This window comes from Orcinus orca, chromosome 17 (assembly GCF_937001465.1).
Source record: "Orcinus orca chromosome 17, mOrcOrc1.1, whole genome shotgun sequence".
In the NCBI taxonomy this organism is placed as follows: Eukaryota; Metazoa; Chordata; class Mammalia; order Artiodactyla; family Delphinidae; genus Orcinus; species Orcinus orca.
In genome coordinates this window covers 48,048,142-48,321,960 of record NC_064575.1, presented here as the reverse complement: position 1 = coordinate 48,321,960, position 273,819 = coordinate 48,048,142, and the positions used below count along the sequence as shown (strand labels likewise).

The following is a 273,819-nucleotide window of genomic DNA, read 5'->3' as shown; positions in this document are numbered from 1 at the left end:
GGCTGTGAGAGCCTGTTCCAGTTGGCTCCAGTGCACCCCTGGAAGGGCACCAAAGTTAGTGGGACAGAGAGTGGCTCACAAAGCCCAGGCAAGCTGCCCAGAGATCTAAACTAAGACCTCAAGTATGAATAGAAGACAGGTTTGGGAGGTGGATGTGTATGTGGGACAAATCATTGGCAAAGTGGGTGGGACTGGAGAAGAAAAAGGAGAACAGTGTAAATTTATAACCATTGCGAGTTTTTTCAAGTATTTTTTTTAAAATGGACTGTGGTGAGTAGCCAATCACTGTGAAATTTAAATGCCTTTGGGTACATTTAGAAGAGTGATATAACAGTTTTATTTTGAAATGCCAATATTCGCAATGCTGGAGATTGTATTCTTTGTAACTACTATACTTACAATGAAAACTATAGAAGTAATTTTTTTTAACGTGCCGAGGAATATAGTAGCAAAAACATTTGAAGACCATGGGTTTACATGACCTAGAAGTTAAAGTCTGGCTCTGCCGTTTGTTAGCTGTTAGCCACGGACAAGTTGTTTAACTTCTCTAAGTGTTAATTATTTTATCTATAAAATGGGAAATAATAAACCTGCTTTGTGAATTAGATTGAATAAATTTTATAAAAATTCCTAGCAAGCCTGGCACTCCAGCCTGGTACTCAATAAATGGTACACAATGGTACTCAATGTTAACAATAGCTAATATTTCTTAATCACTTACTATATGCTAAGCACTGAGCTAATGCAATTTAATTTTCATAGGACACTCTGAGGTAGGTTTCTATGAATCATAGGTGAAGAAACTGAGGCACAAAACAGTGTCATTTTGTTTTTTAAGTACTTTACAAAACAGTTGCTTAATGGTAGAGTCATCATTCAAAATCAAGCAGTTTGACTCCAGAGCCTTCCCTGGAAACCACTAGACCTTACTTTTCTTCCCTAGAGGCTCCTCTTGCCCATCTAGGAAGCTGGGTTACTATCAGGATTTAAGAATAATTCTTATTTATAAGTGGAACTTTTCAGTGTGCTAGGGGTCTCTTACTATTTTTTCTCATTACTGACTTTCCAACCCTTTGTACATTACTTCACACAGAGAAAATGATATCTGCAGGAAACAATGGATTGAAGGATTGAGGTATCTCACTGTAGGAGTGACCAGCCCAGTAATCTCATTCTCTTCAATCCTGGCTTGACCACCCTTGAAGGTTGAGTAGAACCCACGCCTCCCTACACATGTAATTCATTCCCAGCATGCAGTGTGCCAAGGCACACAGATTGGGCAGCTCTAGTATAGGTACTACTGAAGAGAGTTCTACACCTTCTTTTCCCCTTGACATGGGCTTGCAGGAATAACTGTTGGGTCCTTATTTTGGTGGGTCCTGATCAACTTGGCATGACGGAAAAATGTTTTTTTGTCAAAGTTGGCACTATCAGAATATTGCAATTAGGGAAGATATTATAATCAAATGCTATCTGTCAGCTAGAAAAAGTCAATGTTGTTTTGATTCTTCAAAGAATGCAATAAGAAGCATTGCTTATTCTCTTTCATCACTCACTCCTAACTACTCTCCCAGGTATATGAAAAAAGAAGTCTACCTAAATATGAATGGCTGAAACTTATACCAAGACATTTATCTTGTCTACTGAGAATCCAATGGCAAAAAAAAAAAAAAATGCATGTCATAGTAATTAAAAGCAGTACAGGATCAATGGATTTTGATCATATTTCTCTGTTTCTATGCAATCATTTTTAAATAAGACTACATTAAATAGTATAAAGAGTCTGCTGGTAATTATGAATGCTAAATACCTGTATAACTCAATGACTTTTCAAAGTGAACACACCTGTATAATCAACACAAAGATCAAGAAACAATATTACCAGTAGCACCAAAACCCCCTTCTTGCCCTTTCCAGTTACCACCCACACCCACAAGGATACCCCCTGACTTCTAACACCATAGATTAGATTATTTTTGAATTTTATGTAAATGGAATCATACAGTTTATATTATTTTCTGACTCCTTTTATTTAAAAATGTTTGATAGCATAGAGACAGACTTATAGACAAATGGCTTAGAACAGAGAGCCCAGAAATAAATCATCATGTATATGGCCAGATGTTCTTTGACAAGGGTGCTAAGACCACACAATGAGGAAAGGACAGTCTCTTCAACAAATGGTGCTGGGAACCTGGACATCCACATGCAAACAAATGAAATTTGACTATTACCTTATACCATATACGAAAATTAACTCAAGATGGATTGAAGACCTAAATGCAAGACATAAAGCTATAAAAATCCTAGAAGAAAACACAGGTAAAAAAACTTCATGACACTGGGTTTGGCAATGATTACTTGGATATGACACCAAAAGCACAGGCAATAGTAGCAAAAATAGATTAATTGGACTTCATCAAAATTTAAAACTTCTGTGCATTGAAGGACACAATCAACAGAGTGAAAATTTATCCCTGAAGGACAGGAGAAAATATTTGCAAATCATATATCTGATAAGGGGCTCACACCCAAAATGTATAAAAATTCCTATAACTCAAAAACAACAACAACAAAAACAAATAGCTGGATTTAAAATGGGCAAAGAACTTGAACAAACATTTCTCCAAAGATAACGTACAAATGGCCAATAAGCATATGAAAAGATGCTCAACATAACCCCAATGAGATTCCACCTCATACCCATTAGGATGGCTACTGTTTAAAAAAACAAAAAACTGAAAATAGCAAGTGTTGGCAAGGATATGAAGAAATTGGAACTGTTGTGCCATGTTGGTTGGAATGTAAAATGGTGCAGCCACTATAGAAAATGGTTTGATGGTGCCTCAAAATGGTAAAAATAGAATTACCATAGGATCCAGATATCCCACTTCTGGTTATATATCCAAAAGAATTGAAAGCAGAGTCTCAGAGAGATATTTGCTCACCCATGTTCATAGCAGCATTATTCACAAGAGCCAAGAAGTGAAGCAACCCAAAAGTCCATCAAGATGAATAAATAAACAAAATTCAGTATATACATCCAATGGATATTATTCAGCCTTAAAAAGGAAAGAAATCCTGTCACATGCACAACATGGACGAACCTTGAGGACATTATGCTAAGTGAAATAAGCCACTCACAAGAAGACAAATATACGTAAGATTCCACTTATATAAGGTATCTAAAGTAGTCAAATCCACAGAAACAGAAAGTAGAATGATGGTTGCCTGGGGCTAGCAGAAAGAGGAAATAGGGAGTTGTTGTTTAATGGGTACAGTTTTTCAGTTTTGCAGGATGAAAAAGATCTGGAGACGTATTGTGCAACATTGCAAGTACACCTAATGCTACTGAACTGTACACTTAAAATGTACACTTAATATATTTTGTTACATGTTTTTTTACCATAATTAAAATTTTTTTTAATGTATGTTTGGGAGATTCATTCATATTATTGTACATAGCTATGATTCACTCAGTCTCATTGCTATTCCATTATATACATATACCACAATATATTTACTTATTCTACTGTTGATGGGCATTTGGGAAGTATCTAGTTGGGGCTATTGCAATTAGTGTTACACATAGTATTTTAAAACAAGGAAAATAAAAACCTACCAGATTTTTAGGGCTTAGAAGGCATTCAGAGAACACTCATAATGTATTTTGAATACGTTAATGTATCCTCACTCTAAGTTTGTATATCCAACTGCTAACTACTCCACTTGAATATCCAACAGATGTCTTGAACTTATCGTGTCTGTATCTGCTTTACCTGCCACCTTCTTCACATCTGTTAGCAACTCCATCCTTCTAGTTGCCCAGGTCAAAAACTTTGGTAACATCTTGACTCCTTTCTTTCTCTCACACCCACATTCAAGTCATCAGTAAATAATGATGGCTCTACTTTCAAACTAAATCCAGAATCTGACCACTTTCTATTATCTCTGTTGTTATCATTCTGGTCTACACCACTGTCACCTCTTGCTTAGATTAACCTCTTGGATAGTCTGTCTTTGGCACCTGCCACTCCCATCCTTCCCCCAACCACCCAATCTATTCTCATCGCAACAGCTAGAGGGACTCTGAGGCATATTATATTTTCCAAAGATAGAAATAATAATACCTCCCATACCACATACTCTTTTGCAGTGTGAGCTTTGCCGTTCCCCCACAAGAAGTGGGGTCTACAACACCTCTTACGAATCTGGGCTGACCTCAAAGACTTGCTTGAACAATGGCAGAAGTAACATTCTGGGATTTCCACAGCTAGTTCATAAGAACCCTTGCTGCTTTGGTCTTTTGGAAGTCTTGCCTTTGGAATGCTTCCCCTAGGAACCTACCTTCCACGCTTGAGAAGCTCAAGCCACATGGAGAAGCCACATGTGGGTGTTCCAGTCAATACTCAAGCTGTGAGAATCAAATGTGAGAATCAAATGTCATCTGACTGAAAGAACTCAAGGAAGAACTGCCCAACTCAGCCCAGTCAATTCATAGAACCATGAGAGATAACAATAAATTGTTTTAAGTCATTACATTTTGGGATGGTTTGTCACAACAGTAGATAATGGGAACAGAACTTCTAAACAGTGAAAGTCAGATAATGTCATTCTGTTCAAAATCCTCCAGTGGCTTCCCATTGTACCCGGAGAGTAAAAGTTCTTATAACAGCCTACAAGATGCTACATGATGTAGCCTCCACCCTCGCTTCCTTTCTTCAGGGTTACTCTGCTCCATCCATACTGCTTTCTTTTTTTGCCACTTCTTAAACACTCCCACATTAGGAACTTTGCACTAGTTGCTCCTCTTTCCTAGACATCTACTTAACCAACTCGCCTCGGTCACTTCCTTTAAGTTTTGGATCAAATCTCATCTTCTCTATGAGGTTAACCCTGACCACCTATTTAATATAGTAACCAGCCCCCAATCTCCCTTACCCTGCTCTACTTTTTTTTCCATAGCACTTATTTTCCAACATACTATATAATAATATTTATTTATTATGTTTATTGTATACCTTCTGAAAATTCCTCAAGGGCAGGGAGTTTTCCTTTTTTCCCTTTTTACCTACTGTATTCCCAGCGCCTAGACCACTGTCTGACACATAGTAGGCACTCAATAAATATTTGTGTTGTAAGTCCTAGTAATAGTTAAGACTGAGCTGGCCAGGATAACCGGGAGAGTAAAGTAAGTTGACTTGCAGGCCATGTAAGAACAGAGAGGTAAAGTTAAGTATAAGGGAATGGATTATACTTCCAGAATCCTAATCACCAGCCGTTCCTCCACTCCCAGCAGAGTACAGCACTATGGGAGAAACCATGCTTGAAATAAAGCATTCAGCTCATGTAAGAAACCCAAAATGGTAACGTGTCCCATAAGCCAAAGCCAATGTATGAGTTGAGCTAAACTTCATTATAATACTGTTCCTAATTATAGTGAATCACAGCCAAATTACATTCCCCAAAACCAAATAAATATAGAATACACCAGGTGGTGGCCCTGTTTTCCAACACCAGAATTTCAAAGGAATTGCTTGATATTTATTTTGAATGTGCTATTCTGCAGTTATCTGATTAACAATTTAGTTTTCCCAGAATTGCAGGACCAGATCCAGTTGGGCTTTTTTTCTTGGTCTTGTTGGTCATGAGATATTACTATACCTTTAAAACATAATGATAGTTTAGGATCTTCTAAAATATTAGCCAAGAAAACTAAGCCTGACTCTCCAGGTCGATAGAGTATTAATTTCAAATTGTCTATAAACTTGTAGATTGGAACAACGAAGTGCATCAAAGAAGGAAAGCTATATTTGAATGCTTTAAAACAATTATATAACTTCCATACTTGAAAAACTTCCTAAAATGCAAATGATTAATAAACAAAAATATTCAACTTCACCAGTAATCAAAAAAGGCAAATTTAATAAGGAGTCTTTTCAAGTAAGGTGATAAACATATTTTTAACGTTGACCATGGTGTGGGCTTTCTCATACATTGCAAATGAGAATATATATTATCAGTACCTTTTAGACAGCAGTTTAAAAATATATACAAAAATAACAAACTGTACAAAGATATTTTAAAGTGTGTATTTTTTGTTAGTTTGACAACATTGATCCAAAAATGTATAATGGCTCAAACAAAATAAAAGTTTTCTTCTTGTTCACATGATTTTCCTGAACTGCTTCAGGTTTTAGTTGTGTGTGTGTGTGTGTGTGTGTGTGTGTGTGTTTGAGAGAGAGAGAGAAAGATAGATACTCCATCCAATCACTCAGGACCCTGGAAATTCATGGATCCTTGGCCCAATTTAATGGAGATGTTGAGAGTCATTCTACAGAGTTGGAGAGAATACATAGGAGTCTGCGTGTAATGTTCTATGGCCAGGCCTGGAAGTGGCTCTCATTCCCCTGGCCAGAACTCAGTCACGTTGGCACACATCACTGCAAGGAAGGTTGGAAAATGTATCTGGATGTGTGTCCAGGAAGAAGGGGCAATGTGTTTGCTGAACAGCTCACAGTCTTTGTCGCCCAGTAATGCACTTCTAGAAATCTCTTCTAAGGAAATGATTATACAGGCAGCAGATTAATTTAGTATAATAAAACACTGACAATATATCAGATGACTAATAATACCAGAATAATTCACAAGTTTATGTACATTCACAAAGTGAAATATCATACAGCAATTAAAACTCAGGCTTGGGTTTCCCTGGTAGTGCAGTGGTTGAGAGTCCGCCTGCTGATGCAGGGGACAAGGGTTCGTGCCCCGGTCCGGGAAGATCCCACATGCCGCAGAGCGGCTGGGCCCGTGAGCCATGGCCGCTGAACCTGCGCGTCCGGAGCCTGTGCTCCGCGACGGGAGAGGCCACGACAGTGAGAGGCCCGCGTACCGCAAAAAAAAAAAAAAAATCAGGCTTAAAAAATAATTCTTCATGACATGGGAAATATCAGCATATAATTTTAAATTAAAAAGCTTGATACATGGCCATAGTTACAATGCTTTAATTATATAAATATATGTATTTCATCATATATCATACATCTGCCCCCAAACAAGGATATGATTAAGTAGGCAATACTCTCATTGCTGTGTAATAATATCAATATTATGAATACACTTATGCTTAATATTACACTTAATAATATTACACTTAATATTATATTCACAAGGATTAAAACAGTAGAAAATGCTTTTGTTATAATATTAAAGTCTGTTATAATATTAAAGCAGGAAAAATGCTTTATATGATTAACTGTGTAAAAAAATCCTGAAAAACTTGGAAATGAAATGAACCAAAATGGTAACAATGGTTGTCTCTGTATGATGGGTTGAATGTGTCTATTTCTTCTTTTTTCTTGTATGAAATTTCTAATTTTTCTAGAACTAACTTTTATTACTTTTACATTGAAAACAATTCACCTCCTCATACAGATTGATCAGTCAGAGGACATCCTTTAATAAAATTGAGTCTCTACTGGAAGGTTGTGGTAACAATCCTAGAAACAGAAGGTAGAGCTTTCTTGCATCCTCTGCCTCTTAGGAAAGAGGAAGGGGACAATCACTAGTCATCGGCACTGATCTTATCTCCCTGAAGATCTGGCTGTACAGTAACCCTTGAACCTGGGAGTGGGGGGAGGAGAGGACACCAAGGGAATGTCAGCAACTGGTGCTGAAAGATCCCCCAAACATTGGAAGAGGGCCTGAGCTATGCGTGTCCTGCCAGAGCCCCTTTGCTGAACCTCTCTGTCCTGTTCCTGTGACAAGGGGTGGTGGTATTGGGAAGCAGAAAAGGAGAGCACCTGGCTTTTCCCCAACATCACCAAGGAATCTAGCTGCTTTATTTGACTTCACAGTGACTGCTTGTTACAGTAGAACAATAACTAAGCTAACTCTCAAAAGACATGAATTCTGACTCTACTAACCCTTAGCTGTGTGGCTCCAGCTCCAACTCCAGTTCTGAATTGCTGAGAGGCGTTCAGCACATACCACAGCACTCCAGGCCTCTGCCTTTATTTCCCTAACTTCTGGAAGTACTGCTGGCACACAATCAGCCTGCAGCTGTTAGCCCTCTTCCAGCATTTCCTTTGTTGCAGTTGCCTTATTCATGGAGTGCTTCCTTACTTCTTAGCACAAAAAGAGGGTGTGATGTATTAGGGCAATAGGGAAGAAATTATAAGAACATTGGGATTGAGGGGCTGTGCAAAGACAATAGACAGTGGTTGAGAATGATTAATGTGTAATCAAGAGATAAGTGTGAAAGCCAAGAGTGCTCCTTTGGTGGCATATAAAGAGGTTTCGTTGCTACACAGGAGAGCAGAAAAAGCTGCTGACCCTCCTTAATCATTAGAGAAGAGCTTCGAAGAAGGTAGAATTCTCACACTAGGCAGGTTTCCTATGCAAAGGTCAGGACTCTGGTTGAGCTGTGCTGGACCTTGTACAGGAATAAGGGGTTATTCCCAGAGTTGAGGCAGAATCTGATTACTATGTACCCACAGGAGCTCGATCAATATGGTACTGTCCCTAATGATGCAGGATCAAGGAGGGCAGAACACAGAGATTAATAAGAGAGAGTTTGTCAACATGGTAGCACTTTCTCCTGAGATAGGATTTAACATATGGCAAGGACCTCACAAGAGGATACTAATATGCAGCTAGGTTAGTTTTTTGGGAATCTTGGAAAAAGTGATGCCCCACACTACAAGTGCCAGATCTGCCAAGGCAGATGGTTTAGGAAGGGATCAAAGGTTCAGAGAGGTGGGCATACTAGATAGATTACCTAAGGCTAGAAAGTCCACCAGCCAACCATTTACCAAAGCAATAAGGATGGGCTGATGAGAGGGGCAAGAACTCCAAGATAATAGAGGTCAGGTAGCTGCAGTTAAATGTCAGATGGAGGTGTGTCCAATGATCAAAATGTAAAATTGTGGCAGTAGGTTCAGAGTGACACAGAGATCTACAGGATGTAGGGGTGGTGGTCCCCGCTGTATCTCCATTTAATTTTCAGCCTGTTTCCCTCAAAAATTAAATAAAGTTAGAGGATGACAGTGCACTGTTGTAAACTCAATCAAATAAAATAGTAACCTGAGTGAAGCTGCAGTTCCATGTGGTACCTTTGCTTGAGCAGATTATCATGGTCTTAGACATGTGGTATGCTGCCATTAATCAGATACATGTATTCTCTTCCATTCTCATTAGAAAGGAAGAAGAGAAAAAAAGTCATGTTCATTTAGAACGAACAGTCTTACCCCAGGGCTATGTTAATTCTACCATCCTCTGTCGTAATATAGTACAAAAACACGTAGGCCAGCTGGACATCTCACAGAACTTTGCACTGGTCCACTATAGCAGTTACATGATACTCATTGGACAGGATGAGCAAAAAAGGCTGAGAGGTAGCAATACTGTAAGACACATGAGCTCTAGAGAGTGGGAAGTAAACCTAAACAAGATGAAGGGACCCACTACATCAGTAAAATATTTGATGAGTGGTCTGGGGTGTGCTGGGACATCCCTCCAAAGTAAAAGGCAGATTATTGAATCTTGCGTCTCCCACCACAGAGAAGAAAGCACAATGCTTGGTAGACTTCTTTGGTTCCTTGAGTCAACATTTCTATAACTAGGGATTCTCTATCTCATATACTGAGGGACAAAAAATGCTGCCAGGTTTGAGCGGGACCAGAGCAGGAAAAGGCTCTTCAGCAGATCCAGACTGCAGTAAGCACTGCCCTGAAGTTGGGCCACACAACCAGGCAAACGCTATGATACTGGATTTATCAGTGTGGGAAAACACACCATAGAGAATTTATGGAAATTCCTAATGAAAGAACCACAACATAGTCCCCCAGGATTCTGGAACAGGTCTATGTCACCTTCAAAGAAATACAATACACACTTCGAAAACAGATGGCCTTCCCAGACCACATTCCTAGTGAGGAAAACTGGAAAGACCCAGCCTAGCTTCAGAGCTTCCCATAGAGTTGGCTTCTGTCTTATCCTGCTTTCTTCCCTGCCCTTTCTTTCCACAGATGTTGATCCCTCCAGCCCTCCCTTATAATATTTCTGCATGGTAATTTCTCTCTTAGAGTCTGCATCCTGGAAAACCCAACCTGTGATAGGTGTTGTGTTGGTTGGTTTTAAGCATATTGTATGATTTCATTATAACCTCTGCAAATGATTCCAGTTGGACCCTGGTCGAACAAACACTGCTGAGTTTAAATACTTTTCTGCTTCCTTTGAAAATTCTTATGGACAGTATGTCCTGAATCCAAACAAGAATTTACTTAAAACATAGTAGCAGCCACCTCATACGTCATACCCTTAAGGATGTCAAAAAAAATTAAAATATTAGAAAGAATGTGGAGAAATTGAAGCTTTCATGCACTGTTGGTGGGAATGTAAAATGGTAGTGCCATTATGGAAAACAGTATGGTAGCTCCTCAAAAAACTACAAAATAGAATTACTATATGATCCAGTAATTCTACTTCCAGGTATTCAAGGGATCAGAATGGAGGTTCCTCAAAAAACTAAAAATAGTGTTGCCATATGATCCAGCAATCCCACTCCTGGGCATATATCCTGCCAAAACTATAGTTTGACAAGATGCCTGCACTCCTAGGTTCATGGCAGCACTGTTTACAATAGCCAAGACATGGAAACAACCTAAGTGTCCATCGACAGATGAATGGATAAAGAAGATGTGAGATATATATATATATATATATATATATATATATATATATAATTGAATATATATATACATATATACGTATATACACAATGGAATATTACTCAGCCATAAAAAAGAATGAAATAATATCATTTGCGGCAACATGGATGGACCTAGAGATTATCATACTAATTGAAGTAAGTCAGACAAGGACAAATACCCTATGATACCACTTATTTGTGGAATCTAAAATATGACACAAATGAACTTATCTATGAAAGAGAAACAGACTCATAGACATAGAGAACAGACTTGCGGTTGCCAAGGGGGAGGGAAGGATTTGGAGTTTGGGGTTAGCAGATGCAAACTTTTACGTATATGTAGAACTGAATCACTTTGCTGTACACCAAAAACTAATACAACATTGTAAATCAACTATACTTCAATAAAATAAAATTTTAAAGGAAAAGAATGCACTACCAAAAAAATATGCCACTTTAGCATAAGGATTAATTTGAGCTGAAGACAACTGACAAACAGCAGGTGCAGGGGAAAGCGCTTTACCCTCCCCTTTCTGCCTAAAGGGAGAGTACAAATTTTCCTTTGTGAAGAAGTCCCCACACCCCTCTCCTGTACCAAGAGAAGGAAAACAATCTTCATTGCTAGAGATGGCACTAGAATGAACCTGCACAAACAAACCTTATTAAAATAATACTTATCTTCCAGCATCTATTTACCTTCCTACAGTTTACCTCCCCCCAAATCCAAAACCTCTTTTCTTTTATTTTGGCAAGTCTCCACAAATTTATTGCTCTTTGTTAAAATAGTATACAAGCCCCTGGGTCTAACTGCTTCTTTGGGTCTTCACTTCTTTTCTATGAAGTCCTCTATATGCATACATAGTAAACCATTTCTCTTGTTAGCCTGTCTTTCGGCAGTTGAATTTTCAGGGTCCCAGTCACCAAAGAAGGTAGAGGAAAAAGATTTTTTTCCTCCCCTGCAGTTTATACCCAAGAGAATTGAAAATAGATTTTTATATACCCATATTCATAGTGGTATTATTCACAGTAGCCCCAAACTGGAAACAACCCAAGTCTCCACTGACAGATGAATGGGTAAACAAAACGTGTTGCGTACATAAAATGAAATATTGTTCAGGCTTAGAAAGAAGGAAAATTTGATGCATGCTATAAGGATAAACCGTAAGGACATTATGCTGAGTAAAATAAGCCAGTCATAAAAAGAAAATTACTGTATAATTCCACTTATATGAAGTCCCTAGGGTAGTCAAGCTCATAGAGACAGAACGTAGAATGGTGGTTGCTAGGGGATGGGGGTAAGGGAGAATGGGGAGTTATTGTTTAAGGGATATAGAATTTCAGGTTTGCAAGGGGAAAAGCATTCTATGGATGAACGATGATGACGGTAGTACAACAACGTGAATGTACTTAGTGTCATTAAACTGTACACCTAAAAATGGTTAAGACGGTAAATTTTGTGGTATATGCGTTTTATGACAACTAAAATTTCAAAAAACAAAAACAGAGTGGCAGCCTTTAAGTAGTTGGTAGGAGCCTGGGGATCATGTGCAGTTAAAATCCTTCTCTTATTGAGGGAAAAGAGCCTCTTCTTAAAGATACAGATGGATTTCTTAGTTTGGGAATGTTTTAAGTGATTGCTTGATAGCTCATGCTTTTGTTTAGTATTCATTTCTTGCAGGGGTTGTCCTCTGCCTAGCGTTGTGCTGGAGTCCAGGAATCAAGGACAAATGAAACACTGCCTCTGCTCTCAAGGAGATTAGAGGCAGGTGGAAGAGACAAGCATGTGAAAAGATGGTTTTAATATGATGTGACAAGGGCTAGACCAAAGGTGAGCACATCTAAGGGGGCATCTACATCATACTGGAGGGCAGAGAAAGCTTCCTGAAAGAGGTGATGTTTTGCTTCATCTTGAAGAATGATTAGAATTAATTAGGCAGAGGAGTCAAGACATTCTAGGAAGAGGCTGCCGTGTACACAAAGACATGGAGGTGTGAAACACGACGACCTATGTGGGGAGGGAACGTAATAAGTGTGCGGAGGAGATACAGTGGACAGTTAGGCAAGGATCAGATCCAAGACTGTTTGGAGATCAGTTAGAGTGTGGACTTTATCATAAAATCTACAGGGAGCTTTTATAAGCAGAATAATTACATCCCCATTTCAGGACAATGCAATATTTCCACAGTGGATAAAAAGTGTTTTAAGAGATTGTTTCAGCCAGCTATTGATATATAACAAACCATCCTAGCGTCATAAAACAACTCATTTATCCTTGCTCACATGTCGTTGGCCAGGCCTGTACTAGGCTGGGCTTAGCTGGCTTCTCTGCTTCAACCTGCAAGTCTGTCTGGGCTCAGTTCCTCACTGTCCATGGACCTCACATCTGTTCCATGTGTGTTAATTCTGGGACCTGGGATAAAGGGGAAGTACTACCTATGGGGGCTTCTTCTCATCCTCCTTGGAGCAGTTGACCATCCAGGGCATCTTCTTTCCATGGCAATGGCAGAAGCCCCAGAGAGAAGGCAGAAACTGTGATTCTCTTAAGGCCTGGGATCAGAACAGGGACATAATGATGTCCACCCACATTCCATTGGGCAAAGCAAGTCATATAGCTGAGTCCAAAGACAAGAGGCAGGGAAGTACACCATGCCTCTAGTGAGAGAAACTGTAAACTCACTTGTAAAGAATGGAGATACAAGGAGAGGTGAAAAATTGGGGTCAACAGTTCAATCCACAAGAGAGGCCATTTTTTCTCAATACGTAGAGGCTACAGACAGACTATTATTTAATATCTCTGTGGCCTTCTACAAGTTATTTAAAATTCTCTAGACATCAGTTTTCTCATCCATAAAATCTAGATTTGTATCTCCCCCATCTTGTGATTGCAAGACTTGCATGTGATATTGTCCATGGACTTTGCATTTGGGGCACCACTGCTAGTTATATGTAGCATGCCATGACTCTATGGATAAGAGCTATGGGGAGAGAGATCAGTGGTTTGACTTTGGTGCTGCAAAGTCAACATATTGGAGAGAAACAAAAATTCAGTAGAGGGGCTTCCCTGGTGGCACAGTGGTTGAGAGTCCGCCTGCCGATGCAGGGGACACGGGTTCGTGCCCTGGTCTGGGGGATCCCACATGCCGCGGAGCTGCTGGGCCGGTGAGCCATGGCCGCTGAGCCTGCACGTCTGGAGCCTGTGCTCCACAACCAGAGAGGCCACAACAGTGAGAGGCCTGCGTACCGCAAAAAAAAAAAAAAAAAAAGTAGAACCCAGAATACAGTATTCCCCTAAGATGACTACTAACACCCTCTCTGAGGCATGGACATATATACACCACCAAACGTAAGGTAGATAGCTAGTGGGAAGCAGCTGCATAGCACAGGGAGATCAGCTCGGTGCTTTGTGACCACCTGGAGGGGTGGGATAGGGAGGATACGAGGGAGCGAGACGCAAGAGGGAAGAGATATGGGAACATATGTATATGTATAACTGATTCACTTTGTTATAAAGCAGAAACTAACACACCATTGTAAAGCAATTATACTCCAATAAAGATGTAAAAAAACAAAAACAAAAAATAAAACACCCTCTCTGCTGGCAACTACAACTTTTTGTCTTTGGGGAAAGATGTGTCTCCCAGAAGAAAGCCAGCCAAATGATATGTGTTTGGTCTGACAGTTCTTTTACACATCCACTTTATTCCTTGGCAGTTTGAATTTTTGTTTCATGAATAAGAGAGGTATTTACCCCAGAAGTGTCTAGGACAAAGTTGGGCAGGAGGCAAGTGGAAAAAGCACCTCCTGGCATTGCTTTAGAGATGTTCTCCTTGAGTCTGTAGCTACTGCTCTGTCCAGATGGCCTCCCTTGGCTGAAGCATTGTGCCAAAGACAATACCCAAAGCGTTCTTATTTATCTTCTCAGATTGAGAGCAACTGGCCCAACATCACACAGCTCTTCGGACCCAATTCTCTTGAATCCCACTGCAATGCTCTTTCTCCTATTGGTATAAATTAGATAGGCAAAAGGCTAAGCTGCTGTATAAAAGACACCACAAAACATAGAAACTCAAATCATATTGACATTCATTTCTCTCTCATATTGTCCAGAGATGGGCAGGCAGTCAAAATGGGTTGGAGGCTGAAGTCCAAGTGGACATCCAGGAATGCAGGTTTCTTTTATTTTCTTGCTTCAACATCCTCAAGCAGCCCTTCCCAATTGAGAGAATTAAGCCTTAATGCTTTAAAGCATCCATTGTAGTAATGAATTAACCTTTCTCTTATGTATCTATAGCTTTGTACCATCCTTAGAATAATGGAGATAAGAGTTACTTAAAAGCAGAAACTAACACACCATTGTAAAACAATTATACTCCAATAAAGATGTTAAAAAAAAAGTTACTTAAATCATTTTCTGTAAGGTTTATTTCTCTTACAGGAACCCCACTTGAGATAGGCTGCTAGAGTGTGGTTCTTACCCCGTGGGTGAAGCCGGACCCCAGCACCACATCTGCACATTCTAATCCACAGGAAGGTAGACAAAAAACGGGAGAGAAAGGGGATTCTTAATCAACTGACCTGGGAGTTGCACGCATTACTTCTGCTCACACCTGATTGGCCAAAATATAATTTCACTGCCACATTTAGTTACAGTGGTGCTGGGGAAAGCAGTTTCTACCTTGGCAGCCATAGGCACAGCTGAAACTTCTGGGGATTCTATTACTAATAGGAAGAAGGATGGAATAAACAGGGAGACCATTATCAGTCTCTGCCACATTTGACTATTATTCACTAGAGAGTAAGTTTCATGAGAGCAGGAACGGTGACTCACTCACTAAGGACGAATAAATAAGTATATATGGGCTTCCCTGGTGGTGCAGTGGTTGAGAGTCTGCCTGCCGATGTAGGGGACAGGAGTTCGTGCCCCGGTGCGGGAGGATCCCACATGCCGCGGAGCGGCCGGACCCGTGAGCCATGGCCGCTGAGCCTGCGCGTCCGGAGCCTGTGCTCCGCAACGGGAGAAGCCACAACAGTGAGAGGCCTGCATACCGCAAAAAAAAAAAAAAAAAAAGTATATATATTTTTAGCATAGTATCCAATACGTAGAAGATTGCATTCTTTTTATTTATATCACATTAAGGTAGCTCAGAGGACTGTCTGAAATTATAATTTTCAAAAGACCCAAGGACTAAATACTTCAGGGAATACTTACTCAACATTTTTTTTTTTTTTGGCAGGGGAGGGAGGGTAAACTTGATTTGTCCTGAGGTAAGTTTCTCATTGTTAGTTGTTGTTGTTGTTGTTGTTTGGAGTATAATTGCTTTACAATGTTGTGTTAGTTTCTGCTGTACAATGAGGTGAATCAGCTCTATGTATACCTATATCCCCTCCCTCTTGGACCTCCCTCCCACCCCACCCACCATGTTAGTTTTAATTATTGATTACTTTGACTTTCAAATGTTCAGGATCAATTTTTGGACTTTCATAAACCTGCAGAAGAAAAACTCTTTCCTCAACTGTGACACAAAGGGGACTGTTAGGATATGAAAATTATGTGGAATAAAGGAGCTGGTATTTGTAAAAAGCACTTACAATGATTCTTGGCACATGGTGAGTGCTATATAAGTGTTATAGATGATAGAAGATAAATGATGATAGATAGATAGATTAGAGATAGATGGAATGAAGGAAACACAATGAGAATCAACCTGATATTATCTGCCTTATTTGTGAGTATATTATAACGTTTTCTACTAAAGGCAGAAACTGTCACTAGGCCTCTTGGGCAGGAGACATCTCACCAGAAATGTGAAGATTCATTTCTTTGCTTGGCCAAGGGCTGGATGTACTTTGCCTACTATATGTACTGGAGTCAAGGTAACTCTTACCGATCTCTTTGTGGACGCTAAAATGACAAGCAAAAGTGGATGAGAGTGGACATTGGTTTAGCAGGTAGAGACAGCGCCTGACTCAGAAGGAGGCCAGTGCCATAGCAAGGAACTTTAGGAGTCCTCAGACCTAGTCTTCTGAGGTCATTCTCAGGCACATTAGAGATCATCTAGCACACAGACTACTTCAGGACATAAGATGTAAAATGTGTCCACCCCTGGTTTTGGCAGAGCAGTCTGGAATAGACGCATGGTTTGGCCCACCTTCCATGCATCCATGCTCTATTCCTCTGCAACAGCACTTTTCTGCCCTTCTAGGGAACCACTGCTCTCTCTTTCCACATGGTTTTTGTACAGTAGTGCCCAACTCTCCACCATACCCAGAATGAGTACGCCATCTTCCTAACCAGGTGACTGGTTTGGAAGTGGGTATACGACTCAAACTGAACTAGAGTCATCCTTAAAATGCAATGCAGACACTAGAAGAGAGAGGGTGGATTCTTCTGGACAGATAAAGGAAAGTGGAAGCTGATCTATTTGAAAACATCTCTCCTAGCGCTAGAAAGGACATATGTGGTGAAAAAAGGCAGCCAAACCAAAGAGGGAGGCAAGGTTGAGCCGATATCAGTTGGAAAGTACTGATACAATTTGAACGCCAAGATCCAGTTGTTCCTGAAGCTAGATTTGCCCCTTTCAGCTACATGCACCAATAACTTCTTTTTTTTTTTTTTTTTTTTCCCGGTACGCGGGCCTCTCGCTGTTGTGGCCTCTCCTGTTGCGGAGCACAGGCTCCGGATATGCAGGCCCAGCGGCCGTGGCTCACAGGCCAAGCCGCTCCACGGCATGTGGGATCCTTCCAGACCGGGGCATGAACCCATGTCCCCTGCATCGACAGGCGGACTCTCAACCACTGCGCCACCAGGGAAGCCCTAACTTCCCTTTTTATTTAAGCTTATTTTAGCTAGTGTTTCTGCCATTTGCTTCTAAGAGAGTCCTGATTCATAGAGTACATGATTTGGTTGGATTACCTTAGCAGGTGTAAGGGCTAAGCTCACCCATGGCTGACACTGCTGAGGACCTAGAGACAGCTCCTAGTTATGTCCCACTGGTTCAGAAAATTGCACCAGGTTCCACTTTGTACTTTCCACTCTAAAACTTCTTCTCTGGTTCCTTATCTCTACTTCTGTCCTGTGGTCTGGTACCTGGATCTCTTTGGATTGACACTTCATGGTACATTGAGCCTGGCCGCCTATTTCAGGCTCACCCTGAATGCAGTTCCTCCGAAAACCCTGGGCTGCAATCCCATGGGCCAATGTCTCCAACCTCTGCACCCGGCCCAGGACCCCTGAGCCAGACCTCTCTCTATAAGCGAGAACCACTGAGTCATTTTGTTTCCATCCTGTGGGCCCTTTGTTTCCTTGCATGGGCCCCTTAATACGTGTTCCCCTTCTTTTGGTTGCCCTTGGCTTTAATTGATGTTATTCAGGAAACCCAAAGCTCAAAACTTCCTCTATAGCTGAACAAAATATTCAGACTATTTTTCCCAGATTTGTTAATAGGAATTTTTGATGGGAAAGCATAGAAAGAATAAGCTTTTACAGAGAGGTTAGTCATTCAAATAAGGAAGTCTTAAAAACCGGTTTTGCATAAGGCACTCTGGCCACTTTTAGCCTTACATAAGACTTTTAGCCTATGGGAGTATGTTCCTATTGTAGACTCAATTGTGTCCCCTCGAATTTCTTCCTAAGCCCCAGTGCCTCAAAATGTAACTGTATTTGGAGATAGAATCTTTAAAGAAGTAATTAAGTTAAAAAGAAGTCATTAGGGTGGGCCCTAATCCCATATGTCTGGTGTCCTTATTGCAAGAAGCGATTAGGACAGATAAACAAAAGGAAGACAAAGTGAAGACATGGGGAGAAGATGGCCGTCTCTAAGCCAAAGAAAGAGGCCTCCGAAGAAACCAGCCCTGAGGACACCTTGATCTTGAACTCTAGTCTCTAGAACAGTGAGAAAATAATGTCTGTTTTTTAAACCACCCAGTCTGTGGTACCTTGTTATGGGTTCCCTTGCAAACTAATCAGTTCCCTACTAATTATTAGCAAACTGGCATCTCTCTTCACCAAATTCCTTGGGAAAGAACAATAGAAATCTTTTCCTGGCTCGCTCTCTCTCAAAAAATACCCACAGGAAAGAAACCCATGGTATTTGTGGAATTACTACTAAACACTTTCTTATCCAGCCAGTAATAAAGGTGTGGATCTGGGGTCTTGATCATTGGTGGGAGAGGATGATAGTACAGTATTCTCTTCCTCCAGTGTCAATTGTGGCCCCTCTTCCTTCTCTTCTTTCCCTTCCTCTCTCCTTCCCGAACAATTTGTGCAACAGCCATTAGATAGAGCTGAGCAAGTAAAGTGTGTATGTGTGTGTGTTTAGGGCCTGGGGGGATGGTAAGCTGTGGTGGCCCAGAGGAGGTTGCTAGTGTCTGAGTGGAAGAAGGAGGGTACCCACACAAGGGCTAAGCCTAGCACAGGGTAGCCTGGCCCGGGAAGGATGAAGAGGGCATTTATGTAGATGAGCTGCCCGTGTAAGGAGCTGAAGGCTGAGTGGGGTGAGGCAAGTCTCCATGTGGGAGGGTGACCCTGTGTGGGGTGTCATGGCCAGAACAAGGTGAGAAGGATGTCTCTTCCCCACAGAGGTGCAACCCAGTGTAAGACATTAAAGCCTGAGCAGAGTGAGGAAGATGTCCACATTGAGGGGGGTGGAGGGGAGGCTGGGACAGGGTTGGAGCCCCAGTGGGGTGAGGAGGTTGCCCAGACAGAAGGGCGAGGTGGTGTGAAGTGGCAGGGCTTGAGCTGGGTGAAAAAGGACATCCACATGGAGCCCAAGTGGTATAAGGAGGACAGATGAGAGACCGGTTACATAGAGGTGGGTTGATTAAATAAGAAAATGTATTAAGGACAAGGAAAGCTAGATGTCTCACGGTTGGAGAAGGACATTACAAATATGGAAAAGGGAAGACTAGAGTGAACCCTGTGGTGCTGGATTAGAGGTGGAGGTGATGGTGTGAACACATAATTTTCAAGACAGATATATAGAGGATAAACAGATAGATGATAGATAGAAAGCTGATAGATGATAGATAGATAAAAAAATGTAAGTGTGTACATGCACAAATACACATTCCCTAGCTCTGCGCATTGAGAGGATCTGGGAGTAGTGATACTCCAATATCAGTGAGCACCCTAAATGCCTAGATTTTGGTTTCTAAACACTATTCTCCACTAAAAGACACCAGGGATCCTTGGATAAAGGGCTGATGCCAGAGCTGGGCTAGGAAAAGTACAAGATAACCCTGAAACCTTGTTTTGTACCAGAAAGTTAAAAAGTGATCAAAGAATTGAGAGACATGTCACATCAAAAAGACACAGAAGCCAGCTCGAAGGGACTCCCACTAGGCAAATATGGAACAATAATAAGCATGAAAATAAAGATAGTTATAGATTATGACCCATTAAATAAAAGAGGAATTCATGAACCTATACTGACATAAATAAATAAAAATTGAAGGTGTGATAAGAAACAGGATAATGCGGGGCTTCCCTGGTGGCACAGTGGTTAAGAATCCGCCTGCCAATGCAGGGGACACAGGTTCGAGCCCTGGTCCGGGAAGATTCCACATGCCGCGGAGCTACTAAGTCCGTGCACCACAACTACTGAGCCTGCGCTCTAGAGTCCGCACGCCACAGCCACTGAAGCCCTCCAGCCAGAGCCCATGAGCCACAACTACTGAAGCCCACGTGCCTAGAGCCCATGCTCCACAACAAGAGAAGCCACCGCAATGACAAGCCCATGCACCACAAGGAAGAGTAGCCCCCTCTCGCTGCAACTAGAGAAAGCCCTCACGTAGCAACGAAGGCCCAATGCAACCAAAAATAAATAAATAAATTTATTTTTAAAAAAGAAAAAAGTAATAAGATAATGAGATATTTCACTAGTCTTAAAGTGCTTCCCCATTAGATACTGACTAATTACAAAGAGAAAGATGCCTGGGTGGCAGACACTACATTAATGGTTATTGTTAACAGCATCAGTAATGGGACAAATGTAAATCTTAGGACACCTGATGGGATGTAGTGAGAAGAATGCAACATCAGTTCTGTGATATTTCTGCCAAAGATGCATAGCCTGAATCTAATCATGAAGACACACCAGACAAATCTAAATGGAGGGACATTATACAAAATAACTAGCCTCCAATCTCCACCAAGGTCAAGGTCATGAAAGTCAAGGAAAGATTGAAAATGTTCCATATCAAAGGAGACTAAAGAGATGCGACACCCAAACTCCACACGTTATTCCAGACTGAATCCTTCGTCTGAAAAGCTTTTTACTGGGGTAATTAAAGAAACTTGAAGGAGGTTTGACGATTAGATGGTAGTGATGGATCAATGTTAATTTCCTGATTTGATGGGGGTATTGTGGTTATGTAGGAGAATGTCTTTTGTAGGAAATATACACGTAAGTGTCTGGATGTGATGGGGCATCATGTCAGCAACTCACTCTCACATACTTCAGAAAAAAAATACAAATTATTTGTACTGTAACTTTTCTGTAAATTTACGATTGTTTCCAAATTAAAAAAAAGGTCAAGGATGCAGGACAACTGGCCCAGTCTCTTCAAAGAATCTGTGTCATGAAAACAGGGATAGATTAAAAGAGGCTTATGGGACATGACGAGCAGATGCAAACACGGTCTTGGATGAGATTCAAATTTGGATAAACAGCAACAAAGCACATTTTGGAGATGATTGGGTAATGTAAATATGGTTTATTATTAGATGAGATGAAATGTGTTGAAATGGAAAAATGGACATCATCGACCAGAAAAGAAAAAAAAAGCAGGTAATAGAACAGCGGTAAGCATCATGTGATCTGATTTTGTGGAAAAAAGAGAAATACAAGTAAAGTTCTAGAAGGATAAATACTAACCTTAGTACTAGTACTCATTGAGCGGCGGGAATACGTTTTTATTCTCTTATTTTTGCTTGTCTTTATTTTCTAATATACGACAGTGTCTATGCCCTTTTTCTGTGGTAGTACAAGATAATTTCTAAGCAAAATTTAAATAACAGAATTAGGGGGAAAGCATCAATGGGGTCAGTGTATACAACTTTGAATAACCCACATTTTTATCCTCTGGGACGTGTTAATGTTACAGAAGGTGTTTGGACAAAGTCCCTGAAGTATCTCCTTGTCTCTGGCACAGGGTCATCACCTCGGCTGCATGTATCTGAGAGGTGCCTAAGGGTGTGTCTGGCTGTACCAGTCCATTTTAATATCATATAGAAACATTTCAGTTATCTCACCTGTAAAACTGGAACTAACACCCCGCCACAGGTTATTGGGAGTACTAAATGAGTTAATACATTTGTAAAGTGTTAAATAAATTATTAATAGATACCAATAGCACCTCATTTATACAACTACAAAATTTGTGATCATCTCATTTTTTTGTTTCATAGAGAGAATAAAAGGCAACAGATATAGCCTCCCAGTTCAGATCGGAACATGGCATTTATTTTAATTCATGAGCTCTTATATTGTACCTTCTGTATGCTAGGCACTATTCTAAGGGCTTTACAAAGAATACATTTTTTTTTTTTTTTGCGGTACGCGGGCCTCTCACTGCTGTGGCCTCTCCCGTTGCGGAGCACAGGCTCCGGACGCGCAGGCTCAGCGGCCATGGCTCAGGGGCCCAGCCGCTCCGCGGCATGTGGGATCTTCCCGGACCGGGGCACGAACCCGTGTCCCCTGCATCGGCAGGTGGACTCTCAACCACTGCGCCACCAGGGAAGCCCCTAGATAGACCAAACTTTTTTTTAACAACATGGCTGATTCAGAACAATTATGGCCTCAAGACCAGTGTCCCGCTGGGCAAAGGATAGTGAATAGGTTTTATCTCCCAACTCAATTCCAATCAATGACTGTGGCTGCACAGAACTCAGACCACTGTCTGGAGAAGAATTCTGAGATTGGCCTTAGCAGGAAAGGATGCCAGTGTCAATTAATGATGTCTTCCATGAATGGAGAGGCAGGAAGAGAGGCCCCAAAGCCAGGCATTTGCCATCTCTGCTCCAGACCCTTTTACACCCTGACACTAAGCTGTAAGGTAAGGCTTGTGACCCTGTCTCTGGAGATGTCTCAATCTAGAGTCCAGAGGAATCCAGGGAGTGGAAGGAAGGGACGGGACAGGGATTCTGAGAGCAGAAACTGCCCGAGGCTTCCATTGACAGCGTGGGGCGCCTGGTGAAACTAGTGGCTGAGACTTCTCTGATGGGGTGACAACAGCTGTTCAGAATTATGGGTAACTTGCAAGTTGAAAATTTGTGTGTCAACCACGCCAGCCTAGCCCTTCCTCACACTCACAAACGTCACCCCAGTGATCCACACCCCAGCAAGCCCAAGGGAGGCAAATCTTTGTCTACCCTCGTGGCATTTCAAGAAGTTGTCAGATGGTTAAAGGATTCATTCCAGGTCATACAGTGAGATCAGTCATGAGTTATATATAAAAGCCATGTCAGAGTAGGATGAAAATGAGTACATAGAACCCAGCAAGATGATCCCACAAACCACCAGCTTACGTACAGGGCTGTTAAACTAGGGTTTGGGATGGGTGGACCCTTGCTCACACTGCTGAGGTTTGCAGAGAGGGACATTAGAATGTGAAATAGACTTTGCATGTGGTTTGCTGAGGATTATTTCTCAAGATAAACTAGAAAAAGTTAATTATATAAAGCTAAAAGTGAGTCCCAGGCTAGGTTGCGTTTGAGAGAGTACTGTAGCCCAGCAGGCCCCCAAAATGTCATGTCAGCTTTCAAAGGCATTTCACAGTTGCCGCGACAGCACCGCTGGAATAAAGCCAAGCAGCCTTAGAAGCAGCCCAGTCCCTTAGACACAGACGACAGCGCCAAGAACAAAATAAAAAAGGGCCGTGGCATCTGGGTCCTACAGCTGCCAAATCATATCCATTCACCACGCCAAAGGCATCCTCAGAAAACTTCCCAGTGAGAGGCCCAGTGGCCCAGCAAGCCACAAAATCGCCTATGATCCAGGCAAGCCGTGGGTTCCAGTTCTCCAGCTTCTGCCAAGATTGCCAGGGAGACCCGATTAAGCAAGTCAGTAGGATGATTTCTTGTTCATAAAATGGACCTCCACTCCTAGCGTGTGTGTGTGTGTGTGTGTGTGTGAGAGAGAGAGAGAGAGAGAGACAGAGAGTGCACTAGAAGGCAATGATAAAATGAACAAAAAAATGTTTTAGGGAATTCCCTGGCCGTCCAGTGGTTGGGACTCCATGCCAAGGGGGCAGGTTCAATTGATCCCTGGTCTGGGAACTAAGATCCTACAAGCCACACAGCCAAAAACAAACAAACAAACAAATAAATAAATACAGTGTTTTACAAATTGTCCAGAAGATAGGGTTAACATGATTAAATAAACTAAAAAGAGGAGTGGGGAGAAAAAGAAGATGCTGGCCATCTCCTTATGCCTTCTCCCAGTACAGCAGGAAACTGACACAGGGACTGAAATCCCTCCCTGAAGGAAGGAAAGTCATGCCTTCCTCTGCTGGGGAGGTAAAAGAAAGCAAAGCAAAACTCAGGAAAGTTAGCCAAGCCAGGCAGAACCTTCTCTCCCACCTGCACATCTGCCTTGGGCTTTTCTTTTTTTCAGATGGTTGCAAGAAAACAGATGGCTGTAGAGGCCTGAATTTTAAATTTATGAATGGAAATTTGAACAGATGTTAGCCATCAAGATGGCATATAAGAATTTTTTTTCATACCGTGTTTACAGCCCAGCCTCCTTCACATAAATGGGAGAGGGGGTCATAAAAAGGGTAGTTTTTGATCTCAGGACAGCATAGATCCAGCTTGGTGATAATATGGTACAATAATGGAAATATTGAGAGAAGAAAGCAAGAAAACACTAATCAGCTCCCTGTATAAATGCTAAATATTTATCTACAAGATGATAAAATATATCTGCAAGAAAACCGTTAACCCACCAAGAGCACATCCTGTGTTTTAAGTGGGTGACATTCAAACCCAGGGTCTTAACAAATATCTGTGAATACCTAGTTGCTTGGATTCTGTTTGGATTTTTGATGTGATATAGATTCCTTGGTTTGGTTGGTTTGGCTGGATGTCCCAGACATATGGGGCCTTAGTAAATTTCAGGGAGGAATGAGTAAGAGCTAGTAAGAGATCTGATGATATGGGCATTCGTCCATCATCCAATGCTAGGAACTGGGCTAGGTGCTCAGGGTGGGTGGGAAGCCGCACAATGAATCAAACCTGATCTAGGCCCCCACCACGGAGAGCTGAAGGAAAAAGCAGGTATGTAACACAAGGCTGGAACGAGGTATATGTTGAAGGTTATGGGGGTGAAAAGAAAGGAGTGGGGTTGATTGGGGAATGGATCATGATGGTGGTTCCTGATATCCTAAGAAGGGAAGAGTCAGGAGCTTGCGGGCATCTGGGAGAAGAGTATCACCCAGGCTTTGTTAGCAATTTCTGTTGACTACACCTTCAGAACATGGGGTGGCCATAAAGTCTGGGAGCATGAATCATATAATGTGATCAGGTGTTATAATATAATGTCAATAAACCATTTATTATGTATTCACTTAGATTTCCAGACTTTGCAGCCAGTTTGGCTCTCCAGTATACATCACTTCTCACCACTGTCATCCACCGTGGTTCTCTCTCTCCTGGAGGACTGCAACAGCCTCGCTAGTCTCCCTGCTTGTGTTTTTGCCTACATCCATCACCCACAGCCAATCTATTCTCAACACAATAATCAAAGCAATCCTTTGGAAGCAGTGGTTCTCAAAGCGGGGTCCTTGCTGGGAAAGTTGTTGAAAATACAAATTCTTGGGTTCTCTTCACCTATAGAATCAGAAACTCTGGAGGTAGCATCCAGAAATCTGTGTTTTAACCAGTGTTCCTGGTGATTCTGATGGGTGCTAAGGTTTGAGAGCGAATTGTAAGCATAGGTGAGTTAATGTCACTCTTTGGATCAAAATCCTGCAACTCTCCAAGGCCATTACAAAGCTACAAGGCCATCCATATACCATCTGGCCTGTGGACCTTTCACTGACTGCCCATCACTCTAGTCTCTAGCTCACTTGCTCCTTGGCTATACTCAAGGTCTTGGCATTTACTGTTCCTTTGGCCTGGAATGTTGCCCATTCCTCAGGCCTCCTACCCCACCTATCATGGCTCAAACCCTCCTCACCTTCACCCCCCTCAAATGTCACTTTCTTGTTGATACATTACATATTCATGGTCTGTCTCTTCCCACTAGAATGTAAGTTACTTGAGAGCCAGGATGTTGTTTTGTTGACTCCTGTGTTCGCAGAGCTTGAACTGTGTACCTCGTACATAGTGAGTGCCCAGGAAACAGCTGGTGAATGAATGAATAAGTGATCCTGTATTGAGGTCCTACCAGATGCCAGATATTGCTCTAGGTACAGCACCACATTGAATGTGCCTCACTGAATTCCCACAAGGCATACGGTGTATGTTATCATCTTTATTTTACACAGGAAAAAGTGAACTAAATGCGAAAAAGAAGAGTAAGAGATACTAAAAAATTAAAAAAGGAAAGGACTGAGATACGAGGTTATCAGAAAAGGAAACTTTTCATAATCCCCAAGTTCTGGGTCTGACATGGAGCCAGATCCATCTACATTTTGTACCAACTTTACTATTTTTCCTTGAAATTGGTCTGGGCAGAGGACACGCCAGCTTACTCTGGTATTTACCTAAGCAGCATGTAATTAAAGAGGCAAAATCCTGCTTTCAATGATCCCAGGACAAGGCTACAAGTAGGAGAACTGCTGTTTTGTTTGCTGACCTATTCCCATTGGAAACACAGATGACAGAGATATTTCCTGAATATTCAAATAGTTCTTACTCTTCCAATTCCTTCTTTCAGTTTTAAAAACAGTTCGTAGTGTATGTTGTTAACGACCTGGTAGAAGTGGATACTTGAACATGCTTATTAATGTGCTCGAAAATGAGCTCTCTATCAAGCCTCGTGGGGATTTGTTTTTCCCCTGGCCATTAAAAATTGCGTTCTCTGCCAGCCATCTGCCAAAACGAAAATCCAGTGCTGTGACCAGCGCTAAAGAGTGAATCTGGTAGTGGTTCATCTACAAAGAAAGACTGCGAGCAGGCCGACCCAGGGCCGTGGTCCTTCTCTCTCTGTGCACATCTCCAGATGATCTCATTTAGTCCCATGGCTTTTAACACCATCTACATGCTGTTCGCTCCTGTGTCATCAGTCGGGGTCCAGGAAGGAAAATAGAACCCATGCCGGGTAACACAATGGAAGGAATTTATCCAGGGAATTAGTTCCAAAGATGTTGGAAAAGCCGTGTGGGTAAACCGGGGAGGGTGAGATAACCCAGAGTAGAGCAACAGCGGGAAGCTGTGACCCTCCCTGAGGCTGGAGAGACAAAAGGGCCACGGTGGTGTTTATGAGAGTTTAGGAAAAGTGGGAGCAGGGAACTTGGAGGAGAGTCAGACCAGTGGGATCTCAAACCATAGAGGAGACTCATTAATGCTACAGATGCTGCCCAAAGCAGGGAGAGGGGAAAGAACGCTGGCTTTTCCATTCCTCCTGACCTTTAGTGTTCTGCCAGTACCTTCCATTGGCCAGATTTTCCCAGGAGCCAGCTGGCAGGGAAGTTTGGGAAATGTAGTTTGCATGGGTCACCCCCACTTCAATACAGAGCAGAGCAGGGAAGAGAGGGAAATGAATCAGAGTGCCAACAGGCAACGATGGACACTGTTCCCAAATTAACATCTCCAGCTCAGACCCCTTCTCTGAGCTGCAGATTCTCACATTCAGTTGTTCACCTGACACCTCCACTTGGGTGTCTAATAGTTCTAACTTAACAAGGTTCGAAAGGAACTTGTTTTACCAGCCAACTCCCCACGATATTCTCCTTCTCAGAATGTGGATCACCCAGCTCAGCCAGAAATATGGGTGATCTTTGATTCCCTTCTTTCCTTACTCCCTATTCCTTCCAACCTTTTAGCAAGACCCACTGATTCCGTCTCCCAAACAGTACCTCTCCAGTCTTCTGAGCCTTCACTGTTACCACCTTAGGCCAAACCACCATCATTGCTCTGACAGGGAACAAGAATGACATCCTAACTGGCCATGGTACCCTACTCCCCACCCCGTCTCCTTCCAACGCACCGTCCGGGGGTCAGTTCCTGAAGGCCTGGGGGGCAAGTGTAAGGAGTCAGGACTTTATTCTGAGTGCTCTAGGAGCCACTGAAGGGAGTGACATAAATAATTTATATCATAAAGAGATCAGCTTAGCTTCTTTGTGGGAAATAAAATGTAAGGGCCAAAAAGCGGAAGGAAGACTGATTCGGAGGCAGTCACACTCCTCAGCCCGCTTACCCCAGCTCTCCCACACCTATTCACTTGCTTGGAAGCCACTCCCCCTCTCCCTGTGCCTGCAACATGCCAAGCCCCTTACCTCAAGGCTGTCCACAGCCTGGAACGCTTGTCTTGATGTTAGCACAGCCGGCTCCACGTCATTCAGTCCCTACCCTCTCAGAGAACTTTCCTGACCAGGCGGTAGTAATTACAGCTCTTCGCAAACGTCCCATCCCTCTCCATAGCGGCACAAAGTAGGATTGCAATTCTCTGCACCTGGGCGGTTAGTTGTAGCCACGTGACTTGCTCTGGCCAATGAAATGTGGGTGGAAGCGATATACGGCACCACTGGGTGGAAGCCTACGAGCCACTGTGTGTTGCCACGATTTTTCTTCGGCCACAGAGACTGGCAGCGTACCAGATAATGGCTCCTCCACCGGCCTGAGACCCAGACTTAGAATGATGATCGTTCGGGGCAGAATTCTCCGCCAACCTACGGACACGTGAAATGAGCGAGAAATCAATCTTCCCTGTTTTAAGTTGCTGAGGCTTTGAGATGGTGACTGCGGCATACCTAGCCCATCTGGGCTGAAAGAGTCCCTCAGTCCCTTACATCAGCCTGCTTCAGGGCCATCGTGGAAATACCACCAAGTGATCATTTCTACTTGCTGGTTTTATTCATTAATTTTGTTTCCCCTCTGCACCCCTCTCCAAACCCCACGGGAGCAGGATCTCTGTTTACCTAGCTTCTAGAAGAGAGCCCAGGACAAGTCACTAGGCAAGTATCTGTTGATTAAACCTCCGGTGCCTTGCACCCAGCATCTGTGCCTTATGTGTCAGTTGCCAAGGCAACTGGAATGAATGGGTCTTGCACCCAGCACATCTGGAGCATCAAGGCCTAAAGCTTCACTCTGCTACTTACCGGTTAGGACAGTTGCTTGGGTTACACCCTTCTCAATTCACAGGAAACCAAGTTTCCCAAAGTCACCATGATTCCTTAGTCAGAAAAAGCTCTGCTAAAGACCACGTGCAGCAGATAAGCAAAAAGGAATGAAATCTTGGAACCATAAATCATGAGAGTGAAGCCGCCCAGAGTTAGGAGACAGAGTGGAACAAAATTCACTTTGATACTATTTTACCAATGTTACTTGGCAGACAGTTGTCCTATCTTTTTTACAGTTTTCTATGCCAGCTAAATCTAATTCCCCAGAAATGACCACACCTCCAATTTCACTCTGGTCATAAAATACTGGCATTGAAAAAAACCTTAGTGATTACTTAATTCAGACAACTCCATGTATCAGCTGGCTTGATTCCCCTTATCTGGAAACCTCTTAGGGTCTCACCATTTTCTGCCAGAGGCTTAGAACGTAAAATTCAAGTTAGAGATTGTTTTGTTTAACGTCATTGCCTTTTTAAACCAAATAGATTTTAAAACATTTTTTTTCTAGCATTCCATTATATGATTATAATAGAGCTGTAAAGAAGATCCTGATGATAAAATTAACCCTGCAATAGTTTTAGGTTTTATATTTTTGCTCCTCACTTAAAATTTTTCCTTCAGGTTTCAAAATGTCTGAGATATTGAAGAAATACACTCTTAAAAACTACGAAGTTATTATCGCATCTGTTCTTTCAGGAACTAGCACCCCTTGGTTCTTTAGGGCAGCCAGAAATTAATTATGTTCTACTTACTTAGCTTAGTCTCTTAGACCCTAGACAAACTGGCTACATCCTCAGTAAGCAAGTGCATTTTGTCTAACTTGCCAAAAAAAGAGAGCAAATATCAATTCACTAAACATTTGATCTGAAACTATCAACTTTTAATGTTAATAGATGGCAACTTCTGCAATCTTGTCCAGACGAAATTCAATGTTATTAACCAGGTCCTAATCCAGAAGTTCAGGTACTAGGCACTTGCAGGTGAAACTTTTTAAAAAAATGAGCTCATACCATTTCCCCCACATGCTGAAAATGGGACAGTTTGAATATTGCAGGTCTCTCAAACAAAGCCATATTCATTCACATGCAGGAAGTCATTTAGATGTGGTTAAGGAAACAGGAAATTTTCGCATTGGCTTTAATATTTCTATTTTACCAAAATTTTCCTGAACTTGGTAATCATCACTAACACTTCTTATAGTACTATTTACTGCATCTTAAAAATGAAATAACTAAGCAGAAAATGTACAGTTGAAGAAAACTGGATGTCAGTCTATACAATGATTTCTTACTTTCAGCACGACAGACTTTATTTTGGCACTTTAACAAATATTTTGCTTTACAGCAGTGACAAAATATTTGCCAGAAATCTCCTTTTCCTGGCATGGATATTCCAAGCAGTTGTTATTCTACGAACTGAATTTCGCTATGCTTTGCACAGTTAGAGGTATACCCACTACATTCTTAACCTCCGTAACCGAGGGACTTTGTGCAGTTTTAAGAAGGTGCTATCACTTCCTTTTAATCACTTCAAAGTGGACTGATTGTGCAAGTGACTGGACAGGAATTTGAGAATTAAGACCATTAAGAATTGACGTAAACACTGTTCCGAGTGCTGCATTAAAAAAAATTTTTTTTTAATGAGTTCTGTGGCAATTCCGGGGAATGTTCTCTAAATGAAGGATTCATACTTCATTAAAAGTAAATTACATGTTGGAAAGGTGGCTGTTTTTGCTGTCTTCCTACTTTGGCCACTCACAGTTTAAAACAAAATTGGTGGTAAAATAGATAAAGGAAATGTTCAGTTAGAAGGCAGTCCCCAGGCAGGGTACTCTCATATTTCCAGCTCTTCCTCAGGCATCGCTGCTTTCTGGCAATTGCATTCCTAAGCAGTGAGGCCCTCCTTTGAACGCACAGAGCCTCCCTGCCTGACTCTTCTTCCCTACAGTGTGAACTATGGTATTCCATCTATTACCTCTTCGGTTAAGCTTCAGGAGAGATTTGGAGCAGTTTCGAAGGTAAAACAATCTACAGGACTAAACCATAGACACCGATGTCAGGAAAGCCCCCTTTAGTCCTTGGGAATTTATGGTTCTAAAAGTTATTTGCAAGAGCAGGCATTCGTCTCAATATTGCCATCAGCTATCTCCATAAAGGTTGCAAAAGTCACAATTCCCTCTCTGGCGGCCTTTCGATATCTACATTCAAACATACACAGGATGATACATTCAGATTTCCTCTGGCCAGTTCACAAGTGAATCTGGCGATAAACAGCCTCATCACTGAGCTCTTTGGTTTTTGATTTACAGACACTGTGGAACACTCAGAAATCAAACCCACAACATCCTTGAGAGCAGACGGTCGTTAGCAAAGGGGAGGTGTACATTTGACCAAAAATGTACAAAATTTATAACAGTGACATTTTCAATATTAGGCCACATGATTTATTCAGTAGTTTTTATGTTCTCAAATTACAATTTACGTCTATTCGTAAGACTACAAAAGTTACCATTATAATCGTCTGTTCTTATAAAATACCAACTTTTTTTTTTAACTGTTATATATACTCATTAACACCAGTCTGCGAAGAGTTACATAGAATCATAGGCACTTCAAAGGCTTAAAAAGATGTTTACAACTTAAATGCATTTTTAAGAACAAAAACTGATTTTTTCCTTAAGTCCCTACTCGTACCTTCAAATTGCAAGAAATTAACAAATACAGTGGCCAAAGGAATCTGCAGCAACTTCTCAAAATACTGTTATCATCTTTGGGTTTGCTGAGGCTTGTCAGTTACTCAAATCCTCCCAAAAGAAGATCTGATTAGACAGACATGACTAAACAGTTTTGCGGTGATAATCCAATTTTACACGTTAATTTGCTGTTGCAAATCTGCCTGAAGCTACAGGTAATGAAAAACAAAGCAAGTGTAAAACGGATAGTCCGACACTTAAAAATTTATACAAAGTGGAGGTTAAAGTTGATATATTTGAAAATCACATATACACTAAATTACCATTATCTGAAATATCCAAAGACAAACTGCACCGTAACAGCTACAAAAGGCATAGAGTTTTGTTTCGCTTTCAAGGGGACAAGAGGGGCGAGCAGAGGAGAGGGGAGCAACAGATAAATTAACAAAGTAAGACGAACTTGGTAAGGTCAATCTGAGACATGCAGACTCAAATGAAACAGCTTTCATCTTCAAACCGTAGGGTAAAAACAATCTTTTCATATTTGCACGTAAAAGTTTAAACCGATTCCATGAACATTGAGGGTTTTTATAACATAATATTTTGCCACTGCTATTCACAGAACACTGCAGATGTTAACTTTGAATTTTATGTTGTTCTAAAGAAATACATGAAAAGTTTTAAATACAATGGGATTTTATCATTAAAGTGCCAGAATGGCTCTTTAATGGAAAAAAACAAAAAAACAAAGATCTTCATTATTCTATGCAAAAGCTTTATTTTTAAAAGTTCAGTGATCTCATAAATAGAGACACTAAATGGGAGTTTTCACGCATAAAACTCCTTAGTAGGTGCTTTCTGGTAAGCAGCACTGGATGGTTTGCGTTCTCCAAGGTCGTAACTTCCTTCATCCTTCTTTCTCATGCGATACACCAACAGCAGGATAAGGAAAATTGCAAAGAGAAAGCCGATAACTCCGCCAGCAATGACAGCTGAAACACACCAGAAGGAAGATTACTCTTAGAAGAGATTCAAGGGTGGCAGAAATGAGCTTTGTCAAGCCCAATCTATCTACACTTTCCTAAAAAGCTTAATTTAAAAACCCCAAAACTGGATTCAATGCAGCAACCAGGTAATTATGCAAATCTGACATTCCTCAGGAGGTATAATACTTTCTTTGATTAATATTAATAATATCCCCCAAAAGCCTCAATAAGAAAAACGTGGCTGTGACCTCAACTAATTCCATACTTTAAAACTCTTGAGTCTTTTCGGTATTCACATTCTGTAGTCTAATCTTCTAATTGCTTTTTTCAATGAAAACACAAAACATGATATAATCGACTTAAATTCTGTAAAGGAAAATAAATATGAAAAAAGCATGCAGATTTCCTTTCTAGTCTTGGATTTGGGACTATCCTCTTTCAGGGATCAAGGGTTGTACAGGCACAGAGAACAGATTTGTGGTTGCCAAGGGGGGCGGGGAGTCGGGGGGGGATGGACTGGGAGTTTGGGATTAGCAGGTGCGAACTATTATATACATGTATAACTGAATAGCTTTGCTGTACACCAGAAACTAACACAACATTGCAAATGTAAATGTATACTTTAATAAGATAAAAATTTTTAAAAAGGATTAAGTGTTCTAAAATCTTGCACATCTTCCCCTTTAAAATCAAATGTTAATACTTTCATCAGTAAGTTACGATTAGAGACAACATCCTTTAATACCTTGGGCGCTATATCAATGGCCCTCTCCATAAAGAACCTTTCCTTCTCTTAAATTTGTTTTGAAATCAGGATGATGAATGACTTGGATCAAGACTGATTGATTTTCATATTCTGCCACCCCCGACGCCCCATTGTTCCGGACCCACTCAGGCCTTAACTTTCTTCTTCTTGCCTCTCTCCACCCCGCCCAAAAGGCTGGCCAAGGGGTAGGCTGAGGGAGCTGACAGAAAATAAAGACAACTTCTGCCTAACTCTTGCCTCTCCCTCTGGAATGAGACAGGTGCTCAACATGGTTTTCAGTACTAAGGTAACATCCAGCAAGCTTTGCCGATACCTCTGAATATCACTTAGGCAAACACAGGCCTATTTAAGGACCTGCCACCTGATCCCCACTGGGCTACTCACCTGCCAGGACTTCTGTTCGTTTAAACAGATTGTCTGAGTGCTTCTCAGTATACACATTTGTAGCCTCTTCAGCTGGGTCCATTTTCCTTTCTGAGTCAGAGAGGTGAACTTTTTCCTTATCAATTTCTTCAGGTGACTGGGGAAAGAAAAAAAGATTATGAAGATTTTCTTTTAATGTGCTGGAAAGAAGAAATAGTAGATGAGCACATTCCCAAGTTCATTCTTTGCAAACACTGAGTTTAGGAAAGAATTGCAATAATCGCTTTGTGTGGTGCGCAGACAGTGGGTGAGTCCTATGGTGGACCCACGTTGTTGATGGTTTTATATAACACCCATCACATGTATAGGCAAAATGGATAGTTAGTGAGTTTATAATAATCCTAATGACACGGTTAGGTTGTTTTACTCGACATTTCGTAAGATCCCTTTCTCATCACCCTTCTGACTTTAGGCCACCATCCCCCTCTGGCTGCTCCAACCCAACAGCACTGCCCCAATTCTCCTCACTCCTTTATCATCTTTTTGCTACACAGGGCACTGTGATGACAGCTTCCTTGTTGGCATTCTCTCCAAGTGTTCTCCCAGGGCTCTGCCACTCCGTGGGGAGCAGCCCCCAGGCTTCATCTGTAATGCTCCCCTCTATTTATTCACTCTTACAACACCTTCACCAAACCCTGGATTAAAAAGAGCTTCAGGGGGCCTGGGTTCTGCAAGTAGCTCCTATGTGGTCCTGATCAAGTCCTACCACTTTTCTGGACTTCATCTTCTATATCTGTCCAATGAATGGCACTCTCAGGTCCCTGAGCATCCTGCAAGTCTAAAGTACACTCTTCTCATAGAAAGCCCACCGCTATTTGGATACCTGGTAGAAGGACAGACAACTTGGCAGATGAGAGAATGAATTATCTGGGTTCTAATCTAGGAGCCTTTTCACTATGCATTAGCAGTCAGGGAAGGGTTAGGAAAGGGAAGAGAAAAATAGGTTAATACTCAGGTTTGTGACTAGGGAAAGAGGAAAGCAAGTTCTGGTGGCGAATGAGGGGAGAATAAGTAGCGATTGTGATATCAGAGACTGAATTTAACTCATCCGTATCATCTTTGTCCCATTATTATGACAGATCACATGAGTCCCCTCAGGTGTTTTCAGTCCCTAAAATCATTTGAGAGAGTTGACATTCCCTCTGACTCAGCTTCTGATCCAGTAGCCAGGAAGGAGCTTGCATTTCAGGGGCTCTGCGGGTGTGGGAACAGGAGGTCTCCACAGAACTGGGGCCACCACGGACTCACAGGAATGGTCCACCAGTATACAAACTTCCAGGTGCTCTGGCTGGAACATTCGCTCTTTAAATTTAAAAGTTTTATTGTATCAAAGTAAGAGCTTGACTAATAAGAATTCTTCCAATAGTATAGAACTAACCTGAAATACCTTAACTCCTGTATAGATGTACAAAGTGAAAGTACGAAAAGGCAGCAGAGATAATTACATTAAGCCAATTAAAGATCTGTCACATCCGTGTCTGGTTGTTTGGATGCCACGGAAATGTGATGGAAGTAAAGATGACGAGCAATGCTCTGCTTGAACAAACAACCGTGTTCTTTGTATTCTGTCACATAAATTTATAACAAACTAGACAGAATATCTATCACAGTGACATTAATGCCACAGTGATGCCCATTCAAAAGCAAAGTCTACTTTAATGGTATCATAGAGGCAACGTTTAATTTAGCTGTGCCATGTAACGACAAAATAGAAGATTTAATCACCAGTATTAATATTATTCATTATCAGTATTATCATGATAAGTACCTTGAAAAGTGTTTGACACAATGAGTAGCACTCAGTAAATCTCCCACAAATGGATGAATTTTTTTTTTTTTTTTTGCGGTACGCGGGCCTCTCCCGTTGCGGAGCACAGGCTCCAGACGCGCAGGCTCAGCGGCCATGGCTCACGGGCCCAGCCGCTCCGCGGCACGTGGGATCTTCCCGGACCGGGGCACGAACCCGCGTCCCCTGCATCGGCAGGCGGACTCTCAACCACTGTGCCACCAGAGAAGCCCAAGGATGAATTTTTATTATTACTACATCGAACACAAATGATACCAGGAATACATTAAAAGATTTGGGGGTCCTTAATTTCTGAGCTCATCTGCCAAACATCTGTCTTCTTTATTTTAATCTGACACAATTACTTCCTTAAAACCAATTCTTAAAAACTTAAACCAATTTTCAATTCATTGTTGTCAACTGACCAGAGAGCTCTACGTCAAACTAGGTTTTGCTCAGGATAAACTCCACCATGAAAAGCCAAAACTGAATTTCTTGTCTCACGCTAGTGAGTCCTAATGGTTCCTAACGGTTCTTGACTTCAAGGGATTCAGTTATGACAAGTGGTCAAATAAACAAAGCCAGATGCATCTTTCAGCAGCCACACTGGATGACCTACCCTCAGCTGCACCTGTTACGTTTCATCGCCCCTCTTCTCCCTTCTTCCTTTCACTCACCGAACCGAATCCATTTCTGGAGCAGCTACTGTGCACGGAGCCAGGTGTGTCTGCCTCAGTGCTCAGAGCTTCTCCCTCCTTTCCTATTGCCTGGCCTGTGAAGTCAGTGTACTGCTAACGGCAACGAGCCCTTCTCCATCCGACAAACAGCACTCCAGTCTGGAGAGGCCTGACCTGACTGCTCCACATCTGCAGAAACCCATCCAGCCTGTCCCTCACCACCCTGTGCCCAGGCACCGGGAGGACGGCGGGCGAGGGGAAGAACAACTGCACTCTGGGAAGGGGAGGAGCGTCAATGGGCAGGAAGCCTGCGTGCGTTCCGGCCTGCAGAGGGGTGCTCCTTATTCGGGAGAAGGCCCGTCCCTACCTTCGTGACACAGCCTTCCACAGCCCTTCTGCTGCTAAAGCTCAGCTGCACCTCATTTCTAACCAGCAGACGGGTGAGCTCCAAGAGGGGGCACTTGTGTTTCCAAGTTCTCATAAGCAGCGTGCTACCCCCTGGCCGCCTGCAAAGCCTCCTGCTGCTGTCACTCCACAGGCTCACCTGGTCAACTGCCTCGGTCTCTCCTGCTCTAACCAAATTCAATGAAGGCTTACAAAATGCTCACTGGCTCTCAGGTGCCATGCTGCATGCCCTCACATTTAACCTTCTCAAGGATCCATCAGGAATGTGCTCAGAGAAGCTAAGAAACCTGACCAGATCTAGGATTTGAAACCTAGGCCTCCTTCAGACTTTAACATGCATTTTCCAACTTAAACAGCTTACCTAGTAGTGGGTCGTCAGCTAGTTGCAGCAGCGTGCTACTAAGGCCAAAATCATTGGTGTCACAGTTTCCATTAACTAGTAGCTTTGCTCTGTTCTAAGGCCAAAGACCTTATTTCTTAGTAAGTCAGCTCTCAGAATGAATATAGGGATGTACCCGCATTCATCATTATCATTGGAAGACGTCAGGGTTTACACACCACTGAAGGTGGGCCTGAAAAAACTCTGGGAAAACACTTATTGAGACTAGTACCCGGAGCCTCCCTAGTCCATAACCTGTTTCAGCAGATCTAAAAGTTCACAATGGTTTTAACTCAGAACACATTCTTTATGAAATAAAAACAAATTTTCTTAGCATAAGGCAAATAAACTGAAAAGGTTTTGCTTCTTAACTGGGCTATGAGTTCCTTAAGAAGGAGTACCCTGTAAAAAAGACTCGTTTATAAGCTACGCCTGGGTGATAAAAGTACTAGGTAGAATTAGCTACCAAGCCATGAACAGACGTGGAAGCCCCGTAAATGCATGTTACTAAGTGAGAGAAGCCCATCTGAAAAGGCTACATACTGCATGATTCTGACTATGCAACATTTTGGAAAGGCATAACTATGGAGGCAGTAAAAAGATGAGTGGTTTCTAGGGGCTGGGGCAGGAGGGATGATATGTAGGGTATAGAGCACTGTAGGACAGTGAAACTATTCTGTAGGCTACAATAATGGTGGGCACATGCCCATTATGTGTTTGTCAGAACTGACAGGATGTACATCACTATAAGTGAACCCTAAGGTAAAACTCTGGACCCTGGGGGACTATGACCTGTCAGTGTAGGTTCATCAGTTGTAAGAAGTGTACTCCTCTGGCACCGGATGTTGATGGGAGGAGGCTGTGCATGTGTGGGAGTCTATGGGAACTCTCCGTACTTCCCACTCAATTTCCTGTGAACCTAAACCTGCTCTGAAAAATAAAGTCTATCTAACAGCAACAACAAAAAAAGCAGTAGGTGGGCAAATGTCGAAACGATCATAAAGAGTCAGGGAGAGCCATTTACGATACAATGAAAAGACCATTTGTCCTTACACAGTTTTAAAGGGCACCTCTCAAAAGGCACAGTCTGGGGCTTCCCTGGTGGCGCAGTGGTTGAGAGTCTGCCTGCCGATGCAGGGGACACGGGTTCGTGCCCTGGTCTGGGAAGATCCCACATGCCGCGGAGCGGCTAGGCCCGTGAGCCATGGCCGCTGAGCCTGCGCGTCCGGAGCCTGTGCTCCGCAACGGGAGAGGCCACAGCGGTGAGAGGCCCGCGTACCGCAAAAAACAAACAAACAAACAAACAAAAAAAGGCACAGTCTGTACAATTTTTTTAAACATGCACATTTACAATAACCTAAGAATGCAATGGAAAACAAAACACACCTTTGTCTGAGCGGGGATCTTATTCTGTATCTTGTTCAGAGTCGTGGTTTCCACTCTCGGAGCAGCAATAGTGAACGGAATCTTTGGAAGGGGTCGAGATGTGGTCAGCTCTGGACTCTCTCCGTCCTCATCAGCTCCTGGCAAAATAAGCAAAGATGAGCTAAGCACACGAATCAGGACACAGATTTCTACAGTATCAGACAACATTGTCTAAGGTTGACGATGACAGAGCCATGTTCTTTCAAAATACCCGCTCCTCAAGAGCTTAGCACAAACCTTCCTGCAGTCTTCATAGCAGTGAAGAGTGATTTCAAGGTGGATCTGTGGGGAGACTGGCATTTTTTCTATATTATTATTATCCTGAATGCTCTCAAGTAGCCCTTCTTTTACTTCCAGTTCAGTCTGTCCTACTCAAGAGATTTCTTCCCTTCTATGCTGAAAGGTGCTACATTTTCCATTTTAAAACATAACAACAACAAAAAAGGAACACCGACCCTTTATCTGTGTGAGCTGCTGCCCTCTCTCCCCTTTTTACAACCAGATTTTTCTAATGGTGGTGTGCAGACTCACCGGCCTCTTCCCTCACCATCTACTCCACTCTGTGCTCTACTCCCCCTAGTCAGGTATTCCCTGTCACCACACTACTGGTACTGTTTTGTTAAGGTCACCATTCCCCTCCACGTTCCATATCCAGTGGCATTTTCCAGAGTCCTCATCTAATTGAACCTCCTAGCGCCATTGGACGCTTGTCAACTCTCACCTCCTTCTTGATATACTACCTTTGGGTTTCTGTGGCTTTGACTTCCTGGCTTTCTCCCCTCCCCTCCCTGGCTATTTCTAAGTCTCCTTTTCAGGCTCATTCTCTTCTACCTGGACACAAAATATGAAGAGTTCCTTAAGGTTGAGCCCTAGGCTGCTTCTTACTCCACACTTTCTCTCTCACCCATGGCTTCAATTACCATCTAAAGACAAATGAAACCTAAGTTGACATCGTTAGCTTCTACCACTCCTCTGAAATGTAGACCTACATATCCACTGGCCTACTTGGCACTTTCACTTGAATGACTCAAAGGTACTATATACATCTCTATCATGTTCAAAATACAACTCACGGAACAGACTTGTGGTTGCCAAGGGACGGGGGGGTTGGGGAGGGAAGGACTGGGAGTTTGGGATTAGCAGATGCAAACTATTATATAGAGAATGGATAAACAACAAAGTCCTACTGTATAGCACAGAGAGCTATATTCAATATCTTGTGATAAACTATAATGGAAAAGAATATTGAAAAAGAATGTGTGCGTGCGTGTGTATATATCTAATTATATACTGAATCACTTTGCTGTACAGCAGAAATTAACACAACATTGTAAATCAACTATACTTCAAAAAATTAAAAAAAAAAAAATAGAACTCATGATCTCCTTGCCTCTCCCCTCTACAAACCTGGTCTTCTCCCCACATCATCCTGCAGTGAATGGAACCCTCCATTCCTATAAATCACAGCTCTGGCCCCCTCCCCTCCTCCTTACCACCACATTGAATCCATCACCCAGCTCTGTGGATTTTACCTTTTTATTACGTCTCCACTCTTACACCTTTCTATGGTTCCAGGGCCACCGCCCTCATCCAAACCACTGTAATCTTCGTATCAGTCACTGTACCTACCTTCTTCCTAACAGCTCCCTTTCAGTCCACTGTCCACAAGCTGGCTGTGACCACATCACCCCCTGTTTAAAGCTATTACAATGGCACTCCACTGATTTCAAGATGAATATAAAATGCCTCAACCTAGCCTTGTGTGGTCCAGCCCTGGCCTACCTTTCCAGCTTCCTACAGCATCATTTTCCCTGCTGTCTCCTGTGCTCCAGCTGTGGTCCCCAATCTTCGGCCAGAAGCCTTTGCTTAGTTAATTCCTATCTCACCTCCAGACCTCAGCACAAATGTCATTCCTTGGAGAAGGCCTCCCTTCCATATTAGATTAGTCTTCGTTAAATGGTTTTTTAACACCACCTTTCTTACCCTAAGACTGCATTTATCAAAAGTTTGTAATGATGCATTTGTTTGTGTAATGATTGACTGAAGTTTTCCCTACAAGACTGAAGCTCTATATGGCCAAGGGATTGTCCGCCAAGTGCCTAACAGAGTCCCAACACTTCCAGACTCTGACCCAGGTTTTGTGCAGTAAGGACTGACCACTGACTGCCAGCTGGGCACTATGTTTTTTTGTTCGTTTGTTTTGCTTTTTTATCAGAAGAATTTGAGAATTTCTCACAGTCAAATATAACATTCTTTTTTTTTTTAACATCTTTATTGGAGTATAATTGCTTTACAATGGTGTGTTGGTTTCTGCTGTATAACAAAGTGAATCAGCTATACATATACATATATCCCCATATCTCCTCCCTCTTGCATCTCCCTCCCATTCTCTCTATCCCACCCCTCTAGGTGGTCACAAAGCACCGAGCTGATCTCCCTGTGCTATGCGGCTGCTTCCCACTAGCTATCTATTCTACATTTGGTAGTGTATATATGTCCATGCCACTCTCTCACTTCGTCCCAGCTTCCCCTTCCCCCTCCCCGTGTCCTCAAGTCCATCCCCTACCTCTGCATCTTTATTCCTGTCCTGCCCCTAGGCAATCTTGAGAAAGAAACACAGAGATGGAGGAATTAGCCTCCCGGACTTCAGACTATAACATTCTTTTCTTATAACATTCTTTTTAAGCTGACCATGCGTCAAATTTGTAACAACTGAAAAAAAACCTCAAAGTTTGTAACTCGAACTAACCTGCTTCCTCGGACAGGAACAAAGGATGAATAGCCCCCAGTTCCTCACAGAAGCATGTTACAATAAGAAGCGGTTCAAAAAGCAGGAGGTGAGAGACTGGAAATAGTGCAAAGCTATGAACAAGGCTCATTTTAAAAATATTTTGATATATCGACTGCCTCTGGCACGTACACTCATTATACAGAGAAGAAATGGTGAGGGTCTATTGGAATAAATATTGGATTTGGCATTAAACACACTTAGTACCGATTCTGGCATTTATTATCTCTGTGACCTTGGGCAAATAACACTTGAGTCAGTTTCTGTAAAACGGGGATAACAACAACTAAGTCTCAGAGGTGCAAACGTAATAGGTATATTTGAAAGCGTTCTGTATACATAAAATGTTACATAAATGTAAGTCATTAATAATGATGGCTCCAAGTACACTGCTCTTTCATATCAGTCTCCCCGATTTTCCATCAAAGTTTTATACATATGATTGATTTGCTTCTTACAAAAAAAAATTCAACGAGAAATGAAAAATGTTCAATTAAGGGCTTTCAAGACTCCCTTGGTTCACAAGAGTTACAAATAACGAACTGCCAAATTAGGAGTGTGGAGGATTTGTTGTGAGAGAAGAGATTTTGTAAAGTAGAAAATTCCGTCAAGTTGGCGCTTCTTAAATTAGAGACAGGTGAGTCACCCACCTCAGGGGCTCTTCCACTGCATTTATTATCTTTATTAAAAAGATTGACCCTCCTGCCCAAACCAGAAATCTGGGGACCCCCTTTCAGCCCGCTTTGCCTGAGACAGCCTAGCCCAGAGCCCAAAGCTCGTTTTCACCTGGGAAACTCCTGCTTACACTTTTACGCCCAGAATCAGTGTCATCCCCTTTCCATCCATCGTGGAACTGTTTCTTTCTCTATGTTTCCACTGTTCACTAAGTCTCTTCTTTTTAAAAAAATAACATTTTCTTCTACTTATAAAAAGAATACATGTTTTTAAAAAATACATTTTTCATAGATGATATTGGGAAACAGAAATACAGGAAGGAATAAATAAAATTATTCCACCACCAGAGAAAGCATCATTAGATTGTATTTACTGAAGTGTTCCTAGCACCTAGAATGGTGTCTGTTCCCCCGTATTATGGGTCATTATTAAATAGTTGTGGAAAGAATTGAATAAATATCTGCATATCATCTCATCTCCTAATGAGTTTTTTATCTCTTAGATGACTGTTCCACCCTCCAAGGACTCTTGCACTCTCAGAATGTTCCTTTTTCAAAGTATCCTCTTCTTGTTTCAACGTTAAAGAGCTTTATCTCTCCAACCGTAATAAGTTTTTCAGTAAGTTCTCTTCTCACTGTGAGTTTCTGTTCTCTTCCAATTTGGGGGTGTGGGAAGGTCTCTATCTTTCAGAAGTTACAGGTTCTCCTGTAAATGTCTGGCGAGCCTTGGTTGTCTTCTCGTATTTAAGAAGGAAAGGCTGAGAAGCTGACTAGAAGTTCTGAGCATACAGGAGAGCGCTGTCAAATGTTAGCATCATCAGTTAGATAGACTTGTGTGTTTTGTTGGAGAAATTGCCAATGCCAGTGTCTTGTAGTTGTTTCCTTTGAGTTGGTCCAATTTCCTGGAGAGGGTAAAGGCCAGCCCGTCAGTGTTCCAGAAACTGACTGGGAGAAGACAACTGGGAATATCTCCGCATTAAATAACTCTTAATCTAAGAACTTGTATTTCCTGTTTTCAGTGTGGTGTCCCTTGTCCCATCTGTGCCTGGTACACTCCCAGTCCAAAGACCCTCTGTTTTATCTTCCCCAGATGATATACCTCCAGTTTGCTCCTGAGGTTGGGAGCATCAGCCCCTTTGCTGCGTTATGGTGGGAAGGAATTAGGGAATCTACCTGCATCTTGAACAGACTTTCAACCAATCATCCCGAGTTTAGTACCATTTTCACGCTCCATCTAGTGTCATGAATTCTGGGGCCCTATGGGGATTCTACTGTGTAAAGTGGTTGCCTCTTGGCTCTCCCCACCCCCACTACTGGCTAACTCAGCTTTCTCACGTCTGCCAAGTCTGTTACTACTAGCCCATCTGCTTCTCAGCTTTCAAAACATTATGGCCTTTGTCTCCTGTACTGTTTTGTTTGTCCTTGTGAGTTTAGGCCCAATTCCTTTATTGTTGGTTTAGTTGCGTATTGAAAGGTATGTGTGTTCAATCTGCCACCTTTAACCAGAACTCTGCACTTCACTCTTACATTTTTGTTGTATAGCACCTTCTTATGTTATATACCCATGACATGGTATAACAATTATTTTTTTCTCATGTCTACATTTTTCTCATCAGACTCTTGGTTCCTTGAGGACAAGAACCTAGTTTTTCATCTGTGTCCCAAGAACATGGCCTAGTGTCTGGTCCACGGTGAATGCCCATGAAACATTTAAGTGAATGGCTGAAGTTTTCATGTCTGCCAATGTCCACCCCTGAGTGCACATATATAGTCTGGTACCGTCTTCTCAGCTGGGAAGCAACCTCTAGGCCTCTGGCCATTCTCCTCCAGTCTCTTTGCTCTTCCACTGGATAGCATGACGGGAGTGAGGACAGAGGGAACGAAACCCTCTGGCCAAAACCTGGGGGATCCCAGTCTCCAGCTGGGACTGGGCATCAGCTAGGCAGGGTCTCCTCATTTTGGAGTAGAGTTTTAAGACACAAGGAGGCAGTAGAGCAAAGGAGTGAAAGAGAACACACTCTCAAGCCCAACTCCCTGGCCCCTATCCCAGCTCCATTTCTTTCCAACAGTGTGATCTGAGGCAAGTTATTCAATCTCCCTGAGCCTCAGGTTTTTTCATGTGAAAAACGGAGATAATACAATCTCTCTTTACAGAGATATTAGAAGACTAGGAACAGTGCCTGACACGCAGTAAGGGCTTTACAAATTTTAGTTACAGCTTCTATTACCTTTAAGCTGAAAATCAACATCCCCAGTGCAATGCAAGGAGGTTTCCAAAATCCAGAATGATACATTTCTTTTTTAAAAAAAAAAATTTATTTATTTTTAAATTTTATTTTATTTTTGGCTGCGTTGGGTTTTCGTTGCTGCACGCGGGCTTTCTCTAGTTGCGGTGAGCGGGGGCTACTCTTCATTGCGGTATGAGGGCTTCTCATTGAGATGGCTTCTCTTGCTGTGGAGCACGGGCTCTAGGCACACGGGCTTCAGTAGTTGCAGCACACGGGCTCAGTAGCTGTGGCTCACGGGTTCTAGAGCGCAGGCTCAGTAGTTGTGGCGCAGAGGCTTAGTTGTTCTGCGGTATGTGGGATCTTACCGGACCAGGGCTCAAACCTGTGTACCCTGCATTGGCAGGTGGATTCTTAACCACTGTGCCATCAGGGAAGCCTCAGAATGATACCCTTCTTCGTAGCAATGATCTGCCTAAGGCTGGAGCCAAGGCAGGAGCAATGTGGGCCCACATTTAAGCCTCAGCTCGATCCGTCTGATGAGTGGTTCAGGATTTCAAATGACCCACTCCAATCCCCTTTCACCTGGATGGGGGGGAGTGGGGGAGGGGAGGTGCTGCCAGAGGAGCAGGACTGAACCTGAGTCCTTTATATTAAACTTAGGGACACTCTTGGCAGAAGTCAGCAAAACGACTTGGACAACCTCCACAAATCTCTAACAACTCTTAGATTCTAAGATCTGTGAAATGGGGACCAAAATGTATCCATATTTATTATTTCCTGGGACATTTTGAAGAAGACAGTTTCATAGCACTTTTGAGGTGCTAACGAAAAAGAAGAGTGCCATGAGCGAACGGTATTAATAGAGTTGTGGACTCTGGAGAAGAACTTTTCACACTCTTCCTGCGTGTGCGTTATATACCACGTTCCCCAGAATAACTATTTTTACATGAGGGCTATTTTTGCACGAGGACTGCATTGTAAGCTCATTGTTACTAGGTCAGCCACCACCCCTCTTGTCTTTCTCAGTCTTGCTGTTTCCCAACCTAAAACACTCACTCTTATGTAGCTAGAGCTCTCCCAAAGACACAACTGATTTTAATTTCCTCTGGGTCATTCTGAAGCCCAGGCCGATCTGATTGTGAGACATCGACGTTCAGCGTAACTTTTACCAAATGTTGAACATAAAATGAAAACTCAGATCAAGGAAGATCCTGGATAAGACTTGCCTAGCATGCTGCTGACTTTGAGTTCCTGACTGGATCATTAACATATGCACAAGCTCTTCTTTCTCCGCTACCTGGGGGCCAATCCTGGCACAGGTGAAACATTTCCCAGGTATGGTAGACTGCAAAATTGGCCAAATCCTTTATTCCCCCTTGTATCCACATCCTCTGCAATGTGGCCCTGCAGCTCTTTTCAGTAAGAGGCGGACTCCGGCCTGGCCTTATAACTGGCTCTGACCCATCAAATATGGTAGTGAAATTGTGCCAGTTTTAAGTCTTGGCTTCAAAAGATTTTGCTCAATCCTGCTTGCTGTCTTGGGATCTCTGCCTCCTCCCTGTGGACAAATGGCTGGCCTTCTGGAGGATGAGAGACCGCATGACCAGAGCCAAGTCTGCCCCATTGCCCCAGAGATATGACAGAATCTAGAGATCAGCAAAGCTGCAAACCCAACCTGCAACTGACCATTGACATGTGAGGGAGCCCAGTCAGGCCAGCCTAAATTGCCACCCTGCAGAGTAATGAGCTAAATAAAATGACTGTTGTTTTCAGCCACTACACTTCGGGGTGGTTTGTTACGAGTCATTACTGCGGTGATAGATAACTGATACACCACTGGAGTTGAGGATATCACTGTACAATCATTTTACCTGGCTACTACGTTCTCCCTCCTGCGTTTGAGCAATACACTAGGAGTAAGAAAGTATAACTCTTCTTGGTCTCACCTATAATCTTTAAGGTAGGGTTGGCAGCTGTGTGAAACCAGTGTCTCAGGGATCTCTTTAAGGGTGGTTTCCATGACATCGCTCTGAAAGCCTTAATAATAAAATTAAAAGCTAATGTTGACAGAACACTGACTACATGCCAAGCAGCATACTCTAAGAGCTACAGATGTGTCAGCCCCTTAAGCCTCACGACAAACCTATGTGGGAGGGCCTATTATTACCTTCCATTCTATAAATGAGGAAACTGAGGTTCAGCCATGTTAAATCCATTCCCAAGATCTCACAGCTCAAGTGGAGGGGAGCTAGAATTCACACCCAGATGCTGTGACTCCACAGGGCATGCTCTTAACCATCGTGCATACTGCCTGTCTCCTTGAAGTAAGCTCCACTAGTGTGTGTGTGTGTGTGTGCGCGCGCGCGCGCGCGCGCGTGTGTGTGTGCGCACACACGCACTTACACAAGCACAGAGAACAGAGGTGAGTGTGGACGTAGCCTGCCTTACCCGAGCCTGATGCAGAAGCATAGTCATCGTCATCAATAGGATACACTCCTGAAGCTTCTTCAATGGAGCTGTTGTCAAGGTACATGTCTTTATCAGACGTCAGCTCTGCCCGCTGAGAAAGGAGAGAGAAGGGATTCAGGATGATGAGAAATTAGGAAACGAGCTTATTGAAGTCACTGTGCAGGTTTACATCTCAGCGACTACCCGTCCCTCTCCCCTGTTCCTTGGAACCCACATTTCTAGCCCTACCCCTCCTTAGGACACCCTGACAACTCATATTACGTCAAGGGCTGATCACAGACAAATGCCCCTGAGGGAAGCCTACAGAACCTAACTCAGTAACATGAAGATAGCTCAGAGGCCGAAGTGCCTATCACGGGCTTACCTCCTTACATCCCACTAAACCTGTCGGAGTTCCAGGGCCCCCCAGTGCTAGTTGGGACCATCTCAGGCATTCCTGTTGTCACAAAGTCACCGTGAGGCCCCTTTACTGGAAAAGTTACAAGACATTCAAATCATTTAAGACTTTCTTGGGGATGTATTAGGGTGTTGGGCAAAATCACTGCCCAAGGATCCGTCAAGGTCCCTTGGATGTCTGCAGGCCCGGCCACACTCAGAGAGGCATCACCGCAGCCAGGAGCTCGTGGTGGCGGGCAGGCTGTCACAGGGCTTCCTGCCACAGCCCAGACGCATGCAGATGCCAGCACCATACCTCTCGAGGAGCAGGGCCTGCGAGGCTCATGGTCCAGGGCGACAGCCCACCGTGAGCCGCGTCTGGGGCTCACAGGCTTAGCAGAGCCTTAATGACAAATGCAGATTAACCCACACAAGCACATTCTTTTTATATTCCTGGCACTTGGTAACAGCAAATCACACAGTGAATACGGAGAGGGATCATTCACTAAGTCGACCAGTTCCACAGCTTCTTAGCTCTTCGGTAAGCATTTTAGTATTACAGTTCAACCTAATCCTACCAAGAGATCAAGTCGCATGAATTGGAGGCCGAGTAGATGTATAATTTTTTTCTTAAATGGTTTCAGTAAATTGATATTTTACCACCAGTATCTCATGAGAGCCCAGAAACAAATACAGTAATCTGTCAGCTTCTAAACAACATCTGTGTTTGGAAAAAGGCAACACTCATTATTGTCCTAGTTTTAAAAATCAAATGGAATGTCTCTTCCTAATAGGAATGACGAAAAATGTTTCCCTCACTACAGAGGCTTTCATTAGATTCCCTTCAAAGCCTTCTGTTCCAGCTGTCACTGGGACTGCAACCTTCCTAGGAGGATACTGGCCGCGCCCCATCACAGCACGTCTTCCCTCAGGTTTCGGCCGCTGGCTGGAGAGGCTGAAGGGTCCTCAACCCGAGTCCGTGTTCTCCAGGCGTCAGGGACAACTGACGGGAAGGTATGGGCGCCCACTCTGTGTGAGCCGCCACATCGGCACATTCTGAGAACTGAGACTTTAATCAGGGACTGGTTTCCCAGTGGCCTGGCCCGCAGGCTCTGAGTGACCACCCTGTGCCAAGAGTGTGCTGGAGTTTCCTACTAGAACAGCCAGAGCTTAACTCCGCCCTCTGAGGCCATTCTGCGTGACACGGGTCTCCAAGGCTCTCCCCAGTCCAGGCCTCGGGTGTTTTCCCAAGCTTGTGAACCGACCGTATCAGGAGCCCTGGTCTCCACAGCCCCACCGTCAGCGTCACTGAGCCACAGTATGCAGTCAGCTCCTTTGAGCGCGAGGACTGCACCTCCTACATCTTCAGTCCACCCCAACTCCCCACAATCATGTATCTGGCGTATAGTACATGCTCAGTAAACACTGCTTGGGCTGTTTCGTTTGTTGTCCTGCTTGTATTAAGCTTTGTCCTGTGAACCTCATCTGCGGGACCCTGTCGTTCTTTCTCTCAAATCCTGTCTACAAAACAGGCTCCGACTTCTTCAGTCCTTCCATGTCCCCTTGTTCCAAACTACTATTTTGGATTTTGTAGCCTATGAACAGTTTAAGACAAACTCTCAGTGTTATTTATTTTTTATATATATACATTTTTAAATTTTATTTATTTTATTTTTTGGGCTGTGTTGGGTCTTTGTTGCTGCGCGCGGGCTTTCTCTAGTTGCGGCGAGCGGGGGCTACTCTTTGTTGTGGTGCGCGGGCTTCTCATTGCAGTGGCTTCTCTTGTTGCGGAGCATGGGCTATAGGCACGCGGGCTTCAGTAGTTGTGGCATGCAGGCTCAGTAGTTGTGGCGCATGGGCTCTAGAGGACAGGCTCAGTAGTTGCGGCTCACAGGTTTAGTTGCTCTGCGGCACGTGGGATCTTCCCGGACCAGGGCCTGAACCCGTGTCCCCTGCATTGTCAGGCGGATTCTCAACCACTGCGTCACCAGGGAAGCACTCAGTGTTATTTTAAATTGTTGCCCCTCAGCAGAGCACACTTGGAGAAGGCAGGGCCTCAAATGCCCTGTGTGTGCTCCCCGGGCCTCTAAGACTGCATGGGGACTCAATAAATATTTGCCAATTGAGATTACCGAAAGCAAATTGGCCTTCGACTCAGGCTTCAGAGATAACACATGTCACAAGACCCCTAAAGTTGAAATCTTTCCATCTGAAGCCTGGGAGATCACTGGCCCCAAACCTCCCACACACATGGCATGGCACCCGGCTTAAGTGACCTTGAGTCTTAAAAGCAGAAACCTGTTTGCCTTTTCTTAACATTGAACGCCTTTTTCCTCCTGGCTCTGTTAAAGAAGTTTGAGGTGGCACCGGCCACACGAAGATATTTAATCCCTCCTTGTAAACTGAATTTCTATTCATTAGGTGACCCAGTTGTCGGATGGACATGTCTGTCACACTCACAGGCAGATGGGCCAAAAATGCCTCCCAGAGGATTCTGGCCACCGCACAGTTCAACCACACGGGGAGGATTGACAAGCAAGTCACTTCTCCAGGACAACCGGCTCCTTAGGAAGAAGCTTGCAGACCTGAATTACTGTAAGACTTGGGGTCAGGATGCATGTAGAGAAGCTGGCTTGCCCTCAGGCTCTGCGGAGCTCCAGGGTGGTCCTGTGGCTGACGGGATATTTAATGTGCTCAAAGGCAGCTAAAAATATTTGTTCCTCCAGCATCCGGTGTGCTGCAAATAATGATGACCTCACACTAAAAGTTAACTCCTGCTCTGATGTCAGGGGCACAAGCACCTAAGAGGAATTACCAATATCTATCCTTCTATAGAGTCCAATTTAAGCAGACTCCTTTTCCCTCGGTAGCAGATAATGCTCAAAGAAACACCTCCACTGTCTTTCCTTTTAAACAAAAACCACCTTCACACACATGATAATTCCTTGGGTGAAGCCTCCGCAGTCTGTGGAAAGGATTGCTGCAGTTAACATGCCCGGAGAGGAAAAAGAATTCTGCATTGACATTCCCTGGGGGCAAGATGTGCATCTCTAGAAAGCCAAGAGAAGGGGTGACTCAAGGCGACTGCTTCTACACCAGCCAACTGTGATGTGCCTCACGAAGCAGAAAACCCCAAGACACACTGAACGCTCTCGTGTTTGATGAGACAGAGCCACTGGATGAAAGGAACCAGGAGGAAATGGACAGAGGCACAGCCCAGGGTGCGGAGATGCAGCCGGATGGTAGGATTTCCTAATGCATTTGTTTCACTTGGGACCAGCCATCTCTACGAGGCAGCGCCAATACTGTTGGCTAACAGGGCTCAGAGTACAAGCTGGAAGAAAAACAAAGCTGGTCTTTCAGACCTCTCCCCCCTTGGCTGATGCAAGACATGCATGCAGGGGAGCAAAGGGAAGTTGTAGAGAGCAGCTGGGTACACGAGAAGGAAAACGGACTGCAGGACCAAACGGAGGTTCAACCATGGAAACGGAGCTCTAAGTTGCCTTCATAGCGGAAGCAGCTCCTCCCAGAGGAGAAGGTCCACTGCCTGAGGGCTGGGTCCCCACACGTCTGGAAGGCAGGCAAGGTAACACGTTTGTCTCCCAACTCCATCCCTTCTTTTCTAGCCTTCGAACTGCAGCAACCTCATCATGCTGGGTCCACACCATTACAGAGGCCTCCGTACTTAGCCACCGCTCAAGACGTTGTCTTTGAACCCACTGTCTGCTGAGGGACTATTCTTAAATATGATCGCATTGCTCCCCTGCTGGAAAAAACCCTTTAGTGGCTCCCTATCACCTATAGGATGAAAGAAAAATGCCTTTTCCTTGAAAGAATACCATATGACCTCACCTGCATTTCCAGTGTCATCTGCTGCCACTTCCTCTGCCCAAACCCTGGGCTCCATGACCAAAAAAACTCCACTCAGAGACCTGGGGACACCAATTTCCTTTATACAAAACCCCTAAGAGGAAATACACTCCTCTAAGGACAGAAAATTGAGGAAAACAATGGTGATCTAGGCCTCACATACACGAGAATGGTGAAAACTAATATTCTGACAAGACGGTTCGGCCCAAACATACATGGTATTTGTAATAAAAATGAACAGAGAAAATGCTGATCCAGTGCCTGGAAGACCACAAGTGCACCAATCTCGATTTTAGTAAGCAATATCACAAAGCTGCCCGCTTTCTCAGCAAAGAAAATCGTGGGACGGCAACTGAACAAATCTACTTGTTGGTTTTTTCTTGTGAGGTGAAGCTTACATCGAACAAATATCATGTTTCAAAGTGCCAGGGTGGAAATCTTTTATTTAGAAATTAGAGGTCTTCCTTGAAAGATACACTGCCTCATCTACTGGATGAATGTCCTCTAAATGCCTTAAACTGGTGCAACCGATAAACAGCGGTCAAGATAATTAAAGCTCAAAGCAGTAGGTGTTAAATTCACCTTATGGTGGAAACTTAGGTTGATAACAAAGTCAGAAAGTAGAAAACCTAACTATTTATGGATACCACTCCCAGACCCAAGCTTCAGAAAATTATCCTTTGGACATGAAAATTAAATATTCACGTGGCCTGCTATGACATTCTAAATCACATCTTAGATAACAATAACAAACACCTGGATGGCGTCTCCGTTTTAGGATAAAGGCACATCCAGTCCTGACTTAGACTCAAATGTATATTAAATTTTATGGTGATTACAAAGCACCAAACTGGCTGTAACTTTACCTTATTTTTCCAGAGGTGACTTAATAAACTATTTTATTACTAGCTAACACACACTGTAAAAGAAATAATAGTTGACATTTTCTCCCACATAGTCTCACAGAGATGATACACTTGCCCTTAAGATGAACTTGCCAATTCTGGCTTAGGTAGAGCCCAAAGGAACATATTATCTGAGAGCCTGACTGGACACTACAGGTATCCAGGTGACCTATTTATTTCAAAAGTGAAGACACGGAACACCACAGTGGCAAAGTCTCTTAAAATCACCCAGTCTAGTTGGTGGCCAAACTAGAGCCCCCAAACCTTTGCCTCCTAATTCTTACTATGGCACTGTAATGTCCTGCAACATGAAGCTATCAGAGCCAGTCAGCCTGGGGTTCAAAAGGATTAGCTGTAGCTAATGGTTAAGTGTTTATTATGTGCCACGCATTCTGTGCTAAGTGTTTATAAGCACTGGCACATTGAATCATCTCAACAATCTCCACTGCTGACCAAGGAACTGAGGCTTGTCCAAAGACAGGCAGCTCAGAAGTGGCGAGCAGGGGTTCACGTCCAAATCTGGGCTTCAAAGTGTGTGGTCATTGAGAGTGCTGGCCGTGCTGTGCCTTCCCCCAGCCTCCCTTGTGATTCACACACAATAAAGGTCCTGAGAAGAATTGTAATAAAGAGTCCTGCTGAACTCTTCTTGATCCAGGACTTTCAAAGTTTGGCCATGGAAATTCTCCAACACCCCCCCTCCCCGAAAATCTATTTAACATCTTTTAGAACTAGTATTCTTGGCATCACAGATGGGGAAAAAAATCTGTGTGAAGAGTTAGAATTCTAGCTTAACAATTTCTTCTCTGCCTAACTTCTTGCAAACTGCCCATGTGAAGGATGCCAACTGCCATTCATTCATTTTTAGTAATACCTTCATCTCTATCAGATGTCCCATCCAAACCAAAGATGTAATGGAAGGAAAGAAGCCTATGTTTCTTGTTGGGAAAAGATACTGCTGTCCTTGAATATGTGAGATATGACTGCATTATATATTTCCAGGCAAATGCTATTGTATTACCAAACACTTGTTTACAGAAAACTACCTGGTACCTAACAATGTCCTAGGCATATTCTACTAACCTGTATATAATTCCCACAAAAGCTGAGGTCAAAGGTGAGGTCACACATGAAAGCAAATTCTTAAATCCTTACTTAAGAAATCCTTAAGAAAGATCTTTAGCTCAGACCTGTTTCAAACACCTAGACTAGTCCTTAATTACTAGTCCTTTTAGCTTTTTGCTAAAGTCTCTAACCTTAAGAAACACTTCAGCATACCTTCCATAAAGTGGGGATTTAGTTTAAATTATTTACTGGTGCATATTAGGAAAATAAATCCAATGCTGAAAAGAAAAAATCAGGTTTATGAAGGTAGAATCATATTTGGGTGCGAATGAGGCAAAAAGATGACTGGGCTGCTCATAAGAACGTCACATCAAAAAATAAATTCTAAAAAAAGTCAAATCATCGGCAACTGTGGAAAATTTCAACTGTTCCATGAACCTTTTGAAACAAACCAAAGCACGACAGATGACAGAATTCCTACCGTATCTATTCACAATCCTGCAGGTCTGAACCACTCATTTGGAATTGACCAGTCATGGCGGATTTTCCTGCTGGACACTGTAAACAGAGTGGGAATCTTATCTCACCACTTAGAATGTACGTTCCCTGAAGAGGTCCAGGAACCAGGAGCAGGTCTGATGTTTTCTGTATCCCCTACTGCTTTAGAGCCAGCATACGGTAAAGGTTCAAGAAAGAGTACGAGAGGTCACATTTTTCTGAAAGGCTAAACCCAAGCTTTAAGCCATTTGGTGAAAGGAAATAACCATGTATTTTAAATGTTAGCTGGTTACCTCACATCAAGGAAAACTCAATCGATGTACTCTTACTAGGTCTCTTTTTAAAAAGGGAGATCTGGGGGCTTCCCTGGTGGCGCAGTGGTTGAGACTCCGCCTGCCGATGCAGCGAACACGGGTTCGTGCCCCGGTCCAGGAGGATCCCACATGCCGCGGAGCGGCTGGGCCCGTGAGCCATGGCCGCTGAGCCTGCGCGTCCGGAGCCTGAGCTCCGCAACGGGAGAGGCCACACAGTGAGGGGCCCGCGTACCTAAAAAATAAAAAAAAAAATTAAAAAAAAAGGAGATCTGGAATTCAGCCTTTTACTGTGAGGAGAACTAACAGAAAGATAAGTATGACCTTAGAAGAATCCACCAACTCATTACGAATGCCTCCAATGAGCCGGGTACAGCGCTAGTCTCTGGAGAACATTTCAATGGCTGAAAAGTGTTTTAAAAAGTAACACTGAGTTAGTGTACTTCACAGTAGAAATTTTCCTCTTTGTTTAAAAAAAAGAACTGAATGTGGTTCAAAGTACTTAGATTTTCTAGCCAACAAAGCTCAAATAAAATCTTTCTCTAATAAAACGCTCAGTCCAATAATCAGCATGTTAAAAAAAACAACAGCAAAATAATCTTGCCAAAGGATTACTTGACTCATCTCAATTTATATTTATGATTCAATAGAATCCACATCATTTTCACCAAACATGCCTCACTGTAGGTATATTGGTGCAGCTGGAGCTTCAAAATTATTTTTCTCCCTACAACGTTTGTCTGTTGAGTCTACGGTAGGGTACCTGGCTCAGTAAGTGGTTTGTTGGGTAAATTTCAACCATCCTCTCAGATAGGAGGACCCAGAAAATCCTGTACGCTTATTTAACTGAATGATGCAACCCTCCTCTGCCCCCAAGCATTACGACACACGGAACAGGCAGGATGCAGGTCCCCAGTCCCATTTCTCTTTAATCTAGACCTTGGTAACAATGAACAGCCCTGATTACACAGACTCGTTGAGAATATGCTCATCTACCGATAATCATACCACTGGCATATCACTCTACAAGCCCCCATGTTCCAAAGCCCTTAGTTTCTATAAGCCACCATTTCATGAAGAAAAGCCCTCCACTAAATAAACCAAGCAGAAGGAAATCTAAACCTTGCACCCAATTTCTTGACATACTTTATGCTTTGTCACCTAGAGAAACTACAGGGACAACTAATTAAATGCAAAATCTCTCACCTGGCGAGAGTTCTCACTTTATGTCCTTTCATAACTTTTGAATTTCGAAACATCTATACTACAGAAATTCAATCAATATGTTTTTCTTTTTAAATCCTCTTCCTGAGATTGGTTTACTGCTAATAGTAAACAAAAACCAGTCTTCCTCTCCGGGAGCAAGGAAGTCAACCGGAAGGTAGGGGGTTAGGGGTAGGTAATGGGGGACAAAAGCAGAACACACCAACACTTCTTACTTCACGTTCGGATTCTTGATCCAGAGAGAGAAGGGAAACCACCTTTGTCTCGAATTAAATTTGTTGGCTACAAAAACAGGGCTCTGTGAAGCAACGTATACTAAAGCAACGCCCGGGATGCAGAGTGGGATTATGTTGAATATGCATGACACACAAAAGGAAAATGTTCATGACTTACAGATGTGCTCCAAGTTGTGCTTTCTTCCTTTTTTGGAATATCAAACAGAGGGAAGCAAGAGGTTTGCAGCCATGTTATCATAAGCACTGCTGCCTCTCCCCCTCCCAAACTAGAATATTCCAGTTTTTATTTTGCCATCCATACGACCACAGTTTAGACTAGGGTAAAAATAGAAGTCGTGTGGGCCTAACCTGAAAACTCCCAAGTGCTGGAGAGGGTCAGTATTAATATATTCTAACTGAAATAACGAGATTCTGTTTCCTGGTGGCGTTTGACAGGAGGGGGGCGGCGGGAAAGAGATTTGGAATTTATTTCTCATTCAGAAGTGTTTTGTAAAAACTACCATCATGGAACAGACTCCAAAGTAAGCACAGGAAGCCAACAGGCTCTGGTTTAGATTTAATAATTCACTCAAAAGGCTTTTCATCTGCTACAATTTTAGGCCCCAAGGCACAACCACATATACTCTCCACCCTATACGGGAGCTGACAGAGTGCCACAGGACACCTAAGGGACAGAAAAATAGGAAAGACCCGTCCAAAGGGCACACCACGCCCTTCCAGGCTCCAGCTGATGCTGGAGGATGAACCTGCTCTTGGCAGTGAGCGGCGGTTGGTGGATGGAATTTCCAACTGAGCCTGTATTTCAGGTCTAAGCTAGCACTGAGTTTGAACCTTGATAGGAATATGGGAAGCTTTACTGCGGGCCAGTCAAGAGAAGCTTTATTTAAAAGATGCCAACTAAAAGAAATGGGCACAAGTCCTTTGGGAAGCACACTGGCAATGTGTTTTAAGAAGATATGAAATCTTTCTTACCATCTGACCAGGTATTTCTACTCTCAGGAATTATCCTAAGGAAATATTCTAAAAAGAAGGAGAGGTGGTATGGGAACATATGTATATGTATAACCGATTCACTTTGTTATAAAGCAGAAACTAACACACCATTGTAAAGCAATTATACCCCAATAAAGATGCTAAAAAAAAAAAAAAGGAGAGGTGGGGTGTTTACTACTGCATTAAAGCGAACTCACTGAGACAACCTAAATGCAACCCTAGAGGGGTAGCTATGTCAATTGTGTATGATACGTTAATTTCTCAACACAGCCATTAAAAATCATATACCACAGAACAATGAGTAAAAAGTTTAGACAACACACTATATTTAACAAGCATATATTGCTTTAATATTTTCTAATATTACAACTCTTAAAATTTCATATCATTTGGTTAAGCATTGAAAGGTGAGTGGAAAAATGAAGAGAGTTAATTGGTGAGGGTGGTGGCTTGTGAATGATTTCATTCCTAATTGATATTATTGTTATATTTTCCAACATATATATGCTGCTAAAGGCACAGAAAGCACAAGATCAATGGAAAGGGCCAGCGACCAGCTTCCAAACATCAACAGTAACTTCTAACAGTTAATGCATTCAAACAGACAGGTACATACATATATAAAGAACCTAAAGAAAGCATCATGGAAGTATACGGGTGTATAAGTGACAAACACTAACAAAAAAAGTGAACACTTCAGAAAAGTGCCACAGAATCATACCACAGTGCTTGGGCCACTTCCGATCCAGTTTAACTGAAGCCATAAAGGCAAAAGGTATAGTAAAATGGATATTTAATCACAAGATTCTAGGTTCTAAAATGTCCTGGGTCTAATTACCCATCTCATCAGCTACTCTTTGCTCTTGAGTTATTTAAAGCAAGGAAGACACTCCACATCAAGGTGAGGCTGCCGGTGCCCCAGTCAACAAGCTCCCTTCCAGCTTAGTCCCCAGCTGCAGTGGCCACTGCCTGACCTGGGAGCACTGTGCCCCCGACACACCTCCAGGGCTGATGTGCCAGTGAGCCCCCAAGATGTTTCGCGTTGTTCCTGGTTTTCAGAGTCCATTCTGTTACACTGATCTCGTCTGTCTGCAAGGGGAGCCTCTTGTTCTATCTCTCCTTCTGCTGATTCCAGAGAGCCTTGGATTGGCACAGTGACTACCTGATCTAGGAGACTTTTTCAATGAAGAAAATGACATGCAGCTACTTCCTTACGCTGGAAGACTGAGAATGTGTCAGTACTTATCTAAATAAAAGGAACAAAGCTACACAGAGAGGGATACACCCAAAGGGGATGAGAACACAGATTTCAAAAGTGGAGTCAAGGGCTTCCCTGATGGCACAGTGGTTGGGAGTCCGCCTGCCGATGCAGGGGACACGGGTTCGTGCCCCGGTCTGGGAAGATCCCACATGCTGCGGAGCGGCTGGGCCCGTGAGCCATGGCCGCTGAGCCTGCGCGTCCGGAGCCTGTGCTCCGCAACGGGAGAGGCCACGGCAGTGAGAGGCCTGCGTACTGCAAAAAAAAAAAAAAAAAAGTGGAGTCAAGCTGTTCTGAACATGGGCGTTTTAAAAATTTTTAATTTTATGTTGGAGTATTGTTGATTAACAATGTTGTGTTAGCTTCAGGTGTACAGCAAAGTGATTCAGCTATACATATACATGTATCTATTCTTTTTCAAATTCTTTTCCCATGTAGGTTATTAAAGAACATTGAGCAGAGCTCCCCGTGCTATACAGTAGGTGCTTGTTGTCTATTTTAAATATAGCAATGTGTACATGAACAGTGGGCTTTTAACACCTAGTGCCAAGTCATAGCGGCCGCTGCACCGTATGCCGAAGGATTATTCACATTCTTGATTATCTACTGGAAAAACACTCTGCTTCTGCCCAAGGCGCATAGCCCCTGGCCCTGTATTTCTTCTTGTTATATAAAGGAACTGTTCTTGACCGAACTTTCCAACCAGTAAACAATGAAGGCCAAGCAGCTTTTAAAGAAATGATTTCCTTGATAGAGGAAGCGGGGGGGGGGGGGATTTAAAGGTATTAGAGTCCCATTACGAAATCCACTGTGGACCCTGCATGGAATTTCCCAAGAAATGAAGCCTGAGCTCCCAGACAAAAGCACCTGTTTCACAAGGACTGTTTACAGTCACGTGACCTGTGCCATCTCTCAAGCGAACGCATTTTAGAAAGCGCTCCTGTTGGTGTTCTCAAGTGTTGTTTATGAGTCATTTATCTGAAGATAACATTTACAGTCTTGCCATAGGAAGAGGAAAGGAGATGTGTGGATAGTCATATTTTTTTCCAAAAACAGTAAACACTTTATTGGCTGTTCAAATTAACATGTGGGCAAAGCCTTCAAAAATCCAAAAGGTAACCTAATCCACCCCAGTGCTGCCTGTCTTTCTGATCTACCTCCATCAGAATCTATCTATGAAGACATTCTGACATTCTGCTGATGGAATCGTAACTCTTATTCTTAAAATACGAGGATGTCAAAGAGGAAGGGAAAAACAGAGCCTGCAAGATGGTAAAATTACATACTCAGTTAAAAGATAATATTTAAGAAGCTCTTTAGAGAATATATTGAAAAGAGCCTGTCATTATTTTTTGCACCCAAATGAGGCCAATTCAGGGTAATTCGCTAGCGATAATTAAAAGTCTCAGCTGGAACACACATTCATAAGTACCATTTCATAGGAGACACAGCACTTCGTTTTCTAAAAATATGGGAGATGAGGAAAAGCAAATAGTTACGAGTCAAAAACATATCAGATCATCGCAAGGAATTTTTTTTTTCTCCAGGTGAATCCAGTAATAAAAGCAGCTTACTAGCTGATTCCATCAGTTCTGAAGCAAGCCATACCAAAAGCCTCTGAGGTGATTTCGCACCCAAGTGTGCTCAATTATTTTCTAAAAATTCCCATCTTCCCCAGGATCTTTCCTTCTTCCCAAATTACTGGGCCACCCCATGCCTGCAAATGCCTTCTGCAAAGCAACCAATGGCAAGATCTATGTAAAAAGCCCCGCCTCTCCGGATGACAGCCGCCTGGAGCTACTTGTTACATCTTCATTTCCTAGAGAGCACAGGGTCTTACTGAGAATTAAAGCCTGGGGAGCCCAGTCCACATTCATGGTCTCTCACTTGGGTCCTGTCACAGCCTTTTGAGATGGGACCGGTTTCGAATAGATGGAACTGCTCCAGGCACCCCGCTGCCACACAGCGCCTCTGCCCACAGAGTAGAGTTTATTATTTAATTGGTACAAGATCAGCAGGCAGCCTGAGAAGAACTCTCTCCTGGGGCTCAAGAGTAAGAGACCCAAGGAAGATGCGGCCACTCCTCACTGGCCTCCAGGCCACAGCTGAGGATGTGGAAGCTAGGGGGCTATCAGTTTCTATCCTTCCTAACTTGGACTGGACCTACCTGCCTTTGGCCAACGCTCTGCAACAGAGATATATGGATGCTTCCATCTCTCTCTTCCAGCCGCTTACGCACGGCTGGAAGAAAAACCACTTGCTTCTTGCCCCTCCTGCTTTGGAGGCTGAGGGATTCGGCTGTCTGACGGCAGCTGCCAGGGTAACCTCTTCGGCATGCAAGCCAACAACCCCTCACCTAATAGCCTTTCCCCGCCTGGCCGCCCTGGCGCGCCAGTGCGGCCACAAGCCCTTCATTCAAGTGGTCACACGGCAGCGCAGCCCCCGTGGAAATCCGCTTGGAACTGTTCCAGCTCATACCAAAGAAGGAGGCTTCTAATACAGATTGTTCTTTTAAAATCCTTTACAAAAACAGCTGTAGTCAATCGTGCTGGGGGGCTCCGTAAAAAGCTGCCACTCGGAAAGCCCTAATAAACCTTTAAACCCCTTGCACGGCTTTTAAGAGAGCAATCCCATGGGAAGAAACCGTAATCAATTTCTTGAGACTTTGCTAACATGAAACAGTGTCTAAATTAAAATATACTTTTTAAAATGAAAGGAAAACCAGAGTAAATATAAGAAATCCATCCGTTACCCTGCCTTTTATTCAAGGGCCAACGTGTTTGTCTTCAAAGAAAAGTCAGTTGAACAAATGCAATAATTATTAAATACTGATTAAATCTCAGCAACTCTTCTAAGAGTTGTTTAGCAGGTGACCCTAGCCGAAAGATTGAAGGGAAATCTGTCTTCATTTGAGGTCTGGCATTTCCAATTCTTCATTTGCAAGATAATACACCATTTTCTCTGTGCCTATTCTTAGAGAAAACTATCAATTCTAAGCCTGTGTTTACAGACAGTCATGATTCCAAGTGGTCACATCCTGAATGGACGTCCAAATACCAGAATATTTTAAGTCTTTTCATAGGAATTCTGGTAGATATATTATTCTGTCAAATTTGCCTTTCCACATGTGGCCCTCTTAGAAACCCAAGCATGTCAAAAGGTGAGAAATCAATACTTAAAGCTACAATGTGCAAACAGAGCAATTTGGTGTTTTCAGATGAAAATTATATTAAAAACCCTCACCAACATCACCAGCCAATCTCTAGATTAAGCATTAAGGAAAAGCACAATTTCATATAATGTCTGTTATCTGTACTTCCATTTAGAAGAAAAAAACCTGAAGACTTTATTGAAATGCCATACATAAAATGCATACAGAATTCAAATCTAAGTAGACTGAAAAAACCCATAACGCTCTGTGTCAGCATGGCACTCACCACGTGAACGAAATCAGATCTGATCACATCCAAAGAGCTGGCAAAAAAGAAAAAAACCAAGAAAACTTAACTGTCATTTGCTTTGCTCCCAAATAAGAGGAATCTCAATTTCAAGGGAATGAGCTACAATTTCTGTGGCAAATATCTGATATCTGATATCACATTCCTGGCATCCGAGGACCATAGGCGTTTACTCAGGGGTGGGTATACAATTTGCAGATTTATTAGTTGAGAAGGTTAACTCCCTCTCCACACCCAACCCCACCCCTCAAATTAGAGAAGGCCCCTGCTTTTTCACCAAACTAAATAAGTAAGAACTCAGAGTTCTATAAAACTCCGTAACACTAGCTGATCAAGGGACTAAACCGTTGGCAAGCTAGGCCTCCTGGGGTTGTCACACAAGGAGGATTTCACAGCTTCACTGGCCTGGGCAGCCTTTTGAATCCCCAGTAAGTTATTTTAAGCAACTTTTCTCCAGCAAACAAATCTCTGGCCTTCCTCTCTTCCATTGTAAAATTGTTACAGCTCAGAAACAGCTAAGCATTAAGGAGAAACCAGAATCGGCCTGCTCAACTCATTTCAGTCCCCTCCTTCCATTTGAATGCTCTAGATCAGGGCTGTCCGATACAATTGTCTGTGATGATGACAATGTTTAAGACATGCCTTGTCCAAAATGGGAGGCACTAGTCACATATAGCTATCGAGCAATTGAAATGTGGCTGGTGCAACAGAGGCACTGAATTTTTTATTTTATTTACTTTTAATCAATTGTAACTGAAATAGCCACACGTGGCTAGCGGCTACTACAATGGACAGCGCAGTGCTAGGGAGAATGTTTAAACTGTTGTTGGAAGCCTGGGCATATCAAAGCTGTCTGCAGCTGCTGGGCTAAGCCGCTGTGGGGTTAAATGCTCTCTCCTTAAACAATAACTGCATATTAGCAGAAATCAATGCCTAACACAGAACTGCCTTTTCCATCACAACACTCCCTTTGCACTACACACCTGTCAGAAAAAGTAAGGATTCAATCTACCTAAGTCATTTAACAACTACTGATTTACCAAACACCTACTATGTGCCGGAATGTTCTATCATCTATTTAAAAATAACGACGACCTAGAGGGGTGGGATAGGGAGGGTGGGAGGAAGGCTCAAGAGGGAGGGGATATGGGGATATATGTATGCATATGGCTGATTCACTTTGCTGTACAGCAGAAACTAACACGGCACTGTGAAGCAATTATACTCCAATAAAGATGTATTTAAAAAAACAAATAAACAAAACAGTAAGCTTTGTGGCTAAGCAAAGTGTGGTAGCGCCGAACAGTGGAATAGTATTCAGCGACAAGATAAAATGAGCTATCAAGCCAGTAAAAGACAAGGAGGAAACTTACATGCATATTACTAAGTGAAAGAAGCCACTCTGAAAAGGCTCCACACCGTACGGTTTCGACTATAGGACATTCTGGAAGAGGCAACACGATGGAGACAGTAAAGCATCAGGTGTTCGGGGGAAGGAGGGACCGAGGAACAGATGGAAAGTGAGATTTTTAGGGCAGTGAAACTATCCTGTGTGAAGCTGTAATGGTAGATACATGACATTAAGCATTTGTCAAAACCAACAGAATGTACAACACGAAGTGTGAACCTTAATGTACACCGTGGACTATAGCTAATGATAACGTACCAATATTGGTTCATTAATTGTAACCAATGTATGCAATAATAAGGGAAATGGGCAGGGGTCTGGGGGATATATAAAACTATATACTATCTGTTCAATTATTCTGTAAATCTTAACATGTACTCCCCCAAAATAAAGTCTATGAATTATCATGACGTCCAAGTCTCTGGTGAATTCCTAAGGCCTGCCCATGTACCTGTGCTGAGCTATGCTCCTTTCTAGAATAAAAACACACGTTTTTTGGCAAACCAGCACACACGAGATGGTTCCTGGGTACTAACAACGTGCGTATGCGGCTGCCTCACACCAATGACAATTAGGTTCACGAAAGAAATGAGACCTTCCAGACTTCTAGGAGTGATAAGTGGCCCATTCACAGTGGTGATGGGTGTCTGCATTCATGCTTATTCATTCACTTTTGCCTACACTTGCTGCATCAAGCAACTAAGGGAACTGCCAACAACAGACAGGCAAATGCAGTCTTCTCCTGGGGAACTGTCTACATGATTAACAACGTCTGCACCACTGTTCTATCCACTGAGCCATCACAGTCATCCAGATATTCTCTGATGCATTAATAAACTACCAGGAATAAAAACTCTAGTATACTCTGTTTTACTGTTTTTTTTTTTTTTAATTGTAAAAGACATACTTAGGACAACTGGGGAAAACTGAATGTGGACTGGATATTAGAAAATATTATGGAGTATTAGTTCATCACTACTGGGCCAAGAAAGTGCTGTTTTCCTAACAAGGGGGAAGAGTGAACTGCACTTGACTGAAAATTAAGTTGGCTTCAACTAAGTGGACCCACAGAAGACGGCATGGGAGGAGGGGAGGTGATCAGACAAATCTTCTAGAAGAAAAGAAGGCCATGAACTTGAGAGATAAACTACAGCCCTAAAGAGTTTCCACCTCTGAAGACAGAAAAGGGGAAGACATAGGGGTAAGAGAGGCATTGTCATAAGGGGGGGAAATCCAATCTAGGTAAGGAACTCCCTTATCAGAACCACGTGTGCAGATAAACTCTTTGGGGTCCTCTCTTCGGACAAACAAGTAGGACGGGAGCAGGCCACCTTTATATATGGGGGCTTCACTGGAATTCATCTGTGTATTCAAAAGCCTAAAGCAACAGAACTGGAGACAAAAGTTACAGGCTGTGAGCACCAGGAAACAAAACTTGGCCTTCTTGAGCATGCGAGTAACGGGGAGGTTATTAAACAGCTGTGTCAAGAGAATGGAATTCAGAACTTCATTCCCATCTCCATCCTCACCCACCCCTTCATTTAATTCAATGAGAAATTGGTGGTGGCACCAAATCCTATTAATCTTTATATATTGATACAGGAAAAGGGCAACTTGCAAATTCAAGCTGTGCGCTCCTGATTTGTGTCCTTTTCTGATGGCGTTATACTTCGGTAAAAAGCTGACTGAAACACACCAGCATAAAGAGAGCAACCTATGTCTTAGAGAATAAATCCTTTTCCCTGGTCACAGCCTTTTCTTTCAGACAAGTCTGCATTTCCAAGATCCGTAACAGGTGGATCGTGGGGTCCTTTTTCAGGCACTTCTATATATCTGAGCACGAAACTCAGAGATGTCAACACTTGCTTGGGAACATACTTAGCAGGTTTTGCATCTTTTTTTGGGGGGGGGGACAAAGCAAATCCCCATAGTTCTCATGAAGGAGAGAGGCTTGGATTTCTAGTGGTTTCAAACATACATGTAATGCAATAAGTTTTCCATGCTTCTTGAGTTTTCCAGAGCATAACATACAGAGGGAAGCATTAAATGTCTTTCTCACAAAACAATAAGACTAGACTAACGTCTCACAACCTTCTGTGGAAAGCTGTCAGATGACTCTGGACAAGTGTGATTCCAGCCACAACAGGCGTAGTGGTAAGCGCCTATGGACTGTAGGGCCAGCAGGTCTGGCTTTGTCACTTTTCGGCTGATGGAGATGGTAGGCCTGGTAACCATGGGTAATCATTCTCAGCTGGTTGTTGATGGGGTGGGGGTGGGGGGAGGGTGGCTGCTTCTGCAGGGAATATTTAGGGACAATTATGATGTAAATTCTGAACAGTCAAATGGCAACTCTGGATAAATTCCTGGCGGGACAGCTGCTGCTGTATATACTTGAACCTCAGGTAGGCTTTCTTGCTGTGATGAAGTGGATGAATTGTGGTGACAGTGACCTCATTTCTCTTCACACCAAGTTCCCAGGGGCAGACTCCAGGCCTCCTGCTGACTCAGCTACCAACCCAGGGTCTTGCCCTGAAGATCCAGTCTGCGTCCAGCCTTGCCACCCCCCGAGAGGCACTGGAGACGTGAGAGGACCCTGGGCTAAAGATGCTGGCCATGCAGTATACACTGAAGTCAAGAGTTCATTCGTTCACTTCTTGAGCACCTACTGTGTGCAGGATGCCATGTGAGGTGCTGAGACCACGAAGCTGAAGTGGGTTGACACCAGCTAGGCATGGCAGCAGGGGGGGTCTGAGGGGCAGGAGGGAAGAGGGGAAACTGGGGACAGAGAACCAAGACATTTAGGGGACCCAGACAGGATGGGGAATTACTCAGAGGAGCCCCAGTTCTGTACGGTGGAGGGTAGCGTGTGTGTCCAGGAACAGGAATGATAGTGAGATGAGGCTATGAAAAGGGTCAGGTCATGAAGGGCCTTTGGGGAGAAACTAAAGAATTTATATTTATTCTGTAAGCAAATGAAGGACTTCAAGGAGAAGTTCAAATTTGTGCTTTTGGAAATATGAGGCTGGATATAGTGCAGACGATGGATTAGAGGGGCTGGACTGGAGCCACGGCTGATGAGTCAAATTATGGCAGCAATTATGTAAGAAGTCTAAGGCAGAGAGATTGGAAAGGACAGAGTCGGTGGTATTAACGTGGGTAGCATCTGCCGGACCTGCCAATTGAATGAATGAGGGGAAAGAGGCTATAATGATATTTTTAAAATGACAACAGTAGCTGCTATCCTTGTTGAGCATTTGTGTGCCAAATGTAAATGGATAAGACCCCCAAATACTCCCAACACCCAGTAAGACAGGTATTCGCCCCATTTTACAGCTGTGGAACCCTGAGCCCTAGCGATCACATGGTGTGTCCACCATCACGCACCGTATAATCCTAACACCCAGGTTTCGTCAAAGGAGGGGTAGAGTCTTTCACTGACTCAGAAATACAGGAAGAAGCAGGCATGCGGCTCACACAGCAAGGTGGTTCGAGACATGATGAGTTTGGTGACCACGCAAGCAGGACGTGCCAGTGGGAGTTACTAGACAGAGAATCAGACATACTTGATGGATGATGGGTTCCTCCCCTTATGTTGAACGACCAGATCCTTATAGACCACTGGGCCACGTGCCAGAAAGTTAGGCAACATGTGAGTTAGAAGGGGCTGAAGAGAATCCAACCTGAAGTCAGCACACCTGGACAGAAACTCGGAAGCGGAGCCTCCTTACCTGTAAGATGAGAAAATAACAACGCCCATCTCCCAGGTTTCATGGGAAGATTAAAGAGAGGCAATGTGTGAAACAGCCACTGTAAACTGTAAAGTAAAAAACCCAATGCATGGTTATTTATAATTGTGTAGACACATTTGCTCTTTTAGGCAGATCCGGTACTCTGTTGAAAAAAAGGGACTGTTCTTCAAACTCAAGCTACTCTGGGGAATCACACGGCTTTCTTAGTCTGTGTCATAATGAAGCCTGGGGGTCACAATGATCTGGTAACTTGGATATAAAACAAACCAAACGAAGCTGATCAGGACTGAAGAATAAAGGAAAAGCTCTGTTACTACCCTAAACCCAACTCCACCTTCACATAAACTATCCACAAGGAGTTCCTCGTGTGGTTAGAAAGTGGGGAATGAATGTAGTTCATGACGTCTATTAGTTGACCGTTTGACAGTAAACAAAGATGACACAACGGTGACCCCACAGAAACAGATCACAATATGCAGAGCTGAGAGATCTTCTAGGAATTATGGGACAGATTTTTGCTTTGTGGCTCAGATATCAATAATTACATAACATGCCTCTACCGTTTTTAGAAAATTAGCTTGCATAGCACCTAGGCTACCAGGAAAAGATGTCTAGTCATCCCAGGGGAGCACAACGCATCCAGTAACTTTTAAAACTCCACATAGCCTGAGGAATCCACACTCACCTCTTCCCCTCACACCACCTGAGATGCCCAGAGCCACTTAGAAGCGTTTGGTTGGGGAGTTCAAACAGGACCCAGACCACTTCCACAAAAGACCAGAGCCCAAGGCGGTAATCATTATTGCTGGCTGGACCCACTGGTCCCCAGCAGGTGGCCAGAGAGGTTTCAAAGCCCAGAGAATGTTTTCACCAAATGAAAGATTTTTAGGTATTAACCATCTCCCCCTCTAATATGAACAAACATTTTCCACCAGGGGCTCGGGTATCAAAGACTATTAAGAAAAAGATTTGTCCCGCAGCACCTCCCATGGGGTCTCCTCTCATCGTCCCAGGCCCCCTGCTCCGGGAAAGGTGGTAATAACATTACAAGGCCACCAAGGTGGGTGCGGGATGCAGAGCATGGCCGCGAGATGACCTGAGCCAGCGCCGACGGCCTTTAATACATGGATGAACCACCCAACTTGCCTTCCTAACCACCCTCCCCTACGGGGAAGGCCACCCCTTCAATCTTCTTATCCTGAGTCAAGCCCTTTCCAGAAGGAAAAGTCTCCCTGTGCAATAATAATAAACACCCGCAATGACTTGATAGAGACAAGAGATCCAAAGGTGCTAATGATACTATTATCTTTCCCTCCACGTTCCAAAAGCCACAAAGGTGGCAAAGACAAAGGTTTATAAAACGGGAAACATTCAAGAGACTGCGTTCAGCATCTTTTTATGATTTGTGACAGTGTCAGTCTGTGGCCAGCTAGGCTTTCTTCCATTTCAACACAGATTTGCTATCAGGCGTAGTGCTCTGCAAGCTCTCAGAGGAAGGGTGCTGTCCTCTGAGGCGCCCGTCAAAGAACAAGTAATTAGAAACAATGAAGTGCGTTCTTTGCTCGCAGGAAGGGCATAACAAATCCCAAGATTAGGTTCCGTCAGATGAAATTGCCATTTTGTAGGTCAGAAATATTAGCAATTTTGTATGGTGTCGTCTATACAGACTTTGCATTTTTTTTATTGCTTTGTTTCTCATCTCAAGTTGAGCAGAAGTAGTATCTGAACTCTTCACCATGGCTCATAAGACTCTGCATGACCTGGGACCCCCACCTCCATCCTCATCTCACCCGCCTCCCCAAGCATTCAAACTTGTTCCCACCCCAGGACCTTGGCACCAGCTCTTCATCTGACTGAAACTCTTCCCTCATGCTTCTGTGTGGTCAATTCCTTCTCATTTCAGAGGACTCATCTTTTCTTTTCGAAGATCTCCTCAAAAAAGCCTTTCCTGACCATCTTACCCACCACTCGCTATCCCAACATAGTCCAATAAGAATACAATGCGAACCACACACTGATTTTAAATTTTTAGTAGTCAGTGGCATTAAGTACATTCATATTGTCTAGTAACTATCACTACCATCCATCTCCAGACTTTTTTCATCATCCCAAACTGAAACTCTATACCCATCAAACAATAATTCCCCATTTCTTGCCCCTCCAGCCCCTGGCAACCATCATTCTACTTTCTATCTCTAGGAATCCAATTATTCCTCATATAAGTGGAATATACAATATTTGTCCTTTAGGGCCTAGCGTATCTCACCTGTCATTTATTTAGTATATTTTATTTAATCTAATATATAAACAATTTATTTTAAGATGTAATCAATGTAAAAATTGAGATATTGATAATTTTCTTTTCGTATTAAGTCTCTAAACTGCAGTGTGTATCTTACACAGCACTTCACAGTGTGGACGGGCCACGTCTCTAGGGCTCAATGGGCACGTGGCGAGCGGCTGCCGTAGTGGATGGTATGGGTCTATCACATCACCTTTTAAACTTTTTTCACTTACTTTTCTCTAGCCAAAATTATTTTTTTCTTTATATGTCTATGTGCTGTTTTGTCTCCCCCCAGCATAATATAAGTTCCTCAAGGCAGGGCCTGTGTCTTCTGTTTTTTGTTTTGTTTTGTTTTCTGCTCTAAGCCGAGCATATATTAAATAGAACAGAATCATTTAAATATTCCTAGACTAATGTCTTTAGAGCAGATGCTTTTACAAGTGGAAGACTCCATCTCCAAAATGTCACCGAGATCCTCTACTATCTGGAATAGGAGCATCCCTGGGGACCACCAGTAATCAAATGTTCCCTTTCACAGGAAGACTCAGGGCAGCATGGACAGTGGTTAAGAGCCTGGACTCAGCCTTGTCTGGCCCTGCCACTTACCATCTAGAGGTCCTCCCTGAAGCTCAGGTTCCTCATCTATAAAGTGGGGATGATCATAATAGTGCCGACCCTGTAGGGTTGCTATGAACCTTAAATCAGTTAATATTTGTAAAGCACTTTGAACAGTGCCTGGCACATAGGAGGCGCTCCGCCTGTTTGTTAAGTTAATAAATCACGCTGATATGTCTTGCCAGTGCCGTGTCAGGGATGACTGCTCTGCTCCAGGCATCTCCCTCCTTTGCACAGTCCATCTACACAACAGTGCCAGGATTACTTTACACGGGCACACACTCCTCTGCTTAGAGCGCTAACAACCTCCACTGGCTCCAGGAGCTAGTCTAAACTCCGAAGCAGGGCAAGCAGGGAGCAAAGTGGGTGAGAACAAGACTCTGGATCCAAAAGACTAGGGCTGGGCCAGGCTCTGCACTTATAAGCAACCTGTGAGGACCGATTCAACTTCTGTGCCTCAGGTTCTCCATCTATAAAACAAATAGTACCTACTTTCTGGGTTGTTGAACAATTAGAGGTGTTAATACAAATCAAGTCCTTTCATAGTGCATGGCACATAATAAGCATTCAGTAAATAACTATTATTATTACATTATTAACTATTATTATTATTTAAAACTTACGTTTTAAAGGTATATTATGAAAAACAAATTCGTTCGAGGTGCTTCCCCCCCTTTTGTTTAAACCAACTGAATTCCAACATTTATAGCGTCATTTAGCAAATATGTAAGCACCTACTAGGTGCAGGGCCCTGTGTCTACATGACCCTCTCTCTCACGGGAGCTTACAGTCAGGGAAGAGTCACTTATAATCCAGGGGGTAGCTGTCTGCTATGGGTGGTAAGCTGTACTCTAGGACCCCACAACAAGGGAATCTAACCCAGCCCTGGGATGCGGGGGTCAGGGAAAGGCCTTCATGGAGCAAAGGATAGCTAGGCTGAGATAATAAGAAGGAAAAAGGGGGATTGACAATGAAAGAACATTCTACCTAAACACCAGCTACATGTTAAGTCCTCACCTTTCCCTGGTCACACAATGACTTTTCATTACTCCTTATGACTTTTACTTATATTACACTCTGATTTATGTCTGCCTACCCCAACAGATGAAGAGTTCCCCTCATCACCTGCTTCCTTACTAAGCACAGAAAACATTCAGCAAATGTTTATTGAATGAATTCACTTCTCCCCTATTTTTCCTTATAAGTAAAGACCCACTTTCCCAAAATGGCAGCCTAAGCTATGGTCCTACAGCAGGGCTACACCAACCAGCTCCTGGCTTCAGCAGACCCGTGCTCAGTTTACAGTATCAAACCAGTTCACATTCTACAAACCTGCAGATACAAGAAAAGATGGCTCTAACTCAATCACTGTGGTATTTATTTCTCACCTATGAATCAAGAACACCAAGTGAGAGTTCCACCTCCAGGTTTTCCCTCAGGCAAGTCATTGAACCTCTCTGACCCAGATACATCACCCCTTCCAGCCACGTTGCTTGTCTAGCTAATACAGACAGAGCTTCACGGCTCTATCACCGCGTACTAATACAACCGTTTTAGCAACTGGATGATTGTTTAGTATCTTCAACAGGTTCTGATTACGTTTTAAAGGTATATTATGAAAAACAAATTCGTTCGAGGTGTTTCCTCCCCTTTTGTTTAAACCAACTTGTTGGACTGGCTAACAATTTTATTCATTATAGTTACCATTTCATTTTTCACCCCCACAAGACGTATTCTTTCACTATAAGACGTATTCTTTCACTATAAGAATACAAGACGTATTCTTTCACTATAAGTTACCGTTTCATTTTTCACCCCCACAAGACGTATTCTTTCACCCCCTATGTAATTAAGAACTTCTGAGGAAGAGAGGAAAAACCCACAGGCTTCGTTGCAGACAGAGGGTTTACCTGACCCCTAACACATATAACTTTTAAGACAAAGCAAAGAAAACGGAGACAATTCTCCTTTAAGTGTAGAATAAGCTTTACTGGCATGTTAGATAAAGAGTTGGCAATTTATGTCTCTACAAGGAAACAGTGGGAAAAATATGGACATTCAGTGTGCAGGATACCTAGGTTTGAATGATAGCAAGAGTTCACAGGAGTTTCCCCTGCTAAAAAGTGAAGATTATACCCCTAAAATGGTAAAATGACACCTGCACATAAAGTGTCTTAACAGTGCCTGGCACATGGTAGGTACTCAAAAGATGTTACTCCCGCTCCACTTCTCAGAATACAGCTGGGAAATGAGGCTTTTATGGCAAAAATAAGTTTAGGAAAAAATATCTATGACAACTAAATTATCCTTGTGAACACTCAATCAGATTAAAGATGGCAGAACGTGCCAAAACTTAAGACTTTCATAACAGGACACCATTTTCTCTTCAAACTGCAATTGAGAAATGAGAATTCTTCCCTATCTTTTTGCTACTAGAATTCTTGAAGTCAGCCTTTGATGACATTTGATAGATATACTTGAACATACACACACAAACACATATACAGACCCTCTCCCTAAATATAAGTGCTTACAAAGGAAAGTATGAAAATAATGCCCATGCTTCTCAAATTGCAAGGTCAGAATGACTTTAAAACAAACAAAAAAAACCCAAACATCTTAGGGAAAGTACGATCAGCAAAAATATTTTCTGGTATGTTATATATGCTTATTAATTGTCTTTCACATAAAACTAATACATACAAGTTATTATAAAGGCTTCTTTAGACATGTAAAATATGCCCAGATAAACTCTATTATGGTTCACGTTTCATTATTTTCCCAGGAATGTTGTGAGTAGAATGATGAAAACCCTTTCACAATATTCCTTATCATTCTAATGAATTAGCTGTAGCCTTTGCTTTCAGAGCCATAATAATATTAATGGTTTTATAACTCCAAAGCATTAGGATGAATTAAACGCTCTTAAGTAATCAAGAAATAATTAAAGGCCAGGAGAGAGTTTAAGTGTTTAAGTTCATGAATTTACCAAAATCCACTCCAATGCTCTTACATGAAATGTGCTTTTAAATTAAAATCCCATATTTCTTTAAGAGAAAGCATCTAAGAAACCCGCAATAAAGTCAGCCAATACAATAAACATATAATATAACCACGACAATTATCATGATAAACACCAGACATTTCATTTGGCTGCTTTACATCTATGCCACACTTTCATGTCATCCAGGGAGATGCTCCCCACACCCAGGTGAGGGAGTCAATGCTCCCAGCACCCAGATGAGGCAGACCAGGCAGTGGGCATCACTGACATCCAAAAGGGTGCTCTCTCTTTTCCTCCGCCATCCTGGTGTGTGCAGTAGAATCTGTTCCTCACCAGGTCTACTCACAGGATTTTCAGGATCAAGTGATTCCTAGCCAAGAAACAAAACAGAATTGTCCCAATTCCCCAATGGATTTGGATGAAAACTTGTAATAAAATCAAGTACAAATCCAAGAGGAGACACTGGAGAAGAACCAAGCTGCGTCTATAAGGAGTTGCACATAAGCTGGCACACATATTTACGCTGTTACCAAGGTCACTTGTATCTTAACGTATCACTCTGAAAACACTGCTACTCTCTGGACAACCGGATGTGCTTTATCGGGAAAATGAGTTTTTCTCTTCGTTTCAATGTTTCTGCACTAGTGGGCTGGCTTGGTAATAAATACGTTAAGACCTTTCGTTTGGAAAAAAAAAAGAAAAGAATGTGAGTCTACAGAGTCCTACTCAAGATCGCACAGCTACTAAGTGACATAAGAGGCGGGAAAGACAGCAGACTCAAGCCCAGGTCTTCAGGGCGCCACGCCCACGGTGTTCTTCACTCACAGTATGAGTCTTCTGGGGCTAACAACCCAGATATTTCAACTGGCTGCAGAACGTCAACTCCACAACTTCTGGGTCATTGATTCCTCAATTTTCCACCCCTGGACCTTCACCTTCCGCACCCAGGGGAAACATCATTACATTCTAAATGTCTCCAATTTCTTCATGGCAGTTATCTATGAGGCTTTTTTGATCAGACACACCTAGGGTTTGTGGAAGGAAATGCAGTTTTCCCCAATCTTTGTGTGATGTGGGTGTGATGGATGTCAGGGAAAACTGAGACACAGCCACAAGGTGACACTCTCAACACTACAGTCATAGGAGCAGCTCCTGCTGGTGTCACAGAGGTTCACTTCTGACTCCCCTTCTCCCACCGCCGCCCACCCTGTCCTCACCCTAATGGACAAGACCACATAAGAACACAGTGTTAGGAGGTACGTATTTTACACTCAGTTTGTCCAAAACCCTACTAAACTAAGACTCAACCTAAGTTCATTTCTTCTGCATAGAGAAACAAGGAAGATTTTTTTCAGTATGATGATCCCATAGGACCTGAGATATCTTCTGAATAAAAGATCAAATCAGATTCAGGGTGGTTTCAGCAATCAGTGTGATTCATCAGGACCTCACTGCACTTAACTATAAAATGAGAGACTGAGCATCTCTAATAAAACTTTCACCTCTAGAAAAAATTCTGACAATTTAAAAAAATTGATAACTTACAAAGAGCAAATGTACCCACTTAGCCAGACTATCACTAAACAAAAATCTCATTTCTAAAACAAACTTCAAAATAAGATCTTAGTGTATTAACGCATACTATTCTTTCATATAATCATTCATTCATATAATATTCATTCATAAAAAACTGTAACTAAAATACTTGATAACATTTTATGCCTTTACTGTAATGCTTAACACACTGTAATTTTCCTAGAAACGACTTTCCTTTCCTCAATGTACAATTTTTAAAAAATAAATAAATACACCTGGGGAGAAAAAGATACCTACCTACCCTTTGATAAGCTTGCTAACTTATCAAAGTTTATGAAGTGGAGTGAACAATGGACAGAGAAAGACTAAAATGCAACAGAAGACAAGTCAGTTTTCCAAAGGATCACAAAGTTCAACTCCCAAAGCAATGGGCAAGGCGCTTTCCCAAAGCACTGGCAGGGCTGACCTCGTCACTTACTTACGGGAAACAATAAAACTTGTAAAGATAAACCACAGAAAAAAAATCTAAAATCTGATGGCATTTCCTTGGAATGTTTTATTTTGGGTTAGATATCAAAAGTCCAGAGGTGTGTAAGGGAAACATCTTAGGTACGTTCATACAACAGCAAGCACTCTTCAGGCTTTCCCCTTAGAATCCTTCACAAATGAAGCCCCATTAAATGAGAGGTCCTTTACCTCTCTGTGTGAAGCCAGGCCACAGGGAAGCAACGTTTAAGGGACTGCAGGCTAGACCTGCAGAATGTAACTGCAATGAGAAGAGAAGTGATATCTATGAGGTATTGATTACCTTTTCAGGAGTCCCAAACACCCTCCTCGAACTGCATTCACCCTTGGACCTGCTCTTGCAAAGTTAAAAGCATGAAAAGTGCCTCTTAACAGGTTGCAGGCCACCCCTCTCTTTTCCCACCCCTACTGATGGTACTACAGGCGGCTTACACAACCATTTGAAATGGGACAAGGACAGATCCCTACATTTAAAAATAAGACTAAAATGTAAAACCTTCTCGCTAGGACAGATGAGGACACCTGAGTCTTTCTCAGGGTGTAATTACCAAGCCACCAGGCTACAAGATTATGCCTAGGCCTGGTAACAGAAGGAACAACCAAGATGCTGGCAAAGCATCAGTACACAGGCCTGTAGTTTGGTAATTGGCAGTTGACGGGCTGTAGAGCCTGTTGGTCTGTAATGACAGAGCGAGGTCATCGGTGGCCTGAGAGTAAAGATGACAAGTGTCCTCATCCAGTATGTAGAGAGGAAACAGAAGTATAACCCTCAATTCAACAGTGCTTTCACAGGCGAAGGGCCTGTCAGATGGCACAGAGTAAGAGCTTAAATTATACATTTTTTAAAGTTCAAAACTCAATTTTAGCACTGTTGTAAACAAACTCCAGTGCACAGATCTGAATAACGGACAACCTTCTTAAGAGTTAAATTTATCTTTTAACCCAAATGTATTAAACATGGATGGTAATACTTCCACCTCAGCTTTGAAAATTGCTTAGAAGAGCGGTTCTCAAGGTATAAGGTGGAGCTCTGTACCACCAGCATCGGCATCACCTGCATACTTGTTAGAACTATAAATTCTCAGACCCCACCCCAGACCTACTGAAACAGAAACTCCAGGGTGGGATGCAGTGATCGTGCTGTAACCAGCCTACCAGGTGGGTCTGATGCCCACTGAAGTTTGAAGACCACTAGCTTAGGAGAGAATGAAGACACAAAAGTGAAAAAGTGTAAGATATTTATAGGAAACAGGGGTACGGAAAGAACACTCAGCTTAGTTAGGTAGCAAACAGCATGAAGCAATGTACCAGAAATAAAAATGAAAGTTAGGTAGAGAAGCCAGGATATTCAAGTTGGTTGAGTGCCAGCCTAGGAAGCCCAAACTCTAGCTGGGAATTGTGAGCTCTTGAAAGTTTGGGGGCAGGAAGTGAGATCGTGAGAAGGGTGGGTTAGGAAAAGCTAGGAAGACTTGACAGAAAGCTGTCAAGAAGGCTACTCTAGAGCAAGGTAATGAAATATGGACATGGGAGGGATTTGTAAGGTGTCAGGACTGGAAGTTTCAGTAAGACTTGGCAACAGAGACATCTCACTGACACCCTTTATAGAAAAAGCAATGAAAAAGATAAGTTTGGGAGAAGACCAGCCAATGTCGCTTTCGGTGTTTGAGGTACCAACAGAGTGTCCAAGGAAAATGTCTATCAGGTGATTAGAACAGTGAAAGAGAAAAGAGCATAGAGCCAGAAAAACAAACCAGGGATGAGGCGTGCATGTGAAAATGATGATGTGAAGCTACAGAGTTAAGTGATATTGCAGGGGGAAATGTAAAGAGAAAAAAAAAAAAGAATGGAACTCTTACAGTGAACTGGCCCCTCTCTTTTTTTTTTTTTTTTTTTTTTTGCGGTACGCGGGCCTCTCACCGTTGTGGCCTCTCCCGCTGCGGAGCACAGGCTCTGGATGCGCAGGCTCAGCGGCCATGGCTCACGGGCCCAGCCGCTCCGCGGCATGTGGGATCCTCCCAGACCGGGGCATGAACCCGTGTCCCCTGCATCGGCAAGCGGACTCTCAACCACTGCGCCACCAGGGAAGCCCTGGCCCCTCTCTTACATTCACTAACCTATCATCAAATGAACCTTGACCTCCGTAGGAGAACCATTCAAGTCCCCAAACAGGAAATCTGGAATTTAGATCAGCCTGCAGATACGGAGAGAGAAGTGGGGTAATTTAAGCACAAAAGCCCTGCTTGAAAACAATCCTAATTTTATTTTAGGTTTCACTAGAATGAAGAATTGAAGGTGAGGACTACCAATTATATTTGTATCAATGGAATCCCTGGTTCTAGTAGTTACTCATTCTCACTGATAATTATCTTACCAGTGAGAATGAGTGTGCTATGAACGGGTAGCCTGCAGAAGAGAGGGAAACGAGGCTTGGACTCATTGTTATTCTACTGATGCAGAGCCTCTGGTAACAATCAGTCCTTTCCTCAGAAACTCCCAGAGCTCCCAAGACCCACAGGGAGCGTCCTCCCTGCCAGCCCCCTGCCATCCCGACTCCCCCGTGAACCATTGCCTTCAGAAGGCCTGCCAAGAACAAGCAAGGGAGGCAAGGCAGCTCCGGCAAACATACTGCCTCTGTCACTTACCTTTAAGTCACTGAAAGGTTGTGGCCCAGAAACAGACCGGCAGAAACACAGCTGACCCTTGAACAACGCACGGGTTAGGGGCGACAACCCTCCTCACAGTTGAAAAATCCACCTGTAACTTACAGTTGGCCCTCTGTATCCCTGGCCCCCCATATCCATTGTTGCCAGTATCCTCTGCATCTGCCTGTCACGCCAACGAGTCAACCTACCACGGATCATGCAGTAGTGCAGTATTATATTTTACTACTGAAAAAAATCCACGTATAAGTGAACCCGCACGATTCAAACCCATGTTGTTTAAGGGTCAACTGTAGAGTCAGTTGATTTTTAACAAAGAGGCAAAGGCAGTACAATGGAGAAAAAACATCTTTTTGACAAATGGTGCTAGAACAGCTGGACATCCACCTGCCCCCCCCCAAAAAAAGTCTAGACACAGACCTTACACCCTTCACAAAAATTAACTCAAAATGGATTATAGACCTAAATGTAAAACACAAAACTATAAAACTCCTAGAAGATAACATAGGAGAAAATCTAAACGACTTTGTATATGACAATGACGTTTTAGAGACAACACCAAAAGCACAGTCCATGGAGGAAATAATTGATAACAATTCATTAAAATTTAAAACTTCTGCCCTGTAAAAGACACTGCCAAGTGTCTTTGAAGACAAGCCACAGACTGGGAGAAAATATTTACAGAAGATATATCTGATAAAGAACTATGATCCAAAGGTTGTGCAGCAAGTGGTCTTCCTATTTGACAGGGGCCACCTGGCCATTCTGTGTTTACTAGCATTGATTCGCTTTCTGCTCATTTTTTCTCCCCATCGCGACCCTCTGGGTTTTGTTCTTAGTCAGATCCTTTTACTGCCGGTGCCCAAATATTTTCCCACAATAATAAACATTTCCAACTAAGGGAAGGAACTGGGAAAATAGATATGATAAGGCAAAATTTTTCTTTTTCGTTATGGTAAGAACTTTGTTAAATCTACTAAGGGATGCCGCACCACATGGGGCCATGGAACCACGATGAAATAAACAACAGTGGAGCAATATCAAGCGGCTTGTGAGTAGCAGCTACCTGGAGAATAAACTCAATCAAGGCCATCCCACTCACCTTGCACAGTCAGGCTGTTGTGAATTCCCACTTCTCCACAGTCCTTTGGGAATCCAATGCTTGTTTATACAAGGGTTCTAAAATGGGCAGGGGCTTCCCTGGTGGCGCAGGGGTTGAGAGTCCGCCTGACGATGCAGGCGACACGGGTTCGTGCCCTGGTCCGGGAGGATCCCACATGCCGCGGAGCGGCTGGGCCCGTGAGCCATGGCCGCTGAGCCTGCGCATCCGGAGCCTGTGCTCCGCAACGGGCGAGACCACAACACTGAGAGGCCCGCATACCACAAAAATAAATAAATTAATTAATTAAACTAAATAAAATGGGCAGGACCAGGGCGGGTGGTGCTTACAGTATGACAGATGCTCTGGTTGTTTTCTCTTTTTCTCACCAGCTCTCTCTTTCAAGGACACTACCCTTCATTTCTTCTCTCTGTGAAATGTGTGTACATTTCTATACCTAGAAGAAAATCCACCTTGCTTGGCCAAACACATACTGGGCACACTTTGACATGGATACTAACACTTGGAGGGTAAGTAAACACACTTCAAGCTGATGGCTGTGTTTTCCTGCCAAGGTGTGGGACTGTTCACTCCAGCTTTGAAGAGCTATTTTATCTCTCTTTTAAAAGACTAAGGGCTCTTAATCTAGTACGCAGGGAGTATATGGATGGTTTTAAGGGAGCCATCAGCCTCCTGATTTTTTAAAAAATAAAATCAAGTGTATGTGTACAGCTTTCATCAAATTCTCAAAGGAGTTTGTGATCCAAAAATAGCCCAAGTACCACTACACTAGGTTCTGCAGGGAAATCCAGAAACACTTCTTCCATCTTAAAAGTCGAACCCTAAAGTCACATAAATAATAAAACTATAGCTCTAAAAACATAAACTCTGTCCTTTTATATGCAAACATTTGTTATGCATCATATTATGTTCCACCAACTATTTTAAAGGATGAATATTTGAGACCCTTTAGTAATTCAGTTACACACCTCCTGTGGAACAATGAACACATACATCACTTAACACTTTTATATAAACATCCTTTAATCTTCACAAAAAGCTGTGAAGTAGATATTATTCATGTTTCAAAAGTATGAAAACAGACTTACAAAGTTAAAGTTTTTTCTCAAGGTCATAGTACTAGTAAGCTGGGGTTTGAACCTAGGTCTTCTGATGCCGAAATCTGTGGTAACATTCTGTAAAATACTAGTTTTGTTTTTTGTTTTTTGGTTTTTTTTGCAGTACGCAGGCCTCTCACTGCCGTGGCCTCTCCCGCTACAGAGCACAGGCTCCGGACACGCAGGCTCAGCGGCCATGGCTCACTGGACCAGCCGCTCCGCGGCATGTGGGATCTTCCCGGACCGGGACACGAACCCACGTCCCCTGCATCAGCAGGCGGACCCTCAACCACTGCGCCACCAGGGAAGCCCTCTGTAAAATACTAGTTTAAAAAATATCAATTGGACTATAGAGACCGAAATTTGATTAGTGGTTGCCTAGAGTTGAGGAGGGGGGAGATGGAGAGAAGAGGGGAGAACTGCTGGGCGGTGGGGGGAATGACTGCTAATGAATACAGGTTGTTTTTCAGGGGCCTGATGAAAAAGTTCCCAAGTTATCGAGTGTGGTGATGGTTGTACCCCTGAGCTGTGTATTTTTTAGATGGATGAACTATACGCCATGTGAATTACATCTCAGTAAAGCTGTTAAAAAGTCAATTAAAAACTAAGGGAAGGAATCAATTTTCAATATTTTGTCAGCTTTAAGATCAAAGTAAATACAACTCAAAAACTCACGGAGGTATTTTGTTTACCCAAGTATTTACAATTCATTTCACATTAGGAAGTTCAGTACTAACTGGAAGAGAAAAGATGGCTTTACTATTCCTGGATTAATTCCAGCTTGGTTAGAATTCGGCTGCAGAACTCCTTAGTTTCCTCCCCGCCTGTAGAGTGGGGACTGAACTACTTATTTACACTCTAACTTAGAGAGGGATAAAAATGGAGACAAAAGCCTAATACTCAGAAAGGTTTAATCCCTAAATCATTACTGGTGATTAGGGGTATAGAAACAGCAAGTTATACTAATGTCATGAGAAGTACTCATGAACACAGCATTTGTTTTTTTTTTTTTTTTTTGCGGTACGCGGGCCCCCTCACCACTGTGGCCCCTCCCGCGCAGCGCACAGGCTCCGGACGCGCAGGCCCAGCGGTCATGGCTCAGGGGCCCAGTCGCTCCGCGGCACGCGGGATCCTCCCGGACCGAGGCATGAACCCGCGTCCCCCGCATCGGTAGGCGGACTCCTAACCACTGCGTCACCAGGGAAGCCCTCAAGCTTATCTTTAAACCACAGTTTCATTCTTTCACTTCTCTTTTCAGAAATGTTCAATGGTCTCTTATTATTTATCTTATTAAATCCCATATCCTCTGCCTGGCCTCACACCCCACCTCATTTCCCACCTATTATAATAGCCTCAAGGTCGGTCACCCTCCTCAGTCTCACACTCAACTCCATCTCCAAATTAGTGGAGATTCGCCAGCAATCGCTTTCATTCTCTCCTCTAGCCTTCAAACTCCTAAATCTTTTAAGCCCCACCTCAAATCTCACCTCCTTCTTGGCCATTCAGCATTGACTCTCCTCTCTCACATCATTACATCCTATCTAGTCACCACCAGACCTTGTACCAAATACGGCAACCTTGTTTCCACCATCATTCTTTGGGGAGGAGGTCCCACATGACAAGCACCTAGACCAGAACTGAGTATAAGGTAGATAACTTAGTCATTAAATTACCATGAGTAGACTTACTCCCCAACTCCAGTAAGTCATGTGAAACAGTCTAAATAGACCAGTTCCTCTACTAGCAATCCATGAAATAATCTGGAAGTTATATTTATAAGTGACATTTAAGATAATGTGTGATTTAAGAGTTTTCTATTGAGGTGCTTTACTAATATATATCACTTGGTTTATTACACAGTAATAAAAAATTCATATGATTTATGGAAGTGCTTCAAAAACAGATATTTGATTTATATGGACTTATCCCATTTAAAAATCACATCGTTCTTCCATTCAATAAATATTTCAGAGCACCCACTAGGTGTCAGGAACTTAATCATCAGAATTCAAGCCAATTTCAAGAGGTGAAATTCAGAAATGCAGCATCGTTACATTCACTTTGAAAAGATTTCCTCCGTACACATCAAGGATGCAATTGAAGACAACAGCCAACACAGGCGCCGACACAGGCAACATCGCTACCAATGAAGGTCCATCAGCTTCCTGCCACAGTGCCACCATCCGCCATCTCTTTTGCTTGAGTATTGTTCCTGGTTACCCAAACCTTGAGCCTGAATCACAAATCCTCTTCTCTCCCAAGAACCAGGGCAAATCCAGTTACTTTCCTCTCCACCCACCAGAAAAGCAGCGTGTCTGAACCCTAGCAAACCATTTCTAAATGACACACATCTCTACCCTACATTTACAATCTCCTCCACCGCCAAGAACAGGATGGATCCTTCTCAGACGGGTTTCATGCAATTAGAACTGCTAACTACTCATGCGTGTGGGCTTTATTTACAAAGTACACTGAGTGTAGACACGGTTTAGACACGCCCTGACATCCATCCTCAGTATCGGTTTAATGTACTTATGTTTCACTTGTACTTGTGTATCTTCTTTAAAAAAAATCCCAGCCTGGCATTCTAGAACCTTTCTGCTACACAACAGAGCTGTTTTGTTGTTGGACTTGGGGCAAGTATCAAAGAGACAAAAATATTGTTTAGCAAGAAACAACACATATCCTTACATATGGAGAAACAACACTCTCTATATAAAGATATGGAGTGATCACACATATGACAAAATATTCAATTGATCCAATCTTAAAATTGGTTAAAAGTTAAAACTCCACGGCGAGAGAGCAGTAGTGTGGCCAAAGAGGAGGAATAATTTCCATGTTTAGTTTCTTTTTCTTTTAAACATAATAACATTTCTTATTATCCCCCATAGAGCAATGAGAATGATTCAAGTAGCTGATGGAAGCCACCAGGTGAAACTGCACAGCTATTTTATAGCTATTTTATAAAGCTGGCTTATATGTCGTTAACCTCTCAGATGATCAGCCCCAGAGAGGGAAACATAATGGTGAAAAATCTGAACTAACATTACAAAAATAATCCAAACCATAAATTTTCTAATTTAAGTTGGACTTCCAAGTATGTCACTTAATCCCATTCGAATATACGTGTATGTGTGATATTCTGAGAATTCACTCCAAACAAACTATGTTTTAACAACCAAGCTCAAGAGGAAGTTGAGAGGTCCAGCTTTCACTAAGTTTAACAATTTATTACGGCTCAAGCTGGATATATATTATTCTTAGACCATGAGAAAATTTATACTATCTCAAACCTCTGCAACAGGCAAAGTACGGATGCCTCAATTTGCAGGGTCAGTAAAGGGAGTCTGAGAGATGAACAAAGGAAGGACACTGGTGTAGAAAATGCTATTAAATTGGAAGAGTAAGTGTTGTCAGGAGTAACTGAGAAGTGACCTCATTTTCTGAAAACTTCCAAGACCATGAAGTATTACACGCCAGAGGGAAAATATTTTAATCTAGCCCACTTTATCAAATTCCACATTTGCGTTTAAATGTTTATGCAGCTCCCTTAAATAAATACTAGTATCTATTAGCTGTGCAGTTTTACCTGGTGGTTTCCATCAGCTACTTGAATCATTCTCATCGCTCTATAAACGTGAGTAAATGCTAAGATGGAGACATCAGAAAGACAACAGAGCTACAACACTTCACACCCTGTCTCATATGCAATAGATATTGGTTAACTGATTGGAGCTGGAACTAAACAAAACATTTCTAATTTGTTCAAATCAGGCCAAGTCCATACCAGCTACTTCTTTTTTTGTGGGGGTGGGGGGCTCGCTGCATGGCTTTCAGAGCAGGGACTGAACCCGGGCCACCGCAGTGAAAGCGCCTCGTCCTAACTACTGGACGCCAGGGAATTCCCATACCAGCTACTCTTAAAGGATGCTAACTGAATCCCATGAGCTCCGCATGATTCTAATGGCCTAAGAAAGGAGACAAAACAAGTCTGCGCCATCCATCCGTCCATCTTCCCATCCAGGTATGTGAAACCTCTTATGTGCTGGGCACCAAGCGAATGGCTGAGAATATAATATGTGTATAGTAAATTTTTCCAACTTCTTATTTTTCTTATGCCTCAGCATCCCCCAAACAGGCTGCCAACACCTTGTCCAGGTGACCAGTTGCAGCACTACAATATAGCTGGTCTTACCACAAGTTCCCCTTCCTGCCCTTCCCCGACTGCGAGCTAGTGACATTCAGACATACCAAGGAACTCACCTCACGTCCTATACTTGTGTACTCCATCTGAGCCCAACAAAGGCACCTGCCCGTGGGTCCTCTCTCCCCCTAGGCCCCCCACCTGCCTGGCTGAGTGTGCGCCCCGGAGCTCCTCTCACACGGTCCCCTGAGTGGCACGCGGGGCCTCCCTCTTCTGGGACCTGTGAGTGTAGTAACTCCTTTAATTTCATATGCCTCTCCAGGGGTAACTTCTGCGGCCATTTGTGATGATCCTTAAAGACCCCACAAGGAGGCCATACTCCCCCATTGATAACACAGGGTGCAAAACTGGACAAAATCCCCATCCTCTGGAGCTTGGTCTAATGAGAGACAATCAAGCACCATGAAAGTAAATTGTAGAAAAAAGTGCTTCCAAGGAGAGGTGAGCAGAGCTGTGAAAGTATGTAGGGTTTGGCTTTTATTTTGGCGGGGGGGGGGGGGGGTCAAAGAAGACTTGCCCTGAGGCCTGAAGGATGCTAGGTCTTTACTAAGGCAAGAAGGAAGCAAAGGAAGAGGAAACAGGGAAGAAGAACGTTTCAAGCAGAAATAGCGGTTAATGCGAAAGTCCCTGGAGGAAGGAAGCAGCCCACGGGAGAAGCTGAAAGCTGCCCACACCGCTGGCTGACAGGAAGGCAGGCAATACAGGTCGAGAGGGCAGAGAAGTAGGCAGAGGCCAGACCTGCAGCATCTAGTTAAGGATGTGTCTTTATCTTAACATAAAAAAAGAGAAAAAACAAACCCCCCCAAAAGTTCCACGTAGCACAGTAGAAAGTGGACTGGATCCCAAATCAGACAGGTGATCCCCGGTCCCAAGTTCCAGAGCAAAATCAGGTGGGCACCGACCTCTGCCCCACTCAGTGTGTCAACGAAGATATCAAAACCTACCTCAGAGCACCTTGTGAGGAATGAATTAGGTGAAGGATGTGAAGTTGCTTTGTAAAGTGTTTAGCAAATTAATAGCATTATAAGAGTATAGATTATTTTTAATTAAATGCTGTAAAAGAAACCAGGATTTGCATAAAATCTACTTTCTCCTTTTAAAATCACAAGTTAGGAAAATGTGTCCAAAGATATAATCATTTTAAGAGTAACACTCTCATACTTGTGCTTCACTGAAGGAAATGATATTTACAAAACTCAAGACCTTATTAAATTTCGGATGTTAACCTGTTCTATGACCCTTTACGGATGGATGGCCGGCTGTTCGGATATTCATTTATTATATTTCAATGCACCGGAATCTTATATCTTAAATAATCACCATGTAAACCGCCCTAGGAAAAAATATCCCTGGTATAAATCCAGAACTGTATGTCATCAATCAATTATCTCATTACACAGAGAGCTCGGAGCCAAACTAGACAGAGAGCTTACCTATCCCTGTGTACAATTAAACATAAATAAGTTGAAGTACAAGTGGCTCTCATGGTCTGAAGGCAATATCCTGAAGTACAGCAATAAAGCAGAAAGAAAAGAATACATCTGTGGTTCTTTACGATGGATAAATAGCTGTATCATCTACTCTGTTTTTGGTGGGTGAAGTTCTTGCTGCCAAAAGAAAGCAAGCAAGAAAAAAAAAGCAAGGTGCTCTAAACTGATGTTGGGATAAGGTTAGCTTATCTCTACAGCTTCCCATTACCCTTATCTCTTCCTAAAAGGAAAACATTAAAGCAATCAAACTTTAGCAAGAGGAATGACTCAGTACACACACACACACACACACACACACACACACACACACACACACACACACACAGAGCCCTCAACTGTTTAGGCTATCTGCATATCAAACAGTGTAAACTTCTAGGTCCTTTACAGTTACAACTGCTGTAGGGATCTTCAAAAAATTATTTAAAAAAATCAAAATAATAAAACAGTATAAAATTTTATAAAAGTGCATTCTCATACAACCCATGTGTATAGTATTCTTATAGATTTGTTATCAGAACTGAATGCCTGTAATTAATGTTTTCTGAAATTAATACTGGTTTACAGGGTTTAAGTCTATTTAAAAAGTGTGCCTCATTAAACACATTTTTTCTTACAAATATTTATCAAATGAAACTTATTTTATGCCTTTTAGCAATTTCTCCGTCAATGTAGAAGAGCATTTTGTAAAACAAGCGTGTCAGATTTTTGCATCATTTTTAAAATATCAACCTTGCATTACATATTAACTCCAAGCCCAAGACTGCTTTTTTTTTTTCCATCAGTCTGATTATAAAATAGCCATTCTGGAATTCCTGAAATACCTACAAGACTTTTTCATTCAATCCCAGAAAACTCTTATAAGCTTAATGAATTGGAGAAGCATTACCCGCTAACAAAGGCAAGAAGCTTCAAGACTCCACAGGAATTTCATCATTCAGTTTTCCAATGGGGGATGGGGGAGGGGAGACCACACTCTAGGAAAAGTTAACTAAATACACTGAAGGATTGTAAAGTATCCCTTCTACAGGAAAACAGAACCACAAAACAAAATAGAGAGACTTCAAAACAGTATGAAAATACTTTTAATTATATGTTAAAAGTTAGTGACAAAAGTCTAAAAACTCCTTTGTCCCTTTTAGCCTTGAAAGCAGAGGAAGACTGCCTATAGGGAGGACTATTAGAAAATTTTGTCCTAAGTAAAATTTAGGACTTTACAATGACGTTGAATCAGAATAAACTCTTAGATACGGCAAACACCAAATGTACTGAGTGAGTCAATCCAAAATGCAAACTGATTTTACGTCAAAAGACAGTGGCTGGATAGAATTCCTTCCTTTTAGGTGTTGGATAGAATTCAAACAAAGGCATGGTAACGACACGGCACCATTTACGTCTCTCAATTTTGAAACGCCCATTTGCCAAGATCAATAACATGGAATATAATTCAAGAACTTTAATGTATCAAAACAAAAGAGGGAAAGAAGGTCCTCGGGGCCTCTGGATAGAACAGAGTCCCAAGATGCAGCTCAGAGTAAAAACAAGTTAGAGTTTTATATTAGATACTAGAATCTGTATTTCATTCCTTGTTTCACCTGGAAGCTGAGACAGTCACTGGAACAAGGTCTGGGTGAAGCAGGGGTTCTGGCCAAGTCTCGCTGGAGAAGAGCACCATCAAATGAGAGGCAAGCCAAATACATACCAATGTGTCGCAGCTTCTGCTGAAGAATGTTGAAGTGGGTTACTTTCCCCAAATCAGGACACATCAAGCCCTCCAAGGAGGCAGCAAGAACTGGCCCCTCGCACTGCCAATCAAGTCCCTGGCTCATGGGGCAGATACCCTGCCCCCCCCCAGAGTGAACACAGGCTGATCTTGTTCAAGAAAAAGGAAGGAGGAAGAGAAGAAAACATCTGAAGGAAATGGAGATATCCAAGAAAACCTATTCCAAGAAAAAGGAAATGGGCACAAGAGGCACCCAGGTTCACGGAGGTTGGAATCAGAGCTGAAGGAGAGAAGTCTCAGAGCACTGGGCCTGCCAAACTCGCTGAGCTGGTCAAGAACTCTTTCCGTTACTGGCTTCTTTCTTGATATCTCTCCTCTGTAGATTCCCAAAATGACCTGCCTAGTCTCAGAAATAATCAAACTCAGTCACCTGAAAAGTCCATTAGAATCCAAAATTAACCACCCTAAAACTAGCTTGCACTTGATGACGAGCAGTGCAAGAGCTTAAAAGCCTTGGAGCTAGATAGGCTGGGTTAATTCCTGGTTCTACCAGCCCAGTGACTTTCCCCAGGGTTCTAGGGCTCTGTGTGTTGGGTGGGAAACAGCCCAAGTCAGTGCACTTGCTACACATGCACAGTGGGGAGTATTAAAACTCCTTCCTCACCAGCACCACTGGCACAAGTGTGGTGCCAATAATGATAGTATAATTAGCCATTAAGCTTTCTTTTTCAGTAGAATTTGTCTCTCTCTGGGAATGACTGTTAGCATTCTCCATCAACTGCTTGAATTATCACTAGATTCTACCAAAAATCCTACAGTGAGACTGGGGCAACCATCCCGTCCTCCATTTTGCTTTTAATTTTTATATTTTACATTATACCCACTTGTAAATATGAGACCGTTGACAAGCTTTTAGGGTTCAAATTTTCATGTGAGCACAGAGATCCCAGCCTATCTAAGCTGCCCACATTTGGAGGGACTATACACTACTAGGGAAACCCCAAAAGCCCAAGGGTAAAATTTCAAACCGAAAAGAAAGAGAGCAGTCTCAAAGGTGAGCTGGATTTCAAAACTGATGAATCAGAAAAGTTCTTCTGACTCTATTCTTTCAGCTAAAGGATTACTAATCACTGCAACGGTTTCTAGGCTCTGGTTCAACCTAAGGAAATAGGCGTTATTTGTTTTAAACACCGCTCATTAAATTAAAAAAAATCAAGTTCAGTAATATTTAAGTAATTATTTGAGTAATATTCAGTACTTACTGAGCCTATACAAAGGCATTTCCGGGTATGCAAACATATGGGAGTTATTACTATAGCCCTCAGAAGAGAAACTGATACTAGGGCTTTTAAAACCATATTGTCCCTGATAGGAGGCACCAAGATAACAGCCTGATGAAGATACTCCAGACAAGGAGAAACAAAGGGCCAATTAATAAACATTCCGCAAATTACTGGCTCCAAAGGGCCTACTCAACTGGGTCTATCTACCAGCTGTGTTAAAGCTTCCTAGTGTTGCTGTCAGGTTTGAACTTCCCCTTTCCCAACAACTCATAAGCCACTCATTTCTAAAAAGGCTGCTCAGTTCACAGCAGTTGCTGGACAGCTCTCAGAGACAGACTTCAGTCCCATTTTCAGGGTTACCTACAGATAAGTGTTTTGTTATTCGCTTATACCACACCCTTCAGGAGAGCCTCAAGCCACCCAGCTGTTCAGGGGGATTGTGGTTCAAGAGCAGGAAACATACAGAAAACACTGGGAAAAACATTTTTGTTTGTTTTTTCCCCATGTCAAGGCCATTGCTTGGGAGGAAAATGAATGCAAAGGAGAAAAAGAGGGGGAAAGTTTAGAAATGCATCCAATTGGTTTCAAATAACACTCTTCCCTAAGTTTTCTTGAAGAACTAAGGATCTCAATTTCAGTATAACGTGTTCTGTTAAACACTCCATTTTTAGATTCCTGTATTATGACTGCCCAAGAAATGTTTCTGACAGAGAATTTGAGATCCAAGAGATAAAAGGTACACAGCGCATTTGAGTTCAATTTGCTAGAACAGTGGTAAGAAGGAATTGTACACAACACATAACATGCCGCAGAAACCCATTAAATGATGTCTACGCCGTGTGCGCAGTTTTCTAGGGCGCTCTGAAGTTGGGAATCAGAGCTTTTTTGTTACTGTGGTCCTACTTACCACCAAAATCGACATGAAGACAGTAAACTGCATGCCCTCAAAGCTGCAAATTCCCTGTTTCGTGTTCACTGCAAAGCAGATTCTCACCTTTAAAACTGGCCGTTTAAACAGAAGGTTCAGACCAGGAATTTCATTGGTCCATTTCCAGTCATAGCTACTTCCAGTAGCGCCTCACCTTTCATGAATATTCCTGTCACTTTAAAAAGAAAAAAAAGGAAGCACTGAAATGGTGGGGTAAAATATAGGTTAAAAAACAGTGAAAGGACGGCAGCTCGCTCCCTGCAGGGAAGACTGGCTGAAGGTGAGAAGAATCCCTCTATCAAGATGGATCACGTTGTACGTCTGTCTGCAGCAAAAAGCATCTGTGATCCTTAGAACTTTCTTCCTCCTTGACCTTTCATGTTTGGGGAAAGACAAATAGTGGATATCTCAACTGCCTCTATTATTGTTGTTGTTGCTAGTGTTAGTAATAAACATCTACGAAAGCTGCAGTATAATTTGCATAAAAAGTCAAACCAGGACCCACTCAAGTCAGGCCAGATATCAAGACAAACAAAGCATCCTTTAAATCCAGACCCCACAGTTTTGTGTAAGAGCCACTTTGATATCCTTGGTCAGCAGGAAAAAAAAATAATAATAATACAAAAAAAACTTTACCCAGGTACACCCTGACGCCACGTATTACCATGTGCAAACCTTATGAAGAGCCCAGACTGGCCTCCAGATTGAATACTGGGATGCGGCGAATGAATACAGACCCTGACAATCGCCGGTGGCTTCTTCTATAAATAGTGGGTGGAGAGCGCTGGTGGGGAGGTGGTCTCCAAGTTTATGGGTGAGCTTGAGTCATAATTAGGCCTTCTAGATCCATATTTACCGACTGTGACTCACGCTGTAAGTGGGGCTGCAGGAGTCTTTCATAGGATAAGCTACTGAACCAGATTTTTACATGTACATCCAAGGCACCTGATGGTAGTAGACCTTTCAACAGCAGGGGAACATCACTGCCTAAATGTCGTCAACTCAAACCTTTGAGACACAGTAATAAATTGAAAATAGCCTGCGTTTCCCCCTCAACTCAGATATGAGACCATTCAATCTGACACCAAAAGGTTTTGCAAATCAACAGGCCGTTTCATTCTAGCACGGTGGCTTTTTTAAAATGGTCACACCCAGTAGAGCAGGCTACAGGCTGCGTGGAAAGTGCCAGTTCAGAAAAGCTTTGCTCTTTGTGAAGGTTCCCATAAGCAGAGGGAATTCACAGCAGGATGCTCTGCTGGGCCCATTAATCAATATATGGAAATTCAAACAAAAGGCCTGTGGAAGCCCTCTTCCCAAAAACATTTTTTAATTCCACAGAGGAATCAGAGGCGATACTCCAGTTGGTTAGAGGGCTAACCGTTCTGACAAATCTTTAATGAAACACTTGAGAAATCCATTCACACGTAGTCCTATTTCACACACCAGCTTTTTCCCTCAGTTCCAAACTTGATAGCGATAACTAGTAATTCACCGCCCTGTCGTTAAAATAGCCCTTTCTTTGTACTTCAGCTGAGACCACTGAAATTGCTCCACGAGGAACAGAAAAATTCATCACACATTCTACAAAAAGCTCCCCATTCCCCTTTTCCTCCAGTTTACTATGATGATGGCATTCCCATCACACAAAAGCAAAGGGACGGTCTTCTTCATGGAAGTCCACGGCTCCTCCATCGCTCCATACTATGGACTGGAGTCTTCTGTGTTCTCTTGGCTTATTTTTTCACTAATAGGAACTTTGTTTCATATTTTAAGAGAGAAGAGACAGAAAGCAAGCCAGCCAATCGGCCAAGTACTAAATTATCTTAACCCAAATCCTAGGAAGGGCTCCTCTGAGAACATGAGGGAGACTACGGACCCTCTCCCCCCAAATCGTGTGTCCACACAAAATTCTACAGTTTCTGGAGTTGATTCATGAAATCCTTAGGTCCGTCCAGGATTCACGGATTCCTAGTCAAACCCCAAGACTGGACCACTCTCCGATCTTAGTCTAGTTTGGATGTCTGTGAGGGACCACTGACAGACCCTTCGAGGGATGGATGAAAAGGTTTACCTTTCTAAAAAATTGCAACAGATTATGAAATGGAAAATTTCTCCGCAATTTCTGTGCAGTTTACAGCAGAGTAAACTCCTTTTTCAGCTTATACCTTCTTCCGAGTTAAACTTCTGCCCTTTAATTCCTGATTCTCCCCTCTCCCTGTCCCCTGCCTGCTTGTAACTCCTCACCAGGATTACTCAGCAGCCCTGGAACCAATCCCCCAGCCAGAGCTCTGGTCTCCCCACCTTAAACCCCAAAACCTCATCCAAAACGGAAGGGCTGCCAAAATGTAGTCCCTGCTATCCCGTCAGCTTATCCTCTTTACTCCACAGAGCAGGCGTTCCAGCCACTGCAGGGAGTTCAAGGTCATTTGGATGTCTGTCAGACATGCAGATGCCCAGGCCACACCCTAAATCTCAGAACACCCCAAACTGACAGAATTTCAGAGTGGGGTGCAGGAATGTGCATGTTTACAGAGCTCGTAGACATTTCTCATGCACCCACAGTTTGTGGACCGTTGCTCACAAATCATCCTCCATTGAAGCCTGGGTAAGATCCTCCTTGCCTGCCTCCCTCCTAATATTATGTGCTCATTCTCACCTTAGACTTCTATTTCTTACCTCTACATGGAAATATTCTCCACCTACTTAAATCTTACGCATTTCAAAAGGTCTATCTCAAAGCCCCTCCTTCCCCGATACTGATCTATTCTGATCTCTCTCGAGGTGAATTTTTCTCTGACCTCACACATCAGGATTACCTAGTCCTTAAAATACCAGTTATTAGCCCAGTCCTGGTGCTACAGAATTGGTGGAACATCGAGTGAAATGTAAATACGTAAACGTTAAAAAATGAAATAGATGAAAAACTGAGAGAACTCTCAAAACCACCAAAATCTTGTCTGTTAAATTTCTACTTTCCAAAAGTCCTCTAAAATACTTCTGAAACCAAGGCCAGGCAGAGAAGAGTTAAAGTCTTTAAACTTGCTCTCTCAGCTAATGCAACAGATGCCAGCTACCAGAGAAAAGCTAGTCAGGTGGGGACAGCTGTGCCAGGGCTTAGCCTAACAGGATATACTGACAGCACAAAGAGACAGCTCACTGAGCTTCTGGAAAAGACCTCAACTCTGCCCCTCCCCCCTCCTCACAGCAGTGTCTCAAAACCCCCTATGCCATTTCATTAAACCACAGGCCCATAAAAAGTAGTGCGGACTTAAAACTGCACATGATGACCTGCTGCATAAAAATATACAATTTTTTTTTAATTATGCACAAACCAGGTGATAATTATAGCGATAATAAGGTTCCTTAGAATATGCATGTGTTATAAAAAGCTTCAGTCCTCAAATCTTATGAGTGGGCATAACCATGGCTAAACCCATCCATTTATTAAAAAAAAATTAACTGCAAAGCTTCCTAGGGGTGTGGCAATTGTGCTAACTGCGGTGGGGACACCAAGATGAATGAGAAATGGTTCATTGCCCTTGAGGAGCTCAGCACAATCTTGTAGGAAGGAATATAATACAGAAAAATAGTGCAAAGCAGTGTGTGATAAGTGCCATGAGATTCTCAAGGTACTAGAGGAGAGAAGGAGTGATTACTAGAATCAATAGAGAAAACAGCACTGAGGCAGCAGCAGTTCACCTGGTTCTTGAGGTTAGAATTGAGAGCACAGTCAGCATGCAAGAAGGGCAAAGCCTTAAGAACACAAATGGGAAAATCCTTCTGCTCGGAATGGAATGGGATGGCAATTGAGGCAGAGCTGTCGACAGGATAACTGAACGGACGCTCCTTGGCCTCTCTTGGGTATACCCGTAGGATGGGGATGATTTTACAACGGTCAAGTCACTTTGCTGATGGGTAAACCATGTCCAATTAGCCTAAAGGCACCCAGGTTATTTCTTTACTAACAATAGTGCAGCCCAACCTCAAATTAAGCCTCCATGGAAAGGAAATTGGGGAAAAAACGATATTCTGCAATAAACTAGGCGAGAAAAAGTACCAGGGAGCATCATGGCTAGACCAGTGGACGTAAAGTCAGAAGACTTGGGTTTGAGTTCAAGTTCATTTTGTCAGCTGTAACACTTGCAGTAAGTCACTCACACTCTGTTTCTTCGCATGCAAAATGCAAATGATAATTTCTCCACCCAGTAAGAGTGCTGTTCCAACAGCATGATGTGAAGGAAGGTCCTCTGTAAAATTATAAAGCTCTTTCAAAATGTAAGGCAATATTACTGATAAGTTTTGAAAAGTTTTAAATTTTATTTTTAAGTACACATTGTCGTGATTAAAAAAAAATAAAGACCCTCAAATAACATGATGACTGTCCGCAGCAAGGCGAGCGCTAGGCTCAGGCAAAAGCAGATACCAGAGATGCCAGAGTAGAAAAATGGAAATAAACAGGATGGTGCTGAAATTGTTGGGCTGCTAGAAAACCAATCCTGAAAGCACCCTACAGCTAGTCTTTCCATTTACTTAAACAGAGACACCTCCTTAACAGAAAATCAGCTCAAACTTGTTTAAATTGAAACCTGTGACATAAAAAAATCCTAAATGATACTGGATTTAAAAAGAAAACACTTATTCTGTTCAGATTACATGATGTTCCCCTCAATAACTAAAAAGATATTACTATGGTCCTACCTAATTTCCTTCATTATCATCTTGGCTTTTTTTAAAAGCAAGGGTCAATCAATAATGAATACCCAATATACAATTATCTAAGTTAAATACATACACATATAAAACAGAACTTTAAAAGATTGAAATTCATTCTCATAGTTAAAGAAACAAATGCAAGATATTCACATCCACTTGTACGTTACAGTGAACTCTTTTGCCATTAGCCATAAAAATGTTTGAAGCTCTAAGTAAATATATTAACCTGCTAACCTGCACTAAAGGATTCTATAGTGTGACTAATTAAAATAAATCTTCATTTGATGCCATGCAGCCCTCAAGACTTTCAAATTCTAACATATTAGACTAGCATGCTTATAATTTAAGAGCCAACTAATTTTTTCCAACCAAAGAATATCTAACATGCCAGACTACACAGCTATTTCTCAAATTCCTCACCTCCTGAATCTCTAGCAGCCTAAATTTCCCTTCCTCGTTCTCCCCACCTTCCCTTAATAACTGATTTTCTCTACATGTTCCTCCTTTTACCACAGTAGCAAAAAAATTTATCATCAACCAGGGCACTTTGGTGAGTGAAAGAGGGGAGCTATTAATAATTAAGCCAGAAAAACAGGTATAAAAAACCGGGACAGGGGCTTCCCTGGTGGCACAGTGGTTGAGAGTCCGCCTGCCGATGCAGGGGACACGGGTTCGTGCCCCGGTCCGGGAAGATCCCACATGCCGCGGAGCGGCCGGTCCCGTGAGCCATGGCTGCTAAGCCTGCGCGTCCGGAGCCTGTGCTCCGCAACGGGAGAGGCCACAACAGTGAGAGACCCGTGTACCGCAAAAAAAAAAAAAAAAAAAAAAAAAACCGGGATATTCAGTAACCCTACCTACAGCTATTATTCTAGGTAGAGGGAAAAGTCTACTCAGGAAGAGGGAGAGAAGGAAATCTCTTATTTTATAGGCTGAACTAGTATGTAAATATTCGGACACGGGAGTTTCCTGGTGGTCTACTGTTTAGGATTCAGTGCTGTCACTGCTGTGGCCTGGGTTCGATCCCTGGTGAGGGAACTGAGATCCCACAAGCTGCACAGTGTGGCCAAAATAAAAAATAAACAAAAATTTTAAAAATAAAAGACTATCTTAAAAAAAATCTTCGGACCCATCCCAGCCCTGATTTCCATCTCTGAACCATGAACAAGAAATAAAGTTGCCCTGCTGCCCCATCTCTCCTCCTTTCTGGGGTGCAAAGTCCAGGTCAGAATGTACCTGACTGCAAATTCTTTGGGACCACTGGCAAAAGCTTGAGGCCTTGTTTGACCTCTGGTTTAAACGGAGGACTATCCTTCACTGTTAAACAGACATTAATAACCTTCAATTAAATAGGCATTAGCAATGTCATCTTCCAACTTCAGAGGCTCATCCAAAACATTCATTAAGTGTAGTTTACTGTGCTGGGTGCTGCAAAGGTCAAAGGGCATAGCCCTCGTCCTCCCTGAATTTACAGTCCAAGAAGGAAAATGACATGGGCTATAAGGTAAGAGATACTCACACATCAAATAGAGGATACAAAAATGCAGGCCAGGGAGGAATAACAGAGCTGGATTTGGGCACAGAGCAGAAAGCAAACCAGTTAAAGGAGAAACTGGTTCAAATGATCCCAAGAGGGCTTCCCTGGTGGCGCAGTGCTTAAGAATCCGCCAGGGGACACAGGTTCGAGCCCTACTCCAGGAAGATCCCTCATGCCATGGAGCATCTAAGCCCGCGAGCCACAACTACTGAGCCTGCGCTCTAGAGCCCGCGAGCCACAACTACTGAGCCTGTGCTCTAGAGCCCGCGAGCCACAACTACTGAAGCCGGTGTGCCTACCACGCTCCACAACAAGAGAAGCCACCGCAATGAGAAGCCTGCGCACCACAACGAAGAGTAGCCCCCGGTTGCCGCAACTAGAGAAAGCCCGCACGCAGCAATGGAGACCCAACACAGCCAAGGAAAAAAAAAAAAAAAGATCCCAAGGCACTGGCTTTGGGGATGCAGCAACAAGGCAGCACTACGTGTTGTGAGGGGAAGCTGGGCAGAAGTGGGAATCAGAGAACCACGTCTGGTCCTTTTTCATAGCTCGGTTCAGGTTCACCTGAGTTTAGGACCAAATCATCCTTAACCGTGACGTGACTGTACTCCTCATCCCAGCAGCATCACACCCTTACCTCTCCTGTGAGCACCTTCAAACCTGGGCGCTTTTGTGTCAGTCACTGGAGTATAATTGGCACCCAAAACACAGATGTCCAACAAATACCTTTTTTAAAAAAAAAAAAACATAAAAAGTATGCAGAACATAAAATGTATCATCTTAGCCATTTTCAAGTGCACAGTTCAGTAGTGTTTACATTCATTATGTTCTACAACCGTCACTGCCATCCTCCTCCACAACTCTCTTCATCTTACAAAACTGAAACTCTGCACCCATTAAACAACTGCCCATTCCTCCTTCCCTCAGCCCTTGGCAACCACCCTCCTACTTTCTGTCTCTATAAATCTGACTGCTCTGGGTGCCTCATATGAAAGTGGAATCATACAATACTTATACTGGCCTTTTGTGACTGGCTTCTTTCACTTAGCATAATCTCCTCAAGGTTCATCCATGTAGCATGTGTCAGAATTTCCTCCCTTTTGAAGGCTGAATAATAACCCATTGTATGTATAGACCGTGGACAGTTTTTCTATAATAAATACTTTCTGAATCGAACTAGGTGTACCTCAGAGACTAGAACAGTCTCCCCACATGTGAGGGAGTTTTAAGTCTCTTTCTTCTTTTTTTTAACTTTATTTTTGGCTGTTTTGGGTCTTCGTTGTTGTGAGCAGGCTTTCTCTAGTTGTGGCAAGCGGGGGCTACTCTTTGTTGTGGTGCGTGGGCTTCTCATTGTGGTGGCTTCTTTTGTTGCAGAGCATGGGCTCTAGGCACGCGGGCTTCAGCAGTTGTGGCACGTGGGCTCAGTAGTTGTGGCTCGCGGGCTCTAGAGCGCAGGCTCAGTACTTGTGGCGCACGGGCTTAGTTGCTCCGCGGCATGTGGGATCTTCCTGGACCAGGGCTCGAACCCGTGTTCCCTGCATTGGCAGGCAGATTCTTAACCACTGAGCCACCAGGGAAGCTCTAAGTCTCTTTCTTAGACCAGACTATTTGAAATTTCTTAGAGAAACAGAGATGAATTGGCAATTAAAAAAAAAAAATCAGGTCAGAAAATGCTTCCCGAGGCTCTCTTCTATTACCTACCACTCAAGGAGAAGGTGGGACTTAAAAGCTCACTTGGCCTGTGTGAACTGAGATTTTTCCAGTAAACTGCCTTGCTTTTATCAGCTTATATTTTTTATAATATATATATATAAATTAATTAATTAATTTATTTATGGCTGTGTTGGGTCTTCGTTTCTGTGCGAGGGCTTTCTCTAGTTGTGGCAAGCCGGGGCCACTCTTCATTGCAGTGCGCGGGCCTCTCACTATCGCGACCTCTCTTGTTGCAGAGCACGGGCTCCAGACGTGCAGGCTCAGTAATAGTGGCTCACGGACCCAGTTGCTCTGCGTCATGTGGAATCTTCCCAGACCAGGGCTCCAGCCCGTGTCCCCTGCATTGGCAGGCAGATTCTCAACCACTGCGCCACCAGGGAAGCCCATCAGCTTTTATTTTAATGCTTCTGTTTCATGGCAGGAGTAAAACCTATTTTCACGGAGGCCAAGAAGGTAGCCTCTTCATCTGGAAAGAGAAAGCCGCTACGGAATGAATAAACAATTGCTACATCTTTTCAAATCCAGACTTCCACAAACCACAGAAGTTTTTTTTAAAAAAAAGCTGTGTGTGGGGAGGGGCCTCTGGGCAGCCACTGTCTCCACAAGGGTGACCTCTCAAGGCGGGCAGGTGAGCACAGGGGGGGCCTGCTGAAAGCTACTGTGTACAATTCTGAGTCATCAAGGCGTTTACTGCCGCCCCTGTAGGGGCTTCCCTTTTCCTTCCTCCCTCCACCTTGAGATTCTAAACAGACATCAGAAATGCATAATCACAGACGCTGTTCATAATGAACGCGACACTTTTTCTTCCTACTCCTTGGAACTTCTTGGAAGCTTGATCTAATTATCTCAGTGAAGCTAAATATAATGACTTGTTTTAGAAGCATTTCTTCTATCAAATCTTCCTGTGAATATGGTCTCATTTTCCCAACCACGTTAATTGGTCAGAACTCCTTCTGTTCATTCCTCTCATATGATGTCCCAAAGGGTAGGAAAGGGTTGAATTATACCTTGATCCGGAAAGGACACCTTAGAAAACTGGGAAACCTGAATAGGGGAGCGACCTATAAGACTAAGAATACCAGAAATGTTATCTAACACAAGCAAACTGGATGAATGAAAAAAAATGGACGCAGAATGCACTGGTAGTGAAAACCTCATTAAACTCATGTCATATTGCTTTTTAATCACTAATAAGTGGTCAGGCGACTTCACGGGAGTAGAGACCATTCCTCATGTCTCCTTCGGACCCCTGTGGTATAGTGCTAGGCAAATAACTACTGTTGATTAACACATGTTGATATATAGATTGATGTTTACTTGACTATGAGCAATAATGCAAGATTGCTGGTTCTCTTCCTTTCTTAACATAATTCAGTTATTTTTTTAAAATAAAAATTCTACCAGAAAGTGAGAGTCAACATATCCATAAATTCTTAAGTAATTTACCATGTATGCAACTCTACAAAGCACAAAATCTAGATGAGATGATCAGTAAGAAAAAATAAGTACCCCAAGATGTTTGAAGAAAATACTTTTATATCATCTCGTTCACACTTAGATGTGTTTCATCTTTGACAACATGGGAGATAAAAGATCTTCCTTTAATGTCATTTCTGCAGGAACTCCTACATGAAATTCTATGGTCAGTGCTGGTTATTACAAGTAATGCCAGGCCCTGCTTTGTTTTCTTATTTAAAAGGAAAACCAACAAATGATTACATTATAAATTTGTTCTCTTAGCCAAAATTTATGTTTTGCTTACTTTCTTGAGACACAAACACACACAGATTAAAGAACATCCTAATGATGTTTGGGCAGCAAACCCCAAAGACAGCTCAACTTGGAACTGCCTTTCCTCTTAAAAGATCCTTATGGGGATAACAAAACTGATGGCAATCAGACCCACAAAAGTCAATGCCTTGATCAGTGAACTGGCCTGGCTGACACAGCTGGGGACAGCACACATCCAGCTAACTGTCTGCTCTAACCGTACTTAGGGAAAATGAATTTCTTTAGCAACTGCTCATTCTGAAGACTTGAATGAATTCTTAGTATTTCATTCACTGCTCAGCAGAGAAGATCCCTCTGAAATATCAGAGCCTGGGTGGCTGCAGAAGTTGCCATGGCAACTGCCCCTCCTTCAACTTTCAGCAATTAAGAAACTTAGTGGCATTTCTAACAATTTTCATGTGCAACAGAATCTGAGGCAGACAACCCTACCATATAATACAATTTTAAGGTCCTTGAAGCAATGGAAAAAATACCTATATTTGCTTAAGGGAAATTCAAATAACAAGCTTCAATCAATCCAATCTAAGCAGAAAAATTCCCCCAAAGTAACATTTATTTACAGCAAAGCTTTTTTTTTTTTTACTACCTTTAGTATCTTTCATTTAAAATATTTAATGTTTGTTTTTTAAAAAGTGCATTTGTATTTTTGATATATTTTCATATCCATTTTGTTATTTTTAGTATGATAAAACCGACTTCCAGGAATGGAAGCCCAATACATCACATAAGCTTTACATTTAACACAGCCTACAGGAAATAAGAGTTTGTGTTATGGCCATGCCTCAAGACTAAACGTTCGGGAACCCATTAGGTCTAAAGTCAGAGGTCACTTGTAAATAAAAAGATTTTAAAGACATACTTTTAAGTGTATTAGCCCTTAAGGAATAGGAGAATGAACTTTTCCCCCCTAAATTATCCTTAAAATTCATGGCTAGGTTATAGGCCCACTACAAAATACTAGGCTCATTAAAATAGCATTTGAAACCAGTACAAAATAAACAAAATACCCCAAAGCAAAAATCTTTCAGAAGAAAAGTTATTAGTTTCTTTCAATTTCCCTGAACACCTAAAACCAATGATTTCTATGCAGTCTTTTTGACATGATAACCACCTGATTTGCCTGATTTGCTATTTTCCCCCCACAGAGAACCCTGCTAGCCCTCAAGAGTACTCCACTGTGTGCCTCTATTCCTTAAGTATATTGTTTTCAGAATTTTTGGAGAACTCTGTGACATCTCTGAGATACCTGGACACTGTGAGATCCCGTGAACTTCAGGCTGGGGATCTCAAGCAGCCCAAGAGGCTTCTAGAATACAGGCAAGAGTTCAAACTCCAAGGGGTTTAAAATAAGGCTTATTTTTTCTCTTATCTTAAAAAAAAATTAGAAATTCCAGAACCACGAGCTTTCTCTGTTACTCTGGACCATTTATAAATTCTCTTGGTAAGGAAGAAAAACCTAACTGTCACAGTACAATCTTTTTAGCCCCCTCAAATTTATCAAAATGTCATCAGAATTAATCAAGTTCCACCATTTTTCATAACAGTAGACCCCCTACAAAAGTACTGCTAACGTACCAATATTAGGAGGCATGCTATCTAACAAAAGATGGAGGGTTCCTTCATTAGTTTATGAAGATAGATGGACTGGCTGGTTGACTAGCTATTTTATTACAGCCTGCCACTGTCAGCTTGGACTGGCTACCGAAGATTCTGGCATAAAATTCCTCAACGAGGGATCTGAGGTTTGATGAGCTTCCCAAACAACAACGCACAGACAGATTTCCAGTGCTCTGGTCAACGGCAGACTCTTTCTCTAATTGAACAGAGGGAAAGCACATAGGAACCAATCCTAATTAGGCTCCTGGAGGCCAGGGTTCCCTCCCAACCTGGTACATCTGTATTTCTCGAAGCGCCCACATGGATGGAGCACAAGCTCCACGTAGCTGGGACTGTGCCCATGTCACTCGCTGCTGCAACCCCAGCACCTACAGCCCTGCCAGACACACACAAGGCACTCAATAAATACGATGACCACCCACATCCAGCAGGTACTCAGGAAATATCACGGAGCCATCAGTGTAACCCCTATGTGGGAGCATTCTGGCCGTAACCAGCCTTCACGTAATTATTCCTATCCAGAGCTGTGGCAGCCCCTAGTTCTGTCTTTCGGGAGGGAAATGAAAGGAAGAAACAAAAAGAAGAAAAAGAAAAGTTGGCATGAGCCATTCTATTTTCAGATTTCTCACCCATGAATCAGATTCCTCGTGGGGCAAGTCCATGTCATCTGATTACTTCAGTGCTCTCCATGGACATTTCCAGAAGTGTTCATAGTCGATGAACACAAATCATTCCTGATTGGGTTTTCCCCTTCAACATCATGCCTTTGAGCTGCATGAAAACTCCTTTTCTACGTTTCATAAAACTGCCTGATGTAACACTTAACTGCCGAACGACCATCTTTTTATAGTGTCAATCTCCCAAATCAAAGTAATAGATATGTATCTCATGCCCTGACATCACAGAGCCCCCTAATAACTGTCAGACTCTCCTCTTAACCTGCGGCCATTTTCCTTTCAAGGAAGTCAAACCAAGGCCTCGGGAGGTGCCTAGGAAGCCTCTCTCATTCCCGCGGACGCTCCTAAAGCCAAAAGATGCCCCTGCAGGAGTAAGTTACAACAGTGTCACTGGTACAGGTATGCACAGGGCTGTCAGCCCTCAGAACAGGGATGCTCAGCTAAATCTGAATTTCAAATAATGAATACTTTTTAGCATAAGTGTGTCCCACTTAGCGCATAGGAGGTACTCATGTTAAAAAAAATTTGGTGTTTATCTGAAATTACATTTTAACTGAGAGTCCTGTATTTTATCTGTCAACCCTATGGGTGAGGGGGTAGGACAGTGAGACAGCAAAGAAGCGCAGTGAGGCTAGAGACTGTGATGAGGGGACTGAGAACTTGGGTGACAAAATTAAAGGGGCTGAAATAACTTAGAATGATGCTCAAAAAGTTTGTGGGGGAAGAGGGCAGAGGACGACGAACCTGAGAACCATGCATTGAAAGCCACCATGGAAAGGCCACTGGAGTGAAACAGCCTCCCATGGGCCACCACACAAGACTGCCCAAAGACAAAGGCAAAAAAATGCATTCGGAGTTCATTGTTGCACTCTGGCACCAATGAACTCAGAAGAGAGAAGTCACATTCATGGCATGCAGTCTACATTCCAGGCACCTAGCTAGTCTCTTACACCATACCCCTGATGGCTCACAACACCTCTAGCAGTTGGCTCCCACCTGGAGGACTGTCAGAGAAGGTGAAGGCACAGCCCAGGATGTACTCAGTCATATGTGGGCCAGAAGCCGTCTAGATTATTGGTACTTGCAGTCTTCGGAAAGCCGGAAGTTGGGACCTTTATCCCTCCTTCTTATTCCACGATATTCTGCAAAATAATGACTAGAATTTCATGTTAACTATGGGGAAAAATATATTTACCCATGTCCCAGGAGGTAGGCTTTCTTTTTTTCCCCCCCACATATGAAAGTCCAACAAAAAGCCCCCTCAAAAGGCAGCCAGTTGGTGCCTGGCAAGAGTCACTCCCTGGGGTCCCAAGCACTCAGTTAGGTGACTGCTGTTTATATAAAAGGTGTAAGTCTGAGACTAACAAATTACGGTAGTTCTTAGCTACACCTGAAGACCCCAACTGCTGCCTTCTCAATGACAATCGTGGCAAATAATAACAACAACTAACATTTATTGTGGGTTTACTATGTGCCAGATGTTATTCTTAAGTCTTTGCATTTATAAAAAGTATTTAATCTGTGCAACAAGCCTAGCAGACAGGTATTATTATTCCCCCACTGTATAGATGAGAAAAAGGAGTCAGAGAGAGATTAAGGAACTTCAAGGTCATATATAGCTGTTAGTGGCAGGTGATACTGGTCCAGAGCTACACATCTAAAGGTGACGATGGAACAACTCGATGTGATGTCACAACTCTAGCACGCCATAAATTGTCCTAAATTGGCACACAGAGTTTGTAGTTCAGTCAAGGAACTGAAAATGAGATGCTGTGTTCCAGTGCCCATCTCGACTGGCACACACGTGGACGTACATAAGGCTGAACCAAGCCACGAATATACTAGAATCATTGAGTCATATTAAATAGCCGGTCAGTAAACATAAGGATGGAGGTGATGGTGGTTCATGATGATATTAACATTTTTCATCTCCTTTTCCATCTTACTTTTATCTCTTGAATTTCAAGAGCAAGATAACTCCCAAACTTACAGGTTTTAAAGGTTGAGTACATCTTTTTTTTTTTTTTTGCGGTACGCGGGCCTCTCACTGCTGTGGCCTCTCCCGCTGTGGGGCACAGGCTCCGGACGCGCAGGCTCAGCGGCCATGGCTCACGGGCCCAGCTGCCCCGCGGCATGTGGGATCTTCCCGGACCGGGGCACAAACCCGTGTCCCCTGCATCGGCAGGCGGACTCTCAACCACTGCGCCACCAGGGAAGCCCTTGAGTACATTTTCGATTTGTGTAAATAAAATATTTTAAAATGGTTTGGTGTTTTTTACGTATACTGCACTGTTTTTAGTTTCATAACCTTCATTTTGCTGTTTTTTTAAGCAACCTTTTATTCTTTGGATTGTTGAAAAGAAATATTCGTATAATTTCCTACTCTTAAGCATGTACTTCTCTTTTATATAATAGGGCAAAGAGATAATAAACCTCTGGGAAAACGTGTCCTATAAAAGGTCTTCGTGGTCCTTAATGATCTTGAAAAAGATCATTCTATGTAAAAAAGAAGTCATTTCAGACTCCGACATGCTCCAAATTCTATCTACTATAACACATCACTAATTCATTGTATGACCTTGAACAAGCTATTTCACCTCTCTGGGTCTCAGTGTAAACACAGACGTCTCATTTGTAAAATGGGAGGGTGGGTTTAGATCACAGTTCCCCAACTGGGATGCGCTGGCACAGCTGTGCCAGGATTCTGATGCCCCTGGGCCCTCAGGGCATCTGGACAGAGCCCACTCTGGAGGCCCCAGAACCATTACCTCCAGCCAAAAGCGACCATTTGTTTCCCGGCAGTGGGCTGTGCAAACCGTTTCAATGTGTGCCATGATGTGAAAACGGCTGGGAAGCGCTGGATAAGATGACCTCAGGGTCCATACTACCTCTGACATTTTGTAACTCTAAATTTTCAGTCTGAGCTACTGCCAGTGGCCAGCTACTAAGTGATTCTATCACCTGCAATGCGGAGCATGGCGCTGTATAATCAGGAAGCACTCAACAAATTTGTTACAATGGCTCAAAGTGCAGTGGCATCACTTAAGAAAACGACATTACTTTAAAAATTAAATATATAATTACAATGTTCTTTACTAGGGTTCTACCGACTGGAAATTTCGATTACTTAATACCTTAGTTTGTTATCTCTGCTCAGAATGTCAAAACACCCTGTAGGACCCTAAAGTGTTCTATAAAAGAAAGTAATCTATATTTAGTATAGTTTTAATATAAGCAATATGATAGTATATTCTAAACTTTATAAGTAATTACCATATGCCACAGTAGGCTCACTATTAATCAATCTAAAATTTTGCTTAAGAATTATAATGGCACGTCTCATTTCCCATGCGCCCGCCACTCCCATCACTTAGACAAAGCAATTACGTTTTTCAGAAAATTAAAATGTTTGGAGTCAATCAAAAGTACCTGTTTAAGAAGCCAGAGAAAATAGGGTTTAAACAGATTTAATGTCTATAATGTTTATCCTCAAAGTAAAGCAAAGCCAACAAAGGGTGAAAAAAAGCCCACATTCCCCAATCTGATTTAAACTAATAGGTTGGAAAGTTCCAGGCAACTCATTACCAGAAAGATGTAAATAAGCAGGTGGGGGCTGGGAGACGAAAAACAATAATGACTAAGGAAGGAGAAGGGCTGCCATATAAAGGACAAGTTAACAGAATCTCCATCACTTAGCCGGGCGGGCACAAGGGACATCTAACTAAATCCACCCCGGGGATCAAGAAGAACAAAGAAAGAAGGATTATTCCGTAATTCCAGAGATCCCAGGGAAGGGAAAAGAGAGAGAAGAGAGCATCTGGGGAGGAATATGGGCCAGAAGACTTTTCTGGTGAGCTACCCTTGAGTAAGGAGAAGGCTTCTAACTCCCTTGACAGATAGGTCTTCTGCTTAAAGATGACTTCTCACACCTTAAACCAGCCTGAGCAAGAAACCCTGGGATGAAAATGCCCAGGGATATTTACATAAAGAGAAATGGGTCTGGGTTTGGTGTTTTACTTTTGTTAGAATCTTAACACTGACAGCCGCAAGTGGCCACCTGTACTTATGGAGTTTTGGAATATAAGGACGGCTACAGGGAGAATTTGTTTTTAAAGACTATTCTTTTAAACTTAACCCATTCCTAACACAGCAAATTTAAAAGATATAGAACATTATAAATAAGAGAATAAAATTACCCACCACCAGAAACAATTACTGATAACATTCTGATGTATTTCCACCATTCATTTTTTAACACGCTATTGAATATTGAGTGGAAAGGATGAGTGGTTTATTATGATATTTGAAATTATCTCCTTCTCCACCTAGCTTTCACCTCTTGAATTTAAGAATAGAACTTGCTTCACACAGGTTTGATGCATTACGTGTGATTTGTGGTAGTATTTGCACGACTCACTGGGGGAAAGAAATGGCTGCTGTTGGCTGGAAGTGACGGACCTGTGGCCTCCACCACAGGCTCTGTCCAGCTGCCCTGAAGGCTCAGGGGCATCAGAATCTCGGCACGGCTGTAGCACGGCATCCCAGTTGGGAAACTGTGAGCTAATCCAACTCTCGCATTTTTACAGATGAGGATACTGAGACCCAGAGAGGTAAAGCAGCTTGTTCAAAGTCACCCCGTGGGGCTTCCCTGGTGGCGCAGCAGATAAGAATCCGCCTGCCAATGCAGGGGACATGGGTTCGAGCCCTGGTCCGGGAAGATCTCACATGCCGCGGAGCAACTAAGCCGGTGTGCCACAACTACTGAACCTGCGCTCTAGAGCCCGTGAGCCACAACAACTGAAGCCCACGCGCCTAGAGCCTGTGCTCCGCAACAAGAGAAGCCACCGCAATGAGAAGCCCGCGCACCGCAATGAAGAGTAGCTCCCACTCGCTGCAACTAGAGAAAGCCCGCGCACAGCAACGAAGACCCAATGCAGCCAAATTAAAAAAAAACAAAAAACAAAGTCACCCTGCGACTAACAATGTGAACATTTCAGAAACTGGAGTCTAGGATGACTTGTTTTTTACATAGGATGCCTCATGATGATCTTCTAGAATATTAAGGATCATAAATCCCCTTCATAAGGCATGTTTTCCCCGATGGTTTATCTCTTTGCCATGTTTTATATGGAGAAGTAAATGATTAATAGAAGTAAATTATAGATATCTCTCTTTTGGACAACCCAAAGGCCAAAAGGCCTTTGTTATTTTAAAAAACAACAACAAAACTAAGATGAAAAACCAGGGTTATAAAACTAAAATTAGAGATTTTCATTTTTAAATAATTTACACTAGTTTTTAAATAGTAACATTCCCCCAGTATATGTAAAATCCAAACCACTTAAAAATATCTAGAATTTATTTTAAATTACATTTCTTTCTAGAAAGGATGTATCCTAATGTATCTAGAAAGGGTGTATCCTAATGCAAATACCAAATGGGTATTTGCATTTTCTAAAGCTTGTCTAATATAGGATAGAACAATGAACACTTGTTTGGGTTTGTATTTTTTGGTACTAGTGATCACTACTGTCATTTGTAATTCCTCGGTAAAAGGAATAATTTTCTATATTCAAGTTGAGCAATCACTAAGTTTCTTGCTTTCAGGCTTTAAAAGATATCCTTCTTCAGAGATCAAATATCCTTTTTTTTCTATTTTATATAAAAATATACAACCCAAACCACATAAATATATTTTGGTGATGACCTGAGGCAAGGATCTAAATAGGTTGTGTGTGTTTTTTTTTAAACTATCCAATTTCACGACCTCCTTTACCAGATAATCTGGACCTTCCCCCAAGGACTTATCGTGGAATTGCTATTCCACACTGAAAACTTCTGAGAGGTGTTATTCTGTTTGATTGTTTGAATATTTTTACTCCCACATCATCCTCTTTTATTATAGCTTTACAGTAAGTTTTAATCTCCAGTAGTACAAGTCCCCGTCTCATTCCTTTTCCAAAGTAAAATATATATATGTGTGTGTATATATGTGTGTACCTATACAAACATATATATTCTTTCAGATAAACTATAGGATCAGTTGAAAAACACTTTTTATTGAATAGAGTTTTGAAGACTATATGCAAAGAACTCTTAACATCTCAATTTTCTCTGGTCACTTACATGAATTATTGCACTCCTGTTCCAAACATTCAATGACTTTTTTTTTTTTTTTTTAGTGTACCTTGCTGACTTGTCCCAAATATATTGATTCTCAGCTCATCTGGAGACTCAGCACATAGCAGGTTTTAAAACTCCCTGTTTTTAAACCCAGCAGATCTAATTCCACCTGGCAGATTCGAGCCCCTCCCCCTCCCCCCCACCAAATAGCGTGCAGGGCTGCCCAAGGAGGCCCTGGGGTATCACACAGCGGAGGCACCAAGGCCAGATCAGAGGGCCCTGTGCCACGGCAGCAAGGAGTGCGGACTTCACTGGGGGCGATAGGAAGCCACTGAGGGCACTTAAGTAGTGAGGAAAGTGCCGTGATCAGATTTCTCTTTTAGAAGGATAAATTTAGCCGTGAGAGTGGACAGCTAGCTTAGTGTAAAAGCATCCAACAGAGGCACAAGAACAGCTGGGAATCTCCCGCAGTACCTGTTCTAGACAAGCAGTGACCAGGACAATGGCAACGGAAAACAAAGAATGATTTTGGTGATATTTATAGCACTGCAGCATCGCCTCTATTGCTACGTAGGGTACATCTGAACGCTCCAGAAGCAGAAATGATGAAGCTCGAAACTTGTCGCCAGGCATGGTCTCTCCCCACATGTCAGTAAGCACACTGTCCCTCTTCCCCTTGAGGTACATTCGCTCGACCAGTATTCACTGAGCACCTACTACGGGTCAGGCACCATGCTAGCTGTTGAAATAAATCCTGGATGGGTGAGTGCCAAAAATCAGCAGGTGTCACAAGAGAACGAAGGATATGACTCTGACATCCAAACACCAAGTGTTAGGAACCGGCGTCACCCGGACACCCAGACTGTTGCATGGAGCCACCATCTTCCAGAGGACACCTGTGTCTCCAATCCAGGCCAGTGGCCAGGCCCCCATCTCCCCCTGCAGATCCGGGAGCCCTGTGAGTGCCTTTCAAGCCTTCCTTGAAGCGGTATCACCATCCCGGTTTTACGGATGGATCAACAGAGACAAGCGAAATCAGGCGCCCCGACCATGACTACATGCAGGGGGATCAAAACAGAACCCAATTTTGGATTCCCTGGCTTGTCCACTTTGTGATGTATCCCAAGTACTTACGAAGGCCCTTAATTCTCATGAAGAAAAAGGAAGGGCTTTTCCCCACTTTTTGCTCACTGTTTAATCTCCTCCCCTTGATGGGGGTGTGGTTTCCACAGCTCTCTGGGCACAATCCACCCACTGTTAACAGGAGACCACCCTCTTGGCACTCGTGTCATCTAGAAAGAAGTTTCTCTATTTCCCCCATAGCACTGAAAACAGACTAGAGACATCTGCTCCACTTTTTTTTTTTTTTTTTTTTTTGCGGTACGCGGGCCTCTCACTGTTGTGGCCTCTCCCGTTGCGGAGCACAGGCTCCGGACGCGCAGGCCCAGCGGCCATGGCTCACGGGACCAGCTGCTCCGCGGCGATGCGGGATCTTCCCGGACCGGGGCACGAACCCGCGTCCCCTGCATCGGCAAGCGGACTCTCAACCACTGCGCCACCAGGGAAGCCCTGCTCCCCCTTTTTAACGTCAAGGAAAGGAGTGAAGAAATTTCTGCATGTAAGGCATAACAAGAATCACATATTGTTATATAATAACAGGGTGGTTTTAGCAACTGCTTTAAAGATCAGCTCTGTACATCGAGCATGTAAACTGGTAACTTTTTCTCTGGCTTATGTAAAATGATTTTTGATACTTCATTTTCTGTAAGACTTAAAAGTCTGCATTCCCTTTAAAGATTCCTATGTTTAAAATCAGGAATCACAAATAATCAGTATGTATTCACTGAATTCTAACCTCCTTAGACCTATAACAAAAATAGGTACAAAGCCACTTTGGGGAGGCTGCCAGGCCCAAAACATCAAGAAAGGCAAAACATGCCTCCCACTACCCATCATGTCCAAGAGTCAAGGCCACGTCTACCATCTGACGCTTCATAAACTTCAGACCGAATGCTCAGTTTTGCTAAGCCTGTCCTTCAACCTCGCGAGGAGACTGCTTTCCTCACCTGTGAAACAAGGTCAGTGATGCCCACCCCACACAGTTACTGTGAGGAATGACCTTGATAAGTGTGAGAAAAGCTCTGTAAGTTATGAAGAGCCATGAAAACACCCTAGATCCTTCCCTCTGGAGGCACTGTGACTGCTCCCCTTTCAGTTACATGAGTTAGTTGTCTTAATCTGATTTTACTTACGGAGAAACTAAGGCCAGACAATGCTTTTTCCAGGCCAGGTGGGCATCTAACAAATCAAGAGAAAGCCCCCAGAAATGAATAAAGACTGGGGAATCCAATAGTAAGGTATGATCTTAGAGGAGTCTAACCCTTCCAAGCACCGCGGTTTCAATCTGTCAGAGTTCAACAAACCTGCCTGGAGGGTAGACCAGCAGAGGAAGATTTTATCACAAGAAAGCTTTAAGGCGAAGACAAAGACTGAAGGAATTGGGCCTGACTTCTAACTCCCAGGGCAAGAACCTTGTCCCTGCTCCCTAAGCGGCCCACAGATAATGCAGTCCAACCAAGACAGCAGGGGTAGGAGGCGGTGCAGCCTCAGTCTAACAGGAAGGGGGATCTGTCGAGGAACTTGTCCAGTGACCTAAGTGGACCGCCCAGTGCTACAGGGAACGAGGCCGACCAGTATTAACCAAGCACAGCTGGGAGGCTGAACATGGAGCTGCTGTGGAAAGAAGGCCGCATCAACCCCAAGGAGGGCATCTTCCAAGGTGAGAGGCAGAAGCTTCTCTAGGAGGACCAAGTTCAAGACAAGGCCATCTCCTGCCCTAAGTGACATCATACCCAAACCAGAAGCCTCACCACTGCTTGCCTCCAGATTGGCCAAAGATGAGAGTGAGGATGCCGTAGGGAGAAGGAACGGGCAGCCAGGAACACTCAGGGGCACTTGGGCAGAGGGAGAAACCATGACTGGGATTTGCCTGAAGAAGGGAGAGCAGGTGTTCCAACCACTTCTCTGGAGTAAGTTGAAGGACAAAGTCCAATTTTATATTATTGTGACCTAATTCCTCTGATATCCCCCAAGCTCACATGGAAATTCGGATGACTTGTTAAATAATGGCCCAAGTCTTGTCTCCCGCAGATTCTGATACCGTAAAAGACTGTAATTATTGGAAAGTCTTCAGACCTCACAGCTTTTCAACAGTGAGCAGTACACCACACAAAAATAAGAACCATCCGCCACCCACTGAAGTGCACATGACACTCCATTAGGTCCCATTAAACAGCCCAGTGAAGTCTAAGGGATTTATTAGGTGTAACCACAGCCATGCTCTGACTCCTATTGGAAAGGCGGAGAGGGAGGAGGGATGGTTTTTAAATATTCCTCGAGCACGTTGATAACAAGCCTTGCAGCGCTGGCTCATTATTCCCAGCCGCCCTGCAATCATTAACCCGGGCAGCGGGAGCGGGGTTGGGGGGGGAAGCGGCAGGGGGGGGGAGGCGGGGGGGGGGGAGGGGAGGGGGAGGGGCGCGGAGGGGGGCTGTCAGACAAAGGCACCCAGTCCCCCGCCCAAGAAGCCTTCCTGATGCTGCCTCCAGCTGTGACTTGCAGGAAGCCCTAACATCTACATCTGAAATGAGGAGAGCTGAGACCCTAAACTGGAATAGCTAAGTGAAATTAGTTCTGACTGGTTTTCATTAAATCTTTTTAGCCAATTGTCAGTGTGCTTCAGAGGGAAAAAAAAAAAAATTATATATATATATATATACCCCACATGTTCAACAGATGTAGGCTGAATCAAAGCCGAGCTGAGCACAGCAGCAGTGAGCTGCAACTCCCCCAAACAAAAGGTCAGCCACAGATAATGACATCCCCCGAGTGATATATGTGCACATTAGAAAGTTAAATTTCATGAAAAGAATGTCCAATAAAGCCATCAATTTTATTTTTGGTTCATCTGGCTTCAGTTTCTGCCTCCGGTCGTTGGGCTCCAGGAAAACAGCCCCGGGCAGGCACCTGGATTCACTTGGGGACGGGGGCCCTGGTCCGTGAACTACGACATTCCACACATACTTTCCCAAAGCGAGCACTGAAAGGCCTGCTCCCTACTTCTTAGCTCACTGTCTGTACAACATTCCCTGCCCTTTGATGTGAAAGAAAAATACTCTGCTTTACAACATTCCCTTCGACGGGGCTTTTTCTGAAAGAAGCCCAAACATCCCCACCCTTGTGGCCACCCTGTCGGTCCCAACACCTTGGGAATGAATGGCTATCTGAATGTTACAAACACTTGGAAGGAGTTTACATCCACTAAATCCTGTTACCCTGGTAATATTTAAGGGGAGAGAGATCATTAGCAGAATTCCCCACAATTTTCCTTGAAAAAAGCCCACCTCTTTTGGGGGTGGTGAGGGTGGATTCTAATCCCACATAGTTAAGAATTCCTCCATCCTTCTTAAAGTGCCAGAGTAATTTGCTTTTAAACGCACATTTAAACCAATATTTTATAATGTTGCTGCTGTTTTCAATGAGTTTCCTCCCCTTCCTACCAGGCATTTCGGGCTAGAATAGCCGTCCTGTACAGTCACCTCCTACTGAATAATTATAATAGTGGGCCAATTAAACTAATCACCTTTCCATGTATTTTTATCCGGCTTACAGATGTAAATCTCCCCCAGAACGCCAAGAATGAAAGGCTCCTCTCTAACAGTACCTAGGACTCTGAGTACCTCTCCTGGAAGAGGCCCAAGGCACCAGGGGCAAGCTTAACTCCCAGCCAAAATTAATAAGTCACATTTTCAAACATGGGACATTCATGTATATTCACCATACATTCCTCTTTCTTCTTCAAGGAAATCTAAAGGATCTCCCGTTATTATTCCTTCACTGCTTCTATACTTCAAAAGCCTGAACTTCATGTTAATGTGGTTTAGCTGAAGCAGCTAAACGACACTGAATCCTCTAAAAAGAGATTACAGACGATGACAGCGCGATGCAATGTGGGATTTTTAGCTGCTCGGAAATCCATTGTATACATTTTGGGAAGAAAAGAAAAAAAATTTTTTTAAGAGACTTCAGATTCAGAGGTTTATCATTGCAGTGTGAGCTATTTGCTACGGAGCAACTGAATTAATAACTCCTCGGAGAAACTTCTCCTGATGAATTACGCAGAATCTTCTGGCTCTGCAAGGGAGGACACATTGCCATTCAAAGGCCAAGTGACAAGCAGTGAAAGGGAAAAATTCCAACCCTAGGCAGAGAGCAGCAGGTGGCAAAGACACTTCATTTGTGTGAAACTAATCCAGAAATAGACATGTACATCCCCTTCCCAGAGAAAGCTTCCACCTGAAGAAGGTTGCTTCTGGGCAAGGTGACAATTTGGAGGCAGTACATACACAAAATTCATCTTATGCTACACATCCTGAAACTGACCATTCTGCTCAAAATATCCAATTAGAGAGACTAATAACTATCTCAAATAAAGATCACAGATCCCTAAGCTACTTCCCCTCTCTTATGAGTCTAAATGGCTCTTCAAAAAGTTTTATAATATATCATAAACTGGAATAATTGCCTTCAGAGAAAATCACTTTAGTTGCCTCCTTTGATATCATTACAGCATTAGAATAGCATTGAGAAAGTGTTTCTCAAAGGAACAAAGAGCCACTGCTATCAATTAAGGGAAACAAAGGAGGAAAGGATTCATTACCTTTTGATAACCTTCTCTTTCCAAAGTTCCCAAAACTCTGTCTTTGGTGAAGAAGAAGGATAATAATATATAGCTGCTTCTTATGCCCTAACTTTTCTCCAGTCGAGGGGGAAAAAAAATCAGGTAACTACTTGAAAAATTCACTTGCAGGCAACAGGTACTTCAAAAGCTTGTCAATCAATAAACGGACTCAGGCATGTCCTAATTAGACCACTAAATAAAAGGCATTCCCAAGGCATAGCTCTAAAAGAAGACTCTCACATTTGCCTGTTTGGGATACGCTCCAGACCTCCCGTCAACCCCTTTATTTTCAGCTATAGACGTCACCAAAATCCTAGAAAGAGAATAAATGCAAAGAAAGACATTCCACTGTTATCTCAGTAGGGTATCCTAAATGTAGTATTTTCTTTTAAGTCTTGCAGAAAGGATGCTGAGACATAGAAAAGGATGCTCAGCTCACACGCAACATAACCTTTAAAAGTGAATAAAGTAATTAAAAACCCCACTATTAAAAAGTATAAAAATAGGTTCCAGGGACTTTCCTGGTGGTGCAGTGGTTAAGAATCTGACCGCCAATGCAGGGGACACGGGTTTGAGCCCTGGTCCGGGAAGATCCCACATGCCGCGGAGCAACTAAGCCCGTGCACCACAACTACTGAGCCTGCTCTCTAGAGCCCGCGTGCCTAGAGCCTGTGCTCCGCAACAAGAGAAGCCACCGCAATGAGAAGCCGGCGCACCGCAACGAAGAGTAGCCCCCGCTCGACGCAACTAAAGAAAGCCCGCGCGCAGCAACAGACCCAATGCAGCCAAAAATAAATAAATAAATTTATATTAAAAAATAATAGGTTCCAAATCCACTTGGCATGTTAAGATCATCCTGATTTTTCTCTCTTCCTTAGTCAAACACCCTTTTAGGTCAACAATGATACCCAGTTCCATTATACCAAACAAAACTCTACCAGTTCAGTCCTTTAACTGGCCAAGGGAAAGCATTCACATTTCAGTGACATCCCTGGATTTAATGTATTATTTCCTACAAGAAATTCGCATCCCAACCTTTAAAAGGAAGAAAAATGGGGATCTTGTTTCAACTACAGAGCAGGGAAAATTATCACTTCCCAACACAAATGTGAAACAAACAGCCACACATTACTCTCCAAGAACTCTAGACAGCCATCTTCTTTGACGAAGCCTTTTGTTACCTGGACTCCATTAGGCTCAAGGACCCCACACACATTCTTCAGCACAGATAATGTGAGCCCACCTACCTTCTCCAGACTGGAGGCCATAAATCCTCAGAGGTGGCAGCCCTGCTCCAGACACCACCATTGTTGAACAAAAGAGTTCTTTATGTAAACATCCTTCCTAGTTTTCGGAACAGTCTTCCTAGACTCAAATTTTCCCTCCCAACACCTCTCTAATATGCCTGTTCTGTCTTTAGGAATCATACACAGAATTTACTGGAATAATCTATATACTGGTCCAGTTATTAGGATTTACACACTGAGGAAACACTACTGCTTTAAAGAAAAATCTGAATGTGGCTGGTTAGCTCATAACTCCAAATGCTTTTTTAAAGTCTCTTCTCTTTCGGCTCAATTTTCAAAAATATACAACGTATTACGTATATTAATGTGAGAATCGTGTCATTAAGAATGTGGTGCTGCAGGGAGATCAGCTCGGTGCTTTGTGACCGCCTGGAGGGGTGGGATAGGGAGGGCGGGAGGGAGGGAGACGCAAGAGGGAGGAGATATGGGAACATATGTATATGTATGACTGATTCACTTTGTTGTAAAGCAGAAACTAACACACCACTGTAAAGCAATTATACTCCAATAAAGATGTAAAAAGAAAACAGCAGAGAAAACTTGGAGAAAAAAATCTACTGCTTCCCAACCCTAAATTCAAGGGCAAAATATGTGCCTTTGACTGTCATTCGCCTAAGTTAATTATCGGCAGAGTTAATTATTCCATTCTCCAGACCACTGTGAATGCAATTTAGGGAATAAAAAGCCATAATAATTTTCCTGAGGCTTCTGAGAGAGTGGCCACAGGACTCCTGTAATCATATTATGAGCACGCAAAGCCTCAGGGTTGTGCCCACAATTGAGAAGTTCGTACCAAGAAATGAAGAGAAATAAAGGGGGGTCTCTTGCTATCATTTGACTCTTGAATAAAGCTATGCCTGAGACATATTTGCTTTTGGATTATTCAGCTTTGTGAACCTCAGAATTCTTTAAGCTAAGTTAAATTAGTTGAAAGAAAAATGCAACTTTGATAGATGTTGGTGCAACATCTTGCTAACTTAGGTATTATTTCCTTCAACATGTACATCAAATTTCTTCTCTACATCGGTGTCAAAATGTTGTAATTTCCTTATTTAAGAACCTTAAAAAAAAAAAAAGAAAGAAAGAATGTGGTGCTCTACAAAACAGCTGTAATCCGGGGGCGAAGAGACCTGGATTTCAGTCCTGACTAGTTCTCTTTGGGCAAGTCACTTAACTTCCCCAAGCCTCTGCTCCTTCGTCTGTAAAATTAAAGGGTCTTAAAAGGCACAATGCAGTTCCGAACTTCTGCAATCAGGTTGCTTCCTAGATTGTTTTCTCAAATCCAATCTTCAAAAGCTCCACCTTCTTTTAACCTCCATATTGTTTTGGCTTTTGCCCTTGGGTGTGCAGGGGAAGAGTCTTTTGTTTAAAAGACAGCCCTGATGTTCCCCAGGGGCCCAAGGGTTAAGGCAGGTCTCCCGGAGCAGGATGTGCATAATCAAACTCAGACAGCAGCTGCGGAGTTGGAGATAATCCTAAAAGGACTACTTCAGACCTCCTCTTTCTCTCACAGTGAAACTGCCTGGCACCAGGCCTGTTCCGGCTGTTTGGACCTTATGTTTTCGGCACATTGCAAACAACATCTTCTGTGGATTCAACTCTCAAAATGCCAATGGCTTTTTCTGTTTTGCTTTTTCAAGCTGGCTCTCCAGAAGCAAATACTTAAAAGACATAAGCATGCACAGTGTCCACACGTTCATCATATATAAACAGCTCGGGATGAAAAAAAGAGAGTCTTTGAGGGGCAGGGAGGTAGGGCTCCTTATTAAAGGGATTCTTACGTCCCTCTGTTCACTTGGACAGACAATCTTTCATGAAATAGCAAAAGTGACTAAAACAACAAAAATCACCCATTTAGAAATTGCTAAATTTATGGATCTCACACTAATTCCTAATAGTGACCTAGTGTTTCCACAAAGTCAGAACCTCTCTCCACTTCACTTCCATGGCCCTCTGAAGTAAAAACAATTCCAACTTGCTCCCCTGGAAATACAATGTGAACAACAGCTTAGCTTTGTAAAATGCGTTCTATTTGTAGATTCAAGAGAGCTTTTTACAATGTGTTCTTTTAAAAGCAAAAAGGTTGTCATTACAAAGTTTTCTTGGCAGGGTTCTTACACCAGCTCTACCTGGCAAAAGTTTTCATGTTCCAGGAAGTCCTGTGGGAAAAGTGAAGAGGATGTGCTATGAGAATCACTTAGTTTCAGAACACAAGTGTGGACTGCCGCAGCCAAATTAGTGGTCTGTGTGAATTATAAGAAGCTATCAATTTGTTCATAAAATTAAAGTTCTACCACTAACTTCTAAAAATAACATAAATTAGGATTTACATTTCTTTGACATGAAATGTAAATTTAAGATTCTTTTTTCTCCCCAAGGTATCCAAGGTAAAAGAGGTATCTTTTAACAATTTGATGTAATTACATGTTCTCATATGAGATCTATTTTGTCGTTGCTTTAAAGTTTCTCAGGAGGGGTGCTGGGAAGATGGCGGAAGAGTAAGACGCGGAGATCACCTTCCTCCCCACAGATACACCAGAAATACATCTACACGTGGAACAACTCCTACAGAACACCTACTGAATGCTGGCAGAAGACATCAAGCCTCCCAAAAGGCAAGAAAACCCCCACGTACCTGGGTAGGGCAAAAGAAAAAAAAAAAAAACAGAGACAAAAGAATACGGACGGGACCTGCACCAGTGGGAGGGAGCTGTGAAGGAGGAAAGGTTTCCACACACTAGAAACCCCTTCATGAGCGGAGACTGCGGGTGGCAGAGGGGGAAGCTTCGAAGCCGCGGAGGAGAGCACAGCAACAGGGGTGCGGAGAGCAAAGCGGGGAGATTCCTGCACAGAGGATCGGTGCCGACCGGCACTCACCAGCCCGAGAGGCTTGTCTGCTCACTCGCCGGGGTGGGCGGGGCTGGGAGCTGAGGCTTGGGCTTGGTCGGAGCGCAGGGAGAGGACTGGGGTTGGCGGCTTAAACACAGCCTGAAGGGGTTAGTGCACCACGGCTGGCTAGGAGGGAGTCCGGGGAAAAGTCTGCACCTGCCGAAGAGGCAAAAGACTTTTTCTTCCCTCTTTGTTTCCTAGTGCACTAGGAGAGGGGTTTAAGAGCGCTGCTTAAAGGAGCTCCAGAGACGGGCGTGAGCTGCAGCTAAAAGCACGGACCCCAGGGACGGGCGCGAGCCGCGGCTAAAAGCACGGACCCCAGGGACGGGCGGGAGACGCTAAGGCTGCTGCTGCCGCCACCAAGGAGCCTGTGTGCGAGCACAGGTCACTATCCACATCCCTCTTCCTGGGAGCCTGTGCAGCCCGCCACTGCCAGGGTCCCGGGATCCAGGGACAACTTCCCCGGGAGAACGCACGGCGGGCCTCAGGCTGGTGCAACGTCACGCCGGCTGTCCTGTCTGAGTGAAGAACAGACGCCCTCCAGCGACCTACACTCAGAGGCGGGGCCAAATCCAAAGCTGAGCCCCTGGGAGCTGTGAGAACAAAGAAGAGAAAGGGAAATCTCCCCCAGCAGCCTCAGAAGCAGCGGATTAAAGCTCCACAATCAACTTGATGTACCTGCATCTGTGGAATACCTGAATAGACAACGAATCACCCCAAATTGAGGAGGTGGACTTCGAGAGCAAGATCTATGATTTTTTTCCCCTTTTCCTCTTTTTGTGAATGTGTATGCTTCTGTGTGAGATCTTGTCTGTATAGCTTTGCTTCCACCATTTGTCCTAGGGTTCTATCCGTCCATTGTTTTTTTTAAAAAAAATTTTTTTTTCTTAATAATTAATTTTAATAACTTTATTATACTTTACCTTCTCTTTCTTTCTTTCTTTCTTTCCTTCCTTCCTTCCTTCCCTCCCTCCTTTAGACAATGAATCATCCCAAATTGAGGAGGTGGACTTTGAGAGCGAGATTTATGAGTTTTTCCCCTTTACCTCTTTTTGTGAGGGTGTATGTGTATGCTTCTGTGTAAGATTTTGTCTGTATAGCTTTGTTTCCACCATTTGTCCTAAGGTTCTATCCGTCCCTTTTTTTTTCTAAATAATTATTTTTAATTCAATAACTTTATTATACTTCATTTATTTTACTGTATCTTCTGTCTTTTTTCCTTCCTTCCCTCCTTCCTTCCTTCCTTCCTTCCTCCCTTTCTTGCCTACTTTCCTTCTTTTCTTTCTTTCGTTTCTTCCTTCCTTCCCCTCCCTTCCTTCCTTCCTTCCTCCCTTCCTCCCTCCCTCCCTCCCTCCCTCCCTTCCTTCCTTCTTCTAATTCTCTCTACTTTTTCTCCCTTTTATTCTGAGCCATGTGGATGAAAGGCTCTTGGTGCTCCAGCCAGGAGCCAGGGCTCTGCCTCTGAGGTGGGAGAGCCAACTTCAGGACACTGGTCAACAAGAGACCTCACAGCTCCACATAATATCAAATGGCGAAAATCTCCCAGAGATCTCCATCTTAACACCAGCACCCAGCTTCACTCAACGACCAGCAAGCCACAGTGCTGGACAACCTATGCCAAACAACTAGCAAGACAGGAACACAACCCCACCCATTAGCAGAGAGGCTGCCTAAAATCATAATAAATCCACAGACACCCCAAAACACACCACCAGACATGGACCTGCCCACTAGAGAGACAAGAGCCAGCCTCATCCACCACAACACAGGCACTAGTCCCCTCCACCAGGAAGCCTACACAACCCACTGAACCAACCTTAGCCACTGGAGACAGACATCAAAAACAACTGGAACTAAGAACGTGCAGCCTGCAAAAAGGAGACCCCAAACACAGTAAGATAAGCAAAATGAGAAGACAGAAAAACAGCAGATGAAGGAGCAAGATAAAAATGCACCAGACCTAACAAATGAAGAGGAAATAGGCAGTCTACCTGAAAAAGAATTCAGAATAATGATAGTAAAGATGATCCAAAATCTTGGAAATAGAATGGACAAAATGCAAGAAACATTTAACAAGGACCTAGAAGAACTAAAGAGTAAACAAGCAACGATGAACAACACAATAAATGAAATTAAAAATACTCTAGATGGAATCAATAGCAGAATAACTGAGGCAGAAGAACGGATAAGTGACCTGGAAGATAAAATAGTGGAAATAACTACTGCAGAGCAGAATAAAGAAAAAAGAATGAAAAGAACTGAGGACAGTCTCAGAGACGTCTGGGACAACATTAAACGCACCAACATTCGAATTATAGGGATTCCAGAAGAAGAAGAGAAAAAGAAAGGGACTGAGAAAATATTTGAAGAGATTATAGTTGAAAACTTCCCTAATATGGGAAAGGAAATAGTTAATCAAGTCCAAGAAGCACAGAGAGTCCCATACAGGATAAATCCAAGGAGAAATACGCCAAGACACATATTAATCAAACTGTCAAAAATTAAAAACAAAGAAAGCATATTAAAAGCACCAAGGGAAAAACAAAAAATAACACACAAGGGAATCCCCATAAGGTTAACAGCTGATCTCTCAGCAGAAACCCTACAAGCCAGAAGGGAGTGGCAGGACATACTGAAAGTGATGAAGGAGAAAAACCTGCAACCAAGACTACTCTACCCAGCAAGGATCTCATTCAGATTTGACGGAGAAATTAAAACCTTTACAGACAAGCAAAAGCTGAGAGAGTTCAGCACCACCAAACCAGCTTTACAACAAATGCTAAAGGAACTTCTCTAGACAAGAAACACAAGAGAAGGAAAAGACCTATAATAACGAACCCAAAACAATTTAGAAAATGGGAATAGGAACATACATATCAATAATTACTTAAATGTAAATGGACTAAATGCTCCCACCAAAAGACATAGACTGGCTGAATGGATACAAAAACAAGACCCATATATATGCTGTCTACAAGAGACCCACTTCAGACCTAGAGACACATACAGACTGAAAGTAAGGGGATGGAAAAAGATATTCCATGCAAATGGAAACCAAAAGAAAGCTGGTGTAGCAATTCTCATATCAGACAAAATAGACTTTAAAATAAAGACTATTAGAAGAGACAAAGCAGGACACTACATAATGATCAAGGGATCAATCTAAGAAGAAGATATAACAATTGTAAATATTTATGCACCCAACACAGGAGCACCTCAATACACAAGGCAAAAACTAACAGCCATAAAAAGGGAAATTGACCGTAACACAATCATAGTAGGGGACTTTAACACCCCACTTTCACCAATGCACAGATCATCCAAAATGAAAATAAATAAGGAAACACAAGCTTTAAATGATACATTAAGCAAGATGGACTTAATTGATATTTATAGGACAATCCATCCAAAAACAACAGAATACACATTTTTCTCAAGTGCTCATGGAACATTCTCCAGGTTAGATCATATCTTGGGTCACAAATCAAGCCTTGGTAAATTGAAGAAAACTGAAATTGTATCAAGTATCTTTTCCGACCACAACACCATGAGACTAGATATCAATTACAGGAAAAGATCTGTAAAAAATACAAAAACATGGAGGCTAAACAATACACTACTTAATAACAAAGTGATCACTGAAGAAATCAAAGAGGAAATTAAAAATACCTAGAAACAAATGACAATGGAGACACAATGACCCAAAACCTATGGGATGCAGCAAAAGCAGTTCTAAGAGGGAAGTTTATAGCAATACAAGCCCACCTTAAGAAGCAGGAAACATCTCGAATAAACAACCTAACCTTGCACCTCAAGCAATTAGAGAAAGAAGAACAAAAAAACCCCCCAAAGTTAGCAGAAGGAAAGAAATCATAAAAATCAGATCAGAAATAAATAAAAAAGAAATGACGGAAACAATAGCAAAGATCAATAAAACTAAAAGCTGGTTCTTTGAGAAGATAAACAAAATAGATAAACCATTAGCCAGACTCATCAAGAAAAAAAGGGAGAAGACTCAAATCAGTCGAATTAGAAATGAAAAAGGAGAAGTAACAACTGACACTGCAGAAATAAAAAAGATCATGAGAGATTACTACAAGCAACTCTATGCCAATAAAATGGACAATCTGGAAGAAATGGACAAATTCTTAGAAATGCACAACCTGCCAAGACGGAATCAGGAAGAAATAGAAAATATGAACAGACCAATCACAAGCACTGAAACTGAAACTGTGATTAAAAATCTTCCAACCAACAAAAGCCCAGGACCAGATGGCTTCACAGGCAAATTCTATCAAACATTTAGAGAAGAGCTAACACCTATCCTTCTCAAACTCTTCCAAAATATAGCAGAGGGAGGAACACTCCCAAATTCCTTCTACAAGGCCACCATCACCTTGATACCAAAACCAGACAAGGATGTCACAAAGAAAGAAAACTACAGGCCAATATCACTGATGAACATAGATGCAAAAATCCTCAACAAAATACTAGCAAACAGAATCCAACAGCACATTAAAAGGATCATACACCATGATCAAGTGGGGTTTATTCCAGGAATGCAAGGATTCTTCAATATACGCAAATCTATCAATGTGATAAACCATATTAACAAATTGAAGGAGAAAAACCATATGATCATCTCAATAGATGCAGCGAAAGCTTTTGACAAAATTCAACACCCATTTATGATAAAAACCCTCCAGAAAGCAGGCATAGAGGGAACTTTCCTCAACATAATAAAGGCCATATATGACAAGCCCACAGCCAACATCATCCTCAATGGTGAAAAACTGAAAGCATTTCCACTAAGATCAGGAACAAGACAAGCTTGCCCACTCTCACCACTCTTATTCAACATAGTTTTGGAAGTCCTAGCCACAGCAATCAGAGAAGAAAAGGAAATAAAAGGAATCCAAATCGGAAAAGAAGAAGTAAAGCTGTCACTGTTTGCAGATGACATGATACTATACATAGAGAATCCTAAAGATGCTACCAGAAAACTACTAGAGCTAATCAATGAATTTGGTAAAGTAGCAGGTTACAAAATTAATGCACAGAAATCTCTGGCATTCCTATATACTAATGATGAAAAATCTGAAAGTGAAATCAAGAAAACACTCCCATTTACCATTGCAACAAAAAGAATAAAATATCTAGGAATAAACCTATCTAAGGAGACAAAAGATCTGTATGCAGAAAATTAGAAGACACTGATGAAAGAAATTAAAGATGATACAAATAGATGGAGAGATATACCATGTTCTTGGATTGGAAGAATCAACATTGTGAAAATGACTCTACTACCCAAAGCAATCTACAGATTCAATGCAATCCCTATCAAACTACCACTGGCATTTTTCACAGAAATAGAACAAAAAATTTCACAATTTGTATGGAAACACAAAAGACCCCGAAGAGCCAAAGCAATCTTGAGAACGAAAAACGGAGCTGGAGGAATCAGGCTCCCTGACTTCAGACTATACTACAAAGCTACAGTAATCAAGACAGTATGGTACTGGCACAAAAACAGAAAGATAGATCAATGGAACAGGATAGAATGCCCAGAGATAAACCCATGCACATATGGACACCTTATCTTTGATAAAGGTGGCAGGAATGTACAGTGAAGAAAAGACAGCCTCTTCAATAAGTGGTGCTGGGAAAACTGGACAGGTACATGTAAAAGTATGAGATTAGATCACTCCCTAACACCATACACAAAAATAAGCTCAAAATGGATTAAAGACCTAAATGTAAGGCCAGAAACTATCAAACTCTCAGAGGAAAACATAGGCAGAACACTCTATGATATAAAACACAGCAAGATCCTTTTTGACCCACCTCCTAGAGAAATGGAAATAAAAACAAAAATAAACAAATGGGACCTAATGAAACTTCAAAGCTTTTGCACAGCAAAGGAAACCATAAACAAGACCAAAAGACAACCCTCAGAATGGGAGAAAATATTTGCAAATGAAGCAACCGACAAAGGATTAATTTCCAAAATTTACAAGCAGCTCATGCAGCTCAATAACAAGAAATCAAACAACCCATTCCAAAAATGGGCAGAAGACCTAAATAGACATTTCTCCAAAGAAGATATACAGACTGCCAACAAACACATGAAAGAATGCTCAACATCATTAATCATTAGAGAAATGCAAATCAAAACTACAATGAGATATCATCTCACACCAGTCAGAATGGCCATCATCAAAAAATCTAGAAACAATAAATGCTGGAGAGGGTTTGAAGAAAAGGGAACACTCTTGCACTGCTGGTGGGAATGTGAATTGGTTCAGCCACTATGGAGAACAGTATGGAGGTTCCTTAAAAAACTACAAATAGAACTACCATATGATCCAGCAATCCCACTACTGGGCATATACCCTGAGAAAACCAAAATTAAAAAAGAGTCATGTACCAAAATATTCATTGCAGCTCTATTTACAATAGCCCGGAGATGGAAACAACCTAAGTGTCCATCATCGGATGAATGGATAAAGAAGATGTGGCACATATATACAATGGAATATTACTCAGCCATAAAAAGAAATGAAATTGAGCTATTTGTAATGAGGTGGATAGACCTAGAGTCTGTCATACAGAGTGAAGTAAGTCAGAAAGAGAAAGACAAATACCGTATGCTAACACATATATATGGAATTTAAGGAAAAAAAACTGTCATGGAGAACCTAGGAGTAAGACAGGAATAAAGACACAGACCTACTGGAGAACGGACTTGAGGATATGGGGAGGGGGAAGGGTGAGCTGTGACAGGGCGCGAGAGAGGCATGGACATATATACACTAACAAACGTAAAGTAGATAGCTAGTGGGAAGCAGCCGCATGGCACAGGGATATCGGCTCGGTGCTTTGTGACCGCCTGGAGGGGTGGGATAGGGAGGGTGGGAGGGAGGGAGACGCAAGAGGGAAGAGATATGGGAACATATGTATATGTATAACTGATTCACTTTGTTATAAAGCAGAAACTAACACACCATTGTAAAGCAATTATACCCCAATAAAGATGTTAAAAAAAAAAAGAATAAAATTACAAAAAGTGACATTAGCAACCATTCTAGAAGAAGCACACAGCCTCTGTAGAAATACAAGTAAATTCGCTCTTTTTCCTTAAAGGAGCATTCAAGTGCATTTTGTTCATTTTTACAGTAATGAAAGAGAGTGCCCTTCAGTCAATTTTCAGAACCTGGTACAAATTATTATATTTTCTCCCTTTAAATGTCAAGGGCAAAAAGTGGAGGGCTCCCCCGCCACCCAAAGCCAAGCGCCTGGGCCAGCAGTGGGAGCTGAAGGATCCCCTGTGCTCAGAACACAGGGGCGCCCTGCGAGGCCCCAGGTCCGCGAGGCCCCGGGTGGGTCCGCGAGGCCCCGGGTGGGTCCGCGAGGCCCCGAGTGAGTCCGCGAGGCCCCGGCCTGGCTCGCGCAACCTCCTGCCCAGAGGTTATGACGCCCCACGAACCGTCACACACCCCGATGCCAACGGTCGCCTAGCGCCGTAAGCTTCGCGTCTACTGACTTCGGGGCCTCCCAGAAGCCAAAGCCCGTCGAAAATCCGACCCCGCTGACCCGCTAGCATGGGCAGCTACCTGAGCACGTACCTGGACACGGCCGAGGCCACGCAGCCAGCCCACGTCCGGAAGTGCCAGTCCCCATGGTTGCCACGCACCGGGTCCGCCCACGGCACCTACTTCCCGATGGACCGGGACGGGCGCCCAATCCTGTCCTTCCGCCGCCGCCGCCAGGATCATGAGCTCTGGTTACGCTGCAGGCGGCCGCTCCCCGCCGCCCTGCGCCGCTGGCAGTACTACCCAGTCCGCGGGTCCTCGGCGCCCCAGGGCTGGAGGCGCTTTCCCAGCGGGCCGCCCCTCCGCACCTCCTCGGGGCTGGGGTTTTCCGGCCATGGCAACGGTTTCACGATGACGTCCCGGTGCACCGTCCGCCTCTCCTGCCACACGCAGAGCCTGGTGGACATCCGTACCCCCCCCCGTTGAAAGCCTAAACAGCTTGTCCCCGTGTCCGCCCAGCCAGGAGTCCCCAGACCCCTGTGCCATGGAGACCGAGCTGACGGCCCTCAGCCGACGCGAGGAAGGACAAAGGCGGCTCGACGGGCCTCTCAGGTCTGAGAGCCCCGAGCCCAGGCTGTCGGCCTTCCGGCCCGTGATGAGGAATGGAGTGGTCCCTGTCTTTGTGCCCAGGCCGGGGCCTCTGATAAGAAGCACCTGCTCCGGGTGCAAGCGCCTCCGAGAAGAGGACACTGAGCCCCAGCCTGATTAGCAGCCCTGCCTGAGCCTTCCCCGTCTGCCGCCCACCCTGCTGTGAGGCCCCCCCACCCGCCCAGGGCACAGTCACAGAGCCTCACTGGAGAGATGGGGGCGGATCAGCACTCCCGGGCCTGGGCCTCCTGCAGCCTGACATCCCCCTTGAGTCCTGAGAGCCAGGGCCACCTCCTCCTGACACTCAAACCCACATTTCTTTTCCCCAGCTGACCCCTGCCCTACCCCTGCCTGAGTCACTGGCACGGACCGCCAGGCCAGCTCCCTCCACTCCAGCCAGGAGCTGCCAAGCCCCAGAGCCACCGCTCCTACCTGCAGAGCCCGCCCCGAGGAAGCACCGCTGACGTCCAGGCCTGCACTCCCTCCTGCCCACCCACCCTTGCTGCCTTTGCCCCTGAGAAGACCCTTCTCAGGAAGGCGTGCTTCTCCCCTATTGCCCACTTCATACAGTTTAAAGACTGTTCTTACTTTAAATAATACTGAAATAGCTTCATTATCCTAAAAAAAAAAAAAAAAAAAAGTTTCTCAGAATACTACTTCCATCCAAATCACTGTTCAAGAATACATGTTTTTTAATACTTATTCTCTCTCTTTTTTTCTTCTTTGTGTCTGCGCCTCATGGCATGTGGCATCTTAGTTCCCTGACCAGGGATGTAACCGCGTCCCCTGCAGTGGAAACACAGAGTCTTAACCACTGTGTCCAATACTTATTCTCTAATAAATATTTATCACTTAGAAAAATTTCTCTAAGATGGAACCATGGAGCATGAACTCCACCAATAACTTGTCTTAATACTTTGGAATTTGAAGACTTCACAAAAAGCAAGGTGGGAGGGATAAATAACTTATAAAAATCAGCTTTCTGATTTGGGTCTACTATCCAGGGAATAGAAAGAGGTTTTTTGTTTTGTTTTGTTTTTTTTGTGGTACGCGGGCCTCTCACTGTTGTGGCCTCTCCCATTGCGGAGCACAGGCTCCGGACGCGCAGGCTCAGCAGCCACGGCTCACAGGCCCAGCCGCTCCGCGGCATGTGGGATCTTCCCGAACCGGGGCACGAACCCGTGTCCCCTGCATCGGCAGGTGGACTCTCAACCACTGCCCCACCAGGGAAGCCTTAGAAAGTGTTTTTTATCCCAAGGAAGTAATGAACGCCACAATGGGGTTCAGCCCCCATTCACAAGCGCTTAATTCAAGCTCACTTCCTCTCCTAACAAGGCTCCCATCTCCATTAGGTAGGGTCCAACTGCAGGGGCCACATCTGAGGCCCCAAGCTCCCCAGATATGCTTGATCCCGGCTCATGGTACTCACTGCATCTGCTCAAGGGCTCTGTAGTGAGGATGTCTGGATGGATTTTGTTGAGTATGGGCTGGTTTTGTGTATGTCCTTTTAGGTGGAAGACATTCCAATCAAACCATGGAAATCATTCTAACAAATTGGCAAGACAAGGCAAGACACGCACACTTCCTGACTGAAAACTAGGATGGACCCCCACCTAATGTTCCACTGGAAGACGCTGCCGGACTTCAGATCAAAAAAATTTAGTGGATTAAAACTAATAACTTAAGAGGTGAACCATATTGTTCCTAATTATTATTACCACTATATTCATGCACCAGCTGTGAACAATTAAAAGCCTTTATTTCTAAAATTCCCACAAACCCAAGAATAAAATTAAGACATTTCTGAAAGAAGTTTCACCTATTTATCTGTAAGTTAACTGCTCTCAAGGTAAGGCAGTCTCTCGAACTATATCCACAAGGCAGAAGTACACAGTGTCACAGCAAAATTTTGTTTTTTCCTTTTTCTGTGTCACACATTTTATCGTTAAAAATTAAAATAACCAAGAAATATTATGAAAGCACACGACTAGACTTTTTATACCATTAAACTAAGAGAACTGATCACTTCAATCCCACCGTTTATGTGCTTCCCAGCCTCTTCTCACCAGAATCACCAATAGAGAACATTAGTAGGACACGTCTTTACTCTTTCAACTATATGTGTAGGCGACAATGATAAAACATACCATTTTTTAAAGGGTGGCCAGGCACAAAAATCACACAATTTCTTTTTTTTTTTTTAACATCTTTATTGGGGTATAATTGCTTTACAATGGTGAAAAATCACACAATTTCAAGCTGACTTGGGGAGAAGCATCAGATTGTACTCAAGCTCCTTCATTTCACAGCTGAAGGAACCCAGGCTCAGAAACTGCAGGCAGGGTAGAGGCAGTCAGAGCTCAGGAGGGTCACTTAACCAAGCTTTTACTGGCAAGGCTAAGCCAGGGACCAGAGACCTAAAATGTGCTCCACTCCAAACCTTCAGAAATGCATTCCATTTCAGAAGGGAGAAAAACAGAATAAAAACTAACAGCAATCCAACCACTCTGCTACCTACCCTTTGTATCCCTGGCAAGTGGGCTCAACGAGGCTTGAGGGACCTCATGGCCAAGTCTCCTGATACAGTTAATGTCTTACATTCCTACTTTTTAATTCATCCCATTTCCTAACCACCTAAATTAAAGCCAAAGGAAAGACATCCATCACAACCAAGTTTGTTTGAAGATTCCCTTCCATAGGTGTGTCTATAGAGAGACACACATTATTTATGTACATAAATATGTACATATAGTACTTACAGATCATACAGATAAATGGAATAAAATCAAGAGTTCAAAAATAAAGCCTTACCTTTATGGTCAACTGATTTTTGACAACGGTGCCCAGACAATTCAATGGGGGAAAGAATAGTCTTTTTAATAAAATGTGTTGAACCAACTAGAAATCACATGCAAAAAAAAAAAAAAAGTTGTACCCCTACTCCACAACACATGCAAAAATTAATAATTAACTCAAAATGGATTACAAACCTAAACGTAAGAGCTAAAAACATAAAACTATTAGAACACATAGGAGTAAAGCTTTGCAACCTTCAGTGAGGAAACAGTTCCTTACATGTGACACCAAAAGCAACAAATGAAAAATTAGATAAACAGGACTTAATAAAAATTAATACTTCTGTGCTTCAAAGTACACTACCAAGAGGATGAAAAGACAATCCATAGAATGGGAGAAAATATTTACAAACTGAACATCTGATAAAGGACTTGCATTAAGAACATATAAAGAACTCTCGAAACTCAGTAATAATAAGACAAATAACCCAATTTTTAAATGGGCAAAGGATTTAAACAGACATTACTCCAAAGAGGAAATACAAGTGGCTAATAGGAACACAAAAAGATGCTCGACATCATTAGTCATTAAATGCAAAACCACAGTGTCACCCCCCACTAGAATGACTATGATCAAAAAGGACAGAAAATAACAAGTATTAGCAAAGATGCAGAGAACCCTTGTGCACCACTGGTGGGAATGTAAAATATTCCAGCCACTTTGGAAAACACTTTGGCAGTTCCTCAAAATGTTAAACATAGAGTTACTATATGACCCAGCAATTCCACGCCTAGGTATACAGCCAAGGGAAACAAAACAACATGTCCACCCACAAACCTATACAAGAATTTTCGAAACAGCATTGTTCATAACTGCCCAAAAGTTGAAACAACCCAAATGTCCATCAACTGATGAATGGGTAAACGAAATTTGGTACCTCCATACAACGGAATATTATTCAGCAATAAAAGAGAAATGCAGTACTCATCCAGGCACCAATATGGATGAACCTTGAAAAGTTTATGCTAAGTGAAAGAAATTGGTCACGAAAGACCACATATTATATGACTTCACTTACACAAAATGTCCAGAATAGACAAATCTATAGAGACAATCTATAAAGACAGACGGTAGATTAATGGTTACCTAGGACTTGGTGGTGATGGAACTAGAGGTCACTGTAGATGGGCAGAGGGTTTCCTTTGGAGGTGATGAAAATGTTCTAAAATCAAATTGGGGCAAAGGTTGCACAACTGTGAAAATACTAAAAATCACTAAACTGTACACGTTAAATGGGTGACTTTGTGGTATGTGAGTTATAGCTTAAGAAAGCTATTAAATTCTATGTATAGATGTACCTCAACTGCAAGCAGCATAAAAGACAGACTGTTTGCCAGTGATCCTATTGCACAGCCAAATAAACTATTTTTTAATAACTAAATAATTTCCCAACAATACAAGGTATGTTTTGATCCTGAGCTCAGTGTCAAATTTTGCATTTTGTAGAGGACCTCAGACCAGAACTAAAAACACCAAAAAGGTTATTAGCATAGAGGTGGGGTCCACAGAAAGTCCTTCCAAGCTTTCTAGTTTTTTGGCCAAAAGCAGTTCATTCTGTAACTTCAGTGTGTTTAGACATTAAAATGCAGAGTCAAGGGTGGGAACCAAGAACGTGCATTTTTAACAAACCCCCCTTTCCCTCCCCCAAGATGATTCCAATCCAGGCAGTGTGAGGACAGCACTTTAGGCAAGGAGACCCATCCACCTGGAAAGCCTCCTCTGGGCAGTCCTGGAGCTAATGAGCTATAAATCGGTGGGCCAGTCGTGATCACAGTTGGGCAGCATTTTTCATACTAATGCTTGCCATCAATTTCATAGGCATTTGGGAGATAGTCAAATTTGAAACTCTGTGGATAAATCATGCTGGGTGAAATGCTCGCCTTTAGAAGAGGAGGTTCAGTCACTCCTTGAGACCCCCAGAATACCATGCTTGAGCTACTCAAAGTCTCAGTATCTTTCTAGAGTGCATTCACTTGCACAGTTTTTAACAGAACTATTAGATTCCAGGACAAAGAAACTGTACAGTGTGTAATATTCAGAGCCCAAAAATGAGGAAAAAAATCGGCTGGGAATTGCCATCCACAGAACAAGGACAGCTGGCCTTCACACCCCAGTTGTTTCCTGTCTCTAACAGGTGGAGAACATTCTCCCTACTGTGAGAACTTCACCTCCTACTCCAGCTTCTATTTCCCATACTCGAAGCAACCTCCACCCTCCTATCTGGGAGGAAGAAATCTGAGCTATAACAGCTAGATGGAGTGGCATCCCTGAGAGGAAATGGTTAGTCATGAAAGATTATAGCATTCTAAATGACAACTGTAACCAATTTACTTGGCTGACAAAGGAGAAGAGAATAGAGCAAAATGTTAAAATGTGGACTGGAATTTCAAAAACTTCATTCCAAGGCAATAGGTAGAGAGGAGAAAAAAATTATTTCCTTAAAAAAAAAAAAAAGAGTGCAGCCATTATAGAACTATAGCACATTTGGTGGCAGAGATCGGGGGGGTTTACAAATGGGGGAAATGAGACAAAAGAGGTTGAGTGATGTGCCAGAGGTCACTGCTGGTTACTGGCAGAGAAAGGCCAGCTTATAAGAACCCAAGTCTTCTGGCTACCTGGCCAGCATTCTCTTGCTTCATGCAGAATAAAGAAGTAAACATGAACGAGGTGCTATTTGGACAAGAGTAAAGAGGTAGAGAAATGGTTCCTAACCTAGAGTCCTTCTGCCCATCATTTGTTTCAGGGGTGTTTTTCACAGTGGTTGCTTAAGCCTCATAAGGAAAGCTTTGTGCTATGTCCCATGGGTCATGGGTGATCATGACGCAGCATGACCATCTCATCCAGTCGAAGAAGAGGTACTTGGTGCATGTCACAAAGTGATGGGGGAATGAATGCTTCGGAGGCTAAGCCTACCTTCCACATCCCTGACAGCCTGGGAGAGTGGCCTCTTTGCCTGATACTCTTCATGCTGGCTTGGAGACCGTCCACCTCTCCTCCTTTGAAGACTCTTCCGCTGCCCTCAAGTCCTGGCCCCTTGCTGTGACTTGAGTTTGCCTCATCTCCCAGGTCCACACCTCTCTGGCTCACATCAGACAGTCATGCTGGCCATTCTGCCTGATTTAAGTACCTGTCAGGGTCACTTAAGTTTGAGGCAATGGCAAATTTCAATTGCTACTTGTCCCCTCAAGTTGGCAAATAGACATCTTGCCAACAGTTTAACAGAAAATTGGCCCTAGAGTGCCATACTCCTTCAACTAAGGCAACAAATGATGTCTAGTCTAAGACCAAGTTATCAGGAAATAAAATATATTTTAAGTTATTTGGCGTTTAACTTCAAAATATTATAAGAACAATAGAATCTAAAGTTAGAAGGAAGCTATACAGGTCAGCTCATCTCCCAGCCAGCTAATGCTTCGAATCTCCTCTAAAAATCCCAAAAGGCCATCCAAGCACATGCTTACTTACCTCCAGGCTGGGGCCCTCACTACTTCTGAAGTGGTCTATTCCATCCCCGCCTGCCTTTTAGACAGGGCTTCCTTTTATTCAATCAACATCTGTCTCTTTGGAAGCTACCACCCCTTTCATTCCTAATTGTCCAAAAGGATATAAGATCCAAGAAGGCAAAGGGTCAGATGTCAGTCATCACATTATATCTTCCTAGTGCTTGTTAGATGATGACGCTTTCCAGAAAATGTTTTTATTATTGTTTTTTAAATTTCCAGTAAAATAAATACAAGCTCTTGCACATGTAGATGCTAAAAGAAAGTAGTTTTATATGAAATAGATTAAAAGGCTTTCCTGAATGAATACTAAACACATCTGCGAATAGTTTATGGTATGGAACTTGTTTGAATCTTCTAGGTTTTCTGTCTCTATTTATACCTCAAGGCACAAAACAACACAAGCGGTCTGGTAAAGACTCACAGAGTAGTTAATGCCCAGGGAGAAAAATGGCAAACACTACGAGGCATCTCTTAATATTTATTAAACCAACAATAGTGTTTTGGGTAAATCTTATTAACGCAATACACAAAGTTCTGGGCAAATGAAATTTTAATTCATGTACATCAGATGTACCTGCAATCCACATTTTTATTAAAAAGGACAAGAATGCAATAAGCAATAAGCATTCAGTTAAGAGGTTTGGAAATAGCATGTTATTTTGAATATTATGCATTATTTTTCTATCATTTAACTGTTACAACTTTTTTTTAACATGGTATACTTTTAAAATGCTCCTGTTTCCTAGAATTCAACAACATATCATTTCTTCTAAAGTTTGTGGAAAAGTCTGCATTCTGGAAATCACCTCAAATCTTCTATGCAATGAGTAAGTTATTTTTTATATATATATATATATATATATATATAAAAGGAAACAAAACCTTCAGAATGAGAGGTAAACACAGCACAATTCATCATTTTTATAACACTCATCACTGTTTGATCATGGCCTCTATTTATACAATCTTTTGCAGTTAAAGATGCAAACCATTTCATTTAGAATATTTAAAAAAAAGTTTACCAGTCAGTCAAAGATAAACAAATGTATCTTTTCCTTTATCAGTATTTACCAATCATTAAAATAAGACATCAAAAGTACATTGCTGCAGTCTCCTATGTTTATTAAACTCATCAAAATATTTGTTTTTAAATGCCTTTTATCTAATGTGCCAATAATCTTCAAATATTCCATACACGACTAAGTTGACAGTAAATACTCCCCCACCCCTGGCTTTAGCACCCCCAAGTTCTCCACTTCCCTTTCTTGTCTAGGTCCAAATGCCAGTTAAAAGAGTAAGCTCACTGTATACTATGCCTGCTACTTAATTTGTCACTAAATAGATGAATACTGGAGTTTTTACCTGGACGAAGGGCAATGCCTGAACCCACATCCAAGTTACGACCTCCACTTCCAAGTTATGACCCCCTCCCTTCCAAGATATGACCCCCCTTCCAAGATATGAACCTACTTCCAAGATATGGTCATCAGGAGTGTAAGCCCCAAGGCAAACTGTTGTGTGTGTCAAATATCTTACCCTGGCAAAATCAGGTAAGGTGAAGGTCAGGCTTGAAAGAGGAGAGAAAAGTTACTGTAGTAAGAGCCAGAGCACAGGTGAAGGGAAAAAAAGGTGTCCCATTTTGACAGCATTCATTCTCCTCCCTCAGGTAACAGTCACTCCATTTTTATCTGGGGAGCCAATCCTTTCCTATCACAGTCCAAGGGGATTCAGGCTCTTCGCCACTTGTAGTTCCAGGGATGATGCATATTACCTAGGCCAGAGGCAGTCAGGTCAAGCCAATCAAGAGTCAATGATGGGGGGGCTTCCCTGGTGGCACAGTGGTTGAGAGTCCGCCTGCCGATGCAGGGGACACGGGTTCGTGCCCCGGTCCGGGAAGAGCCCACATGCCGCAGAGCAACTAAGCCCGTGTGCCACAACTACTGAGCCTGTGTTCTAGAGCCCGTGCTCTGCAACAAGAAAAGCCACTGCCATGAGAAGCCCGCGCACCGCAACAAAGAGAAGCTCCCGCTCGCTGCAACTAGAGAAAGCCCACGCACGGCAACCACGAAGACCCAACACAGCCAAATAAATAAATAAATTTATATTTTAAAAAAAGAGTTACTGAAAAGCTATTTTCGGATTCTTACTAGAATAACTGGGAAAGAGAAGCTCTTTCTACCACAACTGCTGAGAAGACAGGCTGTTTGCTAACCTGAAGTTGCATACCCCATCTTGCCACCACAAGGGGAGTGGTTTCTCCTGGTTGTCGTCAATATCCAAAATCGTCCCTTCTTTAGTAATACGACTTCTCCAGATTCTTACTAGGCACGTGGCTGCCCACGGAGAGACATTTCCCAACCAGCACTGCATCTTGTGTAGCCATGACTATACTCTGACCAATGGGATGTAAGTGGAAGTGACGCTACACTTCCAGGCTGTGGCGGAGGAATGTGCATGTCCACCCTTTGACTCTTCCTCCTGGCTGGGAGACGGGAAGGATGAAGCAGCCACCTTGGAGCCACAGATAAGAGCTGCATGGGAACATGGTAAAACCATCCCACCAGCTCTGTCTTTGGACTGTTATGTCAAAGGGAAATAAAACAGCTATTTTAAGCCACTATATTTGGGGAAATCTCTTTTTAACAACAGCTGAGCTGTTACCTTAATTAGGAGAAGTCCTGGGAGTAAACCTAAGAAAGGAAAGTTGCACTGAAAGACATGTAAAACCCAAGACCTGATACTTAAGCCTCTTGATGCAGCCCAGCCTGAAGACAAAACTACTCCTGGACTTCTCCATTATCTTGGCCAAAAAGTTTCTTTTTATTTCTTATGCCAGTCTGAATTGGGAGTTTTATTACTTGCACTGGGGAGTGTCTTAACTGCTTAAATGATGATGGCTTATGGGCTACTGTTATACCTCATGGTCCCAGGATCTCCTAAGCAGTAGCTATCGAGCCATCCCTTGCGTCCTCATCAGTGCCTCCTTCCCTGAGTCAACACCGGACAGAAGCCAAAGCAGCTATTCTGCCTCCCCTCAAAACTGTAAATTAAGGGCATTCTAGGGACTGACTTCTTTAAAGGAAACTCACTATTTCTATAAAGTAGTGTTTTACCAACTATAATGTGGCTATGAGTCACCGAGAGTCTTGTTAAAACGCAAATTAGAAGTCAGCAGTCTCAGATGGGGTTTGGGGTTCTATATTTCTAATGAGCTCCCAGGTGATGCGCAGGCTGCTGGTCCAGTGCCCACATTTTGAGTAGCAGCGCCCTAAAGCAGTGGTCTGCAAGCCTGCCTGCACAGTAGAAACACCAAGGCAGCTTCAAAGAAAAAAAACACCGATATCTGGGGCCCACCACTAGGGGCCCTCCTTTAGCGGTGCCTGTACCGTCAGGGATGAGAACCATTTGTCAGTAGTTCTCAAATTCTAGCATGCCACAAAAATCACCCGAAGGGCTTTTCAAAACTCAGATTGCTGGGCCCCACCCCCAGATTTCTGATTTGGTTGGACTGGAGTATGGCCCAGAACCCACATTTCTAACAAGATCCTAGGTGATAAAGATGCCGCGATCCATCCTCACTTTAAGAACCGCTCGTCCAAAGCTCGAGTTAATGACTCCTGCGACAGACCTCAATTTCCACTGAGAACAAATGCCTTTATCTGCCAATTTTATTCTATTAATGCTCCGGAACATCTATCAGGGGATACACTGGGGGAGGGGAGTAGAATTCGCATATCCACTTCCTTGATTTCTAAGACTAGTCTCTGTGCATGCTTAATACTTTGTAAAGACAGATTTAACCCTATTGTCGCCAAAATAATAAACAGTAACGATACATTTTCTTCTGGATATTACAGACTCATTGGGTTTAAAAGCCCATGAATCATAGCAAATGGCTCCCTTTCACAGCTTGCTCAGAATAATACTTCTTCCATCTGTATTGTAGGACAGATACATGTTGAGTGGTAGTTTCGAAAGGGTCAGCATTTTAATGTTATCCTGCAGAGCTGTTTTTAAAAGCTTTGAGAACTCTAGCATTCTTAAACAAGGTTTTTTTTCCCCCTGAGTCAATTAAAGAGATTCTCTTTTATTCGAGGGATGGAAAATTGTGTTCAGAGTTGAGTGAGGGCAAACATGCTCCCAAATTAGATATCTGAACAAAGTAAACTATGAATAGATTAGATAATGGGCTGCTGCTTTTCTACTTAAGAAAGAACTAAAGACAACTCAGATGTCTTATTCACAGGACAGCCTAAAGCACTCTCTCTTCCCAGCTCCAACCGGAAACGGTCTATTTCCATGGAATTAATTCGACTTGAACCAGGTTCAAGTAGCTGAAGTGCAGTTACAATAAGAGGGCCATCATTAAGACACGTGGGCTCGGTTTATACATGACCAGGACATTCAGACAAGCCCTAGAATACATTTTCAATCAGTAAAACACACCATCTCTCTGCTCAAAGCGTGAACTCAGGCAAATCTAATAAGCTGACCCAACATGCTTTTCTGCAACCAGGCCAAGAGGACAGGCATCCTTTGTTCCACCAAGCAGAGCTTTCAAAAGGCAAGGGAAATATTTCACATTTTTTAAGACATCCTTAGATGAATTTCATTTATACATGTATAATCTTCCGTCTAAAGACCTCTCAAATGGCATCCTCATCCACCAACATAATTATCAGAAGAGTATAACCCAAGAGAAAGAGATGTTGAAGAGAAGGGTAGAAGAGGAAAAAGCTCAGATGGAGCGAGCACTTCCCAATTCTACACAGCTTAGACTGTGCCGGGAAGCCACTGTATTCCACGTGGCTGGGTCACAGGCAGTGGAGGGCATGGTTTAAGAAGACAAAATCTTGAGTGCCCGACTTCCTCTGGAGCTGGAGGAGATGACAAAAGCACCCAAAACAGTTCTCTTCTCAAATCTTCTAGAAGTTAGAATCACCTGGGGAGCTTTCCAGCTGGCTGGGCCCCATCCCCAGAGATTCTGGTTTAATTGGTTCTGGGTGGGGCTCAGGTACAGAGAGCTTTGAAAAGCTCCCTGAATGAGTTGAATGTGCAGGAAAAGCTGAGAACCACTGACCTAGAACCTGCTCTTCACTCTCCAGATGAGAACAAGAGCTGAGGAGGTAAAACACCACCTCTTTTCACCAAAAAACAACAGCTACAAAGAAAAAGAAAAAAAGTCAGCCTCTCCTTTTGTCTTTCCCATCTGGTCAGTGGCACCATCATTCTTCTCTGTCTCAGTTTCAAAACCTCAAGAGGATGCTTTCTTCTTTGATCAGCACACCTAATTAGCCATCCATTTCAATTAGCGTCAGCAGGAGACTAGCGCCTATTCTACACCAGGCACTCTCCTAAATGCTGGACGTGCAGGAACTCTAATCCTCATAGCATCTCGATGAGCTGCTACTGTGACTCATCTTCTTTTCACAGATGAGAAAACTGAGGCCCAGAGAGACTAAGCAACCTGCTGAAAGCCCTACAGCCAGACAGATCTGGTATTTAAAGAGATTCCTATTCGTTCTACACTCAGTTCTCCCATTCTCTCCATAGACAGAAGCTTGGGGAGAGAAGCCTTTGAGGTAAGATGCTAAATGTTGGTAAAGAAATCAGGAAATGTGTGACCTAGAATATTAGCCCAACAATGCAAATGAAGGGTCTGACCCTTTACTAACGGGGGCTGCACCCATCAGATGGCTTTAAAAAGTGATTATACATTTAAACACTCTCACTGCTCTCTTGAAAGATTACAGTATCAAGCCAGGGCTATTTAAAGCTAGAAAAACTGAGGATCTGACTTCTGCTCTGTCACCTAAAATACAGCCATAGCAAGTAATACCGCCTAGCAGTTGTGAGACAATTATAGGCAATAAATGGGAAATGCCTACCATAGTTCTAAGCACACAGTAGGAGATCACTGTAGTAATTTCTCATGTTATTGTCTTTTAACAAAACTCAATTCTTAAAAATATCATCCCACAGACTTATTTTCTGAAAAACTAGGACTCAAATATATTCATGTTATTACACTAAGATTGACGTCAGTACTCAAGAGAAAAATGTTAGAAGATTATCCAATGCTGGCAAAAAGTGCTTCTACCTGGGCCCTCAGTTCCACAGACATTTTTCCCTGAAGGCTCTGACATAATTTTAGTATAAAAATCCAAAGAATGTTCTTCTCCCCTCAACCTACAACAGCAATTTGCTACCTACATAAAATGTGGTAGTAATTCATGACGATTTCGCTTCCAGTTTTGATTCTTATCTCCATGAAGTTTTTATCTCCTTTTCTGCCTGCAAGTCCCCACAATCTTCCCAAGATTTACAAATCAACTTGACTTCAGTCTCTCTCTCTCTGGGTCTTCCAGAACCTAGTGCTCTCAGGCCTCCTCCCCTAATCAGCCAAAAGTTGCACAGACAATAAAGAAGTTAGCAGGAGCACATCTTTTGCTGGAAATTCTGAAATTATCTCAACATCACTTTAAATATTCATTTTGCGCAAAACACACTGATGCAGAGTATATAACATATAGTGTATGTTCCACTTGGAATTTCATTTATTTATCAAACATGTGGCAGAAGTAAGTGTATTAGGTGCTAATCATTAGTGTAGGGAATAAGGGAGAGGACGGAGCCAAAAAGGGAATGTGTTATGGTAAGAAGAAAACAGCAACAAATCAGATAGCCTGGGCCCAATGTGTAACTCCACCACTAACTATGTGATCTTGGACAAGTCAATTCTAGCTCCAAAACCCATTGTTACATACTGAAAAGGCAGAATCCAAAAGAACACAGTGAAAATCATCCCAACACTTGTATACCTCTTTCATTCATCAGCTAAGACTATTTGATCAACTGAACACATAGTATAAGGTCTAGCTCTCCCCTTTAAGAGTCCAAAGCTTATAAAGTATGGAGAATTAAACTGGATGAAATGTAAGATTTCTTTCTCCCATAATATAAATATCAATAGCCTATACAGGTTCTAAACAATTTCTTGCTCTTTGTGTCTTTTGTACATTTTAATATTTGGAAGTCTTTGCTTGCAGAGCAGGTGAAGGAAAACTAAAAAGTATGAAAATCCAGTGTCTAATTCTGGTTTCTCTCTAGCACACTGTGCCACTTCAGCGAAGGCTTTTTTCTAGGAAAGCAGTAACTTCTCTTCTACAAGGAGTTCTTCTTATCCTTCTCAACTGTAGTTCTTGTGCAGTTTTCATTGCTAGATACATTTAACTAGATTCAGACAAAAACAAACTGATCCATAGTTTACAAAGAATGCATATGTTAAATATGGGCTCAACCCAGGTGCAATTACCCTAAACAATCAAAAGGTAGATAATAGTTGCTTGAAGGTAGGTATCATGTCATTTCTTTTTAATCTGCAAGACAAGCAAGAGCTTTGCCCTTGTTTGATGTGCAGTAACATGAGTTAACTATTAACTGACTTACCAAATACAAAACTTCATCCAATAACTAATCAGGACAATTACAAAATCGAATCAACTCAAAAATAAACAAAATACTCAAACCAAAATACTCTGCACTCTTATCTAAATGAGTTCAGAGGTGAGACATAAATGAAGTTAAGATTTTAATTCATTAGTAAACCTAACAGATAAATCAGTGTTTATAAGACCTCCTTTAAGCATTTTACAATTCTAATCCCAAGTTCTATGTTAGATTTTTCAAATCTCAACTAAATTTCCAACCCGTATGCAAGTCTATTTTGAGCTTTACTTGAATGTAATCCAGGAAATGGATGATGCAGGAAAGAAAAAATATAATTCAGCATCACACCCTGCTTGGTGAAAAATAAACTGGTCATAAATGTGTGAAAATATATGTCCCTTGGTGGGCTTCCCTGGTGGCGCAGTGGTTGAGAGTCCGCCTGTCTATCCAGGGGACGCGGGTTCGCGCCCCCGGTCCTGGAAGATCCCACATGCCGCGGAGCGGCTGGGCCCGTGAGCCACGGCTGCTAAGCCTGCGCATCTGGAGCCTGTGCTCCGCAACAGGAGAGGCCACAACAGTGAAAGGCCCGCGTACAAAAAAAAAAAATATATATATATATATATATATATATATATATGTCCCTTGGTGCCAAGGGTCAGAATGCAAGCAAGAAACATGCATACATATTTGTGCATATATAATATACTTGGGAATCATGAAACTTAAAGCTGAAAGGAAAGAGGATCAAATGAGTTTATAACACCTACTTTGGGTCAGGTTTTTTGTTAGAAGTTTTCAGTCATTATTGAGGCTAATCTTCAAAATTAACCCAAAAGCAAAATATTGTAATTCCCAATTTTACACTGAGAAAAACGAGCTCAGAGATGATAAGAAACTTCCCCAAGGTCATGTGGCTTTTAGGTGGTAATACCAGAAACTGAACTACAGCATACCTGACTCATCATCATACCCTTCAATATCATCTCCTGTGTTATCTTAATTTGGGAGGGCACACAAGTGAAACATGACAATGCTAGAACTACAACTTAATGTGAATTAGGATCTATACATGTTATGACCCATAATTTACTGCACTGTCACACACCTGTCATCCATGCAGAGACTGTTGCCTAACAACTCAGTACACAGTGGCTTTTTGGTTCCTAAACATGTCAAATGTATTGAGTCTTCACCACAGATGTACTAATCCTAATACAGTAAGCCTTCAGTTAACCAGATATTAGACCTTTATATTAACAGTTTTGTAAATTTTTATCAGATGCTTTTCTGAATCTGTTGAGATGACCATACTGTTATCTCCCTTAAACTATTAATAACTGCATTGCTTTCTGATGCTAAAGCATTCCTTGGATAAACCCTACTTGAACTCATCATTATTCTTTTAATAAGCTGCTGTACTCGGTTTGATAACATTCTATTTAAAATTGTGGGATAGGGAGGGTGGGAGGGAGATGCAAGGGGGAGGAGATATGGGGATATATGTATATGTATAGCTGATTCACTTTGTTATAAAGCAGAAACGAACACACCATTGTAAAGCAATTATACTCCAATGAAGATGTTTAAAAAGTAAATAAATAAAATAAAAATTTGGCATCTATGATCACAAGTGAAACTGGCCTAAAGATTTGTTTCATTGTGCTTCCCTTGTCTGGTTTTGACACAGAATAATGCCAACCTCATGAAATCTTCTGTCATTCTCTAAGCTTTGGAACAAGTATCTGTTCCTCGAAGGATCAGCAAAACTTATTTGTAAAACCGTCTAGGTCTGGTGGCATTTTTTTAAGGTTTCTTTTTCTTTTTTTTTTGATGTGGACCATTTTTTTAAAGCCTTTATTGAATTTTTGTTACAATATTTTTTATGTTTTGGCTTTTTTGGCCGTGAGGCATGTGGGATCTTAGCTCCCTGACCAGGGTTCGAACTCGCACCCCCTGCATTGGAAGGCGAAGTCTCAACCACTGGACTGCTAGGGAAGTGCCCTGGTGCCATTTTTTTTAATGGAATTTTTTGTTGAGATAATTGTAGATTCACATGCAGTTGTAAGAAATAACACAGAGACTTCTGGTACCCTTTACCCAGTTTACCCCAATGGTAACATTTTATAAATATAAAAACAAGGACACTGACATTGATACAATTGACCAATCTTATTCAGATTTCCCCAGTTTTTGTGGGGCTATTTTTGCGGTACGTGGGCCTCTCACTCTTGTGGCCTCTCCCAGTGCTGAGCACAGGCTCCGGACGCACAGGCTCAGCGGCCATGGCTCACAGGCCTAGCCGCTCCGTGGCATGTGGGATCTTCCTGGACCGGGGCACGAACCTGTGTCCCCTGCATCGGCAGGCGGACTCTCAACCACTGCGCCACCAGGGAAGCCCCAGTTTTCCCCAGTTTTACCTGTACTCATTTGTGTTTGCGTCTGTGTGTATTTAGTTCTATGCAATTTCATCAATGCACAGGTTTGTGGATACATAAATACATAGTATATACATGTATGTGTAGATATATTTAAATTTATTCAATATAACCAGGGTTTTACTATACATAGTTTTTTTATTAAAGTATCATTGATTTACAATGTTGTCTATACATAGTTTTATGTCTGACTTTTTTTTGTGTTATAAAAAGAGTTTCCAAGTTATAAACATTCTTCCAATATATTTTTAATGGTTGTATGATAATTCATGTATAATTTAGAATCTTTTATTTAACCATTCCTCTAGTATTATACATGTAGGTTGTTTCCATTTTTTTAACTATTATAAGTAAAGCTTCAATAAATACATTTACCCAGCTACGATTATTTCCTTTGGAGAGATTTGTAAAGATAAAATTACTGGAGAAACTTTTCATGGGCCAGAAATAATCAATGACATATTCTCTCACATCACCCACATTTAGAGAAAAGGGTGAGTACAGGCATACTTTGTTTTATTGTGCTTCAAAGATATAGCATTTTTTTAAAATTAAAGGTTTGCAGCAACCCTACGTCTCGCAAGTCTATCGGCGCCAGTTTTCCACCAGCTTTTGCTCACTTCGTGTCTCTGTGTCACATTTTGGTAATTCTCACAATATTCAAACATTTTCCTTAGTAATATATTTGTTATGGTGATCTGTGATCAGTGATCTTTGATGTTACCGTTGTAATTGTTTTGGGGACGAGCCTCGGCCATATAAAACCACAAACTTAATAACTGTTGGACGTATTCTGACTGCTCCACGGAGAAGTTCCCCATCTCTCTCCCTCTCCTCGGGCCCCCCTATCCCCTGAGATACAACAATATAGAAATTAGGCCAATTAATAACCCTACAGTGGCCTCTACATGTTCAAGTGAAAGAGTCTCTCACTTTAAATCAAAGGCTAGACATGATTGAGCTCAGTGAGGAAGGCATCTCAAAAGCCGAGAGAGGCCGAAAGCTAGGCCTCTTGTGCCGAACAGTTAGCCAAGCTGTGAAAGCAAAGAAAAAGTTCTTAAAGGAAATGAAAGTGCTACTCAGGTGAACACACAAACGATAACAAAGCAAAACAACCTTATTGCTGATATGGAGAAAGTTTAATGGTCTGGTTAGAAGGTCAAACCAGACACAACATTCCCTTAAGCCAAAGCTTAATCCAGGGCAAGGCCCTGACTCTCTTCGAGTCTATGAAGGCTGAGAAAGGTGAGGAAGCCGCAGAAGAAAAGTTTGAAGCTAGCAGAGGTTGGTTCGTGAGGTTTAAGAAAAGAAGCCGTCTCCGTAACGTAAAAGTACAAAGTGAAGCGGCAAGTGCTGATGTAGAAACTGCAGCAAGTTGTCCAGAAGATCTGAGATAATTCATGAAGGTGGCTACACTAAACCACAGATTTTCCATGTAGATGAAACAGCCTTCTATCGGAAGAAGATGCCATCTGGGACTTGCATAGCTACAGAGGAGAAGTCAGTGCCTCATTTCAAAGTTTCAAAGGATAGGCTGACTCCCTTGTTAGGAGTTAATGCAGCTGGTGACTTAAAGCTGAAGCCAATGCTCATCTACCATTCAGAAAACTTTACGGCCCTTAAGAATTATGTTAAATCTACTCTGCCTGTGCTCTGCAAATGGAATCACAAAGCCTGGATGACAGCACATCTGTTTACATGGTTTACTTAATCTTAAGCCCACTGTTGAGACCTACTGCTCAGAAAAAAAAGATTCCTTTCAAAATATTACTGTTCATTGACAATGCACCTGGTCACCCAAGAGCTCTGATGAAGATGTACAAAGAGAGTAATGTTGTTTTCATGCCTACAAGCACAACATCCATTTTGCAGCCCATTGGATCATTTCAACTTTCATGTCTTACTATTTAAAAAACACATTTTGTAGGGCCATAGACAGTGATTCCTCTGACGGATCTGGACAAAGCAAATTGAAAACCTTCTGGAATGGATTCACCATTCTAGATGCCATTAAGAACATTTGTTAAAATATCAACATTCACAGGAGTTTGGAAGAAGTTGATTCCAACCCTTTGAGGGGATGACTTTGAGGGGCTCAAGACTTCAGTGGAGGAAGTAATTGCAGATGTGGTGGAAATAGCAAGAGAACTAGAATTAGAAGTGGGATCTGACGATATGAGTGAATTGCTGCACTCTCATGATAAAACGTGAATGGATGGGGAGTTGCTTCTTATGGTTGAGCAAAGAACGTGGTTTCTTGAGACAGAATCTACCCCTGGTGAAGATCGTTGAAATGACAACAAAGGATTTAAAATATGACATAAACCAAGTTGATACAGCAGCACCAGGGTATGACACGATTGACTCCAGTTTTGAAAGAAGTTCTACTGTGGGTAAAATTATCATACAGCACCAAATACTACAGAGAAATCATGAAAGGAAGAGTCAACCTATGCGGCAAACTTTACTGTTGTCGTATTTTAAGAAATTCCCACAGTCACCCCAGCCTTCAGTAACCACCACCCTGATCAGTCAGCAGCCACCAACATCCAGGCAAGACCCTCCACTGGCAAAAAGATTACAATTCGCTGAAGGCTCACATGATGGTTAGCATTTTTAGCAATAAAGTATTTTTTAATTACGATAATGTACATTGATTTTTTTAGACACAACACACTACATTTAACAGAATACAGTATAGTATAAACATACTTTTATATGCACTGGGAAACCAAAAAACTGACGTGGCTCACTTTATTGTGATATTCGCTTTATTGCAATCTTTGCTTTTTTGTGGTGGTCTGGAACCAAACCCACAGTATCTCCCAGTATATCTACACAAAAACGTTCCCAATATCTCGAGGTAGAGCTAGGCCTCCCCAAGGCAGGGAAAGAACCCCAGCTATGAAAACGCAGGCTCAATCGTGTAGTTTCCAGGCCACCCTCTGGGCTGGAGCTTATCAGATGTGCCCATAGAGTGTCAAGCCCCCACTCCTTAGGGAAGCAGAAAACAGAACACGAGTAACTAACATGTGACACAGAGTGTGAAGATGCCACTGTGTTAAAAGCTCCAGTGTGTTCTGTCCCACGTAATCCTAAGAACCTATTTGATGATATTCCATTTTACAGATGAGAAAACTGAGCACAGAGAGGTTTAGAAACTTGCCCAAGTTTACACAGTAAGTGGATTCTAACCCAGGCAAGTCTTAACTCCAGTGCCCAGGCTCTGAACCACTGTACCATACTGCCTGCTCATTTAGACTCTTGCTATGGTCTCTACAGCACTGACGCTGGGCTCCGGTGCTATAGAAAGGAACCAAAGGGAAGGCAGTTAAAGGTCCCTCTATGGAAATGAAGGTCAAGGCCAGAAACCAAATGAGAAGCCTGAGACCCTCAGTGGCTTATGCTTCAAAAGCCCGCCAGATGACATCAACAAGTCATGTTGTCTTCTTTCTAGAATGAAAGTGAGTTCCATCACATCAACTGCTCTTGCTGCTACATTAGCTTATATCAGAAAATATATGGGAAAACACTAGATATTAGATCATGACTATTCAGAGCAATGTATATAATCCCAGTACATGGTGAATAGTTAGCTCAAGTTAACTGATTACCACCAGCATTTTACCAGTAGCATTACATTTCTGTAATGTGAATTCCTTGCTCCAGTAATAAAATAGTAAGTATTTGGCAGGAGCTTTATAATTACTTATTGATTAGGTTAATCTTAACATTGCTCCAATCACACCCTGAAGCATATAGAAAAAAATAAATATTAAAGACAGAAAGTTCTTCTAGTTCCCTTTATCATTTTATAGATGGGAAAGCTGAGGTCCCACAGGGATTAAGATTGTTAATTACATGTGTGCAAAGCCTCTCTTTTGCCTTCAATTCTGTACATTTATTTTCACTATCTTTATATTTAACAATACATTGTACAAAAATACATATTTAACTCTTACTCTTTTTATGATAAGAACTTTAAAAATATAATTTTCCTTTAATATTTGTATATCTTGCTCCATGTGTCATTCTTACCGTGAGACTAACCTCTATTAATTGTACATATTCCTTAGACATCTGTACTATTTGTATTTAACATACCTGTATAAAGATAAGAAAACATCAAAATGCTTTGTAAAGGACACATTTTACTGCATCTTTGTGACATTTTTCACAGAACAGATTCAACAACAGAGGAGAGAAATGTGAAAACATACCTTGTCTTTAATAATATTTTTCTATAGCTTGGAGTCCAACACCATGACCTGACTCTCACATCACCGACTGGGGTACCAGTTGGCCTCACTGCTGATTCAAATGGGAAATCTCCAATGACTTTCTCCTAGTCCCACCAATTCTTTGAGATACCCAAGAAAAACAGATGTACACAGTCTATTTCAACAGTATCCTTTCCTACTCAGAGGCAATCACCCCTCTAGCCTTATTGTTAAAACTGATGTTGCCCTAGAAACAGACTCATCAAAATGCAATGGAGATTTTTAATAGTAGGACCCACATCTCAAATTGCTAAGAGAAGAAATTCTTTCATGCATTTCTACTCTTACAAAATAAAAATCCTCACTATTGCTACTCACAGCTGCCCAACATTCCCTGACCTCCCGTGCCACCTCATTCTAGATACCCAGTGGCACTTAAGCATGCGATGCCGCTGTAACTCTCTCCTTCCGACCTGCTGGAATTTCAACTCAGCCAAAGGACATGGACACGGGAGGAAGCAGTAATGTACGCTGATGGGAGGCACTGGATTTGTCTTTTTATTCTTCAACACCACAATGTTGATGAAACTGAGGTCGAGAGTCAAAACTTGCAAACTAACCCAGGTCCACCCCCAAGCTGGTAGATTCAGCTGACCCCAGACCACACTGTCTTCAGTGGCCAGAGCAAAGGGGAGCTTCAGCAGGACCAACTGACCCTGACTGCCCCAGCCATGGGCACCTGCCCTTAAGTACGGAGCATCAACAGGTGTTTACTGCAGGGGTCAAAGGTGTGGAAACAAGGACCTTCCCCTCAGATAGTGCCAATCTCCAAAACATCAGAGGGCTAAGGGGCCTCAAGAATATCATATATGGCTCTCTCATTTCATAGTCAAGAAAACAGCCCAAGAAAGAAGAAGGAAAAAAAACAACACTTACTTTCTGTGCCTCAGGTACCACTCCCATGCTCCCTCATTTTAGCCTCACAACAATCCTGTTATAAAGGCATTCTCAGGCGCAATTTATATGCACACGCATATATGTATTTTTTTAAGTGACTCAAAGTGTCAGTATCTTGTCCAAGTCCTAACACGGAGTAAGTGGCAAAGTACCAACATCTCCCCCACCCAAACCCTTTATCTCTACGCTGGTCCCTCAGGGTCACAAAGCTTCTTATCCCTGGGAGCCCCAGGACTAACACAAAATAGCGCGTAGAAGGGGTAAAGTGTGTGACTAGACCAGTGGTTCCCAAATGTAGCTAATTCATTAGCATCATCTGAGATGCTTTATAAAAATACAAATCCCCCGACCCCCTTTAGGCTTCTGATTGTTAGAAGGCCCTGAAATCTCTATTTTTTACATACTTACATTGATTCTGATTGTCAGTCTGCCTTACTAGTTACAGAAAGAGAAAAACAATGGCTAGATCAGTCATGAAAGGCTGTCTGGAGCTTGGATCTGAATCAACAGAATTTAAAAGGAGAAACACTGAAGAGGTGGCTATGTCCAGGGAGCGTTCACAAAAGTGAGATGAGTGGGCGAGGGCGGGGAGACGTGATGGAGAGGGATGGGGGCAGGGGGGTGGGACTAACTAGGAAGGAGCGATATTCCGGAGCATCATATAAATCTGGCAGAGGTATTTAGACTCCACACCATGATAACAAGAAAACACAATCCAAGTGGTACAGGGTAAATCAAAACAGCAGGTGAACATCTGGGCCAGGAAGGGCAATGGCAAGGCTGCTGACATGGGGCACGTGCTGGCAAGGTGCCAACAAAGAAGAACCTGAAGGGGAACACTTCCTGACTGCCTGGATGGATTACGCCTTTATCCTGAGCACTTAGTACAATAGATGCCGAATAAATATCATGGACTGAACAACATGTAGGTACCTATAGTGGCCAACTGGTCACGAAAGTCAACAAAGATGAACGGGTCAAGGACTGGACTTCAGGATTCAAATCCGGTTCAAATCTAGAATTAAGATGATGGTACTGGCAGAGGTGACTAAAAAAGAGTAGCTTGTTTTCAGCGAAAGCTCTCCTTCATTACTTCTTGCTTTTCTCTAAAACTTTATTTTGGCTTCTGGTGCATGAAAGAATTAGGTGGTTTTGAAATACCGGAATGTACCTTCGACAGTGACATGAACAGCAGGTCTTCTGTCTTGGGAAGAAAAAAACGATGGGCAAGATCTTTTGGGTTGATTTTTGGCAAAGGAGGAGAGACAATCTCGTGAGAATCTAAACTCAGATGACATTCTTCACATGACCTAAGATCACTGCCAGCTGACATGCCGATAGCACTGTGGCATTAAGCCACCGGACTCCCTGTAAACCTGAATTGACAGAGCTGGCCGGGCTCTGTGTGGCTCGGTCAGCCTCAGGCTTTGCCAACCTGAGGAGACTCAGGGCCCCCTGAAGCTGGCCGGTCAGGTCTCTGGGGGCTTCTAGGAGACTTGAGAACTAGTTCTACGCAGGTAAAAAATTAGATGATCTTTTGAAATCCCTTCCAAACTAATGATTATTCAAGGTGCCTTGTGTGTAATTATATTCCACAGTTCCTCAAATGGCAAGCACCTTCAAAATTTTACGTTCCAGGTCCCAGAAGCAGGAGTTGGAGCGTGTACTCAAATTCCTCTGTATGCCCATCTTCCACAAGCCTGGCCTTAATAAGATCTTTCCTTCTCAAGTGACATCTACCTACTGCTAATATCCAACTAACAGAGAAAGAGCCCTTATTTCTCTAAGATTCCCTAGCAAGTACGATTTGCCAGATTACTGGAGCAGCCAAAATGTATTTTTTTAAAGAAATGCAAAAGGTTATATGGTTCCAATTTAATTTTTCCTTCAAATGCAAGCTTTCCAATGCCTGCCTTTCATAATACACTGAGTCGTAATGCACGGGTCCAAATGACTTGACAGTTTCTTTTAATTTACACACATCTAAGCATGTGCAAAACATTCCACTAGTTCAAAACGCTTCCTTTTCTTAAACATACTTCCAGTTCAAATTACGTGTTTATGGCAGTCTGCGATGTATTATTTCTGAAGATAAACAGTCATGTAAAAAATTGATAGAAAAGCAGCAGCATATCACTACTGCCACACTCTGTCAGTCTTTCCTCTCTCATGCCGGTGGGAGGTATAAATGCACCGCCATGACCAGGCTCGCCCTGCTGTCTCCAGCGTCCAGAAAGGCAGGGCCACAAGTTCCTTTCCACAGACAGCTTTGAGCCTTGGTTGCTGAGAACCTCTTTTTTTTCCCCCCCTTGAACTTAGTATAAAACTCAAGAATGCACTAACTGGAGATGTTTTTCCTTTTAAAAATGAGAGGCTTTATGCTCAGATGATCACTACTTCTAACTCCCAGAAAACAGTTGCAGTTTTCCAATTAAAATTAGAAGTACTGGAAATAAGGTACTCTAATAACTAAATGTTGAAAAGTGAAGTCTTTCAACTTCGCATACATTTATGCCGCTACATGTGAAACAGAGGCTGCAAAGTAATTTAAATGGACTATTGGCTGTCCTGGGCCTTGAAAAAGCTTCTATTGAGAAAAATTGACTCACTGCCTAACAAAGACTCTCTGCTACAGTCTTCAAGTTGACATTTTAAAAATATCTAATCACCCTTTTGAATGATATTCCAATTACTGAAAACAGTATCTACCACAGTGAAACAGCTCACTTGGAAAGCATCCAATTCTGGTTGGAAATGAGAAATATTAGAACCCCAAAGGCACAGAGTTGGGGGTAGAGGTGTCACCAGAGAAGACAGGTATAGTTCAGCCAAAAAGCTTCCTTAAGAAGCACTGTCAGAGGGAGATCAGCTCGGTGCTTTGTGTCCACCTAGAGGGGTGGGATAGGGAGGGTGGGAGGGAGATGCAAGAGGGAGGGGATATGGGGATATATGTATACATATAGCTGATTCACTTTGTTATACAGCAGAAACTAACACAACATTGTAAAGCAATTATACTCCAATAAAGATGTTAAAAAAAAAAAAAAAGAAGCACTGTCAGATTTATGCAAAACTCCAAGGAGACATTATTCCTCTAGAATCCCCAAACATCAACACTTTCTAGCAAATTTATGAACAGGACGCAGCAAAAAAGGGACCTCCTTAATCCTGTACAGCTTTTTAGGCAGGCAGGCTTCTCCTGAAAATCTTTAGATGGAGTTCTCCCTTTGCCCTGTTTTGCAACAAGATGAGCAATAATGTTTTTCTGAAATAAACAGAGAATCTCTCCCTTTCGGTGTGCAAAGAGCCAAAGTTCATAACTGGCTGGGAGATTACCAATCCCAAGGGATAAAACGATCATTTGCCAAAGAGAAATGCTGATAAGTTTCGGAGTTCTATTCTACAGCCGGAGCACCCAAATTCTCATCTACTGTGTTCAGTTTACAATCCTACTTGCTCTCCAATCTCGCCTAACGTTTGGGCACCTGCTAGCACACACAGAGGCTCCCACACCGATGAAAAATGCCCATCTGCTGCTGAGTGCCAAAGAGGTTTCCCAATCCTAAATCGCATCAACTCAAAAAAGTGGGCTGGGGTGGGGGGAGAAGGGAGAAATAACACGCCAAAGGAGAGGAGGAAAAACTCACAAAACCACCTCTAAAGATGACATTATTTGTCTTCGAAGAGGCGGTTCAGTTTATTAGAAATGGACAAGTTATTCGGTGGCAAAGGGAGGAGATATGGGGAACTGGAAGGGACAGAAACAGCTGCACTCCCTAACCGAGGCCCCGGACCGCACTGAGGCTGCAGACGGGATCGCGGACAAAGCTCAGGGCGCCCAGGTAGGGGCCGCCAAGCACAAGTGAAAGCCCAGGAGGCAGTTCTCTTTAGAGGGCGCTCATTGGGCGTCTTAAGGAAACAAGCTCCAACCCCCCGAAACGCGACCCAGAGGAGGAGAAACCAAGTTCCCACGGCCGAGGCCGGGGAGGGAGGCTGGGTGCCCGCAGCCGGCCCCGCCGGAGAAGAGACTCCTCCGGGCCTCGGGGTACTCCCGCCGGGTCCCAAGCAAGCATGGCGGGATGGAAGCCTCGGTCTCCGAGCGGCCGGGCGACCCGAGGCCGATCACAGTGTCACAGTACCCCGCCTCGCCCCGCTGCTGCACTCGAGTGCAATCCATACTGAAATGCCCCCCTGTCCCTAAGGGCCCGCGAGCTGCCCCCCGCCTCGCAGGAAGCACGGGTCGCCGTACCACCGGGAGTCCAGCGGCCCGCACCCCGGCATTTTCGGGCGCGTTCCGCTCACCCACCGCGGGACCGAGGACTGCCCTCCGCCGGTAGCGTTTCCACGTAGTGTCTGCTCCCTTGCCCCAGCCAGAGGAACATCAAACAAAAGAACTTTTTGCAAACTTTCCTCTCCGGACACTCAAGGGTTTCTTAAAGCTGAGCCCCATCTCCCCAGAACCTGCATTCAATCGAGTAGGAAAGCTGGCGTGGGGGTTGGGTGGGGGGGATGGTGTGCAGGAGAAGGGACCCCAAAGTTTCCAGGGCGTCTCCGGGTCTCGGGGAGCGCGCGGAGGGGACCAGTTCCCTCGCAGCCCTATCCGGGCTTCCTCTCTCCGGCCACCCTTCCCCATCGGTCCTTCCCGGCCACGCAGCAAGACCCTCCGACTGCGAAGAAGTTGGGAGTGACTTCAGGGAACTCTGCGGTTCGACAAAACTGCAGTACTCTTGCCCTCATCCCGGGGGACCTCGGGACAACTCCAGCGAGCGGCGCTTTTCTGCGGGAAGCGAAGGGGGAGAGGAGTGGAGGAGCGAGCTCATTTGTCCCAGCAGATCCCCGGGGGCCGAGGGGCACGTCTGGGAGTGGGGGGCATCCCCCAGGTGGCGCTCCCCGATTCCCCGCGGGCTCTGCGGACTCTGCTCGGTCTCTGCACCCTAAGCGGCGCGCGCGTCCCCAGCCTGGCCCACTCACCGACTCCGCCGACACGCAGGCCACCAAGCCCAAGGTGAGCAGGATCCAAGCGCGCCGCATATTCCCCGGGGCCCGGCTGCTCCCAGCCGCCGCTTTACAACGAGGGAAAAACGAAGTCTCTCGCCCAGCGCCCGGCGCAGCCTGCGCAGAAGGACCGGAGCAGAGCAGCCGCAGCGACCGCGGCTCGGGCTCGGGAGCTCGGGCTCCGGGCTCTCGCTTCCTCCTGCTGCGCCTGCGGCTGCGCCCCGGGAACGCGGCGCCTTCTCACTTGTTGGTTCCTACACAACCGATGCCTAGCTGTTGCTCCGGTGAGGCAGCTCTCTGGAGCTCTTCTTGCTCTGCTGTTGTTGTACTCCTCCGCGGACTCCTTCCCCGTGTCGCGGCTCCGTTTCTGATTTTTGAGGAATAAATTAGGTGCCCTGGAATGTAGCCGCAGCTGAAGTTTGGGTACAGAGCGGTGGGAGCGCCTGATCCGCGCGGCTGGAGCTCCCGGAGTATCTGGAGAGAAGCGCGTCGGAGCGGAGCTAGTGGCTCAGCGGCTGCGCCCCTCCTCCTCCCGCGCCGCCGCCTCCCTCCCAGGGTCCTCCTCCCTTTCTCCTCCTCCTCTTCTCCTACCGCTCCCAGCCTCCCTCCGGAGCCCGCTTCTCCGGGCTTCTCCCGGCGTCTCGAGGAGGGGAGGCGGCAGTGTGACTCCCAGCTAAACCCGGGAGAAATTCCTACAGGATTACGCCCGGATTGGCAGCTCCGGGGGCCAGTGGCCACCAGCAGCTCCGCGCTGTGGCTGCTCTGGGTCTGCGCGTCCGCAGTCTGTGCTCCAGTGCTCTAGTATTCCTTCATTTTCTGACTCCCTTACACCCCCCCCCCACTCTCTCCCCCTTTTTCTCTCTCCTCCTCCGTGCTCCTTTTTTCTCTATTTTCTTTTCTCTTCACTTTCACTTTTCTGGAGAAAGATCGGTGAAGCGACGAGAGACATGTTTAGCTTTTCTGCCTGTGAGAATCAGACCAGTACGAAGAAACTGCTTTGAGAGTCGGAAAAACACACACACGAAGTTTACAGATGCCTTCAGGCAATGTGAAATTTTCATAAAATGGCTAGTTCATGAAAATTGTATTTTAAAAAAGACAATAAATATATTAAATGTGTATTGAGTATTTCCCACCCTCCCTAACCCCACCCCACCCCCCCCAAAAAAAGGAAGTGAAAGAAGACTCCCATAAACCCAAAATGCGACACTTTCCAAAGCTCAGAATTTCATTAAGGGCTTAAATACCATTTTTGCCTCACACCCAGTTTAAGCCCCTAACGCATTTTATAGGCTCCATTTCAGCATAGAGGTGTTAACGTTTGGAAGCTACAAATAGGGCAATTTGATGAGAAATTGGCTAGAGATCCTGAATAATAACAGATTTAAGAGAACTTCAAAGGAAAAAGTAATTTCAAGTTTGAAGAAAATAATGAGCATGTATTTCCTGAATGGAAGTAATCTACCTGAAATATTTTCCTGTGAAATCTTTTTTTTCAATTCTGTGTCTATAGTACACTACAGAACATGGCCAATGCATACTCCCTTCCAGTTTCTAGCACGATTTTTCTCTCTGACTTCTGAAGTAGATAATTCTATGGAGCCATTCTGCTCCTAGAATGCCCACTCTAGGAAACCAGGGATCTTTCTGTCTTGTTCACCACTGTATTCTCATTCTGACTGCATAAAGGTACACAATAAATATTTCTTGGATAAACTTTCATCTAAAACTCAATCTATACTGCATAAGAGTTGTGAGTCTTAAAGAAACATAGATGTAGATATATAGATACTAGACCTTGAGATTTTTTGAACTTATATTTCAAAATATAAGTTTTGAAATTTAGAGAACTGGAGAGAATTTTAGAGAACACAACCTCTGAGACGTCTGCCTCTTTGGTTTTAAGTCCCAACTACCAGGCTCCCAACAAGCAAATCTAAGTCATTGGCAGCCAAGAGGTAATTTGGAAAAATGGAAGAGTAGGCAAAAAAGAAAGAAAAGAAAAAGATCAGGAGACTGGGCGTTGTAACATCAGGATGTTTCTGATTCCACAGAAACTGAGCTGGCACCTGGGTGGGTCAATGTGGGTCTGGCTTGGTTTCTGGAAGAATGAGCTACGACTATATTTTTAAGATGGATTCTTTGTGGGTTGAACACGGCTGAACATGGCCGTTCCTACTTCTGCAGGGCTGCCAAACTAGGGGTCACTGTCATCCTGTAATTTGGATGAAAGTAATATTCGCCCCTGCTGCAGAAAAGGGTCCAGCTACACACGCTAAGTCAGCAGCTTCTAAGGAGGGAAACTGAACCCGGGTCTATGGGTTTCGGATCCTGTGGGTTCGGTAGAATTTATTTGTGGGTTGAAGAATTTCTTGAGAAGGGGAGACTTCTGAAAGGAGTTTTCCAAAGGACAATGAACAATGTGAGAGAAATGCACAAAGCCATAAAATGTCACCTCTACTCCCAAAAGAGATCTAGTCCGCTCTCCAGGCTTTGGGCAAGGTCATACCCCTTTTCTCCCCAGCAGTTCAGAACCCATCAAATAAATCAGAATTCCAGTGAAAGGGGAAAATGCACTTCTCCACTGGCTTTCACAGCTATTGCTGTTTATTGGGGCATCCACCTAACAAGAAACATGGTGGCTGATTCAGCTTGGGCAGGCAGTGATAAAAATGAATTAGCAGATGCATCTGTTGAAGGAATGTAGCTGCGCACCTGAAGACATACCCCAGGGCTCTTGGTGTTTATGAGACTCTCAGTGACTGGGTAGTTTTTAATCAATGGTCATGTAGCATTGAGAGTTTATGTAATAAGGCGATGGTACTATTTTGACAGTCACAGAATATCAGATATATGATAACAAGTAAATATTCAAGTTCTTGTGCTCAAATGCATGAACAGTTGTGGTCAAAGGATAATCTGACTGTGTAAAAATCACGAACAGTGAAAGCACTTACACAAGAGCTGGCTACAAAAAAGTTACCCATGCTGAGTGGGGGTGGGCCTTGTCCCCCGGTGTTAGAAGCACGTCTAAACTTGGAATTGATAAAGGCCTGTGTCTTAGTCTGTTTGGGCTGCTATAAGAAAAATATCAGAGACTGGGTGGCTTATAAACAACAAAAATGTATTTCTCATAGTTCTGGAGGCTGAGGAGTCCAAGACCAAGGCACTGGCAGATTCAGTGTCTGGTGAGAGCAGGCTTCTTGGTTCACCATAGACAGCTGTCTTTTCATTGTGTCCTCATGTGGTAAAAGAGGTGAGAGAGTTCTCTGGAGCCTCTTGTAAGGATGCAAGTCCTATCCATGAGGGCTATGCTCTCATGACCTAAACACCTCCCAAAAGGCCCCACCACCAAGTACTATCACCTTGGAGATTAGGGTTTCAACATATGTACTTTGTGGGGGACACAGACATTCAGTCTATAGTCACCTATTTGTGTGTTTTGCTAACTGGAATATTTTTAACCTGATGAGGACTAAAATTCAGTAGAATTTTGTGGAATATATCTAATACACTAAGTGTAGCTTGTGACTAGGGCCAGAGGCTCCTCTCTAATATATGTTTTCAAGTCCTTCATTTGAGGACTGTACTTTGAGGGGTACAGCAAATACAATAGCAAAACTCATCACTTCCCAAATAGTGTCACTGATTGCTAAAAAATAAACACCCTTCCTCAAGAATCTTAGAAGAAAATATAACAAATGAACAGAATATAGAGACTAACATGCAGAAATATAAAAAATAAGAAATAATGAGAACCAGACAACATGAAATAATAAAAACGAAAGCTACTAGAAACATATTTTTAAACCCAAGCTGACACATTGGATTCTATCATTATGGTATCTAAGGATATCATATGATAACTGTGGACAAGCAGGTGTATGTTCCAGGGTGATCTGTCACAGCAGGAAACTGCAGAGGGACAAATATGCCACTTGGTTGTTCTCGGTTGTTCTTCCACTCACCATCCCCTGGAAAGTTCCCAGGGGTCCAGGCTAGAAATCCAGTTATTAGCATCAGTCCTGATTAAATTCACTCGAATTATGATAGAACCTGAGACTAAGAGGAAATCCAGCTAGCCAGCTATTAATTACCCATGCTAATAATGGCAAGTGAGCGGAGACCATGATAAAAATCTACCAGCAATCCAAAAAATCTATTCTTAGCCTCAGTCTTTCCACTATTCTCTCCATTCACCTCTGTCAACCCTTTGCCAGGGAAGTTGGCTCATTTGAGTCTTATAATTTGATTCGGTGCTAATGTTGAACAAAATTGTCACATTTTGGGCAGCAGGGCACAGGCAGGAAAGTCAAAATTGTATAATACATAAATTGTCCCCTGAATAAAACAGGAGGCAAAACATTCTTATCAGTTTACCTAACAGAGTGGCATCGTTCTTGAAAGACTGGCAAAACTTGACATTCACTCACTTGATAAACATACGTGGATCACCTGGCACATGCCAGGTACCCATGGGGTAGGAACATGAATTTTCTTGAAACGTGTTAGAGTTAATACATTTTACACTAAGAGTCTTCCTCAAGTCGCAAGTCTGTGACTAAGGTCCAAGTCAAACTTCATCCTATGAAAATGGAAAGAAAGCATTATTTACGGACTACATCGTTCTTGGGCATCAAACAACATTTTCCTAAGAGCCATACTTGGATATGTGAATTTAGAAAGGTTCCATTAAGGCATCTTGAAATTATTTGCATTGCATTTGTATATGTCCAGCTGGACAGGAATATCTAATCTTGGCTGATTTTATGTAAAATGTTACTTCTCTTGTTACTACTGTCTGTTGACTATTACTTTGATGGCAGCAAGCCATTCTCCCTTTACTATTCTTAGAGATCCATCCTCTCCAAGGCCCTGGAAGGGAACCCTACATACTACATACTAAATGATCCCACGCTTCCTTGCTCACAATTATTCAGACCAGGGCTGGATGGCGGGGGAAGCAATTTATTAGTGGGCCAGCAGACCTTCAGATCATTTAAACCAGGGAACTCAGAGTCTAACTCGACTGTACATTGACCTGGGAGTCATCCAAAACCAGTAGGGGGTCCTTGTGTGCTGAAATAGAAGTGGCTGATCTGCAGTAGAAAGAATAAAGCAAGTGAACAGAGAGAATCAGAAATAGAGAACACTTGACTCCAGAATAATGTAGGTTCCTGATTTTTTTCCAGTTCCTTTCCTAGCCTCTTTGGAGACCCAAGTCAACTTGATTCCTTCAGGATCCATGAGATACTCTGGTATCTTAAGGTAAATTCCTCATTTTTTCCTTAGCTCGTTTAAGAGGATTTCTGTTCCTGGTAAACAAGCGATCCCACAGACAGAGCTGAAAATGAGGCAGAGTTTTGACTACCTTACCTTCACTTGGAATAGAATAGAATCCTTGTCATTTAGTGCTTTATACACATATATGAGTAAAGAACAGTTAATGAAGACAAGCTGCTATAAAAACTATTTAGATTTTCAGAAAAAATTTAGGAAAAAATGTGTTTAAATTATTGAATTACCTTAGGGAAAATATTTTCCCCACTCAGTAGAGTTAGGTGTCTTAAAATTTCTAGAAGCAGAATAGAATACATAGATACTTCTCTGAATAGATAGTATTAATACTGGGACCACCTGCAGGTTAATGCTGGAAATTGCTTCACTGAACATTTTTCTAAAAGATCTAGAAGGCAAGGTGTACAAACATCCAGGTGTGAAATGTTACAAAATTCTTTCAGGTAGTGAAATGTGAAGAAGGTAGTATGGTCATGCCTGGGTGAGTTGTTAAGTAACCCAATACATTCAGGAGACAGAATGCAGCCTCTTACACCTGCAGTTAGGGGAGGCTGTACACGCTAGCGGGTAATAGCTCAGGCTTTGGCGACAGACAGACTGGAGTTTGAATCCCAATTCCACCCCTTACTCTGTGTGTGTGTGTGTGTGTGTGTGTGTGTTTCGTATTATTTACTCATTTATTTATTTTTGGCTGTGTTGGGTCTTCGTTGAGGCACATGGGCTTTCTCTAGTCACGGCAAGCGGGGGCTACTCTTCGTTGCGGTGCATGGGCTTCTCACTGCGGTGGCTTCTCTTGTTGTGGAGCACGGGCTCTAGGCGCACAGGCTCAGTAGTTGTGGCACACGGGCTTTGTTGCTCTGCGGCATGTGAGATCTTCCTGGACCAGGGCTCGAACCCGTGTCCCCTGCATTGGCAGGCAGATTCTTAACCACTGCTCCACCAGGGAAGTCCCCTTAAGGTGTTTTAAGAGGCCTTGACACCCGAGCAGGCCACTGAATCTAAGCCTCGGTTTCCTCATCTGTAGATTGGAAATATAGGGTTAATGTGTAGAATCCGTGAGCTAGTGCATCAAAGAGGTTATCGAGTTACTTTGTACATAGTGAATTTCCAATAAATGCAGGCTGTCTCAATAAATGCCAATTGTTATTATTAGTATTTCCTCTGCCTGGATAACCTATCTATTCTCCCAATTCTCTGGCTAATTCCTACTTGCCCCTTCAGTGTCAGTTTAGAAGTGTCCTCACTGGCAAACATTTGAATACCTATTATGTATCACACACCTCCTCCAGGTAACCTTTCCTGAGCCACCTCAACTGAGTAAAAGACCTTTAAGACAATTAATTCTCGGGGCTTCTCTGGTGGCGCAGTGGTTAAGAATCCACCTGCCAATGCAGGGGACATGGGTTTGTGCCCTGGTCCAGAAAGATCCCATATGCCATGGAGCCACTAAGCCCGTGCGCCACAACTACTGAGCCTGCGCTCTAGAGCACGCAAGCCACAACTACTGAGCCCGTGTGCAGCAACTACTGAAGCCTGTGTGCTTAGAGCTTGTGCTTCACAACAAGAGAGGCTACCGCAATGAGAAGCCCACACACCCAAACGCATAGTAGCCCGTGCTCGCTGCAACTAGAGAAAGCCCATGTGCCGCAACGAAGACCAAACACAGCCAAAAATAAATAAAGAAAATAAAGAAAGAAATCGGAGAAAGGAAAATTTTTAAAAAGACAATTAATTCTCACCTATTAATTATAACCTAGGATAGAATATTTGAGTATTAATAAAATTTGCTCATAGAAACATGTTCTGTTGTGGCTAAAAGTACAAACAAAAAACTGAACAGCATCAGTAAGGGCATAGGAAACAAGAGTACCCATCAATCTACCTTTAAAAACATGGGCACCATAACAAGTTTAAACCTGAATAAAAACCTAGGGAAAGAGTGTAAAAATCTAAAGTTGCAAATTCTGAAATAAAAGTAAAGAGAATTGAATTGTTAAAACAAACAAAACAATATCACTATTTTGAATTCAGATAGAAATAAGAAAAATGCTTCTGGGAAGGAAAAAAATACAATCTATCCTAAAGTCAGAACTGAATATGTCTGATGTTTGCTCTTTTTTCTTGTAGCTGTTAGTGATTCATGAAGCAAAGGAAGGGAAGTTCTCTGCAGATTTCACTCCAGGGTTGCATTGTAAAAGCAGCTCTTCATGCTGCCAACTCACCCACGCCAGCACCCCAAGACGACCTATGTGAACAGCCCAGTCTGGATGTCTCCCTTTCCCTCCCTTCTCACGTAACCCTGTATGGATACACACACACATACATGACACACACGTGAGTTTTTTGTGTTTATTTTGTTCTTACTGTTTTACAAAATAGTATCCATTAAACACTTTCTTCATCTTGTAGAAATTCCTTCAAGTCACTTGACAGAACTTTCATGCATTTTTTTAAATGGTTGCATATTTCCCTTTGGTGTGGGTATTTCCTACTCGATTCAGCCATTTCCCTATAATAGGCATTCATTCTGTTTCCAGTTGTTTCCTACAAACAATCTTACAGGAAATACCTTTTATATACTTCCTTAATTCATGGTGATTTTCTTTCTGAAGGCTAGATTCCCAAGAGTGGGATTGTTGGGTTGGAAAGTGTAAACATTTTTAATTTTATCAGATGTTGTTCAACGGTTTCACAACAACAAAAAGTTTTCACACTTCCACCAGTGATGCTTGAGATCGTGCTTTTCCTTTCTCTATGTCACAGCCAGCAATAGATGTTAGCTTTCTTTTTAGCCGTTTGATAAGTATGAAGTGACAGCTCATTGCTAGTGTTATGTGCATTTTCCTGAGTTCCAGAGCTTTAGAGCATCTTTTTGTGTATTTGTTATATTTGGAATTGGCCCTTTGTGAATTATCTGTTGATATCCTTTTCCCATTTTCTACATGGCAACATGCCTTTTTCTTATAAGAGCTCTTGCATGATTGCTATAAATATATCCATCTACAACTATGGTATTCATCCATCTTACATATATTTTTATATATACTACAATCTATTTCCAATTCTCTATTCTATCCACTGATCTATTTGTCTGTTTCTATGTCATACCATACTCATTTAATTACCTTGAAGATATAGTACCTTCTGAAATTTCCAAAACCATTATTGCTACTCTCCCTAACATCACATTGTTTTCTTTTCTTTTCCACACTTTTTTTGGACATCTTTGGGTATTTTTTCATCCATATAAGTTCGAAGAATATTTTAGACAATAAAATAAACCATTTTAGAGGGACGTTCAAGACGGTGGAGGAGTAAGACATGGAGGTCACCTTTCTCCCCATAAATACATCAAAAATACATCTACATGTGGAACAACTCTTACAGAACACCTACTAAATGCTGGCAGAAGACCTCAGACTTCCTAAAAGGCAGGAAAACCCCCACATACCTGGGTAGAGCAAAAGAAAAAAGAAAAAATAGGGATGGGACCTGCACCTCTGGGAGGGAGCTGTAAAGGAGGAAAAGTTTCCACACACTAGGAAGCCCCTTCACTGGTGGGGACAGGGGGTGGCCAGGGGGGAAGCTTTGGAGCCACGGAGGAGAGTGCAGCAACAGGGGTGCGGAGAGATTCCCACACAAAGGATCAGTGCCAACCACCACTCACCAGCCTGAGACACTTGTCTGCTCACCCTTCGGGACGGGTGGGAGCTGGGAGCTGAGGCTTGGGCTTTGGAGGTCAGACCCCAGGGAGAGGACTGGGGTTGGCTGCGTGAACACAGCCTGAAGGGGGCTTGTGTGCCACAACTAGCTGGGAGGGAGTGGGGGAAAAAATCTGGACCTGCTGAAGAGGCCTTTTGTTTCGGGGTGTGTGAGAAGAGGGGATTCCTGCTCCATGTGCCCACAGAAGGCAGAGCACCGCCTAAGTGAACTTGAGAGATGGGTGCGAGCAGTGGCTATCAGCTCGGACAGCAGAGACAGGCATGAACTGCTAATGCTGCTGCCGCTGCCACCAAGAATCCTGTGTGCAAGCACAGGTCACTACCCACACCTTCACCTGGAGGCTGTGCAGCCCGCCACTGCTGGGGTCCCATGATCCAGGGACAACATCCTCTGGAGAACACACAGCACACCTCAGGCTGTTGCAATGTCATGCTGGCCTCTGCCACCACAGGCTTGCACACATTCCAATTATGACGACTTACCCCTCCCTCCTCCCAGCCTGAGTGAGCAAGAGAGCCCTAATCAGCCGCTGCTTTAACCCCCTCCTGTCTAGGCGGGAACAGACGCCTGAGGGTGGCCTACATGCAGAGGCAGCGCCAAAACCAAAGCTGAACCCCAGGAGCTGTGCGAAAAAAGAATAGAAAGGGAAATCTCTCCCAGCAGCCTCAGGAGCAGCAGATTAAATCCACACAATCAACTTGATAAATGCGGCATCTCTGAAATACCTGAATAGACAACGAATGTTCCCAAAATTGACGCGGTGGACTGTGGGAGCGACTGGAGACTTGGGGTTTACATTCTGCGTCTGATTTGTTTCTGGTTTTATGTTTAACTTAGCTTAGTTTTTAGTGCTTGTTATCATTGCTGAATTTGTTTATTGGTTTTGTTGCTCACTTCCTTTTTAAAATTTTTAATTCTTTTATTTATTTTATCCTTTTTTCTATTTTTGTGAGTGTGTATGTGTATGTTTCTTTGTGTGATTTTGTCTGTTTAGTTTTGCTTTTCCCATTTGCCTTGGGATTCTATCTGTTCGTTCTTTTCTTTTCTTTTCATCCTTTTCTTCGGAGCCATGTGGCTGGCAGGGTCTCTGTACCCCGGCCAGTTGTTAGGCCTAAGTCTCCGAGGTGGGAGAGCCGAGTCCAGGACGTTGGAACACCAGCGACCTCCTGGCCCCATGTAATATCAATCAGCGAGAGTTCTCCCAGAGATCTCCATCTCAACACTAAGACCCAGATCCACCCAATGGCTAGCAAGCTCCAGTGCTGGAAGCCCCATGCCAAACAACTAGCAAGATACGAACACAACCCCACCTATTAGCAGAGAGGCTGCCTAAAGTCATACTAAGCTCACAGACACCCCAAAACACACCACCGGACCTGGCCCTGCCCACCAGAAGGACAAGATCCAGCCCCACCCACCAGAACAGAGGCACCAGTCCCTTCCACCAGGAAGCCTACACAATGCACTGAAACAAACTTACCTACTGGGAGCAGACACCAAAAACAATGGGAACTGTGAACCTACAGCCTGAGAAACGGAGACCCCAAACACAGTAAGTTAAACAAAATGAGAAGACAGAGAAATACACAGCAGATGAATAAGCAAGCTAAAAACCCACCAGACCAAACAAATGAAGATGAAATAGGCAGTCTACCTGAAAAAGAATTCAGAGTAATGACAGTAAACACGATCCAAAATCTTGGAAATAGAATGGAGAAAATAAAAGAAAAGCTTAACAAGGACCTAGAAGAACTAAAGAGCAAACAAACAATGATGAACAACACAATAAATGAAATTTAAAATTCGCTAGAAAGAATCAATAGCAGAATAACTGAGAGAGAAGAACGGATAAGTGACCTGGAAGATAAAATGGTGGAAATAACTACCACACAGCAGAATAAAGGAAAAAGAATGAAAAGAATTGAGGACAACTCAGAGACCTCGGGACAATGTTAAATGCACCAACATTCGAATTATAGGGGTCGCAGAAGAAGAAGAGAAAAAAAAGGGACTGAGAAAATATTTGAAGAGATTATAGTTGAAAACTTCCCTACTATGGGTAAGGAAATAGTCAATCAAGTCCAGGAGGAGCAGAAAGTACCATACAGGATAAATCCAAGGAGAAACACGCCAAGACACATATTAATCAAACTATCAAAAATTAAATACAGAGAAAAAATATTAAAAGCAACAAGGGAAAAACAACACTTAACATACAAGGGAATCCCCGTAAGGTTAACAGCTGATCTTTCAGCAGAAACTCTGCAAGCCAGAACAGAGTGGCAGGACATATTTAAAGTGATGAAAGGGAAAAACCTACAACCAAGATTGCTATACCCAGCAAGGATCTCATTCAGATTCAGCAGAGAAATTAAAACCATTACATACAAGCAAAAGCTAAGAGAATCGAGCACCACCAAACCAGCTCTACAACAAATGCTAAAGGAAGTTCTCTAGGCAGGAAGCACAAGGGAAGGAAATGACTTACAATAACAAATTACAAACAATTAAGAGAATGGTAATAGGAACATACATATCGATAACTACCTTAAATGTAAATGGATGAAATGCTCCAACCAAAAGACATAGACTGGCTGTATGGATACAAAAACAAGACCCATACATATGTTGTCTACAAGACACCCACTTCAGACCTAGGGACACATACAGACTGAAAGTGAGGGGATGGAAAAAGATATTCCATGCAAATGAACATCAAAGGAAAGCTGGAGTAGCAATTCTCATATCAGACAAAATAGACTTTAACATAAAGACTATTACAAGAGACAAAGAAGGACACTACATAATGATCAAGGGATCAATCCAAGAAGAAGATATAACAACTGTAAATATTTATGCATCCAAGAGAGGAGCACCTCAATACATAAGGCAAATGCTAACAGCCATAAAATGGGAAATCAACAGTAACACAATCATAGTAGGGGACTTTAACACCCCACTTTCACCAATGGACAGATCATCCAAAATGAAAATAAATAAGGAAACACAAGCTTTAAATGATACATTAAACAATATGGACTTAATTGATACTTATAGGACATTCCATCCAAAACCAGCAGATTACACTTTCTTCTCAAGTGCTCATGGAATATTCTCCAGGATAGATCACATCTTGGATCACAAATCAAGCCCTAGTAAATTTAAGAAAATTGAAATCATATCAAGTATCTTTTCTGACCACAATGCTATGAGACTAGATATGAACTACAGGAAAATAACTGTAAAAAACACAAAAACTTGGAGGCTAAACAATACACTACTAAATAACCAAGAGATCACTGAAGAAATCAAAGAGGAAATCAAAAATTACCTAGAAACAAATGACAATCAAAACACAACAACCCAAAACCTATAGGATGCAGCAAAAGCAGTTCTAAGAGAGAATTTTATAGCAATACAATCCTACCTCAAGAATCAAGAAACATCTCAGGGCTTCCCTGGTGTCACAGTGGTTGAGAGTCCACCTGCCGATGCAGGGGACACGGGTTCATGCCCGGGTCCGGGAGGATCCCACATGCCGCGGAGCGGTTAGGCCCGTGAGCCATTGCCACTGAGCCTGCACGTCCAGAGCCTGTGCTTCACAACAGGAGAGGCCACAACAGTGAGAGGCCCGCATACTGCAAAAAAAAATAAAATAAAATAAACATCTCAAATAAACAACCTAACCTTACAATTAAAGCAATTAGAGAAAGAAGAACAAAAACCGTGAAAGTTAGCAGAAAGAAAGAAATCATAAAGATCAGATAAGAAAAACTGAAAGAATGTCGTTTTCAGAGACAGTAGTCTGCCACCTTCTCGGTCTGTCGGCTTGCTAAATAAAGTCATACACCTTGCCTCAAAAAAATAAAAAGAAGAGAAGAGGAAAAAAAAAGAAGTAAATGAAAAAGAAATGAAGGAAACGATAGCAAAGATCAATAAAACTAAAACCTGGTTCCTTGAGAAGTTAAAAAATTGATAAGCCATTAACCAGACTCATCAAGAAAAAAAGGGAGAATACTCAAATGAATAGAAATAGAAATGAAAAAGGAGAAGTAACAACTGACACTGCAGAAATACAAAGGATCATGAGCGATTACTACAAGCAACTATATGCCAATAAAATGGACAACCTGGAGGAAATGCACAAATTCTTAGAAAAGCACAACCTTCTACAACTGAACCAGGAAGAAACAGAAAATATAAAGAGACCAATCACAAGCACTGAAATTGAGACTGTGACTAAAAATCTTCCAACAAACAAAAGCCCAGGGGCTTCCCTGGTGGCGCAGTGGTTGAGAGTCCGCCTGCCGATGCAGGGGACAAGGGTTCGTGCCCCAGTCCGGGAAGATCCCACATGCTGCGGAGCGGCTGGGCCCGTGAGCCATGGCCGCTGAGCCTGCGCGTCCGGAGCCTGTGTTCCGCAGCGAGAGAGGCCACAACAGTGAGAGGCCCACGTACCGCAAAACAAAACAAAACAAAACAAAAGCCCAGGACCAGATGGCTTCACAGGTGAATTCTATCAAACATTTAGAGAAGAGCTAACACCTATACTTCTCAAACTCTTCCAAAATATAGCAGAAGGAGGAACACTCCCAAACTTGTTCTATGAGGCCACCATCACCCTGATAACAAAACCAGACAAAGATGCCATAAAAAAAGAAAACTACAGGCCAATATCACTGATGAACATAGATGCAAAAATCCTCAACAAAATACTAGCAAACAGAATCCAACAGCACATTAAAAGGATCATGCACCATGATCAAGTGGGGTTTATCCCAGGAATGCAAGGATTCTTCGATATATGCAAATCAATCAATGTGATAAACCGTATTAATAATCGGAAGGAGAAAAACCATATGATCATCTCAATAGATGCAGAAAAAGCTTTTGACAAAATTCAACTCCCATTTATGATAAAAACTCCAGAAAGTAGGCATGGAGGGAACTTACCTCAACATAATAAAGGCCATATATGACAAACCCACAGCCAACATCGTTCTCAATGTGAAAAACTGAAACCATTTCCACTAATATCAGGAACAAGACAAGCTTGCCCACTCTCACCACTGTTATTCAACATAGTTTTGGACGTTTTCACCACAGCAATCAGAGAAGAAAAAGAAATAAAAGGATTCCAAATTGGAAAAGAAGAAGTAAAACTGTCACTGTTTGCTGATGACATGATACTATACATACAGAATCCTAAAGATGCTACCAGAAAACTACTAGAGCTAATCAATGAATTTGATAAAGTAGCAGGATACAAAATTAATGCACAGAAATCTCTTGCATTCCTATACACCAATGATGAAAAATCTGAAAGGGAAATTAAGGAAACACTCCCATTTACCACTGCAGCAAACAGAATAAAATACCTAGGAATAAACCTACCTAAGGAGACAAAAGACCTGTATGTACAAAACTATAAGACACTGATGAAAGAAATTAAAGATGATACAAACAGATGGAGAGATATACCATGTTCTTGGATTGGAAGAATCAACATTGTGAAAATTACTCTACTACTCAAAGCAATCTACAGATTCAATGCAATCCCTCTCAAACTACCAATGGCATTTTTCACGGAACTAGAACAAAATATTTCACAATTTGTATGGAAACACAAAAGACCCAGAAGAGCCAAAGCAAGAAAAATGGAGCTGTTGGAATCAGGCTCCTTGACTTCAGGCTATACCATAAAGCTGCAGTAATCAAGACAGTATGGTACTGGCACAAAAACAGAAATATAGATCAATGGAACAGGATATAAAGCCCAGAGATAAAGCCATGCACATATGGTCACCTTATTTTTGATAAAGGAGGCAAGAATATACAATGGAGAAAAGGCAGCCTCTTCAATAAGTGGTGGTGGGAAAACTGGACAGCTACATGTAAAATAATGAAATTACAACATTCTCTAACACCATACACAAAAGTAAACTCAAAATGGATTAAAGACCTAAATGTAAGGCCAGACACTATCAAACTCTTAGAGGAAAACGTAGGCAGAACACTCTATGACATAAATCACAGCAAGATCCTTTTTGACCCACCTCTTAGAGAAATGGAAATAAAAGCAAAAATAAACAAATGGGGCCTAATGAAACTTAAAAGCTTTTGCACAGCAAAGGAAACCATAAACAAGACCAAAAGACAACCCTCAGAATGGGAGAAATTATTTGCAATCAAAGCAACTGACAAAGGATTAATCTCAAAAATATACAAGCAGCTTGTGCAGCTCAATATCAAAAAAGCAAACAACCCAATCCAAAACTGGGCAGAAGACCTAAACAGACATTTCTCCAACGAAGATATACAGATTGCCAACAAACACATGAAAGGATGCTCAACATCACTAATCATTAGAGAAATGCAAATCAAAACTACAATGAGGTATCACCTCACGCCAGTCAGAATGGCTATCATCAAAAAATCTACAAACAATACATGCTGGACAGGGTGTGGAGAAAAGGGAACCCTCTTGCACTGTTGGTGGGAATGTAAATTGATACAGCCACTATGGAGAACAGTATGGAGGTTCCTTAAAAAACTAAAAATAGAACTGCCATACAACCCAGCAATCCCACTGCTGGGCATATACCCTGAGAAAACCATAATTCAAAAAGTGTCATGTACCACAATGATCATTACAGCTCTGTTTACAATAGTCAGGCATGGAAGCAACCTAAGTGTCCATTGACAGATGAATGGATAAAGAAGATGTGGCACATATATACAATGGAATATTACTCAGCCATAAAAATAAATGAAATTGAGTCATTTGTAGTGAAGTGGATGGACCTAGAGTCTGTCATACAGAGTGAAGTAAGTCAGAAAGAGATATACAAATATTGTATGCTAACACATATATAGGGAATCTAAAAAAAAAAAGGTTCTGAAGAACCTAGGGGCAGGACAGGAAAAAAGATGCAGACATAGAGATTGGACTTGAGGACACGGGGAGGGGGAAGGGTAAGCTGGGACGAAATGAGAGAATGGCATGGACATATATACGCTACCAAATGTAAAATAGATAGCTAGTGGGAAGCAGCCGCATAGCACAGGGAGATCAGCTCCATGCTTTGTGCCCACCTAGATGAGTGGGATAGGGAGGGTGGGAGGGAGACGCAAGAAAGAGATATGGGGATGTATGCATATGTACTGCTGATTCACTTTGTTATACAGAAGAAACTAACACACCATTGTAAAGCAATTATACTCCAATAAAGATGTTAAAAAAAAAAGGAAAGAGGACTCAAATCAATAAAATTAGAAATGAGAAAGAAGTTACAACTGACACTACAGAATTACAAAGGATCATAATAGACTACTATATGCAACCATATGCCAATAAAATGGACAACCTGGAAAAATGGACAAATTCTTAGAAAAGTACCACCTTCCAAAACTGAACCAGGAAGAAATAGAAAATATAAACAGACCAATCACAAGTAATGAAATTGAAACTATTTAAAAATCTTCCAAGAACAAAAGTCCAGGACCAGATGGCTTCACAGGCAAATTCTATCAAACATTTAGAGAATAGCTAACACCTATCCTTCTCAAACTCTTCCAAAAAATTGCAGAGGAAGGAACACTCCCAAACTCATTCTACAAGGCCACCATCACCATACCAAAACCAGACAAAGATATCACAAAAAAAGAAAATTACAGGCCAATATCACTGATGAACATAGATGCAAAAATCCTCAACAAAATACTAGCAATTCAAATCCAACAGTACATTATAGAGCTCATCAATGAATTTGGTAAAGTTACAGGCTACAAAATACACAGAAATCTGTTGCATTTCTATATGCTAACAATGAAAGATCAGAAAGGGAAATTCAAGAAACAATCCCATTTACCACTGCAACAAAAATAATAAAATACCTAGGAATAAACCTACCTAAGGGGACAGTACAACTGTATTCTGAAAACTATAGGACGCTGATGAAAGAAATCGAAGAATATACAAACAGATGGAAAGATATATCATGTTCTTGGATTGGAAGAATCAATATTGTCAAAATGACTATACTACCCAAGGCAATCTGCAGATACAATGAAATTCTTATCAAATTACCAGTGTCATTTTTACAGAACTAGATAAAAAAATCTTAAAATTTGTATGGAGACACAAAAGACCCCTGATAGCCAAAGCAAACTTGAGAAAGAAAAATGAAGAAGCTGGAAGAATCAGGCTCCCTGACTTCAGACTATAGTACAAAGCTATAGTCACCAAAACAGTATGTTACTGGCACAAAAATAGAACTATAGTTCAATTGAACAGGATAGAAAGCCCAGAAGTAAACCCATGTACCTATGGTTACTTAATCTATGACAAAGGAGGCTGGAATATACAATGGTGGAAAGACTGTCTCCTCAACAAATGCTGCTGGGAAAACTGGACAGCTAAACTTAAAAGAATGGAATTAGATCATTCTTTAACACCATACACAAAAATAAGCTCAAAATGGATTAAGAACCTAAATGTGAGACAGGATACTATAAAATTCCTAGATGAAAACATAGGCAGAACACTGTCTGACATAAATTGTAGCAATATCTTTTATCCATCTTCCAGAGTAATGGAAATAAAAAAAATAAATAAATGGGATATCATTAAATGCAACAGCTCTTGCACAGCAAAGGAAACCATAAACAAAATGAAAAGACAACCCACAGATTGGGAGAAAATATTTGCAAATGATGTGACTGAGAAGGGATTAGTCTCCAAAATCTACAAAGAGCTCATGTGGCTTAATATCATCAAAACAAAAAACCCAATCAAAAAATGGGCAGAAGACCTAAATAGATATTTTTCCAAGGAAGACATACAGATGGCCAAGAGGCACATGAAAAGATGTTCAGCATCGCTAATGATTAGAGAAGTGCAAATCAAAACTACAATGAGATATCACCTCACACCAATCAAAATGTCTATCATCAAAAAATCCACAAACAATAAATGCTGGAAGAGGGTGTAGAGAGAAGGGAACCTTCCTACACTGTTGGTGAGAATGTAAATTGGTACAGCCACTATGGAGAACAGTATGGAGGTTCCTTAAAAAACTAAAAATAGAGCTACCATGTGACCCCACAATCCCACACCTGGGCATATATCTGGAGAAAAACATGGTCTGAAAGGATTCATGTACCCCAGTGTTCACTGCAGCACTGTTTATAAAAGCCAAGACATGCAAGCAACCTAAATGTCCATCGACAGAGGAATGGATAAGGAAAATGTGGTACATATATACAATTGAATATTACTCAGCCATAAAAAAGAACAAAATAATGCCATTTGCAGCAACATGGATGGACCTAGAGATTGTCATACTGAGTGAATTAAGTCAGACAGAGAAAGAGAAATATAATATGATATTGCTTATATGTGGAATCTAAAAAGAAATGATAAAAATGAATGTATTTACAAAACAGAAATGGACTCACAGACTTACAGAATGAGCTTATGGTTACCTGTGGGGGAAGGGTGGAGGGAAGGGATAATTAGGGAGTTTGGGATTGACATGTACGGATAACCAACAAGGACCTACTGTATAGCACAGAGAAGTCTGCTCAATGTTAAGTGGCAGCCTGGATGGGAGGGGAGTCTGGGGGAGAATGGATACATGTATATGTATGGCCGAGTCAAACTATCACATTGTTAATCAGCTATACTCCCATATAAAATAAAAAGTTAAAGAAATTTTTAAATAAATAAAAAGACTTTTCATAATATTGAAGTGTCATTTAGTCAGGAAAACATAATAATCCTGAATATTTATGCAACTAGTACCAGAGCTTCAAAAGACATGAAGCAAAACTGTCAGAACTAAAGGAAGACAATCATAGCTGGATATTTTAACACTCTTTTATCAGTAATTGATACAAGAAATAGATTTTAAAAATCAGTAAGGAGGTAGAAGATATGAACAAAACTACCAATCAACTTAACCTTATTGACATTTACAGAACACTATACCCAACCACTGCAGAATATACATTCTTTTCAAGGGACATTCACTAAGGTACACCATACTTTTGACATAAAGTAAGTATCCTTAAATTTCAGAAGTGATTTAAATCATGCAGAATATGTTCTCTGGCCACAGTAGAAACTACTCAGAAACTAATAACAAATTAAAAAGTAATAACAATTAGATACTTAGAAAAGGCCCAAACTTTTGGAAATTAAACGGCATAATTTTAAACCAATAAGTCAAAGAAGAAATCGTAAGATACATGAGAAAGACTTTTCAAGTGAATGAAAATTCTGTATCAAGGTTTGTGAAATATAACTAAAGCAGTGTTTAGAGAGAAATGCATAACTTTCAATACTTATATTAGAAACAAAGAAAGTTTTCAAATCAACTCCCTAAATTTCCAGCTTAAAAAGCAAAATGAACTCAAATGGGTAGAAAGAAGGAAAATAGTAAAGTCAGGAATAATAATATAGAAAATAGACCAACAGTAAAGAAAATTAACAAAGCAAAATGTCAGTTCTTTGAAAACATTAATGAAACTATTAATCCCTGAAGCAAGATTGATTAAGAAAAAAAGTAGACCCATAAACAAAAATGAAAAACTCAAAGAACTATGAAGTCATTGCTGCTAATTAGGGGAAGTGGGCACTGGTGTGCTGTTGGGTATAAAGCTAAAAGCTAAGAAGTCATTTTTCTAGGCTCACCACTGTTTTATGAGAAAAACATTGAAGTGTTTTCTTTTCTGCTCATTTTCTCAACTGTAAGCCAAAAAGGAAACAGTAAGAAGAGATAAAGTGGGGAGAGGTGGATAAACATACTGTTAAGTAGTATAGAATCTGTGAATGGAGATTTGTCAATACTTTATAATACTTGAAATATCATAAAAGCACAAATAAACCCATTGTGAAAACACTTGTTTTATTTTTTTATTTCTTTTGGATGTATATATACAAAACCGGGTTAATCATAATCCTTGGTTCACACTGTCCTCTTTGGTCTGGGCATAACTATCTTTTCTTTTCAGTTATTTATGTCTTTAATTATTTAGTAAAAACCTAAGAACGTGCCATGCAATCTAAGATCTACAACTATCCCTAAATTAAACTTTTCTATGTGCTATCTTCCTCAACTCCAGAAAAAACTATTATCCTGAATTTGGTTTATCATTTTTAAATATATGCTTAAACAATATGTTGTCTAGTTTTGCTTATTTTATTTTTTTATAATTTTTATCATTGTGTTCTCAATTTGCAGCATTTTAAAAAATTTATTTATTTTTTATTTTAATTATTTTTGGCTGAGTTGGGTCTTCGTTGCTGTGCACAGCCTTCTCATTGCAGTGGCTTCTCTTGTGGAGCACGGGCTCTAGGCTTGCGAGCTTCAGTAGTTGTGGTTCGCAGGCTCTAGAGCGCAGGGTCAGTAGTTGGGGCACACAGGCTTTGTTGCTCCGCAGCATGTGGGATCTTCCCGGACCAGGGATTGAACCCGTGTCCCCTGCATTGGCAGGCAGATTCTTAACCACTGTACCACCAGGGAAGTCCCAGTTTTGCTTATTTTATATCTCAGACTTGTTTTTCTTATTCAATGTTGTGTTACTAAAATACATGCATGTTGTTGTAGTTATAGTTCACTCATTCTATTGAGTGAACATGTCACAGAATAATTTATCTATTCTTCTAGTGTGAACATACATTTTTTTCTATCCCCCAAAATATGAGTGTTTGTGTAATGCACAAGTATATGCCTAGGAGTAGAATTGCTGTGTCATGAGACATGACTTTACAAGATGATGCTGAAGTGTTTTCCGGAATTAATGTATCAATGTACACTCCTATTTGCAATGTACAAGTGATCCTGTTGATTTATATCCTTTCCAATATTTGGTATTGTCAGATTTCTTAATTTTTGCCGATTAAGTTGGTATAAAATGGTATCTCACAGTCTTGATTTGCATTGGCCATTTATGTTACCTCTTCTGTGAAATGACTCTTCATTTCTTTTTCCTGTTTTTCTATTGTATTATTTGTCTTTTTCCTATTAACTTGAAGGAGTTCTGTGTATATCTTAATAACAATATTGTCTGTTATATGTGCTCCAGATACCTTCCCTCAGTCTTACCTTTTCACTTTTGAAAGGTCTCTTTTGATGAGCTGAAGTTGTTTTAATGTAGTTGAATTGCTCAAGCTTTTATTTTATGGCCAGCACATTTTGACATATTTAAAAGATCTATGGTCAGAAAAATAATCACCTACAGAACTCTAAAAGTTTTGCATTTGACAAATAAATAATTCATATATTGATAAAATTGATTTTTGTGTTTGGTATGAGGGAGGGATCCAATTTCACTTTGTTTCCCTTTATAGGTAATTGAGTCTGTCTTTATTGTTTTCAGGTAGGAAAAGTGACAGGAAGTCTAAGAAGAAAATCTCGCAACAGATATTTTTCTTATTGGAGTCAAAGGGAGAGAAGGCCATGTCACCCATTTGAAAGGACACAAATCTAATGTAATGTCCAGATTTATTATCAGATTGCAGGAATGGGAAGAGCCTTCAGAGTTATATCATTTATCACTCAGCCTCCAGAGATGCTTCAACTAAATCTCTCAGGACAAATTAGCACCTGACTCACATTTTGACGTATCTCTGGGAAACTATTTCTCATTCCAACCCTTGATTGTTTTTCTTAGGAAACTTCTCCTCTGCCTAGTCATAGCATCATGCTCATTTCCTTTACACTAAACCCTACTGGAAAATAATTTATTGTCATAATAATTTGCACATGGATCACAAATCTCCCCAACGATCAAAAACTCAGATTAGTTTAAATTAGCATTATAGATAAAGGTTTTGAATCCTTGCCCATTATAACTTTCACCGGCCTATAAAACAGTTGCCTCTCTTTTGGACCCACAAGAGAGTCAGAGCACAGCTGTGGCGATGGCAGGGGTCATTAATAGCATAGAGAATATTGGTGGGGGTTTTTTTCAATTGAAAAATATCACAACCATTTAATTTTATTGAAGTCTAACTCAATTTATTTTTGCCCTCCTAGAGGAGGGAATAAATACAGGAATAGAGTTAGAAATGGTAACTGTTTTACACGATAACAACAGCAACAAAAACCGAAAGATGAGTTGCAAATTATGAGTTTAAACCTAATTCTCAGGTTTTGGAACTTCTTTAGATAACAGGGAAACAAGGGGCAGAAATAATTAAATAGGCTGTGGTTCCATTTTAGCCAATTACATGCAGAAAATAGCACAAGAAAGCCCTTCTGGCAATTCAAATACGAGATCATACTCTTGGATAGATATTTTATCTAGTAATAAAAGTGATAATTGTCTTCATATTTGTAAAGAATTAAGATAAAAGTAAGCCAGGGGAGGGTGGGACGGAGGGAGACACAGGAGGGAGGAGATGTGGGAGCATGTGTATATGTATGGCTGATTCACTTTGCTGTGGGGCAGAAACTGACACACCATTGTAAAGCAATTATACTCCAATAAAGATGTAAAAAAAAAAAAAAAAAAAGTAAGCCAGGAAACCTACCCCAACCTGCTAATTCTGAGAAAACCATAAATTATTTCATTTCTTTCTATTATGTTCTAGTGCTCTTCTTCCCTGGTGAAGTCTTCTTCTTGGTACGTCTCAATTTGCTTGCCTTTAACGTTCTCATTGCAGATCCTTTGTCATTGGCTGACAAAGCATACTTTTTTTTTAAGGGCAGGGTTTGAGTTATGGTTTTCCTGCTCAGCTTTAGTGCTCTCAAGATAGGTACACGAGAAGTGAGTCATAAAGGCACACATCAGTTTTAGATAGAAGTTGTTGATGATGGCTTTATTGCTTTTATGGACAACTGGAAACAGCAATGCACATTTAAGGGTGGGGATAGAGAGATGATATGTAAACATCTAATTTCCTTTTCTTTTTTTTAACATTTTTTTTGGAGTATAATTGCTTTACAATGTTGTGTTAGTTTCTGCTGTATAACAAAGTGAATCAGCTATATGTATACATATATCCCCATATCCCCTCCCTCTTGTGTCTCCCTCCCACTGGCCTCCCTATCCCAATTCTCTAGGTCGTCACAAAATGTCTTATATAGCAATGCTGCTAATAGCAATCTAAATGAAGCCCTAACTGAGGCTTGTACTGAAATCATTCAAATGCTGAAACAGACTTTAAAACTGGAGGCTGCATTCTCTGAGAATTAGTAAATGGACTAGAAGTTATATTTCTGTTTTTGTTTTATGTTCAAAGACGTATACTCACAACTTCCACCCCCCCCCATTATACTGGAAGGTAAACAAGCTCTTTTGGGTTCAGATCAAAGAGTTCTTGGGTTCTTGCTTTGCCTCTCATAATGTGATGAGTTTTGAACAAATCACTCTATTTTTCTTGTTTTTGTTACGATATTAAATGCAGATGACCAACATGTTTTACAAGGCTTTTGTTAGAAATAGAAATACTTCAGTATGTTTAACTACGACATGCTATGTTCACTAGCATGATTCCTCATTTGCCCTTGAAGTAATTTAGGAGGTATCTGGATTCTGGTGTACCTCCATTCTTGGTTTAGAACTAAAAAGAGCAAAGCAAATAATTATAAAAAAGACTATATGAAAGCCCAAAGCATATATTACTGTATATTTTTAAGAGAGAAATGAGAGGAAGGAGTAAAAGCATCTTTTTTGTCATTTTCCTCCAAGTTTCAACTTTATACCCTAAGAAAGCAAAAATCAAAGAATTACACTGGGGGCTCTCCAACTGAGTGTCAAAACATACATGCCAGTGTGTTTCTGAGTGAGAAGTAGACAGAGGCAGGTAAGGAGGCCCTTCTAACTCCCCCTTTCATACGTAAGCACCTCTGGTCCAGGGTGGAAGACCTGCAGCCTTTCAGCCACCCTGGCAGGGCCAGGCTCTCCAGGTGGTACCCAGCAGGGCTGGAGTGACTGTGTTGTCGAACTGAGTCAGTTTAGGGCCAGTTCCCACAATTCAGTTTGGTTTGTGTTTGGTTCCTGACAACGGTCCAGGAAAGGTAAGGAACTGGGGGTAAGAAGGAAGGGGATAAAGAAGCAGATGTGTAGTGGACAGTCACTAATTACCATTTTTCTGTCCTATTCAGCGGCAAATGATTGGTCTTTGTTGGTTGTTCTTATGTGCTGGGGAAGACACTGTCCTTCAGATTCTTTAATTATTTTTATTGAGTATAGTTGATTTACAATGTTGTATTAATTTCTGCTGTACGGCAAAGTGATTCAGCTATATATATGTGTGTGTATATATATATATATATATATATATATATATATATATATACACACACACACACACATTCTTTTTTTAAAATATTCTTTTCCATTATGGTTTATCATAGGATACTGAATATAGTTCTCTGTGCTATACGGTAGGACCTGTTGTTCACTGTCCTTTAGATTTGCTATCTGCACCTCCAATGGAATATATAGTCAGTGTCTTTTTCAGTGAATTCATATGATATTCTTATGACTCCCAGAATAGCTGGCCAATGGCCATAGTTCTTTTGTTTAAAAATAGAAAATGTGTATGTGGGAAGCATCTGTATGGATGGTGGGAGAGAAGAGTTTGAATGGGGGCAGGAGTTGTGTTGGGTAGCAGAGGATGTCAGGAAGAACAGAAGCATGGAAACCACAGAAAATGTAATGAATTAAAATTCTGAGACACAATGGCAATAAATGCTTACATATTAAGCAGTATATCACCTAAAGGGAAAATAAAACAAAAAGATCATAGTATGAATTGCTGAGATGTCTCAGAACTTAATGGTTTATTTTGTCTTTTTTTTTTTTAATGTATTCAGGAAAAACTACAAACCTAATTTTACTTGCCTTAGAAACTTTTTATTTGGTTTCCAGGTGCAACAAAAATTTGAGCTTTTAAGTTTTACTTTTAACATTGAGGACCTAAGGGGTAGAAGCATTATTGCTTTTGAGCAAAAAAAAAAATGACTTTGTGACAACTAAGGTTGAATTGAAAATAGTGTTACACATTCTGCGTACATAGGACACAATGACTGCGTACATAGGACACAAGCCTGGTCTGAAAGGATGCTTTTTTGATTAGGTGCATACAACCGGAATTTTGGCCCAGGTTAGTCTGGGATGCCTTCCCTGCTCCTCCAGCCCAAATCTCTCCTTCTTCTGCAATCCCATAGCTTCTTATTATCATCTTCCAGGTCACCTATCATGTGCCCTAAACAGCCCCTACTAAGTGTCTTGAGAACTTAGGCCACATTTTAGATTAAGTTCCGTAGAAACAGAGCCAAAGACAGAATTTCATGTGCAAGTGATACCTTGAAGGAGTTCTCTCAGGAGGCATCTGTAGGGTAGTGAAGGCAGCAGGACAGGGAGGGGGAAGCATGTGGTTTCCATCAGATCCTCTCAAGCTTTGGAGCATAAATTGTACTGTAGAGTCTGTCCTACCTTGAAACAAGAGAGCAAGACGTTTATACCCTTCCCTTGGGTTCCTGACCTTGGATGAGGGTATCTTAACTTTGGGCAAGGTGGCTTCCATTGCCCAAGGGCAATCCTCTGGACAAGGTTGTAGGGGTAAGCCTTTAGCCAAAGCCACAGCAGAAGCTAGGGGGACAAGCACATCAACCAGCAGGTAAAAGGGATTCCAAGGGATCTGGGTGAGGGTCTGATATCTGTTTCAAATTGGTATGGGAATCAGCATCTTGCTTCCAGAATGGTGGGAGCATTCTGGAGCAGAATTAACTGAAATACAGACAGACCTGGGTCTAGGGTTGAGGGCTCACTTGGCAGGAACCAACATGGACTAATCAAGGCCTAAGACTAGATGATAATAATAAGAGTAACCACAATAATAACTAATAGTTATATCGTGTTTACTGCATGCCAGGCCCTGTTCTAAGCCCTTTACTTAAATGAACATATTTATTCTTCACAATAACCCAGAGAAGTAGGTACTGATCTTATTCCCAATTTACAGATGAGAACATTAATTTACAGATGAGGAAGTAGCCATTTGTGGAGAGGTTCCATAAATTCACTAAGGTTACAAAGCCAACAGGTGACTGAGCCGAGTTTTGAATCCAGGCAGTTTCTACTCTGAGTCCCTGTGCTCTATATCACCTCTCGGTATCACTATTGCCACCCCTTTCCAGAATTTAGTTACCATGCCAGCAAAGTGGGGACGGTGTGTATTAGTCTCCTATTGCTGCTATAACAAATTATCACAAACTTCGTGGCTTAAAACAACACACACTTATGATTTTACAGTTCAGGACATTGGAAGTCTAAAAATGGGGTTTCATCAGGCTAAAATCAAGGTATCAACTCAGCAGGGTTCCTTCTGGAGGATTTAGGGGAGAATCTGTTTCCTTGCCTTTTCCAGCTTCTAGAAATCTTCTACATTCCCTGCTTCATGGCCTCTTCTTCTTTCTTCAAAGCCATCAAAGTAGCATCAGCAAATCTCTCTCTCACTCTGACTCTCCAGCCTCCCTCTTTTAAATTATAAGAACCCTTAGTAATTACACTGGGCCACCCAGATAATCCAGGATAATCTTCCCATCACAAGATCCTTAATCATATCTGCAAAGTTCCTTCTGTTAAGAAACTTTAGCATATTCATAGGTTCTGGGCATTAGGATGTGGACATCTTTGGGGGCCACTACTCTGCCCACCACAGAGTGGCAAGGAGCTGTCTCAGATTTAGTTTTGGCCACCTAGCCCAGCAGAAGGAAGGTTTAATATATTTTTTTATTTTAATTATGGAAGAATAAACTCACATTTCTTTCACATCTGAGTTTATCAACTGATATTCATACCTGGTACTATGGCTTGTATACACATCTTGTAAACCACACTTATTCATTCATCCATTTAACAAACATTTATTTACCACCTGCCATAGACTGTTACATGAAAGAAATGATCTTCTATTATGTTTTAGCCACTTTACATTTTGAGGTCAACTTGTTGGGGTCTAGGCTACTCCAACTAGTACAACTAAGTTTGAAGTGCAACTTTAAACGTGAGCACTAGAGGGTAGGTTCCTCAAAGTCTAGCAGATGCCTTGTTATTTGGGTTAGATCATCTGTAATTTTTAAAAATTTTGATTAAACGCACATAACATAACATTTACCATCATAACCATCTTTAAGTGCGCATACAGTTCAGTAGTGTTGAGTATATTCACATTGTTGTGAAAGAGGTCTCCAGAACTTTTTCATCTTGCAAAAGTGAAATTCTATACCCATTAAACAATGGCTCTCTACTTCCTGCTCCCCACACCGCTGGCAACCACCATTCTGCATCCTGATTCTATGAGTTTAACTACTCTTGATGCCTCATATAAGTGGAATCATACAGAATTTATCTTTCTGTGGCTGGTTTATTTCAATTAACAAAATGTCTTCTAGGTTCAACCATGTTTTAGCATGTGTCAGAATTTCCTTCTTTTTTAAGACTGAGTAATATTCCACTGTGTGTATACCCTACATTTTGTTTACCCATTCATCTGTCGATGCACCTTTGAGTTGCTTGTCTGTAACTCTTTCAGGGTCTAGGAGCCATCTCTACAGGAGGAGGACCCCACAGGCAACACTGGAGTTTGGCTTTTTATTTCTTCACCTCCTACAGACTCTTGCCACTAACTGCATTCTTTGTTCTTTGCCTCATCTTTATTTAAAAAAAATTTTTATTTTCATACAGTTTTTAAAGTTACTTTCCATTTACAGTTATTAAAAAATATTGGCTATATTCCCTGTTTTGTACAATACCTCCTTGAGCCTACCTACACCCAGCAGTTTATACCTCTCACTCCCCCACCCCTACCAACTGCATTCTAATTCTGAAATGACAAATTCAGGGATTTAGGAATGGTAGTTGAATCAAAGTATGTACAGATGCAAAATATGTTTTTAAAAAAGTACTTGAGGGGCTTCCCTGCAAAATATAGGGAGAAATGTACTAATGACTCCTCAAGTACTTTTTTTTTTCCTGCGGTACGCGGGCCTCTCACTGTTGCGTCCTCTCCGGTTGCGGAGCACAGGCTCCGGACGCGCAGGCTCAGCGGCCATGGCTCAGCCGCTCCACGGCATGCGGAATCCTCCCGGACCGGGGCACAAACCCGTGACCCCTGCATCGGCAGGCGGACTCTCAACCACTGCGCCACCAGGGAAGCCCCAACCCATATTTTTTGAGAGTGAACTGCCTAATAGCTAGTTGTGAGAATTTAATGAGGTATAACTCATGCAAAACTTAATTAGAAATCATGTAAAACTTACTTAGAACACTGGCACATATATTAAGTGCTCCAAAATGTTAGTTCTTTTACTAGACAATATTCTGCTTGTATAAGCAGAATAATCTCCAAGAATAAGTCTCTAAGACATGATTCTTCCACTTCCTTAAACAGGGCCAGTCCCTGGTGAAATTATGGACTTGCTCCTAATAATTCCCTTACTCACTTTGCAGACCTGCTACTCTTCAGACTTCCAGAGTCCTTGGGCTATAGTACTTCTGTCCCCTCATGTCCCATCACCCTCTACTCAAGATGCCTCATGTGGCCCTCATACAGACCTACCATCTTTGAGCAGAAGATAAAATATCTATCTGTACTGTGTCCTATGTCCATAAGATCCCGACTGAATTATTAGCTAATCTGAAAGAACTTGTTTATACCAGATCTACAAGTCTTTCTAAGAATCCTCATTTTTAATCAAGATGTCACCATTTTGGAAACACATTCTCCTCTTACGGCATGACTGCCAGACCTCTACCACTCCTGATTCAGAGCACATGGAGGACGGGGTTTGTAATCTTGGTTCTGCAGTCCTGTGACCTGGCTCAGAAACCCAAATCCACAACTTGTTCATGGCTCTGTGGTCTAGCGCAAATTAATTACTTTTCCTAATTAGAACTTGTTCATCTGTAATTGAAGATAATATGTACTTTCTAAAAGTCATTGGAAGGATTATTTTAAAAGTAGATGTAAAGCATTTAGCATAGGGTGGGGCATATAGGGTACACATACCAACTGGTAGAGGTATGGCTGTCTAGATAAATGAGTGGATATCTAGACAGTAAGTTTCATGTGTCCGGGTCACTCTCTCATTAACATGTATGTTGATCTCATCTCCTTATTATGGCTGTAAGCTCCTTGAAGACCCTACCTTCTGCTTAATTTTTTTCCCCCATTGCTAAGGTTGACTTGGTTCCCAGATCTTTCAAGGAACCTTTCCTGATCTCTTTGAGGTACCGTGGTCGGGACCATGCATTCATTTTCTGGATTGGACCGTATGGCCAGCAGAATAACATAGAAGTTCAGGCTATGCTCCCTGGAGTCCAACAAAATATAATTCTGCCACATACTCATTGTGTGATCCTGGACAGATTATTTAAGCCCAATAAGCCCCAGTTTCCTAGGATGTGTATGTGACCAGTAGAAATTCCTACCTCATAAGGGCTGATGTGAGAATTAAATAAGCTTGTGTGTGTAAAAGATGTGACAGAATGCCTGGTGTATAATAAATGCCGATAAATGTTAATCGATATCATCATGCTCAACATCATCATCGTCATCATCGTCATTGTCATTATCTTCCTCCTCATAATGCTAGAAAACTAGCCCTAATATTGAGCATATAGGTCTCATTCCTTCATTTAGACCATTGCTTAAGGATCATCAACTATACCAAGAACAGTGATGGGCGCTGTAGGATATAAAGATGAATGAGCATGCCGCTGAAATCACTTTGCTCACTCAATGAAGGAGACAGACACATAGACAAAGCTGTGAGTTAAGTGACAGTGGTGGTGGCAGCAGGGAGCAGGGTAGAAGGAGGATTCTCTGGATGAATTGAACGGGCCTAGATGTGCTCTCTGGAAAGGTTGACCCATCATTTCCATTTCCTCTCAGATTGTGAATGTATGTTTTGTCCAGGACTGGGGAAAACACTCTACCTTCGCTGCCTGGCTCTTAACAGAGGCTGCCTGGGAGGGCTTCAGGACAAATGGGAGGAAAATGTGACATCATGACACAGGAAGAGATGTTCTGGAACAGGTGGAACTCTGTAGTTACCCTCTGGACCCTGAGGCTGGCAGTGGCAGTGTTGGATTTGGGGCAGGCCCTCACTCATTCATTCATTCATTCATTCATCCAACTGTCTCTGAAACTTCTTGAGGACAGTCTCTCATTAGTGTCAGTGGTTGGGCTCCTACATAAACATGTGATGCATGTTTACAAACACTCCAAACCTTCTGTCAACGATTTACTTTTTAAAGGTTTATCTTCTATGTTTACAAATTATGATGCTATATACGGACTTTCATGTATAGAGAAGAGAGCACATGATTTGAGTCATAAAACTTAGATTTTCATCACAGTTCTGCTTTGGATGTCACTTTAACTTTCTGGACCACACTTTTCTCATCTGTAAAATGGGAGTGACATCATTGATATTATCATTGCTGTTATTAAAAAGAATACATTTTACATTTGTAACTGTTATTTTTCTTAAAGAATAGATTGGTGAAAAATCAGTGGATAACATGTCTTGATTTGCCAGCTGCTGGTCAGTATATATGTTTAAATCACACTAAAAATGTGATTTGCTCTAGATATGCTCTAGAATGCTCAAATGGGGTGCTCAAGAGTGGCGGTCTCCAACATTTTTGGCACCAGGGACCGGTTTCATGGAAGACAATTTTTCCACGGACTTAGACAGGGGCATGGTTCAGGAGGTAATGCGAGTGATTGGCCCTCTGCTCACCTCCTGCTGTGCGGTCCAGTTCCTAACAGGCTGTGGACCAGTATAGGTCTGCAGCCCCGGGGGTTGGGGACCCCTGCCCTAGAGTATCAAGGTGCAGTGATAGTTTTGCCAGTCAGTGATAGGCATTGCATACAGGCCTCATCATTTTTAGCATTTTATTACAAATGTTAAATGAGAACATTTATTAAAGAGATTCTGAATGTGGTTTTTAATAAAGCAGAAGACGGCTGGCCTCTGTTGGCCAGATAGGAGGATATGAGTGGATGGTGACTTTGATCTTTGAAGAAATTTATACAGAAGGATAAGAAAGGAAGAAGAGGAAGGAGCCACAATATTAAGGAAAAAAAACATCAGTTAATGAGGAGCCAGGGCAAGAAATAGATTCCAAGTCCAGTTCCGTGTCTGTGGCCAGGGAAATTGATCTAAATGCCATTAGAAATGCATTATATTGAGTTCTATTAATATTTGGGTTTTGCCTGAGCAGGAAAATGCTGTAGAATTTCTAACTCTATTAACCTTGAGATCTTCATTTCTGAGCAGGGGAGGGTCCAAATTATTTTACATATTTGTAATATTCCAATTAAATTTAACCTTGAGATGAAATTTGCATTTGGGGAAATAATAAGAGTTAGAATCCGATCGTTCTGGATATTAATTCCTCTGCAGCATTCACAGAGAGGCCAAGCCTCTCCAAGGCTGCTCCCAGCCAATAGCTGAGCACGGTGAGGCGTGGGGATATAAGAATCCTGGTGATTCCTACCCAACATGGGGCTCCTCTAGCGGGAAAGTTTTGTTCTAGAATTTCCCCCATAAACCTGGCTGAGATTTTCTCAGACCTGTGCTACAGTCTGAGTCTCCTCCTACTTAAACTTCCTTCCTTACCCCCTTCTTTCACCGTGTCAGACCTTTTGCAGCATCATGACCTGAAGGCTTTCCCTGTTACTCCTGTTCCCTCTCCCTTTCAGCCTCTATAGAAATTGCACGCAATAAAACTTTTGTAGGGGCTTCCCTGGTGGTGCAGTGGTTGGGGGTCCATCTGCCGATGCAGGGGACGCGGGTTCGTGTCCCGGTCCTGGAGGATCCCACGTGCCACGGAGCGGCTGGGCCCGTGGGCCATGGTCTCTGAGCCTGCGCGTCCGGAGCCTGTGCTCCGCAACGGGAGAGGCCACAACAGTGAGAGGCCCGCGTACCACAAAAAAAAAAAACAAAAAAAAACCCACTTTCGCACTTTTAAATCAATGTTGACATCTGCTTCTTGGCAGGCTTGAACTGACACAGATCCTCAGAGGTCTTTTGTGAAGATTAAATGAGATCATTCACATAAGGTGCTTGGCATGGTGTTGGACTCCTAGCAAAATCACATTGAAAACTGGCAGATGAAATTCTGAGGAAGAAGAATAAAGTTAGAGGAATCACACTACTTGATTGTAAGACTTGCTATAAAGCTACAGATATCAAGACAGTGGAGGCATTGGTGAAGGGATAGAGACACATCGGTCAATGGAAGAGAATAAAGAACTCAGAAATAGACCCACACAGATACAACCAATTGATTTTTGACAAAGGTGTAAAAGCAGTTCAATGGAGAAAGGATGGTCTTTTCAACAAACTATGTTGGAACGATTGGACATCCATAGGCAAAAAAAAAGAGAAGCTTGACCTAAGTTCACACCTTATACAAAACTTACCTCAAAATCAATCATAGAACTAAAACTATAAAACTTTTAGAAGAAAACACAGGAGAAAGTATTTGTAACTTGGTGTTAGTTTTTAGATATGACACAAAAGCATGATACATGAAAGACTATAATCAAGTTAGATTTCATCAAAATTAAAAACTTTTTGTCAATGAAATATATTGTTAAGAGAATGAAGATAGGAGCTACAAACTGGGAGAAAATATTGGCAAGTTAAATATTCTACAAATGATTTATATCCAGAATATATAAGAACCCTAAATACTCAACAGTAAGAAAACAAACAAATGAATTAAAACACAGGCAAAAGATGAACAGATACTTCACCAGAGAGGATACAAAGATGGCAAAGAAGTATAAGAAAAGATGTTCAACATTATTAACCATCAGGAAAATGCAAATTGAGGTCACAATGAGATATTACTGCATGCCTAGTAGAATGGTTAAAATAAAAATTACTGACAATACGGCCTGCTGATAAGGATGCAGAGCAACTGGAACTCTCATTCATAGTTGATGGGAAGGCAAAATAGTACAGCCACTCTGGAACTTTCCCATATGAGCCAGCAACTTTCCCATATGAGCCAGCAATCCCACTCCTGGGCATTTACCTTAGAGAAATGAAAACTTGTGTTCATATAAAAATCTGTACACAAATATTTAGAGAAGCTTTATTCTTAATTGAAACTGGAAACAAGCCAAATGTCCTTCCACAAATGATGCATAAACTGTGGTAGAGGCATGCAGTGGAATACTACTCAGCAATGAAAAGGAGCCAACTATTAATACATGCAACAACTTGGATGTATATCAAGGCATTATTCTGAGTGAAAGAAAATCTCAAAATGTTACACACTATATTATTCCATTTATATGACAGTCTCTAAAAGACAAAACTGTAGTGATACAGAACTGATCAGTGTCCGGGGGATGGGGTTGGGGAGGGTGTGACTATAAAGGGGCAGCATGAGGGAGTTTTCTGAGGTGATGGATTTGTTCTGTACCCTGATTGTGGTGGTGGGTATGTGAATCCCTACATATACTAAAATGCATAGCACTGTACACACACACACACACATACACATACACACACAGGGTGATTTACTACATGAGAATATTTTTTATTTTATTTTATTAATTTATTTATCTATTTTGGCTGTGTCGGGTCTTAGTTGCATCAGGGAGGATTCTCACTGTGGCATTCGGGATCTTTTGTTGCGGCACGCAAGCTTAGTCGTCCCACGGCATGTGGGATCTTAGTTCCCTGACCAGGGATCGAACCCGCATCCCTGCATTGTAAGGCGGATTCTTTACCACTGAACCACAAGGGAAGTCCCCCTTCCATGAGAATTTTAAAAATAAAATTAATTTAAAAATTAGTCATTAATGTTATTGATATCACTGAATGTTTGTTACGTAAATAATAGTTGCACTGATCGTTGTCTAATTGTTTTAAGTGTTCCTGTTTTTCACTTCCCACACCCTGCTAAACCTACCATCAGACTCATGCTTGCTGTGTTCTAAAACGTCATTCAGTCCCATGGTCAGACTAGGAAGATTTTGTTCAGAAAATTGGTTCAGCAAAGGATAGCTATCGATTGCTATGAAGATCGCATAGTCGATTTACTTGAAGTTAGTAATGATGACAGTGATGATGCTGATTATGATAATGGTGTTCTGAAGCTCTGGAGCATTTTCTCAATGGTTCATACGTGTAAGAAGAGCCTAAGAGATATTAACATTAACTCTTCCCATTGGCATGAAAGTCAGCAAGTCATGGCTCAAAATGTGGTGAGGACTTCCTGGGGAATCCCTGGAGTGACACATCACTGTTGCTTTGAGGAACTAAATGATTCTTTTGGCTTCCTAGAAAAACTCTCAGTGGGTCTGCACGGGAGAGTGGAAGCCACAGAAATAACTGTGAGGCTAGATTCATCACCTTTTTGCTTGTCACTTTCTAATCAAGCCCTGGCTTTTTGTCAGTGGCTGACCCTGCTTCTGATGATTGGGCCGTGTTTTCACCAGTTTCCGCTGGATGGCAGATGGCCAGCCCTAGCCCAGTGGCAGAACATAAAGGCTGGCATGGAGGTATCTGGGTACCATTTGTATATGGAAAGTGTAGCCACTGGACCACCTTCCCCCACTTTGGATTGTCAGTTTTTCTCCAAAGCCCACCCAGCTCACCTACCATCCAAAGGCCCGCTCTGAGTTCGGAGTCCCTACACGAGGCTAACGATTCCCTGGTGGAACATAGAATTCCACAAACCTTATTTATGCATTCATTGAAAGCCCATCCAGCTTTAAGGGAAAGTTCACTAAGGATAGAAATGTGAATTTTGTGTGTACAGAGAATACTGTGGGTGTCCCTTGGATGACATCATACTGTACAACAGATTCCCAAAGTGATTTCTCAGTGTGTTTTCCAAAAGAGAAGTGTTCGACAACACTGGTATCAAAATAAGAAAAATTAACGACACTGAGTAATTATCTTTTTCATTTGTCAAATTGGCAAAGAATAAGAAATGCTCTTGTCCATACCTTCACTCTGCAAGTTCACAGCTTGACTGGTCTAATTCTCAGGTCCAGCCAGTGCCTTCTTCCTGCACACAGCCTCGTATTTTAATTTACTGTTATTTATTTACTATTATTGAATAAAGCTTAATGCTTTTCTATTATAAAAGCAATATGTGCTCTGTTCAGAAAATAGATAAAATACCAAAAACTGCAAGCAAGCAAAAACAATTACCTGTAGAGAACAGATTTGTGGTTGCCAAGGGGGAGGAGGTTGGAGAAGGGATGGAGTGGGAGGTTGGGATTAGCAGATGTAAGCTATTATATAGAGAATGGATACACAACAAGGTCCCACTATATAGCATAGAGAATTATATTCAATATCCTATGATAAACCATAAAGGAAAAGAATTTTAAAAAATTACCTGTAGTCTCAATAGCCATAGCCGATCACTGTTGAAAGGTCGAAGATATTCCTCACAACTGCTTTTGTAAGGCGCACGTGTTATTTTTAAATAGAGTTAGTATGACATTAAATATAGTATTCTGTAGCTTACTTTTATTTTCATGTAACATCTTATCAAGCATAGTCTTGTTCTAACACATTCGCATCATTTAAGCAGGGCAGTTGGCAGTTCTGTCCCCAGTGATAGTCATAATGCTTCATCATAAAAACACTCATCCCCATGGCTGTCCCAGGTTAATTTCCTTACTCTGTTAAGACTTTTGTGCTCTCTCTTTCTGTCTGCTGCCACAGGGAGAGGGAGAATTAATGTTTACATGGGGTTTTCACTTCCGGTTAAAAGCTTTACAGCTGACAAACATCTCCCTACCTTAAAGGGCCTCTTGGGATGAAATTCTGTGTCTCTTAGAGAGCCTAGGATGTGTCCACGGAACACCCTGGCATCCTCGCAGCAAATTTCCAACAGGAGAGGAGATACTCATCTGGGTCTAGTGTTACCAACCTTATTAATGCCTAATTTCTTCTCTGAAATAACACCACCTGCCACAGTTTAGAGTTTTGTTTTCTAAAGGCCTCCTCAATGTTTTCTAGAATACCCAAGAAAAACAAATGCCTGTTTGCTACAATCTATCAAATCGGCTTCCTGCAAAATAATGACAATAGAGGATTCCAGCTGCTCCACTAAGTCTCAGAAATGACATAACCTTGTTGAATCGCATTCAGACCTGTGCTTCAAAATTAAGAAAGAATAAAATTATAAAACTTTATAAAACTTTACTGCACATCTGAAGACAATGCAGAAAAAATGCAAAGTATCCTGAATTTACAAAAAAGGATCTTAAAGGATCTTGAAGACCCAACCCAAGCACTCTCGTTCAGGGAAGGCTTCCTGGAAGAGGTGATATCTGAGTTGAAGAGTAAAGGATGAGTGAGTTAACTGGGGTGGGGTGGGGGGCAAAGAGTGAGACCGTCTTGGCAAGGAGTGTGATATGAGCAAAGGTACAGAAGCAAGAAGTAGGGAAGTGAATCTGTTCAGTGTTCTGCTATTAAAGAATAAAGTACAAGGTGGTGTGGGGGGCAGAGGGAGATTGGTCATAAGTGAGACTAGAAACCTAGGGAGGGAACAAAAGAAAAAACCCACACTGGTCCAGGCTGAACACAAAATGTTCTATTCCAGTGAGATTTATTGATTTGGTGACTCTGTCTGCCACAATTTTGTACAATATGAAAACTCTTATATGTAAACTGAAATATGAACAAATGGTTTTTTTTTTTTTTTTTTCGGTACGCGGGCCTCTCACTGTTGTGGCCTCTCCCGTTGCGGAGCACAGGCTCTGGGCGCAGAGGCTCAACGGCCATGGCTCGTGGGCCCAGCCGCTCCGCGGCATGTGGGATCTTCCCGGACCGGGGAACCCGTGTCCCCTGCATCGGCAGGCGGACTCCCAACCACTGCGCCACCAGGGAAGCCCTGAACAAATGTTTTTAAGCAATTTTTACTCCCCAAATTTCTCCTTCTCAATAAGAACCTATCTTCAAATATTTTCTATCCTTTCTTGATGTAGAGTTTTGTGTAAGTTTACGTCATTTGTAAGTTTCACCCTAATGGTAAGAAATAAGCTTATATTTGAATGAGGGTATACATGTACATATATATACAAGCATGTGTGTGTGTGTGTGTGTGTGTATTTGTAAGGTGGCACAATAGATATACTTTGTACTTCATTCCCTAAATATCCTTTCATATCTCTGTGGCTTGATGCATGCTGTTCCTATGCCTGAATGCCTTTCCTCCTAATCCTTTCCTGCCTGATAAATTCTTGCATATCCTTCAAACCCAGTGCCCCCTCCTTGAAGCCATCCATCATGGCCCTGGCTGTGTTCATTGTTCCATCTGTGCTCCCAGATCATTTTCTATCACTTTTGTAGCACTTAAGACAGTAGTTCTCAACTGTGGCTGTATGGTAAAAACATTGGGGTTGCTTTGCAAAAATACCCTTGCTTGGACTCTACCCTTAGGGATTTTGATGTCATTAGTCTGGGGTGGGGTCCTGGGATCAGTATTTTCCAGGTTCAAATGTGAATCAAAATTGAGAATCATGACTTATCTAACACGAACTTAACTTTATTTCACAAATTTTGAAATGTTGTAGTTTTATTTTCATTCAGTTCAAAATATTTTCTGATTTCTTTTGAAACTTGCTCTTTGATCCATGGATTATTTAGTAGGATATTCTTTAATTTCCAAGTATTTGAATATTTTCAGTTATATTTTTGTTATTGATATCTAATTTAATTCCATTTTGGTCAGAGAACTTACATTGTATGTTTTTAATTCGTTTAAATGATTTAAGGTTTGCAATAGAACCCAGAATATGGTCTGTCTTGGTGAATATTCAATGTGTATTTGAAAACCACCTGCAGGCTTTTGCGGTTGGAAAGATGTCAATTTGATGTAGTTGGTTGATGGTATTGTTCAATTCTACTATATCCTTGTGGATTTTCTGTCTACTTGTTCTAACTACTACTAAGAGAAGAGTATTAAAGTCTCCAGCTATAATTGTGAATTTTTCCATTTTTCCTTCCAGTACTATCAGCTTTTGTTTCATGTATTTTGAAACTGTTGCTAGTTTCATGCACATTTAGACTTACGTCTACCTGGGGAATTGACCCTTTTATTGTGGTGTAATGTCCACCTTTACCCCTGGTAACTTGCTTTTATTCTTTTTTTTAAATTTTATTTCTTTATTTTTTATACAGCAGGTTCTTATTAGTTATCTATTTTATACATATTAGTGTATACATGTCAATCCCAATCTCCCAGTTCATCATCCCACTACCCCCCACCCCACCACTTTCCCACCTTGGTGTCCATACGTTTGTTCTCTACATCTGTGTCTCTATTTCTGCCCTGCAAACCGGTTCATCTGTACCATTTTGGTAGATTCCACATATATGTGTTAATATACGATATTTGTCTTTCTCTTTCTGACTTACTTCACTCTGTAGGACGGTCTCTAGATCCATCCATCTCTCTACAAATGACCCCATTTCGTTGCTTTTTATGGCTGAGTAATATTCCATTGTATATATGTACCACATCTTCTTTATCCATTTGTCTGTTGATGGGCGTTTAGGATGCTTCCATGACCTGGCTATTGTAAATAGTGCTGCAATGAACATTGGGGTGCATGTGTCTTATTGAATTATGGTTTTCTCTGGGTATATGCCCAGTAGTGGGATTGCAGGGTCATATAGTAATTTTATTTTTAGTTTTTTAAGGAACCTCCATACTGTTCTCCATAGTGGCTGCATCAATTTACATTCCCACCAACAGTGCAAGAGGGTTCCCTTTTCAGCATTTGCTGTTTGTAGATTTTCTGATGATGTCCATTCTAACTGGTGTGAGGTGATACCTCATTGTAGTTTTGATGTGCATTTCTCTAATAATTAGTGATGTTGAGCAGCTTTTCATGTGCCTCTTGGCCATCTGCATGTCTTCTTTGGAGAAATGTCTATTTTGGTCTTCTGCCCATTTTTAGATTGGGTTGTTTGTTTTTTTAATATTGAGCTGCAGGAGCTGTTTATATATTTTGGAGATTAATCCTTTGTTGATTCATTTGCAAATATTTTCTCCCATTCTGAGGGTTGTCTTTTTGTCTTTTTTACAGTTTCCTTTGCTGTGCAAAAGCTTTTAAGTTTCATTAGGTCCCATTTGTTTATTTTTGTTTTTATTTCCAATACTCTAGGAGGTGGGTCAAAAAAGATCTTGCTGTGATTTATGTTAAAGAGTATTCTTCCTATGTTTTCCTCTAAGAGTTTTATGGTGTCCAGTCTTACATTTAGCTCTTTAATCCATTTTAAGTTTATTTTTGTGTATGGTGTTAGGGAGTGTTCTATTTTCATTCTTTTACATGTACCTGTCAAGTTTTCGCAGCACCACTTATTGAAGAGACTGTCTTTTCTCCATTGTACATTCTTGCCTCCTTTATCAAAGATAAGGTGACCATATGTTTATGGGTTTATCTCTGGGCTTTCTATCCTGTTCCATTGATCTATATTTCTGTTTTTGTGGTAGTACTATACTGTCTTGATTACTGTAGCTTTGTAGTATAGTCTGAAGTCAGAGAGCCTGATTCCTCCAGCTCCATTTTTCTTTTTCAAGATTGCTGTGGCTATTCGGGTCTTCTGTGTCTCCATACAAATTTTAAGATTTTTTGTTCTAGTTCTGTAAAAAATACCATTGGAAATTTGATAGGGATTACATTGAATCTGTAGATTGCTTTGGGTAGTATAGTCATTTTCACAATATTGATTCTTCCAATCCAGAACATGGTATATCTCTTCATCTGTTTGTGTCATCTTTGATTTCTTTCATCAGTGTCTTATAGTTTTCTGAGTTCAGGTTTTTACCTCCTTAGGTAGGTTTATTCCTAGGTATTTTATTCTTTTTGTTGCAAAAGTGAATGGGATTGTTGCCTCAATTGTTCTTTCTGATCTTTCATTGTTAGTGTAAAGGAATGGAAGAGATTTCTGTGCATTAATTTTGCATCCTGCAACCTTACCAAATTCATTGATTAGCTCTAGTAGTTTCCTTGTGGCATCTTTAGGATTCTCTATGTATAGCATCATGTCATCTGCAAAGAGGCACGGTTTTACTTCTTTTCCAGTTTGTATTCCTTTTATTTCTTTTTCTTCTCTGATTGATGTGGCTAAAACTTCCAAAACTATGTTGAATAATAGTGGCGAGAGTGGGCATCCTTGTCTTGTTCCTGATCTTAGAGGAAATGCTTTCAGTTTTTCACCATTGAGAATGATGTTTGCTGTGGTTTTTTCGTATATGGCCTTTATTATGTTGAGGTAGGTTCCCTCTATGCCCACTTTCTGGAAAGTTTTTATTGCAAATGGGTGTTGAATTTTGTCAAAAGCTTTCTCTGCACCTATTATGATGATCATATGGTTTTTATTCTTCAGTTTGTTAATATGGTGTATTACATTGACTGATTTGGGTATATTGAAGATTGCCTGCATCCCTGGGATAAGTCCCTCTTGATCATGGTGTATGGTCCTTTTAATGTGTTGTTGGAGTCTGTTTGCTAGTATTTTTTTGAGGAGTTTTACATCTATATTCATCAGGGATATTGGTCTGTAATTTTCTTTTTTTGTAGTATCTTTGTCTGGTTTTGGTATCAGGGTGATGGGGGCCTCATAGAATGAATTTGGGTGTGTTCCTTCCTCTGCAATTTTTTGGAAGAGTTTGAGAAGGAAGGGTGTTAGCTCTTCTCTAAATGTTTGATAGAATTCACCTGTGAAGCCATCTGGTCCTGGACTTTTGTTTGTTGGAAGATTTTTAATCACAGTTTCAATTTCATTACTTGTGATTGGTCTGTTCATATTTTCTTTTTCTTCCTGGTTCAGTCTCAGAAGGTTATACCTTTCTAAGAATTTGTCCATTTCTTCCAGGTTGTCCATTTTATTGGCATAGAGTTGCTTGTAGTAGTCTCTTATGATGCTCTGTATTTCTGCAGTGTCTGTTGTAACTTCTCCTTTTTCATTTCGAACTTTATTGATTTGAGTTCACTCCCTCTTTTTCTTGATGAGTCTGGCTAAAGGTTTTTCAATTTTGTTTATCTTCTCAAAGAACCAAGCTTTTAGTTTTATTGATCTTTCCTATTGTTTTCTTTTTTTCTATTTCATTTATTTCTGCTCTGATCTTTATGATTTCTTTCCTTCTACTAACCTTGGGTTTTGTTTGTTCTTTTTTCTCTAGTTCCTTTAGGTGTAAGGTTAGATTGTATTTGAGATTTTTCTTGTTTCTTGAGATAGGATTGTATTGCTATAAACTTCCATCTTCCCTGCTTTTGCTGATGCCATAGGTTTTGGGTCACCATGTTTTCGTTGTCATTTGTCTCTAGGTATTTTTTTATTTCTTCAGTGATCTCTTGGTTATTTAGTAACATATTGTTTAGCCTCCATGTGTTTGTTATTTTTACGTTTTTCCCCCTGTAATTGATTTCTAATCTCATAGTGTTGTTGTCAGAAAATACGCTTAATATGATTTCAATTTTCTTAAATTTACCGAGGCTTGATTTGTGACCCAAAATATGATCTATCCTGGAGAATGTTCTGTGTGCACTTGAGAAGAGAGTGTAATCTGCTGTTTTTGGATAGAATGTCCTGTAAATATCAATTAAGTCCATTTCGTCTATTGTGTCTTTTAAAGCTTGTGTTTCCTTATGAATTTTCTGTCTGGATGATCTGTCCATTGGTGTAAGTGAGGTGTCAAAGTCCACCACTATTACTGTGTTACTGTCGATTTCCTCTTTTATAGCTGTTAGCATTTGCCTTATGGTCATATTTGGGTGCATACATATTTGTAATTGTTATATTTTCTTCTTGGATTGATCTCTTGATCATTATGTCCTTCCTTGTCTCTTGTAACATTCTTTATTTTAAAGTCTATTTTACCTGATATGAGTATTGCTACTCCAGCTTTCTTTTGATTTCCACTTGCATGGAATATCTTTTTCCATCCCTTCACTTTTAGTCTGTATGTGTCCCTAGGTCAGAAGTGGGTCTCCTGTAGACAGCATATATATGGGTCTTGTTTCTGTATCCATTCTGTGAACCTAGGTCTGAAGGGGGTCTCTTGTAGATAGCATATATACTGGTCTTGTTTTTGCATCCATTTCTCAAGCCTGTGTCTTTTGTTTGGAGCATTTAATCCATTCAATTTTAAGGTAGTTATTGATATGTATATTCCTATTACCATTTTCTTAATTGTTTTGGGTTTGTTTTTGTAGGTCTTTTTCTTCTCTTGTGTCTCCCACTTAGAAAATTTCCTTTAGCATTTGTTGTAGAGATGGTTTTGTGGTGCTGAATTCTCTTAGCTTTTGCTTGTCTGTAAAGCTTTTCATTTCTCCATCGAATCTGACTGAGATCCTTGATGGGTAGAGTAATCTTGGTTGTAGCTTCTTCCCTTTCATCACTTTAAGTGTATCATGCCACTGCCTTCTGGCTTGTAGAGTTTCTGCTGAGAAATCAGCTGTTAACCTTATCGGAGTTCCCTTGTATGTTATCTGTCGTTTTTCCCTTGTTGCTTTCAATAATTTTTCTTTCTCTTCGATTTTTGTCAGTTTGATTACTTTGTGTCTCGTTGTGTTTCTCCTTCGGTTTAGCCTGCCTGGGACTCTCTGCACTTCCTGGACTTGGGTGGCTCTTTCCTTTCCCATGTTAGAGAAATTTTTGACTATAATCTCTTTAAATATTTTCTTGGGTCCTTTCTCTCTCTCTTCTCCTTCTGGAACCCCTATAATGAAAATGTTGTTGTTTTTAATGTTGTCCCAGAGGCCTCTTATGCTGTCTTCATTTCTTTTCATTCTCTTTTCTTTATTCTGTTCCATGGCAGTGATTTCCACCATTCTGTCTTCTTGGTCACGTATCCATTCTTCTGCCTCTCTTATTCTGCTATTGATTCCTTCTAGTGTATTTTTCATTTCATTTATTTTGTTGTTCATCTCTGTTTGTTTGTTCTTTAATTCTTCTAGGTGTTTTTTCTTTAATTCTTCAAGGTCTTTGTTAAACATTTCTTGCATCTTCTTGATCTTTCGCTCCATTCTTTTTCTGAGGTCCTGGATCATCTTCACTATCATTTTTCTGAATTGTTTTTCTGGAAGGTTGCCTATCTCCACTTCTTTTAGTTGCTTTTCTGGGGTTTTATCCTGTTCCTTCATCTGGTACATAGTCCTCTGCCTTTTCATTTTGTCTATCTTTCTGTGAATGTGGGTTTTGTTCAACAGGCTGCAGAACTATAGTTCTTCTCACTTCTACTGTCTGCTCTCTGGTGGATGAGGCTATATAAGAGGCTTGTGCAAGCTTCCTGATGGGAGTAACTGGTGGTTTGTAGGGCTGACTGTTGCTCTGGTGAGCAGAGCTCAGTAAAACTTTAATCTGCTTGTTTGCTGATGGGTGGGGCTGGGTTCCCTTCCTGTTGGTTGTTTGGCCTGTGGTGACCCAGCACTGGAGCCTACCAGGCTCTTTGGTGGGGCTAATGGTGGACTCCGGGTGGGCTCCTGCTAAGGAGTACTTCCCAGAACTTCTGCTGCCAATGTCCTTGTCCCCACGGTGAGCCACAGCCAATCCCCACCTCTGCAGGAGACCCTCCAACACTAGCAGGTAGGTCTGGTTCAGTCTCCTATGGGGTCACTGCTCCTTTCCCTGGGTCCTGATGTGCACACAACTTTGTGTGTGCCCTCCAAGAGTGGATTCTCTGTTTTCCCCAGTCCTGTCGAAGTCCTGCAATCAAATCCCTCCAGCCTTCAAAGTCTGATTCTCTAGGAATTCCTCCTCCCATTGCTGTTCCCCCAGGTTGGGAAGCCTGATGTTACCCCTGGTAAGTTTCATTGCTCTGAAATTTACTTTGTTATTAATGTAGCCATTCTAGCTCTCTTTGCATTGGTGTTTGCATGGTCTATATTACCCATCCTTTTACTTTTAACCTACCTATACCATTGTATTTAAAGTGGGTTTCCTGCAGACAACATGTAGTTAGGTCTTTCTCTGTTATTTACTATGACATTCTCTTTCTCCTAAAAGATGCAGTTAGACTACTTAAATTTTCTGTAATTATTTATGTATTTGAATTAAGTATTCCACTTTATTATTTGTTTTCTATTTGATCCCTCCCCTGATCCCTCCCCTCTGCTGCTATCTTTTTAATTATTTGAATATTTTGAATAATTTTGTTAGTGGTTGCTCTAGAGATCACAACATATTACTTAACATTCACAACCTACCTAGAATAAATATTTTAGCATTTCAAGTGAAGTTCAGAAAACTTACCATCATATAAGTCTCTTTACTCTCCTCCCTTTATGTCAGTGGTCCCCAAACTTTTTGACACCAGGGACTGGTTTTTTGGAAGACAATTTTTCCACTGGCGGGGGGATGTTTCAGGTGGTAATGCGAGAGATGGTTCAGGTGGTAATGCAAGTGATGGGGAGCAATGGTGAGTGATGGGGAGTGGCAGATGAAGCTTCGCTGGCTCACCCACCGCTCACCTCCTGCTATGCAGCACCATTCCTAGCAGGCCATGGACGGGTACTGGTCTGTGGCCTGGGGGTTGGAGACCCCTCCTTTATGTTATAGTGGTCCTGTGTGTAACATCTATATGCATTGAAAACACCATCAAATAGTGTTATTATTTTTGCTTTTAATTGTAACATATATTTAAAACTTCACAATTATTCTATTTACCCAGATATTTACTACTTCTGTGTATTGATTTTCTTTCCTTCATGAAGTTTCACTTTTCCCTCTGATATCATTTCCTTTCCCTCCCAAGAACTGCCTTTAGCATTTCTTTCAGAGAAGATCTGCTGGCAACAAATTCTCTTACTTTTCCTCCTCCTGAGAATGTCTTCACTTCGCTTTCATTCCTGAAGGATATTTTCACTGTATACAGAATTCTAGGTTGACTGTTCTTTCCTTTCAGCCCTTTGAAAGTGTTCTGTGGCTTCCTTCTGGTCTCCATGGTCTCTGATGAGAAAACTACAGTCATTCTAATTCCTCTTCCTCTATAAGTAAAAGTATCATTTTTCTGTGACTTCTTTCAAGATTCCACCCCACCCTTTTTAGTGTTCTGCAGCTTGACTATGATATATGTGAGCATGGATTGAGCTTACCCTGTTGGGGCTTCTTGAACCTGTAACTGTTGAATCCCAAGTTTACTCTAATTTGAGAAATTTTCAGTCACTATTTCTTCAAATATATACATATATGCTCTTTCTCCTTCATTTCTAGGACTCTGATGACAAAAACATCAGGCCTTTGTGTATTGTCCCATAGATCCCTGAGGTTCTATTCATTTTATTTTTTATCTTTTCTCTTTTTATTGTTTGACTGGCTAATTCCTGAAGTATTATCCTTCAAAATACGAAAAATATGCTAAGGTTAACTGTCAGTGGTTTACTACCCTGTTTTACAACATATTGTGGCAGCAGTGAAACCAGATTCATTTCTCACCTGACAATCCTGCAATCACTGATAGTAGATGATAATTCCTAACACTTACATGGTGACACAGTTTACAAAAAGTCTTCCCACACATATTGATCCCCATAGCCTTCAGTGAAGAATTATGTATTATTCTCATTTTTTAGGTAAGGAATTTGAGAAGCAAAATAATAAGTAGCCAGTCTAAGATAGCAGAGCTTGTAGAAATTAAAATGGGGACCAACTGATTATACACTACACACAGTTTCCTCCTTTATGGCAGTGGAATTACAAGCTAACTTTAAAATTAGGAATGTGTTTTCAAGCAATATATTAATACAACTCCAGTATATAAATGAACATGAGCAGAGTTGCTCTGGTTGCAGGATTGGCTTGTAGGACATTATACTCTGAGTGATAGAGGGTGAAAACCACTGCCATGCATCACAATTAGGCGTTGAAGGACTGAGACGTGACCACTGAAAACATAGCTTCTTCTTACCAGAGGTGAAGCCCATCTGTCATGCATTCTTTATTTCAACAGATTTTGTCAAGTTCAATAACAGTTTCTCCTTGTGCACACTAAAGGTGAATCCATTTTTCTTGTTATTTTTACTCGAAAATTGGAAAGAGAGGGGGCATCCTGCATCTTGACAGACTACCACCCTCAGCAGCCTTTGTTAATTTGTGAGATTCTCCCCTAGATTTACTAAAGAACAGCAGAGACCAGATTAATCTTGGGCAATGTTCATTGAAATCCTAAAATTTCTGGGTTTTCAGCCATTCTTCACATTCCTGAAAAGGGATGCTTAGCAAGGAGGCAAAGTTGAGGAGCAGAAAGGCTACAGGCAAGGGTCCAAAGGCAATCAGTGATATGGTGGTCCTATGTCTCACTTGCAATGACTCATTAACAAGGCTCAGTATTTTAGTGTGACCTTGGTGGGCAGCATCTCACACAGTAATGCTCCAGATTAAATTTTAAAATTTATACTGCTATTATTTTTAAGTTTCAGGTCTGGAATTTAGTATCTATTAATTCCTGGGGAATAAAGACTAAGTGGCCTCCACAGCCACAGCTCCTGTTGTCACTGTCCCCTGCTCCACACCTTGAGGTATAACCAGATAAGCATGTATAAGACTGAACAGCCTGCATCTCAGGATTTATTCCGATGCTTGTCTGTGTTCTTTCTGTGACTCTTTGTTGGCAGCTCTCAGGGCTAGAATAGTAGCTATTCCAGCATCCTTCCAGAAGACAATAGCCTCATAGAGTGTTTAACCACCTCCCTCAATCGTGCAAGGTAAAGTCCTTCATGGATGCAAACTATTTGATTTTTATCAAAATTGTGAAGTTTTATCTTCTATGTTCTTCTCTTCCATATTTTCTATCTCTGCTTAGTGTTACATTTCAGGTAATTTGATAGCATCAGTCTTCCAATTCTCTAGTTCCTTCTTCAGGGACAACTGTGTCTAGCCTAGCCTAGTCTAGCCTAGTGTTTTAAAGCCTTTACCATTGGCTTCTCCCGCAGACAATAGTAACTAGCTAGTATCTACTCTGACAAAGACAAAGCACAGAGAAATCTCTACTAAACATTTATTATTTCAAAACAGAAAAAAAATATCATAGGGTGAAAACCTCACTAACAAGCAAAAGGAATAGTATTTTTTTGTAAATTTGTATTGGAGCCTACCTCAAGAAACAAGAAAAATCTCAAGTAAACAATCTAACCTTACACCTAAAGACACTAGAGAAAGAAGAACAAACAAAACACAAAGTTAGCAGAAGGAATGAAATCATAAAGATCAGAGCAGAAACAAATGAAATAGAAACAAAGAAAACAGTAGCAAAGATCAATAAAACTAAAAGCTGGTTCTTTGAGAAGATAAACAAAATTGATAAGCCATTAACCAGACTCATGAAGAAAAAGAGGGAGAGGACTTAAATCAATAAAATTAGACATGAAAAAGGAGAAGTTACAACAGACACTGCAGAAATACAATGCATCCTAAGAGACTACTACAAGCAACTCTATGCCAATAAAATGGACAACCTGGAAGAAATGGACAAATTCTTAGAAAGGTATAACCTTCCGAGACTGAACCAGGAAGAAATAGAAAATATGAACAGACCAATCACAAGTAATGAAATTGAAACTGTGATTAAAAATCTTCCAACAAACAAAAGTCCAGGACCAGATGGCTTCACAGGTGAATTCTATCAAACATTTAGAGAAGAGCTAACACCCATCCTTCTCAAACTCTTCCAAAAAGTTGCAGAGGGAGGAGCGCTCCCAAACTCATTCTATGAGGCCCCCATCACCCTGATACCAAAACCAGACAAAGATACTACAAAACAAGAAAATTAAAGACCAGTATCACTGATGAATATAGATGCAAAAATCCTCAACAAAATACTAGCAAAGAGAATCCAACAACACATTAAAAGGATCATACACCATGATCAAGTGGGATTTATTCCAGGAATGCAAGGATTCTTCAATATATGCAAATCAATCAATGTGGTACACCATATTAACAAATTGAAGAATAAAAACCATATGATCATCTCAATATATGCAGAAAAAGCTTTTTACAAAATTCAACACCCATTTATGATAAAAACTCTCCAGAAAGTGGGCATAGAGGGAACCTACCTCAACATAATAAAGGTCATATACGACAAACCCACAGCAAACATCATTCTCAATGGTGACAAACTGAAAGCATTTCCTCTAAGATCAGGAACAAGACAAGGATGTCCACTCTCACCGCTATTATTCAACATAGTTTTGGAAGTCCTAGCCTCGGCAATCAGAGCAGAAAAAGAAATAAAAGGAATGCAAATTGGAAAAGAAGAAGTAAAACTGTCACTGTTTGCAGATGACATGATAGTATACATAGAGAATCCTAAAGATGCCACCAGAAAACTACTAGAGGTAATCAATGAATTTGGTAAAGTTGCAGGATACAAAATTAATGCACAGAAATCTCTTGCATTCCTATACACTAATGGTGAAAAATCTGAAAGGGAAATGAAGGAAAGACTCCCATTTACAATTGCAACAAAGAGAATAAAATACCTAGGAATAAACCTACCCAGGGAGACAAAAGACCTGTATGCAGCAAAGTATGAGACTGGTGAAAGAAATTAAAGATGATACCAACAGATGGAGAGATATACAATGTTCTTGGATTGGAAGAATCAATATTGTGAAAATGCCTATACCACCCAAAGCAATCTACAGATTTAATGCAATCCCTATCAAATTGCCAATGGCATTTTTTATGGAACTAGAAGAAAAAGTCTTAAAATTTGTATGGAGACACAAAAGACCCTGAATAGCCAAAGCAGTCTTGATGGAAAAAAATGGAGTTGGAGGAATCAGACTCCTTGATTTCAGACTATACTACAAAGCTACAGTAATCAAGACAATATTGTACTGGCATGAAAACAGAAACATAGATCAATGGAACAAGATAGAAAGCCCAGATGAAACCGACGCACCTATGGTCAACTAATCTATGACAAAGGAGGTAAGGATATACAATGGAGAATAGACAGTCACTTCAATAAGTGGTGCTGGGAAAACTGCACAGCTACATGTAAAAGAATGAAATTAGAACACTCCCTAACACCATACACAAAAGTAAACTCAAAATGGATTAGAGGCCTAAATGTAAGACCAGACACTATAAAACTCTTAGAGGAAAACATAGGAAGAACACTCTTTGACATAAATCATGAAAGATCTTTTTTGATCCACCTCCTAGAGTAATGGAAATAAAAACAAAAATAAACAAATGGGACCTAATGAGACTTCAAAGCTTTTTCACAGCAAAGGAAACCATAAAAAAGATGAAAAGACAACCCTCAGAATGGGAGAAAATATTTGCCAACGAATCAACAGACAAAGGTTTAATCTCCCAAATATATAAACAGCTCATGCAGCTCAATATTAAAGAAACAAACAACCCAATCCAAAACTGGGCAGAAGACCTAAATAGACATTTCTCCAAAGAAGACATACAGATGGCCAAGAAGCACATGAAAAGCTGCTCAACATCACTAATTATTAGAGAAATGCAAATCAAAACTACAATGAGGTATCACCTCACACCAGTTAGAATGGGCATCATCAGAAAATCTACAAACAACAAATGCTGGAGAGGGTGTGGAGAAAAGGGAACCCTCTTGCACTGTTGGTGGGAATGTAAATTGATGCAGCCACTATGGAGAACAGTATGGAGGTTCCTCAAAAAACTAAAAGTAGAATTACCATATGATCCAGCAACCCCACTAATGGGCATATACCCAGAGAAAACCATAATTCAAAAAGACACATGCACCCCAATGTTCATTGCAGCACTATTTACAATAGCCAGGAAGCAACCTAAATGCCCATCGACAGGCGAAGAAGATAAAGAAGATGTGGTACATATATACAATGGAATATTACTCAGCCATAAAAAGGAACGAAATTGGGTCATTTGTTGAGACATGGATGGATCTAGAGACGACATGTCATACAGAGTGAAGTAAGTCAGAAAGAGAAAAACAAATATCGTATATTAATGCATATATGAGGAACCTAGAAAAATGGTACAGATGAACCGGTTTTCAGGGCAGAAATTGAGACACAGATGTAGAGAAGAAACGTATGGAAACCATGGGGGGAAAGCATTGGGGAGGTGGGGGTGTGTGTGATGAATTGGGTGATTGGGGTTAACATGTATACACTGATGTGTATAAAATTGATGAGTAATAAGAATCTGCTGTTTAAAAAAAGAAAACAAGGAAGCTTTACCCAGTGTTTACGCTCATGGAACATATGGACCATAGGCAATAGTTTGGAAATAACATTAAGTGTGAAAACAAAATATAAATTTTAAATGCACTGTGAATTATTACTCTGGAACATAAACTGAAACGAAGTGCGAAGGGTATTTGGCTTTGCATGGTGCAACTCTGGGGAATATTTTTTCTTTCTGCTTCTCTTTTTTATACATTTTCTTGTACTATTCTTTTTTTTTTTTCGGTACGCGGGTCTCTCACTGCTGTGGCCTCTCCCGTTGCGGAGCACAGGCTCCAGACGCGCAGGCTCAGCAGCCATGGCTCATGGGCCTCGCCACTCCGTGGCATGTGGGATCTTCCCGGACCAGGGCACGAACCCATGTCCCCTGCATTGGCAGGCGGACTCTCAACCACCGCGCCACCAGGGAAGCCCTGTTCTTTTTTAATTGAGGTAAAATTCACTTAACATAGAATTAACCTTTTTTGTTTCGGCTCTGCGGCGTGTGGGATCTTAGTTCCCCTACCAGGGATCGAACCCATGCCCCCTGCAGTGGATGCGTATAGTCCTAACCACTGGACCGCCAGGTAACTCCCTAAAATCAACTATTTTTAAAGTATACAATTCAATGGCTTTAAGTACATTCACAATGTTGTGCAACCATCACTTCTATGTAGTTCCAGAACATTTCATCATCCCAAAAGGAAACCCTACACCTGTAAAGCAGCCTCCTCACACTTCTCCATCCCCCCCCACCCAGTCCCTAGCAACCACTGGTCTACTTTCTATCTCTATGTATTTACCTTTCTGGATATTTCATATAAATGAAATCATACAGCATGTGACATTTTGTGCCTGGCTTTTCACTTAGTATAATGTTTTCAAGGTTTATCCATGTCATAATATATATCAGTACTTCATTCCTTTTTATGGCTGAATAATATTCCATTACATGGATATACCACATTATGTTTATCCATTCATCCATCAATGGACATTTGGGCTGTTTCCACCTTTTGGCTATGGTGAATAGTGCTGCTATGAATATTTGTGTACAAGTTTTTGTTTGAATACCTATTTTCAATTCTTTGGGGAATATACCTAGGAGTGTTTTTAGAGCATTGGAACTAGTTGCTCAGTGAAAGCATGTTAATTTTTCTCTCTAAATGTGTGTGCAGCATCTTAGATGTGACAGAATACATGAAAGCAGAACCGTATGGTAGGTTTTCCCATCCCCACAGGTAAGTGTGTGAGCTCTGGTGGGCTGCCATATTGGTCCTAAGGAGTTGGTTCTCTAATTTAGTCCTACTCAAAATGCAGGCTGGGAGCCAGGTGCCAGCATGTGAACGATGTAGCACCAGTCAGGGACTGGCATTTTGATCAGTGTTGCTTAGCATTGGTAATGTGCTAAGCACCGATGAGAATCTGGGAAACTTTTGTGATTAGACTAATGGAGGTCCAGGAACCTTTGAATGAGGGTTAGGGAAAGACAGGTCTTTAGGTCTTTAGGGATCTATTAGGTTTCTATTAACCTTGTATGGCATCCTTAGGCCATATCTGGAGACGGGGAAGGAAGAGAGGAGTTTGCACTGCCTTCTATCCTGGCAGACCTCCTCTCCACGCCATTTATGACTCAGGGCTGGCTCAGTGGATGGATGGTTACCCAGGCAACAATGTTGTATGGCTCTCACCTCATCCAAGTTGCTCTGTGTGTGACAACTTTGTCAGGAGCATGGGGCTTTGCCATGTTCATCTGAAACAGCTGGGTCTCTCACCTGGGATTTGCTTCCAGTTTCATCACAGAAAGCTGATCCCAGAGTTATGCATGTGGCCCAAATGCACCTCTACTTCTGTTTCCTGCAAGAAGAAAATCATAAAACATTGATTACAAATGGAGGAGAAAACTCCCTCGGTGAAATGGATAGAAATTCATTTACCTATTATGTTTTGAATGTCATATATTTAAGTCCACAGGAGCCCTTGGAAGAATATTACAAATATATTGCAGCCAGAAAAAAAAAAAAATAACCTACCTGAGAAATAGTTCTTCCTCTTAATGGGATGTGGAGGTTAACCTTATTTGGGCCTCAGACATCAGCCAAGTGCTCAAAAACTTGAGGTAGAAAGCGAGGCAGGTTTTAAATCAAAGTCTGGCTGAGTCAGAGTGATGTTTCAGGTTAGTTTAGCCTAACATATATGTTTTGACCAAAGTTGGGTAGCCTTTAACATTTCTCCTTAACTGAAGAGTGCTTTAATTAGGGAAAGCAAAGTAAGCAGCTTGTGTGAATCTGTTCAGCTGTTAAGTTTTCTATGCCAAGCCCCAATTTGGGGCACTTTTTAGTAAGCTTTCAGTACCATTCTGGAGTCTGAATTTGGGGTAGTCAACAAGTGTTTACCTGAGCTCAGGCCCTTTTCCTTAGGCAAGCATTAGCCTCAGCTTTTTAGCAGTGGAATTCTCAGGTCAATAACTTTTTCGCCTTAAGGCAACCGAAAACTTGAGAAAATTCAAATCATCCTTCCTGAACCTCTGGCTCCGTGAGGTTCCTTTAGAATGCCTCTGGCTCTTCCAGATGCATTTTCTTCTTCTATGTGGCAAATAGGTTTCAGATCCGATCCACGGTGGTCCTGGAGTGTGAGACTGGGAAGGATTCTAAGGCCACTTCAGGGCCCAGCAACAAACAATGCCACGTGCCTGCCTCAGACACGGGCCTTTTCTGTCTGACTTGAGTCCACAGAGGTTTCCCTCCGCTGGGGAGGTGATTCCCTTGGCCTGAGATCCCATCCTGCAACCCACCTGCCCAGGCCTGCCTGGTTTCTCCGCAGGGGGATGAAGTCGAATGGGTTTGGGTATAAACCAATCTAATTCAAACCCCAGTTTCGATACGTATTAGCTCTGGGACTCTGGTGAGAGAATTAATCGAAATGAGGTAAGTAAAGTACCCAGGACAGGTGTTCTGTGAATGATGCCCTTCTTTTGAGACTCAACTTGTTCTCGTTTGGGGAAGCTACTTCTGGCTCTCTTCTCTCTCATGGCCTCTCGTGTAGCTTTCTCCTCTGGTCTTTTCCCATTTTACTGTGATTGGTGTTCTCCTCACCTCTCTCCCTCACTGGACCAAGCCATGTGTAGTGTTTACATCAGTTGTTCAAGAAATGTTGCTTGCTGATTAAGGGATTCTAAACTACTGGTCCTTACCCATCTGTGAGGGAAAGGATGAGTCCATAAGACTCCTTCAGCACCGTCAAGGGCAAGGGAAGCCCTAGCACCATCTGCTCTTCCCAAACAGAAATGAGCCAACAACACGGAATGTGAAGACAGCCTTAGTCGTTTCCAGACCATCAAACTATAAAAGAGCTCTTCCGAACTGCTTCCGAACTCTTCCGAGCAGACAAACGCAACCAGTGGCAAGCTTTGTGGGGACTCACAGAGCCTGGCTGCTCACTGAGTCACTGGGATGATAGGATTTGGGATGCTGCTGGAATCAGAATCCCGAGCTGGGCAGAGGGTGACGCTTCTATCCAGCTGCTCTTCAGCAATGCAAAGCCTCCACTAAACACTTAACCCTCCTAAATTAGACCTCAGGGGCTTAAGCTTGGCGTTGGGTGAGCTTATAAGTAAGGCAAGCCACGAAATGTGCTCTATCCCAGACTTCACTGTGGGGAATTGAGTAGGGACTTTTATAATATATTTTATGTAGGGTCAACACTGTTCACCCCCATTGTCCCTCCCTGTTCTACCTTAGCAGGGAAGGGGTCTTTAGTATAAAATACAAATTATTCTATGGGAAGTGATTGGTTTTAGCTGGAAAGAGGCTGGCTTATGTAGTGGGTGCCCTCTCTGAAGAATTTTAAAACACAGGCAAATAGGACCTCAGTCACGGATTTGTGGGAAGCCCTGAGAGATGACATTTACTGGCTCCAGCTCAGGGCCAACGTCAGGATGAAGCCAGGACCCTGGGGAAATGAAAGTGGATGGTGGGAGGGTAGGTGACCAAGGAGAAGGGCCTTCCAGGTGCCCACATAATAAGCCAGCCCTTGCTGAAAAGTGGCCCCCAGGGCAGGTAAATAAGTATCTATGCAGGCCTTTAGGAGCCCCATGTGTTTCAGATAAGCCACAAGGAAGATTGGGTTCTTCTGGGGGTAAACTAAGAGGATCCATCTTTCTAGAATTCAAGGGGTTCAGTGGTGGCATTCCATGGGGTAATGTCTAGTTTCAAAACAAAACAACAAAAAGCAAAACCCCTGATATCTTATGTGCCTGAAAAATTCTCCCTTTCTCTTACCCACGCCATAACAATAGCTTTCACTATAAGCCACATGCTTCATTGGGTTTTAACTCATTTAATTCTGCAAGTATTATCATTGCACCATTTTACAGCTGAGGAAACTGAGGCAGGGAGGGATGAAGTAACTTAACCAAGGTCGTATGAACTCATGGGGGCAGATCTAGGATGACGACCATCTGAGACAGGCCTGTACCTAACCCCTAGACCACACTGCCTCTCCTCAGCCGTCAAGACCCTCCAGGAGCTTCCTTTAGTCCTGACCAGACTCATCCCCCACCTGGGTCCTCCTTTGTAATCTCACACCTGTGCACGGGGCGCTCCGAAGGTGGCTCTCCTGTTACCTGGTGGATCTAGGATTCATTTTCAGACTAAACTAGGACATTAGGATATTTAGGAGGATATTTATGCTGCTTAGATATTTAGGAGCATGAACCTCACCTCATAATCATTTTTGAATTCTTGGTGTCAGGTTTGGTAATAGACACAAAGCTAGTCCTGGTAAATGTTTGACAGATGGAATGAATGAACAAGTGTATAAACTTAGGGATATGGGACAACACTGGGCCAGATGGAGCAGGATGGGACCTGGTAATAACAGTCATTAATATTTATTGAGCACTTGCTATGTTCTAGAAAGTGTGCTGAGCACTTTTCATACATCATCCATTTAATCATCAACACACCCTCGGAGGTAGGTTCTGCCCATTGTACATCTGAGGAAAGTAAATCTCAGACAGATTGAATTCCTGGAGTTCACAAGGCTAGTAATCTGCAGAAGTAGGATCCCAACTCAGATCTGTCTGATGCCAAAATCATCGATTTCAAGCTTCACAATCTTCTCCTGCTGTTCAAATCCCTGCCGTGCTAGTCTAACCTTGCGTACCTGTTAAGGAACAGAGCAGAGGCTTTTCCAGCTGTGTTTTTATAGTCCCAGCACCTTTGCTAGGATCTCCCAAAAACAATGCTGCATGCGGTCATCTCAAGAAAGCTCTATTTTTCTTATTGGGTTACATAATCATCTCATTGTTACTACTGCTGGCTACTTCATGCTGAACCCTTGCCCTAAGTACTTTCAGTCTTTAAATGCACTTCATCCTGACAACAACTACATGAAGAAGGTACTTTAGTAAACTCCTTTTACAAGTGAGGGAATTGAGACTCAGAGAGGCAAATTAAAACTTGCCCAAAGTTCCACCATGAGCGAGAGACAGGTTGGTACTTAGTCCCAAGCAGTCTGATTCCACAGCCTACGTTCTGGGCACTCCACATCCCAGCCCGAGGCTGCTGAGTCTTTAATTAGCAGGGGGTCTTCAAAAGCCAGGGCTCTGGGCTTGATCTCTTATCGTGGTCGGCTGCATTTTAATCCTGGCCAGATGTCCTGCAGACGTCTCACAGATCTAGGCCCTTGGTTACCAAGGAGACCAGGTGAGGATGGATCAGTGCCAGTCTCCCAGCACCATGGGGAGAACTGTGCTGCAGATAAAAGCTCAGAACTAGCTTCTTCACATCATTAAAATACCCATTAAAAAGTACGTTGGTCAGTGAATCTGGCTTACTTGTTTCTCCAGTGTCTGTACACTCACAGAATGTTGGCTTTCATATCCATGATTTGTCAAAAGGGTCAAATTCCACACTGTCCATTTCATCAGAAGGGTAAATACTGTGTGTTTAGATATTTGCTGTCTTTAGACTGAGAGAGTTTTTCAGTGAAAGCTTTGGAGGTTTTTGGACAGAGGCTAGTGTCACAGGGGGCTTTAGGGCTCAAAGTCCAGCCCTGACGTTTTACAGATAAGGCAGGCCTGGTTGGTGGGTTCTGCGTCCGCGCAGCTAGTGAACGGCAGACCCAGGACTGGACCTCCCACTTGCCACTAACAGGCCAATTGTGACTGAAATTATGCTCGCTCAAAACTCTTCAGGAATTTGTTTTGGTTTCATTGGCAAGGTCTGAGAATTGAAAATGGCTGTTTCCCCATTGGAGAAGGAAGAAGGCTGTGCTATCAGGGCATTCACATCTGTATAGTCAAAGTGAAGTGAAGAATTGGTCGACTTCCTGGCCAATTTGATCATCAAGGTGGTGACCAGGAAGTTATTTCCGTAAATATCCAGGTCCTATATTTGAATTAACTACACACTGTGTGCTAATTCTGTGTAACTCCATGTGTTTCACTATGTTTCTGTAGATAGAATCACACTGAAGTTTGTTTCTTTATCCTTTATTCTTTCTTAATAGGAAAATTGTCACACCATTTAATATCTCTTTATTTATTTATTTTGCATTTAATAGCTCTTATGTACCAATTATCTTTCACAAATCTTTGCACACAAAACAAGTCTGTCACTTTAAAAACAAATTTGTAGTATGGGGTGTCCATTTGGGTTAATGAAGGAACTGGATAGTAATGGTGGTTGTGCAACATCATGAATATACTTAATGCCACTTTAAAATGGCTAAAATGGTAAATTATGTATATTTTTCCATAATAAAAAAATAAATCTATAAAGAAATCTAATTATTGGGAATAAGAAAAAAATTAGATCAGTTGAAAATAATATATTTCATTGATTTATTCAATAATAAATAAATATATATATGTATTAGCTATGAGTCAGGTGCATATTTGAAGGATATTTTGAATTTCTTGCTAACTGTGAGGTGATACGAACATGTAAGATACATGTTTAACTGTGTCTGTGTTTGTGGTGTGACTGCTGGATATAGTCCAGTCACTCTTTCTTTTCTAACATCTTTATTGGAGTATAATTGCTTTACAATGTTGTGTTAGTTTCTGCTGTATAACAAAGTGAATCAGCTATACGTATACATATATCCCCATATCCCCTCGCTCTTGCATCTCTCTCCCACCCTCCTTATCCCACCCGTCTAGGTGGTCGCAGAGCACCGAGCTGACCTCCCTGTGCTATGCAGCTGCTTCCCACTAGGTATTTTACATTTGGTAGTGTATATATGTCCATGCTACTCTCTCACTTCATCCCAGCTTACCCTTCCCCCTCCCTGTGTCCTCAAGTCTGTTCTATACGTCTGTGTCTTTATTCCTGTCCTGCCCCTAGGTTTATCAGAACCTTTTTTTTTTTTTAGATTTTATATATATATATGTTAGCATACGGTATTTGTTTTCCTCTTTCTGACTTACTTCACTCTGTATGACAGATTCTAGGTCCATCCACCTCACTACAAATAACTGAATTTCGTTTCTTTTTATGGCTGAGTAATATTCCATTGTATATATGTACCACATCTTCTTTATCCATTCATCTGTCAATGGACACTTAGGTTGCTTCTGTGTCCTGGCTATTGTAAATAGAACTGCAATGAACATTGTGGTACATGATTCTTTTCGAATTATGGTTTTCTCAGGGTATATGCCCTGGGATTGCTGGGTCATATGGTAGTTCTATTTTTAGTTTTTTAGGGAACCTCCATACTGTTCACCATAGTGGCTGTATCAACTTACATTCCCACCAACAGTGCAAGAGGGTTCCCTTTTCTCCACACCCTCTCCAGCATTTATTTTTTGTACATTTTTTGATGATGGCCATTCTGACTGGTGTGAGTTGACACCTCATTGTAGTTTTGATTTGCATTTCTCTAATGATTAGTGATGTTGAGAATCCTTACATGTGTTTGCTGGCAATCTGCATATCTTCTTTGGAGAAACGTCTATTTAGGTCTTCTGCCCATTTTTGGATTGGGTTGTTTGTTTTTTGATATTGAGCTGCATGAGCTGCTTGTATATTTTGGAGATTAATCCTTTGTCACTTGCTTCGTTTGCAAATAATTTCTCCCATTCCGAGGGTTGTCTTTTGGTTATGTTTATGGTTTCCTCTGCTGTGCAAAAACTTTGCACAGTTTCATTAGGTCCCATTTATTTATTTTTGTTTTTATTTCCATTTGTCTAAAAGGTGGGTCAAAAAGGATCTTGCTGTGATTTATGTCATGGAGTATTCTGCCTATGTTTTCCTCTAAGAGTTTGATAGTGTCTGGCCTTAACATTTAGGTCTTTAATCCATTTTGAGTTTATTTTTGTGTATGGTGTTAGGGAGTATTCTAATTTCATTCTTTTACAGGTAGCTGTCCAGTTTCCCAGCACCACTTATTGAAGAGGCTGTCTTTTCTCCATTGTATATTCTTGCCTCCTTTATCAAAGATAAGGTGACCATATGTGCATGAGTTTATCTCTGGGTTTTCTATCCTGTTCCATTGATCTATATTTCTGTTTTTGTGCCAGTACCATACTGCCTTGATTACTGTAGCTTTGTAGTATAGTCTGAAGTCTTGGCTATTCAGGGTCTTTTGTGTTTCCATACAAATTGTGAAATTTTTTGTTCTAGTTCTGTGAAAAATGCCAGTGGTAGTTTGATAGGGATTGCATTGAGTCTGTAGATTGCTTTGGGTAGTAAAGTCATTTTTACAATGTTGATTCTTCCAATCCAAGAACATGGTATACCTCTCCATTTATTTGTATCATCTTTAATTTCTTTCATCAGTGTCTTATAATTTTCTGCATACAGATCTTTTGTCTCCATAGGTAGGTTTATTCCTAGATATTTTATTCTTTTTGTTGCAATGGTAAATGGGAGTGTTTTCTTAATTTTTCTTTCAGATTTTTCATCATTAGTGTATGGGAATGCAAGAGATATCTATGCATTAATTTTGTATCCTGCTAATTGACCAAATTCATTGATTAGTTCTAGTAGTTTTCTGGTAGCATCTTTAGAATTCTCTATGTATAGTATCATGTCATCTGCAAACAGTGACAGCTTTACTTCTCTGATTTCGAATCCTTTTATTTCTTTTTCTTATTTGATTGCTGTGGCTAAAACTTCCAAAACTATGTTGAATAAGAGTGGTGAGAGTGGGCAAGCTTGTCTTGTTCCTGATCTTAGTGGAAATGGTTTCAGTTTTTCACCATTGACGACGATGTTGGCTGTGGGTTTGTTGTATATGGCCTTTATTATGTTGAGGAAAGTTCCCTCTATGCCTACTTTCTGGAGGGTTTTTATCTTAAATGGGTGTTGAATTTTGTCAAAAGCTTTCTCTGCATCTATTGAGATGATCATATGGTTTTTCTCCTTCAATTTGTTAATATGGTGTATCATGTTGATTGATATGCGTATATTGAAGAATCCTTGCATTCCTGGGATAAACCCCACTTGATCATGGTGTATGATCCTTTTAATGTGCTGTTGGATTCTGTTTGCTAGTATTGTGTTGAGGATTTTTGCATCTATGTACATCAGTGATATTGGCATGTAGTTTTCTTTCCTTGTGACATCTTTGTCTGGTTTTGGTAATAGGGTGATGGTGGCCTCATAGAATGAGTTTGGAAGCGTTCCTCCCTCTGCTATATTTTGGAAGAGTTTGAGAAGGATAGGTGTTAGCTCTTCTCAAAACGTTTAATAGAATCCGCCTGTGAAGCCATCTGGTCCTGGGCTTCTGTTTGTTGGAAGATTTTTAATCACAGTTTCACTTTCAGTGCTTGTGATTGGTCTGTATATATTTTCTATTTCTTCCTGGTTCAGTCTCGGAAGGTTGTGCTTTTCTCAGAATTTGTCCATTTCTTCCAGGTTGTCCAATTTATTGGCATATAGTTGGTTGTAATAATCTCTCATGATCCTTTGTATTTCTGCAGTGTCAGTTGTTACTTTTCATTTCTAATTCTATTAATTTGAGTTTTCTCCCTTTTTTTCTTCATGAGTCTGGCTAAAGGTTTATCAATTTTGTTTATCTTCTCAAAGAACCAGCTTTTAGTTTTATTGATCTTTGCTATTGTTTTCTTCATTTCTTTTTCATTTATTCTGATCTGATCTTAATGATTTCTTTCCTTCTGCTTCCTTTGGGGTGTTTTTGTTCTTCCTCTAATTGCTTTAGGTGTAAGGTTAGGTTATTTGAGATGTTTCTTGTTTCTTAAAGTAGGATTCTATTGCTATAAACTTTCCTCTTAGAACTGCTTTTGCTGCATCCCATAGGTTTTGGGTTGTTGTGTTTTCACTGTCATTTGTTTATAGGTATTTTTTGATTTCCTCTGATTATTTCTTTGATCTCTTGGTTAATAAGTAGAGTATTATTTACCCTCCATGTGTTTGTGTTTTTTACACATTTTTTCCTGTAGTTGATGTCTAGTCTCATAGCGTTGTGGTTGGAAAAGATACTTGATATGATTTCAATTTTCTTCAATTTACCAAGGCTTGATTTGTAACCCAAGATAAGATCTATCCTGGCGAATGTTCCACGAGCACTTGAGAAGTATGTGTATTCTGTTGTTTTTGGATGGAATGTCCTATAAATATCAATTAAGCCCATGTTGTTTAATGTATCATTTAAAGCTTGTGTTTCCTTGTTTATTTTCATTTTGGATGATCTGTCCATTGGTGAAAGTGGGGTGTCAAATTCCCCTACTATGATTGTGTTACTGTCGATTTCCCCTTTTATGGCTGTTAGTATTTGTTTTATGTATTGAGGTGCTCCTATCTTGGGTGCATAAATATTTACGATTGTTATACCTTCCTCTTGGATTGATCCCTTGATCATTATGTAGTTCCCTTCTTTGTATCTTGTAATAGTCTTTGTTTTAAAGTCTATTTTGTCTGATATGAGAATTGCTACTCCAGCTTTCTTCAGATTTCCATTTGAATGGAATATCTTTTTCCATCCCATCACTTTCAGTCTGTATGTGTCCCTAGGTCTGAGGTGGGTCTCTTGTAGACAGCATACATATGAGTCTTGTTTTTGTATCCATTCAGCCAGTCTATGTCATTTGGTGGGAGCATTTAATCCATTTACATTTAAGGTAATTATCAATATGTATGTTCCTATTCTCATTTTCTTAATTGTTTTGGGTTTGTTAGTGTAGGTCTTTTCCTTCTCTTGAGCTTCCTGCCTAGAGTAGTTCCTTTAGCATTTGTTGTAAAGCTGGTTTGGTGGTGCTGAATTCTCTTAGCTTTTGCTTGTCTGTAAAGGTTTTAATTTCTCTGTCAAATCCGAATGAGATCCTTGCTGGATAGAGTAATCTTGGTTGTAGGTTTTTCTCCTTCATCACTTTAAATATGTTCTGCCACTCCCTTCTGGCTTGCAGAGTTTCTGCTGAAAGATCAGCTGTTAACCTTATGGGGATTCCCTTGTGTGTTATTTGTTGTTTTTCCCTTGCTGCTTTTAATATTTTTCCTTTGTATTTAATTTTTAATAGTTTTATTAATATGTGTCTTGGCATGCTTCTCCTTGGATTTATCCTATATGGGACTCTGTGCTTCCTGGACTTGATTAACTATTTCATTTCCCATATTGGGAAGTTTTCAACTATAATCTCTTCAAATATTTTCTCAGTACCTCTCTTTTTCTCTTCTTCTTATGGGACCCCTATAATTTGAATGTTGGTGCATTTAATGTTGTCCCAGAGGTCTCTGAGACTGTCCTCAGTTCTTTTCATCCTTTTTTCTTTATTCTGCTCTGCAGTAGTTATTTCCACTATTTTATCTTCCAGGTCACTTATCCGTTCTTCTACCTCAGTTATTCTGCTATTGATCACTTCTAGAGAATTTTTAATTTCATTTATTGTGTTGTTCATCACTGTTTGTTTGCTCTTTAGTTTTTCTAGGTCCTTGTTAAACGTTTCTTGTATTTTCTCCATTCTATTTCCCAGATTTTGGATCATCTTTACTATCATTATTCTGAATTCTTTTTCAGGTAGACTGCCTATTTCCTCTTCATTTGTTAGGCCTAGTGGGTTTTTATCTTGCTCCTTCATCTGCTGTGTGTTTTTTCAGTCTTCTCATTTTGCTTATCTTACTGTGTTTGGGGTCTCCTTTTCTCAGGCTGCAGGTTCATAGTTCCCATTGTTTTTGGTGTCTGTCCCCAGTGGCTAAGTTTGGTTCAGTGGGCTGTGTAGGCTTCCTGGTGGAGGGGACTAGTGCCTGTGTTCTGGTGTATGAGGTTGGATCTTGTCTTTCTCCTGGGCTGGTCCATGTCTGGTGGTGTTTTTGGGGTGTCTGTGGCCTTACTATTATTTTAGGCAGCCTCGCTGCTAATGGATGGGGTTGTGTTCCTGTCTTGCTAGTTGTTTGACATAGGATATCCACCACTGTAGCTTGCTGGTCGTTGAGTGGAGCTGGGTCTTGGTGTTGAGATGGAGATCTCTGGGAGATTTTTGCCGTTTGATATTACATCAAGCTGGGAGGCCTCTTGTGGACCAGCGTCCTGATCTTGCCTCTCCCACCTCAGAGGCACAGCCCTGATGCCTGGCTGGAGCACCAAGAGCCTGTCATCCACACAGCTCAGAATAAAAGGGAGAAAAAAAAAGAAAGAAAAGATAAAATAAAATAAAAAATAATTATTAAAAATTTTTTTAAGTAATAAAAAAATAAAAAGAAAAGAAAGAAAGAAGAGAGCAACCAAACCAAGAAAGAAATCCACCAATGATAACAAGTGCTAAAAACTATACTAAAAAACAAACAAACAAAAGGACAGACAGAACCCTATGGCAAATGGTAAAAGCAAAGCTAAGCAGACAAATCACACACAGAAGCATACAAATACACGCTCACAAAAAGAGAAAAAGAGAAAAAGATATATATATCATTGCTCCCAGAGTCCACCTCCTCAATTTGGGATGATTCATTGTCTATTCAGGTATTCCACAGAGGCACTGTACATCAAGTTGATTGTGTAGATTTAATCCGCTGCTCCTGAGGCTGCTGGGAGAGATTTCCCTTTCTCTTCTTTTTTTGCACAGCTCCTGGGGTTCAGCTTTGGATTTGCCCCTGCCTCTGCATGTAGGTCACCTGAGGGCATCTGTTCTTCGCTCAGACAGGACGGGGTTAAAGGAGCAGCTGATTCAGGGGCTCTGGCTCACTCAGGCTGGGGGGAGGGAGGGGTACAGAATGCAGGGCGAGCCTGTGGCGGCAGAGGCTGGCATGACGTTGTACCAGCCTGAGGCACACCGTGCGTTCTCCCGGGGAAGTTGTCCCTGGATCACGGGACCCTGGCAGTGGCGGGCTGCACAGGTTCCTGGGAGGGGAGGTGTGGATAGTGACCTGTGCTTGCACACAGGCTTCTTGGTGGCTGCAGCAGTAGCCTTAGCATCTCATGCCCATCTCTGGAGCTCATTTAGGCGGTGCTCTGAATCCCCTCTCCTTGGGCACCCCAAAACAATGGTCTCTTGCCTCTTCGGCAGGTCCAGACTTTTTCCCATACTCCCTCCCGGCTAGCTGTGGCGCACTGGCCCCCTTCAGGCTGTGTTCACGCCACCAACCCCAGTCCTCTCCTTGGGATCCGACCGAAGCCGGAGCCTCAGCTCCCAGCCCACGGCTGCCCCGGCGGGTGAGCAGACAAGCCTCTCGGGCTGGTGAGTGCTGGTCGGCACCGATCCTCTGTGCGGGAATCTCTCCAGTTTGCCCCCTGCACCCTTGTTGCTGGGCTCTCCTCCATGGCTCCAAAGCTTCCATCCTCCACCACCTGCAGTCTCCGCCCACAAAGGGCCTTCCTAGCGTGTGGAAACTTTTCCTCCTTCACAGCTCCCTCCCACTGTTGCAGGTACCGTCCCTATTCTTTTGTCTCTGTTTTTTCTTTTTTCTTTTGCCCTACCCAGGTACATGGGGAGTTTCTTGCCTTTTGGGAGGTCGGAGGTCTTCTGCCAGCATTCAGTAGGTGTTCTGTAGGAGCTGTTCCACGTGTAGATGTATTTCTGATGTATTTGTGTGGAGGAAGGTGATCTCCACGTCTTACTCTTCTGCCATCTTGAAGCTCCCCTCCTATAATCTCTTCAAATATTTTCTCAAACACTTTCTTTTTCTCTTCTTCTTCTGGGACCCCTATAATTTTAATGTTGGTGTGTTTAATGTTGTCCCAGAGGTCTCTGAGACTGTCTTCAATTCTTTTCTTTCTTTTTTCTTTATTCTGCTCCCCGGTAGTTATTTCCACCATTTTATTTTCCAGATCCCTTATCTGTTCTTCTGCCTCAGTTATTCTGCTATTGATTCCTTCTAGAGTATTTTTAATTTCAGTAATTGTTTTGTTAAGCACTGTTTTTTTTTTTGCTCTTTAGTTCTTCTAGATCCTTGTTAAATGTTTCTTGTATTTTCTCCATTCTGTTTCTGAGATTTTGGATCATCTTTAATATCATTACTCTGAATTCTTTTTCAGGTAGGTTGCCTATTTTCTCTTCATTTATTTGTTCTTGTAGGTTTTTACCTGGCTCCTTTGTCTGTAACATATTTTTTTGTTGTTTCTTTTTTTTTTTTTTTTGTGGGTGGTCCTATATTCCTGTCTTACTGGTTGTTTGGCCTGAGACATCCAGCACTGGAGTTTGCAGGCAGTTGGATAGAGCCAGGTCTTGGTGCTGAGATGAGGACCTGGGAGGCCTCACTCCAATTGATATTCCCTGGGGTCTAAGGTTCTCTGTTAGTCCAGTGGTTTGGACTCGGAGCTCCCACCACGGGAGCCCAGGCCCAACCTCCGGCCTGGGAACCAAGATCCCACAAGCTGGTTGCTGGGCGTTCCTCCCGTCCCTTTAGGTGTCCGTGGTCCCCCACTGGTGCCTGATATGTGCCCTAGTTGTGAAGAGACACGGATTCCACGTCCTCCTAGTATGCTATCTTGACTCCACCCTCCTGTTCACTCTTTACCCTTCTCCCCCTTGCTTTGTGTTTTGGGAGGCTCTCCTGAAGAGACTGTAGCAATAGATTCCTTACCATTTGGCTTCCTATTAGGTTTGGCCAATGGGAGGTGCCAGGAGAGGAAGAGAGGAAGGGAGGAGTGTGAGGCTGGGACATTTATTCCCTCAACTCCCTTTCTGCTAGGTCTTGTATGTTGGCTGCATCCCTCTACCAAAGGCCAAGGCTCCATATGTTCAGCCTTCTCTGGCAGAGTTTCAGAAACTACCTTCTCCCCTTTCCTCTTCTGGCCAAGTTTCGTAACATCTCCCAGCCGTTGCTAGACCCAGAGTGCTGCTGCAGTCCTCCTTGATTCCCTTTGGCCCTAACAATACAGCTGTGAATGATCCTTTTATTCAACAATCCTCAATTACCCTGGCTGAGTGTACCAATTGGATGACTGTGGGAACCCTGACCAATACAGGATGTGTGTGCATATTTGTGTGTGTGTGTTTGTACAACATTGTATAGCAAATGGTAGGCATTTTCTCTGCCCCAACTCATGTTATCTAAAGCCATTGGAAGTGCATAAATTAAACTTTGCCGTCCAAGAAATTCAGAAGTATTCAGAATAGAGAGAAAACTGAGGGTATTTTTCTTTTTTTAAAAAAATTTTTCTCTACAAATGAGAGAAACTGAGTTTTAAAGACTCTTTCCACTTAAGGTTGCTTTTAGGTTTTTCTCCTAATCTTTTTAGCATTATGTCCCATGATTTAAAAGGTGACCATCCTCCAAACATTTTCTAAAAACTCCCATTATTTTAGAAAAAAACAGACTTCGAATGAACAGAGTTTTGAAGTACGCAATCTCTTTTATTATAAAACAAGAAAGCACATTTCAACTTGCGGATACTGATTGCTTAAAACAACACACTTTTCAATAAGCCTATGTAAGTTTAATGAACTTTTCCTGTGATTAGTATAATTTACTGCAATTGTGTTCAAACCTCAAATTATGGGTATTATACACATGAAATACAACACTGGTGTAAGGCAATTAGTTTAATCACTTTCCTGATGTGAAATGAAACAGGGGCTCTACAGGGCAGGGCTGCCAATTAGCACATGATGTAAAGAGGCCAGCCGTCCTTATTGGTCTTTGCAGTGCAGATTCTTACTTTCTCACAACTGCCACTGCCCTTGTATGTGTAAGATGCACATGGTATGTTACAAAGCAATGTTGCCTATAGTGGTGCTTGTTGCTGTTAATCAACATCCTCAAGCTGTGTAGTTCAGGCCTTCCTCATCACTCACGTGGACAACTGCCCATACACTTCCTCATATGATCATGCACTGGGTTCATTGCACAAGGATGCCTGAGCTGAAGCAGGGCTTAAATCTAGTACACTCTCTTTACCAAGCTTGTCTGGGCTGCTTCTATGAAGAAAAGTTGCCTTTTTAAAATTACTCAAAAGTGGCAACAGCAGCCCTGTTGCTAGTGTCTCCTGACTGGGCTCACTTCTGCTGGTCTTGCCTTCCTTTCATTATCCTCATTCAAGAGTAAACTTCTAAACTGCAGGTTTGAAAACACTGATGAAAGTAATTGAAGACACACATCAATGGAAAGATATTCTGTGTTTATGAACTGGAAGAATTGATATTGTTAAACTGTCCATACTACCCAAAGTGATCTACAGATTCAATGCAATCTCTATCAAAACTCCAGTGGCATTTTTCACAGAAATAGAAAAAAAAAATTCTAAAATTGACAGGGAATCACAAAACCCCTGAATAGCTGAAGTAATTTTGAGAAAGAAGAACAAAGCTGGAGGCATCACACGTCCTGATTTCAAACTATATTACAAACCTATAGTAATCAAAACAGTATGGTTTCTGGCATAAAAACAGACATATAGACAAAAGGAACAGAAGAAGAGAACCCAGAAATAAACCCTCATATATATGGCCAGGTGATCTTCTATGAGGGTGCCAAGAACACACAATGTGGAAAGAACAGTCTCTTCAGTAAATGGTTCTGGGAAAACTGGATATCGATATGTAGAAGAATGAAATTAGATCCTCATCTCACTCCATATACAAAAGTCAACTCAAAATGAATGAAAGACTTAAATATAAGACCTGACACTGTAAAACTTCTAGAAGAAAACATAGGAGAAAAGCTTCTTGACATTGGTCTGGGCAATGATTTTTTTGGAGATGACCCCAAAAGCATAGAAAACAGAAGCAAAAATAGACAAATGGGATTTCATCAAACAAAAACACCTTCTGCATAGCAAAGGAAACAACGAATAGAGTGAAGAGACAACCTAGTGGAATAGGAAAAATATTTGCCAACCATATATCTGATAAAAGGCTAATATCTAAAATATACAAGGAACTCAAATAACCAATAGGAAGAAAACACATAACCCAATTAACAATGCGCAAAGGACTTGAACAGACATTTCTCAAAAGAAGACATACCAATGGCCAACAGATATATGAAAAGATGCCCAACATCATTAGTCATCAAGGAAATGCACAATTATCACCTCAAACCTGTTAGAATGGATATTATCAAAAGACAAAAGATAAATGTTGGGAAGGATGTGGAGAAACAGGAACACTTGTACAATGTTGGTGGGAATGTAAATTGGTTCAGCCGTTATGGAAAGTAGTATGGAGGTTCCTGAAAAAATAAAAAATAGAACTATCATATAATCCAGCAGCTCACTTCTGAGTACAGTGTATCCAAAGGAGATAAAATTAGTATCTCAAAGAGGTATTTGCATTCCCATGTACACGGTAGCATTGTTCACAATATTCAAGAATGGAAACAACCCAAGTGTGTCCCTCGATTGATGAATGGATAAAGAAAATGCGATATATATATATATATCACATTTATATAATATATGATATATGATATGATATTCAGCCTTTAAAAAGAAGGAACTCCTGTCATTTGCCACAATAGGGATGAACCTGGAGGACACTATGCTATGTGAAATAAGATGGGCACAAAAAGACAATCTCTATCTCTACTCATTGAGGTAGAGAGTAGAACGCTGTTTGCTGGAGGGGTGGGGTGGGGCAGTGGGGGAAATGGGGAGATGGGGAGCTGGATAAAAAAATGAAGAAAAATAAGAAAAAAATGTGAGTTTGACCATGCTGTTTCCGCTTAAACCATTCGATGGCTCCCCATTCTAGAGTAGTGGTCCCCAACCTTTTTGGCACCAGGGACAGGTTTCGTGGAAGACAGTTTTTCCACAGACGGGGGGGTGGTGGAGGGAGATGGTTCAGGCAGTAATGCGAGTGATAAGGAGCGCTGGGGAGCGGCAGATGAAGCTTTGCTCGCGGCCCAGGGGTTGAGGACCCCTGTTCTAGAGAGCAGTGCGTCTCACACTTCTATGTGCAACATGAATCACCAGAGATGGGGTGGGGAAGTGGGGTGCGTCTTGTTAAATGCAAATTCTAATTCACTGGGTCTGGGGATCTGAGGGCCTGCATTTCTAACAAGCTCCCAGATGAGGCCAATGTTTCTGCTCTGCTTACCACTCTGAGTAGCTGGGTTCTAGAGCAGCACTGTCCAATACAAATTCCTACAACGATGGAAATGTTCGCTATCGAACTGTCTAATATGCTGGCCACTAGCCTCATGGGACTATTGGGACTGAATAATGAAATGTGACTATTGAAATATGGCTTGTGTGACTGAGGAACTGAATTTTACATTTTATTTCATTTTTATTCACTTACATTTATTTATTTTTAATTTATTTTTTTATTGAAGTATAGTTGATTTACAATGTTGTGTTAGTTTCTGGTACACAGCAAAGTATTCAGTTGTACATATATATATTCTTTTTCATTATAGGTTATTACAAGATATTGAGTTTAGTTCCCTGTGCTATACAGTAGGTCCTTGTTGGTTATCTATTTTATATGTAGTAGTTTGTATCTGCTAATCCCAAACTCCTAATTTATCCCTCCCTGCACTTTCCCCTTTGGTAAAAGTAAGTTTGTTTTCTATGTCTGCCATTCACTTACGTTTACATAGCCACATGAGGCTAGCAGCTGCTGTATTGGACATCTCAACTGTAGAAGACACCACCCGTGCTCCTCACTATGACATACGGTGATCTGTACTTTGACATACGGTGATCTGTACTTTGCTCACTTCTTGCTCCTTGTTTCCTGCCCTTCCTTGTTCCTTATTTTTCATGGTACAACATCACTTAACAACCATGGTTTTCCAAACAGACCAAGTGTTTTTTTTTTTTTTTTGCGGTACGCGGGCCTCTCACTGTTGTGGCCTCTCCCGTTGCGGAGCACAGGCTCCGGACACGCAGGCTCAGCGGCCATGGCTCACGGGCCCAGCCACTCCGCGGCATGGGGATCTTCCCGGACTGGGGCACGAACCCATGTCCCCTGCATCGGCAGGCAGACTCTCAACCACTGCACCACCAGGGAAGCCCGACCAAGTGGTTTTAGGCCTCTAATTTGCCCATGCTATTCCCTTTCCTTTGAAATGTCCTTCTCCATGTTTTGTGCCCAGTAACGTCACATCGTTTTCCTGGTCCAGTCCCAGCACCAGCTCCTCTGTGAATCCTTCCCTGACCTCACCCTGCTAACAACATCATTTACCACCTACAGGTATTGAAGGCCCTTCATACACATTATTTCCTTCAATCTGTACATTAAGCCTGGTATAAGGAAACTGAAACTAGAAGTGGCTTGCCCGGGGTCACAGAGCTAGAAAGCAGATCATAAATTCAACCATAGATCTGCCTGATCCTGAAGCCCATTCTTTTCCCTCCACGCCATGGTGCCTTCTGCTGGTGCGGTGCAGTGATACGCATAGCACTCATCACACAATGGTGAAATTATTTCTCTACAGTTTCTCTTCTCTACGGGATCATAAGCTCCTAGAGGTCACAGATGAGATAGTTATTTCTGTATCCCTGGGGCCTGGCACATCATGAGCGCTTGATATCTCTTGCAGAATCAATGTGTATGTTTCTGCTCTCCAGCTCCATTGTAAGATCCCTGAGTGCAGCGAGTATGTTTATTTCACTGATGTGCTTGGTGCTTGACAGGCCCCTAGTAAGTGTCTGAATAACAGAATGAATAACTAAGTGAACCTGTTGACTATGGGCAACATTGGCAAGGATTCTTTTAGGAACCCAAGGGTACAGATTCTTGCTAAGCAGCTTTTGGACTTCAAAATAAAACACTCATTTTCATTCTCTTCATAATTTACCAAATGCCATTTTTCTACACTATGTCACTTTCTATCTCTTGAGATATTTTGGATCAAAATTATACATTTGAATTCAGTTAACTTAGCTTATTTAACAAATGTGTCACCAACAAAACTGTGCTAGGCCCTAAGAGCATAGAAGAATATAAATTGAATCAGACATGTTCCTTACCTTCAAACCTGTTAAGACAATGCAAGAGAGAGAGATGGGTACCCAAATCGTGCCAAGGAGAAAACAAAGAGACAGAATAGAGGGGTGTGAGAGGGCTGAGGATGCAAGGAAACTGGGATGATAAAATTTTGATGCACACTTCCCTTCAAATCTGCCTAATTAGTATCGCAGTGTTCTCCTGCATTAACATCTGGTAAGGTACACTTTATTGGGAATGTGAGAAAATGGAAATGCTTTTATACTGCCAGCAGGACCCAGGGATATAAATTGACATGATCTTTGTAAGGGTAATTTGGAATCCTATTCAAATTCTTTAAAAACATGCATACCGTTTGTTCCAGTAATTCTACTTGTAGGAATTTACCCTAAGATAATCATCATGGCTATGGACTGAGTTTTATTCGTAAAGACTTCTCTGTAGCATTGTTTATAATGATTAAAAAATTTCTAAACCAGAGGGAATTAAATAAATTACTCAAAATTCATATGATTGAATACTATTTAATCATAAAAAGTCATACAAATCTATATAAATCGATGTGGAACAACATTGTTATATATTTTTAAGTGAGGAAAAGGAGGTTAGAACATAGAATATGCCATGTGATTTCCTAATCTGGGGGGAAAGTTTGAGGGTGCTTTTATATGCACAGATTAACAAAGACTTTAGGGAAAGACCCAAGGTCTCTGGGTGATGGGATTAGATTATTTGTGTCTACGCTTTTCCTCTGTATGTGCTACTTTTTATGACAGAAAAATACATCTACAAAAAACGAAGACACCAGTCTATTCAGTGGTGTCATTTTAGCCTGGTCTCTAACTATAAAATATCTTCTTAAAGATCCAGGATACTTCACAGGAAATCCATAGGGGGCCAACTGCTTAGTGAGGTCTCTGGCTTGGAGAAGTCCTGTTCTCTCCTGTCATCATTCAGTGTCCTCATTCTTCAGTTGCAAATGGCCTTGATTTTCCTGTCTCTGCTTTCAAAGTCAGCCTAAACTGAAGCCATCTCATCTTTGTCCAGCCTTCACTTGATCACTGACCCCCAGGGGTGGGCCACCTGTAGCAGGTGTAAGCCTTCTGGTGCCCAAAGGCTAGTGGCCCAGGCACATTTCTCACTATCCAGTTTCCTTTGACATGCAACTTCTGTCACTGAGGTCTCTTGCTCTTAGTTTGGGAGCTGTTGTTGTCTTTCCTCTCCTGTGCTGTCTCTTCCTGAGCTTCCTAGATGGTGAAGAGTGGGGGTCATACACTAGACCTTAATGAATTGTCCCAGGAGCCCATGAGTCGCAAAGGGAAACAAAGAAGTAATGCGAGCCTATTGTAGCAACTAGACATTATTTGATCTATGAAACAGACATGTAAAAAGAGGGAAACAGGCTAAAGAGTAGCTTCCTGGTTTGTTGCAATAGCATAAGATAGGTTTAGAAGCATTACATTAGCTCCTTCAAGGAAATCCATGTTATCATCTTAAAGAGTTCTTCAGCTTTATATAAGGTAGAAGAGAGATTTTTAAGAGCAAAATTAGAAAATGATTCAGACACATTTTTTTGCTGCTTAAGGAGTGTGGCTTCAGCCACCTGCATGCGTTTTCACAGAACTTTTATAACAAAGTCTGACTCCCTGATGTCACTCTGCACGGTAGATTTGCGACAAGGGGATTCAGCAGAAAGCCAGGGCGTGAGGAGAGAGCTGTGTACGTAGGAAGTGCCACAGACTGTGGGGGTGTGCGCTGTGTTTCTGTTCACCATTTGTTCCTAGCGCCTGGCACACAGGATGCAGTCAACAAATGCTCGCTGAGCGAATGCGTGAACCCTATACTGAGTGCCGACACAGCAACTGCAGTGGGGAGTAAGATCCAGCTCCTGGCCTCATGCAGTTTTCAGTTTAGCGGGGAGACAGACAAGCAGACCATTGCTATTCGGTGTGAAAGTGCTGGGAAGAGCCTGAGCAGGGGTGGCGTGTTACCCAGCTGGGTGGGTATGACCCAGTCTTAGAGGTGCGGGAGGGGAGAAGGCGGGTGAGGTTTGGGGGTGGGGTCAGAGAAGGTTCTCTGGGGCAGGTGGCATCTAAGCAGAACTGGTAGGTAGTAGGCGGGTGATGGCAGGAAGGAATTTGAGCACAGTCATTCCTGCCAAAGGGAACAGAGCCGAGACTTGAAAGGGAGTCAGGGACAAAGCAGCAGAGACCCAAGGGGATAGACACACAGATGGGAGGGGCAGGCCGCCACGCTCAGGGTAGAGGCAGTGAAGTTTACCCTGTCTAAATTTACCTCTTTTGAAGAGGGGAAGATACTGTACAAAAGCCTCATCACACAGTAGAGACACCATCTATGAAATTGCTTTATTACCAAAAAAAAGAAGGAAGAAAGAAAAGCCTGGTTGGGGAGGGCTCAGTTTGTAAGCAGGTGTAAGCCTGCATTTTCTGACTTCAGAAAGGCCCCTGAAATGTCCCCAGGATCGTTGTTGACGAGGACCGGGCTTCTAATTAGATGGGGCTGGATTCTGCTCAGGGCCCACGTGGCTGGTCACGTGAGCTAGGCCTGCTGGTTAATGACTAGCAGTGAAGAGAATATTTTTATAAACAGGACTTTTCTCCTCCTAAAAGCTAGCTCTGTTCTTGAAGAGCCCCAGTCCTGTGCCCCCACAGCTGAGGCGAGGGGAGGCCCTCTTTATTTTTTATCACCTTCCCCATACCTTAAGGCTCGCAGTTACCGAACATACCATCCAGGAGTGTTAGGTGCCCCCTTGAGCTCCCCTCCTATTTGAGGGAAATCCACAGTATTTGTGTTCCTGTTGTTCCTAGAATTGCCTTAGCTGTACTCTGAGAGGTACAGAGAAAGCAAAGCAGAGTCCTTAGCATCAAAGAGCTAACATCTAGTTGAGGATATAAAAATGGATGTATCTAAAGCAATTAGGGTATAGTATTAATTCAAGTTCTTTTATTTACAGGCAACAGAAACCATCTCTTCCCTCTTAAGCAAAAGGGGAAAATTACTGGGTGGAGACAAGGTAATCACCCAAAACTGAAGGAGAGTTTGACAACCAGGATGCAGTGTGTACAGAATCCAGGGCAGCCCGGGGATCTCAGTAGTGGGAATGTGGACCTTCTCTGTTGAGATTTGTCATATGGGGTGTTTACTGGGGTAAATGGGAGTGAGTAAATGGGAGCTTCTCTCATCTGGATTTTAGAAAACACTGGAAAATATAAAGAAGAAAATGAAACCCACCCAGTATCTTACCTCCCAGAGACACCCACTGTTATGCCTCTAATACGTATTCCTCCGGTCTTATATTCTGTGAGAAAGTGGGTGAGTATGTGTATTTCTCAAGAGGTTGAGGTCCTCCTATACTTTATACTGTTTTGTGTCTTGCTCTTTTCACTTAACATTGTACCGTAAACATTGAACTGTCATTGAAAGCTTTTTTGAAAAGATGACTTTTAGTGGCTGAATAATTTTATCATGTGGCTGCCTTTAATTCATTTACCAGTCCCCTGGTGTTCGACATTTCCAATTTTTCATTGCTATAAACGACACTGTAATAAATATCACGGTACATTGAGTCATTGAAATTTATGATTAAGAAAAAGGCTATGGGGCTTCCCTGGTGGCGCAGTGACTGAGAATCCACCTGCCAATGCAGGGGACATGGGTTTAAGCCCTGGTCCAGGAAGATCCCACATGACGCGGAGCAACTAAGCCCGTGAGCCACAACTACTGAGCCTGCGCTCTAGAGCCATCGAGGCACAACTACTGAAGCCCGCGCGCCTAGAGCCTGCGCTCTGCAACAAGAGAAGCCACCGCAATGAGAAGCCTGCGCACCACAACGAAGAGTAGCCCCTGCTTGCTGCAACTAGAGAAGCCCACATGCAGCAACGAAGACCCAACACAGCCAAAAATAGAAATAAATCAATCAATAAATTTATTTTTAAAAAAAGAAAGAAAAGGCTATGACCAAGCATTTAAGATAGACCCTCATATGATTTTAAATACCAGCATCACTTGAAGGATTCTGCCCAGCCAGAGCCCTGTTCCATTACCTTTGCCATTCTAGAGGGGGTATCTTCCTCTGTGCGCGCAGGATGACATTCTGTAAATCACTGACTGCTTATTGTTCTAAACAGATCAAAAGTCACTGGAAAGAAAGAGTGACCTCAAAGTCTAATCAATAACAGGCCAATTATCTATTCTTGGTCCCCAGAGATGAATCTATGTTGTGGAAGCTAGGGAAAGTCAACCGATTGCCTTCTGATTTTAGGAGACTTTGCCATGGGTCAGGAGAGGAAGGAGGCAGATGTGTCTGGAAGGCAGATAAAATTTAGTTGACCATCAGGGACCCCAGAAACCTCTAGTTTGCAATTTTTTATTTAACCAACACTTACCACGTGTCAGGCACTGTTCTAAGGGGTTTACTCATATTCAGTGACTTTAATCCTCCTGCCAACTCTATAAGGCCGGTATTACTGCTAATGTCATTTTATGGATAAGGAGAATTAGTCACAGAGTCATAGTAAGGGAAGTGCTGGAATTTGAACACCACCACCACCTTGCTTCCGTGAATACATTAAAGTTTATATTCAGAAATTAGGATGTTTGAAAAATGCCCAAACATTATCACCAGAGGCATCAAGACAATGCGCCATTTTTTCTTTCACTGGACTTGAGTATTTCTATGTCATCCTATGTCACTCAATTACCAGCAACCTGAGTGTCCTCAGGCTTTCCTGCTTTTACTTTAATAGCATAAGAACTGGCTCAAACCCTATAGTGAACATTGGGGTTGCTTCCCCAGCATCCATGCACCACCCCGCCTTCCTCCATGTATAGAAGCCATTGATTTGAGCGGGGTTGACCCTGACCCCAACCTCAAGGGTAGGCCTGTTGGTGTCAGCATAACCTTACCTCTCTGTCTCAGAGAGGAGTAACCAAGCTCTAAGCCCATCAGTGCTTTGCATTTCATGGCCACAGGGATTGGGTCAATCTTGCACAGTACCAGATTTTCTTTACTAATTGGGGGAGAAAAGAGCTCTCTTTTGCATCTCACCTTTCTCCTTTCTACTTTGCATCTAAAAGGTACCTAGTCCCTTTTTCTTTGACTTACCTTCCCAAAGAACCAGTAACACAAGACAGAGTATGTAACAGGTGGTTACTGGAAGTTAAGGATAATGGAAGTGGTTACAGGCTACACAGAACAACAAACAACGTAAGATATTGGCCCATTCTTCAAAGTTTCTGTGCTATCCTTCCAATCTGGCTCTCTTTTCCTTTTAAGTACCAGCATCCACCATCTTGCTTAACACCCCTTCCTCTGGTCCACCTTCCTTGCATCTTCTTTATCCTCCCCATCTTCCTGGGTCCCTCACCCTCTCCCTCTGTGCCCACTCTGAAAAATAAACCACTTTCATTTCCTTTGCAAACTAGTTCAGCCTTCCTTTGCCTTAACTTCCTCTTCATATCAAGGCCTATGTTTATTCCCTTAACCTCCTAGAGAAGGACTCGAAGTTTTCTAAACAAAAACTCCTTTGTTGCTTAGGAAGGAGTCTAAGGTAACTTCCAGCTTTCAGAATTTTTTTTTATATCAGACAATTAAATATTATCTGCCCATCACGCACATAGACTTCTTCCCTGGCTTCACATTCCACATCCCATCAGCCATGACATTCTATTGATTCTGCATCCGAGAACGCCCTCACGCTGTGCTCCTCCATTCCCACCTCACCCCACCCACGCCACTCTGCAGCTCTAGTTTAGGCCATCACTATCTCTTCCCTAGACTGGGGCTTCCAAATATCATCTCGCAGACTCTGATGAAGTTTGCACCAATCTTCAGGGAAAAGGAAAATTAAAGACAATGCAGTGAGTTTCTAGATATGTCTAAATTTATTTAAAATAAAAAACTCAAAAAATGAAGTTGGACTCTTACCTTACAATATATACCAGAATTAATTCAAAACGGATCAAGGGCCTAAATGTAAGATCTAAAACCAGAAAACTCTTTGAAGAAAACATACGGGAAAGTTTCATGACATTAGATTTAGCAACAATTTCCTGGATATGATTCTAAAAGCAGAGGCAACAAAGGAAAAAAATCGATAAAAATTGGACTTCATCAAAATATAAAACTTCTGTGCATCAAAAGATACTATCGAGAGAGCAAAAGATAACCCATGGAATGGGAGAAAATATTTGCAAGTCATCTATCTGATAAGAGAGTAATATCCAGAATATATAAAGCAGTCCTGCAATCCAACAACAAAATGACTAGACTAAAAAATGGGCAAAGGACTTGAGCAGATATTTTTCCAAAGAAGATATGCAAATGGCCAATAAACACATAAAAAGATCCTCAGTATCACTAATCATTAGGGAAATGCAAATTAAAACCACGATGAGATATCACTTCACATTCATTCAGATGGCAGTTATAAAAAATGAAACAAAACAAAATATCAACTGTTGGTAAGGATATGGAGAAAGTAGAACCCTTGTGCATTGCCCGTGGGAACTTAAAACTGTGCAGCCACTGTGGAGAGGCGGTTCCTCAGAAAATTAAACATAGAATTATCAACATGGAATTACGATCCAGTAATTCCATGGGAAAAAACTGTCCACTGACAGATAAATGAATAGACAAAACATGGAATATACACAAAAGGAATATTATTCAGCCTTAAAAAAGGAGGAAATTCTGACACATGCTACAACACGGATGAACTTTGAAGCTATTATTCTGAATGAAGCCAGTCTCTAAATGACAAATATTATATGATTCCATTTGTATGAGGTACCTAGAAGAGTCAAACTTCTAGAGACAGAAAATAGAATGGTGACCACCAGGAGATGAAGGGATGGGAGAAAGGGGAGTTAGTGTTTAAGGAGTATAGACTTTCAGTTGGAGAAGATGAAAACATTCTGGAGATGGATGGTGGTGATGGTTACAGAACAATGCAAATATACGTAATGCCACAGAATTGTAAACTTAAAAATGGTCAAGATGGTAAATGTTGTGTTATGTATATTTGACCACATTTTTAAAAAATCTATAAAAAAAGGAACTCGGGCTTCCCTGGTGGCTCAGTGGTTAAGAGTCCGCCTGCTGATGCAGGGGACACAGGTTCGTGCCCCGGTCCGGGAAGATCCCACATGCCGCGGAGTGGCTGGGCCCGTGAGCCATGGCCGCTGAGCCTGCACGTCTGGAGCCTGTGCTCCGCAGCGGGAGAGGCCGCAGCAGTGAGAGGCCTGTGTACTGCAAAAAATAATAATAATAAAAAAAAATCTCAAATAATCTTTTCCCCCTTAATCCTTATTTAGCAAAAACAAAAAAGCTGACAAATTGAAAAAAAAAATAGTTGACGATACTACTGTTATTACCATTACTGGTCCATGAAATCCTAGAGGTTCAGGAGCTATTGTTCTAGTCTACCTGCTAACTTGCCTTCTGGTCTCCTCCATACCACTCCAGAATCATATTTCTGAGATCTCATCATGTTACTGTTTCAAACCCTTCAGAAACTCTTATTACTCACACTGCTGAAATCCAGGGGAGGTTGCATGCATCCCAAGTGTAACAAGATGATCCATGGGGTGCAAGAAGAAATCTAGAATTACACTTTCTATTAAATTTTCATTCTGTCATTAATAAGTATTTATTAAGTATTCTTCTGTGCCAGGGGCCATCTAGGTACTGGGGATAGGCAGTGAATAAAAGAATAATTCCCTGCCCTCAGGGAGCTTATACTCTAGTGTGCAACTTATAACCCACCTGACATATTAGTGCAGTATATAAATTATAGGTAAATAAATAAATAAATATACACTAGGGGTATACACTCCAAAAAAGATTTTTATTGAATAAAACTACATAATCAAAATGTTGGACATCCCTGTCTTAAAGCATAAAATCCAAACGCCTTGATATGGGACATGTGTTTTTCATCATTTTTCAACACTCTCTACCTCATTAGTTACGGCCTAACTTTTCCAAATTGCTGGCCATTTCTTCAGCAGGCCCTTCTGACCCACAGATCTGCATATGCACACCTTCTGCCTGAAATGCCCTCATTCGTCTGGCAAACCAAGGCACTTCCAAGAGTCACTTTGATGACCTTTGCCTCATCCCCAAACACAGATTTAGTTGGATTTAGGCACTTTGCTTCCACGATAGGAACTGGTGTTTCCAAACGTCATGCCACAGACACTGTGGACACTGTTATTGTATTATCTTGGCAGGTATTACGGATCAGATACTCAAAATCCCCTTTCCCCCTTGCCTATCTGTACAATAAAGCCTGGAAACTTATCTTTCTAGACTCCCTTGCAGCTAGATATAATCATGCAGAACAGTCTATCCAGTGAAATGCAAGTGAGGATCCCTGAGGAATCCCACAGGCATTTCCTCCAATAAACCTCTTGCACATCTAATTCCAGGTGGCATCTTCTTCTCAGAAGACCCAAACTAACATATCAGAAAATGTGAGTAATTTGCCTGAGCTAATGGCATGGGTGGAATTTGAACGCATGTATTTTTCACTCCAAAGACCCAACAAGTTCTTTCCAACACACTGCATTATAATTTTGTATTGAGTTAAATAGTACCCTCCCCCGCCCCCCAAAGATATGTCTACATCCTAACTCCTGGAACCTGTGAATGTGACCTTATTTGTAAAAAGAGTCTTTGCAGATGTAATTAAGTACCTTGAGATGAGATCATCCTGGATTATGTGGGTGGGTCCCAGAACCAATGACAGGTGTCCATGACAGCCACCATAAACTGCAAGAGGCAAGGAGATGTTCCCCTAGAATCTTCAGAGGGAGTGTGGCCCTGCCAACATCTTGATTTCAGCCTTCCAGCTTCCAGAACTGTGAGATAATAAATTTCTGTTAAGTGACTGAGTTTGTGGTAATTTGTAGCAGCAGACGAGAGAAACTAATACTAAATTTTTCTTGTTCTCTATCTTGGTACTAGCACCGAACCTGACACATAGTATATGTTTTAAAAGAGTGAATTAGTTAATAGATTAATAGATGGGGATGATGAAACAGCTTGACATTGTTTCCAAGTAACTTGGACTGAACGTTATATAACTGTACTTGATGATAGATTTCCAGTATGAGGTTATCTAGGAAGAGAACTAATATTTATTGAGCGGCTGCTGTGTACCAGAAACCAAGATAAGTTTCATAAATTACATTACAGTAGGACTATTATAAATTATAGCGGTAAAGGCAAGGTTTTGGAGTCAAATGTGAACTCTGATTCTTATTAGCTGTATGACCTTCGGCAAATTACTTAAACTGTCTTAGCCACAATTTCTTATCGGAAAAGTGGGGAAATGAATCCTATCTCCCCACCCTGTTTTCGAGGATTAAAGGAGATAACTAGCTGAGCACAGTGCCAGGCACCCAGAAAATCTCAACAAACATGAGTTATTATGAGAGTAACATGGTCGTGGGTGCAGAGGGAGGTGCTGGAATTGGACCCTTACCTGAGAACAACAGGTGCGAAGTGCCGGCTTGCTGAGACGAGCCCTGTAGGTCACCTTGGCCTGTAGGAGGCAGTGTCGTTTAAGCTATCTTGCCAGTACCCTCCCCCCCTTGGAAGGGCGCCTGGGGCGGGAGGGGGCTCTCAGCAGCAGGAAGCTGTCGGGGCGGGGGTGGGGGTTACTTCCGGCAGAGGGCTGATTTGGGGGCAAGCTGAAGCCTCGTCTCCACACCAGGGAGCAGGCAGAAGGAAGACCCTCACGGAGCTCTCCAGAGCACGTAACAGGAGAGCCCGCATTTGGATGCCTGCCCATACACTGGGAACAAAGGGCCCGTCGGTGTCAAGTGGAGGCGCTGTCGTGACCAGCTGAGAGGGTTACGAGCTTACCACCGACAGTCTCGTAAAACGAGACCGGCCTCTCCGTCTTCCGCCCCCCACGCCGCAGCAGTGCATGCTGGGAAGCGGGAGGCGTTGCTAGAACGGGAAGAAGCCGGACCCCCCTCCAAAGTGCTGCTGTCAGCCGCGAGCGCACGTTCCAGTCCCTCGGGGAAACTTTGAAAAAAAAATTCTTGGTATGCCCAGATATTCCGATTTAACTGGTCTGGAACGGAACCCAGGCATTGAAATTTTTAATGAGCAGCCTGAATTGGGAACCACTTCCCTAAAGCCTGTGCTTGGGAGAAGGTGGAGGGTTGCCAGATTTAGCAAACAAAATGAGCGGTACTTAGATGAAAACGTTATTTATCTAGAACTCTAATTTCATTGGCACTCTGCAGTTTTAAGAGGGAAGGAAAAGTACTGGAAATGGACAGAAGGTTGAAATTTTTAAATGAACAGGGCAGAATCTTAAGGAATGAAAATAACCGTCTAATGATAAAAGGTGACTGAAACACTATGGAATTGGGCTGATCTGTAACTTAAAGGAGCAGCTACCCAGTGAGAAATGGGGGGTTTGAGAGTTTGGGAGCAATTTCAGGAAAAATAAACCGTTTCATGTTTATGACCCCAGTGAACTGAGATTCCCAGTAAACCAGTGCTATCACTCTGACCTTGCCCCAGAGATGAGCAAACAGAAGCCTGGAGAATTTACGTGATTTGTGCAAGTTCAACACAGCTGGTAAGTGACAGAGCCAGGATTTGAACCTAAGTTAATTTGGCTCAAAAAAAAAAAAAAGGGGGTGGGTGGGAGTTAATGGAGTAGAAAGCTCTTTCTACTGTGCCATAATGACTTTCAGACGTGTTTTGTTTTTTGGCATTAGTAATATTAACAGATTGATTCCCTAAAACCATAGTTAACCCATAAAATAGCCCAGGGAAACCCAACTTCATTTGAGGTAGGGGCTGGAATTGTGCATTCTGGAGCCTTGGGGGCCCAGACCCTCTGGACTGGCCTGTTCCTGCCTTCCGGCCCTGCCCTGGGTGAACAGGGTGAGGGGCTGAGCTGGGACATGCCTGTCTCCTGTCCTGTCCTCTCAGTTGCTGAGCAGTCAAATGGCAGTGGCTGCTTGGATGTTTACTTTGCGGCGATTTCTGCTGCTCCATCGTGATGATGGCTGCTTAAATTTCTGTATTTTGATTAAATGCCATCTCACTGTGCCTGTACTTGTTGTGCTTGAGTCCTGAGGCTGTTTTAGGAAAGGGTACAATTTTGTAAATGAAATGGAGAAAAATAAACAAAACCACCTGTTCTGCAAGACTGCGTGCTGCCCAGTGGAGCTCTCCCATCCGTCGTTCCCTCCCTGACTCCCTCCCACCAAAGGAGGGAGGTTCCCCTTCTCCATCCAAAAGTAACCGTTAGATGGGGGCTCCCAGTCACAGGGCCTTGGCTTTGGGGGGGCTGAGAACAAGCTGTCGTGACAGGCGGGGGCAGCGACTCACAGCGTGGGGGAAGACAGGCTGCTGAGGGCGGCTGGTACCCAAATTACCTTATGCTCCCATATGTGAAAGAGGCAAAACTTACTAATGAGTAATACCAGCCTTCGGCTCGCCCATTCCCACCACCTGTTAAAGGAAAATGTGTCTTTCCCCCCTCAGCTCCCCGCTTTCCTCACCCACATGTGGAATTCCATGTTTGCCAGCCTGCCTCCTGGGATTTTGAGACATGGGACAGAGGGATGGGTGCAGACAGGACTACAAGAAACAGGAGGGAAGAGAAAAGGAACTGAAGTGGAGGGGTTTGTGGACTGGGCTTTCAGGAACGTTTTTGGTAGAGTTGAGGGTAAGATACAAAGTAACTTTTAGGCTGGGAGAGAAAAGGTATTTTTTTTCCTAAATAATTTATTGAGGTGAAATTCACATGACATAAAATTATCCTCTTTAAAGTGAAAAATTCAGTGGCGTTTAGTTACATTCACCATGTTGTGGAACCACCACCTATCTATTTCTGAAACATTTTCATCACCTCAAAGTAAAACCCTGAGAAAGGGTAGTTTAAGATGGTCGATACAGAATAGGAATTGGATCCCTTAATGTTCTTGAAGAGAAGTAAGTGAAAATCTCTTGGGGTTTGTTCTTAATAACTTGAGTTGTGGAATTTGGTAGGACTTTGACCTACCCAAACTAGACCATAAGGTCCCTGGGGGTTATTGGGTTCCATAAACACATACAGTGATCCCACGGTTACCCCATTGCCCCCTGGCAGGAGACCTGCAGGAACACTTCACCCTAAACACAACATTAGGTCCTGCACATCCCAGATTATGGGTCCCTCACAGTGGCCTTGGTATTTGTCATGACATGATTTCACCAGGTCAGATGTTGGGAGGGACAGGAGGCATTCTCTGTGATATGTCCTGTACCCACATCCTCTAAGGAGGGTCTGGCCTTAGTATCCCCCAGGAAAGGCCCCCACCAGCAGCTTTGGAGTTCAAACTTTGAGTATACCCAGAATTCTTGAAGTACCCTTCAGATAAGTGGAACTACTCACTCCCATCCATACATTCCCTGCAACTTCTCATTTCTCAGTCTTCTCAAGTATCCATCCCACCTGCTCTCTCCCCCAGTCCCTTACCCCAGATGACCAGGTGCTAATAGCCTTTTAACTTTCTCCATCTTCATATAATGACATAAGATTATATACACATAGATATATAGATTATATATCAGATAGATGATAGATGATAAATAGATAAATCTCTGTATATGTAGCGTTTGGGGGAGTTCATTGCTTTCTCTGGAAAAATTAGATCATGGATTTTGTACATATTCTATTTCTCACTTAAAAATACCTTGTGGAAATCCCTCTGTCACCTGGTATGGTTCTAATACATTGTTTTGTGTTGGCTTACATAATAATTCATGATGAGACTCTTTCATAATTTATCCATTATTTATCTTTCTCTTGAAAGACATTTTTTTGTTTGTTTTACGTTTCTGTCGCTACAAACAGTGAAGCAATATTCTTAAGCCTGTATGTTTATGTACTGATGCTTTTGCTTCTACCGAATAGATTCCAAGGTTGAAGGGCATGTGTATTTTAAAATTTATTATATATTTCCAGATTGCTTTCAAAAAGGCCCAAACATCATATTTTCAGTAGTAAAATATGGAGAGTGCTTTACCCACACCCCTACTAGCAACAGTCGCTATCACTCTTGTTTTAATATTTTCCATTTAGATCATCGTGAAGTGATATTTCATTGTAAACTTAATTTGCAGTTTGTGGACTACTGGTGAGCTTGAGCATCTTTTCAAGTTTGTTGAGAATTTGGATTTGCTTTTCTGTGAATTATCTATTCATAGTCTTTGTCCATTTTTTGATTGGGCAATTTGTAGGAGCTCTTTTTATAGTATTGTTATTTATCATTTATCTGTCATCTGTAAAACTCTTTCCGTCCAAATGTATCACTTACGTATTATCTTAGTGGCATTTTCAATTTAAGTCAAATATGTCTTTCTTTCAGAGGTTCTGGGTTTCCTGTTATGATAAGAAGATTCCCCAACCCATGTATTTACCTAGATTTTCTTCTAAGCTATTTATTGTTTTATTTTATACAAATGTAACAAGTCTTATATATGTCTAAAATTTGTTTTTGTATATAGCATAAGATGGGATTCAACTTGTTCTAGTAAGTTGAGCTAGTATCATTTATTAAATAATCTATTCTTTCCCTGCTGTCTTGAATTATCAGCTTTGTATTAAATGCTCACATGTACCGGGATTGATTTTTTTCATCCCCTATTCTGTACCTCTTACTGTTGGTCTCTTCCCGTACTAATACACAATGATTTAATTACTGTAGCTTTTTGGAGTGCTCTGATACTGATAAGGTTAGACGTCTCTTATTGTTATTCTTTTTCCTATTTTTCTTACCTTCTGAACATTTATTGTCTGTGTAAGTTCTAAGCACATTTTATCCAATTAAAAAACAAAACCTGTTGGAGGCAAAGTAAGTGTGGTATTAGAAGTCAAGATAGTAGGTGGTTTCTCCTTGGTGTTGGGGGACACTGGGAGGGGATGCGATGGGGAACTTAAGGAGTGCTGGTTATGTTATGTTTCTTTATGGGGATGTTAGTTACATGGGCACACTTATGGTTTGGCACTTTTCTGTATGTACACTATACTTCAAAACCAATTTACTTAACAATCAAAAAATCTACTGGTGCTGTGGAGAGAAATCAAAGATTTAAATAAATGAAAGGGGGACCATGGCTGTGGATGGATTGAGAGACTCAACATAGTAAAGATAACTAATTCTCTCCAAAGTGATACACAAATATAATGCAATTCCTATTAAAACCCCAGCCCCCCCCCAAAAACCCCACAAACTACTGGGATTATAATTGGCATTGTATTACATTTATATTTGGGGGGAGAAGGAATTTGTTAAGATATTAACTCCTCTGAACAAATTGATTGGTGTTAAAATTTCTTCAGATTTTGTTTTGGTTTTTTCCATAAGGTTTTTTTCCATAGTCTTATGTTTCTTTTATATTTATCCCTCAATATTTTATAGATTTTGTCACTAAAATTAATTGAGTATTTTTCTCATTTCTGTTTTTAGGTGAACATGCTATAGTATAGAGAAATGATTAATTTTTGTATGCGTTTCTGTAAAATTTGTCACCTTACCAAATTCTTCATTAATTTGAGTGTTTTTTTAAAACTAGAGTTTCCTGGGTTTTCTAGTAATGGAGTCATGTGGTCAATGGAAGAAAATATTATCAAATACTTATGTCAGTTACTTAATTTTATGTTCTTATTGTATTTTCTAAAAACCTCCAAGCCAGTGTTAAACAGGAACATTAATAGCAGGCTTAAATCTGAAAAGAAGAGATAAAACCATGAGCAAAAAGAAATATTCCAATACTTTATTTCTTCTTTCACATGCTTCTACTAATCACTTCATTTTCTTACCTTATGACATTTGTTTTAACCTCTGAATCTTGAAGAAAATGTTGAGTTACAGTGGCAATAGTGGGCATTTTTGTCTGGATTTGATTTTAATTGAAGTGCTTTTGGTGTTTGACCAATGAGAATGATATTGGCTATTGGTTTTTGATAAAGAGACTTTATTATATACAACAGCTATCATTTCATTCTTATTTTCCTTAAAGCTTTAATATGGATGGCTGCTGAATTTTATCAAATGCCTTTTCAGGAACTATTGATAGGGTATGATTTTTCACTTTTAATTTATTGATGAAAAATATATGTTGATAGATTTCTTGATGTTGTGCTTTGTAATCCTAGAATAAACTCTGCTTAGTTACAGTGTATTATTTTTTTTGCCACATGGCTAGATTCTATTTGTTAATATTTTATCTAGCATTAAAATCATGCTTGCTTCATAAAATAAGTGGAGAAGCTTTCAATTTTTTCCATGGTCTAGAATAAATTAATTAACACTGATGTTATCTATTCTTTGAAGATTAGAAAGCTGAGCTGTTAAACCATCTGTCCTGATACCCTTGTTAATGGTTGATATTTAACAACCTTTCTTTTCTCTCCCACTCTCCCACTGAAAATTCAGGTTTTCACTTGGATTAATTTTGGTAATTTCCTCTAGATCTTCAAATTTATTGTCATAGAATTATCATATAATAAATTCTTATAATTATTTTAATCTCTTCTGTATCTGTGATGATGGCTCTTTTTTCACTTCCAATTTTGTCTATTTTTTTAAATTGAGGTATAATTGACACAGAACATTATGTGTTTCAGGTGTTCTTGTTTATTTATTTTTTAATCATCCAAAATTATTGTATTATTCTTAATTAGAGCAACGCTCTTGGGACCGTTGATGTCATCTGCAGCTTTTGATCCATGTCGGCTATGTGGCTGAGACAAATCTGGGATGTGGGGGGACGGACGTGTGGGAAAGGGTGGGGCATCCTGACCCAGCCCATCCCTGAGCCCCTGAGTCCCTGAGTCCCAGGGCAGATGCTGGCGGGCAGGTGGCTCTGGGCTCTCACGTCTGGGGAGCGTTCTTGTTTATTTTTTTGTTCTCACTTTTCTTTAAACAGACTAGGGAAGGGTTTATCAATTTCAGTGAACTTTTTAAGAACAAGCCTTTGGATTTGTTCAGTAGTGTCTCATACGATTTTCTTTTCTATTTAGTTCACTCCGCTTTCATGTTTACTAACTCTCTTTTAGAAGACTTTATCTTCCTCCTTCCTTCACCTTTCTCTCTCCAGAGGAGATATAATAAATGCTTTTGCTTTGTTGCCTCATCTGTCTCCCACTTCTGGGTTTTGCTGAGATAACAAAAGAGTTTTTCATTCTGGATTATTATTATTATTATTAGAATTTCCTTGGAATGTTCCTTGCCTATTTCAAGAATCCTCATTTAGAATTTGTATTACACGTTCTCAGGCAACCTACTGTTATGGATTTAGATATTACACATATTTATATAAATAGCAAGCTTCATAGCTCACTACTCTTTCCTTTTACTTATTCTTCTTTTCCTGATCTTGAGGTCTCTGCTGTGATTCATTTGTTGTTTAATTAGAGCCCTTTCTTTAGTATTTTCCCCAGATAGCGCGTGGGAATAGTATAGTGTCTGAATTCTTGCATGCCCCAAGTATCTGTCTTTCTCGCTGACAGATGAAGGCTAACTTGGCCAGCAGAGGAATCCTAGGTTGCAGTCCTTTTTCTCAAAAGTCCATAAATGTTACTGTCCTAGTTTTCAATGCAGCAGAGTTGAGTGCCAATGTGATTCTCCTTTCTTATTCTTTTTACCTGTAAACCTGAAAGATTTATTGCTTTACCTTTGGAATTTGGAAATTGACCAAGATACACCTGGGTATAGAATTTGGTGAAAACTTGCAAGACAGGTACTGGTCTTCCCTCATCTGTACCAAATTTTCTTGCATCAATGTTTGTTGCGTCTCTCCAGCTGTTCCTCCTTCTCCTTCTGGAATTTCTGTTTTCCCTATGGAAGCCATCAGTTCTGTGGTTTGAATTGTTTCTTCCACTTGATCCTCTAGGCCCTGAATTGAGTCTCAACACTGACTATCCTACTCTTTACTCAATTTGTTTTAATTTGAAAATCACATTTGCCCATTTAAATTCTAGGCTGTCTTCTGAAGGTGTTTTAAACATCTCCTCAGCACCTCTTATTACTGTTATTTTTTGTATAGTTTGTAGACGATCTCCTCCAGTAGCTCTAAAATTTTACAAGTCTTTATTTTTTATGTTTTGATTGCTTTGTTTATTATTTCTCTCTCTCTAGCTGTTGTCCTTCTCTGATGTATTATTTTTCTTTGTTTAATCCTTGGGGTTTGGGTATAGTTGCTAAGAGCCTTCTGCAGCATCACTTCTGAGAGTAGTGGAAGGCCCTGTGGTCTCTGTTGCAGGGGCTGCCAGTGGAGCAAACGGTGGGTTGTCAGATCCCTGTGAAGGCACCATGGGAAGGAAGACTTTAGGTTTCCCATCTTTTCAAGAGATCCCAACCTCAAGGATGAAATCACTAACTTCTCTTTTCAGCTCTTGAGTTGGAATATACCAGTGGATACAGACATGCCCTGGGGTGGGCAGTCCCTCAGGCCAGCTCCCCCAAGATCCTCAGTGTTCAGACCCTCACATGAGTCCTTCAGACACTAGTGGCCAGGCTCTTAGGTGGCCCAGAGGGGAAAAAGTCATTTAATTGCACAGGCGCCCCCTTACCAGTAGCCAGCATCTGTCTGGATTAGGTAGGATAGACAGTCTGGAATTGTGGTTGGGAGGGAGGGGTGGTCAGGACATCTTCCCTAGTTCCTGCTCATTTCTACAAGTCAAAACTCTACCCATCCTTAAAGGTTGTTTTAGAAAACCACTTCCTTTATGAATCTCTTTCTGATCCTCATGTCCCAGTGGCTCTCAACTCTGGCTGAACATTGGTATCTCCTGAGGAGCTTTAAAAAAACACCAATGCCTGGGTCCACCCTGAAAGATTCTGATTTAACAGGTTGGGCTCTGTGATTTGTAAAGCCCTCCTGGCGACTCTACCAGATACAGCCTGATTGAACATCACTCATCTCACCTGATGTGATCATTCCCTCCCACCTTCTCACAGTATCCATTCTTTCCTGTGTTATACCTTTCAGGAACGAATTTTATCCTCCTACCAGTAAGCTTCTTGAGCTCATTCATTTATTCACGCAGTAATTATCATTTGTTTCTTTCATTAACTCATTCATTTATTCATTCAACAAACATTTAATGTCTATTGTACTCCAGGTGTCAGACCCTGGAAGATTCAAAGATGAATAAAAGTCTCTGAGAAAATATATTTACAGACTTGTGTGAGTTTAGTTAGGGTTTTTCAAAGGAAGAGGATCTTCTCGCACTTTTCCCTAAAATAAACTGGGAGGAAACTGCTATGGACTGCTTGCCTGAAAAGTGCTTTTGTGAGCAAAGGTGCTATCACAAGTTCAATTTTTAAAAATCCAGATAAATAAATACCGCAGTGTCAATTGTTGACAGAGACAAGTGGGAAGATCCAGAGAGATCTGTGAGTAGGCAAACCTCAAAAGCCACATAGCACGCAGGCTTGTGTCACTAGCAGCTGATGCTTCCTAACCCAGAATCTAAACTCTGGGAAGAAATGATGGCAAAGTTATCTTTTCTTGCCACAAATTTCTCTTTTCTTCCAGAAGTGGGTGTATTCAGAGGCACTATGTGAATAACGTTTGCTCTGAGTCATGGAAATGAAAAAACATTTCTGACTATGAAGTTTTGGGTGCAGTGTAATGTTTGCCGGCCCCCTGTACACACTGGTGAGGAGGGAGTGTTTTGGGGGTAGGACTCCCTGCCTGAGAACTGGGTGATGATGCAGTTCTGGCCCCTCTGGGACATTTTCCTTCAAGGTCATGAGCACCCCTCACACACAACTGGGTGCCCAGGTGGTCTGTTTTCATCCTGAGTGAACATTTGTGTGGACCAGCTTTCACAAATGGGCAGATGGAATGCCAGAGGAAGGGGTGTCTATGATAACAGGCTGTTTTAGGCTAAATTCTATAAGCTCCAGACAGAGTAAGGAAAATTGGCTTCTGAGTTAGAACCAAAAATGCCACAAAGTTAGAGTAATTTTTCCCTCTCTTATTTATTGCATTTAGAGTCCCATCTTACCTATCTGGAACCTAGCCAAGAACCAAGAAAGAAACCAAAAAATAAAATTTTTTTAAAAAGCTCTAATAAGTGTAGCTAGAGATAGTGGAAGTCCTACCGTGTGGGCACTCAGGCATTTTGCATCTAGGAAGACCCAGCTCTCACCCAACAGCCATTTTCTTTTCTTTACACACAGTTTTAACAAGTTTGAGGATCTGGTTATCCAAACCTAAATGGATAGTTTCACGTTGGAAGCGATGTAATGGATGCTGTAGACATGCGCACTGACAGCCGTGAGAAGCAAGCAGGAGACAGAAAAAAGGAAATGTGCGTACAGCGGCATGTCTCCATCTTCTTAGCCCACGCTGCTTTCAGTAAATGTGAACATTTTGCCTCCTTCCAGAGTTTCTGACACTTCAGGTAGATACACCCTCCCTCCTTGCCACACTGGCTAGCCTGAGAAGTGGACTCTGAGTTGGAGGTTGGCACACAGGAGGTTTATTAAAGAGTGAACATGGCATCCATGCTGTGGAAGGGAGGGCAAGGAAGTAGGAGTCACTTCTGGAAAAAAGAGAGAAATTTGTGGCGAGAGAAGGGAACTTTGTTGTTTTTTTTGTGGAGTTTAGATTCCAGCTTGAAAATTCAAACTACAGTGTAACCCGACAGTAGCCTTAGCCAACTCCAAGGAAAGAGCTGGAGCTAGCATAGTTCTTCTGAGTTGTCCTCAGTTGGATGAAGATGTCCATCTTATATTCCTGTATTGAAGGTCACTGAACATAAGCTGTCTAGGCTCCTTGGGTGCGGAGGCTCTCAGAAGGGGCTGACAGATGAAAGCTCTCTGTTGACAACGCTCTCTGCAGCTGAGGCAAAAGTCCTTCATGGAAGGAGACCTGGCTGGCACTTCACAGTGTCCACCAAACTCCATGACTCATCCCCTGGAGGGCTAGGATATTCTCACCTTCTCTGTGTCTCACTTGATTGATGGCTATGACAGAGACTCCTAGGTATCCATCAAATATCATTCCAGATATTCTGGTAATGATAGCAGGGCTAGAATATATTACTTTCCCGTCATCCTCATTAGTAGGTATAGCCATTGGTTTTGGCCAGTGAGATATAAACATCAATATGTGTGGAGATCTGGAGAAGCCTTTGCAGAAGTTGATGGCTCAGATTTCTCCCTTCTTCCTTTCCACTACCAGTGATGTGGACCAGTTAGATGGGCTCTGGCAGCCATCTCGGACCAAAAAGTAACTTTAAAGACAGAAGCTATGTACTTTCAAGGTAGATCAGAAGAACAGGAGGAACCTGACTCCCCAGTGACGCTGGAGCCGCCAGACCACATATGGACTGATGTCTCTGGACTTCTTTTTATAAGAGAAATAAACATCTATCTTGTTTAAACAATTGTTATTTTGAGTTTTCTGTTTTACAGCCAAATTTGACCCTGGCAGATTCAAGGGCCAAGCTCTACTGGGGATTTCTTATGGTTGAGATAGAGATTTTTGCTTCCTTAATATTTCTGGAATCTATCTCCTCTCCATTGCCCGTGTTCCTTGAGTGGAAGTCCTTACTGTTTCTCCGTTGAATCTTCACCCCCTCCAGTAAGTAGTCTGTACCGCTGCCAGAGGGATCTTCTAAATGACAAGTTTGATTATATCACTCCCACTGTTAAAAACCTTTCCAGAGGCTGGTAAGCTCTGACTTGTTTGTGATAGGATGTTTTGTCTTATGAATTGAATATTAGGACCTGAGCATGTCCTACTCCATATTTGTGCTTATTTTGTTATGTGGTTTATATCATGTGTCCATATGTATCCAAGGAACATTGCTAGAAACATCACTGGAATTTCCTGCAGGAGAGGAAGCCACTGGTGAGCACTGTATCCTACAATAGCCAATGAAAGAACATAAATTTATTTGCTAGTAAGCTGGGCGTTGGGCACATCTAAACCCACTTAGGAATCATAGTCCAGCAGCCACCTCTTTCCCCAACCACACAATCTTACTCCTCTTAGTAACATTCCATTGCTGTCTGAGCCATTCCATTTTTCCTTCCTGTATCAGTGCTCTGATCACTCCCAGGATTTTTTTGCAATGAAAATGCGGATTACAGACCCACTGCTGAACCTTTAGTCACCTCTAAAGCTCCATAGGATGAATTGCTTCCATTGGTTTTCAGAAGCTATCAGTGGGTTCCATTGTGTTGTTTTACTATATCAATATTCTCCTTCCCGTGAAGATGTCTTTGCCTTTATTTTTGTGTGTGGTGCATTTAAAAAAACGTTTATTCTGAGATCTTTGTAGATTCACATACTGTTGTGAGAAATAATAATAGTAATAATAATACCCTTCACTTGATTTCTTCCAATGGTAATATCTTGGGTAATTTTCGTACAGTATCACAATCAAGAGATTGACATTGATACAATCTGCATTAATTTTTTTAAAAAATTATTGTTTTCCTTCTTTTTAGATACATTATATACTTAAAAGGCAGTAACTCTTGCACCGTCAAGTTGTAGTAGAAGATATACAATGTACTCTTTTTACTTCTGTTCGTGTGTATTGTACAGAGCCTGTGTGCTTTTTGTAATGTAAATAAAAAAATTTTAAGAGCTCCTTTTCCACCTTGGGATAAAGTCTGGAAGTCTTTACATAGCCTTCAAGCCGCTCCAAGTTCTGGCCCTAGCTCCTCACCCTTATCCATTGCCACTCCTTACTTGGTCCCCTCACACCCCACTTTACAGATCTCCACTGCCTGAAAAACCCTCTTCTAACTGGATCTAGATAATTCCCATCCATCTTTCAGCTTAAACAAAGTCTGTAACTCCTAGAAGCATTAGCTACCCTCTCTCTCAGGCTGGGTTAGATACCTTTTTATTTTTTACTTCCTTCATGCCTGGCACAAAGAAGATGCCCAATAAATATTTGTTGAATGAATGAGTAAATGAGTGAATACCTCTAACCAGTTTAAGAGAGTTGGAATAAACTGACTACTTTTTTTTCATTACCTAATTCTAGATTCCACTGTTGGGAGGACTCCTGTTTAATTGCCTTCATATGGGCAGCACCTAGCACAATGCCCTGCATACACTAAGTGTTCAATATGTGATGATGGATGACCAGAAAGGAGGTGGGAATTGAGACAAGAAGAGCAGTGTGAGCACAGGCTAGGAGATGGTGTGTTCCAGGGCACTGAGTGGACCGTTGGCTCAGAAAAATCATTTTATAGGTCATTTAATCCATTTGACCAGAAAGTCTGGCTTATATCACCGGTTATCCTAATAACAGGCATTTTCCCGGTCCCTCTTGCTCCTGCACCACGAAAATAAAATATAAAAGAATCCGCAGCTTCTGCAACCCTCAGTTCTGTGAACATCGTTAACCCCCATGGGCTCAGTTAGCGCCTGTGCTCATCAATAGCTATTCCCGGGATCCTAGGATCCAGAATCAAAGGGAGTGATTAGTTAGATCTGCTACGTTCCCCTTCAGAAAGGTAAGGTTCACCTGAATGCTCATGTAGACTTAAAATGACCTTCTGAATAGCTATGCTATCATTAAAATTTAAAGGGACACTCTCAGTACAGTATTTCAGGGCAACATGGAGCTCCTGGAGCTGGAGTCCACAAGCCAGTTTTGCAGCCGGTGGTTTCTCTGGGCACCTGCAGCAGCAGCACATGCTCCTGCCCGTGAGACGTTCCTTTCCAGGGAGTTGGGTGCACTCCCAGTGAACCAGAGACAGGGTCTTGGGAGGTGGACGCCCCCAGTTTTGAACCCTGGTTCTGCTTCTCTCCTAACATGGATTTAGCCTCCTCCATTTCCACATGTGTAAAATATGATGGTCCTACCTCATTGGGTAGTTGTGAGGATCCTTGGGGGGCAATGCATGGGAACTTACAACAGGACCAGGCATGTGGCAGGTTCTTGATAAATGTTTTATATCATTGTTATTATAAAAGAATCACAATTGACCATGGAGTATGGGGGGCTCAGGGACAGAGGTGGGTGTTCTTATAGGCACCTCTCTGAGTTTTTCATTTTGTTAGGTTACTGGTGCATAGATATAATTAATATTAGGTTTACCACTTGTGGAAAGCTAAATAATGCCCCATCCCCAAAGATATCTATGTCCCAATCCCTGGAACCTGTGAATGTCACCTTAAATGGCAAAAAAAAAAAAAAAAAAAAAAGACTTTGCAGATGTGATTAAGCAGGGACCCGAGTATAGGCCCTGAACCAAGATGGCGAAGTAGAAGGACGTGCTCTCACTCCCTCTTGTGAGAACACCAGAATCACAACTAGCTGTAGGACAATCATCAACAGGACACTGAAACTCACCAAAAGAGATACCCCACATCCAAAGACAAAGGAGAAGCCACAATGAGACGGTAGGAGGGGTGCAATCACAGTAAAATCAAATCCCATAACTTCTGGGTAGGTGACTCACAGACTGGAGAACACTTATACCACAGAAGTCCACTCACTGGAGAGAAGGTTCTCAGCACAATGTCAGGCTTCCCAACCTGGGGGTCCGGCAAGGGGAGGAGGAATTCCTAGAGAATCAGACTTTGAAGTCTAGTGGGATTTGATTGCAGGACTTTGACAGGATGGGGGAAACAGAGACTCCACTCTTAGAGGGCACACACAAAGTAGTGTGTGCATCAGAACCCAGGAGAAGGAGCAGTGACCTCATAGGAGACTGAACCAGACCTACCTGCTAATGTTGGAGGGCGTCCTGCAGAGGCAGGGTGTGGCTGTGGCTCACTGTGAGGACAAGGACACTGGCAGCAGAAGTTCCGGGAAGTACTCCTTGGCGTGAGCCCTCCCAGAGTCTGCCATTAGCCCCACCAAAGAGGCCAGGTGGCTCCAGTGTTGGGTTGCCTCGGGCCAAACAAGCAACAGGGAGGGAACACAGCCCCACCCATCAGTAGTCAAGTGGATTAAAGTTTTACTGAGCTCTGCCCACCACCAGTCCCTCCCATCAGGAAACCTGCACAAGCCTCTTAAATAGCCGCATCCACCGGAGGGCAGACAGCAGAGGCAAGAAGAACTAAAACCCTGTAGCCTGTGGGACAAAAACCACAGTCACAGAAAGATAGACAAGATGAAAAGGCAGAGGGCTATGTACCAGATGAAGGAACAAGATACAACCTCAGAAAAACAACTAAATGAAGTGGAGATAGGCAACCTTCCAGAAAAAGAATTCAGAATAATGATAGTGAAGATGATCCAGGACCTCGGAAAAAGACTGTAGGCAAAGATCTAGAAGATGCAAGAAATGTTTAACAAAGACTTAGAAGAATTAAAGAACAAACGAACAGGGCTTCCCTGGTGGCGCAGTGGTTGAGAGTCCGCCTGCCGATGCAGGGGACACGGGTTCGTGCCCCAGTCCGGGAAGATCCCACATGCCGCGGAGCAGCTGGGCCCGTGAGCCATGGCCACTGGGCCTGCACGTCCGGAGCCTGTGCTCCGCAATGGGAGAGGCCACAACAGTGAGAGGCCTGCGTACCGCAAAATAAATAAATAAATAAATAAATATATATATATATGTAGTTGATTATTGAAACCCTGTGAATGGTTTCAAGGTTCTTCAGATTGTGTGCATTAAGTTATTCCAAAGAAACTCATTTTTGGCTTTAACATTTTCAATATATTGACCCTTACAGATTTGTTTTAGAGCAGAAATACCAAAAGCTGAGTGGAACCCACTGATCAGTTTGTCCTCCAAAGTGGTGCCCATGCAGAGACAGATGACCTAATAACAACAGGTGTTTATTTGGTGAGAACTTAGTGATCAGTGCTTCACATTAGTCATCTCATTTAATCTTTACCCATCTCTGGGGAAAGATTTCTTGTTTTTCTCACTTTTCCAGTGAGAACCCTGAGGTTCAGTGAAGTGACCTGCCCCAAACATACATATGTGCAAGGGGCAGGGCTGGGGCTGTGATCTAGGCCCCCCTGAACCCAACCCCAGCGGCCTGTCTGTGGGGAAACCGGGCCGGGACCAGTAGACTTACTCGTAGATAAACCCCTAAATGCACTCATGCAGCTGAATTTTTGAAGCTAAGTGAGGGATATTACATTCCTTTCTCCTCATTTATATTTTGTTAATTCAGCCCAACATTTTAGCCGGTCGAGATATTTTTAGACTAGAAAACCAGTGCAATTCTGAGGATTAAGCTACTCTAATTCCATTGCACTTTCCTATATCTGGCAGAGGGGGCATACCTTTACGTAAAATTAAAAGCCAATGAAAGTTAAAAAATCTTCTTTTAAAAAAAATTTGTCAGTAAATCTGCTTTCTTCCAGTTATTCACAAATGAAACATGCTGTGCTGGTTTCTGAAAACCAAGACGCCTGGAGAGAAATTTATGACTTCAAAACAAAATTTAGAGGTTGAGGGATTTAGCAGTTTGCAAGGAACACAGAGCTAAGCCTGTGAGAAAGGCTGTTCAAAATGTCCTGGCCTGAACGGCCAGGGTCTTTTTCAAAAGTCCCCGAAGAGGCTCTTAGGCATCTGAAAGGGTGCAAATGGGGAGAGAGCATTTTGAAGACATCTTTCCACTGGGAACTGGCGCTGGCCAGATTGTGCGTTTTCCCACACAAACGTGCTCACCCTTCTGTGAGCCAGGCATTTCCTGTGCACCGCGGGTTTTGTTATCCTTCCTTCTTTTTTTTTCCTTCTCAGGGAATTATCCCAGATTTTTAGCCAGCCGTCTCTGCCATATTTTCTCTCAGAGCTTAGTCACACTCCCATATATGGGAATCCTTATCACATAGCTAACTCCCCAGCTAGGACATTTTATAGGAATTGTTTAGTGCATTGTGGGCTTTCTAAACTAAGTAATCCTCAGGATGGAATGGCAACAACGGCAGCAAGCATGGGTGTGTGTGTGTGTGTGTGTGTGTGTGTGTGTGTGTGTGTGTCTGTCTGTCTGTCTGTCTGTGTTTCAATAGCCTGTTTTGCTGCTAAAGCATATTTGACAAATTTAAACTCAAGGTTTCATCCCCTTCAGTAGTTTTTGGATTGCAAAGTGAATTTTAAACTATTTAGAAAGGAATCTGCATTTATTGCCTAGGAGTAGAGTTGCAAGGCACGATGGGAGATTTTTTTCCCATAATAAAAGGTTTCAAATCCCCTCCACATTTGGACACTTTCTCTGCCTAGGCAGCAACAGCATACGGTTAGAAAGAATTACTCAGTCACAGGATAGTCCAGCTTAAATAAACAGAAATAAGATGAGCACCACAGAGTGGTCTTTTAGCAGATTTTCTTGCCTTGTGAGGAGTGCAGAAAGGCAAACATGAAATGCTATGGCTCTCATACAGTTATGCAATGAATTATGCTGTTCAGAGAATTTGCACATCTTTTTTCCCTTGGACAACCTAATTCCTCTTACCAGAAACCTGAGGTTCCAAAGGACAAGTCATTTGCTTGATAATACACAGCTTATAACACTCCCGATTCAAAAACTCCAATTGTTTTTGTTGTTCAAGTCCAAACTCCTTAGCACAGAATTTAAGGTTTAACAAACATTTAATAAGCATCTATACAGTCACGTACCTGTGGTTAGGCACCATGAGGGGCAAAGGTGAATAAGACTAGCTCTTGGAGAGCTGTAATATAAGGGAAGGAATCTGTCATCAAACAAATAATTAATTGCAGCAATATAAGCGTCTTAGCCAGCTCGGGTTGCTATAACAAAGTACCGTAGACTGGGTGGCTTTATTGGTCACAGCTCTGGAGGCAGGGAAGTCCAAGATCAAGGTGCCAGCAGATTCAGGTCCTGGTGAAAGCCTGCTTGTTGGCTTGTAGACAGACACACTTCCAGCTATGGGCTCACATGGCCTATGCCCTGTGCCTGCGTGTGAAGAGAGATTGAGATCTCTCTCTTTCTCCTCTTAAAAGGGCACTAATCTCATCTTGAGGGTCCTACTTTCATGACTATCACCTCTTGTAGGACCCACCTCTAAATACCATCACTTTGGTGGTTAGGGCTTCATCAGATGAATTTTGCAGGCCACAAACATTCAGCCAATCACAATAAGCAAGTGAATGAGGAAGGATGATCTGGGATAGAGATTTGAAAACCCATCCTTCCCAATGGTCCCTCACTTGTTCCTGGGTCTATGAATAGCTTCCTTCCCGTTGATGCATCAGGGAAACAAAAGGTAGAACAGCTTACATCACTTAGATAGGAGGACATGTGTGCGCTTGTCTGTTAGACTTTCAACCACAAGGTTAAAAGAGGGGCAGAGCTGTGGGTGAGGCTGGGGAAAAGGGGGTGAAGAGGGTCTGGCAGGGAAGACCAACACAAGGTCATTGACAATGACCCTGGAAGGTACTTCCCAAATTTCCTTCAGCGAAGACGGTCTGTTTGTACATTTTAATCAACATTTTGGACACAGAATATATGCTTTTTTCTGAGATGTCCAAAATCTTGAGACCCTCTCCAAAGCCAGCTCCCCAGGGCCAGGGGGATAGTTAATATATAAGTGAGATTGACTTCCCAGAGTGTAAGAACTCTTTTCTATAATCAGTGCCAGGTTCTGTGAGTCAGGGTTGCCTTCCTGCCTGTGTGCTGTTGGCCTGGGGAGGAGAGTATTTGCTTTGCTCCAGGAGTAACTGACTCTAGGCCCCTCCACATGTGTAGAGTCCTGAAGTGGGCAAGTGTCTCTGCTTGGGGTAAAGCAGACTGACCGAACAGTTTAGCGGCCAGTCCCTCGGTCTGGAGCCCGGCCCCACTAACGCCCTCCGGGTGCAATGACGCCAGCCTTTGCTGTGGGGACACTTTGCCCGTTGTGCTCCATAGGCTTGGAGAGTTTCAAAAACATTTTGAAATAGTTGGACCCCCGCATACAGTTTTTCTTGGAAGTAAAATGCTGAGAAGTTGTATTGTTTGATCAAGTCAGAAGGACACAAGTTAGCTGTTTTCCTTGAAAGGCCCAGCGCTGTTTCCTCTATTTCTCCTTTCTCCCCTTCTTCTCTCCCTTCCTTTCACTCTGATGGAACACCTGCCATGTGTTGGCACCGCCCTAAGCACAGAAGTACACACTGAGACATGGCATGACACCTCTCCTCTTCGTTCTAGAAATATTTATTGTATGTCCCAGGCACTATGCTATGTTATGCATTAAACAGGAAACACAGATTCTGCATCATCAGTATATAGTCTCGTAGGACTGGTGTTGAATAAGCACTGAGGAGCATTGCAAGTGAAAAGAATAGGGTTCCGTGAAGGTGTGTAACAGGGGGACTGAACTGCTTTTGGGGGATGAAGCAGTTCATGTTCTAAAGCAGGAGCATGCAGAAAGTGTTTAAAACATGCTTTTAAGTAAGTAAGCTCTGTTTTTTAGTTTACATTCCATCTTCCTATAGTTGGCAATCAGATTAATAATAAAAATATCTATTTAATCAAGTTATTTTGATTACATGAGCCAAGCAACCAGTCTGATAAATGAATTAGTTGCCCAAGAGTTAGGCAGACTTAGTCTTGGAATGATTGGCCTTTTGAAATAGGTCTACTCAAGATGGATTTAAACTTCCTAAGCTCATGTAGCAGTGGTAGTTGGCAGAATTCTAAGGGGGGTCCCCAATCCCCACCCTCCTCTCCCCCAGTATCTACCTTCTCCTAGTTATTCAAACACTAAGCTAGGTACTGTTGCAAAGGGATTTTGCAGATGTAACTGAGGTGTCAAATCAGTTGACTTTAAGATCAGGAGATTATCATGGCGCCAGGGCTGATCTAATCAGATGAACCCTTAAAAGGACCTGGGCTCTTCCTGGTGAAAAAGACTCAAAGAGTGAGACAGATTCAACACTGGCTGGCTTGAAGATAGAGGGGACCGTGTGGCAAAGGATGTGAGTGGCCTTTAGGAGCTGAGAGCAGCCACCAAAGAAATGGGGACCTCAGGTGTACACCACAAGGAACTGAATACTCTACAACCACATGACTTTGGAAAATGACCTTGAGCTACCAAGGAGAACAAAACCTTGTGGGCACCTTTTAACCATGTGAAACCCTGAGCAGAGAACCCAGTCATGCCGAGCACAGCCTTCTGACTTATAGCACTGTGAACTCACAGATGAGGGCTGTTTTAAGCCATTAAGTCTGTGATAACTTGCTGCATGGCAAGAAATAGAAAACCAGTGCAACAGCTATGTTTCCCTGTTCAGAATCTTTTCCTTCAACTCCTAATAATATACTCAAATCTTCCTGACAGCAAAGACTGGGCAAATGACGAGGCAGACCATCATATTTCCTGCCTCTGGGCATGGTGATTGACTCAGGTGTTGGGCGGTGACCCAAGCCGTGCAGTCAGTGTCCTTACCTGACTTACCTGAAGAAGGGAGCTAATTTTCCTTTCTGGTCCTAAGCTGCAGAAATGGGAGCCCAGAGCTGTCCATAGCCATGTTCCTCAGGATATAGTGAAACTGGTCTAGCCTTTGACACCCAAAGGGCATGGAGAGTCCTGACAGAGTTTGGGTCCCTGAATCCATTGTCCTTTGTCACCTGACCCACGTTCTTTCAGTGATTTGTTTATGTGAGCCAAGGCTCCCCCTTTCCAGTTAAGCTAAATCACTTTCAGCTTTTGCCATTGGCAACCAGAGTCCTGAACAACACAGCTAGGAGTCAAGAACAGTTAACTGGAAGATACCAGTTCTGCTTGTTAGACAATATCAAAGCATAGAAGTACCTCTCTGCACATAACCTGGGTTTTTTTTTTTTTTTAATCAGTGCTGAAGGTCATCACATGATAGCAAAAATACTAAACGCTAGCTCAATCTTCATATTATTAGCTACCTTAGATGTCATCTGGTTAAGGTCCCTCATTTTCTACATGCAGAAGCTCAGGCCCAGAGAGGAGCAGCTAATCAGGAAGTGAGTGGGTCATTCCAGAATCACTGGATAAAAATGACCCAGGTTGAATGAAACATGCTGCTGCTTGCATCTAGTTTTTCTCTTCTGCTTTCCATGGTTACTTGACTAGTTCTGTGACCATTCCAGAGTGTTTTCCTCAAGTTTTAAAAAATTGTGTCTAGTGAATGCTGTGACTCTCCAGATCCTTGTGGTTTAATTTCAAATGAAACCTTTGAGTCTCTGAAACTCTGATGATATCTCAGTTGATCAGGATGATTTTTACTTGATTCTACCAAAAAGGGTGTAAAACTGCATCTTCCGGTACAGGCTGTTAGACGCTTAGCTCCAGCATAGCTTATCTTTGTGAAGATTGTATGGAGATAAATTCATAAATGATTGTCTCCCTTGAGTACAAATATAAGTTGTTTCCATAGATACCTGTTCACAAAACTAATGAAGCAAGTGTTTTCCAAAACCTGCTTGAATGACACCTCTGACATATGAACTTATTAACTTCTTATTTCACTTGACTGCTAGAGCTGGCAGGGGTCTGAGAGCTCATTAGACCCAGCCTCCCATTGTTCAGACAAAGACAATGGGTTCCAGAGAGGAGGAGGGTCTTGCTCAAGATCAGATTCTATTTTTTTTTTTTTTTTGCGGTACGCGGGCCTCTCACTGTTGTGACCTCTCCCGTTGCGGAGCACAGGCTCCGGACGTGCAGGCTCAGTGGCCATGGCTCGCGGGCCCAGCCACTCCGCGGCATGTGGGATCTTCCCGGACCGGGGCACAAACCCATGCCCCCTGCATCAGCAGGTGGACTCTCAACCACTGCGCCACCAGGGAAGCCCCTCAGATTCTATTTTTAAAACATCAATAAGCAGGCTGCAATGCCTTTAAAAGAGATGAATGGATAGAATTTTTTTTCTTTACAACTTGCAATTTCTGCATAAACACCAAAAAAGGAGCAAAAAATATAAAGATCATCTACCATTTGCATTTTACAGCAACTTGGGAAAGATTTGCTTCCAAAATTAAGAAAAATCTTAACAATAAGATATAACAAAAGGACCTATTTGTTATAAATCTAAACATTGAGAGAGAAGGATGGCTTTTCATTATGAAAATTGATACCAATTTATTTTTAAATATTTAGAAAATTTTCAATTGTAGAAAGAAATAAGCAGGAAAAATGATCATAATTTTCATTACTCAACAAAACCACACTTCAACATTTTCAGTGTTTTTTCTTTCAATCTTTTTTTTTCTATGTATAGGAAATTTAGGAGGATGACAGTCACAAATATTTTCCCATGTTATTACATCTTCTTTATAAATATCTACTAAGTGTATGTGAAATGTTTTTCTTTTGCAACTTGCTGTTCTATTATGGAAATGCTGGGGTTTAAAATAACCTTACAATGAGCATCTTCATGTATAAATATCCTTTTCCATATTTAGGATGATTTTCTTATTCCTCATAAATGGAATTTCTGGGTCTGTCTTATAGTAGGTGCTTAGCTCAATAGATATTCATGAACAGAATGAAATAAGTATATTAAGCAAAATAGGTGAGGTGTGCCATGGTAAAAGCAGCTCTAGTATCTCAATGAGCTAATAAGGATTTACTTCTTTTTTTTTTTTTTTTTTTTTTTAGTGGTACTCGGGCCTCTCACTGTTGTGGCCTCTCCCGTTGCGGAGCACAGGCTCCGGACGCGCAGGCTCAGCGGCCATGGCTCACGGGCTCAGCCGCTCTGAGGTATGTGGGATCCTCCCAGACCGGGGCATGAACCCGTGTCCCCTGCATCGGCAGGCAGACGCCCAACCACTGCGCCACCAGGGAAGCCCAAGAATTTGCTTCTTAGTCATACAAAATCATCTTTGGGTTCAGGTTACCCTCTGAAGCTGCCATCTTCCTTCTGTGGATTCAGCAATCCAGGCTGTTCAGTCTTTTGGCTCCAGCTTCCCAACGGCGGCCTATTCTGTGATCACATCTTCAGGGGAAGGTTCCTAAATGCTTCAGTCCAGAAGTAACACACATCACCTCTGCCCATAACCCAACGGGCAGAACTAGTTACACAGCTAGTTCTGACTCCAAGGAGGTGAGGCAGCGTGAGGAGGTGTGATCTTCCCACACATAAAAAGGAGGTGATTGCTTTCCTATGGAGTCACCATCGATTCCCATAAGAAAGTCCTTTCACTATACTTAATTACTACACTCATTGCTCCATTTAGAAAGTATTTGCTCTAGTGATGGACAAAACAAATTTTAATTTTTATTCCTTTGATTACCTCGATTGACTTTTTCTTGTATTCATTAGTTCATACATTAAATCAATCATTCAACAAATATTTACTTAATAGGTGACCCAGCACTGACCCAGGCACTGGGGCTGCAATGGTGAACACACAGACACGGTCCCTTCCTCATGGTCCGTGTAATCAATGACTAGTGAAAGTTCCTCTTTGATGAACTGTCTGTATAATACCTTTGCCTGTTTATATTGAGTTCTTTGTGTTTTTCTCATTGAATTGCTTGACTTCTTTATACAGCAAAGAGAGCAACTCTTTGTTGTATTTACTGCAAATGTTTTCTTCAGTTTGCCTTTCAGTCTTAATTTTGGTGGTGTTTTCCCTTTTTTACAGAATATTGAAATTATCTATCCAAATCTACTGGATCCTTTCCCTTATGATTTCTTCTCTTGCTTTTAGGCTTAGAAAATAAATGGTCAGAACTACTTATATCCAGAAAAATGGTTATTTCTGAGTTTTCTTATAATTTTTCTCTCTCTGGGAACCACCTTGTGAGAAAACACACACATATGACACATATATTTATAATTATAGTATAATAATGTTACTCTTTTTATCATTTCAATTGAATATAATTATATATATTAATTATATTATATATCAAATATATGTATGCCTGTTTTCTCACAAGAGGAAAATTGTAAGAAAATTCAGAAATATATATATTATATATACTCAAAAAGACATATTACATATAATTATACATTTTATGTGTGTGTTATATATGATTGCATTATATAATATATGTATGTGTGTGTTTTCTCATAAGGTGGTTAATATATATAATTGTATATATTAATTATATGCTATGTAATTTATAAATATATACATATAAAATTCAGTGCAGAATCCAGGATGCCACATACAGATTATGAGCATAAAATTCCCTTCAGTAGATCCCATGCCCTCTCACCTCTCCTGTTAGTACAACCTTTCCTTCTCTTGGGGTTCCTACTCTCTCTCACCTCCAGCTTCCCCACTACATTTCTATAGTGTTTTGCTCTCAGCAACCTGTCCCCTTTGAGGTATTAACTCACAAAAAATGAAGACCTTACTTCTGTTGGGGCAGATTGCATTTTAATTGGGGCTTCCAGCCCTTTAACTGACAAAGATTAATTTTCAAAAGAGAAATTTCAGGCACTGTGACAGTCAGTAGGGGGGAGATTTTGAGCCAGGAACTCCTGACTTGTCTCTTCAAACCACACCACAAGATCTGCCTTAAGTGGCACCTACCAAAATCTCATGTTCTTCTCCCACGCTGACATGAAATCCAGAGTCAGCTGTCATTTGCTCACCCTGTATAAGGTTAGCTCCTCTCAGATGGCTTCTTTTCACCTTATTTATCTTTTCCCCAAAGACTAGCTTCCTCTCCTGGCTACCATACTTCTATTATTAGCTCTAACACTGAGGCCCAGAATCTCAGTCACTTCCAGCCCCATGGTTCATTCACTGTCCCACAACACCATTCAGACATCCCTGTGTGTTTCCGTACTCTGGAAACATCTTTCACTGGGACACTGGTCCACTTATCCAGCGCCTTGCAGGCACGGTCAATAGTAACCCTCGCTCTTCTGAATCCACAGAGACCTGTGTCTGTGCCAGCAGTCTCCAAAGTGGGGTGTCTATGGCAATCCTTTGGGGTGCAAGAAAGTAGTGGAACTTTTGCTTATAAAATGTCAACCTTTTAAAACACCCATTTTTTGTGTGTTTTTACATGGACATAGTATATTCATTTAGAAGTATATGACCAATTCTGGGGACTTCCCTGGTGGCTCAGTGGTTAAGAACCTGCCTGCCAATGCAGGAGACCTGGGTTCGAGCCCTGGTCCAGGAAGATCCCACATGCCACAGAGCAACTAAGCCCGTGTGCCACAACTACTGAGTCTGCACTCTAGAGCCCATGAGCCACAATTACTGAGCCCACATGCCACAACTGCTGAAGCCCGTGTGCCTGGAGCCCATGCTCCGCAACAAGAGAAGCCACAGCAATAAGCCCGGGCACCACAACGAAGAGTAGTCCCCGCTCGCCACAACTAGAGAAAAGCGCATGTGCAGCAACAAAGACCCAATGCAACCAAAAATTAAAAATTAATTAATTAATTAATTTAAAAAAGAATAATCAGTCCTTAGTCTGAGAAACAGCTGGAGACAGTGTATGAAGGTAAGCTGAAACATTCTGCGCAAGGGGATGCATTGATGCTTGCTTTGTTTCAATGAACTGGTCACATTATGGAGTCTGAGAGAAATCCTCCCTTTCCATGTTTAAAAGTTGGAAGCTTGGGCTTCCCTGGTGGCGCAGTGGTTGGGGGTCCGCCTGCCGATGCAGGCGACGCGGGTTCGTGCCCCGGTCCGGGAAGATCCCACATGCCGCGGAGCGGCTGGGCCCGTGAGCCATGGCCGCTGAGCCTGCGCGTCCGGAGCCTGTGCTCCGCAACGGGAGAGGCCACAACAGTGACAGGCCGGCGTACAGTAAAAAAAAAAAAAAAAAAAAAAATTGGAAGCTTATCTCTATCTGCTTCTCCAAAAACTGCTTTAAACACATCAGTTTTAGACATGTCGTATGCACATGTTTGGTCCCAGGGATGTGGAAAAGTACTAGAAAAAAATTCACGGGATAATTTGGACCTCCAAAGAAAATATTCGACTTCACGGGGCACATATGCTCAGTCTCTGTCACCTCTCCCATCTCTTTCCTGTTGGTGACTCCTTCCCCTCGTCTGTCCTGCTGTCTGTCTCCCCACCTTTGGTTTCTGCCCTCCACGTCATTTTGCTGTTTTTGCTCTGGATCTGTAGCTCACTGCCAGGGGCTGGTGAACAAAGACTGTCCTCCACCTCCTCTGCTCAACTTGTCTGTGTTGCTTCAATCCTAGAACCCACTTAAACCCACTCAGGCCCTTCCTTAGCTGCCATCACCCACAGCTCTAGTGGGTGGGTGCTGTGAAGAAAATACTTCTTAAAAATAAAGGAGCCCAGCGGCTGCCCTCGATTCTTGGTTTCCCAAGAAGAGCTCCAATATCAAGAGTCCTGGTGTAGATGCTGAGTCAAACTCCCTTTGGGGCCCATTGGAAGATGTGTTTCAGAACCATGGAGAACAGGAAGCAGGATGGATACACTGTCCCTGGTTTATCCATCACCATTGCCAGAGCTCAGGAACGATGCTTGCCAAAGAGCACAGCATCCCATTAAAGGCTCATAATAAAATTCTAAAATTTACAAAAATAATAATGACTGAATTGGGTTTAAGTAACACTATCCTGTTGCAATTGCTTCCTTCAGCTTCTGTTACATCTCAGAAGAAAAAAAATCACAACAGAAAAGGACACACAAAATGCCCCTCCCCAAGTCCCTGTAGGGGAACAGTACATGTGAAGGCTGCCAATGGAAACCTTAACTCCTTAAAGGATAAGTATGAAATAATCCCCCTAAGTGTGGATCTTAGATTTATTTGTTTTTATAAAGACAGGTTGTCCTGCTGAGGCCATAGGCAAATATCTTTCCTCTTGGCCACAGCCGTGGCAGGCACTGTTAGTGGATCACCTACTCTTTCTTGCTAATCCTCAGTAGAATACTTTAGGAGAAACTAATGAACGTTGCCAAGGGAGGTGAAAGCTCTTTTCCCTTCTGACCTAGAGGAAGCACACGCCCCTAAAGGAGTGGACAATTATCCAGAGAAGATGTAGCCCTTCATACAGGAACCTGGAAACTTAGAGATTCAGCCTACCGTGGGAGGAAACTCCTGTCTCTCTCTCCCTGTGGGTCTGTCTTGAGAAGTCTAGCTGTGCTGAAGTGCACCAGGTGGAAAGGGAGAGAGAGAGATGTAGGGATATGCCAGAAGCTAGGCAGGGAGACCCTGGAGAGGAACACAAGCTGGAGATGAGTAAGTTACACTTCGTAAGCCAGATTCCTTAGTTACAGCTAGCTTTCTGGGTCTGTTTTCTCTTTTGCTATCCTTGAGCCATAGGCAAAATTCATTCATCCATCCATCCATCCATCCCACCCATTCATTCATTCATTTAGCAGATATTTATTGAGCATCAATCTTGTAGCAGTCTCTGAACTATGATCTAGAACATGGGGATGAGTGACATAGAGACAGTCCAGGGAATGCAGACCAATGACAGCCATTTATGCTCAGTTACACTCAAATGGCCATTTATGTTGTTTGGGGGAAATGCTGATGTTATGGGATCACACAGTAGGGGAGCCCAGGCTGTCTGAAGTCTAAGTGCTCTGGTTAAGGGGTGTCTATTCTCCAACATGGTCTCATTGGATGGACTGGATACAGAGAGTAGCATTATGGGCAGGGCTTGGGCAGGAAATTAAAGAGGAGCTGTTCCCTGGGAGTTGTGGCCATGAGATTCAGGCACCTTATCTACATAAAGGCTCTTTTTCCACTGCCAGTCTTGGAGGACTGGGTGTGATACTAGTAGAGGTTTGATTTTTATAGGGTGGGAGCTAAATCTGGGATCTGCCATTGTGTTTTTCTCTTCTCTCCCAAAGGTGATTCTTAGAAACCTCCACTCTGAAGACCTCTTGTCCTTCAATCAAGCATCCAGCACATCCTCACAACTCCCTCGGATCACCCTGAGGCCACTCTTCTCACCGTTGACACCACTACCATTATTCCTGACACATGAGGCAGGATGACCCAAGACCAGAAGGTCATCATGATCAAGAGGTGAGCAGATAGTACTTAAAGGCAGAGAGGGTTGGGACTGGAGAGGAATTCCCTAATAGCTATTATAAATGGAGATACAACAGGTTTGAACAAACGACCTGGAACAGGAAGAGGGGAGGAGGGAGGAGTCAGGCAGAGATAATGCCAAGAGTGGATGCCTGGGCTGTGCAGGGACATAAAAGGGGCTCAGAGAGGGCTTAGGAAGCAGATTGGAAAGGAAGATAGTGGAGGAAGGTAAAGAATCCAGTCTTTGGTGTTCAGGTGTGTGGCTGGGGATTGTGAGAGACTGGATCAGGGAACTGGAAGGCTGGAATGTCCGCTGTGTTCTTGGAATGACTTCCTGAGGGCTTCACATGTAACCAAATATTAGCACTCATTTACTAAATAAAAACTCTTCTGTCCCTGGGCTAGCAGGGAGTGGAGTGGCATGGCCCCACCCTCATCACAAAGACAGGTCAGTCCCCGTCCCTAAGACTGTCACAACCTAGACCAAAAAGTGCCCCGAGAGCCTGGCAGGATCATTCTGGTGCACAGACTCTGTGTCCAGGGGTCCTGAGTGGCCATAGGACAGCCAGGGCTTCTGCCTCCCATAAATCCAAGCCAAGAACAGTAAAGCGCAGAGAAGGGAGGTAAGTAGGAGCAGGGAGAAGAAAAGTTCCAGAAATGCAGGTTAGATTGCAAATAATAATAAAGCAATAACCCGGCTGAACTCCGTCCAATTCAGTTCAATTCACCAAGTACATGCTGAGTGCCCCTGTGTGCCTGTTCTGAACCAGTATGCTGGAGAGGAGGGCTACAAGAAAAAATGAGCAGTTCGGTGGAGGTCAGGCATGCCAAAGAGAAGGTATCTTTTCAGGCACCAAAGCTCTGCCCTGTAGATGGCTGCCTTTGAATCGGAGGTCCCCTGACAATTCACAGGAGATTTCTCTCAAAGACCTTCCAAAGCAGTGCCTCTAAGACCCTAGTCCGTGCCCCCAGGCAGCCAGGAGTCTGTTCCATTTGATACAGACCAAGCAGACCCTTTCTGAAGTTTTTGTAGAAATGGAAGTGATCTGATGAGAGTAGGGAATTTTAAAGGTGAAAACAGGGGCAAGGATGGAGAATGGATTGGAGGTGGAGAAAATGCAGAAGTAGGGGGCCAGTGAGGAGAATACGAATACTCCAGTTTCACTGAGTTGGTGGCAGTGAGTAGAGCAAAGGGACAGAAGAGGATGAGGACACAGAGGCTCTGCCAACTAACTGGCTGTAGAAGACAAAAGAAAGAAGAGTTTGAGACGGCCTTGGGCAAGTGAATAAGGAGGGTCGGGGGGCTCTGAGGAGAAGCATTTGAAGAAGGAAGGTAATGAGTTCAATGTTAGTGGTAATACAGGATTCCATCCTTCCTTTCCTGGATTCTTCCTCCTGGTTCCCCTTCTCTAGGCTCTGCCCTCCAGTTCCCTTTTCACGGGGTTTCTAAAAGGCAAACTTTACTGGATCGTTCCCTACCTCCAGCCTCACGGTGGTTTCCATCACCTTCAGTGAAAGCCCACTGTCCTGAGCACAGCATACAAAGCCTTGGAGCTCTGCCTGGCCTACATCTTAGCCTCGTCTCCTGCCGCTCTGCCTCTGGGACTCAACACTCCAGACATCCTGAAATATTTGCATTTTTTTCAAAGAAGGCAGTTTCATGCCTCAGTGCCTTTGTAACTGTAATGCGTCACCCTGGAAGTTCTTTCCCTCCTTAACTGCCTGGTGAACTCCTCACCATTTGTTCTCAGGTGGCTTAAAATACAACAAAGCATTCCCCAATGGTCCTTCTCACCCTCTCAAAGGAGGTTTACTCAAAGAATGCAAGGCTGTTCAATACTTGAAAATCAATCAATGTAATCCACCCTATTAATAGCTAAAGAAGAAAAATCACACGGTCTTATCGACTGATGCAAAAAACATTTTTAACAAAATTCAACATGTATTCATGATAAAACTCTTAGAAGAAAATAGGAGTAGAGGGGAACTTTCTCAACTTGTTGAAAAGTATCTACCAAAAGCCTACAGCTAATATTACACTTAATGGTGAAAGATGGAATGCTTTCCTCCCAAGATCAAGAACAAGGTAAAAGATGTTTGTTCTCACCACTCTTATTCAATATATTATTGGAAGTTCTGATCAAATTAATAAGACACAAAAAGGAAATAAAGTACATACAGGTCAGAAAGGAAGATATAAACCTGTCCCTATTTGCAAATGACATGGTTGTCTATGTAGTAAATCCCATGGAATCTATAAACAAACATACAAACAAAAACAACCCAACTCCTAGAACAAATAAGTGAGTTCAGCAAAGTTGCAATATACAAGATAAACATACAAAAATTGTACACATTTGTATTTCTAGATATACAATTGTATATGCAATTGTTATTTCTACATATCAATGAATAGGTGGACATCAAAACTCAAAATACAATGCCATTTTCAATTACTCAAAAAAAAAAGAAATGCTTAAGTGTAAATCTAACAAAACATCTACAGAAATTCTATACTGAAAGCAATGTTGAAAGAAACCAAAGATCTAAGTAAGTGGAGACATAGCGTGCTCATGGATTGGAAGGTTCAACATAATTAAGAGGTCAATTCTCCCAAATGCAGGTTTAATGCAATTCTTATCAAAATCGCAGCAAGATTTTTTATAGGTATAGACAAAAGTATTCTAAGATATATATGGGGACTTCCCTGGTGGCACAGTGGTTAAGAATCTCCCTGCCAATGCAGGGGACACAGGTTCGATCCCTGGTCTGGGAAGATCCCACATGCCGCGGAGCAGCTAAGCCCGTGCGTCACAGCTACTGAGCCTGTGCTCTAGAGCCCACGAGCCACAACTACTGAGCCAGCGTGCTGCAGCTACTAAAGCCGGCACGCCTAGAGCCCATGCTCCACCAGAGAAGCCACTGCAATGAGAAGGCCGCACACTGCAACAAAGAGTAGCCCCCGCTCACTTCAACTAGAGAAAGCCTGCGCACAGCAACGAAGACTCAACGCAGCCAAAAATAAAAAAATAAAATAAAAATAAATAAAATTTATATGGAAGTGCAGATGAACCAGAATAGCTAACATCGTTTTGTAAAAGAATTCTACAATGGAAGGAATCAGTCTACCTGATTTCAAGACAGAGCTGTGATGTTTACAGAGTGATAGACACATAAACCAATGGAACAGAATAGAGAATCCAGAAACACATTAACACAAATATGCCCAACTGATTTTTTACAGAAGTACTAAAGCAGTTCAATGGAGGAAGGCTAGCTTTTTCAATGAACCTCGACTTAAATCTCACATCTTATTAAAAAATTAACTTAAAAGGATCATGGGCTTAAATGTAAAACTACGAAGCTTTTAGAAAAGAAAATATCAGAAGAAAAATCTTTGGGATCCAAGGCTAAGCAAAGAGTTCTTAGATTTGCCACCAGAAGCATGATCTATAAAAGAAAAAAAATTGAGTTTCATCTAAATTTAAAAACTTGCTTTGTAAGTATCCTGTTACGAGAATGAAAAGACAACCTTCAGACAGTGAGACAATAAGTTTGCAAAGCATACTTCTGACAAAGGAATAGCATCTAGAATACATAAAGCTCTCTCAAAATTCAACAGTAAATAATAAAAGAAAACCAATTAGATTTGGGGGAAAAGGCATGAAGGAACATTTTGCTGAAGAGGATATAGAGATGTTAAATAAGTGGGTGAAGAGATGCTCAACATCACTAGCCATTAGGGAAATGTAAATTAAAACCACAACGAGTTATCACTATACATCTATCAGAAAATCTAAAATAAAACATAGTGACGGCATTAAAGCTGATCACTTATACATTGCTGGTGGGAAGGTAAAATGGTGCAGCCACTTTGGAAAAGCTTGACAGTTTCTTAAACAACTAAAAATGCAACTACCGTATGACCCAGAGTTTCAATCCCAGAGAAATTTTTGCAGAGAAATGGAAACACGTTCAAACAAAAGGCTGTACACGAATGTTCAAAGCAGCTTTTCTGGTAGCAGCCCCAAACTGTAAACGACCGAGATGTCCTTCAACAGGTGAACAGCTAAACACACTGTGGTACATTCATATCATGGAATACTTCACAGCAGTAAAAATGAATGAACCATTGATACACACAAGTTGGATGAATCTCCAAGGAGTCATGCTGAGTGAAAAAAGCCAATTCCAAAATGTTACATATTATATTACTACATTTACATAACATTCTTGAAATGACAAAATTACAGAAATGCAGAATGGATTAGTGATTGCTGAGAGTCGAAGATAAGTGGGGGAAGGAGATGCAGGAGGCAAGGGGGCCTGGCTATAAAAGGACTACAGGGTGTAGTGATGGTATTGCTCTATGTCTTGACTGTCTCAATGTCAATATTCTGGTTGTGATCTCGTACTACAGCTCTGCAAGATTTTACCCTTGGGAGAAACTGGGTAAAGGATACAAAGGATCTCTCTGTACTGTTTCTTACAACTGCACATGAATGTACAATTATCTCAAAATAAAAAGTTTAATTAAAAAAATAAAGCAAAAACCACACCCCTTTATCATCTCACAGGTCAGAAGTCCAAGCATAGCACAACTGGATCTCCTGCTCACGTCTCACCAGGCTGAACCCAAGGTGCCAGCCAGGGCTTGGGGGTCTCATCTGAGGCTTGGGGGTCTTCTTCCATGTTCAATCAAGAGTTGGCAGAACTCAGTTCCTTGTGGCTCTAGGACTGCTCTCCCATTTCCTGGCTGACTGTCAACCAGGGACCATTCTCAGTTTCCTAGGGCCTTCCTGCTATTTCCTGCTATGTGGCCCTTCCCATATTCCCTCTCATGCTTGGAAGGGCTCAGATCCACTTATGGCCTCATCTGATTAGGTCAGGCCCACCCAGATAATCTCCCCTTTTATTAACTCCAAGTCAATTGATGAGTAGCTTAACCATGGGCGTGATAGGCCATCATATTCACAGCTTCTGCCTGCACTCAAGGTAAAGGAATTGCACAAGGCATGTACACCAGAGGGCAGGAATCTTGGGACTATCTTAGATTTCTGCCCACCACAGACCATCTTAGCCCCAGTGCTCTGGGTGGGATAGACTGAGGTCTTTGTTGGGACTGCATTGCAGTGCAGTTCTCTCTGCTCAGTCCTTCAGCCTTCATTCCCCATAGTCATTGATCCCTAGAGCACTTGCCAATCAATTTTCTGCCTGTGAGTCTGTTTCCCAAGGAACCTGACCTAAGACAGTAGTGCTATACTAGAGGGCATGGAAGACAGATTGATAACATTTTAAAAATCCCTGAGCCAGGTATATGGGAGACTCTACTTAAAAAGGATGTTGACAGAGCTCTGGGGGGGGGTTATCCCTAGGCTGGCAAGTCAGGAGCACCACATGGGTAATTGTTGACAATGAAAACCAAGTCAGTCAATGGTCTGCCTCTAGATTTAGCTTAAACTCAGCTCTCCTTTAACATCATCATCATTACTATGATATCGTAGTTATCATACACTGAGAGTTCACTCTGTTTCAGAAACCATGCAAAACATTTCGCCGACCATCTAATGAGCCATTATAGCAGAGTGGTTGAGAGTACCAGGGATTAGACGACTCAGCGTTGAATGCCAGCTTCTCCATTTGATAGCAATATGGCTCCAGTGAGCCCAGCTTTCCAAGGCTCAGTTTCCTCATCTATAAAATAAGGATGGTATCTGTTTTATAGAATAACCCGTCATGTAGAACTCTTAATATGTGCTTGGTACAGAGCAAGCATTCCATAATTGTCAGCAATCTTAAAGCCTCATTTAATTCTTATAACAGCCCCGCATGAGGGTTTATAGCTGAATAAGCTGAGGTTCAGAGAGGTCAAGCAGCCTCCTAGGATCCAACAAACAGCTAAAAAGTGTCAGAGGTAGGATTTAAACCAAGCTCCTTCTGACTATAAAGTCTTAGCCCTTAACCATTATCCTGGCTTGCCTCACTTTGTGGGCATCCACGGGAGCAGTGAAGCCAGCACTGCCTTAAGCACAATGCAGAAAGAAAGAACAAATGAAAAGACACACGCGGAGTCTTAAAATCCCTGGAAAGGAAATGCAGGGGGGAGGGAGTTGCCACTGGTTCACCTGAAGGATGTCAGGCTTCTGGGCCTGAAGCTGTGTGCTGCTACGCGGCTCCCTAAATGGGGTAGCGGAAATCAAGAGTCTCTCTTCTCGAGACAGCTAAGCCCTTCAGGAAAATGTTATTACAGGTCCATGATCTCTTATTTAAACATTTTGATTCAGACAGCTCTGAATACCAAAAGTTTTTCATCATTCTGACTTGATCCAGATTGACCTGAGCTCCCTGTCGGCTTTGCAGCTTCACAAAGGAATGAATAGTCATACACTTGCTGCAGAAATGTTCGTGTGATCATTTCCTGAGGTGTCAGCTACTGAGTTACCTTTCTAAAATCCGAGAAATCCTGAATTTCAGATGAGGGCTTGGGGGCCTTTAATTATTATCTCTGACAATTTTTGCTACTTACCAGAGCAAAGAACACACACACCAGATTTCATTCACGGAATGACTTTCATGTAAAGAGCTTTTATCCAAGAGCTCTTCAGAGGATCCCTTGTTCCCCACAAGGAAAAATAACCAGCCCCAGGCCATGCGTACCCATCCAGCTCTACCTGAAAGCAGGCCGGGTACCCTAGGTGGCTGCTGCCCAGTCTACTTCCCAGCACCATGGTTTTCCACTCTGTGTTATAGAATTGTCCTGCATTGTTTTCCCGCCCAGAATGCTGATTCTGGTGTGACTTTGTGTTGTTTCGGGATAAGGGGGTTGAGGTGGAGAGAAAGTCGAGGCTGTGGGTGCAGAAGAGAGACAGGAATCGTGACCCTCCCCAGCCTCCAGTTCCTTTCCTGGGGCCTCTGGGGATAGCAGTCGTTTGCTCACAGTATTTTCCATATAATCCCAAAGCGTAAACTTTACCTATTTTGAATGCATGAATTCCACACCATCCTTTCTCCTTCTTTACAAAACATCCAATAGACAAAATATCCAATGAGATACAGACTTGGTCTTATTTAAGATCACAGGTCTACAGCTGCGAAGGAATAGAGTCCCTATAAGGAATAAATGGGCCGTATCTCAGTATTCCTGCTGAGTCTATTTTCCACTGTTGAAAACCACATGTAGCCACTTTGATGTGGGCTGAATAGGTGGGGCATCATTTTACCACCATTTGTTTAGCTGCACTTTGGCAAATGTCAAGTCCAAGTCTGTGTATTTGGACAAAATGAGGTCAGCAGCCTCCTGATGGGCTTTCTGTCTGGCAGACGGCACCTTACCAGCCTCCTCTCCACTAGGAATTGCGGGACTCCTAGGGAAGCATCAAGTGATTAAGGTTCCTGGTTTCTTTCGTCTCTTCAGGGTAAATATCAGAGATCAGCCAGTACAGAAGATACTTGCCGCTACTCCAGCTCCAGAGCCCACCCTGAGTGCAAACTCAGTAAAGACTTGGAGCGTTTAAAGGAAAAAACTAAAAATGGGTCTACGTTCGGTCACTTCCAAATTATTCTCATTCTTACGGTCTATCCAGGACCACGTCTCCTTCATTTCCTTTTCATCAGTCACCTACCTTTGGCCAACAAATGATCACTGGTGATTCCTTTTCCAATACATGGCTGGGAAGCAATGAGACAGAAAAACAAAATTGTTTTCTTGTTTGAGTTAAATTCAATTTTACAAACAAATTGAGTTTGTGCTAATGGCCAGGTATTCTGTTTGGTACTAGGGATAAAAGGACTGGGGATTACAGTCAAGTGATAGGGAAAAGACCAGTTGATTCCCAATGATGAAAAGTTAGCACAGATGCTACAGGAGATGTGAGAGTCACTCAACTTTGCCTTGGTGGGGGTGGTGGAGGATCAGGGAAGACTTCCTGGAGGAGGTGACAGCCATTCTAATAAGACGTTACCCAGGCAAATGGGTGAGAAGGGGGTGAAGACATTGTATGCAGAGAATACTTCTCCAAAGGTTCTGAGGTGAGTACATGGCATGAATTATATTACATACAATTTAGTTTCAAATACTTCAGCCTAGACAGAGAGATGTATCTATTACTCTTTTTTGATCTGTTACTTTTAATTTACCTCCTAGGAGCAATTTGTTAACATCTGAAGTGCCCTGCTCAGGAATACACATTCCAGAGTGTTTGTAAGCTTTGATAGATGCTAACTGGATGTCACACTCCAGAAGCACCTTCTACAAGAGCTTCGACCATCTTTTTTTCCTTTCCAGCTTTATTGAGATATTACTGACTTATAATATACGTAAGTATAAGGTGTACAATGTGATGATTTGATACATGTATATATTACAAAATGATTACTACAATAAAGTTAGTTAACACCTTAGCCCACTCACATAATTACCATTGTTTTTTGGGGTGATAAAATTTTAAATCTGCTTGATTAACAACTTTCAAATATATAATATGATATGGTTAATTATAGTCACCATGCTGTACATTGGATCCCCCGAATTTATTCATCTTATTGCTGGGAATTTGTACCTTTGACCAACACCTCTTACCTTCCCCACCCCCTGCCCTTGGCAATCATCATTCTATTCTCTATTTGTATGAGTTTGACTTTTTTAGATTCCTCATATAAGTGAGAACATAAAATATGTCTTTCTGGGGCTTCCCTGGTTGCGCGGTGGTTGAGAGTCCGCCTGCTGATGCAGGGGACACAGGTTCGTGTCCCGGTCCCGGAAGATCCCACATGCCGCGGAGCGGCTGGGCCCGTGAGCCGTGGCCGCTGAGCCTGCGCATCCGGAGCCTGTGCTCCGCAACGGGAGAGGCCACAACAGTGAGAGGCCCGCGAACCGCAAAAAAAAAAAAAAAAAAAAAGTCTTTCTGTATCTGACTTATTTCACTTAGCATAATGTCCTCAAGGTCCATCCATGCTGTTGCAAAGGCAGGATTTCCTTCTTTTTTATGGGTAAATAATGTTTGTATATATATATATATGTTTGTATATCATATGTATCATATATATATTTGTATATCATATATATATCATATATACACATCTTCTTTATATAGTCACTTTATATGGAAACTTAGGTTGTTTCCATGTCTTAGCTATTGTAAATGATGTTGCGATGAACATGGGGGCACAAATATCTCTTTGAGTTGGAGTTTTCATTTTCTTTGGATATATACCCAGAAGGAAGGCTCCTGGATCATATGGTAGTTCTATTTTTTTTTTTTTTTTTTTTTTGCTGTACGCGGGCCTCTCACTGTTGTGGCCTCTCCCGTTGCGGAGCACAGGCTCCGGACGCGCAGGCTCAGCGGCCATGGCTCATGGGCCCAGCTGCTCCGTGGCATGTGGGATCTTCCCGGACCGGGGCACGAACCCGCATCCTCTGCATCGTCAGGCGGACTCTCAATGACTGCGCCACCAGGGAAGCCCTTTATTTTTAATTTGTGTGTCTTCTTTGGAAAAATGTCTATTCAAGTCCTTTGCCCATTCTTAAATTGGATTGTTTGGTTTTTTGCTATTGAGTTGTATGAGTTCTTTCTATATTTTTGATGTTAACACCTTATCAGACAGTTTGCAAATATTTTCTTCTGTTCCATATTTGGTTTGCAAATATATTCTCCTGTTCACCTTTGTATTTTGATGATTTTTCCCTTTTTCGTGCAAAAACTTTTTAGTTTGATATAGTCTCACTTGGTTGTTTTTGCTTTTGTTGCTAGTGCTTTTTTTTTTTTTTTTTTTTTTTTGCGGTACGCGGGCCTTTCACTGTTGTGGCCTCTCTCGTTGCGGAGCACAGGCTCCGGACGTGCAGGCTCAGTGGCCATGGCTCGCGGGCCCAGCCACTCCGCGGCATGTGGGATCTTCCCGGACCGGGGCACAAACCTGTGTCCCCTGCATCAGCAGGTGGACTCTCAACCACTGCGCCACCAGGGAAGCCCTCTGCTAGTGCTTTTAATGTCATATCCAAAAAAAAAAAAAAATCTTTGCCCAGACCAATGTCAGGGGCTTTCTCCCTATGTTTTCCTCTAGCAATTTCATAGTTTCGGGTCTTGCATTTAAGTCTTTAATCCTCTTTAAGTTAGTTTTTGTGAGTGGTGTAAGATAGGGATCCAATTTCATTCTTCTGCCTGTGATGATCCAGTTTTCCCATCACCATTTATTGGAGAGACTATCCTTTCCCCACTGAGTCTTCTTAGCCTCCTTGTCAAAAACTAGTTGGCCATATATGCGTGGGTTTATTTCTGGGTAGAGTTTCAGCAATCTTTATCTTCCATCCTCACTAGAGAGTTTGTTCATTTGTATAATGGGTTTAGAAATAATTTTCATTGTTTAAATGAATGGTGAAAAAGATATGGTGGATAGCTAGAAATACAAATATGGGCTCTCCATGGTTACATGAACAGAGTGTAAGAATTTTGCAAGCTCAAGGGCTTACACCCTTCAAAATGGCTCGCCATGCCTAAGATTCCACCTAATCTCTGTGCCTCACTTAACAGATGAGGCTGTTGCCTGATTCTGACTAGTAGCCCAGATGAATTCTGCCACTAGAACATTGTCTCTTTATACAAGGTGTGTGTCAGACAGAGAGCAAACTTAGGGAAAAAAAGATTGTACATGTTTGTAGTGCCTGCTTATTAGTAAATCTTTGTATGTATAGCAGAATTTGGTCTGGGTCTTGCTTTCAATGCAACCTACCCAATGCAACCAACCCCTTAGTTGGGCAGTCGTGGTAGAGGAGATCTATAATCCTCAGCTCCCTTTAACAATGGTAGGCTATAGATACTCTGCACAAAAAGCCTAATAATTATAAGGAGCCAAATTGGCTGGAGTCACCTTCCTGCAGCATGATTCCTTTGTTTGTTTTTAACAGCGCTAGCCGTCCTTCTCCACCACTCCAGTGGGGGAGTTATCCAAGGCAGCTCAATTCAACTGAGCGGCAGGAAGGACAGAATCCCATGGAAAGGAGCCAAAGTTCTATCAGGAAGACAATACCAGTTCTGACAAATCTGGAAGGTGATGCAAGGACAAAAATAACACCACTTGGTGACTGGGAGCTGAGAGCAGGATGGAAAGGGGTGTGAGGCACAGGTTAGCATGATCAAGTCAGGACTGAGGCTGTGACCAGCAGGTGATTGCCAGAGCACACCTTTGTCATGGTGCCAGAACATATCATGCCTCTTAAAGGAGCCACATGCAGCTGGACACCAGTCAATTCTCCATAGTCAAGCTTATTACCTATTGCTTCACCACTCACCTCCCCTGAGTACAACGTGTGTCCTGTGTTTCCCATTCAGCTAATAGCATCACCATCCACTTAAGAATCATCTTGGGCATCTCCAATATCATCTTCCCAATTTTAATCAATCATCAAATCTAAAAACTTCTATCAACTAAGTATCTCTTGACTCCATCCCCAGTCGCCTTGGTTCTGGCTCTCAACATCTCTCCGTGGGACCTTTGCTGCCCACACTGCAAGAGGTTCCTCGCCGTCTTCCTGCTCACAGCATCCCCTTCCTCTCTACCATGGCACAGCTGCCTCTCTGCCCCACGTATTAAAACCCTTAGGAGGCGCCCCATTGTCCTTAGCAGACCAAATTCCAGAGCATGGCGTATTAGAGCACTTTTATTACAAGTGATAGAAACTTTAGTAGGACTATTTGGGACGAAAGGGGGAAATGTATTGATTTACATAGCTGAATTGTGGGAAATAGACCCGTTGTGTCCCAGATATTTGAATCGGGGGCTTGAATACCATTGGAAATTTTTCTCTTTCTCTGTGTATTGTCGACATTGTCTTTGCCTTTTTCCACAAGCCTGGACCATGACCCCTGGCCCCTTGGAGCTCATATGTACCTAGTTGCTGGTACCACTAGAGTGGGTAAGGCCCCTCTTTTCTTCAGTTCCAATTTGAAAATTTCCAGGGAAGAGCTCCTACTGGTCTGGCCAGGATGATGGGTCCATCCCTGGTCTAATGAAAACTGCTGGGACGGGGAAGGGGAAACCATGATTACTGTACATGTCCCTGGTTAGGGACCAAGAGCATGATGTACCATCAATATTGATGAAAATGGATGTCCTTAGATAATCTACCAAAGTTCTCTGATAATCTACCAAAGAAAACATGGTCCCAATAATTTTCTTCCTGGCTGGCTAACCCCTAGCAGTATGGTACAGGAGTTAAGCCCTGATGCTCTGGAATAATATAGACGTAGGTTCAAATCCCAGCTCTCCCAGTTCCATTAGTTGTATGACCTTGGGCAATCCAGGGAATCTCAGTTTCCTTATCTGTAAAATGGGGAGGGACACATCTATCAAGAGGCCCGTGTGAACATTTAAGGAGACAGGCATCGAGAGCACCTAGAACGGAACCTGGCTCACAGTGGGAACTAGGGGAGCTCTTCCTGCCCACATGAGCGGGCAGCCTTCGGAAGGCAGCAGGGCCTCAGGCCACTGCCTGCTGCCAGCAGAATGAGATCAGGGTTACTCAGAGGAACAGACTGACCTGATTCACAGCACTCCAGTGAAGGGACCCAGCTGACACCCCAGAGAAGACAGTGCCAGGAAGAGGAGTTGCTTGGCACAGAATATTCTCAGAAGCAAGGATGAGGGGTCCTTTCAAAGCACCCCGTCTCCCTGCCAGAGGAGGACAACGTCTGAGGGGAGGCGCTTCTCCAGTGAGGTGCTTATGATGCCGCCAGCCTCGCGGGTTACAGCCTGGAATCATCTCTTTATTAAATAATAATTAGGAGGCCCCTGTAAAGGGAATCTGGGTATAATTACCTGACTCATTAAGCGCTCGGTCGAAACTGGGAGGCCGTTTTACTTCAGTGGCCCCACTCTTAGGCAATTTTCGTGTTTCTGGAAGTTGCAAGTGGAGTCTCACTTTTGTGGGGGGGCTCAGGCTCAAGGTCGTGTGTCCTCATCCCTCAAGAAGGCTCCAGCCAAGCCTATGATTCAAAGGGCGAGCCCTCCCCTTTCCTGTTCCGACAGATCTAAATTGGTCTTGGAACAGAACACAAGGAAGGGTGGAGGGACCAGCTGGGCAAGGAGTCAGCTCATTAGTAGCCACTATGGAGGTGTTGAAATGAAGCAAGTTAAAAGCATATTAGCTTAAGTGAGACTTTTCATCAATGAGGGGAGGTGTTTAGGTAGGAAGCAAATGTAATCATTTTGTGATGGGGCATAGTTTGGTAATTAATGGGGAGGTTGTCAGTATAATCTTGAGGGAGTCCCAGGAAATGAAGAAATCTATCTTATTAAGGAAAACCCAGGAGAAAAAGTTATTGGAATGCAGATAATTCACCAGCAAGGTGCTGGTAGCAGGTTTTTATTAGATGCATGAGTTGGGACAGTCTTTCTGCCCCAGCTGTGTTTTGTCTTTGCCCAGACCCACTACTTCTTCTTTTTTTTTTTTTAGCTGAAGTATAGTTGATTTACAATGTTGTGTTAGTTTCTGGTGTACAGCAAAGGATTTAGTTTCTCATATATATAAGTTCTTTTTCATATTCTTTTCCATATTAATTTATTACAAGATATTGGCTATAGTTCCCTGGCTATAGTTCCTATACAGTAGGACCTTTGTTGTTGTTGTTGTTTTCTATTTTATATATAGTAGTCTGTGTCTGTTAGTCCCAAACTCCTAATTTATCCCTACCCACTTTTTCCCTATGGTAACGGTAAGTTTGTTTTCTATGTCTGTGAGTCTGTTTCTGTTTTGTAAATAAGTTCATTTGTATCATATTTTAGATTCCACATGTAAGTGATATCATATGATATTTGTCTTTCTCTGCCAGACGCACCACTTCTCCTAATGGAAATACAGAGAAGAATAGAGAAGGTTGCAGGGGTCGTGAAGCAAGCATAGGTTTCTTTCTGCTTCTCAGAAGGGCTGGCCAGTGCCTCAGCCATGATCCTTAGGAACGGGTGGGAAAACGAGCCTACCTGGTGGGCCAGCCAGGTTCCTGCTACCTGAAGCCCTGCCAGGGCTGTGCAGACTCCCAGTGGCTGGAAAAGGAGTCTGAGGGAAAAGTCTTACAAAGGCACCCGTAGCACAGTGGTTAAGGCAGGGCTCTGGGGGCTTCCCTGGTGGCTCAGTGGTTAAGAATCCACCTGGCCAATGCAGGGGACACGGGTTCGAGCCCTGGTCCGGGAAGATCCCACATGCTGCGGAGCAACTAAGCCCGTGTGCCACAACTACTGAACCTGCGCTCTAGAGCCCACGAGCCGCAACTACTGAGCACACGCTCCACAACTACTGAAGCCCACGTGCCTAGAACCCGTGCTCTGCAACAAGAGAAGCCACCGCATCAAAGAGTAGCCCCTGCTCGCCGCAACTAGAGAAAGCCCGCACACAGCAACAAAGACCCAACGCAGCCAAAAAAATAAAAATAAAGTCAGGGCTCTGGAACCAGAATGCCCGCGTTCAGCTTTCTACTCGGGGTCACAGTGGTGTGTGACCTCAGGCCAGCGACTCAAACTTTCTGAGCTTCAGTTTCCTCACGTGTAATGGGGACATAATTGTGTCTGTCTCATAGGGCCGTTATGATGATTAAATGAGTCATTCCACGGGAAGCATTAACAGCAGTACCTGGCACTTGAGGTCTGCTCAACAAGTGTTAGCTATGATCTAGGACTTTGCCATCCAGTATGGTAACCACTAACCACATGTGGCTATCGAGTGCTAGAAATGTGGCTAGTCTGGCTTGATAGGTGCTGTCGGTACAAAGTACACACAGATTTCAAAGACTTTGTATGAGAAAAGGAATATAAAATATCTCATTGATAGTTGTTCTGTGATTAATTGAAGTTGATATTTCAATTGTATGTTGAAATAATAGCATTTTGGAAGATACTGGGTTAAATAAATACATCCTATAAAAATTAATTTTACTTTCTCCTTTTATTTTTTTAAAATTTTGGTAAAAAAACACGTTAACACATGACACACGTTTATCATCTTAACTGTTTTTAAGTGTACAGTTCGGTGTGTTAATTATATTCACAAATACAGCTCTCCAGAACTCTTTCATCTGGCAAATCTGTAACTCCATGTCCATTAGATAACAACTCCCCTTTTCCTTCTCCCCCCTAATCCTTGACAACCACCATTCTACTTTCTGTTTCTAAGACTCTGACTACTTAGGTACCTCATG

The 273,819-nt window shown here is 42.1% G+C and overlaps 1 protein-coding gene and 2 long non-coding RNA genes across 4 annotated transcripts; 1 reads left to right on the top strand and 2 right to left on the bottom strand.

Annotated features, from left to right (window-relative positions):
* Positions 1-31,413: 31,413 nt before the first annotated feature.
* On the bottom strand, positions 31,414-151,829 carry SDC2 (syndecan 2). The gene is made up of 5 exons (XM_004275364.4): positions 151,183-151,829; positions 46,671-46,782; positions 38,494-38,630; positions 33,822-33,957; positions 31,414-32,677 (listed from the first exon to the last, which is right to left on the bottom strand). Exons 1-5 carry the CDS (start codon positions 151,240-151,242, stop codon positions 32,514-32,516), a joined length of 609 nt encoding a protein of 202 aa, XP_004275412.1. The 5' UTR covers positions 151,243-151,829; the 3' UTR covers positions 31,414-32,513.
* Positions 151,830-152,376: 547 nt separating this feature from the next.
* On the bottom strand, positions 152,377-177,688 carry LOC125961606 (uncharacterized). The gene is made up of 3 exons (XR_007472498.1): positions 176,550-177,688; positions 163,655-163,865; positions 152,377-155,791 (listed from the first exon to the last, which is right to left on the bottom strand). It is a non-coding gene; the product is annotated as an uncharacterized LOC125961606 (long non-coding RNA).
* Positions 177,689-231,683: 53,995 nt separating this feature from the next.
* Positions 231,684-243,400, top strand: LOC117203498 (uncharacterized). 2 transcript variants are annotated; one of them, XR_004486276.2, is made up of 3 exons: positions 231,684-231,818; positions 232,256-232,363; positions 241,981-243,400. It is a non-coding gene; the product is annotated as an uncharacterized LOC117203498 (long non-coding RNA). The 2 variants fall into 2 exon arrangements; XR_007472485.1 differs by having other exon boundaries at positions 240,787-243,400.
* The last annotated feature ends 30,419 nt before the right edge of the window (positions 243,401-273,819 follow it).

What these genes read in the sequence shown, in the direction of transcription:
- SDC2 (XM_004275364.4), bottom strand. Translation starts at nt 151,242, where the DNA reads ATGCGGCGCGCTTGGATCCTGCTCACCTTGGGCTTGGTGGCCTGCGTG. An exon ending in CCTGCGTGTCGGCGGAGTCG is followed by an intron (nt 46,783 to 151,182) that starts GTGAGTGGGCCA and finishes CTCCTTTCTCAG; the next exon opens with CGGGCAGAGCTGACGTCTGA. An exon ending in TGCTTCTGCATCAGGCTCGG is followed by an intron (nt 38,631 to 46,670) that starts GTAAGGCAGGCT and finishes TTATTTTGCCAG; the next exon opens with GAGCTGATGAGGACGGAGAG.